The sequence below is a fragment of the Aphelocoma coerulescens genome, chromosome 4A (genome assembly GCF_041296385.1).
Source record: "Aphelocoma coerulescens isolate FSJ_1873_10779 chromosome 4A, UR_Acoe_1.0, whole genome shotgun sequence".
Lineage (NCBI taxonomy): Eukaryota > Metazoa > Chordata > Aves > Passeriformes > Corvidae > Aphelocoma > Aphelocoma coerulescens.
The window spans coordinates 10,559,402-10,839,665 of record NC_091018.1 but is presented as its reverse complement, the minus strand read 5'-3'; the positions used below and the strand labels follow the sequence as shown (position 1 = coordinate 10,839,665).

The 280,264-nt window shown below is 44.5% G+C and overlaps 19 protein-coding genes and 1 non-coding gene across 41 annotated transcripts in view; 11 read left to right on the top strand and 9 right to left on the bottom strand.

Annotated features, from left to right (window-relative positions):
* The first annotated feature begins 62,170 nt into the window (after positions 1-62,170).
* C1GALT1C1 (C1GALT1 specific chaperone 1) lies at positions 62,171-64,034 on the top strand. 2 transcript variants are annotated; one of them, XM_069015323.1, is made up of 2 exons: positions 62,171-62,199; positions 62,643-64,034. In XM_069015323.1, the coding sequence occupies exon 2, from the start codon at positions 62,648-62,650 to the stop codon at positions 63,602-63,604; it is 957 nt and encodes a 318-aa protein (XP_068871424.1). In that variant the 5' UTR covers positions 62,171-62,199; positions 62,643-62,647; the 3' UTR covers positions 63,605-64,034. The 2 variants fall into 2 exon arrangements, with proteins under 2 accessions (XP_068871424.1, XP_068871425.1); XM_069015324.1 differs by lacking the exon at positions 62,171-62,199 and adding an exon at positions 62,206-62,492.
* Positions 64,035-65,755: 1,721 nt separating this feature from the next.
* On the bottom strand, positions 65,756-73,024 carry MCTS1 (MCTS1 re-initiation and release factor). The gene is made up of 6 exons (XM_069015325.1): positions 72,859-73,024; positions 72,107-72,259; positions 71,299-71,396; positions 70,078-70,211; positions 68,972-69,039; positions 65,756-66,834 (listed from the first exon to the last, which is right to left on the bottom strand). Exons 1-6 carry the CDS (start codon positions 72,867-72,869, stop codon positions 66,753-66,755), a joined length of 546 nt encoding a protein of 181 aa, XP_068871426.1. The 5' UTR covers positions 72,870-73,024; the 3' UTR covers positions 65,756-66,752.
* A 3,181-nt stretch (positions 73,025-76,205) lies between these two features.
* On the top strand, positions 76,206-102,084 carry CUL4B (cullin 4B). 2 transcript variants are annotated; one of them, XM_069015309.1, is made up of 20 exons: positions 76,206-77,364; positions 80,023-80,138; positions 84,657-84,760; positions 85,698-85,767; positions 86,226-86,299; positions 87,291-87,453; positions 87,554-87,643; positions 87,913-87,995; positions 89,043-89,110; positions 90,207-90,325; positions 91,169-91,361; positions 92,458-92,562; positions 92,855-92,965; positions 93,704-93,789; positions 94,352-94,459; positions 94,705-94,818; positions 95,735-95,840; positions 95,915-96,087; positions 96,623-96,775; positions 98,350-102,084. In XM_069015309.1, the coding sequence occupies exons 1-20, from the start codon at positions 76,833-76,835 to the stop codon at positions 98,443-98,445; spliced, it is 2,664 nt and encodes an 887-aa protein (XP_068871410.1). In that variant the 5' UTR covers positions 76,206-76,832; the 3' UTR covers positions 98,446-102,084. The 2 variants fall into 2 exon arrangements, with proteins under 2 accessions (XP_068871410.1, XP_068871411.1); XM_069015310.1 differs by lacking the exons at positions 76,206-77,364; positions 80,023-80,138 and having other exon boundaries at positions 84,675-84,854; positions 85,713-85,767.
* A 7,751-nt stretch (positions 102,085-109,835) lies between these two features.
* LAMP2 (lysosomal associated membrane protein 2) lies at positions 109,836-124,326 on the top strand. Its single transcript, XM_069015316.1, is given in 10 exon segments — positions 109,836-110,206; positions 110,209-110,313; positions 111,392-111,510; positions 112,018-112,231; positions 112,845-113,006; positions 113,777-114,018; positions 114,540-114,659; positions 114,929-115,007; positions 115,797-115,964; positions 121,953-124,326. Coding segments are annotated over 10 exon segments (1,467 nt in total). The 5' UTR covers positions 109,836-110,091; the 3' UTR covers positions 122,096-124,326.
* A 338-nt stretch (positions 124,327-124,664) lies between these two features.
* On the bottom strand, positions 124,665-136,405 carry ATP1B4 (ATPase Na+/K+ transporting family member beta 4). Of its 4 annotated transcripts, none has more exons than XM_069015317.1 (9): positions 136,156-136,405; positions 135,446-135,503; positions 132,594-132,756; positions 129,807-129,935; positions 128,862-128,966; positions 128,415-128,611; positions 127,720-127,776; positions 126,957-127,052; positions 124,665-126,445 (listed from the first exon to the last, which is right to left on the bottom strand). In XM_069015317.1, exons 1-9 carry the CDS (start codon positions 136,206-136,208, stop codon positions 126,284-126,286), a joined length of 1,020 nt encoding a protein of 339 aa, XP_068871418.1. In that variant the 5' UTR covers positions 136,209-136,405; the 3' UTR covers positions 124,665-126,283. The 4 variants fall into 4 exon arrangements, with proteins under 4 accessions (XP_068871418.1, XP_068871420.1, XP_068871421.1 ...); XM_069015319.1 differs by lacking the exon at positions 136,156-136,405 and adding an exon at positions 135,770-135,857; XM_069015320.1 differs by lacking the exon at positions 136,156-136,405 and adding an exon at positions 135,696-135,714.
* A 1,559-nt stretch (positions 136,406-137,964) lies between these two features.
* On the top strand, positions 137,965-167,486 carry TMEM255A (transmembrane protein 255A). 4 transcript variants are annotated; one of them, XR_011150921.1, is made up of 10 exons: positions 137,965-138,130; positions 142,273-142,415; positions 146,887-146,949; positions 151,167-151,256; positions 153,053-153,115; positions 154,150-154,238; positions 156,876-157,038; positions 158,294-158,437; positions 163,690-163,809; positions 167,401-167,486. XR_011150921.1 is itself a non-coding variant. In XM_069015322.1 (9 exons), the coding sequence occupies exons 1-9, from the start codon at positions 138,073-138,075 to the stop codon at positions 160,615-160,617; spliced, it is 969 nt and encodes a 322-aa protein (XP_068871423.1). In that variant the 5' UTR covers positions 137,973-138,072; the 3' UTR covers positions 160,618-163,146. The 4 variants fall into 4 exon arrangements, 2 of the variants coding, with proteins under 2 accessions (XP_068871423.1, XP_068871422.1); XR_011150922.1 differs by having other exon boundaries at positions 163,690-163,788; positions 167,401-167,458; XM_069015322.1 differs by lacking the exons at positions 163,690-163,809; positions 167,401-167,486 and adding an exon at positions 160,459-163,146 and having other exon boundaries at positions 137,973-138,130; positions 156,879-157,038.
* ZBTB33 (zinc finger and BTB domain containing 33) lies at positions 164,160-183,510 on the bottom strand. 5 transcript variants are annotated; one of them, XM_069015313.1, is made up of 3 exons: positions 178,467-178,769; positions 177,727-178,373; positions 164,160-169,196 (listed from the first exon to the last, which is right to left on the bottom strand). In XM_069015313.1, the coding sequence occupies exon 3, from the start codon at positions 169,192-169,194 to the stop codon at positions 167,155-167,157; it is 2,040 nt and encodes a 679-aa protein (XP_068871414.1). In that variant the 5' UTR covers positions 169,195-169,196; positions 177,727-178,373; positions 178,467-178,769; the 3' UTR covers positions 164,160-167,154. The 5 variants fall into 5 exon arrangements, with proteins under 5 accessions (XP_068871414.1, XP_068871412.1, XP_068871416.1 ...); XM_069015311.1 differs by lacking the exons at positions 177,727-178,373; positions 178,467-178,769 and adding an exon at positions 183,404-183,510; XM_069015315.1 differs by lacking the exons at positions 177,727-178,373; positions 178,467-178,769 and adding an exon at positions 179,016-179,489.
* An 87-nt stretch (positions 183,511-183,597) lies between these two features.
* Positions 183,598-189,650, top strand: NKAP (NFKB activating protein). Its single transcript, XM_069015306.1, has 9 exons — positions 183,598-183,873; positions 184,286-184,366; positions 184,741-184,814; positions 185,032-185,148; positions 185,938-185,983; positions 186,377-186,492; positions 186,633-186,708; positions 187,175-187,324; positions 188,631-189,650. The coding sequence occupies exons 1-9, from the start codon at positions 183,617-183,619 to the stop codon at positions 188,803-188,805; spliced, it is 1,092 nt and encodes a 363-aa protein (XP_068871407.1). The 5' UTR covers positions 183,598-183,616; the 3' UTR covers positions 188,806-189,650.
* A 94-nt stretch (positions 189,651-189,744) lies between these two features.
* AKAP14 (A-kinase anchoring protein 14) lies at positions 189,745-192,619 on the bottom strand. Its single transcript, XM_069015307.1, has 6 exons — positions 192,405-192,619; positions 192,172-192,292; positions 192,010-192,101; positions 191,674-191,916; positions 190,660-190,712; positions 189,745-190,323 (listed from the first exon to the last, which is right to left on the bottom strand). Exons 2-6 carry the CDS (start codon positions 192,281-192,283, stop codon positions 190,236-190,238), a joined length of 588 nt encoding a protein of 195 aa, XP_068871408.1. The 5' UTR covers positions 192,284-192,292; positions 192,405-192,619; the 3' UTR covers positions 189,745-190,235.
* Positions 192,620-193,877: 1,258 nt separating this feature from the next.
* On the bottom strand, positions 193,878-194,786 carry NDUFA1 (NADH:ubiquinone oxidoreductase subunit A1). The gene is made up of 3 exons (XM_069015304.1): positions 194,555-194,786; positions 194,268-194,357; positions 193,878-193,973 (listed from the first exon to the last, which is right to left on the bottom strand). The coding sequence occupies exons 1-3, from the start codon at positions 194,654-194,656 to the stop codon at positions 193,953-193,955; spliced, it is 213 nt and encodes a 70-aa protein (XP_068871405.1). The 5' UTR covers positions 194,657-194,786; the 3' UTR covers positions 193,878-193,952.
* Positions 194,787-194,903: 117 nt separating this feature from the next.
* UPF3B (UPF3B regulator of nonsense mediated mRNA decay) lies at positions 194,904-201,534 on the top strand. The gene is made up of 10 exons (XM_069015303.1): positions 194,904-195,216; positions 195,446-195,552; positions 195,666-195,772; positions 196,509-196,607; positions 196,972-197,082; positions 197,770-197,813; positions 198,443-198,631; positions 199,125-199,276; positions 199,988-200,300; positions 201,132-201,534. The coding sequence occupies exons 1-10, from the start codon at positions 194,998-195,000 to the stop codon at positions 201,276-201,278; spliced, it is 1,488 nt and encodes a 495-aa protein (XP_068871404.1). The 5' UTR covers positions 194,904-194,997; the 3' UTR covers positions 201,279-201,534.
* A 721-nt stretch (positions 201,535-202,255) lies between these two features.
* On the top strand, positions 202,256-204,289 carry RPL39 (ribosomal protein L39). Its single transcript, XM_069015305.1, has 3 exons — positions 202,256-202,364; positions 202,572-202,675; positions 203,992-204,289. Exons 1-3 carry the CDS (start codon positions 202,362-202,364, stop codon positions 204,038-204,040), a joined length of 156 nt encoding a protein of 51 aa, XP_068871406.1. The 5' UTR covers positions 202,256-202,361; the 3' UTR covers positions 204,041-204,289.
* On the top strand, positions 203,745-203,876 carry LOC138110709 (small nucleolar RNA SNORA69). The gene has a single exon (XR_011151019.1). It is a non-coding gene; the product is annotated as a small nucleolar RNA SNORA69 (small nucleolar RNA).
* A 3,283-nt stretch (positions 204,290-207,572) lies between the features above and the next one.
* Positions 207,573-209,766, bottom strand: SOWAHD (sosondowah ankyrin repeat domain family member D). The gene has a single exon (XM_069014918.1). The coding sequence runs from the start codon at positions 209,481-209,483 to the stop codon at positions 208,473-208,475; it is 1,011 nt and encodes a 336-aa protein (XP_068871019.1). The 5' UTR covers positions 209,484-209,766; the 3' UTR covers positions 207,573-208,472.
* Positions 209,767-211,976: 2,210 nt separating this feature from the next.
* On the top strand, positions 211,977-238,564 carry SEPTIN6 (septin 6). 10 transcript variants are annotated; one of them, XM_069015292.1, is made up of 11 exons: positions 211,978-212,107; positions 218,497-218,611; positions 225,539-225,734; positions 226,896-227,082; positions 227,313-227,474; positions 229,844-229,940; positions 230,206-230,374; positions 230,855-230,987; positions 231,655-231,845; positions 233,748-233,791; positions 238,058-238,564. In XM_069015292.1, the coding sequence occupies exons 3-10, from the start codon at positions 225,568-225,570 to the stop codon at positions 233,749-233,751; spliced, it is 1,110 nt and encodes a 369-aa protein (XP_068871393.1). In that variant the 5' UTR covers positions 211,978-212,107; positions 218,497-218,611; positions 225,539-225,567; the 3' UTR covers positions 233,752-233,791; positions 238,058-238,564. The 10 variants fall into 10 exon arrangements, with proteins under 10 accessions (XP_068871388.1, XP_068871393.1, XP_068871392.1 ...); XM_069015291.1 differs by having other exon boundaries at positions 236,608-238,564; XM_069015290.1 differs by lacking the exon at positions 238,058-238,564 and adding an exon at positions 235,530-236,238.
* A 1,118-nt stretch (positions 238,565-239,682) lies between these two features.
* On the top strand, positions 239,683-249,675 carry NKRF (NFKB repressing factor). The gene is made up of 3 exons (XM_069015286.1): positions 239,683-239,965; positions 244,466-244,587; positions 246,651-249,675. The coding sequence occupies exons 1-3, from the start codon at positions 239,763-239,765 to the stop codon at positions 248,636-248,638; spliced, it is 2,313 nt and encodes a 770-aa protein (XP_068871387.1). The 5' UTR covers positions 239,683-239,762; the 3' UTR covers positions 248,639-249,675.
* Positions 249,676-251,434: 1,759 nt separating this feature from the next.
* UBE2A (ubiquitin conjugating enzyme E2 A) lies at positions 251,435-260,388 on the bottom strand. Its single transcript, XM_069015302.1, has 6 exons — positions 260,068-260,388; positions 259,668-259,748; positions 259,534-259,559; positions 254,371-254,460; positions 253,273-253,361; positions 251,435-252,873 (listed from the first exon to the last, which is right to left on the bottom strand). The coding sequence occupies exons 1-6, from the start codon at positions 260,109-260,111 to the stop codon at positions 252,745-252,747; spliced, it is 459 nt and encodes a 152-aa protein (XP_068871403.1). The 5' UTR covers positions 260,112-260,388; the 3' UTR covers positions 251,435-252,744.
* Positions 260,389-261,370: 982 nt separating this feature from the next.
* STEEP1 (STING1 ER exit protein 1) lies at positions 261,371-265,092 on the top strand. Its single transcript, XM_069015300.1, has 7 exons — positions 261,371-261,550; positions 261,745-261,862; positions 262,002-262,043; positions 262,154-262,292; positions 262,816-262,905; positions 263,033-263,125; positions 263,885-265,092. Exons 1-7 carry the CDS (start codon positions 261,427-261,429, stop codon positions 263,945-263,947), a joined length of 669 nt encoding a protein of 222 aa, XP_068871401.1. The 5' UTR covers positions 261,371-261,426; the 3' UTR covers positions 263,948-265,092.
* Positions 265,093-270,243: 5,151 nt separating this feature from the next.
* SLC25A5 (solute carrier family 25 member 5) lies at positions 270,244-275,013 on the bottom strand. Its single transcript, XM_069015298.1, has 4 exons — positions 272,096-275,013; positions 271,494-271,980; positions 271,238-271,378; positions 270,244-270,639 (listed from the first exon to the last, which is right to left on the bottom strand). The coding sequence occupies exons 1-4, from the start codon at positions 272,639-272,641 to the stop codon at positions 270,482-270,484; spliced, it is 1,332 nt and encodes a 443-aa protein (XP_068871399.1). The 5' UTR covers positions 272,642-275,013; the 3' UTR covers positions 270,244-270,481.
* Positions 275,014-275,110: 97 nt separating this feature from the next.
* The window catches only part of SLC25A43 (solute carrier family 25 member 43), a 17,084-nt gene continuing 11,930 nt past the window's right edge, over positions 275,111-280,264 (bottom strand). Inside the window, exons 4-5 of the mRNA XM_069015299.1 lie at positions 276,515-276,649; positions 275,111-275,472 (exon numbers count right to left, since the gene is read on the bottom strand). Of these exons, the coding sequence (XP_068871400.1) occupies positions 275,269-275,472; positions 276,515-276,649 (339 nt within the window). The 3' untranslated portion in view covers positions 275,111-275,268. The remainder of the gene's footprint in view (positions 275,473-276,514; positions 276,650-280,264) is intronic.

The following is a 280,264-nucleotide window of genomic DNA, read 5'->3' as shown; positions in this document are numbered from 1 at the left end:
CAGATTTAAAAAAAAACAGTCTGTCAAAGTGTGTGGTCTCTGGTTTGTTTTTCTGCATTCTCCTTCCTCTGCTTCAGAAAAAACCAACAAGACTGCAGTTAAATTCTGTGCATTCCAGACAAAGAGGAAACTTAATTGCAGTCTTCAGGAGACTGAATTCTATTGAATGAGATAATGAAGCATAACCAATAGCATTTCAGTGCCAAGGCTCAGAAGGCAATTTGCTAAGATGCAGAGGTGTAGAGCAATCTCCTCAGCAGAGTGATTCACTGAAGCACCGTAACTGGCAGAGACAATCAGTCCAGATAGAAGAGTTTCACGGATGACAGTAAGCTTGAAGCTTGTAAAAGGCTCCAGCTCAGATAAACTTAGGAAGATGTATCATCACTGAACAGGTAAGTAATAAAACATTATTGTTAAAATTAGCAACATACATGTACAATATCTTTCCCATGAACATTGAAGCAAGAATCTTTACTGTTAGCATAACCACTGAACTAGTCATGCAGTGTCTAAGTACCCCCTGCTGTCAGTAGTACCTGGATTCAACAAAACAGGATGCTGCTCAGTACAGAAATGTCCAACTCTAGCCCCGAATAAATGGATTCTTAAAATGCTTACTAACTCACTACACAATAGCTAGTGCTATATCACTGGAAGCCTCATTTTCTACTGCTAGAAAAGACCAGCTGAACAGCTTTATTTTTCAGTGTATTTTTGGAATGTGCTTCTATGAGCTTAAAGGATGGTCTTGAGTCATAAGCTCTGGGATTCATCAATTCAGCCCATGCTCAGGTATCTGGAATGCAAAAGGCTGGAAAACAGAGATATGAGCTTTTGGTTCTTTACCAACTTAGTATGTCCTATATTCCACCAAGTATATTCTCTCTCCAAAAGCAACTTACAGAATAACTTAAGCAATCTACAGAGATACCCCTTCATCTTTCGTATTGCTGTAGAAACACCTCACATACTGGGAAATCCAAGATGAGCTCTGCAAAGATAGCTGATCTCCCACCAATTCTTTTATCATTGGTGAAGAAAATACAGTTCTTCATTCAACTTGGAATCAGCTCCAAGTTGTGTGAATTTGGTGGCTCTGTCACTCAGGAACACTTTCCTACTTAAATACCAGATGAACCAAATGCTTACAAACAAAACTGAGAACAGAACCAGCACTGACAAACTTCTGTAAGCATTAAAAGAACCAGTCAACCTACCACCTAGATGAGACAGCTGTTCCTTCAAGAATACCCACTACACTTAGGTTCATCTGTTCATCTGACACCACCACCGCAAAAAAAGAAAAAAGAATTCCTAAGCTGAAGTAGGATGGACTACAGGAAAAAGAATTCACATTCTTCTAGACAACTGTCTAGATAGACCCAGATAGTGCTGGGTCACATACCCCTCTCTTACTAAAGCAGAATGTGAAGAGCACAAGGGAGAAAGATTTGACACTTCTGTCCTTCTCTGTGCTGATTTTTTTCAGACACTTCCTGGTACAAGACAACCTGACAGAGCAAAATCTCAAACATGTACTGTGAGGAATGAGACAACTCTTAGAAAAAATTAAAATAATTTATTAAAAACAGAAAAATTGAAAAATTACAAAAATTAGCGAAATATAAAAATTTGGGATCCTAGTGGCTCAGGAGGTATGCCCCAGGAGCGGAGGGATTGGAGATCTTCAGGCTTTAACAGCACTGGACCTCTGGTGGAAAAACTTGCAGTGCTGGGCTGACTTTTAGCTAGTCCAAAAGTCAAAAGAAAAAATTATTAAAGGCTCCTTAATAAGGGTAAGGCTTAAGTACCCAGCACTGGCACCCACCACAGCTGATCTACAGTGGTCTGCACTCCTCTGACCTCTGCCTCGTTGTTTTATAGTGCCTTTGCTCCGCCCCAGCCCGCCCACAGCCTGCCCCTTTGGTCCAAAGTGATTGGTGCTTTCCTTTTGACAGATCATCTCTGTCCACCAATAGCTCCTCGTTGTCAGGGGGGTGGTAACAGCTGAAGTAAGGGTGGTAACATGCCCTCATTAAGATTCAGGTTGCCATGGAGCTTACTTGCAGAATAACGGCTATGGGGCTACAAACAGCAATTGGCTGTTAGAACTGGGGTTTTGGAGTTAGTCCCAAGACTAAAGTGCAAAGCAAAACCCTCAAAAAAAAAATATTAAAATACATCTAATACCTCTTAAAACACTTATAAAAGTAGACAATGAAGATAGGAAAAACAACTCTTACAGTGTACAAGTGGTTTAAAGTTTGAAAAAGGGATTTTTAACTAGGAAACTTTTAACTAGGAATTTTAACTGGGACTGGTACAAACAAACTGCTTTGAACAAGTGAAAACACTAATAATAAAGCTTGATTTTTGTACCTGGGTTGATGGGTTAACGTTATCATTCAATTAAAAGAACTGTTTAATTCAAAATTAACTAATTAAGGCACTTAACATGCAAAGACCAAGCTAATTAGGGATTTCATGTATGATATGTACTCCTCAGATTGACAGGATCTGGAGAAGATTTCAATCAGGGAAGAAATTGTACAGCCTTGGTCTCAGATCTTAAACACAAGGCCCATCATCCAGTAAAGACACTTATAAAATGGAATCTCAGTGGATGTCAGGAAGAAGGGGCTTGGGATCCGTAGCAAAAGCCAATTAAACAACTTCCATCTCAACTCTCCAAGCATGTGAGACTCCATCCAGAAGAGAGTGTGTCTAACCACATCCAATTATGACAAAATACATGAAGCAAAATATTCAGTTACTCTTAACTTCATGGTGCTAACAGGAAAGGGAACTAAAATCTACACTTCTAGATTCTGGTAACTCTGGATTACCATGTACAGAAGTTCATAGTCCATTCCTAACTAATTAAACAACAAAATAAAGACCTTAAACCAAGAACTACATATCACCATATTCCTGGGGTTTGGGGAGCTTCTGTTAGAGATCTTGTCTAGTTTAACTGTACAGATGTAGTACAGACTAGCTACACAGAGCAAAAGATGGGTAAAGACCACATGCTGTTGTCATTAGCAAATTCCCAAATAATTCAGTTTCTCCACTCTTTTTTATACAGAGCTCCTTTCAAGACAGAACAGAGAGTTTCTGGACACCATTATTTTATATGTTACAAAGCACTGGAGGTTTTTTAAAGAATTAGAAAAACAAGTTGGTGTCACTAACACTTTGCACATAACTAACATCACAGATTGTGCAATGCCACGTACTTGAAGTAGTATTTGTGGAGGACAGAAATGTGCCAAATTCTAGTGTCATGGAAGGAAAAATTACATTAACAAGGATTGAGGGTTTGTATCTTTGCACCCACATTTCATCCCCAAATGAACAGCATAAATACTTAACACGCTGCTGCCTTGGCACAGAAATCTACCTTTGCCCTGCAAGTGGCCGCAGGCCAAAGTCAGCATTCAGAGGCACTCCAGCACTGGCATAAGCATGTATCCACTGAAATCAATGGGAATTTCCTCACTGGCCTAATGAGAGGAGACCGTAGCCAACACTAGTCCCATCTGTACTGAGTATAATCCATCATTCTAACACAGTAGAAAATTCATTCATACACAAAACAAATGAATACTCAGCACAATTATACATGACATTGAGTCCAGTAGCATTATCAGCTTTATGACAGACGTAAGTGGAAAAAAACAGCATTCTTGCAGGTCTACACTAAGTCTGAACAGGCAAAAGGTACATTATTTATTACCAGTCTCTGAGCCACGCAGTCTCTTAACAAAAGTTTTTAAGTTTTTTAATTTATTGAAAATCTCGGCTATTCTTAGTCCTCCTCATCTACTAAAACACTAGTTTGTTTCCCCCAGCTCTGACTGAGAATGTTCCAACTTCTAATATCATTCTCTTAGCCCATTTTCTAGCTGGAAGATTCACCCCCCAACATACTCATTTTACAGAGAACTAAAGCATGATTTACTCTGTCAGATTCTTTGAAATAAATTAAGGAATTTCTGCATTCCCATAGGGTCAAAAGTCTTATATTGATTAATTGCTGAGAGTATTCATAATAGGCAGAAGACTGGAGCATATTTACTTTGTTGTTCCATGTATTCTTTCCATAGGCATCCTCTTCCGCCACAGTCAGACTGCTGTGTCAACAGAAAATAGGATCTGTGTGGAAGTATCCATGTCCCACAATGAGTCTGAAATGAAAGGCAGCACATACATGTTTGCTTATATTGCTTGTCTTCTGCAGTGACCAGGTGCACCCTCTGTTTTATCCTTCCATTCTGTTCACAAACACTATATATTCAGTGCCATGTAATTGAGACAGAATTGTCACATATTAATATAAACCGAAGTGCTAATTTGAGATTTCACAGGGCAAGCACCAGAAAACAGCATTAAACCTGCAAACCTGCCCAAAACAATTATTTGCTTCTCTTTCAAGTGAAATTAATATAACAGTTCATCAACAGTGTTCAGGGAGAAAATCCTCAGAACAAGAAATAATCATTCTCCAATTTCAAATATTTTTTACTTAAACAGGTGGTAAAAAGCAAAGTCAAACCTGTCCACAGATCTCTAGAAAATTTCTCCTATAAGAGATGTCATGCAATACTTGTGAACTCCCACCATTTCACAGCCAATATCTGCTTCAGCAAGAAATTCTCAGCCATACAACCTCATCATTTCATCCTGGCTGAGTTCCCTGTGCTGTCCTTATCTCCAGCTGCTGAACCTGCCTCACCTTTTCAGAATCTATTTATATCACATGCCAGAAGGCAGCAGGGATTGTCAGCTCCCACCTGCATGGGACACAGCTCTGTAGAGACAGAGGACATGATTTTTGCAATGGGAAAATTGTTTGCTCCTTCCAGAAGCAAAAGCAACAGAAAACTTTCATGTTAAAGGGTAAACCAAAGCAAGGAGTAGTTGCTGATGTAAGGCAGTCATACACACAGGGGAATACTTTTGCTAAGAGCACTGCAATGAAACCTTAGGATAGTGAGAGTGCTGCAGAAAGCCTGCATGCCACGGCAAGGGCTGTGCCACAGATGGGTGCGCTGAGAGACCCACTGCAGAGCCACACACACAGAGAACAGGCTTTCCTCCTCTCCCTTCACACACAGGCTTGCCAGGGTGAAACATGTCTATGCCAGTCCTAGACAGCGTCCCAGACACCATGAAAATCAAAACAGCAGCCATATGAAGCTGTCTGTACCTTATACCTTTCCTCTCCCTACCTAAGCACAAAGTGATGAAGATCCATTTGTCATTATCTGCTTTAAGTAGTTTAATACATGCCAAGTAACTGGTTAAACACAGTAAGAAAATACATCTCATCAAAGCCTCAGTATCAATAATCAGAAAGTAGGAGTGAAAATTAACTACCATCAAGTATCCAGCAGATTACAGTCTCACTGCTTCAACATGACAAATACACATTTTTCAGTGTCACCCACTCCTCCTAAGGACTGAACAGTTTGCCCCAGCTGCCAGTATGATGGTAACATTTTCTTCTCAACTGTATGATCCATTTGCAGAACTGTTGCTTGACTAACAGGGTTGAAGAAGTTAAAATTATAGAGAAGTACTTATATATTTTGGCCTGTGGTGTGCAGTGAATTGATGTCATCTATTATGCTTAGTGATGGCCTATCTTAGTGATGACATTCAAAATAAATGTAAAAATAATCCACTGTAAATACCAAAAAAACCCACTCTGCTTTTCAACACCTTCACTTGGATAAAACCAAATTTCACAATTATGAAACTGACCCCAAGGCAGCAAGAGATCATAAATGCTTTTGTGTTATGCCAGGAGCATCCTTAAAGGACTCTCCCATCTGATGCCGTATAAACGGCTTATTCCCATAGCAGGAATGCTCCTATGGGAAGAGCAGCAAGTCAAACACACTCAGGGGATGTGTGCCGGTTTGAGACAAATTTAGAGGAAAATATCCTCTGATAGAAGGCAGGTTACAACACCCCTCCCCCACCAGGTTCAGGAAAAAACTATTCCTCGGAGGAAAGTGAAGGAAAAAACCTATTTATTTAACAAACACATGGGAAAAGAATAATGCTAAATAATAGAACCTCCCGCTGTGGACAGAACCTGGTAAAATTCAGTCCTTCTGTAGGTGTGGCTGTTCCCTCTCCGGAACCGGGGCGTGGCCCCTCCAGGCCATGGCATGGGCCTCCCCGATGATGTTTTGGTGTTGTTGCACAGTTCCAGGAGAAAAGAAGAAGAAGCCAAAGTCTCAGGGAAACAAAGGAGTTTAACTCTCCATCTCTCTCTTTCTGAGAAAACGAGCCAAGAGCCGGGAAAAAAGCGGAAGATGCTTTGCTCTGCTCTGCCGCAGACGTAGCTATCTCCATGTCCTCCAACACAAACTGCTTTGGGAAGTTCATCTGACTTTTCTTTTTTTCTTTCTCTCACACCCAGTTTTAAAGACACAGGCACCGCATTCATTTCTAGGCAGAGAGGGGCAATAGGGGATACACATCATAAAGTCACCCCAAGACACAAGGCAAGCAAAAATCCCCACAGGGGACTTTTCAGAGTAGACAAAGAGTACAATGTGTAATAGATGCTGTATAAGCAAGTGAAACACCCTGTGCTAGCCAGCAAGATTATCCTCTCTAAATCATCCATCTGCAAAACACGCTTTGTCCCACTCAAGTCACACACCCCAATTTTGAAGTGGATGGTGAAGAACAGACCTTTGGCTGAGCAATGATCTGGGGGGAAACCCATGGAGGAGACACATCTTGGGCAGCAGGAAATAGCAGGCAGATGCATAGTAGACAAAACAGCATTTTGCAAGTCACTGATGAACTCTGTAACAGCAAGAGAAACTCCTGACAGCTTTACTATATGGCACAGATCAGGAAAACCACTCTGCACTTGTGCACACCCTCCCTCACCTCACAGATCCAGCACTATGGATGGCAGGAGCTCAGCTCTCTTCCAGCACACTGCAGCTCCATTACTCTCAATTTGATCTAGGTATTCAAGAGTATTTAAATTGTTCTTAGATCCAGCTCTGATCTGATACCAGGAAACTCTATCAGGAAACAGTTTGGAAGTGTGGTGTGCTCAGTAATAAGGAAATCTACTTTTTTTTTTTTTTTTTTTTGCTATTTAGTCCAAACAGTAGCAGTTTAATCTCGAAATTCAAAACAGCAGCTTTCCCTCCCCAAAGAAAAAGGTAGGAAAGACCTCACTAGGGATGCCACTTCCTAGGGAATCAACACGTACTAGTGTGATTTTTCTCTCTTTCCTACTGTCAAACAACTTTGCTGCCCAATTTTAGTAGGACTTACTGTTACATTGATTTTCCATTACTCAGTGTTTGTCTTCATGAGTTGCAATGTTAATAATAGTTACAAAAATAAACTGATGATCTCCCTATTGCACTTGTATTTCACTAGAATCCATGAGAATTTATGAATTTTTGCGCTTCAATTGGCTACAAAAATATGGAAAGAAAACACTGATACACAGTATTATTTTTTGTTGTCCTAGAACACAGCCACTACATTGCAAGTAAGCAAACAATTCTAGGGAAATATCTCCTACATTAACAAGAAGTATTCACTACCTTATTACTAGCAATCCAAAAGCTTAATTCATGTTCATATTCACATGTCTGCCAGGAATATTCACTCGTTCTTTAACAACAAGAAGTCATTCAGCTGCTCCTGCTTTTTTCCCTAATTATAAAAAATGTCATCCTTCTAATCTTGAATTGTAATAAAAGGACTGCCCAGGGTTGTTCAAATTCCCTTTTCTATGTGTGACTTGTCCTTGAACAAATGCAAGGTAGCTAATGCATCAGCTTGTGAAAAACCTTCACAGGTAAGCACCGAGGGAACACATCTGCACGTGTCCTTGAGGCACACTCGAACATCACCTTTCAATGAGAAATCTGTTTGCAGCCTTAGCTGATGAGGCACAGAGTGCATTTTAGTACATATTCTGCCCTAGTCACTTCCCCTTAGTATCAGCAGAGAACACTCACTGCCAATATTCTACTAACATTTCACACATTCTAACTTTTAACACACACATTTAACTTTTCCATACATGCTGCAGCGCATTAGGGGAACATCTAAAGCCTACTGTCTTATCATGGCCTGTGGTTGGGAAAGTTCTCCTTGTATTCAGTGACTTATAAAGCACAGACAGCTTCACATCACTTCTGCTTTGCACTAGGCAGAGCTTCACATTTGAAATTATCTATACCACCACAAACCACAGCACTGAAACACTGATGAGTTTTACATCCATGACTGATCATCATGGTATTTTCTGCACTGAAACATCAAAGTTTTACACACATTTACTTCAAGAGGGTTTACATTTACTCTAAATTCAAGCTTATTACACTTCACAACATTTTCATTCAGTGAATTCAGGGAGGGCTTTTTAAAATCTTGGGTCTGGATACTGAAGTCATGTGCATGAACACCCACCGCCACAAAGGGTATTTTAAAGCAGGGAACACACCCTTGAAGAGATCATCTAGCCATCAGTGAAAAGCAGATGTATTGGGGATAAGAGAATGAAAAAGGGACAGAGACATTAATGATTGTAACTGCCAACACAAAGGACAAAAAGAAAGAAGAATGTTGTATTTGTATTTAATTGCACAGAAAAGTCATTTCATTATACACAAAAGATAAAGTACCTGGTTTTTTTAATGCCTACTGTGACAGTTTAATAAAGCACAAGTGGACAAAGCCTCCTCCCACATGACTGTTCCATTATCCCAGCCTGCCCCTGCACAGTGGTATTCCAGGGGAATGTTCATCCCAAACACATATGCTAAAGTCCAGGAAAATATCCAGGGAATGTCCACTTGATGCAGCCAAGGTCCAAGAAGGCCAAAACCTCTCCAGTCATATGCATGCATTGCTGAGTCCAAGTTCTCTAAATTGTTGCCAATCAACATTTGTTCCTCCACTTGTTAGAATTTGTTAGTGCAGCTACAGCATGGTATCTGCCACAGCCATATGGTTTTTTTGTTGGAACAAAGCCCAGAGGGGCTCTCATCCACTGCAGGTTTCTCCCTCACAGTATATTTCTCAGAACAGTTTGCACGTCGTAAAAACAATTTCTAAGTTCATGTTGCTTTAGCTTCACCTCATATTTTAGTGACCCAGCAGACATGCTCTGCTAAGTTAGAGAGGCGAGTCTCATCTTCTTCTGCTTCATTCCTTCCGCAAGGATTTTTCTCTCTGCAGCTTGACTGTGATATTCACCCCTGGCCATCCCAGGAAGGTTCTCACTTTGTCAAGAGAAAAGTCTCCAGGCAGACTGACAGAAGAGTGTGGTCTCATCTAAGGAAAAAGTTGTACCTAAAGAGCCAACCCCTTCTGCAGCAGAGTATGGAATTCTGCAGTGACTCAAGTACAAGTACTTAACTGGGATGCCCCTGCTTCTTTTGCCAAACCACAGCCTAGGACAGTATGGCTTCAGGCACTTGGAGAGATCTGGGGTTTTGCTTGTCTTTGATTTTTGCCTCATTTCTGACACAGGTTCATGCTCCCAGAAGCAAGTAATTTCATAAGCCCTTCTACAAGACAGTAAGTAAATACATTATGGTTCTGCATGAAGGAACTGCAATATATACTGAAAATCAATGCCTGCATAATTCTCAGGGCAAGAACTTCAAGATGTAATTTTACTCCAATACCTTATGTATTTACATGCTCTCACTGGGTACCAATAAAAGATTAACAGCATTCAGTTTGAATACAGCTCTGCTACGGGTATGTACATTTGACAAAAAGTGTACTATTAAAGCAGCTTTGATCTATTCACTGTATGACCTGTTCCTGTTTTCTACCTAGAGAACAAAGTCAGAATCATAGAAAATTATAGTCAGCAGATGCAAAAATACAAGCAACTGTGGGCTATCAGGCAAGCAGCCTGTGGCTAGCACAGGAAGTGCCACAGGATTCTTATCTTTCTATTTTATCTTTACATGGTAGCCAGTCCCCATGATGGTTTTGACCTACTATACCACAGCAAGGGCCCTTGAAAGGGGCCCCCCAGTTGAACAGCAATAAGGTTTCCACGCAGCAGAGAGGAAAAAGACCAAGTCAAGCAAGAGCAAAGAGCAGTAGAGTCCTGAACAGTGCTCAGGGTCTGGTGCTGGAGCACACAGACCTTGCTGCCCAATAGCTCTGAAAGACCAAAACCCAGGAACAGCACTACAGACAGACAACCAGCAGCCAGCTTGAACAGCCCTCCATGCCGTTAGAAACATCCCTCTGGGTGTGAGCTGTATTACAATCCACTTTGCTGTTGCAGTTTTACTGCCCGTGTTTCGAAACAGGTACTGCAAATCTCATTTTCTCTGACTAGTGTTACATGTAAGCAGCAGAGATGAGTCATTTTTCCCAGGAAGCACTTGCTTGATATATCTTTTATTTCAAATCAGATTCAAAAGCTTTGTCTTCAGCTTCAAAGATACTAGACAAGAAGCATAAGATTACGTACAAGGTTTAGCTTACAAGAGCCTATGTACCTGTCAGCCATCTTTCACAGCAGATTCCCTCTACTGCATCTAAACTAATATATCTAAGTGAAGGTTGAAAGAATGAAAAGCAATCTCGGCACTCATATGTTGCTTGCAAATCAGTGCACCAGTCATACTTAAGGAGAGACATCTCCATAATGAAAGGAGATCCAATTTTAATATTCACTAGCTTCACAATTAAGTCCACCTGATAAAATATCAGCAAGAGGACAATTAATAAAGAAAACTAAGTATTGCGTTGCTGCCTTTGGGTTTTATGAGACTTGAGGGCTTGTTTTATTTTAAAGTCTGAAGTTAAATAAGGCCTGGAAAATTCTGATGGGGATTTTACTGCAATGAACCAAAGACAGACAAAATCTTGTATGGTTTCACTGCAACTGATATAAGAACCATAGCACACTACTGGGGTACAGCACAGTTTTGCACAATAACATGTAATATCTGGAATGTGCTATTACCTGTCCCAGAGGATATTGCACAGAATTTACCCATAAAATCCTGAAATAAATGTAAAAAAAAAAAAACCCTTGGGAAAAAGTAAGTTTTACCACATCAATATTTTTAGCAGGTTTGGTTAGAAATGCATCATTTTCCTTAAAATGACAAACTGATGATTTTTGATATTCTTCTAGTAGAAAAGCAACTGCTCCCTTCTCATAAGCTTTGCACATAAGCCTTTGAAATCTCCCTGTTTGGCATCCTCTGAACAACAGGCAATTTAAAATATCTCATCAACTAGGAAATGCAGGTGGCAAAAGAGGGTTGATCGAGAACAGAGATTGAACTGTAACTCTGAACAGTTTCTCCTGTGAAGGAGACAGAACAAATTGCAATACAGTTCACATGAGTGAAGCTGTATAATTGCAAAATGTAATCTCTCTCCATGGATGAGAACAAAGTTTCCCTATCAATATTTATAAGCTTGGTATTTCAGAATCTCATTAGAACATGTCTGATACCTCACAGGTTGTGTAGAAAATTTTAAAAAATGGCATATTTGCCATGGTTAGAGAAATGCCAACTTCTTTTTAAATAAACACCATCCTGCATCCACCACCCTGTGCTCATGGAATGTTCCGTCTGATGTTCTGCTTTAGGGAGTGTTTGTTGCTGTGTGTAGCAGAGCATGTCACAGTAAAGTTCATGCTTCAAAGAAGTCAAGCCTGCCTAACATATGTTGTTCTCCAACCTAGTAGAAATAAATATTTTAGTTACCTCCCCTCTTCTGCAGTCAGGCTGATGCTTTTCTTCTGCTTCCAGACACAGTCTTTTCCTGTGGGCCTCTTTCATTTACACAATTTGATAAAAGAAACACTCTTCCAAATAACTTCACTTTGAATGAAAAGATTGGTTGGCATTTCCTTCCCTTTTGTGCAAGATCTCCAAAACCACCAAGGAGATTTCAAACAAAAAATTTTAAAAGGCATTTGAAACCACCATCCAAAATTTTGTATAACTCGGGGCTGGGGGGGAACAAACAAACAACAAACATTTTTCAAAACTATAGAAGCTTCAGAGGCAGGTCACAGATTCCCGAAAGGGAAATGTACACAAGTGTACACTTGCCTTTGCACATACAAATCAACTGTGCAGGAACAAAACACTCTCCCTTACATCCCTGCATTAATTCAAGTGCAAATATCATAATCTAATAACATGCACAAGCAATATTCTCACACAAGCAAATGATCTCTACCCTCTATTATTCTCTTCATAACAAAACCATTTTTAAAGCTCATTTTGAGCCATAAGAGTGACAGAGAGTATATTAAAGGCACTAAAATGATGAAAATCCTGCATTATTAAGGCAGATATATCAATACAGGCAACACCCAAAGATACATCTCTCTATGTTATCACTCTTCCTTGAGCAGATCAGAACAAATATGAGCACTGCACATCATTCAGCATGAGGATATGGTTCAGCATGTTCAAACCTGGGCAGGAACAGTAATGAGAATAAGGGAACTCTTATAATAGAAAAGTCCTTACAACAAATTCCATGTTAAACTACTCCACTGTTAAAATAAATCTTGACACAGCTTTACATTTTCAAGTTCATTCTAAAACCTTATCCCTGCTCAGCTAAACACCAAGAACTCCCACTTGGATCTCCAGGACTGCTTGGTATAAAATACAGTCCTCTTCCAACTTTAAAAACAAATATTCAACTACTGCTGAAGAAAAGAGAAATTAAGGATGAAATTCCTCTAAGAACAAATAGCACAAATTACCCCTACTGAACACAGAGAACTACTCCAGTTATTTGTAATGCATTGCCAGAAATATTTCACATCTCCCTGATATAAAAACAACAGCATACAACAATAACACATTTTTCTCCTTTGACACAAGTGCTTACATATAAAAATCCCTAAAAGGCACAACAGAAATCTAAAACAATTCAAGAACAGCAAAATGAAAAGTAAATATGAAAAACTGTCATTTTAGTATGATCTTTCCTAATTAGGAGTAAACAATAAAATTTTATGTAAAGAGCACTATATTTTCCTTCTGTTAGTTCCACAGAAACTGAGCTAGAACAGGAATGTTTCAGAGATGCGTCAGCTTCTTTCTTTCCTTTCTGGAGTTGCTCCAGGCAGTAATTAATGCTACTGTAGGGACTCAGTCATTTCCATTCACCAGTGAAATCTCAGCACCCATTCTCCTTTTGAGCCTCAGAATCAATCTCGATAAAGCAAATCAGGGATCTATAGCAATCAGAGGTCAAAATCCCACCACATTAAGTGAAACTTGGCTATACTGTAAGGAATAGTTTGCCTGTCTAAATTCACCTCCAGAACAAGATTAAAGCAACACTGTAATGACATTCAAAACCTTCCTACCACTTTTAATATCACAGCTACCTCACAGCAAACTCTTTCAGAAAGGAGGAAAAAAAATGTATACATACATACACATTTCCCCACTGTTACAATCAGGAAGTTTAAAAGACTATGAGCTTACTTGGTCAGGAAAAGAGCATATTAAGCTAGTACAATATTTAGTATTAATTATAGACAAAAACATCCCTCAGCATACATGTGTGTTTTAAGGACATATGGCTACACTAAAAGGCATTTAACTATTTTACTACCACCCTGAAATCAAATTACTCTCCATTATCATCAAATCAAGAAGGGTCCAGAAACTCCCAATACCATGTTTTCTTCATAAAAATAGCACACTCATGCAAAAAACTATGCATTTGCAGCATTACCCATGCCAACACCCAGGATGTTCACAAGGGCCTGTAAGATAATATAGTCCCAAAAACACACTCACAACTGGCCTTCTCCCCCAGCAGGCTAACGAAGAGGTAGCAAAGCCCCAGAGGCTTGGATAAGTGACTAAACAAAACTTTTTTTAAAAAGCTTAAAGATAGCTTTTTTCTTTCAGAATTTTCCAGACAATTACTGAGGTCAGCAATGACAAAGAAATAATTAAATGCTTGTGGTGTGACAAAAGCCAGATTTGAAGGCACAGCAAGGTGGAACAGAAGATGCCCAGTTTGAGCACTAACCCACCTGGAGCCCCTGATTTAAATCCTTATGTTACTGGTGGTGTCACTTGGAGGAGACAGAGTTCCTCTGTGCAGCACTGGCCCACTCCTGGGGACAGCAGCAGCACCACACCTTGCAGAGCACTAAGCAGATAAATACGTTGGACACAGAAGAAATTCAATACTGTGTCTATGGGGCACAGGAAACCAGTGCAAGGATGGATGCTGGAACAAGTCAGGAGGTGGTGTTTCATGAGGCAACCTTTCATCCTGAAGTTAGAAGTCAAAAGACAGCTGAAGCCACAGTTGACAACATTTACCCCTTTTTTAGCCTTTTTATTATGCCCACACTGAGTCATTCCCACACAAGCTTCTCAGCATGCAAGATCTGCAGCAGAGAGGAGTTTGTCCCAAAAGTTTAGGGAGGTATACTGGACGATGAAAATGTAGCTCATTGGAAGTTGTATTTCTGCTCTAAAATAAGTATGCACAGCCCCCAGGTGCCAGAAGGGCAAGTTTGCACTGGACTTGCAGGTACTTAACAAGAGGCATAGAATGAAACCCTTCCAGCACAGCTCACAGACACCACACTTCCCCACGGCTTCTGGGTGCCCATGTTTCTCAAAGCCCAGTAACAGTTGTCATTTACAAACCAAAATACTGGTAGGCACTGTCCACCTGTCTTGAACAGTGTCTGTGACATGAAACAGTGTCTGTGACATGATTGAAGTGGTTGTATCTGAAGAAGTGAAAATATTTTGCCTCATATTCCTTCCCAAAATTCAGGTAGCAAAGTCAGGGCACCAGTCACATAAACCCTGCTCCTACCATTTAAGAACACACTAATAACATTGTTCTGTAAAACATGACTTTGGGCAAACTGCACGTGCAGTAAACATCATCTTTATTTTTCACTCAGTGGTAAAATAACTGCCTTGGAGAAGGCTCTGAATGCAAATGAAACAGAGGGAGCTGCATGCAGGTCTCACATACGGGCTGTAGCAGAGGGGAAGGACTAGCTGAACCATCAGACACTCACACTCGGTAAACACCACACTGCAAACTCCTTCCACCCCTCACCACAGGCAGGGTTGAAAAGAAAAGGCTCACCATCAAATAAATGCAAGCAGCTAAGACTAGTAATGTATTCCTTTGATATTTAAGTGCATAATCTCCACAAATTAGGCTTTTACCTTAGCACCTGCTAAGGACAGAGGTGTTAAGTACCAACAAAGCTGCTCTCAATTGCCTATGCCACATGTGACTCTCTGAGGTCTGGGGATGGTTTCCAAGGGCTAAGGATGGATATGAAAGTTACGTGAAAAAAATACTTATTTCTTTTCTGCAGTTTCACAGTAAACTCCTAGATTCAAACCCCACTTACCAGCAAAAATAAATACATCCAAACATTTAAACTCTCCAAAAAATTCTCAAAAAAGCTGAAAACTCTGAAAACTGCAGGGACAATTCATTGGAAGGACAGTTGTTTAGGATTTTCACTTTGGCATGGAATAAAGCTCTCATATCTCAGGACAGTGTGAAACAATTCTACACTTCTGTTCAGCCTCCAGAACTCCAGTTACTCACAATGCTTTTGCTGAAGATTGGCACTATAGGCTGCCTCTCTCAAGGCCGACTCCAACAAACCATTCCTCATGCTCTGCTGCCAAACACTGTTCTTTGTGGCTGGCAAATAAAGGAGAGAATTTCTAGAGAGAATTACTCTGCTGGTAACCTGGTGAGTTCATAACTCCTGCCCTTGCACACCATGTTGATTAACACTTCAGTCATGCCTAAACTGGACTGGTCTGCATGCACATCATCCTGCAACCTGATTATATCAGCATTTGTTCTCAGTCACGACAGCAGTCATTGGAATAATAATGCATTCTGACACATACCCTATCTATTGCCAGCTACAACTTCAGAGGAAAACAGGTAATATTATCACTCTTTGGAAATAAGTAGACGGTGAGACAACACTTGCAATATCTGAGCAAAAAGCTTTCCTGTACAGAACTTCTCATTTTATATCATTCCAAATATGACTATATAACAGAAGGTGCAAACCTCAATCCGTTTTAATTAACAGTTACAGTGTTTTATAATGGGCATACCACATTTGGGATGACTATCCTTCAAAAAAAGCACTTCAGTAGGAAAGTGTTATTGATCTAATGGAAAGAATGACTATCCCTAAGGATTACTGCAAGCAAGTCTAATAATATTATATCAAATATACATCCAACACAGGGAAAAAAAAAGTCCAAAGTAGCTAGGAGCAAGCCACAAGAAATTGCTAGATTTGTCTACAGGGTAAAACCAACATATTTTTTCTGCAACTAACTATTCTTTTTATGAAAATCAGCATCATATCTCTGAAGTTATACACTAGCTTAAATTTTAAAGTTATTGTTCCAGTATTTTAGCAAGGTGGTGAGATTGTATGCAAGTATTTCAAGAGTACTTGTCCAGGCTTAGCCAAGACAAAAATCTTACGTAAGGTCAAGTCAACACTGATTTGCATCATACTGTCCTGCTTACCAGAGAGTTGACCCAGCAACATAAGTCAGGTTACAGCTGTATTTCAAGCCTGTCCCTATCACTTGATAAGGACAAACTGTCCTTGGGATTCAGAGAGAATAATTCCAGAAGCAAGTTCTTCCTCCCACTAGCAAGATCTTCAGGGTGAGGATAACTGAAATAAGGGCACAACTTCTTTACTGCAGGTAAACTATCGGAAAACAAGCATCTATTGAGCTACCCAGAGGGCAGAGGCACCTAGAAGAGAATGGTTTAAACAGACAGCCTGCCTGCCACTCTTACAGTCACCTGCTCAGGATGAAGCCTTTCACTGCAGAAGCAGCTAACCACTGGCACAAAATGTGCCAAGACATTTGAGTGTACTTGTTGCAACAGACAGTACCTGAACACAAAAGGAAAAGAGGACAACAAGTCCAGAGGCTCTTCTGCCTGCCTTTGGGACTGGTTATACTCCAGCAGATGATTGGAAAAGTCAAAATGCTTGTAATGAGAAATAACTGCCTGTGGGCATTCCACTAGTATCAGTCACAGATTTTCATTCAATGTTCTCCCAGTACAAATTGTAAAAGGCTGAAGCCATTCTGAAGGCTCAGATTGTCCGTGGATCTTTTGTGGAAGAGGACCTGACAACCATTAAGCAAACCAATGCCCCCACAAGGCAAGCCCATCACTACCAGGTAACACAGCAGGAAAGCTATGAAGCCCAGAAGAGCTCTCAAACTAAAATCTCCTTCCTAGGAATTAACATCACACAATTCACTTGTAGACCCATCATCACCTTTTGCTGTCTAACAGAGGGCCAAATTTAGCCCTGATTTTAAGTGGGTATGCATCCAGAAAGCATGTAAAGCTTAAAAAGGGATTCCATCTGCTCTTCACAACATATAAGCTGAAAAGACCACTGGTTTTCCTTGATTTAATTCTTAAAAAAATGTCTTATTCCCCTCTATGTCTTGTACACAGGTTATCCCCTTAATCCTTTTTGACTCTTCTAGATTTCCAGACAGGTACTCCAGAGGCTTGTCTTGAACATACCGCAAAAGAACTAACTGGACACGGGAAAGATAATTACCCTGCCCTGTGACAGCTTTTATATTCACTTCCATTTCAGAAGTATCCAAGGTGAGAGCCATGGGCACCCTCCTGCTACTAGAGCCCGTAGAACAGATAATTCTCTCCAGAAAAGCGCCCTCTGCTGACACTGAAAGCAGAAAAGACAGGAATAGAAACAGAAGCAAGGAGCAGAAATTGCCCACGGTCGTGAGGATGTTCATAGTAATGAAAGGTTAGATCTTACCATTTCCACTTGGGTGGTACCCTGTAAGATGAAGTGCTGCGTTTTGCCAAGTATCCTACTGTTAACCTTCACAATTCCTGAGGACGAGATATATTTCTAGATGTGCTGAATACTTAAACACTGAAAAGCCTTTTTCAAGAAACCTTGAAAAAGTTCTGTGCAACCAAACCTTCCACAGAGATGCCTCAGAGTTAACATATTTAAAACAATGGATTGTCTACCAACAATCTTCATATATTCCATAGGATTATCTTCTTGGCACTGAAAGAATTCCTGCCTAAGAGAGGTTCTTTGCCACCAGCTCTGAAGGGCTCAGGAAATATGCCTACTGTGACAAGTAGCAAAGCACAATGGGAACAGATCTACAGATTAAATAGATGGTGTTAAAGACCAAATAATTGCATTATACACATTTCTGAGAGATTCCATTTCAGCTCAAATCTTGTTGGTCCCACTGACAAAAAGGCCCATTGTTGTTCAGAGCATATTAAATGGAATTCTAGACTGGACAAAACTGAACTGCAGAATATTAAAAAAAACTAGGATATATGTTCCAAGACAGTCCCATGATGCAAACAAAGGTACTCTAACCAAGGACAGTTTACATACAAATTTTTAAATTCACTCTTAAAGCTTAAAATGCTAGTATAGAGAAAGCATTTGCTCTCCTGCAGCAAACACTTTCAAAATATGCAGCATACCTGCCCTTTGGACACCAATTCTTACAAGAGGCAAAAAGTAGAGAGGTAATGGCTTCTTGAGCCTCGAAGTTCTCCTGGGAGGCACAGTTTTGACTCTCCTAGCAAATTTCTTCCATGTTACAGCAACCCTAAGAATCCAGCAGATGAGATCCTGTTTCAGCTGAATCACAGCCGTGGAGACTGTGCAAATGAAGGCCTGACTAGGAGTGATTGTAGGAGGCACTGAATCACAACCAGCTCTCACAGATGATTCACAAATGCAGAACAAATTCTTCAATGCAAACAGGATGCAATTAGTGTTTTGGGATCAAGATATCTCTTCAAGCAATACAGTTAACTCAGCGGTGTCTTTGCAAAGCAAAAATATCATTCCATAAGGTGCTGAAGTACACATGACCCTCAGGCTAAAATTAAATTTCAATTCAACATGGAAAATTGGACACATCCTTCCTACAGGGAACAGGATCTACAGTGGTCCAAAGCTTGGATATAACCCAGAAACTTTTTCCAGAGAGACTTTTCTCTTTATTTTTCTCTTTGTTGTGAAGCATTTTCTCTGGGAGTTGCTCTGTACAGATCTCTAAGTCAGCTTTCAATTGAAAGGGGCTCCTGGTGACAGAACCTTGGCCTGGGTGGAGTTCAGGGTCTGTGTGCAGACACCCTCACAGGGCAAAGCCACTCCACTTAAATTACTGGCAATTAGCAGCATGGAAAGAACAACCTCTACACAGGGGCTTTCCCATGGTCCATTTTGAAAGACCTGCATCTGCTTTAGAAATGATTTAGCTGCCCATGTTTAGACAGCAAGGCAGGACCCTACAAGAGTATTCCATTTGTCAGAGACACAAAGGTCCTTGTGCATCATAATCAGTCTGGTCAAAGGGCTAGTCTGCCCCCCTCCCCTGAAACCTGCTCTAAAGGATCATAGGCCCCTTCCTTTGTCAGTCCTTTGCTGACTGATCACCACCTTCAACAATGTGGTTCATGTCCCACCACTGCCCTTGGACAGCAACACCAGGGCTTTCACTTTCACAGCCAGCAAAACAACAGGAGTTTTACACCCCTGCAAAGGCAGCCATTACTAGGAACTAAGCTTTAGCTGGTCTCCAGCTAGAGCCTTCTCCCTGCCTGATATTTATCTCCTAGATATATTTATAGGCGAACATATCCCCCTCTTGGCCTCTGCAATACTATGCTAAGCAAACAAGCCAACGTCTTCTAGTCTCCTCTCATAAAATAAGCTGTCTGTTTTCCTTATCATATTAGCAAGCTTTCTTTGCACCAGTTTATTTTCCTTGGACACAGGTCATCAGATTTGTATGCAACATTCCAGAAGAAATCAATTCAGGTCCTTGTTAAGTAGCATTTATGTTCTCCACTGGAAGCAACTTCCAACAACTCAGTCTCTTGTAGACACTCCATTCCCATTTTCTGCACTCATATCCCCCAAATGCAAAGCCCACAGCCACCATTTCCACATCCAAGGCACAAGTCTCCAGAGAGCAAAGTGAGGATCTCAGGGAAGGCAATACCCATCTGACATTCCCCCTTCTGCAGTAGTCAGGGATATTAGGACACAGGTGGTAAAGTCCCATCCCAGCTGGAATTTTGCAGTGTTTGAGAGCACCGTCTGCCCAAATTTGGACAAATCTTCCCCAACTAGGAACCTTGACATAAAAACTGCAACCAGATGAATTTGGTTTTTCTACATTTCCCCCACACCAGGCATAGAAATACCAAGACAAGTTAAAGGACTGCCCTGTCTCACCTATAGCATTTTCAGGGTTTCTTATGGGGAATATTACGAACACATTTCTTTCACAAGAAATCTTCCCTGTAATTCTTTTTATTGGAATTCTTCATCTTTTTCAATTACAACTGGCAATATTATTGATGTGTTTAAATTTTAACTAGAATGCTGAAAAAAACACAAAAGTGATATGCAACAACAAGCACTCTGCAAGGTTTTACTTCAGGCACTGGCAGTCAGACCATGTTGCATTCAAGTCCTATTTGCACCTTGTTCTATTAACTGAAAGATTTCACTGCAGTTGCCTGGAAGTCCAGTATAAAATGCAATGCCTGCTATACTGAAAAAATCAGACACAGGAGTAAAATTGTGTTTCACATTGTAATACTAGCAGCATACCTATTTTGGAAATAGGATGTACTTGTTACGTATATTTTAACCAGTAGCCTTCACATAACAGAAGAATTCATCTCCACAACTGATCATATGCTCCAAAACTTGGTAATTTTACCCCACCTTCATATTCAAAACATATTTTGGGTCTGGCAAAAGAGAATCTAATTAGAATGCTCAGTGCCCTTCAAATCAGACTTTTAAAAAAATCAGGGCTTAATAAGATTATACAATTAAAGCTATATCTATTGCTCAAAAATCATCATGTTCTACAGTTACAGCCTTCTGCTATTAACAGGAGCATTCTCTGAGCTTCGGTTATCCCATTAAGAAACATTAATTGAACCATACAAGTCCCTGGTCAAAATACTATTTCCAAACTCAGGAAATACTAAAAGCATGCAGAACTCATGAATATGCTTCTCATGAATACAATTTCGAAATACAGTATGGCCACATGTCAAAAAGAACCCAAAACCCAGAGTTTCAAATCTAAGCCTGTAATTGAATTTGGAGGGTTTTTTGTGGGAAGATACAAGGTCAGAGAGGGAATTTCATTAAGAATGAGGAAAAACTGGCTATAAAATCAAGCACTATTTCATTGAAGTATACAAGACCTCTCTTTTCAGACACCAAGTCCCATTTTGGAAAGCACATTTCTCCCCTTGCAGTGAAAAGCCAGAATCAAATGTTGACTGAAATTCTCTCAGCAGGGCAGTCAGTAGCACTGTGCTAGTTAAACACTGACATCTACAGTCGTGTCTTGGGAAAAATAGTAGGATCTGGAGTAGGATCCAACAAAACCATCAGCCGGTACTCACACTCAGCAGGCACCTCCCATTCATAACCACCTGGTGTGAAACTCACTGCACAGGGTAAGGTCATACTGTGACATCAGCCCTGCTACTGTTACTGTTTGTAGTAAGAGTGGAAGGACAGACATGCACAACATCACACGCAGGAGGCAGGAAAAACACATGGAACTTAAAAGCCAGGCCCATGGCTTCGTTTTTCAGTGCTTGAACTTCCATCATTTCAACTGATGTTCATTGTGTGCTGGCAGGAAACTCTGTGTGTTTCCTCCACTGTGTGTGGAGGAAACACCTTGCAGTTTCTACTGCTCCAAATGGGTGTGGGGGGTTAATGATACTATTAATTAGACCAGTAATTGCAATTAAAAAGAAAAAAAGTCAATTTGATAAATTATATTGTAGCAGAACCCCATACTGCCAACAAACAGACCAGGATGAGAGGTACAATTTTAGTAATATTTCATGCTGAAAAAAGAAAACACAACATTCACAGCCAGATTGCATCTTTAAATTAGATAACTAACACTAGCTTGACCTTGACTTTTCCTCAGGTGAGACCAAATGCCTGGATCCGCACAAATCCTTCCCAGATGCATGTCTTTTGTTCTAACTGCTACAGAACAAGCTCTCAGTTTTTTTAAAATATCAAGGAAAAATAAAGCTCTAAGAAGTCAGGGCAACAGTTACTCCCAGGCTCTCTGCATTCATCCCATGCCATATTTTCCCTCCACTGCCAGCTCACCATTCCTTGCTTTGTCACTCCAGCACACCACTGGAAGGATGACAGAAGCATCTCAGAAGTTCACCTCTGCTAAATTCTGGTAGCTGACAAAGTTGTTTTAAGTATCTCTAAAAGCCAAAGATGCTCCAGGATGCTCTGCAGGCATCACCATTCACTTGACCATTACGTCAGGATTTGGGAGTGGGAGTAATTGACTGGGGGGTGGCATTTGTAGCTTGACCAAAGTCCATGCCTTTGACCTTCAAGTCTTATATCACAGCTAAATCTTCCCTCTCAGTTGTTTTCTAGCTCTGTTTATTGTTTCTTAATTTCTTAACATTAGCAAGGCTTCCTCCTATCCCCATGTTTTTTGCCTGCCCAGCACTGTGTCCCTCCACAGATACCTCCTTTATCACCTCAAAAAGTAGTCAAAGGAGCAGGAAACACAAGTGTCCTTCCACAGATCATACAAAGGAGGCACAACATTACTGACAAAAATTAATACTAACACTTCTATTTGATTTGAAGACTTGTATTGCCAAGCATCTCAGCACGTGCCAAATAAGCTACTTGCTGGGATACTTCAAGAGCACAGACTGCTGACATGCAGACAGGACACACTTGGAGGTATTCACCTTTGCCACACACACAGCAGTTGGCATTATTTGGCCCAGATATTTGCATCTCCTACGATTTGCCAGACAGTGATTGCTGTAGCCTCTGTATCAGCCTCTCCATATTGCTTCCTTGAGCACCCTCTTGGGGGTTACATGGTCAGACACGGCACACAGGAAAGCCATTATCACTGGGAATGCTTTAAGGGAAACACATTAAATTTGATCCGAAAAACAAGTCCTAGGAAGGGTTACCAGGCAGGGTCTTGCTCAAGATACCTGCCTGAGAACCATTCTCTACCCACACCTAACTTTAGAAACATGTAAATCCAGCAAAAGGGTCTAATCAGCAGTCAGGATATAATCCCAGAAGGCTACATCAGCACAACAGTGCAGCCAAACCTGCAACACGTGACAAAAACCATTCCAGCCACCATAGTAACACATCACTATGATCTGCCAGCAAATGGATAGCACTTCTATTAGGACACAACACTATATTTCACATCCCACTGTTATTTTAATAGCATTTATTAAATACAGAGTTCAACACCCATGACAAAAAAAAAAAAATTACAGCTTTGCCTGCGTGCTGTAGGGTACTTTTTATTGTTTTAAACAAAATGTATCTATTGCTGTTTTTCTGAAATTCCTGAAGGTACAAACACTGAGATTACTGGAGCTCTAAAGATGCCCAAGTCCCTCCCACTCTCCCTGGAAAGCTGCCCAGGGCTGATCAGTGGAGCTGCCCAGCACAGCCCCCCAGTCTTGACCAACAGCCACATCTGCTAGAGCTCACCTCACCAAAAGCAGCAACAATCTCCAAATTTTTGCTGACATTAGAATAGTAACTTAGCCCAGCACTAAATTTTTTTTTTCACAGTGCCATTAAAAAGCCTATTCTTTAATATATCCTCATATCTAGCTTCTGTACCTCAATTGAACAGTTTCAGTAAACCAATGGCATAATGGAAACCCATATGCTGGTTCATATGTGTATTTAAGAGACCAAATCGGGCACATTTGGCAATTAATACCCCCTATTACTATTACCACCATGACTGTTACATATAGTCAAAAGATATCTTTGAGGCTGCATCAGTTTTTACTTTCCATCAACTATGAGCACAAGAGGTTAATCCTGCGACAAAGGATTTTTTTTTTTTTTTGCAAAGTTCTATGGCTACAGCTCATAACATACATATGACCTTATTAATGCTCAAATTCTAAATAGAATTATAAGATTATTCATAATCTTAGAACTGAAAAGGAAATGTTTCCAAAGGAGAACCAGTATTGTATGCACAAAGGAAGATCTACAGTACAGCATTATGCCAAGATCTAGAGGATAGTGAGAACACTCACAAAACTAGCACCGTCAACAGTTGGGACAGAGTAAACTACTCTCTGAACACACCAAGTCTCATTCCTCCCCATCCAAGCACAAGGACCCAGCCAGCAGTCTGACTCTACTGCAATACTGGCTTCTCCAGAAAGTCCTGGAAGCATTGTAGCTTCTTGAGATGGGCTATTCTCTTCCAGCCAGCTTCTACTGCCTCTTTCTTCTCATTTCCTTCCAGTAACAGCAGTAGCTCTGGGCTTTTTACATCATTCACCACAGACTGATCCATACACTGAAGTGAGAAATGCAGAAAAATGAAAAAAAAACACCCTCAAAACAGTTTTGAGGGGACAAGAAAAACTGTTATCACAAATGATGTAGGATCTAGAGGGGTTAGCTTAGAAACCATTACTCTCTGAGCAAGTCTCCAGATGTATGAGGAGGCCAGGCATTTATGTTTAGTTCTTGACTGATGAAATTGGTATGCACAGCAAACTCACAAGACAAACTGTAGGCAAAGTTCTAATTGCCCTGATTACATAGCTCTACAAGAAGCTTCCAACAAAATAACATGCAGCAGTTTTCTTTTATTTATATCTGACACTGAAGAACATCACAGGCAATCCATTTTTAAAATCTCCCCTGAAGAAGCTATTAGCAGAAGCAAAGAGTAATAAAAACAGGAGATGAAAAATCAGTGATCTAGTCACTACCTTGAAGTATACTCTGTCTGCTTTAATGCTGCTATTTTGCTTTGTTTATGAAGGTGTAGGTTTCCAAAAAAATGTGTAACAGTTTTAATGACAAAATAGCAATTTATGATATAATTTCTCGATGACAATGTAGCATGAAAATATCTTTCTTCAGATAAAAAGAAATGCCTTCTCTCAGTAAACAGGCTCACAAAGCAGGGTGTGCAGAACAAACATTACCTCCAAGTTGAAATTAATTTCTCCCACTTCTACTGACATAAATGTCAACTTATTCAATAGCTTATACTGAACTGTCAAAGTCTTTTCTACACTTACTTTTCCTTCCTCTCCAAACAATTGAAGAGCAAGAAAACATATGAGCTACCTAAACCAACATAAAGCCAAATACAAGAGAGAAGGAGTAGGGGGGGGAAACATCTTCTAGAACCTCCAAAGATGAAATTCTCTACCAGCTCTCTTTATGCTGTTGTGCAAAGGAGAGATGTGCAGGGCAGCAACATTTTCACCCCAATCCCACATGTCCAGCAAAAGCAGGACACAATGTTATATCTTTGCACTAAGGAAATCCTTCCTCAGTCACAACAGCCTGTTTCATCTCTGGCTCACAAGGTGCCTGCATGAAGTAATTCACAGGTGCACATGGACCAGAACACAGAAAGCACTGACATCTTTAAATTTTCAAAACTATTATTCATATATCCCAGTTACCAGGTATCATACATCACAAATGGGAATGTATTGTCCTAACAGTCAGTCTTCTCCTGCCACTTCAGAAGCTTCCCAGTACGAGTACTGACCATTCCTCTCACCAATAACAATGGGTGGATTTCTACTTCTTTCAGATATTTGTGATCTTCATTTCTAATTAGGTATCTTACTCGCCAACATTACTTGGCCTATGTAATCAGTCTTCATTAAACACCATCACTTTTACCATTTTAACAGACTGACCAGTGAAATACAGCCTGACATATGCTAATCGCTTGGAAGGAAATAAAAGGCTAAAAGAGACTTTGATCAATATGCACATTATGACCCTAAACAGCAAGCCAGAGCTGGCACAGCCTGGCCTCCAAATGGAGGAAGTCACCAGCTAGAACACAGAAATCTAGGTGGAAATTCCTGCTCTACTCCAGCTTCTGTGTAATTTGGAAAAATGCATCTGGCCCATAGCTGATTTTCCAAAATGGTACCTAGGTACTTATTGCAGATTTCAGACAGGTAGCTCACTCCCAAAGCCCATGGCAAGGAAACACAGCCTCCTTAGACATTTGTAAATCCACTTCATATTGATCTGCATAACTAAGTATCTGAATATAGCTAGTCCTTAGTTTCCCTGTCTTGACAGTCTCCCACTGAAATGAGGGAGACTGAATCAGAAACTCTGCTGGCATGTATCTGGCATACATTTATTTGGCGTAAACTTGGTCCAGCAGATTTGTTGCCTCAAAGTTTAAAATAAACTAAAAACAAAGCTGCAGATTCAAAGCTTCATACTTCATCCTTGGAAGCCTGAGATAGTTCTGGAGAATAGCTGTGAAAGCTACAAATAGCAGTAATACATTTTTAATAAAATTGCTGTTTTAAATCACTTGTTTTTAACATCTATTTTGCAAGTCTCAGAGGAAACCAAAAGCCATTTTGTGGCAGCTTCCTCATTTTTATATATTATGAAAAATCTCCAGATATAAATATATGTTATGAATGGAGCTTGGTACTGAGGACAATAGCTGGAAAATAATGCCTGGGGAATGAAAAATGTACTGAGTCTTTGATATAATGCTGACAGGCAGAGGCCCAATGCATTATATCAGCATCAAGGTAAATTTTCTGTCCCAAGGACGATATTTTACACAGTGATTGCTTGAAAAAAACACCAATATTTCTTTTATTACACTTGTCGGTATTTTTCCCCCCCACACACGCATACTGAAATACCGTAAATCCTATTTTCTCAGGAGAACATTACCCATTTCATTCATTTAAGTTTTATGCTCTTTTTTCCACTCTTCTTCCCAAGTTTTCCAGAAAAATCTGCATATTGGGTTGTTTTAGCCAGTTAAGGTACAGGGGAGAGATATAAGATGCTCCCAACACAGATGTAGTGATCCTGACCCCCAGCGATGATGTCCATTTCATGTACAGAGCATGAAATCAATACCCTCCTCAACCACATTCACAAATTCTGCATGGGATATAGGCCCTGTGCAAATTGCCAGCTGCAGACAGACAGCTTGTGGCGCAGCACAGACTCAAGATACAGGCAGGAATTCCTACCTTTCAAGAGACACTGGGGGAAACAAAAAATACACACATACTCTTTTAGCACACCACCTCAGGACATGACACCACTAAAAGCAACTCACTTTGTGCCCCAGCAGGAAACCTTTCAGACACAGGCATGGAGTTCCTCCTGCAAAGCTGCACAACGAACAGCTCCAACAGCAACGGTGTCAGGGTCAGTGTGTTAGCTCAAAGAGAGCGCGGAGGTCCGGCCAGAACCCGACTGGTCCTAGGTGGTCCATGCAAAAAGAGAGGAGGGGACGAGCTCCTCACCCAAGGGCCCCATCTCTGAGCTGTGTGTGAAGGCGTGGAGGTGGAGATGGAGTTGAAGATGAGAGAGAGAGAGAGAGAGAGAGAGAGCGCAACCCTCGACACTCTCTGTGTAAGTTCCACACAGGAGGTTTTTTTAAGCGAAACCACGGTGGAGGACACAAGGAGACAAAGAGCCGAGGGTCTGCATCGTGTCCAGGGGTGTCACGTACTACAGAACTTTCTAGAATTAATACATAATAACTATGGGGAAATGAATATTAACAAACTTTTACATAAAACAGGGAGGGGAAAACACGAACCAATCATACAAAATATGTAAACCGCAGAACTGGGGGATTATGGGCTCTCACCCTAACTACAGTGAGGCATTAAAGTTTGGGGGCCTGACCAGCACAGTTGGGCGTGCATTGGGTGTTCAGGAGTCAAGGTGCCTGCAGCCGTGTGCACTGCCACACAACTGCTTTTTGACAAATTCCCAAATGCCAGAGGCATTAAGGGAAGCCTGATCAGTAGAGGATTTCTGCCAACAAAGCAGAGATCATAGTAGAACAGAGTGCCAACTGGATATTACCTATACCTTGCACACTTTAACTGCTACAGCAGAAGGCTGCTGGGCTCAAGCCCATTCCCCTCTCACCCTTCTCAGTTCAGGAGCTGCAGATAACTTTGGAAAGTTTTCCTCTTGTGGTATTTCCATATATGAAAACTTTTCTTAACTGAGCACTTTTCTATAACTATAAACCCATTTTGTCTGATTCTATCATGCTAACACTGAAGCACGTAGACATAAAGAACATATAGCAGGTCTAAGGGGCACTTTCAGAGCTACATGTTCCTCTGAAAAGAGGCTGGCAGGCTTGTTGGGAAGATACAAAGCTACATGGGCAGTAGCTTTGAGTCAGTTGTTGCTGTACAGAGCTGACTGCAGTAGGTTACTGTGCTGACCAGGAGCTGGAGCACTAGAGAATTTATGTTACCAATGTTTGTTATATCTGACTGTATTCCAACCAGGAAGAACAAACTCCCTTGACTATGTTTTCCAAAGTTGCTGCATCGTGTGTTTTAGTCACTAGTTCATTATGCTGTTAGTTTTCAGCCAGAGCAATTCCTGTTAGTCTTAGAGAAGTGCAGCTCCTTCAGACAATTCTGAAGACCCCCCATGGCCCCATTTACCAAGGAAAAGTGCTTAAAATACATGCATTACTGCAGCAGCTAGAATTGAGTCAGCAGAGACCAGAGACCGGCATACAAAATGCCCACAGAAAAGAAATGGTCGTAAAAAGCCTATACAGCCAAGTTCAACAAAGAGGGGGTTTGAGGGCACAAGCTAAGCTACATTGTTACCACCTCCTTATCACCTACACAGCAACGTTGGAACAGAACCAACACAGCACTGTTCCTCCTGACACAGTGCACTGCTGTATTTGTCATCTGTGGGTCTTTTCCATCTCCATCACCTGCAGAATAATGTCTGTCTGTGTCGGCAGAAATGACAGCAACTCTGGTAAACGTCACAGAAACTTTCCTGCTTCAAGCCAGGAAGATCCCACATTCATTGTTGCTTGCAGTGGCACAATGGCCAATAAAACAATATGGGACAAGGAAGATTGAGTGCTTTTTGTGATCAAATTACCAAAAAAAAAAAAAAAAAACAGTAGCTGAAGGGAATGCAGGAGATGCAATATCTTGACTTTCATCAAACATTCACTACAGTGCCTCACAAACTGTTTGAATCAAATTGATTTGGACAGAAGCATTGTCAGATGGCTGGAAACTTAACTGGAAATCATAAGCAGTGAGTAACATTGGGCAGCAAGTGTTTTGAGCAAGAATGGCATTTAAAAGTGTGCTTCCACAAAGATTGACATTAGACTCCATTTTATATAACATTTCTACTGAAGCATCTGGAAAAACAAACAAGTAGCATATTAAATTTCTGAATAGTAACTGCATAGAACAAAGAGAAGCCAGTTTGAATTTAAAGTATGAACACACAACTACTTACAGTGCAACAAAACCATACTATTTTAACAAGCATGAAAACATTATGGCAAGAAAAATAGCACAAAAGCAGTAAAAGCAAGAGATGCCTTGCCATTTGGCCAGCAGAGTAGCAGAACCATGACTAAGGCCATCTGTTTTCCAAATATGCTGCCATTTTCCTGAGCAGAATAGATCAGATCACAGTGGACATGACAGCTTGTCTTGGGGTGACTTTATGACGCTGTATCCCCTATTGCCTGTTCTATGCCAGACATGAATTCTTCGCCTTTCTGTGTCTTTAAGGCAGACCCAAGGCGGGGAGAGACGGTGGAATTCCTTTGGTGCTGTGTTCAAAAACACAGATAACTTTTTCGCTCACTTCACGGCTTCTGCAGCAGGGAAGAGAGTGGCATTCTCTTGCTTTTTAGCTAGCTTCTCATTCATTACCCGAGGAAAGAGGTTTTCCTGGGACTTTGGCTTCTTCTTCTTCTCTTCTGGACTGTTCAGAACACCAGAACATCACCGGGAGGCCCTACACCATGGCCCGGAGGGGCCCACGCCGAACCCCAGCTCCAGAGAGAGAGCAGAGCCTACAAAGGACTTTGAATTTCACCAGGTTCTCTCCACAGCGAGAGATTTTATTATTTAGCATCATACTTTTTCTGTGCCTGCGTGCACTCTGTTAAATAAATAACTTCTTTTTCACTTTCCTCCAAGGAATTTCTTCCCGAACCTGTGGAGAAGGGGCGGCTGAAACCTGCCTTCTTTGGAGGAGACGTTCCTTCCAGAGCGTTTCCCTTAACTTGTCTCAAACCGGGACACAGCTATTTATGAGATGTACCATCACTTGGTAATATCTGAAGACTAGACACCTCTCAGTAAAGCTGAAAAGTTTTAAAGAAAGGTCTCTGTGTTTACTACATATTGGGAAATTTTTCTTGTTAATTAGCAAGCAATTTTCCCTGAGCACCAAGGAAGATGGACTGCAATAAAAGCTGACACTTGCCAACACTAGGCAAGAAACAGATGGTCCTGCGCTCAGTCAGGGAGACCAGGCTATAGACTTGATCTCTTGACCTGTAAACACTCTCCCCTTTCTTTTGCATTATATTAATCTGGAAATAAGTTTCCCATAATACAGTCTAGACATCATGCTCAAGCTGGGTTTACCGCTCTCAAATTCACCTTCTGTTAAGTATGTAGCTGAAACTCACAAATTTTCCTTTGATTTCTGTCTGCTGTGAACATACCTCAGTTCTTACACATATCAGAGAAATCATCATTAAATGGCCTATCATCTGTTTTGCACAGCCAGTCTCACAGCTGATTAAGTTGCTAGATAAAACACACTACATTTCAAGTCCTAATTCCCTTTTTTCAACCATAAGAAAATAACTCCACATGATAAAATAACAAGTCTTACGGTTAATCTTCAGTAGCACCTACAAAGTTTAAGATGTTAGAGAGATTCATATCTGCTGCTGTAATGTAAAGCACCAAAATGTTCTGCAGCCTCTCCCTGGCAGAGTTTGGCTACTCAAGGCCTGCTCTGACCTGGCACAGTGATCCCAGCAGCCAGATCTCAGGGTAAAAGCCACGTGGGGAAAAGATACAGGAGAGATCTTGGCTGGGGCCACTCACCCTTGGTTTGGGAGGTCACTGCTCTGCCAGGCTCAGCATCACCCTTGGCTCCCCAACTCACCTGCCCCTGCAGAGCAGTCTGACCTCACTGCTCCCTGACATCTCACTTGTTTACCCACCACTGGGGTAGAGCACCTGGTATCCAAAGCAATTAACAGGAGCTAAGTAACCTCCATTTGTTTGTACTAAACTGCATTACTGCCAAAGCAAACTATTCCCAAACCCTGCTCTATAACTAACCCTGACCCTCAGGTCATCATCAATAACTGAACACAGGCACAATACAGTCAAAGCAATGAGTCTGAACAAAGAGAGCTATGGTGGATATTACTGCTGATATTCTGGGCATGTTACCTTCCTCATATCTGTCCAACCCTCATCCTGACCCACTGGTCCTCTACACACCGCAGAGCACTGGCCTACTGATACTTTGCTCCCAAACCCATAAAAGCTAGAGTTGCTGAGGATCTGTTGCTCCCAAATTACAAGCCATACAATGCACAGAATGGTCTGTTCTCATAGGTGCTCTGCAAAAGAAGGTGGGAGGAAAAAAAAATGGAAAAGGAACCCTCAGACCTGTAGTGCTGGACTCCAGAGGCTGCTCACCAAGGTATATCTCAATGTCAGTTATGACTGTGTGGCTCACAGGGTGACACACTGGCCACATGACTCGACTTGCTTTGTTTTCCAGAGAGGAGGGCACAGTGGATGTTCGTCAACAAGAGCAGGAAATGCCGCCAGGCACACTACACGCAACAGGGTAAAACATGTAAGTTATCACCTACTGCCTTATTCCTATAAACACATCAAACTGGCCTAACTGAAAAGCCCCAGCCTTGTGATCAACAGCACCACATCCAACTGGTGCCACTAGTAACATTCCTGAGACAGATATTAGAGTCAATGCTATTTAAAGGCTTTTTTTAAATGAACTAACCAGTGCTTGAAATTCTGATCAGATATGTACATGTTTGGTTGTTTTGGTTTTTTTTTCCCCACCAGAACAGGGGACAGAGTGGGCAGGGAAGCTCTATTCTTGGAGATACCTAAAATTCAACTGGATAGGCCTTGTGCTTGTGCATACTCTATAAAGCAATATTATTACAATGGGTTATGGAAGCCTGGATATCCAGAGCAACACCCTATCTTCAGGCTTCATTTTGGTTGAAGTATCTGGCTTCTGACACAGACTAAATTAGATTTTACTCAACACTAAGCTGCAATGAGCAGGCTGTCTAGTGGGTACAGACACCCTCAAGCCGCATTGCCTCTCCTTGATGGCAATTTTTACAATGGCACATTTTGCATTCAGCAGCCACTTTCAGGGCAAGTTATGCAAACTACACAGATTCTCCTCAGAATGAGGTACAAACCTTAGGTCATCTACCTTATAGATTATAAAGAAAAATAATGCACAATAAAACTTCTAATGGCCAGTGTAAGTAACTACTTATCTAACCAAAAGCACATGTTCCCCCTTCCTCTCCAGGTCCTGAGTGCTCTAGAGATTGCCTGCCCATGGGTTTTGTGAGCAGAGCAATTCTCAGCTTGCCATTCTTTGCCTACACTAGGCTCATGCTGGTGTGATAAATTGTTACCTGTAGATGCACTAAATCTGCAGGAATAAAAAAAAAAAAAAAATGGAACCTCTACTTACAGTAATACTGCTAGAAAAGAGCAAAGCAAAATAACATTCATTTTAGCCCTAGTGCAACGAGTAATGAAGGAATAAATTATAATTGATTAAATTATTGATATCTATCATTTAGGAATCTTCTTGCTCAGCAGTAGCTATTTTCCTCCTGTAGCTATTTGTGATGTGTGGGTGGAGCAGAGGTAGAGGGTGATATATTTGCACCTGTATTTGGATAGCATAGTTTGCAACCGTTCAGTATTCTACTGAGATTTGAAAGTTGTTGACCTTTCCAGCAAATAGCAATTACAAGTTTAGTAGAGTTTGATTGTCCTAAAGCCTTGCTTTAAGGAAGCCTTCAGCTTATTAACATGATACCAGTTTTCAAAATAAATACAGAGGGACCTCTTTGCTTATAAGTACATAGCAGCATTATACCTGAGACCCACAGAGCATTTTTCTGGTTAGTTGGCATTTTTCTTTATAATTGTGGTACTAATGATTCTATTAAGCAAATAATGTTGAGAAGCATTCAGGAAATTTATTTTATGTAATGGACTGTTTCTCCTTAAGGATGAGGTTCTATGGAAATACAGACCATAAACCCTCCCTTTTGATAGAAAAATACCATGCTTTGCAGGATATTAAGGCTTAAGCAGTTATCAGAAAAATAAGGCTCAACTAATTACAATGCTGTTTTCTTTCAGCACACCATTAAAATGCACCAATTCAAAAGAAATGAAAGCTGCAGCCACAAAACATCACCACAGAGTTTTGTACTTCCCCTCATTTTAGTGTTGTTTTGCTTTGTGAAGGAGCATGTGGCACCTGAACAACACTCCCAGGGTCCCTACATACCACACAAACCCTGGTGTCCTGCAGAAGGGGAACCACAACAGCCCACTCACTGAACACAGAGCCCTTGGTGAGGCTTCAGCTGAAGCATATCCCAATTGTTGTAATGCACACTAGGACCAGGGCCACCACTCACTACAGAGTCCAGAAGCAAAATAACTAAAATCCACAGCAGGAGAAACCTGGGAGTGAGTGGTCGTGTTATCTGTGATGTTCAGGGTTCTCTACCATTACAAGTCTGACTCCTGTGGTTAGTAATGGGAACTCCCAAGAGCACAACAGGAGTTTCCTAAGGCTGGCAGTGGGAAGGGCTAAGAGCACAGAAAGCCCATTTCTCCAAAGTGCTTTCTTTTTCAGGTGCAGACATGGACCTTTCTACATAAGTCAAAAGGTCTCACTAACTTCTTCAACCAAAAGAAACTTTTTTTGAAGCACCACTCCTCCCTTCTTGGTTGTTCTTGGAACACCTTTCCCCCAGCTATTATTGCAACCTGCAATGTTTTCTACTAACACACAAAAAGCTGTTTACCTGGCCAGAAAAGAGCAATTACTGAGTCACTGGGAACTTTAAGCTCTGGTATAAAGAAGCTCAACTACCCCTGTGATCAAGTACAGAGAACGTCATAAGTTCAGATTCTTCTTTGCCAGAGGAAACTCAAGCACACTGTTTCAAGGATGATGTTTTAGCAACAGGCTGCTTGGGGCAAAGAAGCAAAAGCACTGCTTTCTCTCTTACAAACTGAGGCAGATCTACTTCATGTTGAGTAGTTAGACAATCACTGACCAGAGAGTACAGTACCCACAGTATACTAGCAGAGGGAACAAACTTGGATTGCAGTCCTTCTTTCTTTCCTCCCTCACTCCCTCAATTTATTTCTATTTTATATATAGCTTAAGGTTCCCAGTTTCTCCCTCTCCCAATATGCCCAGATCCCAAAGTGAAAACATTGTTTTCACTCTGACTTCTTTCAGCAGCCATCTATTCCCTTCTCCAAAGGGGATGTGGTCAGCACTCAGAACACTTACCCACAAGCTGGGTCAATTCATTAACATTAATCCTCTCTTAATACTACTTTTCCTTTCTACAGGGCAGCAGAGAACCTATTCCCCTACCCAGGCCCTAACAAATACCTATTAGATCAGTGGCCCCAATAAAGGCACCCAGCAGAGATGGGATTGATCTCTCTCTGAGACAAACAGCAGAATATAGGGTACCTGTGGCACTTCAGTAACAAAAACCAGATACACATGAAGACATTATCTCCTCCAGGGTTAATAGTTGTAAGGATTTTAACTTTGGACTTCCAGGTTGCAAAAGTAGTATCTTGTCCCATAACTGCCTTCTTGACATCTAAGCCCAAGTAAATTTAGAAAGAAGGGAATAAGCCTTTGCTAGACACCACTGCCTTCCTTTAAGTATTATTCATTTAGGGCTTGGTGTGAATGTGGGTGAAAGCCCAGATCCTCAAGGAATAACCACCATCATCCCTGTCCTGTATGCAGTGACCTTGCCAACTTTACACCACCAGTCACAGGTGATGGATTAATGAAGACTGATTTGAACCAGCTGCACTCTGTCAGAGTCTGCTCTGATCTTCATGCTGCCATAACTTTCCATTTTAACTGATTCTGCCAGGGATGAAGCTGTTAAGACAGCAAAGTACATTGCCAAAAAAAAAAAAAAAAAAAGGCAGTGCTAAATTTCACTACTACTATTAAGGTATTTTTCGCAATAGTGAGAAGACTGACATGACATGACCCACTTTATGTCAAATTCTTGCATGTGCATATGTTATTGAGGCTTCAAAATATGAACTAAAATTTTAGGGTGAGCAGACTAGGCAATACAAGGAGAGGTTTATGCCACAAACAAACTCACATCCACAAAAGATTATTGACAAGTTTCCCAGCTCTTTCTGTGCCACTTAGAGCTTGCTGGCTTTCAAGGAAAAAATTTAGTAGTGCCCCAGCCTGCATCATGTACCATAACAGTTGCCATAGAAGTGCATCTCACTGCTTATCTGTCACAAAAAGCACATTTTATGGAAGCTTTTTTGTCCACAAAGCCTAAATCTAAAACTGGTGTTAGACTCTTTACTCTCCAGTTCCCAGCACGTACATGCACACACGCACAGGTTTGCCTGCTAATACCAGTTTTAGATAAACACAGTCTCATGCAAAAAGTACTGAATTTAATGAGGTGGAAGGAGTGTGCAGACGCCTGGAAAACCAGGATCCAGGAGGGATGAAGCTGGCATGCCAGCCACTGGGTCGCAGGCTCTGATTACAGCCTGCATTCCCATGCAGAGGGAAGGAACTACAGATCACTCCCCAGGCAACCCCATCAGCTGCTGTTCCGCGGTCTCAGACAGCTCCTTTATTAACTCTGACAAAAGTCTCTCACTTCCGCCTTCACTGGGTAAACAGAAATCCTTCCCAAAGTATCAGAAATTTACTGTTTCAGATTTTAGTTGCAGGGACCCTGCAGTCATACGGGAAACAATCAGATGAAAAAGACGATCTCTGGTGTCTCCTCCTCCCACAGTAGGCCATCCAGCACTGGACGCGCTCCTGTTGCTGCTTGCTGGCATCCTGCTTCTTTTAAGTATGCTTTCATTTCTCACACCAGGCTTAGCACACAATAGACACAATTTGCATTACAATCCAGCCTCTCATTCACCTGATTGCTGCTGTCCACTCCAAAAATACCCGAGATCACAAGTATCTCTTTGTTACCAGGTGCAGCAACACTGCCAGTGAACTGAGGTTTAATAGTAATTTCACCAACTAAAGTGCTTAGAGAATTAGATCCTGGAAGGGTCAGAGAAATCAGCAGTACGTACCATCCACTAAATTAAACTGTTTATTGTCTTCTTGCATGGGCTCTAATTTTTGCCATTCTCTGCAGGGTAGCATATAAAGGAGTATCAGCTCTGAAGTGTCAGGGACTCAGCACTGCTAAAGCAGCTGCAGCACCACTGATTCCAAGAGTGTGGCTCTGTGTCACTCAGTGGATGATCTCAGCAGCTTTCCTGAGCTGAACATGGACCTGTCCAACAGATCACAGTACATATTCCCATTCCCATATGTCAACAAATCTGCCTGACCAGATTCACTGACTTCATTTCAGTTCAAATATTGGAGTGCATAAGTACATCAAGAAAGAGCTTAGGCCCTCTGTAGCCAACTCTTTTCAACTTTCCCAGTTCCTCAGAGAACTTTGAAAATTCTGAAGACCATACAGACAAATATTATTATAATAGTACCAAAGCAAAACTACAATAGCTACTCAAACAAACTTCCTAAGACATAATCAGCAGTATACAACAAGCGAGAGCATAGTAAGAGTGCTTCTTACAAATGTTACAGTAGAAGAAGCCAATCTGAAACATGCAATCGTGACACAGCCAGAGCTACTAGGGGACATTGGAAGGCTCATCACAAAAAAATGTCATTAAATCATGGCCTCCACCAGGTGACTGAATGATGGGGCACCACTGATCAGCTGCAAGAGACAGCTCTTCCCTTGGTGACCCAGGCAAGGATCAGCATGGAAAGAAATGGAAATTGGCATACAACCAATATCCATTCCCTCTGATGGAGGAGATGTGACGGGTACAGTCTCTTCTAGCCATTAATGTGCCCGCCCTTCTCTTTTCTTGCCTCATTTGACTGGAGGAGAAGCATTTCTTAGGCACCATCCAAGGTTTCATGTAAACATTTTGAACCAGTCCATCACAGGAGAAACAACTTCAATCCTCTCTAATATTTATGTCAGAAATAAGGCATTTATTACATGCACATCATGATTTGGATATTAACTTCCAAGCCATAAAGAGCAGAGACGTTTAATTTAAACAAGAGCATAGCTTTTAGGACACAAAATAGTAGCTTCCAGAAGAAAGAAAAAAAAGACTTTACTAAGACTGTACTGTGTCCCAGATTGGTCTTTGGACCTAGTGCTGAAAGCCAACACCTGAGTAAATGCTGCAATCCCCGAAGCCATATGAATCAAGACAAATAACTTAATCATGCTGTGCCTCCATTTCCTCATAGGAATAATGCACAGCTGCTTCACTGGGGTAATGCAAAGCTGATTTCATTAGCATTCACAAACTTCTTTCTTCCCAGCAGAGGAAAGTATTAGGGAAATGTTAAGAATCTCCACTGCTGGGCTTCTCTTCTAAACCAGCTCTTTTCATAAGTTATGTCTTACCAAGCATACAAAGATTTCTTAGAACCTTCTTAATCAAGAAAGCAAACATACCCTCATTTGCCAAATGCAGCCTTGTAATTATGTGGAAATGAGGCAGAAACAGCACATACATGATCAAGAGTTAACACCACCATTAATATATCCTTTTGGAAATGACAGTTTTCAGCCAGACAAACAGTTGGAAAATCACAAGTGGTGCTCATTAAACATTTTCTTTTTCAAAGTTAATTAAAAAAATAAGAGAAAATTATGCAGTAACTCAAGGGAGAAAAGGAGCCATGGTGCTTAAATGCACTAAATACATTCTAAGCTGTCCATCCAAATGGACCCACAGATTTCATGTACCCAGAGCAGACATTTAATGGACTGTTGGATAGCTGTAAACAACCAGCTGACCTTCTGCAAGCTCCTTTACCTGCTTCAGACAGAAAAAAATCTGAGCCAGTAAAGATAAAAAACCACATGTAGCTGAGTAATCAATGCTAGCACAAAGGAATGGGATGGGATCAGGAAGACAAGCAGAAGAACTGGGCATAGAAACAGAGAAGTACATAAAACATTTGCCCCTACAACACAGGTTAGCTGAAGGAAAGCACTGGGGAAACACCTGAATCGGTGTTGGAATCCATTTAAAGTCAGGCTAAAATATATTCCACTCTCAGTCTGTAACATTGAAGATATTCCTGCTCTTACCATAGCATAGGCACACAGCTTCATAATGTGCTGCAATATGCTGAATTACTTTATTTTTCTTCTTCTTTTTGTTTTTGCTTTTTTTTTATTAGAACAGGTTTATCTTTCCAATTATCGTTTTTCAGCATCATAAGTCAGCATTCTAACTCTCATTATTTTCAACTATGTTTACATTGGGAAATAGAGAAACAGTCCCTCTGTTGTCTCTTTACTTCCAAACTCCATTGTATTGTAACCACAGGTGACCATTCTCTTCCATAAGTGACATATTCAGTAGACCTTTCTCTGTGTGACATGTAAGACAAAGCACTTTCATTTTACCAATGGTTAAGATTGGATTAGGTTAAACAAATGTAAAGCACTTGGATCATTTTCTAAAACAAATTAAGGATCCAATATACTTTATTAGATCTGGGAAATACAGGATATTTCTCTAGACTAAAAGCTATATTGCTTCTGTTGGGTGATATTGGTACAGCTCAGGTGCTCAGAATTTGTTTTAGCACCTTCCAATATCTTTAAAGTTCCAGCATGTTGTAAAGCTTTAATTATCTTCTTGCCATTTTACCATTGTTGATCTGCTACATATATCACTGTATTAAGTCACAGAACAGATAAGTGACATGGGCACATAGTACTGATGGGGAGTTCTGGGAAAAAAAAAATCACCTTAGTTACATTAATAAGCATTTTCCTATAAAGCAAACTCAGCTCTCAAGCTGCTGCAGTCTTGATTTCTAATTTGTTTGGAATCTGTTTTGATTTTTTGTCTCCTCTTAAATATAATTCTCTTCTGGGCTCTGTTTTATGCATTGATTTTTGCAATTGCATCCATATTACATTGGGACCCAAATTCACAGTTCTCAAATTCAGGTTACACAGAAAAATTCAGACAAATAATCCAAATTTTTTTAAATTAGAGAGATACTTTGCCACTTCGAGCAAGGATGGGACTCAGAGTAGTTATAGCACCATTTGTCTCCACAGTTGATATACATCAGGAAGCGATGGACTGTTGACTTCTTAAGAGTATACTAAAGAAAAACTTCTCTCTAGACTATATTTTGTATGGAAGAAACTTACAGTTTAATGAAGTGAAACTATTATTTTAAATCACTGTGCTCCAGAGTAGCAATCAGTGTTGGCCTGAGAATACAGAGAATCTCCTAAAACTCTCTGCTGCACAGGCCTCATCACTAACACAGCACATGGTGACTACTTCCTTTTAAATAACCCCAAGTGGGGCTGACATTTTTATTTCAAAAAAGTAATTTTTACTGATTTTTATGGCTACTAGGTAAGTTTTAACATATGTTCATCTCAAAAATACATGCAGAGAACAGAAACATCATTGCCACAGCAAAGATCTGGTTGCTATTCCTAGAAGCTCATTTAGGGCTTTCTGAGAAATGTAGGTGCAGACAGAGGCGAAGTCTCCTATTCCTGTGCTCAGCTGGGTTACTTGTGTCAGCACAGCACCATACCCAACCTAACCCAGCTGAATCCTCTCTTACGAGAAGCTTCTCCAGCTACCCTTGTCTTCAACTGGAATGTAAGAAGGCAACAGCTCTGATGATTACAATTCAAAATTAACTGAGCTTGAGACCCTCCCATTTGTAAGGGGCAGATATTACTAACTACTTTTTTGCCAGCTGAAGTCACTTGGAGCTTGTAGAATTACTTTGTGGGTACGACACAGAGAATGATATATTAAAGTTGAAAACCATGAAAGTGGGCTTTGGTTTTAGAAGTTTTGTCTGTTTTACGTAAAAGAAATTAAGAATTCTGGCTAGCAGCTGGCAATTTCTACTGCTAGAAAATACTATTTCAAAGACAATGAAATCTTTGTACCTACACACCCTTTCTTCATCCCCTTTATTCAAAGGGTGTGATCCCCTCTGTTCAAATAAATATTTTCAAACTTATTTTATATAGACAATGAGAATATTGACAAGAGTCTCCTTTCTCTTTCTCCTCTCCCCCTCCAGTTTCTTCCTGCAATGAACATGCCACAAGACAGATACCCATGCACTATTCCAATAATACTAAGAAATTTGGGTTCCTTTATCTCAAAAACCAGCTGATTAGAGCTAGATGCAAAAAAAGACTGTTTGCTTTCAAAACAGTCAAGAAATAGCCTGACTGTTTGGGGGCTTGGTTTTGGTGGGTTTGGGGGGAATGAGGAAGAGGTCCCTTCTCACTCCTTTTCAAGCAGAGCATAATTGATATGGTTTTCTGATATACTGCTCCTTGTCTAAGTTTACTCAGCACATTGACCAAGGAGTCTGGAATGCTTTAAGTACCCTCATTGTGTTCTCATTTTCATTTCAGACATTGCCTTCCCCATCATCTCAGATGGAAGAAAGCAGAGGAGTCTCTGTGATGTGCTACTCTGCCATTGTGCTGACCACTTTGTACATTTTTTAAGAAGACAGAGTTTTCTATTGCTCCAGCAGAGAGATCATTTTTGTGCCTCATTATTTCAAACCCTTTCCACTTCATTATAAAAACACCATTTGCTAGAGCTAAGGTAAGTAGCACAATAGCATTTCAAAGCAGCATGAATTAATCAATACAGCCTGTACAACTGAGAAGTACAATGTCACTCTTACTGGAAGGTGTAGGTTTCATTTCAAGCTGCTCTCCATCCTTCCAATTAAGTACTTTATGACTCATCTTCTACAAAAATCCTCAGCTCCCAAGTATAAAAACAAACATTTCTGTTGAGAAACAGATGTGACTATAACTGAAGTAGAAACAAAATAACCCATCTGTAGGAAGAAAAAAAAGAGATAAAAAAATTGAGTCAAACAGGTTAGTCCCTACTCCATCTAGAATAGTTAGGCTTGACCCATATACACCTGCTATTTTCTGTACAGTGTTCTCAAGCCTCAGGGTCACTTGTTTGATCCGGCAAGAAGAAAGGAAGGAAGGGCCAAGAGAGCTTTCCTGCCCATCCTTTTCACTGCCTAACACCTCATCTCATTGTCAAAGAGCACAGTCAGCTTGCAGCCTGGCACTCACCAGAACTCAAAAAACCTGATTTTTATTTCTAGGGCCACTATTGAACCAGGAAGCTGTCAGGGTTTAAGGTTCATGATGCTATTTCAGCTTCACTGAGTGACCTGTGTGGGCTCTATATCCAACATTCAGTCCATTAGCTGTACTTACAAAAATTTGACTTTTGAAATAGGCTACTGTGCTCCACTGTGTATTGTGAGTCGAGATAATTTCCACCACCCACCCAGAGCAAACCAGACCAGTGGGAGCCAGCAGAGCCCTGGGTTAATTACCGTAGGAGCTGCCTACCAAACTCCTGTACAGCCCCACCAACACAGTCATCTTTTGTCATTCACAGCCCCTCTATCCATGCAACTTGCAACTCCGCTTCTCAAGTTAAGAGAAATGTTTTACAGCAAGAAAGGCAGCCCTGGTCCTTTCTACTTTCAAGACGTTATTTTAAGATGCAGAAGTCAGGCTCAGGGACTGTAGTCAAATACTAGATCTTTCTAATTGCATGGCTAGGAAGCTAGGAAGCTACTGGGAGGAGTAGCACCAGTCCTTCAGAGCAGGAGGAGTCCGTCCCTTCCTGCAGTACAGCAGTACTGTCATCTTCTCCTTCAGAAGGCACAGAGACACTAACTAGGAGTTAGCAGTCACCTGTTTGTGCCTTACTGTGCTGAGGTGGATCCAGCACACACTTTTACCTCCACTGATCATACAGAAAAAAGCAGAAAAATGGGAAAACATCAATTCTCCTGTTACTCCCAAATCTTTTATCTATTCTGCAGTCAAGCTCTAAAGCAAAGACTTTAAAGCAATAGCCAGTTTGTTCATTAACAAGAGGTCTCACCCAAGTTGCTTTTGTTCAGCTGTGCCACGTACAGATCTGCTTTGAAGTCTTTCAGAAGACACTGCAGAGCTGACAGGTAGAATTAAGTGCTTTGAATAAGGAATTGTTGTGCAGTTTTTTTAATTTACTTTGTGGGAATCCTCCTCACAGACCAAGACTAATACTGTGCCAAGTCTTATGCATACAACACTGCAGTTCATTCTGTATCATGCTGCTAGTTTTCCACTGTAATTTAATGTATGGTATTTTATCACCAGTTTTTCAATTGCAGATATCAAGCAGAACAAAATGGCTTACAACATCTCTTACTGGCAAGAGTTTAGATGTGTACTTGAAAGGCAACTGGAGTTAAAATATGACAGGCAGTAGACTAACCTTAACCAAGCATGAAGCTTTCAGACAGTTCTTTCTCTCCCCAAATACAGTCAGCTCCTCTGGGGTCTGCTTTGCCTCTGTTATAAAGGCTTCTAACAGCGTACTAATCCAGCCCTTGGGGGTGGCTCACAACAGAGATGGTGCTGATTACAGGCTTGGGAAAGGGCAGCACTCTTTTCACTGAGGTGAAGCTGGCTGGCTGTTATTTACTTTCTGCCTTATGAAGATATTTGCTTAAAAACAAATGCAATCAAGACAACAGTCCACTGACCGCATGGCAGATGGAAAGCAACTCAGCTTTACTGACAATGTCCCAGAAGTTTCATTTTGTTCAGTTTCTAAGTCTATCTAAAAGAAGATCCAGTAGAAACTTGCCTCCACAAAGTTAATCCTGAAGGAAGATGTGCTGGTTTTTCCTGGGGTAGAGTTAATTTTCTTCAAAGTGGCTGGTACAGGGCTGTGTTTTGGATTTGCTGAACACAGGGCTGATAATATAGAGATGCTTTTGTTATTGCTGAGCAGGGCTTACACAGAGCCAGGACCTTTTCTGCTTTCCGTACTGCCACACTCATGAGGACGTTCCCCAATTCCTGACTCTGAGTACTCATCAACCCAGTCTGAGCACAGTATTCTGGAGCAATGTAAATGGAGGGAACAGAGCTCAGCATGCAAAGGCTCTTTGCAAGCCTGCCTCACCATGCAGCATGGACACAAGCACCCTGTCTTTGGTTAGCTGGGTCAGTTCCCCCGTTTCATTCTGGGAAGGGTCAGAGAGCACAGTGACATCTCCCACCGTGCTCGGCTGACTGTGTGTACACACAGCCCTGACACCTCCTAAGCAAATGTGCTTTGTTCTGCAAGTGCAGAACAGCAGCTTCTTCAGCTGAGGAAAATGTGCTGGGTTTGCTCTAGAGATGAAGAAGTGCAGACAGCTGCAAATCCTGTGGATGCCTGCCAGCACATAGAATGGTGACTGCAAATGCACAGCAGAGATGGCAGGGTGACACTGCAAAGGCAGAGAGCCAGGGGCAGGCTGGTACCAGCACAGCCCACTTGGTCTGAGGACAGCTCAGAGGGAGAGTCTAAGCCACAACAGGCCTCCATGTGGCAGTCTGAGCAGCCCTGCCCTAAAAGTGGGAAGCATCTATGTAGCACATTACTCAACAGGCACCAGGCAAGATAGCTCTCCTGTTAGCAATGCACTTCCTGATGCTAGACAACATCAGAGATACTAAGCTGAAATCCAGTTTTAATCCTTTTGCAGAGTGAATTTACCTAAATTCAGAAGGGAGTTCTCTATCATTGCTACAGACCTTATCTCCTGAGACAAGGTGAGGCAAGTTAATCAACAGAGGTATGGTTACTAAAGCACAGGAGAAACAGATGTATTCGGACTGAGTTGGTTTTCTAACTACAGCTTTGATTCACCTGTTTTTCTCAAGACTGTCTCATCTGTCAAGCTTTCTGAAGTGGTACCAATTCAATGCCTAGTTGAGCTATCAACCTTCCACTATTCCCCTTTCACTTCATGTAGCACTCAAGCCTCTATGCTAAAAACACTGGTGCCACATGGAGAGAATAGATAGTTTAAGTTTAATGTTCACTGTGGCTAAGAGTCATTTATGTTAATAGACATTTTTGTTCCTTGGAATTAATCTTCCTCTGGGGTTTTTCTTTTTGGTGGCATAAATCAGAACAAATTATTTCCCTTACAATTTAGAATACTCTTCTTTCTCAGATACTAAGAGCAGAGAAAAATAATCAAAAGCAATCAAATTACCATATCCTAATGAACTACCATTTGTCAGCTGAGCCAGGTTACTATTTCCTTGAGTGTAGCAGGAAAACATCAGAAAGGCTTGAGGATGGTGATTAAAGGCAGTATGCTTAATTCTGCATTTGCAGGAGGCACTCTCAACCACTTACCTTCAAATCTCCATCAATTGCAATCTCTTGTCCTTACTCTGCATTTGCATTTCAGCCTTTTCCAACTCTCCCAACACTTGCTACTCCAGCCAGTTGCTGCTGAATTCCCCACTGGCCTCTGAGTACTGGACAGAGATGTGTTCCTGAGCAATAGACGCTTTTGGACCACCAGCACTGGAGAGTGAAGAGGCTTGCCTGATGTCCTAGGAAGCCAGAGGGCAGCTCTATCCTCAGATCTGCCAGAGACATTTTGACATTTCCTATGCCTCCTTTTCATCACATCTGGTTTGATAATAACTTTGCAAAACACTTCGAGATCCTTGGTAAGGGAAAAAGAGGAGATGCCTAAATGTGACATCATAGATGACTGCAGCATATATATATTTGAAACCTTGGCTACTAAAAGAAAAAAAAAAATCATCCTTTCCTATCTAATAAAGGTCTAAGGACTCAAAAGAAACAGCAACTTTAGCAATTTGGGGTGCAATATTATTTTGGATACATGAGTTGAATCCACATGGCATATTAGCGATTCCCAGCAAGGAAACAATTTCAGGAGCTATTCATTTAAGCAATAGTTTCATTCTGTCTGAATGCTGGAAGCAATAAAGGCTCCTACGCACCCAGTAGAATAGATGAGGAAATGGCATAGTATGAAAATCAGAGAATAGAAGACAGATGTCAGAGTTACAAAGAACAGAAGGTAGCATCTTTATTTTTCCTGTTCCAGCTTTCTGTGCATGAAGGCGCACACAGAGCCTGCTTTGGTTTTCAACACAGTATCTAAATATAGGGGCATGTGTTCCCCCCAGAAGTATACAAGGTGAAAGAGAGGGGTGTTTCCAACACAGGTGGTCAGAGGACTAAAGGATTACATGTCTAAAACAGGGAAGGGTTGGTTAATCTGCTTAACCTGAAAGGCAGCTGGACTTGCCTCATAATCTGCTACTGTTTTGAAACTAATATAATAGAAAAGTTTTGGGGCGTTTTTGTATCATATTAATTGGAGCTGGATCAAACCCAGGATAAGGACAGTATTCTCTACTGACACAAAGGGCAGCAGTAACCTGGAGACCTTTCATCTTATTACCATCAGACCAGCCCACCAATTGCACCAGGACTGAACAGAGACTGAGGTTTTGTCCTGGCTGCTGTTAATCCAGCATTTGAGTAAGCTTAAATACTGCAGTATCATTTCCAAAAAAGCCTAGGCCGTCACAGGCAGGAATGATCACTCCTCTCTCTCCAAGAGGATGTATGCAGATTGCTGGGGAGTCATAAAGGAAATTGCATCCCAGTACAGCAAAATGAGTGAAATGCTTTACTTTGTTCAGCTCACTGTTGAACCACACTATTTGAACCACTATTTGGCCACATATGGAGGCAGGAACTGTACTACTGCTCTTTAAGGAATTTATATTTACAGTCTTTCTTCAAAAAGAACAGTAAGAAAACTTAAATACCCAAAAGCTCTAAGGCATTCAGGAAGCCTACAGTGCACCTGCCACTGCTGTCTGAATGCAGCCGTGTTAGTGCTTTTTGTTCTCTACCCTGTCCCATCAGACATCTTGCATGTACTCACCTGAGCTGTACTGTGAACACCAGCAACTTCTGGGATCACCTTCGCCAGTTTTCTTGTTCAATCAACTCTGCAGCAGCAACACCTTCCTCAACAGTATTTCAGCCTTGCTGTCACCTAGTCAGATTAAACAGATCAGCATTCAGTTTCCCCCAAGTCTGTAGAAATGGGGTTTATTCTAAGAGAATGCTAAGGGCTTCTGATAAACTGGATTAAAACCATCTTGCAGAAAATTCTGTCTACACTCAGCCAAGTTCTAAGGTAGGATGTGCATGTGTCATACACAAGAGCCTAATAATTCACTTACAATGTCTTTACTGCTATCATTGCAAAAAAAAAAAAAATATCAGAGCAACAGAAGTCTGGGTTTTTAACATTGCCTGAAAACTGATAAAAAGCCCTACCCACAGCCCCTGAAAAGGCTTTCTTTCATGAGCTGCAAAAGTTTTCACTTTTCTTTAAAGTTAAAAGAGCTTTCTGCTGTGCCACTTTCACATCCTGTTTTCCACCATCTCTGTTCTGCCTACTCTGTCTGAGGGTTGTCCCTGATTCTCTGCTCCACATCTGGGTCCCCTTTGAACAGCCTTTCTGTTCAAGCAGTTGGGAGACGAAAAACACGCTCCTCTCATCTCATCTCTTCCCATTCCCCATCAGCAGTGCTTCCCTCTCTGCCCAGAAAACTGCCAGTGTGGAGTGACTGTGTGTGTTGGGGAAGAGCTGCTCTGGGTGGCACATCCTGGATCTTGGAGAGAGATAACCAGAGAACCAGGCTCCCTCGGGCTGCTTCACATGCTTGCTTCCAGTACAAGGCAGGTCTCCAAGGGCACATCCTGACACCTTGCAAACAGCAGAGCAGCAGGAGCTGGGTGCACCAAGGAGGGAAGGTCCTGACACCCTGTCTAAAAGGATGAAAAATATCATTACTGTTAGGGGAGATGGTGTTGCCTTTGGCCTTTGGATGATATTTGACACACAGACCCAGCAAACAGACTCTCCAAAGCAAACACCACCAATACTGCTAGCTGACTTCTATAAGCTGCAATTTCCTGTCCTTGGCTGGTAGTTACAGGAATGCTGTCAGTATATTCATGCCAAAAAGTCCAACCACAAAAGCAAAAAATTAAAGAAAAAGGACACTGCCAGTGAAAATCTGACCTTTTTGAGACTGATGAGTACTGTAGATGTTGGATGGCTCTGCTCCTAAATACACCTGAAGTCAACCATTAAATATTGTGCAATAAAACTGCCCCATACTGAAAGTTTTGCCCAAGCCTTAGAGGCCACCCATCCTACAGAGAAGTATTTCTATTCAGCAGAATTACAGGACCACCACAGACAAATAAAACAAATCTGTTAGCAGAGAGTTAGGTGACCTTCAGGAGAACATCACCTTCTAAGGAACTTATAAAACTCAAAATTAGTGGGGTTAAAAGGCCTCACAGGCTTTTGTGTCCTTGATTGCTTCCTTTGAGCCAAGTCATGCATGGAGATGAAGCACTGAGCTTCAAATTTCCATGAAACTCACTGTCCTGGCTATACTTCTTACTGATTTGAATAATTTCTTAGAACTGTTATTCTTCTAGTGATTATAATCTTGCAGGAGCCCTGGCCATAGGGTACAAGGAACCTCATGGATGACTGAATCCAGCCTCCTTTTATTGAAATAGTGCCATATAATCCCACTCAGAAGACTTGCCAACCCGGATTTTAAACTAGCAAGGCATCCGGTTCCCTGTGCTCTGTGGATGTGGCTTTCAAACATAGTGCCCTGATGCTTAACTGGTTGTGTTGTGGTTTTAGCAAGTTTTATAGAATACTTACTGTCTTTACAGCTCTACCTGCAAAGCACTTCAAAAGATTCTCTGTTAAGACTTACCACTGTAAACCTGCTGACTCCATAATACAAATTCAAAGTAATTCCAGGTCAAACCTTTAATCAGAGAGACCTCTGTAAGCTGCTTCTCACCCTTATTAAAGAGATTTACAAAACCATGAAGGAGGTTGGAGAGTTACTGATGTGCCATTTAAAAAGGCTCCATTAAGATGTGGGTATTTTTATCTTTTAGAAAAAAGCATTTGCAGATTATAACTCTAAGGAGACAATTATAAGAGCATTCTGAGAGTGGGGGAGAAATGGTACAGCAAAGTATAGGAAAGAAAATACATTGCCTAAGCCTTTTTCTTGAATAGGATCCTAACTAGCCATGTCACAGCTGCAGTGAAGTGTCTCATGTTCCTGTGATTTATTACTATAAGGGCCACATCATCTGCCAAAGTGTGCTTGTAAAAAATTAAATGGTTTCCAAAGGAAACTTCAGAATAAGACAGATTTTATTTTTTGCATTTTTACCCTGATTAGTGTCTGTGAAGCTCCTTTGAAAACTTCTGTATCAAGCACAAACACAAAATTATTGCCAAATGCAGTTTGAATTTGGGAAGGTTTCAGGAAGGAAGCCCAGTTACCCACAGAAAGGGATGAAGAGACTGTTTACAGGACTGAGAAGGCAGAACAGTACTGAAAGAGAAAGGAAGTGGCAAAGTTCCAGCATGCTGCACCTTGGACCCAATTGCTTTCTGTCTAACATGATGAGTTGTTCACAGGCCTGAGTTATTCCGTTACCCTTTTAGCTTGACCTTGGACAATAAGCCTCAAATCAAGTGTAAGTAACAAATTAGGGCTTGATCCTACACTCCCAGTTCCCTTTCACTTCAAGCTGAGGAGGGAGAATGCTATTAAGACCTATATTAATGTTGATCTGATTTACCAAAATATGAATATCGATCTAATATCGATATCCAACTGAGACAGACAAAACTCTCTAACAGTTTAGAGTTAGAAAGTGTATGTTTTATTTGGCATCAGGCACTGCGTGGGATAGCTCCCTAAGATGCAGGGCCCCGATACAAGCAAACACAACACCTTTTATTTCCAAATATTATGAATATCCAAAAAACAAATGCATATTCATAACATTAACACCTCCCATTCTCCACTTCATATGGAAATGAGCTTAAATGTCATTAAGCATGCATAGTGTGTGTTCTGAATTGAGTCGGTGGTCTTGAATTGGGTCAGTGGTCCTAAGGAAGATGAAGTAACTCATCTTCCTCATTTTGACCTTTTTGCTTCTCTGAACTTTAACAAGCCTAATTACTTTAGTGACCTCTAAGTTTCCTCTTGCGTGACTTTTGGACGGGCTCCCACAAAGGGAGGAAATTGATAATTGTCTTTATTCTATACAACAACTTACCAATGTTTCTGCTCATTATTCTCAGCACAGCTAAACAAACATGCAAATGACAGATCATCAGTTACTTGGTAATCAGTTACTAACATCTAAAACTCTATTTCAAGTCCAGCTCTCCTAACTATTTTGATTAACCCTCACTGGGCCCAAGCCTACAACTGAAATCCCAAGCCTGTGACTAAAATCTTTATGTTTCCTCTAAATCTATGTTTCAGATCATGGTGACATTCCTGATGGACATCTCTCCAGAAAAATCACCAGAAAAGAAACCTCCCACAATTAGCCTAGCTACTGCAGACAGACAATTTGGGACCACAGCAGAAAATGAAGCAGCAATATTTCTGTTGACACCAACAGCATCAGAGAACTTCAGAGTCAGCCTTTCAAGACTCTTGTTTGCATATGAGTGTTTCTGCCAACTCGTATCCATTTCTCATTTTCAAAGGGAAATAAATTTAATCTCACAATATTTGTCCATTGCTGTAAAACTGCTCTGTTTTCCTGATGTAAGTCAGCAAAACTGAGTACAACTGTAAAGAATTCCCAACACTTCCATCAGAAAGACCTTGGGAACACACAATATGAATCTATTACACCTTTTTTATTATTAAAGTATGGAAAGAGCCAAAACAAAATACAAATACATGGAAAAGGAAAAATATGTAATAATCTAATTGGCAAGCTGTAACACGGTATTCTCTGTAGAATGCCCAGAAGTTTACTACTGACTAACAGGCCAAACAAACATCTTGGTCAGTCTCAACTTACATTGTATAAAATACCAAAACACCAGCAGTGAGGAAGGACTGACATCTTGCTGGCCTAAAGAGGTGACTTGATTTTCAGATGTGCCAGGAAGTTGCTGATGGTAAATTACATGTCAAATAACATGCACCCTGTAGAATAAATGCTAACTTTAGTTCTCTAGCATCAGAATCAAAAAGCACAGATAGTTGCCATGAGACACTGGGAACAAAGCAGCTTTGGTAGTTAACACCAAGGAGGAGATTCTCCCCTGAGTTATAGTCTTCAAAGGGGATGTAAAAAAATCCCAGCGAATAACCAGATGCATGAACAGATAAAAATATGTGGCTAACAATAAAAACAGAAGGGGTTTTGAACTTGGTCTTCCCACCTTTATCTGTATTCCTCCTAGAAAAGTTTTGCAGAGCTTCTGCAAGAGATTATTTCTGATTTTGAATTTGCAACAGCAGTTGTCACCAATAACACCTCCCTATAAACCATGAATACACATCCAAGTTACACCACCTTAGTACTTCAATCCATTTGCTTTAATACCAGCTGTAAAAGGATGATGCACAACTGTTCAGTCTGCTACTTGCTTCCTTTTCTTCCTTCCAAGATAAAACAAGCATTTTGCCTAAACTACTGCAAATTTCCTTGGGGAGACAGGATCACATTATGATGAAGCCCATGAAATTTGTTTCAGAACTATAAAATGCTGGGATCAGGCCAAAAGAATCCCTCCAGGTATATGGCGTATTTCTCTTCCTATGCATTATATCTACAGTCTCATTCCAATACCATGTACCAAAGCCTTTTCCTCATGCAGAGAAGCCAGGTAACACATGATAGCCCACAGAGAACATTTCTGACAGCTTCTTTGACAGATGCTCAAGACATGCTGTTGACACTATATTTTTTTCTATGGTTGAGAATGAATAATTAAAACTGATTCAGCACTGAGAATCTTCTAACTTTGTTCAGCTATGAGATGACTAGAATCATTAAAATCCTATTTCAGAGAACTGCTGTTAAGTGATAATTCTGCTCTTCAAATTAGGAGAGAGGATTGATAATTGAATCCAAAGACTTAGTTATATATACTTGGTGGGGTTTTTTCATAATATAAAGAATGACTTGAGCAGAAATCCATTAAAATTTTTTGTATTCCCATGCTAGTCTGATTCAAAGCTTTTCCATTAAGTAGCACAGGCGTAATGGCATTAAACTACTTAAGCAGCAAAACAGCACATAATTATCACTTTTAATTCACTCTTTTAGCTTGTGAATAGATACTGTACATCACTGACAATTCACATTCCTAAAGAGATTTTTCTATTCTGTCATAGCAGCTTCACCTCCTCTTGTACTGATATAATTGATCCAAGCATGTATAATTTTTCCACAAGAAAAATTCCTCAGATTAATGACATAGCAAATTTAAACCCAGAGGTGTAGCAATCAGCTACTCCTTTATTTACCTTAAGATAGATGTTTAGATATGAACAGGAACTAGGGCTCAATTACCCATGTACCAGCATATCAGCCTCTTAAACCATGAGCATACTCTCAAAATTATGAGTATGTTAGATATTGCACATATTAAAAACAAAAGTCCCACATAGAGAGTATAAAGCATATGGAAGCTCTGTAGAAATTAGGGGAGAAGAGAGAAGACTATGCAGCACGTAACATCCCTCCCTTGCCTCTCAAAACAACCCTCTATTTACTGCCTTGGGACCTCTTTTTCCTGGGAATTAGGAAGTGTGACACATTTGTACCTGCAGCCCCGTGCAGCACTGGCAATGGCTTGCTGCCTGCCCTCACAGGACTGCTGGGAGGTGCTGCTGGTGTAAACAAACCAAAATTCACTTCCCACCACTGCCATCCTTGGTGCCAGGACTGCTGGGAGGTGCTGCTGGTGTGAACAAACCAAAATTCACTTCCCACCACTGCCATCCTTGGTGCCAGCCCTGCAGGGAACCAGGAGTAGTACTGAGTACTGTAGGCTCAGGGATCTCCAGGTGCCTTTCTCTTGGTGCCCCCTCCCATACAATTGTCCCTCTGTCACACTGTAGATACTATCATCAAGCTAAGGAGCAGTGGCACCTTTGCATTTTTATATATTTGCTAAAGGACTCCGTAAAGGCCAGTAAAAGGCAGAGCACAGGAGTGCTGTGGTTTAGTTATCGACAGCACAGCTTCTGCAAAAAGCTGCAGCACAGCAGCTGTGCAAGTGACAAGTCTAAATACAGCCCACTGTTTCCAAACCAAACTGAAAGAAACCAGGCAGCAGGCCTGGCCCGGCCAGGCTGAGCCTTTGTGAGGCAACACAGCATTGTCAACACCTGTTTTAAAGATAAATAGGCTGAAATTTGACACATTGCTGATCTCAGACACAGTAAACTCAGACCTTGTCCACTCTTTGCTCTGTCTGTGCCACTCCCTGCTCCCATGTGCCTGCTATTGGCACTGCTTACACCCCTGCTTCCCCAGAAACTGAACAGCTTCTATATCTGATCACAGTGCCAGAGTGACAGCATCCCCTCTTACATGGAACAAGCTCTCTCTTTGACAGGTCATCAGCTGGCAGGGAAAGATGAAACAGTTCCTCCTATGTTAGGGACTTGAGTCCAGAGAGCTGGCCAGACAAACAACACATACACCAATACGATTAAGTATTGTTCTCCCTTTATTATTCAGCTATGCAAGCTTATATCTACTTTTGCAAAGATTCACGCCCAGTCCCTCTAGATGGCCTCTAATCTGCGGGGGAGCTGACCAGTGTATAACTTTGCCAAGGACTTTCAGAGCTGGCTGCAGCCAGGTGCTTTCCAGGTCTGCCTGCAGCCAGGGGCCAGTTCAGGGGTTTTTCCTCAGCAACCCTGGGTTGTCCAATCTTTCCAGGGGTATCATGTGCCCTTGATCCATAAGGAATCCCTCTACACATCCCCCATTTTCTTTTTGGGCAACCCAGGCCTGGTCAATGATCTTTCGCAGCCCCGCTTTAATGCCAGAAGAAGTGCACCCAAATACTATTAAGCCTATTATAACTACAAATAGCAATCGGGAGCCTTCTACTACCAAGGTACACAGAAATCCAGTGATACCCAGACCCTTAAGCCAATCTCCAGTAGGGTTGTCTGTCTCCCGAACGTTGTGCAGGCCCCTCTGGAGGTCAGAGAGGTGCTTGTGAATTGAGACAGAGTGGTCAGAAAGATTCATACAGCACATACCCTGGAAATCTTCACAGCCGTGGCCATGGGCTAATAGTAGAAAATCAATGGCTGCCGATTTTGTAATACTGCATGCCTAACATTGGTAACATCTGCACTTAGCTTGTCAAACATCTGCGAAGTTACGTTTAGCTCACCCCTCGCCCAGCAAGCAACTTTATGTAATGTTGTGTGCGCCCTAGCAGCTGAAGCACCCGATAAAAACATAGATGCTAGCCAAATTGTACCACGACTCCAAAAGATGGGCTCTTCAGTCCTTTCACATTTGAGCTCATGGACTGAACGCCGCACCCTGGTTTTAGTACGGTGGGTGATATTTAAGAGTTGATGCAGGTTTGGGTGAACAGGGTGAGTTTCCCTAAGTAGCACGGTCCCCCACATAGGCTGGTGGGAACCCCATTCCACACGCGGTCCCCGCATATTAAGAACGTACCACTGGGGAGGCGTTTCGGGGCTTGACCCGTGAGGTTGATTCGGGGGTAAATTGCTTCGGACTCCTAGTTTCTCAGAAACCAGTCTGCAAGAGGGTCAACAGTGGCCCAAAGGTGCCTATTAACATTTAATTGACTGGTAGTGAGAGGCTCAAATGTCATGTAACCATCCCCAGTTTGGTTTGTGGAACCCAGTAGGTCTAACTCTTCTGGTGTTCCCATGGTGACATTGATGCTTTTCAAGAATGCACCTTGCCAGCAGGCATGCTGCTGTGCAGGCTTGAGTCCGATCAGCCCTGAACACTTGCCATTGTTTGTGGCATTCCCTAACAGGGAGCTATTGTCTAGCATCCCTCGGAAGTCTTGCAGGTTAAAATATGGGACCCCGATTAAACAGGTGCAGAATGGGTGCCCTGGCGTGGCCAGGCTCAGACACATGGAGTCTTGCCCCATTAAATTAGCTAGGGTGACCCACATGTTTTGTCTCTTTTGGATTGCTGTCAGCATTGCGTGGGACACTGCTAGGATGCTCACAAGAAGCAAACCTCTCAGAATGTTTGCATTACGGACAACTCCGTTCCATCTCCTTCCCAATGGATCAGTCCTCGCCCTCAGGGCTGACAGAGGCAATAGCTGCATGTCCTCTTGCTGGGCTGGAAGGGCCGTAGGCCCTGTGCTCAGTTCTCCCAACAGGAACGGAGGAATTCTGGTGGCCATCTTGACCCGTGGGTCCACAGGACGCCACGGTGCTGATGGTGTGGTTTCACGAGCCTTAGACTCCAGCACGTAGACAATTCAGCAAGCTTCTTGATTACTTCATGCATCATCTCTCGGTGCTTCTCCCCCTCTTGGGGCTGACCCCCGGCAGCCCTGGCTGGCTCTGTTTCTGCGGGCGACAAAGCCATAGAGGCTGCTTCGCAGTCGGATGATGATCCACTGTCCGGCAGAGGGGGTGGCACGCTGCCATTTTTGGCCGGGAGCTAGGACCGCTTGCTTCTCCTCTGCTCACCTGCGCCCCCAGAGTCAGGAGACTCTGCTTCCACTTTTGCTACCAGTTCTCCCTCAGGCTTCTGCAGGGTAACTTCCTTCCCTGCCGGGTCCAGCAGCTCCCGCAGCGAGCGTACAGGCGCTGATGTTCCCTTCATCGGTTGACCCACGGTCAGCCCGAAGAATTGTGCAACCCTGGACTACGCCCTCACCTCTGGCTGCCGCTCCTTGAGCCCGCCCTCTCTTTCTTTTCCGGGGCCGCCACCCCCCAGCGCCTCCATGGCTGCCGTGGCCACCTTCCTCTCTGCTTTCACTTCTGCAAGGGTATTAGTCACAGCTCTCCATGTTAATCCGAGAGCTTTAGCTTCTTTACCTTCCTTTCCACTCTCAATTGTGAACTGCCATAGTCTGTTTCCAACTTCCTACCACTCTTCGGTCAAGAACAAAAGCGAAGTGCATTTCAAAAACCCTTGTTCCCCGCCCCACATTATTAGGGCATAGAGATCTCTATCTTTTACAGTCTCACCTCTCTTAGAGAGGATACTGGCTAGGAGACGAGTGCCAGCCTCGTATTCCATAGCTGACTTACCTGCGGGAGCTCACTCGGCCGTGCGAGCTCCAGTCTCCAGCACCACTCATCTTTTTGCCGGGACACTCCCACTCCAGCTCTGCAGGCTCCTCACCATTGGTGCGATGATTTGGAGTCTTGCCGCGTTTAGGCGAACTGCATTTAAGCGAAACAAACTGCATTTAAGCGAGTAAGATCACTCGAGTCCCTGCTCAGGCGACAGGTGTTAGGGACGGAGTCCAGAGAGCTGACCGGATAAACAACACGTACACTGATACAATTAAGCATCGTTCTCCCTCTATTGTTCAACTATGCAAGCTTATATCTATTTTTGCAAAGATTCACGGCCAGTCCCTCTAGACCTCCTCTAACAAGCAGGAGAGCCGACCAGTGTATAACTTTGCCACGGACTCTCAGGGCTGCCTGCAGCCAGGGGCCTGTTCAGGGGCTTTTCCTCAGCAACCCTGGGTTGTCCAATCTTTCCAGGGGTATCATATGCCCTTGTTCCATAAGGAATCCCTCTACACTCCCACACCTCAGGACCAGGCATTTAATGTCCACTGTCTGTCTCCTCTCCATTACAGATCTACAACTGCAGCACAGGGCTCTGAGTTCTGCTCTAACATCATTAGTTACTCCAGTTTGTTGCAAACACATATCTAGCAGACATTTCCGTCTCTGCACATACAGATCAGGAGTCTCCTATTTCAACACTGCTATAAGAAAGCAAATGTCTGCTTGGAGAATCTGATACTTCAAAGCCTTGATTTCCTAAGCAAAATTAAGAGATATCAATATTTTTCTTGAAAACATCTTGTGGAAACTACTGACATTCAGGCTGTCATATGTTCTATACACATCCTTCCTTCCTCTTTCTTCTCCTCCATTAGTGGGTTAATGTCAACATAAATTCACAGGTCTTTCTGTCTAGTAACAATAGCCATGTACTCACCATAAGCCCTGTTAAAAAAATACTATGCCAGAAGCTTTTGTGTCTCTCCAGGTTGCAGGTAGCCAGCCAAGGCAATGTCTAAAATAGATTTTCTCAGACACTTGAACAGAATCCATGTTAACCAAAACACAAGCCTAGTGCTGTGCTCAGGCTCCACAAACTGTCCATAAATCACATCAAGGCAGCTCCAGAAGAGCAAGGTTCCCCTTCTGGCTTCTCTGCCTACATCACTGCTGCTCACAATGGTGCTTCTCTACCTATGAAATCTGAGCCTGCAAAATCATAATTTGGGACCATAAATTTCTGCAGAGGGCCTTTTTCAAATAATCCCAGACTGATAAAACCAAGCTTCTTAAAGATGCAGCAAAATCACTTCATCACTGTTTCATGCATTTTATTTTAAAGGCCTGTTAAGAACCCATTCTTTCTAGTAGAATGCTATTTTCATCTCAACTTTTTTTTCCTGTGGGATCTTGAAAATAGGATTTTCCTATCTCTGCCTCTTTTTTTCTTGTCTGTTTCTATTTGACTAATGATGATTCTTTTTTTCCTGTGCTTCTAAGAGAGTTGACATTAAAATGTGTAGTTTCTATTCTCTTTCTGTTGTATTTGTGCATTGGAACCATTCACAATGATGTTGGCTCAGCTCTAGGCATTGTCTCTGATAGTTCAATTCCAGCTGAATTGCTGGAGCCAGCAGGACATTAGCATTCACTTGACTGATTTAGCATACTCAGAGAATGAGATGGGTTTTGTATTCAGCGACACACGTGAAAAACTGAAGAAATTATAAAGCAGCCCAAAGTTCTTTTGGAGTCACATATCTTTTCCTTCTCACATATCTTCCTGTGCTTGAGGGCACCATCTAAATAATGGCCATTTCAATGCCAAGCCCTTCCTTGACAGCGCTCATGGAAGAAAGAGAAGAAAAAAGTGATTTTAAACTGTTGTTTAATATAGTTCATCAGTTTAACAGATTTCAAGGCTAAAAGATCATATTATGCATTACCTCCTATAAATATAGGAGAATTTCACCTGTAATTTCCACATTTTGTCCAACAATTGGAGAAAACACTTTTTCAAAGGTAAATACTTCAATCTGAGTTCTGAAATAAGTATTAAAAATATAACACTTGATGGCTTTAAAACTTTTTTCCCTTGTCTAGTCCATACCCCTATGACAAGGTTTTGGTGTTGTATGTGACTCAAGATGCACATGACCTACAGAGTTCATGTCTTTTCAGAGTCCAGATTCTTGAATGTAAAGCTAAAGTGAAGAAGAGAATGCAGGGCAATATTTTCAGAAGAGGTGGCTAAAGTTTGGCTCAGGAATCCATTTGCCTCCAAAGGAAATGCTGAGCTGAGCAGATGCATATGAACTGAATGAAGAAATATGGCTTTATTTTCCTGCAAACTAGAATCTCCACCTCACTATTTTATGACTTCAGAACAGGGATTCCCAAACTTTTCAACAATAGGACTGAAGACCTCAGCAGATATGTTTGTTCAATTATACACTTTATGGGCTGCCTGAAACAATTGGAAGGACCATACCATGACAGAACATAGTTGGCCTTTAAAAGCCCTTTTCCTGCACCATCTCTATTGGCTCAAATTAGTGTTCAGCTATTCAAGGTGAGTTTGCAACCTTCAGACTATAACCACACTTGACCCCTGTGACAGGACCTTTCACCCCCTAATACAGCAAAAGCTTATCTCTACTTCCCCCATGGCTATGCTAGGCCAGAATGGTTTGTCTTGTGATGAATTATCTCAGCTGAAAACAACCTTAGCCAGCAATAAACATCCTTCCTTGAATGGTGGGAAAGGATAAGCCAGAAATGACTGACAGACAAGCACTTTTTACAACTATAAAAGACCACCATGACTTTCATGAAATCAGAAATCTCTTATGCACTCTCTGAGTGTGTAGAGAGTTCTCCTCGACATGGAGACATTCACATCAAGATACTTCCCTGGGATTGAGCAGAATTAGGATTCATCATTCATTGGTAAGGGACGTTGGCTCCTAATTGATATTATTTCTTCGCTAGCTGTAACATAGGTACTTTTATTATTGTGCACTCTATTTTTATTTACTCGTAGTTTTTTTATTTATCCTGTATAGTAAGCAAGCCTTTTAAAGTCTTATGTCTATTTTCCTTGTGTCTATTCAATAAATAATTCATGTTGTAATAGGCCTGATTGTTCATTGTTAAGGACTTGAGAGCAAGAGTGGATTTTGGGGTGCTGGCTGCCTCAATAAAGCTACTGCCTACTGACAGAGACCTGAACAAAGGCAGGGACTTGTCTAAGCTCTCCCCTCTCATTTGTAACAACCCCCTCTCTTCTGATGCAGTCAAATGGACAGGTAGAATTTGTGCATTTTCTAGTAGCTTCAGCATTATAAATATATGGATGATGTGACAACAAAGTCAGCTGTCCCAGTTCAACCTCACGTTTGCATTTCCTTTAATTCCAACAGGATCTCATAATTAGGGCTTCTTTCTATATGACGTGTAGCTCAGCTGGTGTTTTAACTGCTCAGAAACACCTGCAATAGCTCTCCCCTGGCTTCAGTTACCTGTTCTGAGTGCAACTGCAGGCTCCAGCCCAGAGCATATGTATGCACACATACATGACAGGGAGGCAGATGGGTCTGCTTCCAAGAGAGTGGACACCCATTTTTGATCATTAACAAGCAGTGCCTGTAAAAGATGACAACTCATGTGTCAGCTGAAACATTTCACATTAATTGGAAGAAGGTTCCTATCAAATATATTTTGATAATAGCCAATCTCTCAAGGATATTTTGCCCCACACAGTGAGAACATAATGTTTGACATCTTTCCTTGGAGGCAAGAAAGAGAGCCAGAAGGCAAATGCAGCTACAGCCAGTGAAGAAAGACAAACAGAAAATAGCAGAGAAACAGTTCTGTCTGTGGAGACAAGCAACAAACGGTGGAGCTTATCAGCTCTGTCAGCAGTGTACGTCCTGACACAGGTCTGTAGGTTCGAAAGGCTGCCGTTGTTCCAGAGGGTGACAGAGACAGACACTGCAAAGGATCAGTAGAAGTAGGGGATAAAGATGCAGCTACGAACATCTCCATGGTCAGCGAGTCAGTACTCAAAGCTGAAATCTGGCAATACTCTCTATGAATACGAGTGCATGTTTTAATACAAAACTAATGCAAAGCCATTTGCAGTGATCTTGGAGGAGTCAGTTCTCCTGGTTCATTCCTACCATGACTGAGCATTTCCCTTGACTTTCCTCACTTAACTTCCATCTTAGGGCTGGCCCTTTCTTGGTTACAAGATTGGGTCAGTTCCCAGATGACAGCAGAATGACTTCAAATACTTATCCCCTGAGGATCTTAAGAACAGTTTCTTGTAGTAATTTGAGATGGATAGTTTGTTTACATGAGTACGTGTGTGTCTAAATGAGCTCCAAAATATTTAACAATCATTGTTGTGAGACCTTATGCATTACTATGCCATTTTAGTCTTTTTAACACCAAGCAACAATTTCAGAAGCCAGAGAGCCTCTCTGGGTTTATAGCATGCTTTACATACTGCTTAGACTTTCTCTTCATTGATCTGCTGCTGGATAAAAGCAATGTTGAAAAGACATTAAAGCAACAGTCAAGATCTGTAGCTACATTAGTCGTTCTGTCAGAGACCTGAAAAGAACCTCACAGAAGTTAAGCAGGAAAACAATTTGTTGGAGCATCAGCTGAAGCAGTGAGTCGCAACTCATTCAAATCTCTCTAAAGTACATGATCAAGCAACTGCTGAAGCCCTGAAAGTCACAATTGATTCTGCAAACAGGAGATACTAAAAAAAGCTTTGAACTCACCTCCAGTCTCTGGTATGTAATAACAATCTGACTGTCCACATATTTATTCCTTTAAAGCAGTCAGGTGGGAAAATACAGGATGAATGACATTCCCCTAGTGCAGCACCAGAACTACCCGTACAAGCTGACAGTACTCTTCCATCACTGTGTGTAACTGGCATTTCGTTCCACTGAACGGAGCCATTTTGGACATGCACTGACCCAACCAAAGTAATTATTTTCTAACATTTTTACCTGAACCTCAACCAATGGTTCCCCAGGCTCAGAAGAGCTAAGCAATCAATGGTCTTACAGGTCTTTTTGCCAAATATAACATTGTTGAGCCTTGAAATCTACAGTACAGTCAGGAGCCTAAAAAAACCCCAAAACTTACTGAATAACTGAGGCATCTGAGGCACCCAGACAGATGCCATAAAATCCAGAGCACCTCAGTTGTAAATTGACTAATATAAAACCAGCTAAATCCATCCAACCAGGACACACCTTACAATACAGGGAAAACCTATATAGGACTTTATCCTAATCACTGTGTTGGCCTAAGGGTACAGTTTCATCAGCTAATAAAGAGACAAAACATGTAAAACATTTTTTTTTTCCCAAGAGGCAGGTGGAAAAAGGGAGCAAATTGGTGTTCTATGATGCTCCTTCAAATTAGGTGTCAACTCCAAGTTCTTGAGAGGTGATGTGTAGAAAGAGATTCTGACAATCTGGAGATGAGAACAATTATAACTGAAGGAAAGAAAAAGTTATATTAGTTGAAAATACTGGTTTTTGTTTATTCTAGTTTAACTAACTTTGTGTGTTTTGTGCTCTCTGCCAGGGAGGCAGGGGAACAAGTGAAATGTACCATGCTTCAAGCACAGTTTATTGCATTGGTTAGGAAATTTATGGCAGTATATCCAGGATCTGACCCTGGATGTACTCAAGATATTGATATATTTGATATATATTTGATCCTAGATATACTTGGATATATTTTATTTAATCCTAGATTCGGTTTAAGGCCAGTTCTGCCTTTCCTTTACTAGTCTGTCCCCATTCGTATAACTTCTCATTTAAAAACAGAGTTTGTGCTGGAAACTTGAACTTTTCTTGCGAGATACAGGTTGAGATGCAGATTGAGCTCTGGGTGGAAGCCCAAGGTGAGACCTGAACTGCCAACCTTTGGGATAAGGGCACAAAGATGGGTGATGCCAGCCAGGTGAATGGAAACGAGACATAGCAGGATCTGGGAACTGCCGACCATTTTTGGTAACAAAGGAGACGAAGACGGGTGCCAGTGAGGTGGGTGGACAAAGAGAAGGGGACAGGAGCAGAGGACTGAGGAAGGAGACTGAGACTTGTGGGAGGGGACACTGTGAGGGGATAAAAGCCATGGGGTTCCTTAGTTGGGAGCCTCCTCGGAGGCACTAGCTCGAGCTGTTTCTGTGTTGCTGTGCCGGAATAAATCCCTTTATGGGACGAAACATCTGAGACTCAGCTATGGGAAACCTGGGGTAGAACCGGAGAGGAAACCTGGTCTGTCTGTGTGAGTGGGGTGTGTGGGGAGCCAAGCGGGGACCCGTCGTGTCACTGGAGCTGCCGTGAAGAGGCTTCTGTCGCAGCAGTGACTGTCTCTGGCGGTGGGAGCATGACTGGCAAGGGTGTCGCGAACGGTCAGACTGGGAAGGCTCTTTGACAACTGCGCTGGCACAGCAGGGCCCGCGACTCTCCCCGCAGCCCTCTGTGAGCGGCTCAGGACCGGCGGGGAGGCACCGGGGTGCCCTGACGGGAGCGCGCGGGGCGGGCGGGGCCGTGAGGGTGGCGGGGCCGTGAGGGTGGCGGGGCCGCGCGCTCACCGCCAGGCGGCGCCCCCGCCCCGCCGAGCGCGCGGAGCCCGGCGCGGCCGCGCGGCACTTCCGGCGGTGCAGGAAGGGGCGGTGCGCGTGACTGCGGTGAGCGGCGGCTCCGCCGGGCTTCGCGGCTCGGGGAGCTCGGGGATCTGCGGCGGCACCGAGCGCCGGGGAGCGGGGCAGGCGGGGTCTGGGCTCCGGGAGGGCTCCCCGGGAAACGCCGCCGCGCGCGAGCCGCGATGTGGCCGCGTCAGCGCCCGAGCCGGTCCCGCGGCCTCTCGGTGCTGCGGGCGAGGAGGCGGCGGGGCCGGGACCGTGTGGTCACAGCAGCGGAGAGGGGCCGGGGCACAGGGCTCGTGTCGTATCGTTGCCGTGAGCCGCGACCGAGAACCTGGGTATTGCCATCGCTTTCACCAGCCTTGTCCTGGTGCGGGAGATCAGGGAGCTGCAGCTGGCTTTAGAATTTTAGGACTGCATTAGAACCATACGGAACCCGCGCTAGTGCACTTATTCCTTTAAGTTCTTACAGTGCGTCTCTTCTCTAGGAAAAATGATTTCTGAAAGCAGCTCCTTCGTGAAGGGGGTGGTGCTTGGAGGAGCCTTCTGCATGTTGGTTACACTCCTCGGACACATTAAGGTGGGCCACGGGACCAAAGCACATCACCACGAGCATCATCACATCCAGGCTCCCAACAAGGAAGATGTCTTAAACCTTTCAGAAGGTGAACGTGTGGAGCTTAGTAAAAGCATCCGTGTTTATTGTATCATCCTTGTCAAACCAAAAGATCTGGGGCACTGGGCTGCAGCAAGGGAGACCTGGAGCAAGCACTGCGACAAGGCTGAATTCTACAGCTCAGAAAATGTCAAAGTGTTCGATTCTGTAGCCCTCAACACAAATGATATGTGGGTGATGATGCGAAAAGCTTACAAGATAACATACGAACATTATAAGGATGAATTCAGCTGGTTCTTCCTTGCATATCCAACAACATTTGCTATAATTGAAAATCTCAAGTATTTCTTACTGAAAAAAGACCCTTCGCAGCCTTTTTACATAGGCCACACTGTGAAATCTGGTGACCTTGAGTATGTAGATGGCGAGGGAGGAATCGTCTTAAGCATTGAGTCACTAAGACGACTCGCCCATGTTTTTGAAGACCCTGACAAGTGTCCAGAGCAGGGAGGTATGATTTGGAAACTCGCAGAGGACAAACAGCTGGCAATCTGCCTGAAGTACACCGGCGTGTTTGCCGAAAACGCCGAAGATTCAGAAGGAAAAGACGTCTTTAACACTAAATCCGTCGGAGCCCTCATTAAGGAGGCCATGTCCACTCACCCGCAGCAGGTGGTGGACGGCTGCTGCTCCGACATGGCCATCACCTTCAGTGGGCTGGCCCCCAACCACATGCACGTGATGATGTACGGGGTGTACAGGCTCAGGCCCTACGGCCACTCATACAGTGATGCCCTGGTCTTCCTGCCCCCACTGGGCTCGGACAATGACTGATGTGTCCTCAGGGAAGGCCCGGAACTGTGGAGTTGGCTCTTCTCACAACACACAGTTGTATTGACACATTCTGGTACTGGTGTACAGGTTTTTTTGCACATTGAGGGTTGCTAAAGCTCTTAATTTTAAAAGTGGAAGAATAATTTTTTTCTAAATCTTTTTTAGAGGAATGTTTCTGGCTTTTGACAGTGCTGGAATGAAATGATAAGAAGTTGTAATGTTTATTATAAAAGGAAATTAAGTTTATAGGGGGGGTTTGTACATGTAAATATTTATTAATGAAAACTCAAAATGAATTTTAGTCTAATCTTACAAATATATTTTTGCAAGACTTTGACTATTTCAGTTCTTCCAGGCATTTCTAGAATGTCTTTATATCTTTCTAAGATGTACCAATAAAACTGACTACAGATTCGGTCTCAAAGACTAACTGTAAGCTGTTTCTTTTACAGTGAACTACACAATAGCTTGAGTTTATACAGCACCTGCCACTTCACGTACAGCCTTCTAACAGTAAGGAATGAGCAGGAAGCACAATAACAAGAAATCTTTCAGGAAGTTGCAGCAGAGTAATATCAAGTGCCCTTTGGACTACTGTTTCTAAGCAGACAAAAGAAAAAGATAAACTGTATTTGAATAGGTATTAACATGGTCAGGGAGTCTGTTAGCACAAGATTAATTGCTCATTTAAAATTTCACTTCATCCATAAGCATGTTAGAATAAAGGTTCAGTATTATTTTTACTCCTGTTAGTGGGTGCTAATAGTGTTTACAAGGAAGAAGTTGGTTAGTTGTCAGTACAATTTGGTATTTGGTTTGGGGTTTTTTGATGCCTTTTTTTTTTTTTTTTTTTTAACAATAGAGCACACTCAGCTTTACATTAAGTTCCTGGGTCACACTCCCATCCACTCACAGCATGTGCAAACAAACAGCACTTCAGTATTTGCTCCATTTAGAATTCACTGACCTGACATGGGTGTTTCAAGACTTAAGGTACATCCATCTGTTACATCTAGGACTATCACAGGCTTTGTTGGTACTACGATACTCATAAAACATGGGAGCAGGCTGTGTTATCTCACCTTTAACCAACCAGTTGTAACACCCTACCCTGATCTGCAAGGGGGCAGGGGGGGAAGTGAAACAGCTGCTTCAGAGCTGATGAGAATATCTACATCTTGGGTTTTAAGCATCATTTTTGACCAGAAAGGTAGGACAACTGCTCAGACCCCCATACAAGCTCCCACAGCTCAGCTGTTTTCTGAAAGGGGGGACAAGTGCACCTTCTTGTCCTCCTGGTCAGTCAGGGCTCAGCTGACAGCAAGACAAACATCTACATGATTGCTGCCAAAATGTAGGTAAAACTTGTACTTTTGATGTTTTGCTAAACTGGTATATAAATTAGGCCTGATTTGACTTGTATCTTCTTACAGAATAATACAGCTGGGAAAACTTTTGACCAAACCAGATAAAGAAAGTAAAAAACTTTGATTTCAGTGCTTCTGATTATTAAAAACAGTTCTAACACCCCTGCAGGAACAGCAGCCATAGGAGAAACAATGAGAGTGAACAATTCCAATGAGAAAAAACCTCATTTGTCACGTATTTGAGGTACTGTAGGACAGCAGGAGGAGGTAAGATGGAAGGGTAAAAAAGCAAACCACAAAATGCAAGATTAGCTCATTTTACACCAAAAAAAAACCCCAACACTGAAGCATAAACTGATTTCCCATCATACCAACTAGAAATCGGTACATTTACAATGAAATCTTTAAGATGCACAGAAATGTTCACCAGCATTCTGAAGGTGTGAGGTTTGATCAGAACTTTTTCTGCAATGCTGCTTAAATTTTGTCTTCCTACATTGATAGTTTCAGATTTACCCTGTCATTTTCAGAAGTACAGTCTTGTAAATAACTTTACAGAATTTTAAAATCAATATGTATTAGGCAATACATGTCTTAACTTGGCTTTAGATTTAGATGGAGAACACCTTGCCTACTGTCTTCTGTAAAGGTCCCAGGGTGGGGAAACCAAGCCTGCAGAACAGCATCAGGACAAGGCACTGGCACACGAAGCTACATTCTGCTGTTGTAAAATGCATGTGTTGGAATAAAGACTTGAAATATTAATAAATGCTTCCAGACACAGTTATGAGTGGTAGACCTTAAAAGTTTCTTTATTACATTATTCCATTTTTCCATAGGCATAGCTTTGGGTATGCTGAACAAAGGATTGGGTTATCCAGACAGACACACAGTGCTCCTGAACCCATTCTGTGGGACGTGTGGCAGTGTGCACAAGCTGAGAGCTCTTTGAAGTTCCACCTGAAAAAGTTGCTCCTGGCTACGCTGAAAAACATGTTTTGCTATCATGCCTTTATTTAACAGTGATTTTGTTTCTGCTCCTACAATAAGGCGGCACACAGGGAGTAGAGAGCGTCAGGCACCAGGGTGGCACACACTTCACTGGGAGTGTGCCCACCGTTGCTGTAACTCCACTAGAAGGAGAGCATTATCAAAGTGTTGGCAGGTAGAAATCTGAACATACCTACAGTCTTCAGATATGAGCCACCATAAAAGAATTTCTAATCCACATATCAGTCTGTGTTCATCAATCCTATACAGATAAATGCATATTAAAAGAGAAAATCCTTAAGTAAAATGAAGTTAATGCTGTTAATAAGTTAAAAAATAATGTCAAAAAACCTGATTTCTCCACATTCAAGAAACAGGTAGACTAAAAAGATGTCAATCAGAAGAAAAAATGTTTCAGAGGTTTTATAAACCATATTTATATTTCACACACACTTTATATTACTCTTTTGGAAGAGCATAAAAATGTAAACATTTCTTGGCTTTTTCCTCCTTTCCATTTGAAATAGTCTACTCACGGTCTATGCAGAATCTTCAGTCTCTGAAGTATCTTCAGTCACTGAACTCAGGTTTAAGACAAAACAAAATAACTGTAATAAAAAGAAATCTAGAAAACTATTGTAGCCTAACAGTACTTTTGCATTCAATTGATTTATTTAGCATAGCCACAGAACAAAATAATTTGTACATTCAGTCACATTAAAAACAAGGAATTACAAAGCAGTCCACATTTAATCTAAGTGCATTCCTTTGGAGTAACAGTTCCTGTTGTTTCACTTGTATGTCTTCATATGCCAAAGGCCATCATTTAAATAGTGGATATTTTCAATACCAATCCCTTTGTTGACCTTCTCACTGCAGGAAGAAAAACGTACAGAAGTATTAGCTAGGTTAAATAGGCGAGCACTACACAATATATTATTTCAAGTAGAAACTGCAACATTTGTCAACTGGAAGGGGTAAGCTATCAACAACAAAGTCATTATCTTCCATAGCAGGTGGACAGGAAACAGTATTTGTTATCACATGTGCCCACATTACTGACTGATAAGAGGACAATATTTGCCTTCCACATTTTTTCAACAGCTTTCCACAGTATTTTTACTACTTCTTTGTGGGACACAGTTCTTCAGACACTGCTGCTGAACTTCTGCAACACTTCTGCTACTCTGCTACTTTTCTTCATTTTACCATTTCTCTATCAAAGTAGCATAGAGTTGTGAGCCTTCCCATCCCAGCACAGGATGTGGTAAAAGACGACTGGAATGTGGAATCTAACAAGTTCTGGTTCCAAGTGTGCCACTGATACAATCAAATGCAGGTGAGCTGCCTCACTTCTAGTTGCAGGTCATCTACCTACTTAATAAAGAATTAAAAATGCTAAATTTATGTGCCAAGGACTTGCAGCCTGTTACAGACATGCTATCCTCTAAAGTATTGACTATCTTTTCAGTCATGTCGTCTTTTAAAAACTACTGGTTTGTGTCTGCATTGAATGTGTTTACTTTTCCAGTTAAAAAAAAAAAGTTTTGCCACAATAAACAAGACAAATCTCTTTCTTGGTTTGAGAATAAGTTTCATTCCCCTGGGGAATATAGTTTACTTTTTTACACAAAGTGTTCTATTACTTACACAACTTGTCCAAAAGTAACCAGGAAGGAAAATGCTACTAACACAATATTAACACATTATGTGTAGTAATCACAGCAAGAGATTGAAATCCCACTGGCTAAACCAGAAAATTGTGGAACAATGTCACACAAAAAAGCAGCCAACAGGCTGCTGAGAACAGTATCATTTCATTTTCCTCTCCAGTTCATGTTGCTTCTCACACGAAAAGGATATTCAGCTGCAAGGTTGGTGGATTTCAAGATGGGAATACAGGGAACCATGGTTTGCAATGGTCACAGCATATCACTGCACACTTAGAACAGAGACAGAAGTGGCTTTTCTTTCCACTTACTCTTGGAGTCTTTTGAAGCACCACAAAGAATCCTGAGGAATATAATTCCTCAACAGCTACAGCAGGTCCAAATCCAGGTTTCTGCAGTCCCGCTCCATCCCTAACCCCACTCCATCCTCTAACACGTTCCCACCCCTCTGCCTCGTGCTACTATTACAGCTTAGGACAGCAGTCACCCAGTACAAGAGATGATCCTGCTGAGAATTTACCACACAAAAAAGAGTGATTTGTTTTCAGCAAAACAGCTTCCTCACTGCCACAAGTCGCAGACGGGGCTGGAACCAACACAGCCCAAACCTGCTGGGTGCACCTCATATCCTGCAAGATGTTAACAGAACTTAAAATGACAACGTGATTTAGCTACTTGTAATTTAACACTATCTGAAAGCCAGGAACAACTAACATCCATTTCCATTTCCTGTATCTCTTTGCCTTCTCAAATAGTTTTCTGTTTATCCCCTGAGCAAACCTCTAAATTTCACAAGAGGCTCAGCTAAGTTAGTCAGCACATCAAGCAGGAATGCTGCATGTGGGTACACCCTGAAGAAAAAGAGTAGGCCACAGAGAAACAAAAACACTAGACAGGCAACCAAGCTCCAGCAGGACTTGAGTCTCTGCAGACAAAAATCTCTTCTATGTTTTCAATCTTCTCAAATCCAAATTACACCTCTTGCCTAGCCCGGGTAGTAAGTACTTGATAGAATTATTTTTTTGTTCAACAAGATCTTTGCGAAAGTATGATCAGAGCACTAGAAATACTAACATTCAGTAGTAGTACTAATATTTTGTGTCTTAAAATCCATATTCACATGAAAAGAACTATTTTGATTGCCAATAAAGATGGAAGACATTCCCTGCCTCATCTTTCCCTGAATACCCATCAACAAAATGAAATCTTACAAAACTCCGTGCTTGAACAACACATGCTGCAACAGCAATGCAGTAACCTTGACAGTGGTGCTTATACTCCAAACTAACATAAGAATAATAACATGGGACAGGCTATACTTCAATTTTTAAAACACTTACATGTCCTCAGCTGACATCTTCATTACTCCCACACATAATGCATGTTGTTTTCCCTCTGCCATTATTGCCTACAAATTACTGCTAAGGAAAACAGATTTCTTTTTGAACTATTTCAGAAAAGTAAAAGCAATATGAAGAAATTACTTCCAAAAACACTTTGAAAAGCCAGTATTGAACTTTTAACCTTTTAGTAATTCTAGAGCTCCAGCTCTTAAAGATAAGCAAAACAATGCACTGAATTTAACAATTGAATCACAGTGTGTAGAACAAAGGATGTATTTATGAACTTGGAACAGCAATTACAGAAAAAATCTCCCAGTGCTACACTCCATTTCTTCCTTTGTGCCTAACACAGAGATGATAGTCTCTCCCTTTCTGGAACAAAGCAGCACATGTTTGTGGGGCCATTTTAGATTCCAAGGCACAGAAGAACTGAGACACCAATTTAAAAACAAGTACTGAAATCAGATGTGTCCTTTTCAGAGCTTAGCAACACATGATGTTAACTGCTGATCTTTTCCGATAGCATCTAACTAACAACAAAAGTAGCACAGCTTGGTGTTACAAATGCCTTATTTGTTCAGAATTCTTTTCTCAGTAATATAATGAGTGAATTAGCACACATTCCTCATTTTACATATGCTAACTTGTTAGACACATAGAGCAAGTCCTTACTGCTGTAAAGCTGATCCTAAGCATCTTCCCTAATTCCCTAGGAACAGGGGAGAATTCTTCTTTAACTAAAGGAAATACAAGATTGACTAAGGAGGCAGGGGACAAATTACACTGCACCTCATCTACTTTTACCACTCTGCATAAAATCACTAAGGAGCTCCACTTACCAATGAGATTAATGGAACAGCAGCCCACCCAACGGTACAGCAGGTATAGTTATTTGGTTTGGAACATACAGTAAATGAAAAAATATGAACAATATTAACCTTGCCAAGCAATATCTAAACCTCTGCAGCTCCTTTCTGATTACTAGTCATTTCATGAAATCCAATTAAAATCCAAAGTAATACAGATAATGATCAACTGAGAACACAAGAACAGAAATTTAACCCATCTCACAGTAAGCAATAATTCATAGTTAAGAAGGATACAACGACAGTGTCAACAGCAGCAGGGTAAAGCTTTGCTCCAGGAGACGTCAGGCCAGGGCACATTATATTAGCTCCACTCAGGACAAATTTAATGGCACCTTTATCAACCTGCTGATGCGGGAGAATAAATGGGTCTAGGAGGGGAAAGATACAGCATTGCAATTAATACAGCACCATGAGAACATGAATAGCTCATTATCAAGTCAGTTTAAATGGAGCAATAAGATATAGAGTGTGCTGCAAGGGTAGGAAGTTTGAGAAACAATTACCAGAGTTCCTGCTGGGCAGTACCACCCCAAAAGGATGCAAATACTGACCCAAAAGGACACAGGTACTGTCCTCCCAGACTACATCTTTTATTTGAGAACCAAAGGTAATCCAGCACTTCAGGCTATGACTCCTGCACACTCACAGACCGACCCACAGACTGAGCAACAATTTTCCCCTAGGGAAAACAACCACCCAAGCACCCATCCCAAGAGATCGTAAAACCAAGGGGTCTTAAATCCTCAAACTCCATGTACTCTTACAAATTACTCCAACATGAAGGAAAAACAGTTTAACATTAACAGAACAAAAAAGGCAAACATGGACAAAATTCATGAAAGCTGTCAGCTCTCCAAGCCATCCTTCAAGTGCAGACACCCTCTTGAAGTATTTCCAACACTGAGATCTGACTGAATAACGTTTTTTGGGATCCAAAACAGAGTGACACAATCAAGCAGAACAGCAAGAAAAAAAATGCAAGAGCAAATTGTAAAAAGTAAAAAGCATGCAGCATAAGTTCCTACAGGAGACAGATATACATTACATCATTAAACTCAGGAAGACGGAATATTTTTCTAGTAAGAACTTACAAGTATTCATATAACAACGAGACTTGAAAGAAAAAAGATAGGGACCAACAATAGGAAATTTGTATCTCTGTCCTAGGGGAACCTCTCAAGATTTTTTTACAGAGCTTTGCACAGTTTCATTCTTACTTATCCAAGTTCAGATTGCTTAACATATAGAATGGACACAATTCACACAGACATGTGAAATAGAAAATTAATAAATTCCAGTTAAGAAAGTATGCTGTATCTTTAAGATCTATTCTGGAATATACATATGCATAGAATACATGCAATGGAAGCTCTTTTTCATTTAGTTCTACAGACATCCTGTGGAATCACACTGTCACCCTTCTCTTCCCAGCACTACCACCCTCAGGAAACTTACATTTGTGAAGCAACCTTAGCGTCGGGTAAAAAATCCCTTCTCTTTGCCTGAAGAACAGCAACTCCCCATTCACAGTGAGAATTTCTATATGTTCATGACTGCAAGATTAAAAAAAAAAATTCCAAGAGCTACTTAACCCTCTATAGTTTAAATACAATATTTTACTTTATGGAGTCTAGTCTGTCTTAGCACCTGAGAATAAAACCAGCCAATTAGCAACAAAATTTAAAACTAAAAATATTATCTTTTTGTATGAGTTGTTCTTCAGCAGTGTTCTCCTGTTCACTTCTTTCCCCTTTGATAAAAAATAAACCTACAGACAAAATACACAAACTGCATTTCTTCAGCGTTGCTTTTTGACTGCAATACAGAGTGAACGAGGAGAAGAACTCAGCAAAAATGTACCACCCTCTATTTAGAAAAAGAGAAGATACTCAAGATAATGTATGGAAGCCCAAAAACAATACAAAATGTTACTGACAGGAATCCAAACAATTGTGAGCTTCCATGGCCATAAAGTGGAATGCTTCCCTTCAACAACAGGCTGATCCTTGGAGAGACCCTGAACACACTGCACAGTAACTACTAGGCAGCATTTCTAAGCTCCTCATGCATCCTACTAGCACGTGCCTTTAAAGCACAATGAGCATATGCCAACTTTCTAGTTTGGCCATAACATGGACTATCAGCTATTAAGAAATAACAGATGCCTTTCAAAAGTGGTAGGTTTATCTACTGTACAAAGTAAATGCACAAAGGAAGCAATCCTAGCACCGTGAAAGCAAAGTTTAAGAGAAAAGATACTTACCATCTTACTATTTTGACTGGGTCTTTCTTTGGCATGATTTGGTTTAGCCATGGTTCAATAACAGGAAATTGGTCTATCAGTTGATTCTTGATACCTTTAATAACTGAAGTCTTCAGCTGAATGCAGTTTGATACATTCTCCTTTTCATCAAATCTGTCAAGTGAGCGACAGTATTTTAGAAATGCACAATTTGATGCACAAAATATGCATTTCTCAGCAGCTGTCTTCAGAAATGCTTATAAATTCACTATAAAAGTTTAATAGCAGACCGACTGTCCAACTTTCAAATGCAGGATTTCATGAGGCTTAAATTTGTCCCCTGGGAACACTGGGGTGGGGGAAGGCAGGGGGTCCCCCCTTAGTAGCCTGTCTTCATCCTTAAACTTTTTGTATGGCCACAAAACACGTGTTTAGTCTTACAGATAAGCCCCGGCACACAACGCTATTTCACTGAGCGCCAAGAGTACTTTGCTGGTAACACAAACACCCACAGTCCTGTTCCGATGCGAATCCTTCACCTCCACCACATAAGCACGAAGGGCGCTTTCTACCACCCGAAGTGGGGGCAAGTTAATGACTCAGCTCCACTTAACGAGCGAGTGCCCAAGGCAAAGCCGAGGGCTGCGGGCGGCGCTGCCGCGGTGCCGCTCCCGCCAGCGCAGCGCCGAGCCCGGGGCTGAGGGGGCGCCGGGCCCGCCCGGCCCCTTCCCTTCCCCCGCGCCTCCCACCGCCCCCAGCCCGGCCACACTCACTTCTTGAACATCCTGCGTGCGGGGAGCGCCGGGCCGGCGGGCCAGGGCCGGCGGGCGGGCACCCACAGCCTCGGCGCTGCTCACACGCGGCTCCGGCCGGGCCGTCCCTCCCTCCGCGCCCGCCGGAAGCGCCGTTCCATCACCGCGGAACGGGCGGGGCCAGCCGGCAGCACACCGTGCGGCAAGGCGGTGCCTGTGCGGGTAGCTTTGGCATCGTCTCCTGCCCTCCCGCTGCCCCTTGCGCAGCAGCGGCGTTATTAGGCTTTCACAACAACCAGGTGCTCGGTCCTTACAGACACGGCGCTGTTTTCCCAGGCAATATATCGCTTTTCGGTAAAGTAAGAAGAGCAAAGTGCTAATAGCTACTGACATCATTTAAACACAAAATACGTTTAACAGGAAAAAACACAACCATCTTCAAACTAGCAGAGCAGAAGCTATCCTCCCGCCAGCTTCAGCGCAGGACACAAGATCCTGTCAATAGCATTCTGAGGGGGGAAATGGGGTTCTTGTCAAACAGCAGATACTGGAGCCGGCCAGGGAATCAGTCCCAGGTGACAGTGCCACATCCTTCAAGGTGGGAAGGGAGAAGAAGCCTGGCTTGCAGAGAAGATCTCGGCTGCCAGGCAGAGAGATGGATTCTGGTGGAGAGGACCATCCATAGTGTTTATTAGAATCAAATTAGGTTTTGCTTGGTGGTGGCTGTAGGAATTGTGAATAGAAAACCGTAGGCAGACAGAATTTACACACTGCTTTTTCACTCTTTGAGAAGTAGACCTGTGTTTGTTCTTTAGGCTGGTAGCTGGTACATAAACAGCCATACAGGTGACCACCCAGTTTCTTTTTAGAGTCATGGAAACGCTACCACTGGCATAAGGGGGAGGGAGGAGAGGACATAAAAGACCAGGTTATCATTATGCTAACAACCAAGTTCTTTTTTTCCATACAAAACAATTTAATCACCTTTGATACTATAACAAATACTTAAAATCTAATACTTAAAAGTTACATCAGTCAAACAAAGTAAAATCAAGCTTTATACATGGTATCATTCAAATAGTCCAGTACAGTGTCAGGAACTGTACTAATACACACTAATAACTTTTTTAAAGGATAGGAATGAACACTGGCATTACATAAATAGTCAAGCATTTCTCTCATGAACACCACCTTCACCTACTTTGTAGCATCACTAAAAATACTGAGTTATAATCAAGAAATCAGTTTTAACTGAAACACAGTGACACTGCTCATGCCCAGATTAGAAAGTGAGAATGGGAGTTTATCACACTGACAAAGTATTCCATACATTCTGGTGCTCCTCAGAAAAACTTTCATCAAATAATACTTCACCATGCAAACAACCACGTTTTTAAAAACTGTAATGAAAAATTCATCATATTCTACCTCAAATGATAGAAACACAAGGTAAACTTCTACACTTCTTGAGAAAGACAGCACATCTCACTGAAGCCACCTGAGCCACTGGTTTCATGCCTGCCTAAACCAGCAAGATTAGGCCTGAATTTTCAAAAATTGCCTTTGTCACAAGGAACATCTTACCTCTATACTTCTACTAGCTTAAAGCAGTTGGACCACTGGTTCCCTTCAGGGCTGAGCTAACCTTGAGTCTCGTCTCAACTTCTCCATCTTCTCTTCCAAATGGTTTTTGCTGGGGTAGCTGCAGACTTCAGGGCCAGGTAACTGCTCAGCCAATCTAAACATGTTTGTACAGAGGCTCCAAGGACCTAGGCTGGACTTTGTTAACACAGCTCTGTGTTACTGTTCAGCCTCACCACCAAAAAGCTGGAGACACTTGCTCTGGTTGCAGGGTCACTTTTAAGTACCAAAAATTTAAAAGCATGGTACCTGTACCTGACAAAGCAAGAGGCACATCCAGCAACTGCCATTACAACCTCTACAGCCCTGACAGAAACCACCCCTCAGGGCCACATGCTAAATAGGACTTAGGGTTTCACGCCCCATAAGTTTCCGTAGAAAAAGGCGAAAATCCATCACACCTGGCTTCTTCCTGGATCCCCAGAACTTCACCTTGTTTCCACCTGCTCTCTCATATCCAAAAGCTGAGTATTCTAACTGATGGGACAAAGTCATTGACTGTTCTATCCCTGAATGATTGCATAGACAGCCAACTTCAGGAAAAGGGACATTTACTCATGTCTTTTTTATAAATCCAATCCTTTCAATGAACCAAGAATGTGTAGAAATTTGGCATCTCTTACATCTCTATACCTCATATCTAATTTGGCTTAAGTGAACATGACAGTTACTGGGAACAGAGGAAAACTTTACAGCCTACTCATGTAAGTTTTATTTACTTAGCAAACCTGTTTATTTCTGTTACGTCTGACTTGGAATGTAATTTAGTAGCCTTGGGAACCATACAACCTGTTCTAAAGCCAGTCAAAACCAGACTGAAGATTTGTTTTTCTGGGTTTTATTTTAAACTGGAAGAAGTACTTCTCTACACATCACAAGCACGATGTTCCAGGCCTCAGGAGTTGTATCATGATGACTCAGTCACAAAATATTCTCCAGAAGAGCCTCAGTAACATTACATTCCTATCTCTATGTACCTCAGCTTCTGTCAAGACAAGTTAGTCTGTCTTTTCCTATCAAACATACAAGTGCCACTAGACTTCCCCTGAGGAGCTCTGCTGTCAGGCAGCCAGGTGTGCACGCTTGGCTGAAGACCATGGAGAACCGCCTGGAACAAAACCTCATCACTTGGCTTGTTACTTTTTCCACAGCCATTTCTCAACAGTGTTTGAATCCTAGCATTCCTGGAGAGTTTACAGTCTCCTTGGTAATAGATCCACCAACATCAAAAAAGAGACTCTAAAGGCCTCCGACTTCTGTTCTGGCTTCCTGAAGTTACCAAAAAAAAAAAAAAAAATCAAAAGCAAACCATAGACTGTAGCCCAGTGCAAGTCCGTATGTATTAAAATCGTATCAAAAAGCTGACGCTAAGCGATTGTTTATAAATAAGTGTAAGAAAAATCATTTCCAAACCAAGCCAACAGGCCTCGGCCGCAGGCTCCGGGGGGCCGAGCTCCCGCGAACCCCGCCGTGCACCGCACTGACCGCGGCCGGAACCTGCGGCGAGCCCGAGGCGGGGATGGACCGGGTGAGGCAAGGCGGAACCCCAGTGCGGGACCCCAGTGCGGAACTCCCCGACCCCGCACTCCCGCCACACGGGGGGGCACCGTGCCATGATCAGTTCCGGCGGGGCCGAGAGCGCCGGCGGCGCCGGGGGCGGGTCCTGGGGAGGATCCCGGGGCGGTCCCGCCGCCTCCCGGCCGCGCTTCCGTGCGCCGCGCCCCGTCATGCACGGCGGGCGGATGCGCCGCCATTTTTGCGCTCCCTCTGCTGTGCAGTGACAATAACAACCCGGCCGGGCCGTCCCCCCTCAGCGAGCGCGGGCACAGGCGGAGAGGGGGGAGCGGGGCCCGAGCGGAGCGGCCGCGGGGCAGAGCGGGAGGTGTGTGGGGCGAGGGGCTGGAGCCGAGGCGAGAGGGAGCCGCGCTCAGCCCTCCCCGCTGCTGCTCGGCGGAGACGAGGCGGCCGGAGCAGGAGGGGAGCGCAAGAAGAAGCTGGGGGAGCGGGCAGCCGTGGGGAATTCTGCTGCTGGAGAGGAGAATTGAAAGGAACTGGCGGGTGGCGAGAGGCAGGAACGGAGACGCTCCGCTGGGGAAGGAGTAAAAGCAGAAAGGCAGAGATAAACTACGAGAAGAACCAAAGTAATAAAGAAAAGGGGAAGAGGAGATAAAGTGATTCCTCCGATAAAGAAGAACGCGAAGGAGAGGAAATACGGAAGGACTCCACTGATGAGAAGGAGGAGTTGAAAGACCCCCCCCCCGAGAGACAGCAGAGACTGACCCTAAAACTCTACCCCTCTTTTTGTTACACCACAAGGATTTGATGCCCCTCAGCCTGTTCACTTCTGTGTGTTCATGTTTCCCACAGGTTTCTCTTCCCCCAACCCCCCAGCTGCAGCCCAGGAGGTCAGACCTGCCACTGATGGTAACACTAGCAGCAGCTCCTCCTGCAAGAAGAGAAAGTTAAATAACAGCAGCAACAGCAATTCCGAAAAAGAAGAATTTGATTCCATTTCCTCCTGCACCTCTTCTCCTTCCAAAAACACCTCCTCGTCATCTTCCTCTGTCATCACCACTTCCTCGTGCTCCTCCTCAGGGGTCGCTTCCTCCAACCATCACCTCCAGAAGAAGCTGCGCTTTGAGGACTCCGTGGATTTTATTGGACTCGATGTGAAGATGGCTGAAGAGTCTTCTTCCTCCTCCTCTCCTGCTGCCTCTTCTCAGCAGCAGCACCAACAACAGCTCAAAAATAAAAGCCTTTTAATTTCGTCAGTGGCTGTGGGGCACCATGCAAATGGCCTGACCAAAGCTGCCTCCTCTACTGTTTCCAGTTTCGCCAACAGTAAACCTGGTTCTGCCAAGAAATTAGTGATCAAGAACTTTAAAGGTAACAGGCAATAATTTGTCACAACCTGTGGGGAGCTGACACTCGACTTTGTGTTTTGTTTTCAGCTTGAAAACCGGTTCCTTTTAAATAGCTCCAGGTTTTGCAGGAATTGCTTTTCCGTGGTGAACATTTCTACACTTATGTAAAGGGGAATAGTGATTTCTGATGTGTGCTTGCCTGGTCATGTACACATCCTGAGTTACACTTTGCTGCTTGGAATTATTTTTTGGACTCCCTTCACTCTGTCTCTTGAGAAGGCCTTAATTTGTATGTTAGGTGTAAGGTTTTACTACCTAAGTGTGTAAATCGCCTTTGTTTAAACTTTTAACATTTGATACCTCTTTTCTAGTAATCCTGATTCAGGGCTTAGTGTATATTTTAGCCCAATTTATGATATGTCTTTGCACAAAATGTGTTTTTTTAAACTGGCCTTGAATTTACATGCCTTGACTCTATCCGTGTTGTCTGTTTATAGGATAATCTGCCTGTGCTTAGTTTTAAATGTTGAAACTAAGGTGATTATCTGGCTATTATGGTGGATTTCCTTTCTGGTTTCCCCACTTGCCTTTAAAGTAGGTAGTTCAGATTTTTGCGGAGATTTTTTCCTTGTAATATTCTGACTGTAATTTTTAATTGTAGTATCTTTTCTCTGTCTTAGCTTGCTCGTAGTTTACAAGTTTACATTATTTTATAAATTCTCTCAAATCATATGTTTGAAATTTTTGTGTTACTAGAGACAAAGGTGAAGTAGAGAAATTAAACTTTTCTGATGTGATGCTGCTTCATTTTCTAGTAAACAAAAATACAAATAGGTAGGCAGAAATCTTAGCTAAAATGCTGCCATTTTTTCCCTATAAGGATGAGGAAATCACGGGCTTTTTTTATTTCCTGCCTCTTGCTGTCTTCCAAAATAGTCCACTTTGCTTTCTTGGGTTGTTTCTTTCTCCTTATGTGTTTGGGTTTGGGGAGGGATAAAAGATATTACCAACATTAAAATTAATTTCTAAATGCATAATTGACACAAATGTTCTGTAGAGTTATTGCATCAGGTAAGGATTAGGATTATTTGACCCACTGTAATGTTTTGCAGGAATTCATGATCACACTGTAACTCTTTGCTTTAAGGTTCCAATTCTCAAAAATGTTCTCCACCCATCCCAGCATCATCATTTAATTTGACTGATTATTTTAAAATACAAACCTATGATGCATCATAGGCTGCTTGTGCACTGTTATCTTTAAGGGAAGTTAACTTTTCGCATTTAAAATACCTGTCAAATGTCATGGATTGCATGGTGCTGTGATCATCATTGCTTATGAATTGGTATTTGAACCACTTCCTTAAAAAGGATGTCTCGGGATTCTGACAGCCTTGCTTTTTATTTACTCTCAGATGCTAAACTGAATAATAATCTTAAGATTATTGTTTATATCTTAGTGTGATAGCAGTAAGATCCTTTACAACTTAAATAGCTTCCTAAAATCCATAACCTTGGTGTTAACTGCTGAGCAGCATACTCGGGAGTTGCTAGTGAAAATGGGCAAGTCCATAGTCAGCTGTCTCCCTAGATCCATATGATGCAGCTGATGTTGGGATATTCCCCATATTGTAGGGAAATGCTTGAAAGAACAAAATAATTACTTCTCTCTGTTAGTAATTTCTAAGGAAACCATAGAGCTTTAAAATCTGTTTTTTACTTTTAGGTGTGTAAAAGCCAATTTTAATGGAGTATAAACTCTGGGCCAGTTTCACCTGTTGGTAGCATGAATGTGCATGCGTCATCTTCTTCCCCAGATTTTCTTCTCCTTTCTTCTCCATTTGGGAATGTGCTTATTAGAACAAAAATGGTCACTTTAGGTAGTTATGAGAATATAAAATCTTAAAATAGTTCTTATATTCTGAGGATGTGACTTGGGGAATATCTTAGCATGTTGTAAATGCTTTAGTCTTGTTGAAGGTGCTGCAGAGCAGGGACATCTCTAGAAAAAAGCCAGAAAAAATAATGGTCAGATCTGGGAAGCTGGCGCTGTTTGAACATTAAAAGATGCTTAACTCTAAAAAACATCCACTGGTCAAACCCAAGAGAGACATAAAGGTATTCCTTTAAAATTGGAAGGTTTTCCTTGGGACTAAAGCCTGTGTAATAATTACAGTTTTTCCATGAGTGTTTCTTGAGGAGTTCTTTCCAACGGTTAATACAGAGGTGAATTAATGAGCAGTAAATTAAAAACTAAGATACACACAACTGTGTATCTTTTAATCCATCATTTTCGCCTTTTATGTTCTCTTTCTTTTGGCTCTGCTGTCCTGGTAATGAAAGATTGTAATGAAGGTGTAGATCACTCTTGCTGGTTTTAGCCCTTCTTGAGCTGCTCAGGCACAGAATTGTGATTTTTGTAAAACACACGTACTGTTTGGGCTCCAGGTGCTGTGATGTGTATGTGAAGAGCAATGCTGAATTACTACAATGTGTCACTCTTTCAAATGTAAATAAGATACTGCTTTTGCACAAATGCTTTCTTTTCATGTAAGTATAAATTAAAAGCTGGACCATCAACCCATACCTCTTTTCCCTCAAAGCTACATTCTTTTCATTTCTATAAAAGATTCTGCTTTATCTAAATATTTTCTTAAACTTTATATAATTTCTTTTAAAGATAAACCCAAATTGCCTGAAAACTACACAGATGAAACCTGGCAAAAACTGAAAGAAGCTGTAGAAGCTATCCAGAACAGTACTTCAATTAAGTACAATTTAGAAGAGCTCTATCAGGTAAGTGCACTAAGTAAAAGCAATGGGATAGGGCTTTTTTGTTTTGTTCTCAGATTTTTTTGCTTAAAACTCGATATGGTGATAAGAATATGTCATTTTGCTTGATAGCAGCTTTTGTCATTGAAAAACTTGTCACCAAATAGTTTCTTCATTTTAAAAAAAGAAGTAAAAATTTCACAAGATCTAGCATTGAACTCATATATAATTTTTTTACTTGCCACAACAAAATCCAAGGTATGGTTTTCCTTGCGGCAGTTGATGAGAATGAAATAAGGCGAGGAGCTATGTTCCCTTTTCTGTTTAGGGGGTTGTGGTGTTTATCTGCTAAAGGCGAAATGTGGAATCCTCAAATATTGGTGTTTAGGTAAGAAAAAGATGATTTATATTAAAATATCATTTATTTTCTGAAGAAAGTGTCTGTTCATGATCAAGTATCACAAATCACTTCAAAACTGAAACTTTTTATTGACTTCTTATAGGTAAGTAGAACACCATTTTTCCTTGATGAATTGTGTTATTTTTGTTTGATTGTAATTTTTGGGCATTGCAGCATTCTCTCTATTCTAACAACTGAGAATCAAACTTTATTGCCAACAACAGCTCTGATTGTTTTTTCTTAAATACTTTAGGAAGTGATCAGATTGAACTGCATTTCCTAATGCTTTTTTTATAAGCTCCACTTCTGCTTTTTCAGCTCAATGTGTTGGAGAGATTTCCCCCTGCTTACCTTTTCCCTACTAACGTCACTTGTGGTTTTAGCAGCATAGCAACGGTGCTGCTTTAGCTGGGTATTAAGAAGCACTTGAACTTTTTACTCTACTTTTAAAGCCTCTATTACCTGGTTAGTTGTTTAATTTGTTCCTCTGTATGTGTATATAGCCTTCTCACCATCTCTTTTTAGTGTCTCTTCTTCCCCTGCCCTCCCCTTTTCAACAAAAGCTGCATTTGTAAATGGCGAAAAAAAATCCTATTTGTACAAGGCTTGGGGACAGATTTAAGGAAGAATAAATTGCTGGTCCTCAGTCCAGGGCATTCTTAAGATCACTTTAATCTTTTATAATGTTCAATTAATTAACTAAAAATACTGCTTTTTTAACAGTTTGTCAGAATAATGATAGCATTGTTATTTTTGCAAAACTTGGTGAAAGTGATAGCAAATTACAACCGACTGTACTGGCTGGTATTGTAAATTACTTACTCTAGACTGAGTAACAGTGCAAGTAACGTAATTAAATGCTTGAAGGCTATCCAAAGTTGTTAAAAAATAGAAAGTTCTATTGAAATCCTTGCTTCTGTTTAACAGTGTTGCTTAAATTTCTGCTCAGTCTTACCACAAGCTTAATTTAATGTTGCTTGTGGTCAAAAAACAAAAAATAAACTTTTTTTGTTTTAAATCTCAGTGATTCAACATTGTTATTACTTAGATACTTCTCAGTGAAACAGAAGGCAATCAAGTATGGGGTTTTTTAATATAAATCTAAAAATAAATGTCTTGATTTAAAAATAGTAATAGGAATCCACCAGTGTTTTTAGATGCTAACTAAACTAATGTCGTTTCTGAACAGCTGCTTGGTAATGGATCTGATCCCAAATATGCCTTGGCAGACACCATTATCCAACATAGAGGGGAATTACAAAAGAGTCTGCAAAAGTTCTCCTGCACATCTCCAAAGAAGATAATTCTTTTTTAAATGGAGTTAAGCTTCTTGCATTTGGTTTAACTCTTGTCTGTGTTGGAAAAATCCCACCAGGAAAGCATTTTGAAGCTTTATTTCTTTGCGAGACCCGGGCTTTGTACTTGCTTTGTTCCTCCTCAGCAAGCAAGCAAGGTTCCTATCCTTGAGTAGCTGAAGTGCTACAGAATTGAATGCTTCTTTCATAGAGTAATTCTCCTTACATTAGTACCTGAAAGTAGAGATCTAGATTTTCGGTACCTGATACATAGCTATTTTTTTTAAATCAGATTTAAGTACTTCCGGAAAGTTCCGATTTTCTCTTGTCAGAGTTGTGTTCAGTTCTTTTTCCTTACTACACAAACCCAGGTTAAAACCCAGATGCTGTAGTTAAAAAAAAAAAAAAAATCAAACAGAAAACCACATCCAACTCTATATATGTTACACAAAGGAAATAGAGCTCTTCTTCAGATTTTCTGACCATCATTAGGGTACAGATTCCATGATCAGAAACATTTTTTTCACTAATTCAGAACACGATTATTTTGTGAACTAAAGGCCCTAAAGTTTTTACATGTATTAATGTTGATACGTTTTAGATACAATCAGCATTATCTAGCACTAGTAATTAAGCAAAGCATAATATTGTAGTAGGGAGTTAATCTCTTAAAAATAAGCAAAGTTCACAAAATTAAAGCATTTCTGTGCATGTCATCATCAACAAAGATGCAGAAGTTTTGTACTTTATGTTCAAACCCTCGATCCTAGTAGACATGTTAAACACTTTCAGCATTTCTGATAGACAAATGTAAAAGCTCAGCTTTATATGAGCACTCCATAAAAGTAGGTGTATATTCATACATGTGCCTTTATTTCACTGAAAGTTAATTGTGTGCATTTGTCCATCTACAATGCAGAGGTTAATTGTTTTAAGGATTTAGAGCAGCATGGTTAAAGAGTACTTGTTTGATAGACAGCAGTTGTAACAGTGTTGGGATGAGGTGATCAGAAGTCCAGGAAAGAGGCTGCTGGTGTCCTGGGCTGGTGGGTTGAAGCCAGAGTAACGGTGGTTCTGTAGGTGACAGGCAAGTTCCATCCAAAACATTCATCTTCCCAGCTGTCAGTTGGCTTCTCCAAAGTGGAAGAAATTAAGAAACCTAGGAAGATTGCATTTGCTGAAGTTCTAATCAGGCTCTTTGAGCTCAGTGTTTTCCATCCCCTTGTTCTTCTGAATCAAGTATGGGGTTATATCCTGGTTTGCTGCCTGATTGTACAATAGCAGAATAGAGTTGAACAGTGCCCATAATCTGCTCTGAACAGTGAAATATAGAATACATTTTCCTATTACTTTATTGTATTTTTTTGGTGTTTCTTAAGTGTTGAGGCTGAGAGTTAAACCTGTTGCTATTTCCAAACATAAGGATATGTATACTTGGGTGATAATTTTGGCTTTCCTTACGGTCTTCATTCAGACCTGTTTTGGTCTTAACTGGCACATTCACTCTCTTGTTATACCTCTTTACTTCTGACACTAAGCTCCTGGAGGTTTGGGGCTTTTTGTGGTTATTGTTGTGTGGGATGATTTTGTTGTGGGGTTTTGGTTTTCATGGAGGTTTGGTTTGTGTTTGGTTGGAGTTTTTTTAACTCCTTTATGTGCTAGAGCCAGTATTAGATGTAGTGCACTTGCACTCAGAATGGTTCCTGTTGATATCCTGGGATGAACCAAGGAACTCTTGTTTAGCTATTTTTGATTGTTGCTGTGCTTTTAGTGGTGACTGCTCACTGTCTGCTTCTATTTGGACTGTTGGGAAATATTCTGGGGGAATTTCAGTTTAATAGCATAGATCTGCTCTGTGCACTTCTGAACTATGCAGTCCCTCCATGGTTGTCTGCAGGTGCTAGGAACAAACTTTACCTTACAGTCCTTTATGTTTTTTCCAAAGAGTTGGTCATGCTAGCAACTGAAGTCTTTTCCAGTAAGTAAATAATAGCACAAATCATTAATTGAAAATCATATATGCCTCTGCTCTAGCTTCTCCAGGTATTTTACAGAATAATTGCTTACTGTGTCTTTCACCAGCCTGCAAAGTTGTTTAGTTGCTTTCAAATTCTGGACAATGGGTATGAATTTTAGAAGTCTTGAGATACACTAATGGACTTAAGAATGACTGTTTGCTTGATAGGTCTCCAAGATGTGGCCCTATTAAACTTCTTTTCACTTCTTACTGTGAGCACAGCGATAATTCTTCTAATACTTGATGAGATCTAGAAGTCTGGGATTGTCATTGTAAACAGCTGGAATGTAGTCATGCTACTAATATTCAGGATTGTAATTAAACTTATTCAGGCATGGAGTTGGTGGATGGATAGATAAGATAGATTACATATGTATATATATGTACTTTTGGGGATAAGGAAAGGTCTGCAAAAGGAAATTAGGCTGACAGTGCTTTTCCACTAACATCAGTGTGACTTGCAGAGCACAGCAATTAATAAAATTAAGACCTTAAGTGACTGCTTTGAGGTATGAAGCCTAGCAAGATACTGGAACATAGTAAAATACCATCTTTGGTTTCAGAGATGCCAGTCCTGCAGTTCCATGTGAAAGATCGACACTCCACCTAAATTGATAATCTGTGAGCTGTTCAGGGCAGGGCCTGCCTTTGTCTCCTGTTATCATTGCAGAGTCATGTCTGTCTGGTGTTTTGCGTGGAGCAGTTAACTGTGTTAAAAACTGTGAGAAGCAGAATTCTTGTCTGGGAGGGGATGTCCTCCTTTCTTGTAAAACCACATGTAAGATATAGGCAGATTTTTTAGTTGTTGTTTCTCTTTCTCTTTACTTCAGGCTGTTGAAAATCTCTGCTCCTACAAGATCTCTGCAAATTTGTACAAACAATTGAGGCAGATCTGTGAAGACCACATTAAAGCACAAATTCACCAATTCAGAGAATATCCTTTCTTTAGCTGTTGACAAGCCAAAATTTTTTTACCTGCAAGTATATGGTGATGGATTTCTTTGACTAGTTCATGACATTAGGCCATGGTAATCTGAATTCCTAGGATTTGTGTAATTGGTTTTGCGTTAATTTCTTTGTGGGACCTAGGAGAACACTACTTGTTCCTTTATGTCTTGTAACCATTGAAAAGTTTATGAGAAAGTTTCACTGGTATTTGTAAAATACTTTGACATTTTACAGAAACTCGTGTTAGATTTGTAGCAAGGCTTAAAAAGCCTTTATTGACTGTATCATGTCAGGGTTTTTTATATTGAACTTGCCAAGCTTAGATAAAGTGAAGAGTCTTCCAACAAGTAGCTGTTGGGGTTTTTTTTGAAAAGTAATGGTGGTCTGGCAGCATGTCAGGTTCTGAGGATCAAAATGTTTTATTTTCAGAAGTTTGGGATTGCATCAGGCTGAGATCCTGTTAAGTGGATGTTAATTAGTTCCAGTGCTGAACAAAAGATATGCAGTGAGCTGAATAAAAGATGAATTTGAAGGACAAAGTTTATTTCTTAAGGTTAACTCTTAACATGAGCTGAAATTACAGTGTAGTTGTGAGCTCTTACATGTATTGGGTATTGTTGGTTTTTGAGGTATGGGGATATGTATGTTTGTTCCATTCCCCAGGGATGGCAGATTAAACAAAACATTCAAAACTATTTAGATAGTTTTTTTAAAATTTGTTTGGATAATTTTGATTTCTCATTATTAATACAAAGGCCCTCATTAAAAAGTAAAAATAAATGTGTTGCAACAAATTAACTGGTTCATTCTGAGAGTAGGTTGAGTTTGTTGTGCTCTATGTTAAGTGTCTTTAAAAAATAAAGTTGGTTGATTCAATTGCTTACACCACCTATTAATCATGATTTTCTTAATGATTTCTTCATGGATTCATTGGATAGTGTCCTTTTTCTAAAGAAAATAGACAAATGTTGGCAAGATCACTGCAGACAAATGGTAAGTTTATCTTTTTAAGGAAAACCAGTTGCTTTGTCAGCCTGTTTTGCTTAACTTTGTTCCTTTTCAAATTTCTGAAACGTCTTAAATTTATGTAAGGTTTCTTTGTGATATACAGCTGTATCTAGTTTGTTAGAAATGAATACTTGCCAGTAGTGTGTTTCTTAGCATATGGGTCTGATCTTGGACACACACACACCCCTAACTCCTCATTGTCAGTTTTATGCAAGGCTTTCTCCTTTATTAAAGGAGCTGTTCTGTTACACAGAAATATGCAAAGTGTCACATTGATCACCTTGCAGGGATTGGCAGAAGTTGTTAAATAAATCAGCAGTGTCCAAGAAAGCACTGCCTGAAACCCATTGGTGGGATTTCTTGTTGTTGTTGAGCATAGTTGGTGTTGCTCTTCAGTTTTAAGAGTAAAATGATTGTGGCTGTTTTATTCCTTCTCGTGACAGATTATGATTAGAAGTATCTTTTTGTTCTTGGATCGAACTTACGTACTTCAGAATTCAATGCTGCCATCTATTTGGTAAGGGCACAAATAATTAAATTATTTGGGGGTGCATTTCAAACTATTGCTTGTACCTTGCTGATTTTCAGGTGGATTTTTTTAATATAAACCTCATAGTGACCTGTAAATTACCTGGTGAATGCACGAATGCTTGTTGCAAAGGGAGACTTACAATTTATTTGCCATAAATTATAGGATTGTTCTAGAATAGCTGTGATCCCAAATCTCAGTGAAGTAGATACCAGCCTCCAGTTTGCACAGTTAAAGGAAGGGGCCTGGTCAGCAACTGAAGTGCAAGGGGTTGGGGTGCCCAGTTACTGCCTTAGCATGCACAGTATTTCAAGTTCTGTAAGTACTTTGAAGGAAAGAATTACTTAAAAGCAAGATAGCTTTTTTGGACTTCAACTTCTGCTCCTTGTATTAATAATTAGTATATGCCCTACTGTTCTTTGGTACCTGAATTACTTTGCCAGAGATTGATGGAGGGCCTGACTTTTCCTAAGAGTGACCATACCCATAGTTTCAAATTCATGGAAGGTTTTAACTGGGACAGTCAAAGCAGAGATCCTTGTCGTTCACATCACTGAGTTCTTCTAAGCCGTGCCTAAGAATTAGAGATTAGTAAGTGATGGACAAAACAGAAATATTGTCCAACACCATAACCATGGAATTGGAACCCAGGATGATATTTTTCTTTTCTCAGGAAGGTTGGTGTTCCAACATCCTGTCGACCAACTGAAAAATAAAGATGTTGCGAAAGTTACGTGGTTATTTAGGAAAATATACCTGCATTGGTGTTTAAAATCTGTAGCTTCATGTTGGTGCAGTGTCATGGTTTATTTCAGTGTTCATCCATTTGTTCAGCTTGAGTGATTTGGAGGCAGAGGAATGAGGAATTGGAAGAATGCTAGTATTGGCCTCTTTATTAGATCTAGATCATGTTGTAATAAGATATGTCTTGGATTTATTCTTAAACAATTTATTGAGCAGTCTTTGTTTTTCTTTTTAGGGATATGGGGCTAGAATTGTTCAGAACTCATATAATCAGTGATCAGAAGGTTCAGAACAAAACTATTGATGGCATTCTTCTGCTGATCGAGAGGGAAAGAAATGGTGAGGCTATTGACAGGAGTTTACTGCGAAGCCTTCTGAGCATGCTTTCTGACTTGCAGGTGAGTAAACTTGTTTTACCTTTAAACCACTAAATAGCTCAAATTCTTATTTAGTGCTCAGTAAGCTTTACCCTGGATTGCTGTCATGTTGTTTCCCCAGATTTATCAGGACTCTTTTGAACATAGATTCTTGGAAGAGACTAATCGTCTGTATGCAGCAGAGGGACAGAGGCTTATGCAGGAACGAGAGGTATTTCAGATGTTTAACAGTATTTTTGGTGCCTAATGTCAAAGCATGTGTCAGGGAGTAGAAATATTCTGATGCCTTAGTGTATAAGGCAATAATGTGACCTTTGTTTTATAGTATTCTGAAAAAGGAAATGCACGTGCAGTTGCCTTCAGTCAGTGCTAATGATTTCTGCTTAAAACTGGAGCTGCTACTTCTGTCAGACCAGTACTGTCTCTCTTTTTCTCTTCTTGTTGTTTTCTTAACATACAAAACTACTCTGGCATTTTTAGGTTCCAGAATATCTTCACCATGTCAACAAGCGCTTGGAAGAAGAAGCAGACAGAATAATCACTTACTTAGATCAGAGCACACAGTAAGTGTAGTCTCTCTTTGCCTGGTGGTATGAGCTGTTTGGGCCCTCTTCTGTTGAGGGCCATTTAAGTAGCTGCAATTTATTTCTGTTATTGACTGACCATCAAATGCTTTTCACTTCCCACGGTTCCATGTTTACAATGAAGCATTGTCTTGGCTCACACAGCTAATAGCCTTTTCTTTTAAATCACTAGTTATTTTGGCATAAATGTTGTTAAGTATTTGCTTGAAGAAAAATAGGCTGCCATTTCCAGCCCAGATGTCTCTTTCCTGCTGAAATGTAATTAATCAAGTGTTGTACTACCTGAAAAAGATAGGACTCGGCATAGAAAATTCTAAAGCTAGATCTTCTGAATATTTACAGAAAATATTTGCATGTGGAGTCTGGGAAATTACTGAATAATGTCATTCTTCAATCTTTTCTACTTAGAGGCAGGATTTCCTCCAACACAGTCAGGTGGAGGTCTTCTAACATAAAGCTACAGCTGTTGGGTCTGAGAAAAAATGTAGGTCACTAATATCAAGACCTTTCTGAGAGAGAGGTGTTCTACTGCTACTGTCATACATTTTGATTTCCTTCGTCTTTCAGCTGTTAAAAGTGTTTAGCTTGTTTAGTGGCTTCCTTCTTCCATGCCAGCATTAGGGGCCAATTCCCTATTTTGTTTTAATACCTCTTGACTTGAGGTCTGTTTTTATTTTTCCTTGTTTTGTTTCCAAAGACATGAATGCCCTCCCACAACACAGGATTAGGCATATTATTTGATGAATTCTCACCAACTTCTTCACTGATGGAATAATTGTCCAGCTGCCTACAGGTCATGTACAACAGGCTTATTGTGTGAATTAAAATCGTCAGTCAGCAAGCAGAAAAAAAAAAGATTGTTTACTGGGGAGAAAAAGGATAAATATGTGTCTAATCATTTTAGGTCCTTGGCCACAGATAATTAGAGCACTCCCAATGATAATGTAATTAACATAATCACAAAAGAAGGATTTAAAACTGTCAGTAATGGAAAAAGGAAAATAATTCTAAACATTTCTTCTGTAGGAAGCCACTAATTGCTACTGTAGAAAAGCAACTTCTAGGTGAACATTTAACAGCCATTCTTCAGAAAGGTAATCTTTCTTCTTTATAGAAGTGTTTCTAATTACTGCTTCGGGGCTTTCAGTTCCTGTGCTGAAAGAAAGCGATGGATTCGGGTGCTGGGGGAGGACAAGCTACATCATTCTTTAACTCCCTTTGCTCCTCAGTTCCCAAAATAGCACTGATTATTCTTGTTGGAGATAAGGGGACACTGTGCTGTCTTCTGATACACAGCAAAGCAAAAGGAAAATTAGAACAGGGGGCTCAAGTTCAGTGTGTTAAGTGACATTTTGAAGACCTGGAGGTAAAGAAAGGAGTAGCCTTTGAATTATTGCTGTAACAGAAAAGGGAGATACTGAGTACTTGCTGCTAACAAAAAGCAGCTTGTTTTTAAAATGTGGTGTAATTTGAGCTATGCAATACATTGCCTCAGTTCTACAATGGTCTCTGTGGGGTCAAGTAACCTTCTGTTGATCTGAGAGATAATCTGGAAATAGAAACAGGTGCAGCAAGAGTTGAATAATAAAGCAATCGAGTCCTTAATAGCCTGATTCTGAATGAAACAGGTATGTGAGCATCTTCCTGCACATCTGTAACAAACTCTTCATTGAGGGTCTTTACCCATCCACTTTCTTAGAACCTTGTTGTAGAGCATCAGGCCTCCTCCAGACAGTTAAAAAGTGATGGTGAAGATATATCTTGAAGCTGCTTGCCTTCAAGCATCTGTAAAATTTATTTTACAGCTGGAGTTGAGACTCAGAGCTGTATTGCCAAGGAACTTTTCTTACAGATCAGTACAGTGTAAACTTTTCAAATCTTTAGGGAATAGTAAAGCAGAAGTCAGCAAAGATGTTGTGATAAGGTTGTTATGTAAAGTACATGTAGCCTAAGTGCAATAAAATCATGTGCAATAATAAGATTTTTAAGGTTTCAGCCAGTTCAGGCAGATATTTTGTGTTTCACTGTTAAATTAGGCACCTTAAAATAAAAAAAAACCAACAAAAAATAGCACCACTAATAGTTTGATTAAAAATACCTGTTTTGAAGAGGTGTCTTACTGTATTAGTAAGCTGTGCTTTCTTTGGGTTAGTCTGGTTTTAATTTCTATTGAAATTCTCACATTTTCAGGTTTAAATCACCTTCTTGATGAAAACCGAATTCAAGACCTGTCTCTTCTGTATCAGTTATTCAGTCGTGTGAGAGGTGGAGTACAGGTTCTCTTGCAGCACTGGATTGAATACATAAAGGTACTGTTTGTAGAACTCTGGAACAGATTCCACTGTTGTATCAGTGGGGTTTATACACAGATACTTGAGTCATCTCTATAACCTATTGCATTTTTCTAAAAATTGAAGATATTTGCTTATAAACTTGTATTTAATAGACAGCTTTTGAAACATCCCAGGAAAGGTACAGTAACTGTTCTAGCCCTGTTGAAGAAAACATTGAATATTCAGTTGAATTATTGAACTCCAAATAAATTTGGAATTTATAATCTTGCTTAGAGTTAGTTGGGGGGACACTATATTTCTTCAGTAGTTATTTTAGTAAAGGCAGAATGTTTGTCTTCTTTCTGATAAAATTTCCTGTGAGAATGAGTGGTCGTTTAAGTTACCAACCAGCTGAAGTTCAAAAAGCACTTGAATATCAGTTAGGATGATTCATTTTATTTCTCGGTGAAAATGTCACAGAAAATATGGTTGTTGTGAAGGAAGGCTTTGGAATGGCACAGGAGTACTGTTAAATAAAACTGAGTTTAGTGAGAGCATTACCTGTGTAAAACCTGAGGATATAGATGATTGAAAAGGGTGTGTTAATTTTGTCATGCAAAACTTTATTTCTTTAGACAGAAGTTCTGAATCTGTTCACTTTTTCATCAGTAGGTTTTGAAACAATATGCAAGGCCTAGGGATGATTATATAGTAAATACTTCATAATACAGTAATACATAATAAAGGAATACTTTTGTTATTAGTGGAACTAATGTGAGTGCCAGAAACAACACATTACAAAGGTAACTTAAGGTTTTAGAAGTCTTGTCATTTAAATTAATTATTCAGGCTAATTGTAAGATATGTTTTATTTTGCAGGCATTTGGTAGCACCATAGTAATTAATCCTGAAAAAGACAAAACCATGGTCCAAGAACTCCTTGATTTTAAAGACAAAGTTGACCATATTATTGATATTTGCTTTCTCAAGAATGAGAAGTTTGTAAATGCCATGAAAGAAGCCTTTGAAACATTCATTAACAAAAGACCAAATAAGCCAGCTGAACTCATAGGTATTTTTCTTCAATTTTTTTCATGTGAGAATTTGGGTGCTGACTTGCTGATGCACTTATAGATGGGATATGCTGGGATTGTGTGTTAGTATGTGCACAGTGCACATCAAACTGGGGATCTGCTGTGCTGCTTGATGTAAGGGAATTGTTTGGGAGGGTAACATCAAACATTAAAAGCAAACTGTTCATCACTTTACTGGCTAGGCTGTAGGAAAGTGCAGAACATCAGAATATGGGCATTCCAGCAACTGGCTGGTGTCTACACGTGAGAATACTGCTAATAATTCGATTTTTTCAGAAGCTTACATAACTGTGCCACCAGCACATATGCACAGAGCTGTTGGGGTTATACAGAGATATCTATGGTTTAATATGTGAACGTGAAGAGAGCTGAGGATGCACTGAACCTCTCATGGTGTGGGTACAGTTTCTGGTTTGCAAAGAACATTATTTACAGATTTGTGCATTACATGCCTGGTACTCTGCACTTTTGAACCATTTCCCCACACAGTGAATAATACCTGGTTTGCAATTGGTTGTGCTGTTAGGCTTGTGGAGTGATACTTTCTGCCCTCCTTTTTTTGCATTAATTCCCTAACGGTAATGTGCTTACCAGACCATTTGAAATGAAAACAAACAATCTAGTTTGATTGAAACTAGAAATCAAAACAAAACAGTGATCTGCTAGAGAAATTCAGCAGTATAGTGAACACATTTAAATAACTGATTTACATATTTTTCTTCTGATCTTTTTGCTTCTATTACAGCCAAGTCAATCTGCAACAGCAGTGACTTTTTACTTTGAGATCACAACATAAACCAAGATTATTTTTTCATACGCAAAATGTTTTTAACATTGTATATGATAATTAAGTTAAGATGCAGTCATTGCTTATCTGAAAAAGATGCTAGGCTATAATGTTTTTATAACTTCATAGCCTCTATGAAAATGTATCAAGGTAGCTGTTATGAGGCTGATAGACAGTGATTTCAGGATCCTTTACATTTTCAAGATTTCATAATATTAGATTTAGAAATTTTTGTTTCACTGTGATAGTAAGCATGTGCTAAACTTCATTCTTCATCACTCCTTTAGCTAAATATGTAGATTCAAAGCTTCGTGCAGGCAACAAAGAAGCTACTGATGAAGAACTTGAAAAAATGCTGGATAAAATTATGATCATATTTAGATTCATATATGGTAAGTATTGGGGGTTTTTTTGTGGAGTTGTTTAACCAGTAACATAAAGGTACTTTGAAATTATTTTTGCAGTCTGGCTACATTTGCAGGTGTTTGTTCTCTGTGGGTGTGGTTTGTTGGTGTAGTGCTGTTTAACTACTTTGCCTGTCAAATTGCAAATAACAAAACCTGTGGAAATCTTCATATGAAGGCCCTTTTTGCTTTCCTGAGCTTTGAATTGGGCCTCTTGTTGGTAATGTTTGTTTAAAACCAACAGTGCTTTGTGATCACTTTCAAATTTCATCTCTTACAGGAAAAGATGTCTTTGAGGCCTTTTATAAAAAAGATCTAGCAAAGAGACTGTTAGTTGGGAAGAGTGCATCAGTAGATGCTGAAAAATCTATGCTTTCCAAACTCAAACATGGTAAGTAAATATCTGTCTGTCTGCCTATCTATCATTTCTATCTTATCAGCTTTCTTTTAAAAGTAGTTGTTTTAACAGGCCTTCACAGAAGCACTGTTGATATTTCCCCTTTCCATGAGGGCAAAAGCCTCTGTGCAAGTCCTGAATGGCTGGTGGGTTTTGAGGAGATTCCTTTGCTTTTAGTTTTGTAATTATAACAGGAAAGGCAAAAACACAGGAACTTAAAGTGCACTGTATATCTCGGTCTGTAGGATAGAGTTGAGGTTCCCCACTGAGTAAAACAGTGATGTGCTCAGAGAACTTAAGGATGACTTCCACTAGTCAGCTAGTGGTTCTCTAGTCTGGTCTTCATTGTTTCATTGGATGTAGCCTTTGGGTGGCAAGGGTAAGGTTTTTAGAGCTTGACCTCTTTCCTGCCATCAGGACACAGTTTGTAAGGCAGCTGATAGGGAATAGAATTGTCATCTGAGTGACCGGTGGCCACCATAGTCAGCGGATGAACAGTCAGGTCCATGTGGAAAAACAACTGGGTTGTGAAATAGCTACCACATTAAAACATTTTCCTCTTTCTTGTTTATAACCTTATTCTGTACCTTAATTAGAATCCAGGTCTTTATGTAAGAAAATCTGCCGAAAAAGGTCTTGCGTAGAAGTACATTCTGACACTTAGAATAACTACTCTGAGATGTTGAAAATAAACAGATAAACTTCTAATACTTAAATTTTTTTATTTTATAGAATGTGGAGCTGCTTTCACCAGCAAACTTGAAGGAATGTTTAAAGATATGGAGCTTTCAAAAGACATAATGATACAATTCAAACAGGTACTGAGGGAAAGTCTGCTGTCTGCCCTGTCTGTGCTTTTGAAAATTTTACTAAATTTATTAAAGGTTTTCCTGAGCAACACTGCAGAAAAACTGAGACAAGCTTCTTCAAACAAACAAAACATCACCCACAGCAATAAGAGAATTGTAAACTTACAAAACACTTTAACACCAGCTCTAAGACATTTTTAACACCACTGTATTCTGATGCCTGGCTTGGAAGTTTTTGCACGTTTAGTTCTGATGATTTTGTAATGTTTTGATATAAACAATTTTTAACATTCTTTCCTCCATTCACACTTAATTAGATCTTTACCTCAGCCTGCTAAAACACTACTTTTGCTGTTTTCTTCCTGTATGGAAGTGCCTTTTGAACTTCAGAAAAGTGCTTTTTCTTTCCTTAATTTTCTTTCATGTAACTTGCAGTTTATACAACAAACACATCATGTGGTCACTTGTCTTCTCAGCTCTCGCAGTGCCTGTTCTAACTTTTTTCTAACTCTACCTGAAATATGTATAATAAACATAGCTCTATTTCAATTTATTTTGTTTCTCTTTGCAGTATATGCAAAATCAGAATGTCCCTGGCAACATTGAACTAACAGTGAATATTCTGACTATGGGTTATTGGCCAACCTACGTGCCTATGGAGGTCCACCTGCCCCCAGAGGTAATGAACATCATGGGTTATACAAGTATGGGCCTGTCAGAAATGCATCTTGGTATCCACTGACACTTGGTTTTCAATATGCATAGAGAAAGAAATGCAGAACTATCTTTTTTTAAATGAAATTTGTTTTCTTGCAATTCCTTTTATCATTCTAAGCCTTGATTTAAGATTTGATTGTGGAGGAGGGAAGGATGCTTTTAAAGTAGAAATTGTGTTTTAGTGTTTTGGGATTTTTCTTTCTTTAGATGGTAAAACTGCAGGAGATTTTCAAGACCTTTTATTTAGGAAAACACAGTGGTAGGAAACTTCAGTGGCAGTCAACACTAGGACACTGTGTACTAAAAGCAGAATTTAAAGAGGTGAGTCTATTGTTTCTATTACTCCTGTTGTTTTGTCAATTCCAAGTCTGGGTTGTACCTTAGGGATATATGGGGAAGCTTTTTTGTGCTGTGATAGAAAACTTAACACTGTTTTTGCAATTACTTTTGATCTCCTGCTATCTTTTCCAGAGTTGGTAGTTTCTGAAACAGATGTGTTAATGTCTAAGAACATGCACCCAGTTTCTGTATTGGTGGGGAAAGAAAAGCCTGTTGGGGAAAATATCCAGTGGGTTTACCTCCAGATTAAAAATGGCCCTCATTTTTATAGTGGGGAGGGAAAAAAAGGAGCCATGTTTCTTCGATGGCCTTACTTCATCTGATAGCATCAAGCATCTTTACAGTAAGCTTTTCACTACTGAAATAAAGAAAAATTCTGGATTGTACAAGAACACAATTGTTTTAAAAGGGTTTCCAGTTATTCCCCTTCAGCATTTCTTCACAAAATTTTCTCATTAAATAGGAATGCTTACCACTTCAATTTTCAGAAAAATGTTTATGGTAAAACAAGCATTATCAAACTTGATTGTTTCAAAGATTCTATGGTTCCTTATGCTGTGTTCCTTAAACTAATGTTTGTGTAAGATTTTGACTTAAAGGTCTTCCAAACTGTAATTTTAAGCACTCCGTGGTTTGAGACTTGTCTGGAGTAATCTGATGCATGTCTTGGGTGAGGTTTGTCACTGGATAAAATAGTCCAGCTTTGTGGCCTCAAGCTTGTGCTGCATTTCATAGTAAACACAAGGGACCAGTAACTTCTTTCATATTCTCAAGATATTATAAAATAATATCCTGTTACTGAAATAATTGACATGCAAGAGTTGTTTCTCATGTTCCCTCATCCCTTTCCCCCCAGAAAAAACAGCCTGGTGATGTGTGTTTATTTCCCTTGTTACAGGGCAAAAAAGAACTTCAGGTCTCCTTGTTCCAGACACTGGTGCTGCTCATGTTTAATGAAGGAGAGGAGTTCAGTTTAGAGGAGATAAAGCAAGCCACTGGGATAGGTTGGTATCAAAAACAAACGAGTACTTCCAAGTGTTCTTACTAAAAAAACCTAAACAACTTGTTTCTGCTTTAGAGGATGGAGAGCTGAGAAGGACACTTCAATCTCTGGCTTGTGGCAAAGCTAGAGTACTGACTAAAAGCCCCAAAGGCAAAGATGTGGAAGATGGTGATAAATTCACATGTAATGATGATTTCAGACATAAGCTCTTCAGGATAAAAATCAACCAAATTCAGATGAAAGAAACGGTATATTTTTTTTAATCCTCTGGGGTTTAGATCCTTGGGTTAAGAACCTTGTTGCCTGCCCTTTTACAAGCTTTTTTCCTCCTGGTTGTCATGTACATAGTGGTATCTCTGTCAGAGTTACATGTGTAATTTGGATGACAGCACATACCTAACAGTGGTGATTTAAATGTGTGTCTCTGTACTAAGACACCAGTGATGCTGGATTTCTCTATAAGGTTAAGAGAAGTTCCAATTATGAAATGCTCTTTTTGTCCTTTATCATTCCATGGAGCTTTACTGACTGTGAACATGGAAAACTCACTGTGGACTTGTTTCTCTGACAGCCATCCAATGTAAAATCGGTGCAAAGGTTTTAATTCTTTGTACAAGTGGGTTTTTTAATAGACAATCAGCCTTCGTATTTGTAAAGGGTTTATGTCAGATATTTGACAACAAGCATTTCACTGTCTTACACTGAGAATTGTTATAGAGATAGAAAGAATTGTTTTGACAGTGCTGGTATTCTCATTAAAACTTTTCTAAATGGATCCTTCAGGTGGAGGAGCAGGCAAGCACTACAGAGAGAGTATTCCAGGACCGGCAGTACCAGATCGATGCCGCCATTGTGCGGATCATGAAGATGCGCAAGACGCTGAGTCATAACCTGCTTGTGTCAGAGGTCTACAACCAGCTGAAATTCCCAGTCAAGGTGGTGTACTGATTCTTCTACTTCTAAAACTTTATTAGTTCTTTTTATCTTCCCTGACCTGCCCTCAGTTAAACAGCACTTCTGTCTAAAATATGTATCTTTTTAGTATTAGAAAGGGCAAATACTTCCAGGAATTTATAAAGTGCCAGTTGTTACTAAAACCTATTTCCAAAGGATTTCAGCCCTGGAGTTTGTTAGCAGTAAGGGAGCAGCTCGCTCTCCTTGTATGCTGCTGTTCCACTGTTTGCAGTGTTCTGGCAAGGCATTCTTGGGCAAAGGAGAAAATGCTTCAAATCTCAAAACCAATTCTTGATTACAATCTGAACTTGGTTGATACTTCTGAAGTACAGTGTTTTTTCTAGATGGATTATACTGGTTAATATATATACACACACAAATAGGAATAAAAATAAAATATTGGTGAATGTCTCCAAGCTGAAGAAGCCCACAGTTGCAGTATAAAATGACTGGCTTATTACTGTCTCTGTCAGTGAGACAGAGCTTTGTGGCCCACACTTGTGCATGCACAAATGCACGGCTAGCTTCAGTATAAAGTGGGTGACAAAGAGATGAGAAGGGTCTTTGCGTGTATTACAACAAGAGCATTTATTGTTTCTACACTGTGGAAGGTTACAGAGGCAAAGGCAAGAACAATGCCAAACTCAAGAGGTTTTATCCAGGGGTGGGGAAAAGGCAGGATTAGGGAATGGGGACCAATGGGGAAGCTCTGGGGGAGTGACGAGGCTGACAGCCAACCGGGGGAGTTAAATGGAGTAGGTTAACATAACAGAACAAGCATCTTGAGAGAAGCCTTTCTGGTCACCCTAACCCTGACTGGTAAGTCTTTAGCACCAGAGACTGTCTTACCAAGAGCTCTCTCTGTCCCTTGTGCCACAGGCCAATCGGCCACCACACTGGCTTATTGTGTACAAATGGAAATGGGTTTTCAAACAGACAGCGGTGCATTGTTGGAATTCAAATATATGGTGCTTTCTATCAATGGAAATGTAAAATAAAAGGTCCTTCTATCCCATTCCATTGTATTACCACATTGAGTGCCTGCCAGCCTGTAAGTATTGCACAAACTGCAGTTGGGCTTTGTAAGATTATAGCAGATTATTTAAATAATTTTCCTCATCCGTTATCATGAGGCATTTTTATAAAGTTCTTCACCCAGCAAAATCACAGGGCACCCAAACTGTGGCAAAACTCATTTGCTTCAAGAGGAAATGAAACCATCTTTTACTGGCTAAATGTCAGAAATAGAAACACTTTGGTATGTGATGCACAAACTGTACTTCTTTAGAGTTCAGTTCAAACAACGGCAAATATCTTTCCTTTTTGCAAAAAGTCTGTTTAGCTGCAGGTGATGAGCCAGTTTTGTAACTTTCTCTTCCATCAGTTATACATTGCAGACTTTAGAAGTTCTGATACGTTAAAGGATTTTTTTTTAAACTGGGATTTCTGTTTCCTCAGCCATCTTGAACAATATAGATATTTGGCTCAACTGGAAAGAAAGAACCAAGAAGCATTGACTGCAAAGTAATAATGCTGACATGTGCTTTATTTTACAGCCTGCTGACCTTAAGAAGAGAATAGAATCCTTAATTGACAGGGACTACATGGAAAGAGATAAAGAAAACCCGAATCAGTACAACTATATTGCATAAACATATGTTGGCCTTTGTTTTACTGCACACTTGGTGTCCTACACAGTTGCCAGTGGATAAACTAGCCTGTTGATCCCGTTAATTGACTTTTTATACTACCGATGATTGAATGAAAGCAGTGTAATGGAAAAGTATAGTAGAGTGGACTTCTTTCAGTGGTTAACATGCCCATTTAAAGAGTACTATTTACATTTTAAGAAGAATGCTGTTGAACTCTTTGCATGTTATTTAGTAAGATGTGCAGAAAGCTGAAAGAAAGTACCTGGTCTTTCTGATTCCATTTGTCTCTGGGTCTGAAGAGGAGTCACTTGATATATGACAGATATCTTTCACATCTTTAAATGGAAACAGAAGGTTAATTAATATAAGAAAATAGCCTTTAAAATGCTTAAACTGCATGCAAACTTTTAATTTAGTGTACAGAATGCATTTCAGTTATACATACCATTGGTTTGGTTGATGCCCACACTTGGATTTTTTTCTCTTGAGGGGGGAAATGGGGAATAAGCCAAGCTATGCTTATTGCTGATCTAATGGAAAATATTCTTGGTTGCAATTAAGACAAAATGGTATCAGTATAAAATGATGTACAAAGTTTGCAGTGTGGGCATATATACTGTATATACAAACACCATTCTTAAATAACTGCTACAACAAAACAAGTTCAGATTAGATTTATATGGCTTGCCTGTGAGACTTGGTGTTCACCTTTGGGAATTTTAAGCATAAAACAGCCATAATGGAAGAAGTGACAGTTTTTACTAGTCATGGGTAGGAGGCCTTCACCTCTTGGCAGCAATACTCTAGAATAAAGAGAATCTATTTACAGATGAAAAGCCACACTGTTTTTGTGGTAAAGCTGTAAGAACAAAAATTGCAAATGGATTTTAATACTTGTTTTGCTTTGCAACATTCTAAACTTGAACTAACCTCAAGGTTTAGACAGGGCAGCTCTTCTAAGACTGCCCTGCTTTGGATTGCTTTAACTTAAAGCTTTAAGAACTCAGCCCTAGAGCCTAGCAGGCCTCCTAGAACCCAGAAGCCTACCTCTCATATAGTAAGTTAAGTATTGCTACAAGGCATCTAAAATATATTTTCTTAGATGACCAGAGAGCATTCTTTGCATCTTTATAAGACATGGGAGAGTAAGTCACTTGAATGTAGAGCTTTGTTTCAACAAAATACGTTTTTTTATTGCTTATAGCAGCATGTGCCAGGAATATATGGGAAAAAAAAGGTGTCAGCAGAAAAGGAACTCCTCCACGTACCAGTTCTTCCTTACCCAGCCAGGCTTTAGACCTATGATCAGCTGTGTTGCAGAGCACAATGAAAAACCTCATCCTCTTTCAGGCACTGATAGTCCTGGGGAATACCAGATATCTCTTGAAAGCAAGATGTTACTTTTGTTTAATGGCAGTGTAACTTAGCTCTCTATGACCTATAACTTCTATCACTGTGATCCCTCATTCAGGGGTGCGCATGTGTGAGAGTGTGTGTGTGTTTTCTATCTGATACATCCCATCCTTAGTGCTTTTTTTAATCTACTGTTTAATTCCATATATTCTCCAGCCGTGTTTTCTCTCAAGCTCTTTTGTATGCAGTTCTCAGCTGACACATGAAGCAAATGTGGGTGGTTTTTTTCCCTGCTAAATTATTTGCAGTCATCCTCAACTAACTGTCATACAGCTCTTTGTGATCTGCAGAAAATCCACCTTGCCCCTTGACACTATTGCAGCATAACCACTGGTAGACATCCAGGGCCACCCCTGCCTCTGTGAGACAAATACTGACAGTAGAGTTATGTGGTGAGAACCTTGAAGACTCCTCCTGCAAATCTTCAAGTATTAGTTCAAATAGAGATTTACTGGGGAGGAAAGAATGCCCCCCACCATAAAAAAACAAAAGACTTCTGTGTTTTGCATTCAGTGTTCCTTTTTCTTGTATGTGTTTTGTATCTTCAGCCAATAAAAGATTCCTTTTAAAGAGAATTGGAGAAGAAGCATAAGAATTAGCTCCTTGGGAGACAGGAGATGATATATTGAGCTGGTTCCATTCAGTCTGTTGTAGCATATAAATCTAACACCACTACATCTGTGAACACCTGTTGTGGCAAAACCCTCCCTCTTTACACAAGTGTCACATTCAGTCAAATGAATTGCAAAGGTCTGTAGGTTTACTTCATTTTTATCCTGTCTATTTCAGTAACTTAAATGCAGAAAATTATACAGAAAATGTCCTCAAATCTCATCAGAATTCACAATCTGAGGCAGACCCTAAGCGCAATCCAGTTAAAGCAACCCAAAGAATGGACTTTGAGAACCCTGGCTAGGCCAGGAGAGGGGTGAGCAAGGGGAGGGGAGAAGGCTTCTCCTTGTAGCTTCATGGGTTTTCCCCAAGAACTTGTTCATCTCTTCTGCTAAGGTCTCGCTCATTCCTGGTTAATGACAAAGCTGCAGCCAAGATTTGTCGTCGTACAACTCCGCAAATTCTTGCTGGGATCATGTGCCTGCTTATTGAGCCATATATATCTCTGTAAGAAAAAACTGAAGTGGGCTTGGACCACAACTCATCTGGCTAGAACACAGCTTGTCTGTTTGGCCACACATTTTTAATCTTGACTCTTGCATGCAGTTTATAGCACCTTGTTCATAAGAAATTGCAGTTTATTCTTAGAAATATATATTTTAGGGTTTTTAATCTTTATACCCATAAATGGACTATTTTTTTGTCTTGGCTGGTTTCAAAAGTGACCATTTTGTTTAAATGCTGTAATTGCAAATGTGTTGTAAACGTTGTTTTGTTCTATAGTTTACACAAAGGTGCCAAAGTAAATAGTTAATAAAAAAAAAAAACAAACCCTAGCAAATTGTTAAGTTGCTTTAGCTGTTCTTCATATTTTGGTCTCGGCTTTTTTTTTTTTTTCTGTTGGCCTTTCATTTTTCCCTATACATATCATTTGCCCTAATGCTTTCTTTTAAAACAAAAAAAAAAGTGCATCTAAAAAAATGTTCAAATACCACTTTTTTTTTAGTGCTCTCATATAGTAGGAAGAACATTTTCTTTGAAACGTTACACTAAAATTGTAAGAGTACAGCAGCATTCAAAAATGTAATATACTTTTTGTATAACAGTCTTGAGAGTGTGGTCTGGAGTTGGGGGGAAAAAACTAACCCTGTTACTTTCCAGAAGCCTCTTCCCTCAGCTACCAGAATATGAAATTATGCTTTTTCACAGCATCAAAAACTTATCGTTTATGCAGACTTGCAAACAGGGCATGTATCACCATTGCATCCTTCGATGCAAAAAGCAGCAAAACCTTTTTTATGTTTCATAAGTCTGATATGGGTACAGAGAGTCTTTCTTAAGTTGGTAAATAATGTAAATACATGTCCTTTCAGAGAGTGAGTCTGTTATCTAGGTATTTTGTGTCATTTAATAAATATTAAACAGTTTTGTGTTGATAAACTCTTGTGTGTAAAATGCCTTCTTACTCCAAGTTCTGTATGTTGGGCTTACTAATGTTTATGGCTTCTTTAAATTCTTTAGCTTGTGCTCTGATAGCAAAATACTTGTTTGCTACTTAAATATAATAAGTAGTTCCTTATTCATTCAGTCATTAAAATCCCTTGAGTTTTCTAAGTGGCTTCCATTCCTGAATTTTTATTGTTTTGGGTTTTTTGCTAAGTCTTCTATGGTTCTTGGAGGGGAAGGAAATAAGCATCCTTACAGACTCTGAATCGGGATTAGAATGTGTACAAGTGGCAGAAATACACAAAAATACTGGAGGTGGTGGTTTGTTGCTCCTAGAGGAGGCACCACTCCTGCTGTATGAATATTCCTTGTCTCCCAGTTTATCATTTTTTTAATCACACTGGAATGATTATTGAAATATGAAGGACAGCTGGACAGGGAATTTGCTTCTCTTATTAAGAATGGCCAACTGGCCATTTCTTGATTTTTCTTCCTCACGCTGAACTGCTGGATTAAATCTGAGCAGAAGGACTGTGTCCAGCCTGGCCCTTCCCTGTGCAGGAACACTGAGGACTTGGTGGAGGGGGGAGATGGAGTGTTTTGAATTTCCTTTTTGAATTCTGGAAACTGGGATAGCTGTAGCAGAGCACAGGCTGATCCTGTGAACTGCTCTGTGGAAGGCTTGCATGGGCTGCAGCGGGGCTGACCCTGCACTGCTGGAACCACACAACAGTCCTGGGGCAGGTGGGCTTAGACAGGTCTGGGAAGCGTCTGCCCCGAATCCTGCTCAGGTGCTGCCTTCCTGTCTTACAGCTTGGAGGCATCTAAATGCATGGGATGGTTTTTCCACTGAGACTTTCTCCTTAAAGAGAATATTTCCTACATTCTTCACAAAAAAAAAAAAAGTACTACAGAAACAGATGACTGTTTGGAGACTGATAGATTATCTGTCTACTCTGAGAAAAAAAAAAAGCAGTAAATTCTTTGATTCCTTTTTCTGTGTGAAATGTAATAAATGCCACTGTCTCCTGATTGAGAAAAACTGATGACAAATCAAATTTAGGATGGTAGCTTTGGATTTGCCTTTTTTTCTCCCTTAAAGAGGCCAGGGCCGGTGGACATACTGTGGCATTTAAACAATGAACACCTCAAAACTTACTGGAGTGGTTGAGAGACATTGAACTTTGTGCAAAGGGTATCTTGTAATACATGGAGTTAACTGGGAAGAGAAACAATGCATGTTGGTTAACCTACAAAGGAGCAGGTTTTTCTTCTGGTTAAGTAATTGTTTCCTGGTACAAGGTCACCTTTCAAATGACCCATTGTCAAGCTTGTCTTGCTGCTGCTTATGGAAAATTAGCATTAGGATATAAATGAAAAAAAAATTAACTTTGAAAGTGAATTTTCTAAAATCAGTAGGACGTTGCAGCACTGCAAATAAACCCCTTAAGCTGAAAAAAAGTAGTTCGCATCCAGCAAATACTAAATTTTTATTGATTGCTAGAGATTTACACAGACCAGCCACAGTAACTGTATCTGACCCTAGGACCCCACTAAGAATGCCAAGTCCAAGTGAATGTTTCCAATGAGTCTTTTGTTAGTTCTTTGGTTACAGCTCGAACTGGTGCCTCTGGAGAGGGACCCCTACCCCAATTCACACCTCTCAGTTATACCCCTGACACTCATCACCCAATCCAAGTCAATCACTAAATTTTGTTTGGTGGACTCTTGATTTCTTGCTGGGTTGCGTTGTTGCTGGGCTGGCTGCCTTCTGATGTTACTTCTTCTCTTGGAATTGTCTCCTTGATCCTTATCATCTCCCTTCTGCTTGTATCTGCTGAATTCCAAGAGTTCTTTTGTTACCAGCATTGTTATATTTGGTAGATCAAAAGTTTGGTCAGCTCTTGCAGCCTAACAAGACTATTCAGACAGGAGAATACAGTTAACCTAATTTTCTCTACAAGTGTTGATAGTTCTTTATCTTACTCCTTAAAACAATCAGTTGTCAGCTTGCAACACCTATTTTAGAGCTGGAGGAAAACAGGGATGTCACTAGGTGCTTCTGTGTTAAAATGCCTGAGAATCATAACTTGCTATGAAACTTTGTCTTTTCAAAAAAGTAAGTCTATAGATTCTGTTCCATCTAATGATATTTGCAGTAACAAGGAAGTTGCAGTAACTGCTTTCCAGTAGATCCAGCATTTAGATGTGTTATGCAATTAAGGAATGCAGAGGGTCACTGCTCAGGCCATTGCAGGGCTCAAGAGCTCCTATGCTTCTTTGCAAAGCTTAGTCACTATGACTTTGCAGAGAGGGGCTAGCATGCAAGTAAATTGCATCTGAAATTATGTGGAATAGATTGCTTGTAACTATTTGGAGCAGTAAGTAGCTTTAATACAGTGTGAAATACCAGTGCTGGATTATTAGCAACATGTTCACTTAATATATAGCTTTATTTTCCCCTTCTGGACTGAACTTCCTATGAAATTATCACAGTGCCTGTTCTATTTTACCCTTGTGTAGTCTCTGAAGCTTGACGTATAGCGGAAAAAAATTCATTACCATGGCCAAAACCAGATACCTTTGTCAAAAGCAGGCCCTTAATTATATCCACAAAGCCCTTCAGCTGGTGCTAGTTTGAGACTCAAGGCAAAGCTGCTTTATTAATTTTCAGTGAAGGCTGGGCAGGGCACTGCACAGGCCAAGTTCTGCCACATGCACGCTGGGGAGAAGGTGCAGCTTTCAGGCATGAGATAGGAACAAAAATTACAAAACACAGCCTCTGCAGAGGTGAGCTGAAACCTTGTCACTGCACAGGTAAAGCTTGTTTGTAGGATGTGGCTGGGGACTAGGTCAGAACTGGTTCTGCAACCACAGGGCAGTGATTCTGTCACTTGCAGAACTGACGCCGTCTGTGTATCTCTTCAGTTTCTCCCTTTTTACTCCTACAGCAGCAGTTGCTGCTTCAAATCCTAGCTCCAAAAGCGTGAAGCAAACACACAACCTCAAACCGGAAAGAGAGCATTCCCCGGAAGAGCTCTGTTTCAGGACAATGCACTGAACAGGCATTAGTCTGGTGTTTGCCAGACCTGGTTTCTGATCTCTGTCAGAGCTGGAAACTATAGACTAACTACAAATATCATTATGTTCTCTGTAAAAGGGATGCAATGTTATTCTAGGGCACAAGGGATCCTGAAGCACTGAAGTCCTGCAGTTAAAATATCCAGTTATGAAAATGACTATAAAATATCCAGTTTCCCTCCAAGCCCTGTATTTTAGATGGTAACTTCTTTTCCTGCTGAAATCTCTCAGAAAATGTTACAGCCAACACATCTTTCCTAAGAGCTGGAAGTGGGAGGTGCCTCCTGTGCAGAGCCATTTTCACGCAATAATTTCTGCTCTGAAGCTGACAGATGTATCTCCAGCAAGTTAGCACTGTATGTCAATCAAACCACAAAAGCGAGAGTATTGACACTTCTCTACTTTGCTGTAACAAGCCCAAAGAACATGTTGTCAGTCAAACAAGTTCTTCTTTTCACATTAAATAGAGCTACATCTAGAAGCAGCTTGGTCTGACGCACAAAATGCATAAATCTCATCTGCTGCCACATGTTAACCCAGCTGCTGAGTGCTGTAGCACACACCACATCCAGCAGCAGCTGGAAATGCTTCTGAGCACCACGGGGCATCCCAACACCACCGGCACTCCTCACCCTGCAGCCAGCAGCACCGAGGGGCAGCAGTGGGACAGCAAAGGGGCAGCTGCTGCCCCAGCACCGTGTCGAGGCCCAGCCCCTGCTTTGCTTTCACCCCCGAGCCTCCAGCACACGATTCACCCGAGCTGTGTGCGAGCCGTGTTTGTATAACAGGCTGTGACGAAATGCCGCTGCCTCTGCTCCGGCCGCCTGCGCTGCGAATGTGTTTTTCCAGCTGTGTCACCACACGAACGGTTTTACAGGAAGTTTCGCAACTCTCTGCTCCAACCTGCTCTCTGATCCCTTCACCTCCCCACCAAGCTTTCTTTTTTTGGCTTTTCACGTGATTTCCCCAGTCTTGACTCAGCAGTTTCTCGCAGCAGCGTTTATTGGTTTGGTTTCCTACCACCACCTCCCCCAGAAACCCGACAGCTCAGAAACGCTACCATCTGCTCGGAGCCCTCGCAGGGACGAGATAAGAAGTGTTTTTTCAGAGCTATCAGCGCAGAGCTTCCGGAGGCCGCCCTGCCGTGCCACCGAGCAGTCACACACGCAGCTGAGGCACTGCGGGTGTCACTCTGCGCTGCACGGGCCGTGCTCTTCATTGCGGTGTCCGGATCCCCAGTCCTCAGTCCGCAGCCTACAAACTGGGGCTGTGTGAGAAGGAAAACTCGTGAATAGCTGTAACTCTCAGATGCTGGCACAGTCCCAAGAAGGTCCCTGTGGTTCATCCCCCTCTGCCAAGTGAATCTGGGACCTCTCTGGCCAGCATTAATACATTCCTCTTTCTACCCCTTCCACATGAAATGGAACCAAATCTTTCCTCTGCCTCCTGGGAAGGAATAATCGATTCTACCATAATATTTTCCCTGGAAAAAATACAGGAATTGCCCTTTTGTTTAGAGATACCTAAACGAATAAATAAAAATACATGGTAATAAAGTCACGATTACTGCATGTCCTAGGGATTATCTCTTTCTTCTTTTTATCACAACCTCTACTCTTCTGCACCAGGAATCAGAAACATTAAGTTACTCAGTGCTTCAGTAAAGAGTGGACACTTTGCTTCTGACCACACACATCCATAAATTTTGGCAAGTCCCAGGGCTAAGAAAAGTTTGATTACAGATATAGTATCTAAACTGCTGAAACTGCTAAAGGATTAATGAAGGATTAAGCATATTACGCAAATGAAATTAGGCATGAAATTATATTCCTTAATGAACTAAAGCTTTAAAAATATAAGGTTTTGCATATTTGCTCTCAGTACATGTCAATACCTTCTTAAAACAACTGATGTCAGACAGTATAACATGCAGTAAAACTGTAATGCTGTACAGAAACATTACAGTCCTCCTTCTCACATCCAGAAATAAACATAAGGAATGTGAATATCTTAGAAAACTGGGATCAGCTTGCCATCCATCAGTGGCTCCCAAAATCATGCCAACTGCAAAATCATTTCTCTCTACTTAGCAAGAGGGGCATTTTCTCTGCATTATAGTAACAATCATTCACTCTTCTCTCATTAAAGGAAAACAGCTGAAAATATGAGTTTGAGCTTATGTAACTGAAGTCCAACTACCACGTAAATTTTATTGTTAAGACTGCCACAATCAATAAAGAAATTACTCATGATAAATAATATGCAGTGGATATTTGTTAGAGGCTGAATCCTACAAGTACTGAATATAATAGCTTATGGAATTAAAGAGGAATCAGACAACATCTGACCCCAACTACTAAAACTTTTTCTGAGAACACCTGAAGGATTTGTTAAACATGAGAAGAACAGAGCTTCATTTTGCTCCCTCCAGAGCTACAAAGAGATAGGCTTTGGGAACTGCCAAAAATTCTCTGTTTAGGGAGAACAGTGCCAAAATCAAGCTTCTGTCAGTTGGCTAGGCAAGAGGAGAATATCACTCTGTGAAAACGCAAGAGTACATTGCTTTTAACAACCTTTTATCACATCCAGGCGGCTGGAGCGTATGAGCTTTGTTGGACAAACCTCTTCCTGTACATGAACACGAGGTGTTTGTATCAACTCCTTAGAGATGGAATTTGATCCTTTGGTCTCCCCAAGGATTCCATGCAAGGGCAGAAACCCCTTGGGCAGCCTTTGTGGTTGTCCCATTGCTTCCTGCACCTGCAGGTGCATCAGTCCCTCTGTGACTGTGTGACAATGACAATGAACCACCAGCTCAGTCCACCGAGATTGTGTAAAATGACGTCACACCACCACATGCCTGAGACAGGTTGTTATATGGCAGGGATGAAGGGCAGGGATGAAGAACAGGGAGGGTGAAGTAACCAGATGCAAACAGAGAAAGAATAATCGGCTTTCTGGTATTAATGATGATATTTCTGGTGCAAAGCAGGATATTTTCCATTCTGCCGAATGATATAAACTATACCGTTCTTTTAATCCCACACTGGTTGCTATTTTTCTTGTGTTATTAAACAGAAAAGGATTTGCTTGTTATGATTGCTACCATTAGATTTCATTTCAAGCTTCACTAAATTGGCATAAAGGAAGCAAGTTAATCAGCCTTCCCGTTATGTCTGCAGAACATCCACTTGGTTCACAGCCCATTTCCTATGTGCAAGCAAGAGATCCAGATATTCAGGATTCTTCACTCAGAACAAGGGAGTGTTGCAACATATCAATGTTTGTCCATAAGTCTGGAAGTAAATATTCCAGCTGATACAAAAGGTGCCATTCCACTGCATGAACTACCTGAAAAGACCAATCATTTTCTCCTCTTCCAATTAATTAAAGCTTAATTCAATGTCTGTCCCCTAAAAGTCAAATCCTTCTAATGTAGTTGCTCCTAAATCCTTGTAAGATCACTTTTTAAGAACAGGACTTTGCACTAAAGCAGTGAAGCCTAAGGAAATACAAAATCCCCAGAGAAGGACTCTCCCTAGCCCCATTCTTTGTGGTGGAGCTGAGAAAGACTTGTTGCTTTCAGAATTCGTGGTTTCGTCAGTGCTGCTTTTACTGACATTTCCCACAGCCTACAGCAAGTCAGTTATTAAATATCAAGTTTATTTCTTTAAATATTTTTTTAAATAATTAAGCCCAAAGGATAAATATAAATTTACTCTAAGTGTTTTGAAATTACATGAATTTTGAGAGTCATATGCAACCAGGCTTAGACAAATGGCTGTGCTGGTATGTAACATGCATGGTGAGTGGCTTTCTAGGTGTGGTTATTAAGCACAAAAAGAAATGCAAAGAAGCCGTGAACTCATCTGACCACAAAAGCCCTCATGTACGGGACTCCCATTTGTTTGATGCCCTGGTTTCCGTGGTGGCCCTGACATGGTTGTTTTGGTTTTGGTCACAAAACCAAACTTTCAGTGGGAAAGTACAGGATTGCAAACACACAACTGAGAGAAATTAACTGCACTTTGATAACAAATTGCATTATTTCCACTTCCTCAAGACTGCATTACTGCTTTTCTATCAACACCATCTATCCAAAATATCCGGTCAATGTGTTTTACTGTCTTCTTCAGACTTCATTTTCTTTCTCCATGCATGAGGATGTCTCTTAGAGCTTGATCATTCAAAATCCTCAGTTCTCCCACAGCATCAGAAACTGGAATATGTCATTCCAGAAGGCCCTTCCTTGCAGAGTGCATAGCTTCTGTTTCCTCAGGCCATTTTCCTTGCTGTCTTCCAGCCTCAGTGTCTTCTTCCCCATTTCCCCTTTCTCTGCCAAGCCACCTTTCCTGACTTGTTTTGTTTGGGTGTGGGGTTTCTGGTTTTTTTCCCCCCTAATCAACAGTGTCCAGGGTGCAATCCAACATCCATCACATTTTATACCTCCTTCAGACGCAAATCCACCAAGTTTTTTGTCCACCCGTCTTCTCCCCGCTTCACACCGCAGGCTCTTTTCTCCCTCATTTGCACCAAGCTCCTGTGTTCTCCCACCGTTTTCTGCCCCACTTCCTGCCTTTCAGCACCAGCAAAAAACGCATTACAGCTCCGGGTGTCAATCCCCTCCCCGCCGCAGAGCCCGTGCCTGGAGGGGTTTCTGCCCAGTCACCGGAGAGCCCGGGACCGTCCCTGGTGGGAGGATGGACGGACAGCACCGACAGCCGTATCAGGGGAGGTGCACTGAGAGCAAACTAACGCATTTCTCCCCCTTTGTATTTATTGCAAACACGGGCAATATCTTTATTCTTTATTTTTTCTCAGTGAAAGCCTCTATATTAAACTTCTCTGGATGTGCATCTCTTCTAAGCTATACCTTCCCAGACTAGAGCAGCCCCGGTGCAAACTGCTAACACTGCCGAGGGCCAGAACAAGCCGCCGCTAGGCTGCACCTGCAGAGGCCACCGCGGCACAGCCCCGGTTCGGCGGTCGCTGCTCTCGCCGCTGCCGGTGCTGCCGCCGGACGGGGACCGGGACGAGAGCAAACCAAACCCGCCCGCCCGAGGCGGCGCGGGACGAGCGGCCCGTCCGCGATCCATGGAATCGAGCGGCGGCGCTGAGCGGCGATTGGCGGCGCGCGGGCGGCCCCGCCCTGCCCCTCACATGACCGCTGGCGAGGTTTTTGTCGCGCCCGCTCGCCGTCCTCCGGTGTCCCCACCGCCGGCAGCGGCAGCAGCACCGCCGCCATGGGCCCAAGCCGCTCCGCCGCTTCCTCATACCACCGCTTCCTCCTGCCGCTGCTGCTGCTCGGCGTCTCCGGTGAGCGGGGCAGCGCCGGGACCCGGGGGATGGGGGTGGGTGTCGGATGTCCCCGCGGGCTCGTGCCGCTCTTCCCCCCCCCCGCCCCGTCACGCACGTGACGCGGCGCGCGGGCACCGCGGGTCCCGGGGGGGCCCCGGGGCGGCCTCGGCCCCGCGGCGTCTTCAGGGGACGGCCCCGGGGCGGAGGCGCCGCTGCTGCCGCCACCCCGCGCTGCCACCCACGGGAGGGGAGGGGACAGCGGCGGGGCCGCGGGCCCGGCGGACGGAGCAGCGCCGTGCCGGGGAGGCCGGGAACCTCGGGGTGCTTCAGCCGAGGGCCGTGGCCCGGCAGTCGAGACCGCGGGCCCACCCGCGCGGCCCGGCCAGGCCGTTCTGTCAGCGCTCCTCGGCGTGGGGCCGCGGGCACGGCAGCGGCTGTGCCGGGATTCACCGCGTTAAGAGTACAACAGCTGGGAAAAGTTTTCTTAATACGCAAAGGGAATTTAACACCAGTGTCTTTCGAGCTTGGAATCGTGGAAACAATGAAGGCACGCCGCTCCCATCTCTTAGGGGTCAGCTTAAGTCGTAATCACTGGTACAGCACATAAAATCATAGACCCATGGTCTACAAGCAGCACATTGTTCAAGTGCTCTGTTCATGCCCTTTGGTTTACACAGTGTGTCACCAGAAAGCTGATGCTTATTTCAGAGAGTCAGAATTCCGGGTTGGAAGGGACCTTAAGGATCAGCCGGTCCGGCCTTTCTTGGCAAAAGCACGGTCTAGACAAGATGGCCCAGCACCCTTTCCAGCCAAATCTTAAAAGTGTCCAATGTTGGGCAGTCAACGCTTTGAGGTTATTAGTCTATGTCAGGTAAACAGACTATAAAACATTCTCTCAATCTTTGCCAGCTCTGATAATTTCAGGGCGTGCTTCCTATTTTTGATACTTTTTAGAAATCTAGCTATTCTTTCAGTGTGTGGTAAATTGAATATGGTCCTGACATAATTTACTGCTTTGTGATGAGCTGTCCTCTTAAGTTGCTCTAGAAAATGAAGGAAAAACAATATCTTAATAGCTAATAATCGTATCTTACAGGTTTTTTCCAGTCCTATGCAGTGGAAGTAGATATAAAGGATGCCTCTAATGCTACTTGCCTGTATGCAGATTGGATGATGAGGTTCTTGATAACATATGAATCAAACAATGGTGATTATGTACGTATTTGGGGGTAACTCTTGTTGACAACTGGATTTTGACCGGGATAAAAGTTTAAGCTATTTTACCTAGGATGTTTGATTTCTTACTTTTTTTTACTAAATCAGTTGAGAAGAATATTCATATATAGTTCTTATAAAATAAAGAATAAGTTCCCAGTCATACAAATGACTGAAAGTACCCTGTTGCTCTTACTTAAATGCCATACACAAAACTCACCAAGTCTAATCAGTATCAGTGTAGTTATGTTCTTAGCCCAAGCAGTCAATGTAATTGCAGCTCAACATGATCAAGATTTACAGCCAAGTTAGAGCTGTACTTTTGTACTTGAATCTGATATGGCTCCTTTCTCAGGCATGTGTCAGGGAGCCTTTATCATAATTTTCTAGAATAACCTAAAATAATCTCACTTATCTTGTGCAAGGTTTCAGCTGACTCCAGCAAGTTTATAATGTTATGGGGAAGAACTGCATGTGAATGCATTTAAAATTACCCTTTTCTTCTAGAAAATCACAACCCTGAATTTGTCATCAAGTGTGACACACAATGGAAGCATCTGTGGCAATGACACACAAGCTGCACTTGTGGCAGTGCAGTTTGGAGAGGGTCATTCTTGGAGCATTAACATCACAAAAAACAATGAAACTTACCAGGGAGACTTCATCACACTGACCTACAACACCAATGACACAGCTGTATTTCCTGATGCTAAAAGAAAAGGTAACATTCAGTGCAGAATCTGACTTGCAAAGCACTCTCAGCCAGAAGTGTCAGACCTTGTGTACCTGACCCCGCTTAGTTTTTTCAAAGTTAGGAGGAATATAGGAGTTAGTAATGAATGTAGTGAGTTCTGTACCACGTGGTGCCAACTGCTGTTCCTTGTACCTGCTGGCTGGGTAACAGTGCAGGCCAAATGGCTTTACTGGATGTGTAATTCTTGTAAGTGGAAGAGGATGGGAAGGATAAACAGCTTTGATCAGTGCTGGTAGACAGCAGGCACATGGAAGATTAATTTTAGTGTGCGCTGCTTGGTGCACTACCTTGCCAAGCAATACAGCATTAGGCTGTCTGTGTACTAATGCCTACTAATAATAGAATTTTTTTCTCCTTAAAAACTTAAGTAAAAGGGTTCACCTTTCTAATGGCTTGTCTAGTTCTGCAAGTTTGGTTACTCCTGCATTACCTAGCACTTCCAGTTAGGACACATAGGGAAAACATTCAAGAGAGCTTAGGATTGTTAATTATGTCTTTGTCTTAGGGAATTATATAAAACATAACACTACCTCTAAGTTCTTGTGCTTCATAAGGCATTAAAACGTGTGCTTATTTGTAGGACCAGTTACTGTTCTTGTGAAGGATCCTTTGCATCCAGTTCAACTGAACACTGTCTTTGTGTGTCATAATTCCTACTTTATTGAAGCAGAAAATATAACACAGATTTTCTGGAATGTTACTATGCAGGCTTTTGTTCAGAATGGCACAGTCAGTAAAAAAGGTGAGCATTTTTGTTTGTGAAAGAGCTTTTTTGTATTGCACCTTGGTGCAGGGAGCAAAGTCCCATAATAAAAAATCCACCAATTCTAAGATGTGTTGTGTTTAATAATATTCATGTAAATATCTTCTAGTACTTCTTCCCTTGTTCCTGGAAAAAAACATTAGGAGAACAGATTTAGTAGTGTGCTGTAATGTTGATTGTTTGTGTGCCAAGCTGGGAGTACTCAAGTGTGTATTCCAGTAAGTGGGGTATTAAGAATAAGCACTTCAGAACTACTGTTGCTGAGTAGATCATTTGAGTTTGACGGGTTTTAGCTGACTGCCTTCCACTTCCAGTGGTGGCCTCTGCTGTTGGCGTTTGAATAGTCCTTAGCCTGTTGTCTCATCTCATAGCTCAGAAAAGAGATGAGTACATCATCCTGCTGCATACAGCATAATAGGGTCACTTGCTTGGTCTACAGCAAATACATGTCACACTTCTATAACAACTTAATTATCTTTGTGTGCTTTGCCTCCGTGTGTCAGAGGCAAGTGGTACTGAGTGTGGATTTAAATGTGAGCTTTACACAATTTCTGAGAATAATGGCAGCTGTACTTTGTTTGGAATACTGTGCCACAGTGCCAAGTTTGGTACTTCTGTCTTGGTGATTAGCAGACTCCTAGTGAGCCTATATTTCAGCAAAGGAATTGGTATCTGTATTGAACTGACCCTGAGTAATAAGACTTCAATAAACTTTTAGCAATGAAACGGTGATTAAATTGTCTTTTCAGAGTCTAGATGTCCTGCTGATACACCTACGTCTGCACCTACTGATACACCTACTTCTGCACCTACTGTTCCACCTACTATTGCCAACGTAACTACTGCATTTACCACTACTTTGTCTCCTGCTCCAACAACTGCTCCCAAACCTGTGGAGAATCCAGACACAGGAAATTATTCTCTTAAAAGTGGAAATAAAACTTGTTTCCTGGCTACTGTGGGGCTGCAGCTGAATGTTTCCCAAGACAAGGTGCTTCTTTTTTCTTTTGAAGAGTAAAAGTTGCTGTAGTTATTTGGTGTGAAATCTGAATGAAGGGTATTTGCTTTGTACACTGCTAGCTGTCCAGAACTGCTTCTAAGTACTGTATGTCGCACCTCTCTGACATCAGAATAGTTTTGTTGCGTAATACCTGTCTTCAAAAAAATCTTACGTGGATTCAACAGAATTTGTTATGGGGAGTACTTCTAACATGATTAAAAGTCTGGAACTTTCTTAGCTGTTGCAGCTGTTGTTCCCTGCAGATACTGTCTTTCCCCTCAGAGGGTAGCCTGTTGTGTTAGGGAAGAGTAAGACTTCTCAAGCAATTTGTTTGCTTCAGTATTGCCAGTATGTAAATATAACTCAAACAGCCTTGGTTCCATAGCAGCCAAGCTCAGCTCCTCCTGCTGTCATGTTTATGACAAGCTCTTCTAACCCAAGACTGTTCCTGACTGAGACAATGTATTCCAAAGGCAGCGGAATGTCTTTGATGTGCTTTGTCTGTATTTCAGCCTCTTCTGATCAACATCAATCCAAAGACAACTGTCGCAGATGGTGCCTGTGGTAACACAACAGCTACTCTGAAACTGAATGATGGAAATAGCACACTGATTGGTTTCACATTTGCTGTTGTAAGTAAATTATTTTAAACTAAGTCTTTATTTAACAGCATTGCATGGTGATTACTCATAGTAAAATCCTCCTGTTGCTTGCTGGTGGTAGGTTGTTCCCATATGGGAAGTGGAACTGGCCAGCTGAGTGCCTCAAGACTAATAGAGAGCTGGGTTAAAGTTGTAGAAAATGTAAGACTGGTAAATGTGTTGGCTTTTGTAAAGCATGTGTCCTTAAAGTTACAAATGCAGAATTGCACACTGACACTCGGTTCTTGTTTCTTGAACAGAAAAATACAAGTGCAAGCGTACAGAAGTTTTATCTGAGAGAGGTGAATGTTACGCTGCTTAGCCGTGTGAATGGTTCTGGTAAGAAACAGTATCTGCCTTAAACAAGTGTAATATTTTACTCAATGTCTGTGTCAGATTCGTCTGACTTTTTTTTCAGTGTTGTTCATGCTTACTGGTAGCTCCTACTGTATGTCTAGAAGTTAGTATGAACAAAAATAATAAGCAGAAATGGCTGTAAGAGTTACTTTAAGCAGCAGTGTGGAACTACTCCACAATTCCTGAAACTTCTGCTGATGGAGTTTCTGTAAATTAAGAGGGCTTCTTTATAACTATTTTCAGTAATGTAATTTTTTGAGGTGTGAAATATGATTGTACCAACTTTGAAGCTTTTTTCCTAAACTAGCTGTTGTCTTGGTTGGAAGATACAGCAGTATCTTCAATCAAACACTTGTACTTAACTCTCACTGGGAAAAGAGGCCAGTCCATCAGAAACTAAAGCATACTTTTTTCCCAACAAACATATGTTTTCTTTTCTTTTTAATTGCTTGTCATAGCTACAGCAATTAAAGAGCACTAAAGCTAAAACACTTGCAGCTCTGCAACACCGAGATGAGTGGAGGTATGAGGAAAGCCTGATGTCATGTACATATGAAAGAGAGGTTATTGCAAAGTACTGTAATAACTTTGGTCTCTGATTTCTGGTTAAGCAGATCAATCCCACTTTGTACTACTTTGTTTTTCAGACTAGTCAGTGTTGAAGTGTTGGCCCCTCTAGATTCAGCTTCTCAGTCTTACTGTATTAGGAACTGTCTTGCATTTTAAGTGAACATGCAAATTCCTTTTCTTTTTTCCCCTCTCTTTGTTTAGTCATTTCAAGTGCAGATAACAGCAATTTCAGCAAGTGGGATGCTTTCCTTGGTAGCTCTTACATGTGCCGAAAAGAGCAAACTCTTCAGATTAATGAAGATGTTCAAGTACATACTTTTAATCTATGGATTCAGCCATTCCTTGTGGAGGCAAATAAGTTTGCTACAGGTAAGAGTTATGTTTTTGTTTTTAGTAATGCTTACACAAAATTCTTACTTGCTAAAAAGCAGCAGCATTAGGTACAAGCACTTTATCTCAGAAGCTCTTGTTCCAATTTTTTAAAATATGTTTATGTATACATGGAATGAAGAGAAGCTCTGAGACTGACATTCAAGTTCAAACAAAGATTTGTTCTCACTTAAAAAATGTCTGCTAAGTGTGTGGTTCTCCTTCACAAAACTTGAATGAACTAGAGATGCTGAAGGGGGACTTAAGTATTGCCGTGCAGAATAGGTTAGAAGTTACCTGACGACATCTTGACATACAGCTTTTTGTAGCTCAGATATGTAAGAAAATTGGACAGAACTTTTGCAGAAGTGAACTTTGGGAATACTGTTAGGTGTTTTGTTTCATTTTAGCTGTCAGTCTGAGGAATAGGAGTGTGGGGAAAGAATGAACTGTCAGAGCTTCCTTCAGAGGTAGTCTTGAATATCCAGAACTAAAAAGCGATTCTAAAATGTTTGTTTGCTGCATTATCTTGATCTTGTCTGGAGAAAACTGAAATGTTTTAAATTGCCTCTTAATATTTAGTGCAAACTGGTCATTGTGCTTAATGATAATACTTGCAGCACAGTCTTAGTGGACTAGACTGATCTGTAGATGCATAGATTGAAGAGTTCTGCTTTTAGACAAATAAGATAACTCTCCAGATGTGTGTAGGGTAAACAGGCTTTCAGAAGAGTTAGGGACCCATTTCACTCTGTAGTTAAAGTTGCAGCTAGCTTTCTTTAAATTATAGTTATTTTATCTGTGTAACATGTCTTCATTCTGCTTAGATTCTTGACACCAAATCTAGGTCAGTTTTTATCCTTAATGAGTGAAGGCACCAACCAGACTTGCCTTTTAGTATGAAACAGATAAGCCTGGTTCTTGAATGTAGAATGGCTGTTCCCTTGCCTAGTGCAGATCTTGTGCAAACTCGAACACCATTAGCTTGCTATAGGTTATCAAACACACCACATGATTAAAGTGCTTAAATATGCTAAATGTATTGATGAGACCTCTGCAGTTCTTTCTCTCTTAGTTTGAATAATACTTGATTTTTTTAACACCTTCATATTAAGGAAAACAGATTTTTATACCACGCTTGGCAAGTATTCTGTCTTTATTTATTCCTTATTGCAACCTTTTTCTCATCTACAGCCCAGGAGTGTTCGCTGGATGATGACAGCATTCTAATCCCAATTGTAGTTGGTGCTGCACTTGCTGTCTTGATTGCCATTATAGTGGTTGCTTACATAATTGGCAGAAGAAAAAGCTATGCTGGATATCAAACTTTGTAAATCTAAGTGTGATTCCTGTTCTGATTTCACTCTAAAAAAAGCAAGTGCAAGTTCTGAAGTCCAAAAAAGACCCAAAACTTAGGAGTAATTACTAGCCACAGCTAATTGGAGTTGAGAAACAAAGGGAGAATGTTTATCTCAGATGAAGCAGAACTATACTTTGTTTTCCTGCCCTAAGAAGACGATGTGGGTTTCATAGCTGTTTCGAAGATGTCAAATACTGGATGAATTGCTAGACTAAGGATGTTATCTTGCAAAAAATCCTAAAGCATTTGGGATATTTCTGCCTTTTACAAATAGTAGCCTGAAACAGAAACATGTTCTGAACTGATGTGCATTGGGCATCTCCCAGAACAGCATAGAATTTGTACTTGCTTCTCTCCTCTGCGTTCCTTAGTTGTTGTTGTAATTGTGGGTTAAACTGGAGCATTAGTCACTCTGTTGACTTGTATAGTATTTAACAAGGATTGTCTAATGCCCAATAGCAGCTTCGTTTTCCATAGGATTGAACTTCAGGCTGGTGATTAAGTGATCTCTTGAAGTGGCAGCAGTAACTTACTTGCCTTTGTTAGGATTTGAGTAATTTACTCCTGCCTTGGTGTAATTTCAGGAATCATTCCTATACCATGACTGTACAAACAAAAGTAACTTGCCAAATGGTGAATATATGGGAAGACTTCAGTGCCATTTCCAGATGGTTTCAAAAAAAACCTGTTAGGCACTGAATTCTTTATTCTTTATTATTATACCTTGGCAATCATCTAAAATACCTAAGGCAGACTTCTGCTAAATTAATGCAAGCTTTTTTTGCTGGCATCTATTTAAAGGGAATAACCTTTCTAAATATTCCAGAACTTTAAAGTGCACTTAACTTCATACCATACTCTGCACAGAACTGGTCTGTCTTGTTGCTTTGAATGACTATTGTTTAAAGATGCTTTCTTTTAATGAGCCAGTATCTGTTGTTGCAGCTTGAGCTGTTTTAAAATCTTCATCTTGAATAGTTCTCTGCCAGTCAAAATTCACGTTATAATTGCCCGCCACTGGCCCGCCATTGAATGTTTAATGTACTTTGTGTTGGATTGTTTGCGGTGTAGCATTTGTTAATGTTAAGAATGCAAAAGCCAAACAAGTCTGAGATAGACCCACAACACCTGTTTTTCCTTGCTGTATGGAAAGAATAACTAGGTTTAAAAAGTGCAGTGCAACTGGACTGTTCTTAAACTGCAGCTCTGTAGAGACTAACCCTTGATGCACAACTTTTCTCTGGGCTCCTTGTGCTGTAATACATATTCTTACTGCATGGAAAAAAAAGAAGTCTTTTAGATAAGTGTGGCTTTTTTGCATATGTCATAACATGAGCTGCCTAAACTGGTTATTTAATGAACATAACATTGTTTCCCCCTTTAGAATGAGTTTAGCCTGCATCAAAGCTGCTCTAGTGTTTTATTAGTGTTCTCTAGGGTTATAGAGATGTCTGTGGCATGTTTGTATACAAATCATAAAATACACTTCTTTCAATAATGGTTTGGGTTTGGTTTTTTTTTTTTTAAGACACTTTACTCTTGACACTAGTGGAGGAAGCACGTATGGGTGGATAATGCTTACTATAGCTTGTAGTCTACAGCTTGAATTTTGCATCAGTTACTGAAATGCATTTTAATGAAAGTGGAGAACTGCTATAAGTTTAATCATGAAACAAGCTTCAAGACTTACCATTTTAATTTTAAAAATGGATCTTTCATATTAATATATCCTCAAATGCAGAAGTTCACATAGATTTTTTTTTAGCCTTTTTTTTTTTTTTTTTTTTGTGAGTGATGTTCAGTGGCACCAGTTAAACATGCATTTCTGTTAAGGAGTAATCATCACACTATTCTTCTGACCTTGCAAATTTTTGAACTGTGCACAGTTTCCAAGTGACAATATAGAAGACTCATGCAAACTGCTTTCTAAAATCAACACTAGAAATACCATTGCAAAAACCTGTAAGTATATTGGCTCTGAGTTTTAAGTACTCCTACACTGATGTGCAGGTAACTGGTTCAAAAAACATCAGTTTCACCTGACTTCTGTTGTTATAAAACCACTAGTTTTCCTGTATGTATTGCTCCATAGGGAACTGTCAATCTGTTTAACCTGTGCTCTAAAAAATAAAGATTGTTCTATTTCTTAAGGAAACTTGTTCACATTTTTTAACTGATTTGAAAACAGGTGTCTTGTATTGTCTTTTTTTGAAGAAAATAAACTCAATGAGTAAGGTGAACTCTAATCAGCCTATATCTGAGATTATGTTACATAGCTGGTTTTGTTCTGGTCTGTGGAAACAGCATTTAAAATGTGGATGTATTTCACACCTGTGGATATGGAATATTAATGTGTATAACCTGTTATAGAGTGTGGTTGGTTTAGTGCCTTATACACAGTTTACTAACTATTGTATTCTAAAATATCAAGATTTCTGATATTTTAGGTTAAAGATGTCATGCTAATAGTCCTCAAAAGAAGCATTTCTAGCCAGCGAATGATGGGATTTGGATTTTGGAAGGGGCATTTTGTTTGTTCATTTGTTCCTTGTTTTGGTTTTTTGTTTGGCTGGTTTTTAAATTTTTTAAATTTACTACAGTGTTCTCTATTCACTGTTAATAAAACACAAACTTTGGGGCTATTGGTTGAATTTAATGATTGAAATTAAAAGGGAAGGCAGCTTTTATACTGGGGCTAAAAACGTTTTGTTCCAAAATTTCTGACTATTTTGAATGGAGACACATTCAGCCACGTCAGTTGAAAAAGCTGTTCCTGCTGGCCTGAATGCAGAGTCTGTGTGTTGGGCTGTAGTTACCAACTCTGCACTTGAAGACATCTCTCTGAAGCTTCTAACCACTGTACAGTAGCCATACCTGGATAGATGTGTGCCAGCAATGATGGAATGTTCCTGGTATGAAACCTTAACCCTGGGAATTCCCTGTAACAGTGCCATAGTGTGATGTGTACTGCAGCCATCTCCTTCCTTTGAAGAAGAGAGGGAATTTCTGTCACTGCCTGCTGGGCAGCCTTCATCCTTAGCAAATCCATTCATGTTTAGTGTTAGTGTTTAGTGGCCCATTACCCAGCATCTAGCAAATTGTCTATGTTGGTATTTAGTGAACAAAGCTGACTAAACATCAAATGCCTGTCTCTCTTTAAGAAGTTTAAATATTTTCTCAGAATATTTTGAAATAGCTGTATAAGGTGCATAATTCTTTTCCTCTTGGTTTTTTGGGATTTTTTTCCCTTCCAGGTGTTGCTCTACTTCGCAGTAGGTGCCTTCAGATAATCTGAGTTCAGTATTTTCAGCTGTTGAGCCTCCACGTGTTGTTCTTGCTCTTAGTCAAAGGCTCTGTATAGTATTTCGGGAAGGAGGCTATGGCAAGTGTATGCTGGACTGTTTTTTTTTTTAAAGACAGTTTACTCTTGACACTAGTGGAGGAAGCACGTATGGGTGGATAATGCTTACTATAGCTTGTAGTCTACAGCTTGAATTTTGCATCAGTTACTGAAATGCATTTTAATGAAAGTGGGGAACTGAATGAACTGAATGAAACTATCACTGGACTGTGATATGCTAAAGCAAGACAATACATTTCCCATAAGTAATGCTGATTCTATGAAAAACAGCAGCCAGCTTTTGAGGAAGCATTGACTCTGTGTGTCATGCTCTGTCCTAATTAAAAACTCAAAATAGTTTTATGAGGAGTGCTGCTTTATGAAACACATGTAAGTCAGGCACTGTTCCAGTGCTGGAGAACCCAGGCACGGCCTCCTGCCTTACCAAACCTCTCCTGGCACAGGCAGGTGGAGCTCTGCTCTCCTTACAAACAGGTTATGACGCCAAGCCCTGCCCCCGATTTTGAAACCAGTTCCCAGCATGGGTTGCAAATCACCGATGAGTGCTTTCACCAGCAAGGAGCTCCCCACGTGTTTTACAACCTGTATATTAAAAACCACTGTAACATTTTAACTGTCTCTTCTATTTTTCCCTCTGATGTGGATTTCAGTGAGGTCTATGTAGTTCTCTTTTCCCTTTTGTATGGAAAATAAATTTACCCACCCCAAGAGAGTCTTTTCAGTGTTTTCCAGGCCATGCAGTGACTGCAGCACATTTATCTTGGCTGTCTCTTGTAGCTCTTAGTAAGTTTCTGCTTTGTTGCTTGGATTGTCCCTTATGTATTCATGTCTAGAGCCCAGAGGAGTGGTGGCAACTCGAGGGTTGGGAAGACCCCTGGGTGAGGCAGTAATACACCAGTGTGGGGTTTTTGTTGCTTTGCTGCTAACTCTGAGGTGTGATCAGCTAATGCACGCTCAGACTGCCAGTTTGTCCTCACATCTCTAATCTATCTTCTGCTTGCTAGAGGAAGCTGAAATTAAATGTACAACTAAATGTACAAATCAGAAGTATATTACCAATCCAAAGGATGTGTGTAGTAAATGTGTTCAAAGAAATCAATCCTTCCATCAATTCTTTACTCAATACTGATTTTACTTTACATGTATTATTGTATCTAATACAATGTAATTTCTCAAAAATTTGCTCCTTGCTTGCTTTGGTTTCTAATGCTTGATTTCCCTTACTAATTTATTCTCCCTTGCTTTTTTTTTTCCCTTCTTTCTGCAGCTGAAGAATGCATTGCTGATTCTGACCTGAACTTTCTTATTCCCATCGCAGTGGGTGTGGCACTTGGATTCCTTATCATTCTTGTCTTTATATCTTACATCATTGGAAGAAGAAAAAGTCGTACTGGCTATCAGTCTGTGTAATCTCTTAATTCCATCTCTGTTGCCCACCTTCCCTGTTCTTTTCCCTTTCCCAGTCTCCCTGATCTGCTCCTTTAAAAAAAAAGAAAAATTAATTCATGGTTTCTTTATTTTAAAAAATTTAAATCACTTCATGACAGAATAACATGCCATGAGTCTGAAGATGAGTTGAAGAAGCTACTGTATGACTTTAGAGAAAGTAGGTGTTCTGAGGACCATTGATGTGTGTCCCTGTGGGAAATGTGATTATTTTTAGTAAAGAAGACATCTACAAAGCTTTCTGTCATTTAATCTTTTTATACAAGAAGATTTCTAGATGCCTACAGCTTGTCTTGGTTAATGCTAAAACTAAAACTATAATTAAAAGTGTGAATGCTGTGTCAAAAGGGACTGTACATGCAGTGGGAAAATGAATACCCAGCTCTCAACAGACTTCTACTGGCAACTTGGCATATGGCTGTTCTTGTGAATCAGCCTGAATTTCCTGCTTCTGAATGTAAGGTAGTACCTGATCTCACTAATACCCTGACATAATATGAGAAAAACATCTGATTCTTCTAGTAAATTAATTTGTTTAATATCACATGGAGAAGCTGAACTGCTAATATAAGTTGAGTAGCTTTGCACTAGCATGGTGTCTAATTTGCCAAGATAAGGCTCAGGTCTGGAGAACTTTGGCTACTCAGAAAAGGCAACAGTCTGCTGAAGGAAATGTCTCCTGTGCTATTTTGTTGAACTGCATTTTTCCTTTTGTTCTGAGCTCAATTGTGAAATGAGGGTGGGAGGCTGGAATTTCACTGGCTGCATTTTCTCTCAGCTTTGATTCTGAACATAAAAGAAACTCCACAGCGTTGGTCCATGTGAGGCTCGAAAGTATTTTGAGAGCACTCAGACTGACTAAGAACACGGATTGCTCAGCGATTCCTGCAGTTCCTTTGCACAGCTTTCATAGGTTAACAGGGGATCACTGAAAAGCTGTGATGTCTGAATGCAAGTGGAGATGTAAAACCTTTCGAGTTTGATAGAATTAATCTTCTTTTAACTTCCTCATTATTGCTGTCTCAGTGTAAGAGCACACAATTTCTAGCATGAAGAATGCTGATCATAAAGCAGAAATTAATATATGTATACTGAAGAAAGTGACTTCCCTGTTTGAAGATGCCTTTATTATTAATGCCATACCTTTGCAATTCTGTATTCCATATCTAAACTGTACCATAATCGAAGTTAGGAGTTTGTGGTTGTGTTCTGCTTCATTCCCATCAGGTTCATGTTGATGGAGTGAAAGAAGCCTCTGGCTCTTTAAACCTTTTTGGTCCATCTTAGCAAAAGCCTTTTGCAGCCAATAAACCCTGATTTCCAGCTATGGGACAGCTCAAGAGCTGCCAGGTCTGCAGAGAGCTCCTGAGGGCACACAAAGTTCTGTCCTCTGCAGCAAGTGTTTACTAAAGCTGCTTCAATATTTAATCTCTTTGTGCATTGACCCTGTATCCATGTTGTGGGAAAAGCACCTTCAGTAATTCACATACACAAAGGTAACAGTCAACACTGATGTTTAAGCAACTCACAATAGCTGTGTATTCAGGGAAGGGAGTTTTCCAAAGCGTTAGTTTTGATGTTTGAGAAATACCTGTACATTCAATTATTCTTGTTCTCACAGTGACCAAAGATACACTCTACGTGATTCTGACAAAAATGATTCCACAGTACAAATGGGCTCTTGGACCAAGTTGTCTTTTTTTTAGGAATGTAATTAAATGCTGCTGAGTTGGACTGTGTGCTTCAGGTTTGGTTGTCTTAGTCTCTTGTATTGTACCTTTGCTCTTGCAATACTTGACTTCCCTGCCAGTGTTAAATGGAATTATTTCAGGTGGCATTTTATGAGTACACCCCCTTATCAGTGTGGTGCTTCTCTGCTGCCAGCAGGTGGATCACAGCTATGTTTTCATGTTGAGATTGCAGACAAGTATTTAATATCACTTTTGCTAGGCTATCTTAGTAAAATGTGGTCATTTCCTAGATGCAAACACATACACATATATGTATATTGTAAATACATAGAAAGTACTATTTTGAGCTTCAACAGAAGTCAAAAATTGATCCAGCACTTTAAGGTTGTTGCAGCATGAAGAGTGGTGTGTACAATTTTCCAGATCTTGAAATAACTGTACAAATATGCTGAAAACAAAACATATGTATGGATGGAAAATAAAGTTAATTATTGTGTTTATAAAGCTTTGTTTCACTGTAAGTAGACATTAATGCAATTTCTCAGAGCTTTTCTAATGGGTTTGTCAATGTGCTTGGATCTGGATGTTTGTGGGGAAACAAGCTTTTGGTTCTAAGCTATTCACACATTTACATCCAAATCAGTTGATTTTTGTGTTGATTTGGTCAAAGCATGGGTCCAGTATCTGCTAAAGGACCTCCTCTTCCAACAGAATCCTTCCAACAGACAGATAGGGAATAGATATTAAATAAAGTTTTATCTTGTTGCTAGTGTGAAGGCTGTTAATTTGATGGCATGAAACACGAGTTTGGTTTCCTTTCAAGACCCCACAAATATAAATGCTTTAAAAGAGCTAAAGCAATTGGCAGACAGAGAAATGCTTGTGGGTTTAACTTACTTCCGATGTCAAAAGAAGAGCCACTCCCCCAGCAGCATCCTCCTTGGCAGAAGCCAGTTTGTGTTGGTCAGAAGATGCACTTGCAGATAAATTGTGCAGGCAGAATGAATATGTTGCCCTGGTTCTATCAGTGCCATTTGAATAATGACAACTGAGCAGAATTACTTCCTAAACGACCTCTGGTTCAGGTATTTAACGGTTCTTAATAAATAGTTTTTGCCAGATGGTTGGTTGTGATACTTGGTGAAGAGTGAGTCTTACTGCACTGGGCTCCTGAACTCTTTGGCCTGGGGAAGTGCTCAGAATTGCAGGATATTGTTACATGCTGCCTGGAAATTCAGTCCCTAACTTGCAGCAAAACCTGCATCCCTTAACACGAGTAAACAAAAAATCACTTCTTCGAGACTGGTATAGACCAGGAAATGGCAGCAGATAAAGTATCTGGACTATGGATGTAGGACAAACATACCATAATACCCCTGTTCAGTCAGTAATTTTAGTAAGTGTGCTTTCCAAGTAATACATTATCCCAAGGTGTCCTGTCCTGCTGTGTTCTCATAGCCCCAACAAGCAGAATGCAGCTGGTCTCTGTCACATCCGAGGGAGGCTCGGGCTGCTCAGGGCAGCACACTCTACTCAGACTAGGATGGGTGTGTTTCACCTTTGGGGGTGATAAACTGGTGCCTTCACTCACATCAACACTGACCCTTTAACCATAAAAGGACTGAGCATTTCCCTGCATTTTCCTGCACATTATAGCTGTGACCTCTTTGGAACTTTGAGCGCTTCTGTGCCTGATCAGGAGCCACCTGTGAACCGTGACTGGAGAGAAGAGCTCCTCTCACTCACCCCTGTCCAAGAGACTGGGTGAGGATTCCTGGGGCAGAGAAAAGTACTGGAGTGAGGAGGAGGGAGGAAGAAATGCAATAATCTTCCCACTTTAGAAAGGAGCAGCTGGAAAGGTTCAAGGGCAAATGATTTTATATGTGGCCCTTGCTCAACATCTTGGATGTGCTGAACAAGCTGCTGCAGTCAAGGTGCTTCTGGGGCTGGAGATCCTAGAAAGCATTTTGAGAGCTGCCATTTTCACTTTTCAACTCTGTTATTGCAGGCATAATCCAGAATTTTTGCTGTTTATTATTTTAACAAGAATAGTGCTAATAAACTACCTCCTTTTTAGCTTTTGCCTGAGAAATGCACATAAAACTATGCTAAAAATTAAAACTTAAAGCCAGGAAAGATGCATTCCACAGGGATCACTCATAAAAGACCTTATGAAAATAGCATTTGGATACCAGAGGTTTCAATCAAAAGTGAAATCTTCTGCAGGTTCTCTCCCCAGGGGAAAACTTTTTAAGTTTTATTAATAATGTTTACATCAGAAGATTAATAATGTGGACCCACACGCCATTGTATCTCATTGGTTTCCTAACTATGAACAAAAATAAATTAACAATAATCTCCATGTGCCTGTTTTTCCTAGCATAAAAAAATGCTGGCTTGATGCTTTAAAAAGGAAAAAGCCTCTGATTGACTTAACCTAAGTGCCTGCTGTTGGCAGGGGCTACTTCCCAATGCTGAGTGTGAAGATGATTCGGCCCAGGAAGCGGTCACTGTTCAGGTCGTTGATAATTCCTTCTCCATTCAGACTGCACTGGATGGGGACCAAGTAATTCTTCTGCACATCTATAAAGTGCATAGCCACCAGTGGGGAGGTATAGTTGACCTGGAAAGGAGGGGGATTTAAGTGTAATTTTTGAAGGGGCAGAAAAGCATGCAGGGCTTTTTATGTTCAGTAAAATAATTTGTAAATGGTTCATGGTTCCAGGCATCTGAGAGTGTCTGCCTGATGTCCATCAGGGTCCCTCAGGATGCTGCAGCTGAGCCTTTCTGTGTCTGTGCCTTAGCAAGATGGGATCACTACACATTGCCTCTTGGGGTCATTGCCCACGACAACACCAGACAATGGGACTCTCAAATGCTTTCTGCTGTCCTAAAAACCACACCCACTCACACATACTCACACACACACACAGAGTTACACACACTCTTACACACACAGTTACACACACACACACAGTTTGTCAGACACAGAGCACAGTAATCCCAGTGTCCATGGCCTCTGTCCCTGCCCACATCTGCCCAAAATAGCCCGAAAGCACATCTGGACCCTGTGCAGCAGCTCCTGCCCTCTCATTCCCAAGGAGGCATAACAGAGATTCCAGACCCTTACTTACGTGGGTGAACTTGCCGTAGTAGGGATAATACATGAGGTCAAACGTCCCGTTCCCAGGGTAGAAGTCCACTGACCTGAGGTGACTCTCATTGCCTTTCTGTGATCAGAAAAAAACCAGAGGCACATGCGCACACACACATAGGACATGGACACAAAATATAGCTCCCTTCAGAGCTTGTCTCAGAGCAATTGTCCCTTGCCAGCCCCCGGCTGAGCTCAGCTGCGCTGTGTTTGCAGTGAACCAGTCACTGCCCTGCTTCCAGCTAGAGAAAAGTGGAGCTGTGGAGGCATGGGCAGGATTACAGTTTTGCTCCCTGTTGATTCCCTACTGTGCCTTTGCTCTCTAAGGGTGTGATCCAGCAGCTGCCTGAGCAGTGGGAGCCCTTCCTTCCCCCCATTGCTGTTGGCTTTCAGGGTGCCCCCAAGGTCTGAGGGTGCTGTGGAGCTGCTGGAGAAGGATATGAGCTGTTCCTACATCTTCCCACTGAGCTCCAGGCTCTAGCTGGGACCTGGCACCCAGCTCCACAGGCTGCCCCAGGGTGGTGCCTGTGAGGCTGCAGGAGCAACGAGGGTAGCAGGAGACAGGTGACCTCTGTCACTCTCAGCAGACCAGCCTCCAGTTGTGCCCAGACACACGGGCAGTGCTGGGTCCTGTGAGTATTTGGGACTAAAATGAGGACAAATTGTGCCAGCTGTGAGGTCCATCAGGAGGAGACATTTGGCCTTGTACCCACCACGCTGCCAAGCACAGAGGAAAGCAGTACCTGCACTTTGCAGTCCACACTCACGGGGACCCCAGCACCAGGGCGGTAGCCTATGATCTGCAAAAGCAAAAAACATCCATGCTTGTATGAAACGAAGTGCCAAGCACGTGCTGCCTCCCTTCTCCAGGGCTTAAACCTTTCTGGGTGCCAGTCACATTGCTCAAGACAGGAACTGTGTGTCCCTGCAGCAGGGTCTGCCACCCCACACAGTGCAACCAGCCCACGGCTGAGTGCCAGTTTGTTGCCTGAGAGCAGGGGCAGAGCAGAGAATACACAGAGTCCAGACTCCTGGAGTGACAGAGCCTCTTCCCCCCACAGTTCACATCCCCTCCATGCTTATTTTCCCAGCAGTGAGCACTGAACCACCATGCTATTAGACTTCAAATAAATTAAATTCTAAGAAAACTCCCATTGTAAAGCAGCTGGGATCTGGGGTGTTACCCTAAAGCTCAGTTCCTCATGAAGAAGGGCCTGGCAGAAGACCCTCTCAGCACTAAGGCCTCAGCAAATCAAATGGAGCAAGCTTTATAGTGTTTCTTTTTTATGTTTTCTAATAGATATGGCCAGCAGGTTTGGGGATTCTAGTTCCCTTTTTCCCTGGGCCTGTGAAGTGAAGGAGTTTCAGTCCCTGTGTGGTCTTCATCACACTGGGATGCCCTAAAGGAAGGAATTAAAACAAGCAGTTTTCTCTGTACCCGGTTCATCTTCAGCAATATGCAGGGCTGGCCTTTAGAGTAGCCAAATGTTGGGTCCTCGATGCCAGAGCAGTTCTGCAGCAGCGAGCGCTTGAACTGGCAGGCCTTCTTCTCCTCACTGTCATTTCCCCCTTGGATGAAGTACTGTCCTGGGACACACTCAATATTCTTCTCCTCCTGAACTTTGTCGTCATAAGCTGGTGGGGACCAAGAGACATGTTAAAATCCCCCAAGACCTGCACAGATCCAAAGTCTCAGAGGACATCCACGTTAGGAAGTCATACCTGGAAAGGCAAAGCTCCCTCCCACAGAAGCTCCCATGACCTTGTGAGCCTCCCTTTCCAGATGTGGCTTGTGAGATGCCCAGGAGGAGACCCCTGCACCGCATGCATGTATCCATGGATAAAAACAGCTTCACCATGACTCCCAGGGTGACAAAGAGCTCACCTGCTAGGAAGTGGTGCATGTTGTCCACGTAGGGCTGCCACGTGTTGGGCTGGGAGACATTGAAGGCAATGGTGAACCCATTCAAGTGCGGTCTGATCATCACTCCTGAAGAAAGAGACAGACCCTGATAAAGCAAACGTAGGTGGACCAGCCATGGGCTTGGGCTGTGTGTTGCAGGGGCTGGTGCACTGCAACTGGACTTGGGGCCAGGCATAGGCATGAGAGAGGCAGCACCAGCTCATAAATCAACTCTCTCCTCAGCCTACTGATCCCTCACCTTCATTTTACCCCTGGAGAACACCATACATGTCAAAATATCCCGGGAAACACTGGAGATATGGAGAGTCTCAGTGGTGTGGGCTAGTGATGGGCTTGGGGTTGCACAGAGTGGCTGCAGGTCCCCTGTGTTCCCAGCTGTGTGGCCAGTTCCAGACAGGGAGCAGGGCAAGTGGCCCTTGTGTTCCCCACCAACACAAAAACATGGGGAAAATGCTGCATCTGACATAGGGAAAGGATTTTCTGAACATTCCCTTGCCAGAACTCCCCCAAATAGTAATGCATAAAAGCTACTCTTGATTTGCATTTTATTTTGAAGGCATGAAGTATAAAGGGCCAGCAGCTGAAATGCATCAGCATCACCTACGAAATGCCTAAACTTGGATTTTACCTTGAGAATAATGATAACAGTAAACAGTGCAATTAGAATAACAATTAGTATCATCAGGGTGAATGCTTCCTATGGGGCTTTTTAAGACGTCTGATACTCTGCAGAGAACCTGCACCTCTGCCAGTGCCCCGAGATGAGAACACCCTGTGGTAGGGAGGGCTGAGTGGCTGTAGGAGTGCACAGCTCCAGCAGGGCTTTGCCTGAGGTCCTAGACATGCCATTTTGGTAGGACACTGATGGGCAGAGGTGCCTAAGGCCAGGCTGGCTGGGGTACGTACCTGGCGGAGACACACGGTCCCGGAACCTGGGTGTGTAGGGGCTCAGCGTGAGTAGCATCACGTACAGGCAAAAGGCAAACATTCCCGCCAGGCACGTGTAGAAAATAAAGTAAAACAGTAAGATCAAGCCTGCAAAAGAGACAGGCATGTCACTGTTAAGGCAACCAGAGCACATCCCGTGGGATGTGTCCCACAGGGATGCACAGACGTGCTCAGCACGGCGTCCTCTGCAGCTCCGAGTCCATGGTGGAGGTGGGAGCTTGCACCCCCGCCCTGCACACAGACCCTGGTGTTTCTGGGTGCAGGACTGTCAGCTGCTCCAGGGCCAGGGTAGCTGCTCTTTGGTTCTGTATCCCTTTTGCTGCATGGCCCTTTCCAGAGCTGTGTCAGGACCAGGTCTGTGTGCCCACCTGCCTCAGCTCTCTCTGACAGATGGACCCAACATTCCCTCTTGCCCTTCCCACTCCCTCCTGGCATGGTAACATGCAAAGGTACCCGGTGTCTTCAGCCAAACTTCTGATGGGGCTGTGGGGTGATGCTCCTGCCCTAATTCTTGTCCCCTGGGGCTGGGACTGAGCAAGCAGCATCACTCAGGGCTGCAGCACCACTGTCTGTTCCATAGCCCAGACATTCAGGGAATGGGTTTGTTTTTCCTCTGGACCAGGCTGATGGCTGAGGATGTCTCAAGAGGCCACAGCCTATGAATAAAACGCAGCAGCTCAGAAAGCAAAGTGAAGTCCTAACCCAAATATTTCCCAGGAGAAACGTTCCGGCAGCTTGGAGGGAGCCCTGGGAACACAGATGTGCGCTCCTGCCGTGCTTCTGCCAGGGCCACCATGCTGGGAACCACTGTGGGACTGTGTCCTACTGAGGGCTAAGCCAGGGCAGATGGGACCACCACTACTGTTGGTGGCACAGAAGGGACAATGTCCAGCCCTGACAGAGTGATGCTGGATGGTGCCTTTGCCCCAGCCTAGCAGAGCTGGAGCTGCTGCTGGAGCATCAAGCTGATGCTTGTTGGGACATCTTCCTGCTACCGCTCCATTTTTATGTTTCCTGCAGTGCAGCAGGGAGTGTTGTCACCAGCAGAGAGGGGGGTGCAGCCTTTTCCAGGAGCTGGGGCCTCCAGTGATGACCCTGTGGCCAGTTGTCTCCCTCATTTTGTGAGTGCAAGTCCCCTGAGACGCCCATCCCAGGGGACACCTTTAGAGCCAGCACAGGGGAGCAGCCCTAGGCTGGGCAAATTCCCTCCTCCTCACCCATGAGATGAGAGTGGGAAAGTTCAGCTCCACTCATCTCCCAATGCTCTCACTTTAAAATAAATTTTGATTTTCATAGTAGCTTCTCCTGCCCCCTTGTAGAGACATGTGAGCACATGTGTGTGCATCACGGGCACGTAGGTTCATGGGCAGGGGGATCATATAGCAGAGCACGGTGATCCCAGGGAACAGGAGGATGCTGCACCCGCCCCAGTGCTGCTAGCACTGCCAGCAGTAGCCTGCTGGGGTCACATCTACACCAGACTGAGCAAATCCTCTCACAAGGATCTTCTCAGGACCTGGAAGAGCCTCCAGAAAACCAAACCCACATCACTAAGGACTGTGACCTTACTGCTCCCACACTTTGGTCTATGCCTTCCCATCCAGCAAAGAAGCAGAAAAACTGGTCTGCCTCTGTGGTCAGCAAAGAGCACAAGAGAGCAAACATGAATGTCAAGGTCTGTCCCAGACTCATGCTTACAGGTTTTCAGACTCCTCTCATGCTGGTGGGCAGCTTCCTTTGTTTCTCCCAGCTGTAACCACAGGCTTTTGCAGGAGATGCAGAGCTCTTGGCAGGGGCATGGGAGGGCTGTGGGGCTTGTGGCACATTGCCAGTGCCAGCCCAGGGCTGCAAATACTGAGCAGCAGCCCCTAGTATTTCACAGCCTTACACTGATGGATGTGCAGGCAGCTCTGGATCAGGCTGGGATTTTCACTCTGCCAAGGGGGCTGTGTGCTGGCAGAACAGAGCTGCAAAGGTGACTGGCACCATGTGTGCAGTGGCACCTTGATTTTGGACCAAGTCTGCAGCGGTGCTCACCCCACAGGCTGCTCTCAACCACTTGGGGCCTGCAGACTCAGCAATAAATTTTGAAGGCCACACGGATGTGGATAAAGTTGACAGGGCACTCAGAACTGCCAAAGGTGGCACATCCCAGTCCACTGGCTCTGACAGCACTGTGGGTTCTGCTGTGGGCACCCGGTCACTGGGAAGCTGTGGGGTGACAGTGACAACCAGGCCTTCCCTTCCCTTTCTAGAGCCAGAGCTCATCCAGGCAGGGAGGGCTGCTGTGCCCCATGGGGTGCATCCTCCACTAAATGCCTGCCCCGCAGCCTGGCACTCTTCCCCCACCAACCTGATGACCCCAAAGCCACTGTCCCAGGGGCCCCTGACTTACACAGGCAGGAGCAGGATTGCTGGTGGCAGCAGGGGTGCACAACTGCAGCAGACTGACCTGCAGCTCCCATGCCTGCTCAGGCTCTAAACTTCTTTCTGGGACATGGTCTGGGCAGCCTGAAATCTTTGCTTTCACATTCTCAGTCAACATTAACATCCAGACCAAGCATAACTTTTACATGTTTTTCTGCCTGTCCTCCTCACTAGTTATTGCACTGGTTAGAAACATAACACTAAAAAATGGGCAGGGGCGGTCAGTCCAAGCTATCAAGGGCATTCACAGGCAAGTGAGTATGTTGTGAAGCAGAAAAGGCAACAATCCCCTAAAGTGGAGCTTGAGCAAGGACCTACCCCAGCTCTTGGCTGTTCTCCCCAGGCATGTTCTCTCCTCCGGGTTCCACAGGAATATCTTCATCTCCCCAGCCAGGTCTGCCCAGGTTTTGCTTCCCATGTCTGCCTTAGGCTGGTCCTTCTCTCTGTCAGGATCCTGGACCTTCTCCTCATGCTTATTTTCCTGGAAGAGTTACAGAACACAACCCCCACAGGCAAGCTGAACTTCTCATTGGCCAAAAATAAATGCAAAAGCACTTAATATCTGGAAATGTTTCAAATTTCCATTTTCCCATCATCACTCTTGAGTTAAAGAGAGGCAGTTTTGGCTGTTCCAACTTAAGATTGCTTAGAACCCAGCATCCATTTTTCCATGACATGCACGTCACTGCTGTCACACTGGGTACTTGTCTCCTTGTGCTGGCATTTACAGAAACTCATCTTTTTCCACCTAGGTGAACATGACCAAAGAAAACCTGTGATCTGGGAAGGCTGGGACTGTTCCCACGCTTCTGCAACATCTCTGAGCTCAAGTGCACATTCTCTGTGCTGCCACAGATGATAGAAGGCAGCAGTATTTAAGAGATCAACCAGCTTGTTTTTCTTGGCGTGTGAGCAAGTGTTTAGTCTTTGAAGAAATCCCTGTGTTGTTACTTTTTTTAATTACACTGAGTTCAAGGGAAAAGCATCTCCCCAGGTTGCAGGAGTTTGTATTTTGCCCAAGGGGTGAAAACTTGTTTGTCCAGAACTCAGGAACACAAATCTGTCTGTACCTGTGCCTAGGCAAGAGTCACTTGAGACACAGGGGCCGTCCTTAATTCCCCTTGAATCCGGGCAGGTCTCCAAAAACAGGCTGGTAGGAGAAGGTGCTGACCTTGCTTTCAGCTCGGGGCAGGGCTGGGCCAGGCACCACCGGGGAGAAAGGCGATGCTGTGATCCGGATGGATTCATCACCTCCCCGCATTTTAATGCAAACGCTGCTGCAGGGCTCAGCCGCTCCGAGCTGGGTCAGAGCCACGCTCGCCCGAGGCTGCTGTGCCTGCTCCAGGTGTGGATCCACAGCAGCTGCACTGCAGGATCGTCCCTGCGTGTCTCCGCTGAGGGTGGTGGAAACCTGCCAGCCGCGGGCACCTGTTGGAGCCAGGACTCACAGACAAGGTATTTGCAACCCGTGGGTTGCCCCGGGCGAGCGGGGCCGTGGCCGTCAGCTTGGCGAAAGCCTTGCTTGGAAACTCCTTTGAACTGGGGCCGAGAAATTAAACTCTGCTCAGACACACAAGTGCTGCAAAACAGTGAGAATCGGGGGGGAGAACACTGATTCCAAAGCCTGAACGTGTCCCTCGCGGAGCCTAGGCAGACCCGCGGGGGTTGTAAGCCATCCCCACCCCACTGACTGCCCTGATGGGCTCTGAAGAGCCCCGGTGGGGCTCTTCTGGGAGTACTCCTGCCTCAGAGCCCTGCTGCCAGAAAATGCCCACAGCTGCCTTACAGCCAAGGCAGTGTTTGGCGCAGGTCCCACACCCCAGGCTGGAGCCCTTCCTGAGCCAGCTCCTGCACGGTCTGAGGTACAGGGTACACAGGGTACAGGGTACACAGGGTACAGGGCACACAGGGTACAGGGCTTATGAAAGCAGCGGATTTCGGAGCGGGGAAGCTGCAGCCCCAGCACGAGTCACCAGCAGGGACATGGGAGGGGAGGTGTGGGGGATCTACGCTGCCAGGACACTCACGAGGGAGCAAGTGACCGACAAAAAGGGGGAAGAGGAGGTGTTCTTCCCCCTCTCCCCATTAAATAAAAGAGCCAGCTGCAGCTGTTCTGGAAACATTTCCTCAGGCTGCTAGAGTAGGGGGGACTGCCCAGATGAACTCCACGATGATGCTTAGTGCTGCATTGGGGAAAGCCCCTTGGATTACATACAAGCTTCTACTGCAGGCAGTAAGAGCCCACACTCAGAAGCTGCTGCCAATGCTTAGAGCTGTGGGGGGACATGGGGACAGCCTCCCCCACCACGGGCTCTCACCCTGGGAACTCCACAGCTCTGCCCTGAAGGAGGCTTTTGCAAGGAGGGAAGTTTCCAGCTCTCCTGGCTCTATGCTCTGTGACCCTTCACTTGGTGAAGGGTCCTGTCCTGCTGACTGGGAAAGGCCACGAGGGCTCCACGGCAGGCTGGGAAGGCTGAGGAAGCCCCAGGCTCACCCCATGGGTCTCTGTGGGGCAGCTGGGCAGGATGAGATGATCCCACTACCAGGTCCCTGGCAGATGTCTCTCAGCTAGGGAGCTAAGGTCAGGTCTGGAATGAAGCACAGGTGGTTTATCTTTGCAGCCCAGGACAGAGATGATCTTGAACAGTCCCTTGCACCTGGACCAGGGGCAGAAGGAGCAGCAGGAGCTGGGGCAGGAGTGCAGTGGGGCAGGGAGAAGACAGAGCCATGTAAGGATGTGTTGGATCACTGGACAGCCCTGAGTTGCTGCCTGCTGTGACAGCTTGGGAAGCAAATCTGGGATTCATCTCTGGCAAAATCATTCTGTGCTGACTTGTGGGTGTCCTGGGGGAGGCCAGGAGCTTTCCCCCATTCTCACCTCAGACCAGGTCAGCTCTCAATGTTGGATTCCTCCTGCTGAAATCCAGGTATACAGAGGTTCACCCTGCCCAGGTGTTCCTGTCCCTTTTAGTCCCCCTCACCACCCAGCACCACTGGCCAGACCTGCCACTGCCCTTTCCCCCCTCCCTGTACAAAGTGCTTTGCCTAAAGGACAAAGCAGCATTTCCTAAAGCAAAGTAGTTATAAATTTATCAGCCACAAAGCAGGTCCTTGCAGCAGCTCCCACCTCACCTTGTGGAATGAGGCTAGCAGCCCCCCAAAACACTCACCACCTTCTGGTTGGGGCTCCTGAGTTGGCTCTCCATGCCCCTGGTGCTGGTGTCCATTCTTGGGTGGGAAACACAGAAAAATGTGAGTGTTAGCACAGCAGCACTGGCCCCATGTCATCCTGGCTCTCAGAAACTCACAGACACAGCCCCCTCCCCAGCACAGCTCACCAGCCCTATAGCACCCCCTAAAACAGCAGCTATGCCAAGACTGTGGGGAACAACACTGCTTTCCCTCCCTACCCTGCCGAACCTTGCTGTTCTGGAGTGGATCAAAAAATAACTCGCTGTCCTAAAGGAGATGAGCTCAACGCAACAGGATCCTACCCCGAGTCCTCTGACATCTGGTGCCCTTTGCAGCACCCTCACTGCATCCTGCCTCATACTTGAGTCCCCATCACTGCCAGCCAACGCCCTACATGGGGAAGCCAGGCTCTTCCCCCAGGAGACCGTGTAGCTGTTAATAAACATTAACAAATCGCTGGGGTTTCCGATGGCCAGAAATGTCGGTCAATGTGTGCTTGTCAGTCACAGCAGGGCCAGGGTTAATGGTTGCAAAATCTCTTTTGCAGTGAAAGGGGTAGTGAGAGGCACAGGCAGGTCTATATTTATCCCCTCGAACGGAGACAGCAGCCAGGAGTTCACAGCATCGGTTTCCTTGTCCCAGGTTTAAGAGCTACCCACAGCCTTTCAGACAAAATCCAGAGGCACACCTTGTCGTGACACTCTGCAGACAGGGGCTGGGGAATGTCAGATTTTCCTCCATCAGTAAATTACAGGCACGAGATGATGCACTGGGGCATCCGGGGTGCGTGCTGCAATCCTGCTGCTGGAACAGCTCCAGCGGTGTGACGGCGGCGTGCGGGGCTGCCCGTCCCTGGCTGTGTCCACGCAGCTCTCGAGGAACAGTGGGGCTCGTTTTACACGTCTGTCCCAGCAGGAGTGCGGCACGATCCACCTGCTCATTCTCTTGGCCCGTTCCCAGTGGGACCGGTGACTCTTCCTTTCGCAAGAGAGCCAGACCCTGCTCAAGGGTGGGGAAAGGCTGCCTTGCCCCAGGCTGGGACTTTGCCCGAAGGCACACGGACATCTGTCCCAGGCTCCCGCAGGGCTGCACGGTGCCGTCCCAGCAGGCAAAGCACCATTCCTCCCTTTCCTCTCCAGAGCATGGCTGAAAGCCGCTCACCGGCTGTGCTAATAAATGGGCGCAGCGGGAAACAAAGAGGTCTGGCAGCTGCCCCGGGCTGCTCAGAGTTGGCCGGGGCTGCCGCTCGCCTGCTGCTCGGTGCCGGTGCCGGTGTCTGCCCGCAGCCAGCCCGCCGGCAGGAGGGCACGCCGGCAGCTGTGCCCACAGCTGGATCACCGGGCCAGGCTGGCGCCGTGGGGCAAGGGATGACTTCCAGAAGCTCGGGAGCTGGGATGGGATAACAGGGATTTAACATGGCGTGGGCAATTGTAGGGCACCAACACCTCCTCGGGAGCACATGTGCCCTCTGCTGCTGCACAGCCCAGCTCTGGCACGGGACGGAGGAGGGAGCTGAGACCTGTCTCCCCCATCACTAGCACAGGGTGGGGGCAACTGAGCAGGAGGGAACCAGTGTCAGCCCCTCTGTCACAGGCAGTGATCTCAGGGCTCCTCTAGTTCATCCGTGGTAAATAACTGCTGTTTTCTCTGGAGGTGATGTGTTCTTTGTCATTAATTGATCTGGGCATTTGTAACTTGCCTCTCGCATTGCTGTCGGTGTACACTTTCCCTTTTCTCCCGGGAGAAGCTGGTCATTAGGCTCTTACACAGTAGAAGTGTGGGGTTTTAAAAGCAGAGATAGGATTAGTTTCTTTTAACTTGATAAAATATGCTTGAAATAATTACATGATTTGTACTTAGCATCTCTCAGCCGAGAGCATTAGAGTGATTTACAAGCAATTATGAAGCCTGCTGGGAAGATGCTTTTATTCCCATTTTGCAGACAGGATGTGGAAAACAGAGGTTGAGGGCCTGTTCTTGCTCCTTGGCCATGGACAGGGAGATTGCTGTCTCCATGGAACAGGGCACAGGCAGCAACAGGCATTGCCACCGGAGCGGAGATCTCAGAGCGCTGAGAAATAAAACACTGGGCCGGTGGCCGTGACGGGGTGGCTGCCCGGAACTGTCACCTGCACCTCAGGGAGGAGGGAGATGGGGAGAACGGGGCAACAGAGAGGTGCCAGGGAGATTTTGGCGAAGGACAGAATGTCCTGGAGCAGCTGGACTGGAGGAGGGTGGGAGCTGCTGAAGGCAAAGGGATGGAGAAAGATGGGGAGAGAGGAGGGGAACCCCTCTGGCCGAGCTGCCGGTGAGTGCGCCGAGACCTCGCAGAGGCGGGACAGGAGCTCTGTCCTCTCTGGAGACGGGGCGGGAGCTCTGTCCCCCCGCTCCCCAAGCCCCCCTGGGGAAAGGCCTCTGCCCTGGTTCCAGCGAGACGGCCCCGGTGCCAAACAGCCACTTTGGGCAGAGCTGCACATCGCCGCTCCCTCGCGGGGAGCCGGGGCAGCCGCGGGCGGAGCGGAGCGGAGGCGCAGGCGCGGCGGGGCCGGTGCCGGGGCTGTGCCGCCGCCGTGGCCCGGCGGGCTGCGGCGGGAGCGGCGGCAGCATGCGGCAGTCCCTGACTCAGCAGCGCCCGGCCGGCGTGGCCCTGCCCGACTCCGTGGGTGAGTGCCGGACCGGGGGGGGGATCCCGCCGGCCCGGGGGACGCGCCGCGGGGCCGGCCGCGGGGCCGTGCGGGGCGCTGGGTCCCGGGGACCCCGCGGGGGCTGCGGCGGCCGGGCCGCCCCCGCCGTTCTCCCCGCCCGCCCCGCCGCCGGCCGAGCGCGGGTTCGGCCGTGTGTCCCCGCAGCACACGGCACCGCTGCGGCGGGACCCCCGCGGGCGGGTCATCCCGGGCGGAGGCGGCTGCGGCCCCGCGGCGGCGGCAGCATCCTTTGGAGCGGGGAGGAGCGCGGCCGCTGCCCTCCCGCATCCCTAAGTGAGGTCGGGGACCCCTCGTACCTAATCGCGATTTCCCCTCCCTTCCACCGCCGCAGCCGGGCATGAGCCCCGCAGCCCGTGCGCTGCCGGGCCCGCAGTCGGAGCCGTGGGGTCACAGCTCGCACGGTGACGCGTTTTCGGCAGAAAAATGGGACGAAAGGAGAGGGGCTGGGAAGAGAGAGGCTCGGTGCTATCTGCCCCCGGTTCTCCCGGGTTAAAAGTTAGAGCTGGCTTCTTCCTTGAGCTGCTCTAGTCTTTGCTTCTGGCTTTTCCCCCAAAGAACAAGATGGAGAAGTCGGTCCTGTTTCTGTGCCATCTTGTCCATTTTCTTCTAATAATCGGGGAAAAAAAAAAAAGTGAATCAAGGGCAGTTCAAAGATATGCATTATTGCAAACTTTTAAAGTAATCTGGAAAAACCTGCTACAGCCTTGTCTTTAGAGTGGCTTATATAGGGCAACTATAACAAGAGGATGTTTCCGATGTTTAAAGAAAAATGATCATTCTAAAACCAGTGCCTGTTTGGAGTGCCATTTTAGCAAAAGCAATAGCCAAGCTATGGGTGGCATTAATTTCTTTACAGCTCCGTAACAGAGTTAAGCACAGTGTTTTGGATCACCTTGTCTACTTATGTTGTGGTAAGCACTGCAGGTTTTGGAGTATCTGTTTGGGATAAATCACAGAGAAAAGGCTACTACTGTCTCTTAAAAGCAGAGGTAGCAAAGCTGCCGTACCTCAGCTTCTGTGCATAGAGCTATACCAAGCTCAGGAACATGATCTGATGGGGAATATTTTCAGCAGAAATTAATGTTGAGGGAGTGAATTTTGTCAGAGCAGCCCTTCAGCAGCTATTACAAAGATAGTGGGTATGAGTCCATGTATGCTGAAGCAGCTGCAGTCATCCTTACAGAAGTACAAAACCACATTTTCTCTACATGCAGTGCAAAGTGTTTTCAGAGAAAGAAAAAATGAAATTAATATCCCAATACAGAGCTGAAGTGAAGGTAGTCACATTATCTCTTCAGTTTCACATGTCTCTTCAATATCAAGTTAGAAGATTATGGCTGGTTTTGTCAGTACTTGAAATAAAAACTTCTAATTTTTTTTTTAATCTTATGACGAATATTGAAAAGTTTTGAGAAATTTTCCAGTCTAAACCTTGTTTCTCTTCTCTGTTGAATATTGTTGTGTGCCAGTCCTGAACTGGGAAACAACATAGAAATTAAGAGTGAAAAACATGATGGTGCTGAAACAAATACAGCATCTATAAATGGTGTTTCAAGATGCTTTCTTTGGAGTGGTCTTCATGGTAATTTTTTGCAGCATTTGTGATGGCAGTGCAGGAGCCCTGGTTTGGGTGTGTAAGTGCTATGCTCGTGTGCCCACAGCACCCACCCCGCCATGCCCTGCAAACATCTGCACCCCCACAGCCTGACCGTGCACACTGGGAGCTGTGTAAGGAACACGTGGCTGGGCTTATTTACCCTCTGCTCATTTGCCAGCCAGACTGTAGCAGTAATCGGAAGTGTGGTAATTCCATGGAAGCAAGATGGATTCGTCCTTTCTCTCCTTTCAGAACTAATCTATGTAAGAAGCGGCAGATTTTCTCCAGTTTTGGTCCCACTGCTATGGATTTTTTAAGATATTTATGAGACACTTGCATTTAAATGGTTATGTTGAAAAAGTGTGGCACAATGATAGTATTTGTGAGGCAACACATACAGAATGGCTTAATATCTTAATGATTTTTGAATGATTTAGAAGACTAGATTTTATATTATTAACTTATTTGGTAGATTTAGGAGAATAACCCCAAATGCGACCTGCAGCATTTTATCTCCTGCAGTACCTTTATCTCCAGCCTGTAAAACATGGCTTGAAAGACTAAGGATCATTGATAAAATATCCAGCCTGAATCTTGGGGTTCTCTATCAGTTATTTAATTTTTTTTTTTAATTAGCAACTCTCTAGCTATTTTTTCCAGATGAGGACTAACCAATTGTCAGGTTTGTTGCTCTTAGGGCCAGTAATGTCCCAGTGGTGCAGTCAGACCTGAGCTCTGGAACATGAGCAGAAGGTTTGTGGGTGAAGAGCTTTCCTTCCAGAGACAGAAAGTCAGTCAGAAAGGATGGTGCTTTTTTTTATAAACCTCTCTTGCCCTTCATGTAGGGCAGGGAGGTTGGACTAGATGACCTCCAGTGGTCTTTTCAACCTTACCCTTCTGTGATTTTATGATCTCCTTCTGTTGGGCATTTAAGCCCCAGGTTTAGCCCTTGTCTGTGATTTCAAGCTTATCTGGTTGCTGTGGGTGAAATCCAGCCCCATGCCCATGGCAGCTGTGCCAGCCCGGAGCATGGAGAGGGAGCACTCCTGCCAGCAGCACAGCCTCTGGGTCAGGCTGGAGTGGGTGTGGAGGAGCAGTGGGGAGCTGCTGTGCTTTTCCCTGTGGAAAACTGTCCATGTGGAGGAGGGGGGATCTTTGTAGCAGCGTGTGTGGTATGGCTGCATCAGTGTAGCTATTGAAGTGAAAGGTTCTCTTTATCTGCTCTGCGTATATACACAGACCTTACAGAAGGGCCTCTGGGCACCTGGGGCGTGCATCTTTGGGACAGAAAGCTGCCCAGCAGGGTCTGGTGTGCTCCTCTTTCTGGAGAATTTGGACAAGGAGGTTGTTTTTGGCTTGACCAAGTCTTCCCTCATGGCCTTTCTGCAGGTGTTTTATCTCGCTGTGCATAGGCTGCCAGGGAGCCCCTGAACAATTGGGGATTCCCAAGGTGGTTTGCTTTAGGGAATACACTCAGCAAAGATAAAAGCTCCTCCTTGCCCTTGGGGACATGTTCCTGCCCTTCCCTCTGAAACACCCAGAGAAGTGCTGGGAGCCTCGGAGATGAGAATACCCTTACCTGCTCCCAGGTCCTGTTGGAGGGCCCCAGGCTGTGGGAATGGGATTCAGAGTGGCCCCAGCAGCCCACAGGGAGTGTGGCAGGGGTCCCTATAGTTCATTATCCTACCAGCCATTCTTGCAGGTGCTGTGTTGTATCTACATAATATATGAAATATGATCAAAAGGATTGTTCCGCAAAGTGACACAAAGATGGCAAAGCACATGCAGACCACACACACCCCTAAAGATGTTGCTGAGTGTAGTGTTGCAGCCAGCTTTCCTCCTGGCTGGTGGAATCACTCTTTTATGTTTATGCTCATTTTGGAGATTTATAAATATAGAAAAGAAAAAAAAAACCCTCATCATCAGGCAGCTGTAGATGAGTTTTACTAATCCCCAAATTCATTATTCAAGCGTCTAAAAATACCTGGTCCTTGCTGAAAGTAGAGGATGATACTACAGGAGAGGGCTGTTACTTACTGGTGATGTCTCATTTGTATGGAAAACTGTGGATGCCTTATGATTACAGTCAAATTTCCCCCCTCAAAACAACCAGCATGCAGTGGGGTTATTTAGCTTGATGTAAGTAGGCAGATCAGAGAGTATATAAATGTCTAATGTGAATATTTTTCATTAGCTCAATTGCCCCAGGCCAGAGGGGCTGGGAGGCTCCAATGTATCTAAATGAGCTTTGCAGAGTTGCAGTTCTTAAGGCTCTCTTCATCTACGTCAGAGCAATGATAAGTGACACTGGATTCAGATGCCCTAGTAACGCTTGATAAAGCATGTTAGTGAAGGTGAAAAGTGACAGCCAAACCCAAAAATATTCTCAAGTCAGAAGAAAGGAAATTCACCATGGTGTTTTTGGTGGTGGGAGGAGAAATTTGTGGTGCTGTGACTCTCCCCAGATGGAATCAGCAAATTCTGTTGTGTGTGTTTTTAGGGTCGTTCAATAGAAGAAAAAGAAATTCCCTCTACGTAACTGTGACTCTCCTCATTGTGTCAGTATTAATTCTAACGGTGGGCCTAGCAGCTACAACAAGAACCCAAAATGTGACTGTTGGAGGTTATTACCCAGGGGTTATTGTAAGTATAGAACTCCTAGGTAGGTCTAGAAAACGTATTGCGTGCAAAGTCCCTTGTAATGCTGAAAATGTTATAAAGGATGATCTTGTCCTGAATATTTTGCGCAGCTACTTCATTACCATTTGATTTATTTGTTTTATTATTATTTTGCACCTGCTGCACATTCCCATGCAGAAATCCCATCCAAATGGCAGCTTCCTCTGAGCTTAGGTAATGATATGCTTTTGAGCTAGTGGTGAGACAGATAAATAGATTTTATGTCAGTCGAAGCAACTTTATAATTTCTTTGTTTATATAGATCACACTAAGCCCAGGCAGAAGTAAGGCAAAGAAGGACCATACTGCCAAAAGCAGTTGAGAGACCAGGTCTTGAAATTCTGGTAACATGAACTTGTGGTCATAAAGTTCACTTGCAGAGTGTTTAGCAAATTGGAGTCCCTGGATGAGGAGCTGTGGCAGCTTGCCAGGGGAGCATGTACATCAAAGCCACGAGCACATCCATTTCTTCTTTTTTTATCAGCAGCTGAAAATGGGAAAGAACAATCTTGTAGCTTCAAATGGCTTAATTTAGAGAAGACCACTGTTGTCCAGCCTCCCTGCCATTAGATGTATACTCTCCTATAGAAGCATGAGGGGCAAGTGCGTTACGACCCTCCCAGCATGAGCAGAGGTCTAACACAAGCTGGAAAGCAAGTCCTGCTCTGTTCCTATGCATGTCTAAGACATGCTGAAAAAGAAGCACTGAACTGCAATAAAATTGGGTGTCTCAGTAGAGTAAATGCAGCCAGTAGCCCCAGCTAGAGGCTCCTGGTGTAACAGCTGTAAAATGCTGCACATTTGGTTTGGAGCCTTGAATTTGGAGGCTTGAAACCATTCCAAATAACCAGGTGGAAACTTGTTCTTGCCTTATTGCTGTTTGATTTATTTGCCATGCGTTGCTGATCTCAGGGAGCTTTATACTTTTCTGTGCCCAAGTTCTTCTATGGCTGAAGAAAGCCCCTTTACAGCCATTAGAGTGTGGAACATTGTTGGGACTCTTTGGTTTAGGTTTTCTGGCTTGTCCCAGTATCTCCTGCATTTAGGCCTGATCTTTTTTAAAGAGAAGTATAGAAGGAAGGTGTTGAGAAAGGTGACAGGCTGGCTTCAGACTCTCCACACTTACCCTGCACTGTGCCAGCCTGAATTGAACCTCGTGCTTCAGAGCAGGCCCTGCAGACTGATGCAAATGGGCAGAGTCTGCTGTTCACATCCTCTTGATATCTCCTGAGCTATTTATGGTCCGGGAACGTCAGCATCACTTATGCTTTTTTAAGACTTAGTCTACTCAAGGAATTAATGAATTCCTGGACTTGGGAAGGGCGTTTAAGTTACTTTATTCAGAGGCACCCAGGCGATTTGTGTTTGTCACCAAATTCCCCATCTAGGTTAATTAATCTGCTCTGTAGAAATGTGTGATGACCTCACCTGTCTTGCTGCACAGGAAAACATTTCAGTGTGCTGCTGGATGCTTCAGAAGGTGCTTAAAATAGCTGATGTTTCATAACAAGCTGGGATTTCTCCCTTTACTGGGGAAAAAGGGCTGGCTGCAGTGAATGAATATTTGGTAATTGTTCTCAAGCAGATAGAGCCAGAAGTCTCTTTGTATGCTGGGTGACTTCTCTGTATGTGGACCAGTTTCATGGCTGGAATCATCTTATGGAACATAGAATCATAAAATCAGAGGATATTCCGAGTTGGAACACATTCATCAGAATCTTCAAGTCCAACTCCAGGACAACCCCAAGAATCACACCATGTGTTTGAGAGCATTGTCCAAATTCTTCTTAAACTCAGACATCAGATGTCTCATCACTGCCATACCTAAACCACCCTTCTTTCCTCCTTCAGCTTGTGTTTCTTAGGGAAACACCTCTTGTGTGAGGAGGAAGCATGCAAAGATGTATGCTTCAATGCAGGGAATTATTTTCCCAGGCCTCTGCTTCCAAGGAAGGACAGAACGGGCACTGGAGACCTTCCACACATCAGTAGGATTTTGTTTGGTTGGTTTTTTTGAGGGTTTGAGGGGTTTTTTTTCCCCAAGCAGCTCAGTTCCTTATTGATAAAACTGAGAAGCTGAAGCAGAGGGTTCCATGACATCCAGTAGCCAGGCTGCCTTCACCCTTCTCCATGACCACCCCCTCCTTTGCAACTACATCAGTGAACACCTTAGCTGTGTCTCTGTGGGAAATGTCCTCACCTGTGGCTGGATGACTGACCTGGGACAGGGAAGCCCAGAGTAAAACAGTGATGTTCAGCAGACAAGAGTAATGGTCAGGTGCAGAAGACAGGTACCCCTATGGAAGTGAGACTGTGAGATACGTATATTGCCTCCAAGTTATAACAGCTGCCAAAATCTGTGTAAATGACTGACCTTTCTTAGGCTTTCACTGGCAAACCTCTTCTTGCCAAGGACGTTGGCTTGGGGCTTTACTCTGGAAAAGCACATTCACTTTGTGTCCTGTCCTCCTTTCAGACAGACATCCCAGGGGATCACATCCACCAGCAAATAAATGATGCAACTGAGGAACTTTACTAAGATCTCTTTGTCCCATCCATAGAAGAATGAGTAGTTTTTCCATTAGTGCGATGAGAATTCCTGTTAATGAGAATTCACCAATTTATTTGGTCTTCACCTGCTGGATGCACAGACTTGCTCTAATTCCTTCTTTTTGAATTATCTTAAATTATCTAAAGCATTTCACCTTTTGGTTTGAGGCTGCTCTGAAACACCATGTGGATATTTCCCTTAAAGCTCAAAGGACACAAAACATTTTACTTGACCATTTGCCTTAGGTATGTGTTGCCACATAGGTTCCTTCTGCTAAATATCACCAGACTGAAAATTATGCCTGGATCCAAATCACTGTTAATCCCTGGACCTTCCAAATTTTTTGCTTAGGCTTGAACTATAAATCTCCAGTTACTTTAGGAAGGTGGGGGTGTTGCTTGCTCAAGCTGAGCAAAATAATAAGCCCAGAAGTACTGGCAGGTCAGTGTGGGGCAGTTCAGCAGTGCCCTGGGTCTCTGCCCTGCCTGTCTGCCCCCCCAGTGGTAAGCAGCCCCTGGCTTCACTGCTTTGCTTCCCGCCATGGCAGTTTGTCCCTGACGTGGGGACAGTGGTCTCCATGAGCTTGGAGTGCAAGCCAGGCAGTGGGGAAGCAGCAGCCTGATCAGCTGCTGCACTTTAATCCCTGCTGTTTGAGCCAGATGCCCTCCCTGCCTGCAGCACTGCACCAAGGGTTGCTGGGCTTAAGCAGGGCAAGGGAAGATTGAAGCCCAAGTTTACATCATATTTGCATCTGCTAATCTCTGCACATGCCTCTGCCTGTTAGTACTGGATTCATTAAACCTTTGTTTTCTCTTCCTGGATCTTAAAGTATCGATTCCAGGTTAGTTGACTCATTTTTGAGTCACTACAGCTTGTCTCATGCCTTGTTCTTCTTCCTGGGGAGTTGGCCAGTTATTGGGCATTCTCACATGGATCTTCACTGGCCCCTGGCCTGTTGTCTGGATTTGCACCTCCTTAATATGACAGATCCAACTGTAGGACTTTTCCAGCATTTCTCATTTTGCCAACCCATGGAAGTGGGGTTGGATATGCTCTACACCAACCAAAGACCTTTCTCAGTGTGACACAATATTGTTTTTGCATCTCCCCTCTTAGTCCATGGTTCCTGCTTGAAGTCCCTGTTTCTGTCCTGGCTGAAGTGTGCTCTGTCTTAGAAACTTTTTCATAGTGTAGCTTAAGGCTGTGGAGGAAGGAGGTGGGAAATTGCTCTCCTGGATGACTTCACTGAGCTGAAATGAGTGTTGTTAGTTACAGCAGCAAGAAAAGATGCTTTTGCTGTGGTAGCTTATTCTGCTGGCCAGGCCAGTGTGAACTCTTCTGGTAGAACACCCTGGTTGATGCATCCTCACCCCTGGAGATGAGGGAGGAGTAAGAGAAGACAGAAAACTGCTAAATCTTCCAAAGTATAAATCTCCCTTATTTCATACTTCACATTGAGAAACTCTCTGAGTTGAAAACTGAGGTGGTTGCTCACATTCTCAGTGAGATCACAGAAACATGGTCCTGGAGGTTTTAGTGCTGTAGTCCTGCTAGGTTTGCATCTGGAGGCTCCTGAGTGTTTGTAGGGTTGTTCCAAGACAGCAATGCATATCCTCATCCACCAGCCATTTTTCAGCATCACTGGGTGGGATGGATTTCAGAACTCATCCTTTTGGTTTCTACACACGCTTTTAGTGTCACATGTGGGATACACCTATAGTTCCTGCTAGCGAGAGACTCCACTGATTTCTTGCTGAAGGAAGAGTTGCTCACACATCAGCAGAATGTTCTTTTGCTGCTTCTGGATTTAATTGTGTTCTATCTGTTTGTAAAATATGTTGGCTATCATCCTGATCTAAATGCTAACAATACATTGTTTTTCAGCTTGGTTTTGGATCGTTCCTTGGAATAATTGGATCAAACTTGATAGAAAACAAAAGGCAAATGGTAAGTTCTTCATAAAAACTATTCTAAAAAAATGACAGTAACTCAAATATTGTGTATAAAGAGTATTATTTTAGGTTTTCCTAACTCTTCTAGGGTAGTGTTGCATACCTCTTGAGAACTGGAGATGGTTTCTGGCAGCGTAGGAGCAGCACCCAGTGGGCACTCTGCCTCCTGCCTCCAGTCGGCTCACTCAGGAGAGCAGCTGCAATCCCCCTCACCGGTGGTTGCCCCAAGCTGTGGCAGCGAGATCCCTCCAGCCTTGCTTGTGAGAGGCTGCAGAGGGCTGAGGGAGGTCGTGCTGTCCCTGCAGCCTGTCCCACTGGGCTGCTGCCTGCTTTGGCAGGGATGGAGGGGCTCAGGGATCAGATTAGCAGTGTGCACTGCTGACCAAGGCTAAGGCAGGTTCTGCAAAGGCAGATGGGAGAAATTCTTGCCTGTCCAAATCCAGAGTCTGCCTTTGTGCTGCCTTTGCTTTGCAAATAGCATGCTCCCTGCAGAGCAGGAGGAGAAGGTGAGGCAGATGCTGCAAGAGATGACATTTGCCTTTCCCACAGTCAGGCAGGGTGCAGGGGAGGTGAGTTTCCCAGTGGATATTTTTTGTTGTTTCCACCCTGACTCTACAAGAGCAACATATCCTGTTCTTTCTGTCCTAGCAGGGTTTCAGCCTCTTGCTCATCATATATTAGCAGCATGTCAGTGTCTGGTTGAGCGATGACCATATTGTGCCAGTCCTGGACTCTTCACAGGAGTGCCCACAAGTGACAATGTGGCTCTGACTTGCTTGATTGTTCTGAAGAGCTCTGGGTAGCCTGTGCTAATTCTTTTCATCTCTCTATCATTTTGTGTCCTAAAAAACAGTCATGACCCAGCTTTGCAGGGATTGCATCACTGCTGCCTGGGCTGGCAGTGAGTGTGTCTCCACTCTGACCGCAGAGAGGACATGCAGTAGCTGTCACTTATTGTCCCTGTACTTTAGTCACCTGTCCTCCTTACCCAGGAGCGCTTTACAGTGGCAGCTTTGTCCATCACATGTTTCTGTAATACCGCTGGCCATGGAGGATTTATTTTTTTCATCTTCTCTGAACTTCCCCTGTATCCTAGTTTGCTAAAAGACAGCCTTGGTGTGGCTTGTGTGGCTGAGGGCAGAAAAAGCCAAAAGCAACTTGTGCAGCTGTGTTCTTGTGCATTTTTCTGTCGGTAATGTGACTGGGGAGTGTGAAGAGTAGAACGAGCCAGTGTGGCTGATGGGGAGAGCTAACCTGAAGGAGCACTTCTCACTTCCCCTCTCAGAGAGGAGCAGACCTCCCTGTTTTTTCCAACCCAAGTGTATTGACTTCCACGCCGTGCCTCTACAAGGGAAGGGAGAGCTTTTGTGCCCACAGGGAGAGCCAGCTGCCCAGCAGTGCTGCCCAGCCGTGCTCCCCAGCAATGCAGGCAGCTCTGGCACACACCCCGCTGCCCACTCAGCAGCTTCCAAGTGAGGAGTCAGCAGTTTACATGTCTTTATGACAGTCATCTATGCCATGGAAAAGTAAGAACCAGCAGCTTCATAGCCCATGTGGGGCTGTACCATCACCTAAAGGGAACTTCAGCCCAGGACACTCCTGCACTATCCAAACCCAGTTTGTCTTTTGTTGTCTGAATGCTACTCAGTGTGAATGACTTTATCTGGAGTTACGTGAGTGAAGGTCAATCAATAATATCACACAGCTCTAGAGAGGGATTTCTGCTTGCTACAGTAACAGTATTATCAATGCCAAATCAAAAATCTTGTTGACAAGTTGAAAACTGGGATTTTAAAAATTAATTTGTATGTTTCTATTTGGTGTTTGATTTTTTTTCTCTATCATAAATTCTCAGTGTTTGGTTTCCAGGCTTTTCCTTCTACATCTGAGAGGGAGAAAACGATGTAAATAAAGTGAGCAAACCCATTTTCTAGCATCAGATACTTATTTCTTGGTAGGGCTGTTAGGAAAGTATCATTAACCTTGTGTTTATTTTAAACCACCATATTAACAGCTCCTATCTGCAAGCAGAGATGACCGACAAATTCCCTAATTGTATATATTTAGTGTTTGGCTTACTTCCCATCTCTAAGGCTCATGCTATTTAGGGAGAATATCCTCTTTCACGTTGTATGAAACAAAGGACAGTACTGAGAAAAACTAAACTTGTTACAAAATTACCTAAGCCATAAACCCCGTTTCTTTCACCAAGACTGGACTTTTCTCCCCTTGTGTGGTTTCACTGGTTTGGTAGTGAGACAGTGTGACTTTGTAATGGATAGCGTGAGTTGGGACCCAGACATGGAAAGGGTGGGGCTGAGTGGGGAAGAAATGCAGGAGTTTACAGCTGACAGAAACAGGGTCAGTGTAGGATCTGGTCCAGGAAAACTTGTAACCTGCTGCCATCTGCAAGTACTTTGTGGTGCAGCATCTAATATTCCAGTAACAGCTTGTTGTGATCATAACATGTTCATGTGGTCACTGGGATCATTTCACAGCCTGCTGTCTTTGCTGCTGCAGATTTAATGTCTATGCCTTGAATACTTGCCTCATCTAGAAAACCATTTTATTTTCTCTCATTTTTAAGGAAGCAATTGTACAGGGGCCATTTCCACTGTCCCAGGTGAGCCCTCTGTCATCTCCAGTCATTGTTCAAGCTCATCTGGTCTGTACATGGAGGTTACTGGAACAGTCTGTTTTCACTTAGGGAGATGTAGATAACACCAGTGTGATTAACCTAAAAATCCTCAGGTACTTTAAAAATACACATAGGATCCTTCTGGATTGTATTTGTCAAGGGGTTTGGCTTGTATTTCTGAAAACTGGAGCCTTGTGCAGTGGCAGGAACCAAGGTTTTCAAGCAAACTTAGTACTGGATCTTTAAAACAAACATCCCCATGTCAGGAGACCTGAGACACCTGTCAGTGCTGGCTGGGCTAACTGTTAGTTTTGTATTTGTGCTGTAGTGATTTTTACTACTGCTCACAGCTCCCCCATGACCAGAGTCACCTTTGTACTTGTGGAGAAGCAGTTTTTAACAGCTGCCAGCAACTGACGCTTGAAGGTTGTGATCACCAGAGTTGGAAAACCACCAGGGAGCTTCCAGTTCTTTACACTGAAACCCTGTAAACATACTGAAATAATGTATGTCAATATATATGAAGTAATATTGAAAGCTGTTCTCCAAGCTGCCTTTTGTCAATGTGTCTGTCTGAATGCTGCACTTGCCCTCCCTCTGCAGACCTGCTGATATCTCCAGTGTGCTTTGGCCAAGGAGATTGGGATCAGTGTTGGGAGCTCTGTGTGTGAGGAGCTGGTCAGGAGCCCACTGGCAGCAGCTGAGCTGAGTTCAGGTGTGAGAGGGGCTGTATCAGCACTGGCTCTTTGGCAAAGGTGGTGTTTCAAGTGGCATAGTGGGAATAGACACTGTTTCTCATACCTAGATCAGAGATTATTTCTGGTTTACCTGCTGAATGCTTTCACCCTAATTTTAAGAGCGGGCAGGATGGGGCCAGTAGAAGAGGATCACACCTGTCTGACTGCCCTTCTCAAGCTGCAGGTGGAGGGAAATCTCTCTCCTTGCAGCTCCCCCAAGCCAGTGGGAGGCTGGATGGACTGTGCTTGCTACAGCCTGGCACCAAGGAGCCCAGCCAGGCTGCCGTGAGGGTGTACAGCATCGATGGCATTGGCTGGTCACCTGCCTTCTGGTCTTATGGCTTTGTGCTTGTGCCTACATCCAAGTGTTGCTCCCTGAAGACGCAGTCCCAGCAGAGAGGTTCACACACTGCAGTCTCCTGCATCCTCACAGCTCAGTAAGTGTTCACAGGAGCAGCTCCTCACAGCACTCTGGGGTGAGGAGAGAAGAAATTCTCTCCTTTCCCTCCAGGGGAGAGTTACAGACAGCAGCAGCCAGAAGAGGAGGTGTATTCTCAGCCCAAGTTTAGCCTATTGGAGTCATGGAAAAACCTGCATTACTGTATCAAGTCCCCAGAGAAGCAGTCTGGCACAGTGCTCCTACTCCTGCCACTCTGCCAGAGCAGGCGCACAGCCCCACTGCCTTCAGCGAGACCAGGCTGTGCAGCCCGGGCAAACATTTGGGTCATTGATCGCTTGAGGGCTTTTTGACTGTGGTTTACGTATCCTTGTGGAGAGGGCACTAATCACTTGGTTGTGGAGAGGCAGATGATATTTTGCTTTGTTTTCCTTTCTCAGCTGGTTGCATCGATCGTCTTCATCAGCTTTGGTGTCATCGCTGCATTCTGCTGTGCCATAGTAGACGGTGTCTTTGCTGCCAGACACATAGTAAGTGCTTCCAGGAAAACAAAGGTCCTGCAATGCTTTTACTCTAAGAAAACAAGTGATGGTGTCTACAGTCCTGTATCAGGCCACATCAAACCCTGTAAATATATATCATGTGCTGAATGCTGCTTTTAATCATAAGCTTTAGAAAAATGTTATCATTTTTTAAAAAATATTTTAAAATAAGCGAAAAGCACTAAGATCTTAAAGCTTTGCTTTGGGTTTTTTTTTTGGCTCTATGTATTTACTGAGTATCAGAATACTTAAGATGTAATGTGAATTACAACTATTGCCAAGGGACAAAATATGAGCAGTAATGTCTATTTTGTTTTAAATGTAGGCAGACGTAGTTCTTAATGCAGAGTGAATCACTGGATGCTGTAGTAGAATGAAGCAATTTGATACAAAGCTCACTGCAGCAGTACAGTATAAACAGGAAACATTTGCAGTAGGTTCTGTTTCCATTTGGTGACTTAAAAAAATTATGAGCTACTGATGTCATGACCAATCACTAGTACAGTGGGATGTGCAGAAGCTTTAATTATTAGTATAGAAATAAAAAGACACAATTCCATTTCAGCTTTTTGATTGAAATTTCTAACTGAAAACAGATTTTTTTGTCCTCCAACTCTGCAGTTTGATGACTTTTTTTGAAATTTTTGGCAAAAATGGATTAAAAAGACAGATTTAGAGTTCATTTGTATCAGAACAGAAAGGAATTTCAGAAAGTCAGAATTACCCATGAAATGGAAACTCCCTGTGTCAGCTGGCTAGTTATGCTCCTTGTGAAGCTGGCTCTTCTTTCCTGCCCCTGAGTATTCCAGAGGTGGAAAGGTGGCTGGATGACAGGATTTGCTGACAGAGCAAAAATCAGCTCTGCTCAGTTGTGTGATGGGTGTCCATCTGTCTGAACAAAACCAGCAAGTCTGGGCCATCTCTGACCCCTTTTGCAAGGGTGTGACCTCATGGGTTGGGTTGTGGCATGAGCTGGCAACTCCTCCTGGCTGGCTCCTGGGGTGCCTGCGTGTCTGAGGCGACCAGAGCTGAGCAGTTGTGATGACAAAGGCTTTGGTTTCTGCTTCTTGGTGAACAGATGGGCTTTTGGCCTCACTTTACTACCTGACTGTCCAAAAATGTCATCAGCTTGCTGGAGACGTGCTTCTGCCACACCAGCACATAGCATTCTTCCTGCTGCCAGCTGCTGCCACTGCCGTGCCACCCCGAGCTTTGGATCAGACACCTGGAGAGCCAGTCTGGCTGCTCCTGGCAAGGGCTCACGGATGTGGATACACCTCTGGCATTGCTTTCCCTGAGGTTTTGCCTTGGAGATCAAGCTGCCCCAAAGGGAGGCATTAATGCATATTTGCAGGCTGGAACATTGATGATCTTCCAGAGCTTTCCCACAAGACACAGAAGAGCACAGGAAAGACAAATTTGCCAAGAATTAACGAAAAATTGCTATGACTCAGCAAGAAGAACCCTCAGAAACAGGTCAGGCAGATCTGGGATGTGTCTTGCAGGATGAGGAATAAATCCTTTCAGGATGGCCACCATCATCCAAAGAGCCCAGCTGAAGAGACTGCACCTCCCATGCTGGCTGTAACAATTTCATGCCTCCAAGAACCAGGGTTAAACATCACCCAGGGCTCAGGGGGCTGGGGTGGGGGCTGCAGAGCCGTTGCTGTATTGAGGTGCTGGTGTGAGGTAGGGGTCTCTCTAAAGCCTGGTCCGTTTCCCCAGACCCTTTGGGTGGTTTTGGCTTTGCTGCAGGGCTAAGCCTGGTGCTTTTTCTCTGGCAGGATCTGAGGCCGCTGTACGCAGGGCGATGTCAGTACTACTCCAAGAGTACGACCCCACCCGAGGTGAGAGCAGGTTCTGCTGTGTCCTGTGAAGGGACCAGCTTCTTGGTGCAGGTGGAGGAACCTGCTGCCAGGCGGCTGCTCCAGTATCCCAGAGGTCTGCAAAGTGAAGAGGGGGTGGGAGGCTGGGTCTGGGGTGGGAACAGGATGCTGGGTGGAACAGGACTCGGGAGGTGAGTTCCTCCATGTACTGCCTCATTAGTGAAGGAACAGATGGAGAGAAGGGGACCTAGGACAGGAAAATTCACCAGTTTCTCTAGACCTTCAGCTGTGCATTCATTATAGGAGCAGGGTGGTGGGTTAAGATTTCAGACAGTGGTAATTTCTGTGTACATGAGCAAAAAGTACCAGCCTCTGCACCTCTCCTATTGTCTTCTCCAAAGAGAAGCCTCTTGGGGATGGATGATCCTACCACATACTGATAGTGTGTATGGATGTCTTTGTCTGCCTTTGCTGAGCACTGATTGGCTCTCAGAGCTTTCCTCACAAGTCCCTAGGTAGTTTTGAATAACCACTATATACCAAATTAGAATGCCTGCTTGAGGGTACAAGGTACTACACAGGAGCATGGGTGTCGTCCACTCTCTTTTCAGGCCAAAGACTTTCCATATATGTTACCACCCACAGACAGACAATTAACCACTTTGGTCAGTTCTGCACCACTGTGGGAATCTTGTACTCAGTTTGGATCATGCTATTGACAACTCTCTGCTCTCTCTTGCTATGGAATGAAGCGCATTAGTTCAGCAAGGCCTGGCTGCTTGTGAGAGTTGCAAAACCTCCTTCCTCTGCAGACATGTGCTTGTCTGTGAGTTCCCCACAGTGAAAGGAAACACTGGTCTGTTCTAGTCTAGTCCATCTCTGTTCCAGTAATGGAGGACTTTGTAGGAGCAAGATAAGGGAAGAAAAATCTGCCTGAGGCTAATGTGGAGATCACTGAGAAATCTACATGTAGAGCAGGCCAAACAGCAGCAGAAACTGTGTTTGGGGATTGTGTCATTCTGTGCTTTATGTAATTTTTTTCTGTATTCACACAGGCGGTCTGTCACCCACAGCGCCGTGCCCCCTGCACACCGAAAATAAAAACCAATACCTGCTTCTGCTGTGACCTGTACAACTGTGGGAAGTAAGCCAAAAATGCCACTCCTGGCCATGGGAAGGGCAAGCAGTGGTCATGCTCTGTGCAATAGCTTGCAGCTTGTTTGCAGGATAGTATTGGTTAATGGCAGTTGTTGTGGGAAGGCACCTTAAGCTGTGTTTGTTAGCAACAAGGAGTCCCAGACAAAAGCTAACCAAGTAAAGGTGGGTGTGAAATGCAGAAAGGCTATCCCAGCTATGGGTGAACATGCTCTGGGCCAGCGCAGCTGGAAAAATGAAGAGCACAGGAGTTTCCATTACTTTCGTGCTTGGTGTCCTCCTCAGGTTTTCCACCTATTGAGTGTTGCTTGTCTTAACACCTTCCTTCTCTGTTGCCACTGTTTTTTTTCTTTTCTTTTAGAATATTGAAGATGCAAAAAACTGGGACACTGTTCTTCCTCACCTTACCACCATTCCATTCCCCACCCTGCTGACAGGGAGGAGAGTTCACAGGCTGGTGCCATCTGTGTGTTCATAAACCAGTGTCCTCTCTGCCCAGTGAATGTCTTTTGTGGTCACACGGGCTTGGAAGGTGAACCAGCACTGTGCAGTGAGTCAGGTGGTTACCAACCGAGAACCACTGCAGAGTGATCACACCACTGAGATCTGGCTACTGTGCCTAAGCCAGCTTAATTTACAGCATGCACTGCTTATACCTTGTGGAGTGTCCAATGTGTGTCAGCAAGCAATTAATAAATTGATTTTTTTACTGCTGGCTCTTGCCTAGGGCTGTTTCAGGCTTAGCGTTTCTCACAGTACTTAGTTGGGCTGGCCCCCACTTAAATCACTGACTGTGGCTGAGGAAAGCTGCTGTTAGGAGAGGGTGGGTGTTTCCCTGTGCTGAGAAGTGTGATCCCTGGTCTCTGTAGGACTTTGTGTGTGTGACAGAGGGGTGAAGCTCATGGTTTCCTTGAGCAATTCACAGAACACAGTCCCTTTTTACTAGCTGAAGAGAGCAGGACACAGAGAACTGATTGGAATAGAAAAGCTTGAAACTTTTCTGTACTAATTTTTCTTCTGCTTTTGTTGGTTTTTTGATTTTTTTTCCCCAGTCCTGGTTCTGGGACCTGCCCCTGACCCATTTTCTCGTCTCTGATAAAAGATATCAGTTGTTGCTATTTTAATCTTGCTTAGTACCACAAAAACATCCTGCACTGAGGAGGTGCTGGTTCTTTTGGTATCTCAGTAAAAGAGGCATGGACACTCAAGACTGGTTACTGCACATGTAAAGGATGGAAGTAATGGAAAAAGTGACAGCAAACTTGCGTTCCTCCTGATGCTGGGAACCCCGGCTTTGGCAGCATGGGGAAAGCCCCTTCCCGTTGATAAGGACATTCTGAACTACGTGGGATGTTCTCTATGCTGCACCAAGGGTCACTGAGAGAGCTGTGCTCTCACACATCTCCATAGGAACGAGCACTTGCAAACAACACATACAGGTTTTATTGTTAGAGGGTCACAGTGAGAGCTCAGGTTACACAGAGGTCGTGCCAGCCAACGCACAGGTTTTTGTAACCTGTGGTTATGCTCTGCCTCGATTCTGCTTGAAATCCCCATCTTCTCATTGCAATGTCTCCTGCAGTAGCCTGCTAAAATGAAATGTGGGAATAAAAGGGTAAAGAAGGTGAAATTGAGTAATGAGCAAAGAAGGGTGACTCTTGTGAAAGGGGGCAGTTTCCTGCAGGCCTTGTGGAGTCTGCTGGGGAGCTGAACCTGGATCTCCTGCTTCTTGACCTTAAATATGAGCTGCTTCTTCCTGCTTTCCTCAAAGCTCTCATGCACTTTGAGCCTAACCCTGTGTATGAGCTAAGTCATTCATAAGCTCTTGGTACTGTTTGTCCCCGATAAATATGTTTTCTGAAGGGGTATTTGCTATAGGCCACTACATCTGGTAAGTTGTGCTGAAGGCCAGCCTGTTCCCCACCCAGCAGTCAGAGGGAAGTCATTCCTGGAGAATTCTGCTGCAAGACTTCAGCCCACATGTTGCAGGAGTTGCTTTTCCTTTTACAAATAATGACCTAACCAGATTTGACCGAGTTTTCTCTGTCTCTTTTCTGCATGTGGAAAAGGTTCAAAATGTGAGCAGAAAGACGAGGTGCCAGGGTTCCAGGCAGCCCAGGCTGCTGTGGAGCTGTGAGGGGCCGGCAGCTGGAGCGGGGCATGGAGCTGGACCTGCTTTGTGGCCGTACACTGCGGAGCCAGCAGGAGCTGTGCTGTCCTGTGCCCATCCCACCCGGCTGCTCTGTGGCTGTGAGGAGCAACCAGCACTGCCTGGGGGGCAGCTGCTGATCCTCAGGCACAGACTGATTTCCCAGAGTAATTCCAAGACCGGTTTGTCCTTGGTAAGCCTCCAGGACCTCTGTGGAGATTTCAGATGAAAGAAATAACTGGCAGGTTCAGACACAAAGTCATTTGTTTCAGAACAGAGCAAGCCCTTCGTGCAGGGAGATCTTGGATGCCACAAGCATGGAATGTAGGAGGCTTTATCCCCACTCCCTCAGTAGTAAGGTCCAGGTTATCATTGAATTGCAGAATGCATTTTACTGTCCAGCAGTAAAAACTGCTTAGGTTTTATGATATGTAGTGCATTTTTTTTATCATTACTGTTGTTTTTTTCCTAATCTAGCAGAGTAGAGATTTCTGGAGGTTACTATGAATACATTGATGTCAGCAGCTGCCAGGACATTATCCACCTTTACCACTTGCTCTGGTCGGCAACAATTCTGAATATAGTCGGGCTATTCCTGGGGATCATTACAGCAGCAATACTTGGAGGCTTTAAAGACATGGTAAGAGGATATCAATTTCTCTATGCATTAAAAAAAACAAATCAGGTAAATTGCCTTTAAAAATAATCATGAGAACTATTGGTATTTCAATGCAAATAATCTATGCATTACTTCAGTCAGGGTGGAAAGAAGGGCAAGAAATAACGAGAATGAAAAAGTGGAAGTGATTCACTTTTCTGATGTTGTTGTCATCAGCTGAGCACAGTTAGAAAAGATTAGCAGGATTGGAAGATTGTATTTTCAAAAGGAACCTTCACAGAGGCATTGGCAATGCCAGAATTAAAAACAAGCTCTTTCTTGAAAATTGATCTTCCTTTTCATAACATTCACATTCTGCAAGGAAATGTGTGGTGGTTGCTCATTAATTGTTGATTTTATAGTAGCAGTCTGAGCTTTACAGACTGTTTAAGCAGCTGTGTTAGGCTGAAACTCTCCATCTAATTTCTTCATGGTGCAGAACCTGAGAGGATGAACTGGGGATCAAAACCAAACTTCAGATAATGAAAAAAATGCTGTTCTAACAATGTGAGCTTTGAAATACCCCTCACTTAACCAGGCTGCCTGTTACCTTCCATACAGTTTTGTTCTAAATGGCACAAATGAATGGGTAGAACTGAATGTTTAACAGATACATTTGGGCCTTTTTCAGTCTCTTATGACTCATTTGGAATAATACAAAAAAGAGGCACACAGAAAAGAGCATTTGTTGTCCTGGCTATATGTTTTTCTTACAAAGAAATCTTGGGCCCTGCACTAAGGGTATCTTATTTCAGAACTCTGAACTCTTTTCTGACTCACCAATATCTTCACAAATAAAACAGGAGACACATTCCCAACTGTGCATCATAGCCCTTTGAGATTTGATCCACAGCAGAGAGCCTGTAAACCTCTGCAAAAATGTATAGAAATGAACAGCAATTCACAACATGCGCCAAATAACAGAGTAATTGGAATTATTGAATAATTTCTTCTACTTGTGAAGATGTAAATCTGTTTTGTGTGAGTACTGGTGTGCACTGGGTTACTGCCAGCTTGTTCTATGGAATCTGAGAAGAAACAATAAGTGGCTGTGGAATGAAATTACCTTGGAACTTAGCTGCTGCCTGAGAGGGAACTGGATTGCCAGTTGCTAATTCAAAAGAGTTGAAGTCTAAAGACACACAGTGCTCCTTTAAATCATTTCTGCTTTCATTCAGCTGTCAGCTTTCCATGACTGCATTTGCAGCCTCATACACTCTTCTTTTTGTTTTGATAGACTCCTTCCCTTCCTACACTGAACTGCACAGTTGAAAATGCACACCCTTCAGTGACCTACTACTCGAGGCCACAAGTGACATCTTACAACTCCTACTACCACAGCACTCCTCACCTGCCTCCCTACTCCGCTTATGACTTTCAGGTGGGCAACATTACATGTTGTTTTCTTGGTTAGCAGCAACATTAAATCCAGCCAGTCTAGAGGACTCTGGGGGCTTGTCTTCCTGTCATTCGCACAGTTTGATTTTCTTGTTCCTGCAGAAAATACCAAATTTTTTCTCCTAGGCACTGGTCCTTGGCAGTGCTCTCCCTTGCTAAGGCAGTATGTTCCTGAAAGCTGTCCTTGAAGTGAAGGCAAGAGGACCTGCTGCCTGCCTGCCTTCCCATCACTTGCTAGTAGAGATCACATTAAAAATAGGCACTGCCTCTGGCACTGCAGTGTTCTGAGGAGAGAGGCAAAGCCAGGTGTTCAGGTCCTAGATTTTATTAGGCCAGCTACTGTGTCTGAGAGAAATAAATGAGCTTTTGGAAACAAGCTGTTTGAGCTCTTGAAGACACATGATGCCTGAAAAGCTATTTTGTTGCGGTTATTTTCCACATGCTTCAGCTGGCCTAAGAGGGGTCCCTGCAAATATCACCTCTGCTGTAATGCATTCCTTCCTCTTTGAGCTACAGAGCTCTGCTGTTGGAAATGGTGATTTCATGTGAACCTTGCTGTCAACATCAGCTTTCACTTGTTGAAACAGATGAGGACATTTCCTCCTCAGCTCTTCTGCCAGGTGAATGTTAGCACAGGGGTGATGTTAATGAACACATTGCACAACCACCAGGACTGGAGACTTTTTTTTTTATTAACAAGAGTTTAAGAACTTGGACATCAACCAAGGGGTGTGCTCTGTGATAGATACCACGTCCCTCATGTGAGCCATACATTAGAGGTAACGGGAATCTAAACTTTCCTGGGTCTGCTGCTAGTGCCACTAGACAATACTGTTGTCAGGGCTCCTAAATATAATTGAACACTTATGTCAGAATTTCTAGGGTGTATTTATACAGATTTTTGACTCATTTTTGAGATTAATGAAACCTGGGACAGTCACTGGTGTTGTGTAACTTCCTGCAGTTACAAAAATGCCCACTTCAGTGCATGCCAAACCCAGCTCTGCTGCAAAGTCCTTTTCTCAGTGGTTCTAAGCACTGTCTGACCCAGGGTTTGTCAGTGTGGCAGCCCCAGTACCTGCAGAGAGCTCAGCAGGAGTGACTTCCCTGCTTTTTAAATGGAAGTACTGCTGGGCTCTGCTAACACTTAGAGCTCAGCCGGACGGATCAAAGTCTCTGGGTCTCACTGCTGTGAGCACAGGTGTTGGCTTAGGAGCTGGCACAAAAGCTGGGCATAAATTCAAGTAATCTAAATTTAATATAGCCAAGTCCCCCTTTCAGATTAAATTCCAAATCTGAGCCTTGCATATCTTCCAGGGAACTTGGGGCCTGCATGGGAGCATTAGCTGAACCTCTGGCTGTGGAGACTCTCTTGCCTTGAGCCCTACTCTGCTCCAAGCAGTGACTGTACCACCCTGACCCGTCTCCTGTGCCATCCTACAGCACACAGAGCAAGCCCAGCCTTACCTCTCAAATCCCTTCCAAAGGATGCACTCCCTCTGGTGCAAGAATGCTTCCCACTCATTCCACACATTTTTCACAAGAGAAAAACAACACACCAGAATTCCTAGGGAAGTCTGGGCCCTTGCAAAAACCTGGCTTTCACACACAAGCCTAAAATGGCAGACCCAGTTCTCTGGTTTTTGGAGCAGCCCGTTCATTTTTGCTGCTGGCTGGTGTGTGAAACCCAAGATTTGAGAGAAACTCATCAGTTTTCAGTTGTCCAGTCTTTGTGAAATGCAGCAGGCACACAGAAGTGATGAGAATTTTTTTTAAATGTCTTCAATTTTGGATCTAAGGAGCCTCATTTTGCAACACTGTTACTTACAGGCTGTGCTTACCTTGAATGCAACAAGTTATCTGAAGTGGTATTTGTATGTACACGATTCGCAGAGGTGAACCTTGAAACGCTAACTTTGAAACATTTGGTAATGAAATGTCATTTTGATAAAGTCATTTCCATTAGGAAGTGGTTACATTACAGCCTTTGCTGTCTCCCTGCAGCATTCCAGCGTGTTTCCAGCCTCCACTCCCTCTGGCCTCTCTGATGACCCCCAGTCCCTGTCACCATCTCCCAGCTATATGTGGGCCTCTAATGCGCCGCCTCGTTACTCACCGCCGTATTTCCCACCTTTTGAAAAGCCACCACCTTACACACCATAAAGAATGTGGGAAAGAAGAAAAAAAATATTTGCCATTGAAATAATTGTGAACATTTTGTATTTATATTTTACTGTGGGAGGGAGCAGGAGAATACAGAAGATAATTGCAAATAGAAATATTAGACTGGACTGTCCTTTCTTGCGAGACTTATTTCAGAAGTTTAACGATGGTCTGTGACAAAGGGGACAGACTTCTGATGTTGTAATGAGTCAGTGAGTAGCAGGTGACCTAAATTTCACCCTCATTGCTTCATGTAGTCCTTGATTTTTAATAAAGTGATCCAACACAGATGACAGATTCTGGTCTGCCTTACTCCATCTTGTGCCAAGCTGAAGTAAGGGCAGCCAAGATCAATAGTTGCTAGAGATTATCAATCTGTTTGAGGTGAGGTTGCTTGCAGACAGCATGACTTGACACTGGTTTTGTTTGGCCTTTGGGCTCCAGCTGCTGGGATTTTGGGTGGGGGGACACAGGACCTAGCTCACATCACTAGTTGGCCCAACACGCTGGAAAAATTTTGGGGGGAACTATGAGAGTGCCTCAAAATGTAACCCTATTGGAAAGGATAACATCATAGGATAGTCTCATGTATGTGTAACAAAATAATCAGAATATTGCTTTTTTGAGGGGGGGAAAGCTGTTTTTATTTCAGGTTGCTTCTTAAGATAAAAGATGAAATTGAGTAGTCTCTCTCTGAATTCTGTGTAAGTAATGCTGAAGTCAAACAGTTTGGGTGGTTGCACTGCCTAAACTGTCCTTGTATTCCTATAAAGTGCATCAGGAACTGTCTACAAGTCACTGAAACAGTGCAGTGAAAATGTTATTTGTTTGTTTGTTTACTTTTTCTTTGGTTAGGAATTTCTTTTTAAGCTTGTACTTTTAGCTTTTTTAATGGACTGAATCAGCACCCTGAATAAGCACTGTTTTAGTAGTTGTATTATGGGCTGCACATAAGGAATATCCACTGCTAGTTCTCCAAGATGTAAGTCTCACATGGATGAAATTCAACACCCTGTAATATAGGATGAAACTGAGGAATTTGCAATTACTGTTGTGACTTTCATTTAATCTTCAGCTGATGACTGTGCTGATTGATCTAGATTCCAGCAGATTTTGCATGCATCCTGCATAACAAAAGGTCAGCTTTGCTATGTGACACACTGACCTCTAAAGTGTGGTTCTACTCCAAGAAGTGATTTCAGATGACAGTGTTTGGAACTGAGCTGCTCAACCTTAGTGTTCTCAACTGCTTACTTCAGGGATAAAAACAACATTGACATTTTTCTCCTTATTTCCTAAAGATATAATTTCCTTGGCATCAGTTTGTTGACCCTAATCCTCAGTTGCCTACCTTTACTTGGCAACTGATGCAGACAAAAAGGTACCTAAAACTTTTATCTGGCTTTCAGAATCAAAATGGAATACATGCTGGTGCGCTGGGGCAAAGTACAGTTGGATTTTAAACTGTGGCATCTACTTTTAATCTATAAAAAAAATTAAAATGCTGTCAACATGGAAAACAAGCACTGAAGTCTCTGATCTCACTTTTCAAAGTACACCCACACTTTATAATGCTGTTTTTAATCCTATGCATTTGCAAAGCCTTTAGGCTAGACTATGTGTTAACTTTATCATTTCCACTGTCAAATACTAATCAGTATATTAGTTCATTAAGGGATGACACCTTATGCAGAAGCAAGCATGACTTTTCTCCAGTAAGAAGGGAAAATAAACAGCTGGAGAAAGGAATGCAACTCATGGGATTTAAAGCAGTAGTGTATGTAGAACATATCCTGATGGCATTTTGTTTTACTATAGAATGTTGAAGTGCAGCTCCTATGAATTTGCATACTGGAAATAAATTTATATACTGGGGCATTCTCCATTTTATATTACATTTTATTGAATTAATCTTGATAAAGAGATCATGGGCAATTTCAAAACCGACAGTACTTATCTTGACAAAACTCCCCACAAAACTAGAATCAGAAGGGCATGTTAATTTAGCATCAGAAAACATTTTATTGCTGTATCTTTGAAATAAAAGCTAACAGTCCTGTCCCACTTCTGACAAACACTGTACCATTTGTGCCTGTCAACTAAATAGGGCTAGAAGGACTAGGGGACACCACGGGACAGGACTGAATATCCTGAAGAGAACCTAACCTAGTGGCAGAGAAACAATTAGGAGATAATTGTGTCATTGGTTTTGAGTTGAAAAATAGTAACCTTAGGAAATTATCCAAATTCTCTTTTTTTTCTAAGGAATATTTAAGCAAAAATTACATTGCTGCTTTAAATTCACTATAAAAGGACAAGTACATTTTCACATTAAAAAAATTACTGGTGGTATTTTCTGTTGAATTACCTGTTTTGTTCTGCTTGAGTAAAACTTAGCATTTAATGTAACTACAACATTCTGCACTGTATTTGTCATTTCTTATGAGAATGTCAAGTTTGTGACTCATATGTACCCTTTTATTACTTTGCCAAAGTTAAATAAAATTGTGTGACTTTTGTAAACATTTACCAGTTCTATTTTGCATTTTAGCAACCTTCCTGTTTTACAAGCATCTTTAAGATTAGTTTTAAGAAGTGAGTAAAATTTGCATTGAAAAAAAAACCAAAGCAAAAAAAACCCCAACAAACAAAAAACCTCCCATCTCTATTCACTATATTGGAGACATATTTCTACCAGGATTAGCCAAAACCTCCTTAAGTTCTGTTTTTGAAGGCCGCCATGCCCCCACACTTGACAATTCTGCAGTTCTACCCACATAACATAGTGCCCTGACGTCAAGCACTGTAAAGTTATTACTGCTGATTTTTCACTTAACACAGATCTGAATAATCCAACCAGTGGAGTCTAGGTGTCTCCTTTGCTTACTCTGGGCCTAATTCTGTCCTGATGATGTCAGCTGCTCCTTGGTGTCAGCAGAGCGAGGTAGAAGCCCTATGCCAAGGAGATAAAGGCATCTAGAACATAATTCAGTATGTTACTTATTAAATTGCATTCCTTACATGTAATAAGAAGTCTACACAAAGTAAGCGATTATTTCCTGTTGGCCCCAGGTCACCAACAATGGAACTCTTATGAATGAACCAGTCAGCAGCTGGTAAGAAGAGGAGCCCAAACCATGAGTGAGCTGAAAGCACTGCACTGGTCACTATGTACGTTTTACTGGTCACTAGGTATGTTTTTTTTGACTTTGAGCTCATTTGCTATGCCAGCAGTTGGTCAGACTGTTCCACAGGAGCTCTGCCTGTCCTGAGAGTTCCCATCTATCCCATCTATCGCAGCATTCAGCTCACAACACACTGGAGTTGCTGAGCTCATTTGCTTTCTTGGAAAGTGTTCAACAAAACCAATTAAACAGCATCAAAACAAAGAAACAAAACTAAGGCCCAAATAAAAACACCTCTCCCTGTTCCCCCCAACAGTTGGGTTCCCTGCTATTCCCAAAGACCTGGAAAAGGAAGCTACAAACATGTTAGACTGTAGAAACTGAGTTGCCATCAAAAAGAAACATACTAAACCCATCTTTAGAATTAAACTTTATTTTTGCCATAGAAAGCTCTAAGAACTAATATCACGTATTGATTAATGAAAAGTGGAACACTACTTTAAAAAGTATGTTAAGGAAAGACTGTACAACTATATACATCACAGACTGGGGAAAACCAAGGAATGATTCACGCAGAACATTTCCTAGGCAATAGCTGTAGAATTCAGAATTCAATGTATATAGTTGTCAGCTTCTGCATCTTTTTATAAGCTGCATGCCTTAACAGAACAAAATAGACAAGCAATAGATGTTATTTCAATATTTATTTAGTTCACATAGTGGAATGTTATGGTATGAATCCCCAAAGAAAACCAGACAGTGAGGATGCAGCCACCATTACCATATTCTGCAGCAGATCTGTTAATGGTTTTATATGCACAATAAATGACTGTGAGGTTTGCTACCTTAGTCTGTTGAAATGTTTAATTTCTATATAAATGCTTTGTCAGATTCAACTTTTTTCTTCCATTATCCCAAAGCCAATTTCTTAATATTTACATAAGTTTTTTCATTAAGTTAAACTGGAAGTTAACTGCTTACAAAAACAAACAAAACCACAAATATAAGTGCAATAGCCAGAAATCTAAATATAAAAGCTTACTCATGGCCCCATAAAAAGTTTTAAAGGAATGGATTTTAAATGTTTCCAAACCAATAAATACTGGAAGTGAAATTAAAAAAATGCTTTACATACCTCTGGACTTTGGATATCAAAAATCACTTCCAAGGAAAACTGAAGACCCTGAGACACATGCAAGCACGAGTCTTCTAGCAAAAATAGTTACAAAGCCCTAATTTTCCAGTTTTCCTCCAAAAAGAGACCTTTACTAGGCACAGTTTAATTTAAGGTTTTAAATATATCAGCAGCAAATAGTGATAGCCATTATGTTTAATTTTGCACTTTGTAATGTATGCTTAATTCCAGATACCCATACGGGCCATTTACTTAAGAGTTGGACTCTATGATCCTTGTGGGTCCCTTCCAACTCAAGACTATTCTGTGATTAAACATGTGTCATGTCAATAACAAAAATAATTGCATTTGTTTCGTCACAAAGTTCAGGAAGCCCCACCATAGCACCAGCCAGCTGCGGCCAAGCTGCCTGTGCCGACACAGGCAATCCACACTCATGTCACATGAGGATAATGTTTGACTGCAGAAATGCCACCACAGTTACATCCCACATTTAAAGCATTACCCATTGTATTCAAAGGAATCTGCAGTATGATCTGGAAATAATCAGGTATATCATGTTCTTGGCTGACAAAAAGAGAAGTGCTGAGCACTACGTGCACCAGGTATACAAATCCTCCTCCCATCGTTGCTCACACGGATTTCTGGTATCTTCTCTGTAGCTCAAGGTATATTTGAACCATTTACTATTTAAGCACCTTTCTGTCTAGAGTACTATATGTCTAAAACCTCTAACTTTGAAAATCATAAAATCAAGATGCTCACTTAAAACATGAAAAAGAAAAGAGAAACCTGTAACTGCAATTTAAGCAATGAAAGGTTTCCATAACTAGTACTATGCACCACAGTCTTTTCTCAGTCACCTCTAGAACTCGAGGAGTTTTCATATTACCATTTACAAAAATTCAACAAGTCACTAACTCTGAAATGCTAAACTATGACTCCAGTAAACAGCTGTTTTTCTCAGATCTACCATTTCCTGATCAAGTTGGACATCTAAATTCATCTTCTAAGTGCTTAAACAGGCACCAATTGCAAGGAGATTAAAAGGGCAACATAATAAACCCAAACCTGGAAACAGGTAACAACCAGACAGCTGCAGAGAAATTATACAGTGGGCCATGGTGGATAAAAGGTATTTTCTGGTTGTTGGTTTAGTCCTCATCTTCCAAAATGTATAAATGGGGGCAAGTGGGGGGGGGAAATCCAAATCCCTGTTTCACTTGAAGATCTAGCCTAACAGGCATACAAGATCCTCAGCAGTCTCAGTGCTAAACCAGTACAGCACTTACATGAATTCACAGTTCTGAGAAGCCTTCAGCTAAAAAAAAAAATATATTTTTTTATCATAAATTTTAAAATTCTGGACTGAAGCCCTTCTTCTTGAAGGGAAAAAAAAGGAACAGCACTTTATATCAACCAAATTAATTACTGGCATTTTTTCCAGCAGTAAGAAAACCTAATAATATTCCTCAAGCTTTAAGAAGGTAAAATTATCTCCTTCCTAAGTGTTCTAAGCTTCTTCACTTTTGAGCTTTGTGGGGTTTGGTTTTTTCCTTGCAAAAAGAGTAAAATATCATGGTCCAGGACACTGAATACTTTGCTCACCATACTGCCAAGTGTAAGTACAGTTTGTTCAAGTTACCCCTAATTGAGTATTGCTTGTTGACCAGACTTTTTGCATGAAGACATGTAAGATTTATAAAAGCAGAATTAAGATGCTAGCTCAAAAACAGACTACTCCAGTGTAGTAGGGGATCATGTATTTTGGCCCCTTGCTCACAAATGCAAATTGTGGGATTATTTTTTTTAAATGGTTCCATGACCAAGATACTATGACTAAAAAGTCTTATTGTTTTCTCGGTTAACATCTAAACAGAATTCAGCATTAAAGTGCTAACATGAAAGAAAGGGTTTGCATGGTAAGTATGGGTACAGGAAATACCTCAATTATTTTAGAAATATTTCTAGCTCTTTAGAAGGAATTGTACATTTTCAAGCTACAAATCCTCACAGTTTGATCAAATTTAACATACCAGAAAACACTGCCAGTGCCTTAGAAATGTCTTACTCTCTATTCACGTAAATTTTCTGATTAATTGCTTCCACAAATCACTGCAGTTAACATGGTCCATCTAAGTGCTACCATTTGGTGACTTGGTAGAACAAGTTAACTTGTTTTGACTTTAACCTTTGATTTTACAGCAATTTCAACAGTTCAGTTAAAACAGCTGCAATGCTCCTGCGCTGAATCCTTTTTCCAGCATTTAAAACATTTCAGTAAGATTCTGGTATCACGAACTCAAATTCCGTACTTCCCTCTGATGGGTTTTGTTTAAAAATTGTTTCATTTCCCTGTGGAACGAAAATGTCATCCCAGGTGATTTGTTTAGCTTGAGGGTTGGATGTTGTTCCTTCAGTGCCATCCTTCCCTGAGCCAACACGATAGACAATTCCCCCCTCATTTATCACCGGGACACTGCTGGGGCGGTCACTAATGTAGGCGTACTGTCTGATCTGCAGGGACCTGCAGGGGTGCAGCCGGTACAGCTTGGTGTCTCCGGAAGGGTCTTGGCTGTGAACTGATCTTATGTGGGAGGCCGTAATTTGGTAGCTGATGAAAGATTTGCCACACGTCAAGCACTGGTACCTTCTCTCCCCAGTGTGGTGAAGTTCATGCTTGGTACGATACTCTGCAAGAGCAAAAATTTTGTCACAGTAGCGACACGGGTACTTCTTCTCCCAGGAGTGGACATTGAAATGTCTCCGCAAGCTCGTCAGACACGCGTATGACCTCTTGCACACAATACAAATGTAGTAGACTCTGCCATCCACTATGAGCTCATAGTGGTCATCGTGCTTTACTTTCATGCGTTTCCCCTTTGGGGATTCATCACCAGACTTTCTGGGCACGTCATCAGGCTTGGCTTCTGCTTCCTCGGAATCACCCTTCACAGGGATGACTATGTCGTAGGTATCCTCACCGATATTTGCATAAACCTTACAGCCTGTGGATAAGCCTCCTATTTCAGTTGCTGTATCTAATGTTATGATTTTCTGCCCATCTGCCACATTCTTTGATGCTAGACCCGAACTTAATTCTTTGTTGTTTCCCGAAAGGACATCTGAGATTTTTATTTTAAATTCTCCAGGTTTAGCAGAAGGCTCTTGTGAAAATGTAACAACCTGTTTTTTCTGTACACCTGTTCCTTCAGTGCTCGCTGCCTTAAGAACAGCAGGTTGCTGAACCAAAGAGCTGCTGCTGACCGAACCAGGACTAGAGGAACTAATGATATCAACATCATCTTCAACAACCTCTTCATCATCAACAGCAGTTGCTTCCACTTCAGTTACGGAGCCATTATTGGGTGGCTGCTGGTTCTCCTGAAGTAAATTAATTGTAGGAGTCACATGTGTTTGATGCAAGGAGCTGGCACCAAGTGATGAGTTAAGCAGAGGCTTGTTTAGCACAATGATATTAGGAGTAAAATGCTGCGGTGTTGCCGGGACAAGTGATTCAGCACCTGATTGTGTTTGGTTTGGGCTCAGCTGACTGGCAGACAAAGTGAGGTTCTGAGCTGCTGTGGTGTTTGTCAAATGGGGAGAGCCACCACTGCCACAGGATTTTTGGTCAGAAGCTCCAGCTGGACTTGAGCAAGGCTGGTTCTGGCTTGCAGCATTTTTGTCTTTAGTACATTCTTTCGGAGGAACAATCTCAGAACAAAAAATTACATCATCATCCTCATCATCCGAATCACTCACTGTAATTTTTGTAGTCTCATATTCTATGCCATGTAAGGAGAATGACTGTGTTATAACTGGCATCCCATCTGTTGCCTCTTGACTATCTGGCCTGATTACAGTTACCTGCGTTTCAGCATCTCTTTGATTTGGACTAGAAGCTGAAGTTTCTGAAGCACTGTCTTTCACCTCACTTAGCACATTTTTGCCTTCAGCCGGAGGTATGCCCAGATCAGCTATGAATTTAACACCCAGCTGCTGCCCTGATTTAATCAGTTCATCAAGTAAATCAGATCGAATGCTGATTATTTTGGAACTATAAATATAATTAAGAATTTCTGCAAAAATTTCTGCTCTTACAAAGCTCAGTTCAACCACTTGACCAGCCACTGAGAAAAGCTGGTGAAAATAAGTGCTTGAGGCTGAAAGGATGTTTCTGTGAGCTCGAAATTTCCGGTCTTCCACGATGACTGTAACATCACAGAAAAGTCCATGGCCACGTTGCTCATTCAAAGACTGAAGGAGCACGCTAGAATACTGCGTGTCTGTTGCAGAAATAAGTTTTTTCCCCTCCATTCCTACAAAGGGAAAGCAAAAGATATCAAATTAGTAAAAATGCAGATTTACAGTTTTAACTGCATGAGAACATTCACATATTTACCGTCTATTCCTTCTTTAGAAAAAAACAAACCTGAGATACTGTTCAGAAGATTATGTGCTACTGCACTCCGCAAATTTGTTTCTTATAGTTGTTTGTCCTTTCACCTTCTACACAAGGTAAGTGGAATTCTGAATATATCCTCTCTTCTTACAAGGTGGGGAACAGAGCAACACCACCTTACCTTATGCCACAGCAAGTAAGGTTAATTATAAAACCAAGAAGATGGAAGTTTTGGGTCCCTCAAGCAGCTTTAAACATTATTAGTCATTTCTTTTTAATTGTGAAATATTCTGTAAATTGTCATGAGAAAGTCCAATAACATGAAGTTATTTACGATCAGACAGCAGAACCTGTGTGTCTGTATATTACCAGTCAACTGAGTTAATGAAAACGCTATGAATAGTACACTTCCTTCCCCCCAAAAATAAACTTTTTTTGATCCCACGTCATATATTTGTACGGCTTTGTATTTCAAACCAAGATACTGAAGCAGCACCGTAACAAAACAGATCTGCTAAGTCAAAGTAACCCATCTGTCAGCACTGCCCATTCAAAGCCCCCCAATAAACTGCAAAAAAACAACATCAAAATACAGAACAGCGAGTCACGGGCTCTAATTTTACCCGTAAAACTTTATTTCCGCAGGCCGGGCCGGGCCGGATGAGAACGCCGAGGCCGGAGCCCCGCGGCCGCCGCACGCCAGCGCGGGGAGCGCGTCCCGCCCGGCTCCCCCCGCGACCCCGGGGGGCTTGACCGTGAGAACGCGCGCTCCGAGCGGGGCCGCCGCCGGGGTAGCAGCGGCCGGCCCGAGGCCGGAGGCCGAGCGGGAGCGGCGGCGCTGACAGCGGAGGGCCCGGGCAGCGGCCTAGCGGCACCGGGTCCAGGCTAACGGGCGGCCCCTCCGCCGTTCCCTGCTCGCTGAGCCGTGCTGAGCCCCCAGCGGGGCGGGAGGGACAGCCGAGCCCCCCGGGCCCACGTTCCCCGCGTTACCTGCGCCGCGCTCCGGCCGCGGCCCCGCCGCCTCCCGCACCGCCGGCACCCGCCGCGCCGCCGCCGGGGGGCGCTGCCCGCGCTGCCCTCGGCTCTGACCCGAGCGGCCTCGGGAACCTTCGGGCCGGGGCGGGGCCGGGCCGCGCTCCCGCCGCTCCCGCCCCCGGGCCGGGCCCGCCCCGCGCTCTCCCGCCGCCGGCACCCCCCGAGGCCGCGGCGCTCGGTGCTCCGGGGGCCCCGGACACTGCTGGGACGCACCGCCTGCGTCACCGCCCTCCGCCTGCAGGAGGCCGGCTGCGGACCCCGAGGTGCCGAGTGTGTGGCCCCGACCCTGCTCCCCCGCAGGCCTCGGGACGCGTCGGGTCCCGCACACGGGCCTTGCTGCGGCCTTGGCAATTCCCGCCTGGCTCCCGGCTCCCCCGCGCTCCGCGTCCCGGGCGGAGGCGGCAGTAAACCCCCGACACCTGCCTTACGGCTGACCGTGTGGACAAGGCCGTGAAGACGCTATTTCCCGCTGACTGTCATTTCCTTCCCGCGGGCACCTGGCGCTGCCCTACCAACGCTGGCGTAGCCGGCACCTCCGCCCAGCACCGACGGGAGCTGAAACCCAAACCTGAACACCCTTCCTCGTGCTGCGGGAGCATTTATTTGGAATTTTTTGCACCTCAGTGACACGTGTTAGGCTCTGCCAGCAGCTGTACAGACACGTACGGCTTTGGCACAAAGTACGTTTGACAAAATGCGACTCTCGGCACATTCGACATGTGGCCATCAAAATGACATATCCACAGTGCGGCCTCTTGGAACCTGTCGCTGTTCAGGAATGCTCGAAGAACACCAAGATCATATAAGATATCTTTCATCTTCAGTTACTGATCTGTTCCTTTTTTTTTTTCCCCCTATGCATTCTGTGGACTTGAACTACAGGGGTTCCTGATTTTTCTTAAGATTCAAAAACTTTGACAAGAACAAATGTCCTATCAAATTCAACAAAAATATGAACAGGCCACAGTCAGTGGCAGAAATTACTGCACTCCTTCACTACATAAATCAGCAATGAAATGCTCCTGCCCAGGTTTATGAGCTCTTCTAGCAAGAAAATCACCTGTATTTGTATAGTTAGTAACAGAAGTGCCTTTTTGAAGTGAGCCTTCAGATTTTAAGTGTTACAAACCCAGTTTCTGTTTATTTATAGGTTTTCCCAGAGAATCAATTGAAGGAGAATAAATAATAGAAAACACTCATCAGGGAAAAGGTAGGCTTTTCTTCCTCATATGATCTGTCAATTCTTTTCTCCTTTGATACAGGTTCTTAGTAATTTTTACACAGGAGGCTATATTAAATTAAAAAATACTGCAATTGTTTTAATACTTAATCCAGTGATTTTTTTCTCCTCCAAAAATGTGTGTTATAAATGTGTGATGGTCCAAATTAAAAAATTTCTTAGCCTTTCATCCTCCAGCTTTAAGGACTTTTCTTCTCCTCACTGCCTCTTCCAATACTAAATAACTAACAGGAGAATTTACAGCTACAGGTGAGCACTGACTTGGAAGGATCCCTGCTCCTGAGGTGTCACCAGATGTCAAAAATCAGGTTTGAACCACTTACTCTTAGGCACAGAAATGCTGGCTGATTTAAAAGCCTCTGGGAGAGCTGCACCATCTCCTTGACTTTTACCTTTTTTGCAGCAGCTTTTCTCTATGGCAACTCCTTCTGTCAGATATAAAATCTGAGCCCCACTGTCACATTGCCACAGTCAGGACAGAGCTAATGCTCTCCTCAGCTTAACCAATTCGACTGAAGCTGCCATCATCTTCCTGCACCTGAAAGCTGAATTTCAATGTGCATTTTTTTGTCAGCATGCATCTCCTAGTTTGGGAGCTGTTTTTTCCACTTTTATTTTAAGATAAGCCTAGAAAGTGTTTGGTGATTCAAGTCACAAAAAACCTTACAATATAAATAGCAATATAAAAGAACCATTTTATCTAAGATATTGACAAGAAACATCTAGGATATAGAACTAAACGTGGTATTCTTGGAACTGAAAAAATAAGTAAGACACACAATAGCAACTTTTATTTTGATGTATAAAAATGATCAAAAAACTCTGAGATGGAGGCTCTGAAAATATGAAGTACAAATTTAAAGAAATTTATGTGCAGGCTTTTGTGAGAAGACAAAAAAATATGCAATTCAGTAACGAGTTTTCAATTAAGCAATTTGAGGAGCTCTTTTGTTTTTAAAAATCCAGTTTGTGAGAATAGAAAATTCTTTTAAAGAGCTGAAATTTGAGAGACAAAGTAACATTCTCCATCATGAAAACATGTATTTTACATTAAAATAAATTAAATTTTATAAGCAGAATAGTTAAGGGTTTTCAATAAAATTGAAATTCAGTAGTTATCCTAAAACTACCTTTAAGGACAGAAATATTCTTCCACTGTGGGAATTTCAAATAAAACATCACTGCTTCTGAAAGACTCTAAAATACTAATTTCCACTGTTTGTGCTTTGAAGAATTCTCTGAAAGTATTTTTCCTGCCAATCCCATTACATAAAGCCTCAACTGAATTAAGAGTCCAGCAATCCTTTCTATTGACATTGGTAGTTACTGTAGATGCTGTTATGTACTGCACGGGCATTATATAACTTGTGTACAAAAGCACTTCAAGTCACCTTATATTATTAGGTAACAGAGGTGCAGAGTGCTCTCGAGGCAGATGTTTTAGTCATCATTTATTCAGCTCTATTTGCCAAAATAAGCACAGCACCCCAAGAAGGGAGAAACTGGGCTGTCCTCACACAGACACGAGCAACAGCAACACCACACACGGGCAATCTCTGGTAACTTTTCCTTCCCAGTTCTGCACGTGGTCACTTGCATCCAAAAAAATACACGATTTAAATAGGCTTCCTCTATCTTACAGAATTTTTATGCTGCTTATGATAGGATTGAGAGCTAAAATACTGTTTCATTTGTGAAAAAGAGACTGACATACCCTGACATCATTTCTAGACAGCATAAACCAGCATGGGCTTCCCAGGGTGGAGGAGCTGTCCAAGACGCCCAGTTTACACAGAGCTGGCCCGACCCAGCGATGTTACACTGCACTTCCCAGGGCTGAGCAGAAACTCGGGGTTTTTTTAAGCTCCGTGGCAACGTGGTCAAACCTGAGGGGGAAGGGCACTCACAGAAGAGGAAGAGTGGGTATCTTATCTGAATACATAATTTGTATCGTCTGCATAGATAAAGGTAAAGGTTAGAAAAGACTTAAGATCATCAACTCCAACCGTGAACCCAGCACCATCACCATGTTCACCATTAAACCATGTCCTTAAGTGCCATCTCTGTTACAAAAAGGATAGGATATTGGATTTTAGAAGTAGTAAGGCTAAGGCTCTGCTAGGCTGTAAGGCCTCAGGTGTAGAAATAGTTTTCTGGGGAAACAGGAATGGAATGTACTGGGTGGGGAGGTTAGGAATAGTGAATTAGCTGGGCATGGTGAACCTGTTAGTGAATTATCTGGGCATGGTGAACCTGTCTAAAAGTAAATTGTTCTGGGTTGATATATGTTGCATGCAAGGGGGATTTCAGTGGTAGGAGCTCGTTGAGCATTATCTAAGACTAGACAACCATGAAGATATATGGCTTAGGGTATGATTATCAATTGTTAATCCTTGTGATATATGTTTTACTTTGAAGATTAAATCTTGTATGTGTGCCAATGTTTGAAACTGTATAAAGAGCTGAGTGAAACGATAGGCCTTTGGGAAGCCTGATTTGGGACACTAGTCCCCAGGTCCCCGGGCCCTGAATAAAGCACCGCATAAACTGACTCTCTGTTGGTTTGTGTTTGTGGTCGGTGGGCAACAGTTTTCTGGCGACCCAGATGGGACTCCGGGGGTCGTAGGGGCGGTTCGCGGGGTGATCTGCTCCGTGCCGGCACCAGGTGATTTCTGGGGAGACATCAGCCCATGCCCGACCCCGCGTCCGACGGACAACCGTGAGGTAAGCCCACAAGGTGCTTTATTCCTTTTAAACCGGTGGTGGTAGCCTGCCCGGTAAGACGAGTCTCTACTCGCAGGGTTGGGGCATTGGTTTGGATTATAAAGCCTAGGCGCTGGCCGTCAGACAGAGCGAAAGCTTTGCAGAGCCAGCCCTTGCTTCTCGCGGCGACGAGATAAGCAAGGAGGGAATTGGATATTGTGGTAATTAGTATTGGTATTAATCTGTGTGTTACTGTGTGTGTGTGTGTTATTGTGTGGTTGCATATCTCTGGAATGATGCCGTTGCGGGTGTTTCGGGCTTTGTCAAGTTCAGATAAGGATATTCCGGAGGAATCTCCCCTCGGGTGTTTGCTAAGTCATTGGAAGGAGGGTAAATTGGGACGGGAGCTGCGGAAAAGAGAATTGATTGATTATTGTAATAAGGTATGGCCTGAATATGAAACTGGGGGGATGCAGTGGCCGTGGAATGGCACTATTAATTCTGAAATTATAACCCCCATGATGCGGTACCTACGGGAAAATGAGAAGTGGGATGAGATACCCTATTTGGATTTGTTCTGTCAGCTAGTAGGGAAAAAGGATTGGCAGAGGAAATGTGGAATGATGGTGTTAGAAACGGAACCAGAAGAATGCGCGGGTTGTAAAGAGCGAAGGGTACGGTTCTCTGAGCCTGAGGAGGATGTGTCTTTGTTGGTATCACCATCCGACCCAATCAACCTCCCCCTCCCGGACTCAGATTCTTCGGAAGAGGAATCTGACTCCGAGGAAGGAGAGAGGGAACGATCCCGAACTCCCGAACCCAGGGAGAGAGGGAGGGAACAATCCCGAACTCCGCTCTCCCAGCGTACTCGCAGAGGGCGTCTGGACAGGGGAAAAAGCGCTTCTCGAGCACATCTAATGGCCCCATTGCGAGAAGCAGTTGGACCAACAGGGGATCGGGTCAGAGTGAAAGTTCCGTTTTCCCCCAATGATTTAATAATTTGGAAGCAATCTGCAGGAGCTTATAGAGAAAATCCTGAAAAGGTGGCTCGGGTGGTGAAAATGGTAATAAAGACACAGAATCCGGACTGGAATGACCTACAGGTGTTGCTAGACTCGATAATGTATTCTATGGAAAAGGAGATGGTATTTAAAGCTATGTCTAATCGGGCAAGGGACATGATTCAGTTGCAAGCACCAGCACTACAAGGAATAGGGAATGTGAATGAAATAGTACCAAGGGAAGATCCAGAATGGAACCCTAATTTGGCAGAAGAGTATCATAGGTTGCAGGTTTATCAGGGGCTGTTGGTGGAAGGAATTCTGAGGGGAATCCCAAAGACTTTAAATTGGTCTAAGTTGTATGCGGTAAGACAGGATAAGGCAGAGTCACCATCTGCGTTCTTGGAGAGGCTGAAAGAAATAGCACGGAGGTATACAGACTTAGACGTGGAATCGGAGGCAGGAAAACTACAAATGGCCTTGATATTTATGGGACAGTCACAGGAGGATATTAGGAGGAAGCTACAAAAGCTAGAAGGGAATGACACTCGGGACTTGGAGAAAATGCTTGAAGTAGCGTGGAAAGTGTATAATAATAGAGAGAAAGAGGCAGTGAAGAAGCAACAAGCAAGCATGTTGGCAGTGTTACAACAGGCAAGTCAGATGAATGTGAGAGGCCGGGGGAGGGGACGAGGCAGAGGAAACGGGGGCATGGGAAGAGGTGGTTTCGGAGGTTTTGTGAATCAGAATGTAGGGAACCAGATGATGCGTAGGGGTAGAGGTAAATTGGGGCCCAATCAGTGCGCCCGATGCTTCGCCGAAGGTCATTGGAAGAATGAGTGCCCCCTCAATTTGGGGATGGGGACACCGATGAGTAACTCTCCAGGAAGGAATCCCATAAATCAGGGAATGAACACGAATGATGGGTTAAACCCTTTCGCGCCAGGACCACAAGGTGTTGCTCAAGCCTTTATGATGGGGAACTATCAAAATCAGAGCTGACTAGATAAAGATCTAAAAGTGGTCCTGGAAGTTGACGGGGGGCCCAGGGAATTTAGGGTAGATACAGGAGCCACTTTCTCTGCAATCAATGAACAAATAGGACCGTTAAGTGATTCAGTTGTGAAAGTAGTAGGGGTGTCGGGGGAGGTGGTGGAGAGGTCATTCTGACGGCCACTGGAAATCAAATTTGGAAACAAAGAATTGGATCACCAGTTTCTATATATGCCAAGCAGCCCGGAATGCTTGTTGGGGCGAGATTTATTATCGGCACTGGATGCAAAAATCATATTCGAGAAAGGGCGTGCTAAACTAGAAATCCCGGAGGGGAATCTGGCAAAACTTTTTGTGATTAAAGAGACAAAGACAGAGGAGATACCCCAGGAAATAGAGCAGGCAGTAGTCCCGTGGGTATGGGAAACAGGGACCCCGGGCAGATCCAGGGTAGCCGTTCCTGTAAAAATCGAACTAAAGGAAGGGGCACACCCGGTAAGAGTTCGACAGTACCCTATTAGTTTGGAAGCCAGGAAAGGAATTGCCCCAATGATCACGCAATTTATAGCATTAGGGATTTTACAAGAATGCGAATCGGAATTTAATACTCCAATCTTTCCGGTAAGGAAACCAAATGGGAAATACAGGTTGGTGCAGGACCTGAGAGCAGTAAATGCAATTGCCAAAGATATACACCCGGTGGTGGCCAATCCATATACATTGTTAACATCGATTTCTGAGAATTTTCAGTGGTTCACAGTGATTGATCTAAAAGACGCCTTCTTCTGCATCCCACTGGCCCCCGAGAGTCGATACATTTTCGCCTTTGAATGGGAAAGCCCAGACACTCGCCGCAAGCGACAGTTAACATGGACCAGGTTGCCACAAGGATTTAAGTGTTCACCCACCATTTTTGGAAACCAGCTAGCAAAGGAGTTAGAGGAATGGAAAACTACCAAGGTAAAAGAGTCTCCTTTTTCTTATGTTGTTTTACAATATGTGGATGACATACTCCTGGGAACAGAGGAGCGGGGACTGTGCTCAAAGTTAACAATTGAACTATTAAACATGTTGGGTCAGGCAGGATACCGAGTATCCAAGGAAAAAGCGCAGTTGGTGCGACAGAAGGTAATTTATCTGGGATGTGAAATATCACAAGGAGTCAGGAGAATAGGGGTGAATCGCATTCAAGCCATTTGTGCAATCCCTGTACCACGAAATAATCAGGAATTAAGATCTTTTCTAGGAATGGTCGGCTGGTGTCGCCTGTGGATTCCGAATTTCGGACTCATGGCCAAACCACTGTACGAAACAATCAAGGAACCCGAATTCAAGTGGGGTAAGACACAGCACAAGGCCTTCCAGGAATTAAAGCAAGCACTCAAAGAGGCCCCCGCCCTGGGTCTGCCTGACCTGACAAAAGACTTTCAATTGTATGTGCATGAAAGGCAGAGATTAGCTTTAGGAGTACTCACACAGCGATTGGGGTCATGGAAGAGGCCCGTGGGGTACTTCTCGAAACAGCTGGACATGGTGAGCGGAGGGTGGCCAGGGTGCTTGCGAGCAGTGGCTGCTACGGTAATCCTAATTCAGGAGGCACGGAAACTGACACTGGGAAAACACATCACGGTATATGTACCTCACATGGTCATAGCCGTCTTGGAACAAAAAGGGGGGCATTGGCTCTCCTCCAGCAGAATGATGCAGTACCAGGCTCAGTTGCGGGAACAAGATGATGTTGAATTAAAAATAACCAACCATCTCAATCCAGCAGAATTCCTCAGGTCCACCCAAGAGGAAGGAGAACTGGAGCATGACTGCGTGGAGGTGATCGAACAAGTGTATGCCAGCCGTGAAGATCTGAAAGATGTCCCGATGGCAGATCCCGATGTGGAGCTGTTCACGGACGGATCCAGTTTTATGGAGCATGGAACCAGGTATGCAGCGTATGCTGTGGTGACACTCCAAGAAATAGTGGAAGCTAAAGCACTGCCTCTGGAAACTTCAGCGCAAAAAGCAGAAGTATGGGCGTTGGTAAGGGCATTGGTCCTTAGTAGAGACAGGAAAGTGAACATTTGGACTGATTCAAAGTATGCTTTTGGTGTGGTTCACATCCATGGGGCTTTGTGGAAAGAAAGAGGACTTTTGACCTCTCAATGCTCACAGATCAAACATAAGGAAGTAATAATCCAGTTGTTGGAAGCTGTACACTTACCTACAGCAGTAGCGATCATGCATGTCCGAGGTCATCAAGCAGACTCCGGGAAAGAATTTCAGGGGAATCGGATGGCAGATGAAGCTGCGAAAAGGGCAGCCAGATTGGTCTGGACTCAAATGGCTCTGATACCGACAAGAGAAAATCCCGCTGCACCTTATTTAGAAGAGAAACCGTGCTACTCTCCGGAGGATGAACGGTTGGCACAAATCACTGGAGCAAGAAGGAATGTTGTAGGATGGTATGTAACACCGGTCGGACAAGTTATACTGCCAGTAGGATTGATGAAAGTAGTCATGGAAACTGAACATAACAAACTCCACTGTGGTGCAGAAGCATTGGTAGAATATCTAAAGAAAATAGTACTCTCTAATTCGATGATAACAATGGCCAAAAGAATAAATGCCACCTGCCCGATTTGCATTAAAAATAACCCGTTGGTTAGAAGACAGGTCCAAATGGGGAAAATACGTGTAGGGCCACAACCAGGGGATTATTGGCAAATAGATTTTTCCGAGTTACCAAAATCTCAGGCATACAAGTACTTACTAGTTTATGTGTGCACCTTTTCGGGATGGCCCGAAGCTTTCCTTTGCAGGACGAACCAGGCCAAGGAGGTAGTGAAAACCCTTCTCAAGGAAATTATTCCAAGGTTTGGGGTTCCTTTAGGAATATCATCAGATAGAGGACCACATTTTACTGCAGGGATCGTGCAGGAAGTTTCTACTATTCTGGGAATTCAGTGGCACTTACACACCCCCTGGAGACCTCAATCTAGTGGTCAGGTGGAACGAATGAATCAAACTCTGAAAAATCAAATTAAAAAGATTTGTCAAGAAGCTAAAATACAGTGGCCCCAAGCATTGCCTCTAGCCCTTCTGAGGATTAGGATTAAGCCACGAGAAAGGATAGGGGTAAGTCCGTATGAAATTTTGTACGGCAAACCATATCATGCTATCAAGGGGACCCACATGTAATTGGGGATCAGATGATTGTAAATTATGTTTTGTCTTTAAATAAGACCCTTGCAGCACTGAGATCCACGCTGGAGTGGAATCGACCGTTACCTCTGGACACTCCTGCTTACGATATTCACCCAGGAGATCAAGTTTACGTGAAGAACTGGTCGGTGGAGCCTCTGAAGGAAACATGGGACGGCCCCCATCAAGTGATAATGACAACTTACACCGCCGTCAAGGTCGACGGGATCAACAGCTGGATCCATTACACACGGGTCAAAAAGGTCCCCTCCCGATGGTCGGTGGAACCCCTATCTCCCACCAGAATGGTGTTCAAAGCCAAAAATTAATGCTGTCGTTGTTACTCTTGAGTAAAATAATAATTGTTGAAACCTTTGTTAAAATCACAATACCTGAATCAAGGGTGTGGGTACCGGAGAATTCAAATGTAAATCTTACATGTTTGTTTGTCGATGATCAGGGAGCTGGATGGGACAGAGTCAGGGCATAATGGAAATGGATCACCAAGGATCAAATTCCAGATAAAGGAGTAGAAACGGTCTGGGATGAGAAGCAGCAAAAAGGTAGGATTACCCTGCAGATATCCAATATAACAAAGGCCAGAACAGGAAAATACGCTTGTGTAGTTTGGATAAAAGGGAGTTATGATTATGGATTCGTAAATCTTGACATTTTAAATATCTCCCAAACAGAACCGGAAAACAAGGTCCAGGTGAATCTCCCAAATGGGAAAGTAGATATGTGGGACGGACCTCCTCTCAGAATAAAATGTACTCATAGATTTAAGACAGGGTGTCAGAAACAGATTAGAATGAAATGGTGGAAATGGAACACGACACAGGAAATGTGGAATCCACAGGTACAAGGGACAAGTTGGTGGACGCTGGGAAATGAGAGCAGAGGATGGTTGAATATAACGAACTCAGAGATTGGTAGATCGGAGGGTAAATACCTTTGTGTTATCGTTTGTGGTGATAGTGGAGGTTATGGGGTCAGGAAGGTAGAAGTGGTATTACAACAGGAGCGAGGAATCAAGCCTGAACAGGAAATATATAACGCAAAGGAAGGGCAGGATTTGGTTTTAAGATGTAGGATACCAACCGAAAGCTACACTGAGTATGAATGGTGGTTTGGAGGACAAAGCTTGGTGGCTCAAGGGAAATATCAAATTAGAAGAAAACCCCAAGAAATAGTGTTAGTAATTAAAGAGGTCCTGGAACAGCAAGATAATGGACAATACTGGTGTTGGGTTGCTCGAGATGATTGGTGGGCAACCGGGATGATTAGTGTTTATGTTGAAAGAACAAGGGTGACTCGGCAGGTACCAGAGGATGAAATCCGAACCAAACCAGAGAATCTGATTGTGGGTTTAATTAGGGATTTTGGGCAAACACAAAATGTATCAGCAATCACTGCATGTCTGCCTTTGCCCCATGCGGCAGGAGATCCTATACCATGGGGAATTATACCAGCTCCAGACATGCCTGCATCTAATCGAACAGTTACCTTAAGTTGTACCAAGGAGACTAGGATCCGAACTAAATTGGTTAATCGGACAAATGTGATAAGGAGGAAAACCCCGAGGACCCGAGCAGATTGTTACAAGCTTCCGAATGCTGTATTTACCAAAATCGGAAGATTCCATGGAATAGGATGGTGTGAATACGATGAGAGGCAAACGCTACAAGTCCCGGCAACTGAACAATATTTTGAAATAATATCCCAGAATGTTACAAACACAACTACCATGGAACAATGGCAGACAATCTGGGGACCTAGTTTGTTGGAAACTTATAGTTATATAGGAACAGTTCAATGGTGTATTCATTGGAAGGGACGGAAAAATCAAACTTACTCAAAGACCTATCAAGGACAGGATAGTTGGAGGAAAGATGCACCTAGGATGACCGATTGGAATTGCACTGAGGTCTTCACTTGTGACAGCCCAAGTGAGTCTGTGAGTCTACTGCCGGTAAAGGTACTTTTGAGATTTGGCTGTGAATGTAGGGGATATAACCACACGATAAAAGACAAAAATACAGAAGGAGAGTTAAACTGTAAAACTACATCAATCCGAGCTCCAGGAAATTTAGTTTGGGTAATGGGTCATGGACATTGGACCACTCATATGCCGGTAGATGGTCCAACTACACAAATTACTTTAGGAGTTCCAACTCTTTGTCCTTTCTGGAAATCGACAAAATTGACGGCCTCAGAAATACAAATAAGACATAAGCGAGATATAAGTCAGGAAATTGGGGACATAGGGTTAGAAGAAGGGGAAGATTGGCATGAACCTTCTTCAGGAATTAAATTTGGGTGGGTATTAGAATCTCTCTTTGCACAAATATCATCATATCGAAACAGGGAAATGTTGTACAAATTGTTGGGACAAACAGAAAGGTTAGCGGCTGTGACTAAGAAGGGATTCAAGGACTTAAATCTGCAGTTACAAGCTACGTCTAGAATGACTATTCAAAATCGGATGGCTCTAGATATGATATTGTTGAAGGAGCATGGCGTATGTGGATATCTGCATGGTAGAGACGACCATTGCTGCATTCACATCCCGAATGTTACACAAGAAGTAGAAAAGGATATAAGTCAATTAGAACAGATTCAAGGAAAGGTGAATGATATTCAGAAAGAGGCAGAACACAATTGGGTTGGAGAACTGTTCAGCTCCCTGGGAATTCGGATGTCCGGATGGATATCCTCAATTGTACAATATGGAATCATGATTGTTATAATCATTTTAGTTGCCTTAATAGTATATAAGTGTCTTTTAGGAATGATTGTCAAGGAAGGTCAACATACTCGGCGGATAATGAAGGCGATAATGTGAAGAGAAGTCCTGGCAGAACCAGCCGTTCCACCTCCTGCTTATCGCGAAACAGCGACATGAATTGTTGAGCATCCTTGCGAACCCAGAAGAAGCTCGAAGGATGCTCAAAAGGGGGGACTTGTTACAAAAAGGATAGGATATTGGATTTTAGAAGTAGTAAGGCTAAGGCTCTGCTAGGCTGTAAGGCCTCAGGTGTAGAAATAGTTTTCTGGGGAAACAGGAATGGAATGTACTGGGTGGGGAGGTTAGGAATAGTGAATTAGCTGGGCATGGTGAACCTGTTAGTGAATTAGCTGGGCATGGTGAACCTGTCTAAAAGTAAATTGTTCTGGGTTGATATATGTTGCATGCAAGGGGGATTTCAGTGGTAGGAGCTCGTTGAGCATTATCTAAGACTAGACAACCATGAAGATATATGGCTTAGGGTATGATTATCAATTGTTAATCCTTGTGATATATGTTTTACTTTGAAGATTAAATCTTGTATGTGTGCCGATGTTTGAAACTGTATAAAGAGCTGAGTGAAACGACAGGCCTTTGGGAAGCCTGATTTGGGACACTAGTCCCCAGGTCCCCGGGCCCTGAATAAAGCACCGCATAAACTGACTCTCTGTTGGTTTGTGTTTGTGGTCGGTGCGCAACATCTCCACAGGTTTTTTTAACACTTCCAGGGATGGTGACTCCTCCACTTCCTTGGGCAGCCTATTCCTGTGCTTGACAACCCTTTCCATGAAAAAATTTTCCTAATACCCAACCTAAACCTCCCCTGACCCAACTTCGGGCCATTTCCTCTAGTCCTGCCATGACACGCTGCCACCGGACCGGCGGCCAACGCCGCGTCAGGCCGCGCTGGGAGGTGCCGGACGCTGAACATTCGAAACCGGGCCTTGCCCGGGCCGGGCCGTGTCAGGCGGCGCCGGGCCCGGGCAAGGAAGGGGAACCCCACCGGGGCACGGTGAGCTGTCCGCGGGGCAGTGCTGCTCCCGGGTCGCCCTGGACAGCTCCCGGGGCCGCGGCCCCGCGCCGATGCCCGCAGAGCGTGACGGAGCCGGGTCCGCGCCGCCACCGCCCACCGCCCCCCGCCCGCGGCTCGCCCCCCGCCGCCGCCTCACCTTCCACCGCCGCCGTGCACGCGTCCATCGCTGCCGGGCGGCCGCCGCGGGCCACAAAGGGAGCCGCCGCCGCCGCGACCGCCGCCGCGTTGCCGGCCGGGCGGGTGGGGCGGTGACCCCGCGGGCGGGGCCGTCCCGCTCCCGCCCCGCTCCCCCCCCCGCCGGGAGGGCGCCGGAAGCCGCCGGAAGCGGCCCTTCCTCCGCACCGCCGCCATGGCGCCCGCGTCCCGCTCCCGCTCCCCTCCCGCCGCCAGCCCCGAGCGCCGCGGCCGCCGGTGGCGATCCCGGTCCCGGTCGCGGTCCCGGTCCCGCGAGCGCAATGGCCCGAGGCGCTTGAGCCACCGACGGAGCCGCAGCCGGTCCCGGAGCCCCGGCGCGCCGCGCTCCTCCGCGCACCACGGGCACCACCACCACGGCAAGGGCTGGCCTGAGTACTACGAGAAGGAGAAGGAGGAGATCCTGCGGCAGAGGTGAGCGCCGGCGTGGGGTCGGTCCTGCCCTGCCGGGTCCCGCTCCGCGCGGAAGGGACGGTGCTCCCGGGAGGGGCGGGCGGGGGCCTGGGGGTGTTGGGGGCACGGCCGGGCCTAGTTCTGTACGGTCCGTTCACGGGCTCTCCGTGCGTTCCCCGCGGACAGGGCCGCCCCGGGGGGACGGGACGGGGCTCCGCTGTAAGGGGGTTAACACCTGCTACCGCCGATCCTCTGCAGTGTGAGGAGCTCTGCTGCCAGATTCCCGGCCTGCGAGCTTGCTCCTTGCTCCTGGCTGTTTCTTTTCCTTACTGTAGCTGCTTTAGGCGATTAGAAACACTAACGGGTAGGACTTAAAATGTTTGTGTACTGGGTGTTGCAAACTAGGCGTCAGTGGCGGTGTTTTCCTTTACAGGAGACTCAATGAGAGAGAGAGAATTGGAGAACTAGGGGCACCTGAAGTCTGGGGGCTGTCCCCAAAAGTTCCTGACCCCGAGTAAGCCATATTCTTTCTTCATATTTTTTATAATCCCGATTACATGTTAGTTCAGTTTACAAAAATGCTTTATCCCTGTGCTAGTCATGGTGCCACAATATTTATTGTATCAATTCCTTTCTGAAACAACATCATGAGATTACTACTTTTTTCCCACCAAATAATTCCAACATACCAATTATGCAATATGTGATTTATTGTAGATCAGGTGAGCTTTGTGTTGTGGTTCTGACAGCAGTTCCCAGGCTAAATTAGCTCTTTAATTTTTTACTCCCTTGCAAGGATTGACTCAAAATGTGTATGGTCATATGTGTACCTTTGGTCTTGAGTACAACAAAACAGATGTTAAATAGTAAACTGTTATTTTTATTCAGTTCCGATGAGCACACACCAGTAGAAGATGAAGAGGCAAAATCTAAGAGTAGTTCTTCAGATTCTAGCTCAGAAGGTATTTTGTTTGGCTTGCACAGCTTTTTTGAAAATGGGAAGCTACTGTAGCCTAGAATCTGCTGCTGCTGGTGCTTGCAGGAGGTTCCCTGGCTTAGATGGGTGGAATTGAGTAGGGTGGGCTCCAGCTCAAAGGAGAGCGTTTCTTTGGGAAGATCAGGGAATACATGGAACTAGATTTTCTTAGTTATCTAATGTTACCTTTAAAAACATTCCAGAGGAAAAGAAGAAAAAGAAGAAAAGAAAAAAGAAAAAACGTAAAGCATCCAAAAGAAAGCGCAGGAAACATTCTGAGGACAGCGACAGTGACTCAGAGTCTGAGCAGAACTCCAGTGGTAAGACAAGAGGATTTCAGCTTGCAGTCTGGCCTCAGGAAATGGGATTTCTGAATTCAGCATCCATTGGGCCTCTCATGCCAGAGATCTGTTTGATATGTTCTCATATCGACCAATACTGCAGGGAGCTTTCTGCTAACGCTTTCCCAGGATGAACAAATCCCATCCGTGTGTGTACTCCGGCAGTTAGTGATGGGGATAGGCTTAGGGTTAGGGTAGTGGTTATGGTAGTGGTTAGGGCAGTAGTTAGGTTAATTGGTAGGGGTAGTGGTTAGTGTAATTCTTAGCAGAAGGGTTAGGGGAGTGGTTAGGGTAGTGGTTAGGCTTAGGATTAGGGTTGAGAGAGTCAAAGAGCCTACAGCTGCAGGAACACTGGGGCTGGAAAAGCCATGCCAAGGTGATCTCAGCAAGGCCCCAGCATTGCTGCTGCTACCTCTTTCTGACCTGGAAAACCCATAGTATGGAGTTTGAGTTAGGGCTAGGGCTAGGCTTAGGCTTAGGGTTGAGAGAGTCAAAGAGCCTACAGCTCTAGGAACACTGGGGCTGGAAAAGGCATGTCAAGGCCATCCCGGCAAGGCCCAAACAGTGCTGCTCCTACATCTTTCTGGTCTTGACCACCACCCCTGGTGATGGGGTTAGGCTTAGGGTTAGGGTTGAGAGAGTCTAAGAGCCTATATCTCCATGAATACTGAGGCTGGAAAAGGCATGCCATGTTATTCACAGTGCAGTAAACTGCTTAGTTATAGCTAATCATCTGTTTTTGATAATAGATACGCTTTCTTTTTTCAGAAGAGGATAAAAAGAAAAGCAAGAAGAGGAAAAAGAAGACCAAAAAGTAAGTGTCATGGTTGCTGTGTGTTATTCTGGCTGCTTTTGGCTGGAGAGCAACTCAATTTTCTTTGCAGGCCTTGAGAGGGAGCCAGAGGACCTTTGGTGATTTGCAAGAGCTGGCAAATAGTACTAATTTGATGCATTTGCTTTACATCTACACAATTGTGTAGCACAAACAACTCCCTGTAGAGCCACTTTATAACACTCTATGAAAGTCATAACAGGACATATATATGTCTTGGTTTTGCTGTAAAGTATTTTGTATGAAGCATAGCAGACAGCCAGTCTTCCTACAGGCAGAAGTTGCCTTGAGAAACTAATTAATTGAGTATGATTCCAAGCACCTCCTTTCAGCTTAAATTTTGGTAAATAGCATGTCTGTCTGGCTTTGTCACAGGAAGAAGTATAAGAAAAAGAAAGCTAAGAAGAGCAGGAAGGAATCCAGTGATTCAAGTAGTGAAGATTCTGATGATGAAGTGCTTCAAGGGGATGATCTCTGGATTGAGAGGTCAAGTAGGTTCACCTGACTTTAAACTTGGGTGGAAACTTTTTGATGTCCTTTTTGTGAATTCTTTGTTAGGTGTTGCTGACACTTCGGGTAACAAAGAACAATGGGCACAAGATTAATCTTCCTCATTATTTGATTGTTGCAGAAAATACTGAAGCTGATAGTTTGATTGGACCAGAGGCTCCCAAAACACATGCATCTCAGGATGACAGGCCTTTGAAGTGAGTAGCCAGCTCTAATGGTACTTTGATCAAATCAAGTAAATCAAGTGTGAAAGTTACTGTCCAAAGGGCTGTTGCAACAATAAAGCATGCAGAGAGAGAAATGCTGTGCCAGAAACTCACAGACAGAAGTGCTAGTGGTGTTAGACTTTCCCCTGGCCTGAATTTGGGTAGAAAAGTCTGATTTATGCTTTTTAGCCTTGATTCCTAGAAAATCAATTGTAACTGCCTTTATTCTAATGGTCTGCAGTATTGTGACTTCGTAGTCTCATCAGAATGAACTCAGCTGATAATTTAAGATGTTGTTGCTAGTGTTGCCATAAGGAAGAAACAGGCCAATATGTGGGAAAGAATGAGGAAGTGTTTAAAAATGCAGCTGTATATAACAGCGAACATGGAAGTTGGATGTTTAGCTCAGGCTCTCTCTATCTGAAACTGGTTGAAATCACCACTTTTGGTTTTGTAGCTATGGACATGCCCTCCTGCCCGGTGAAGGTGCAGCCATGGCAGAGTACGTAAAAGCAGGGAAACGCATTCCCCGCAGAGGTGAAATCGGCTTGACGAGTGAAGAGATTGCATCGTTTGAGAGCTCTGGTTATGTCATGAGTGGCAGCAGGTATGGTTTTGATGGTGGCAATGGTTCAGTGGAATTTTCAAGAGCTGTTTTCTCTGCTGGCTGAACAGAAGACTGCTTCCAAGCTTTACTTGCAAGCATGGAGGAGAAGGTGCTCTGTGTGCTTGCAATAATCTACACTAAACACCCCATTGCTAGAGATGGATAGTGAGTTTTTCAAGGACACTTTCTCCTCAAGAGCAAAAGTTCTTTCCAGGCAATACTCTTCTTATTATTTCAGATGAGGAGGTGCTTGTGTCAGGTAGCTCAGAGGTGGTCTGTGTGGACAGCCCTGGGAATGTGCTGGCTCTTCAGTAGGAGATAAATCAATGTGTGAGAGGTTGGCTGCACTTTTTTCTCAATGACCAACAGGAATCTCACTTAAATTTTGGTGAGCCAGCAGCTGACACCCTGGGGGTAGGGGAGCCTTCTGACTGACTGCCTGAGAGCAGACACCCCCACAAATCAGTTCCTTGCTCTGCCATGTCCTTCTTGGGAAGGTTAGTGTGCAGTTTGGATTATCTAGTGTAGGTATCTGTTTTGCCAGTTGGCAAGGTCAGCACAAAAGATGCAGATACCAACTTTAAGGAGTCAATGTAATTTGCAACAGTGCAAAACTGCAAAGAATTACAAAGGACAAGCTAAGTAATGCACCTAATCATTACTGCAAAAGATTGCCTAGAGTGATTAAGAAAGATATATCACCAGTTAGACTACTACTTTACCATGATGCAGATCTACACATCAGCTGGGGAGCCCCAGTCACGGCAAAGGATTGGAGAACCATTCCTGGGAATTCCTACATGGTGTGTCCACCTGTAGGCGAGGCCTCCATCTTTGCTGTGAGAGGGCCCACCTTTTAGACTGTAAAATAAACAAGCTTACACAACTTCTAGTGCAAAAATGTCTGGTTTCATCCTCCTCTTGGGTTCCACCCAAAGCCTGGCCAGGGCTTGAGGAGGAACCAAAGAAGTTGGCTTTGATCATATACCTTCAAACAAGGCTAGTTGTCTGATTTCATGCCTTTGTCTGGCTTCTAAATGCAGAAAGATAAATATATTCTTATCACACTACATAATTTCACTAATGGTATGCATATTACATTAATGAGTGGATACAAATATAACATTTTGTTGGAAGGTTCATCTAGAGGTCAACTTTGGCTCAGAGCCTGTTGTTCAGGCCTTAGTACTTAAGTATCTTTATTTAAAGCCCCTGAAGACATTCAGGCCAGTTAGTAGATGCAAGCTGTGACAGGGCACTGACACCCCTCTGCCCATGCTGACGTGCCCTGTGTTCTCCCCCGCAGACATCGCCGCATGGAAGCTGTGCGTCTGCGTAAAGAGAACCAGATCTACAGCGCAGATGAGAAGAGAGCTCTGGCATCCTTCAACCAGGAGGAGAGGAGGAAACGAGAGAATAAGATCCTTGCAAGCTTTCGAGAGATGGTCTACAGAAAGACTAAAGGCAAAGAGGAAAAATAATGCTTTGTTTGAGCTGTACACCATAGATTGCACCACGTGGCAGCTAACCCAGTCCAGTTGTGATTTGAAAAAAGCTGCGGGTGCTGCAGTACCTTTCACCCAACAGAGCCAAACCTCAGGAGTGTATTACTTGTGTCAAGGAAACAGAGTTATTTTAATCAGATTTTTTGTATGGCTTGTTGACTAAGGAATCCCTGTAAAGAGAAGGGCTACAAGGTAGGAACAGGCAGGGAAGATTAGAGGTGTCGATGTTCTGTGCTCGCTTTGAATCAGACAAGCCAAAGAATCCCATGGGAAGGCTTTGTTACCTAATGCCAATAAGTGTGATTCTTTTTATTCCGTTTATTTTGATTAATCATAGGATCATTTAGCTTGGAAACACCTTTAACAAGCTATTAGCTCCAGTAGCAAAAATGAAGGAGGTCCTGTGTTCCTGTTTTAAGATCTAGGACTGTCCACTTTGCTATTTTTTCACAAGTCTTTTAGATTTAGGTTTTTTCTCAAAACAGTTGAGTTTGTGGTTCAAACCAGACTTGTAAATATTTTGTAAATGAGTTTGTAATTTAATACAGATGGGCTTCAGTTACTTCAGAGGAAGCAGATTGCAACTGGGGTGTAAATTAACAGTAATAGGAGGGTCTGATCTTCAATCCACTGAAACACACGGTGAAGAACTAAGTTGCTTGCTTCTTTTTCTCCTATGTTATACATAGGCATCAGTGCAGTTGGGTGCAGCGATTGGAACCCCTGGATGTACGCAGGTGGTAACAAGGATGTATCTTTCAATTTATTTGAAATGTTTTCGTTTATGAAAGTGTTCTAGATTAAACCCTTGTTTTAACTCCTGTAGTATTTTACTTTGGTCTGTTTCAGCAGTATTACATGGCTTGCTTTAAACTCTGCTAGGAGGCCTTGATGAGGCAGTGCTTATTTGGTGATTATCTCTGATTCAACTGCATATTTCCAGACATATCCCCTGGAACTTCTTTTTCTCAAATGTTTTTGAAAACAAAATGGTTTTGAGAGGTGGGTTGTTTCTTTTTTGTTCTCCTACCTTTTTTTTTTTTTGGTTCCTCTAAGTTTAGCAGCAGACATGTCTTGTATATTTGTATCAAGAAAATAAAAGTCCTAAAGTCCTATAATGTTTTCCCTGGAGTTCCACAGACCTGGCATTCCCAAACAGCAAATCCCGCCCAGCTGCCTCCCATTTAGATTCTGGAACCTGGTTCCATCGTGCTGTCCCCACCCATACCTGCCAGGGACTGTCACACACAGCCAGCTGCCATGTCAGGGCATAGCTGATTTTGCACAGGTTCAATGCTTTTTATGTATCCACAAAGTAGAAATGCTTCTAAGAAAGTGCCTTTCTTTCTTCATTGTGTTTATTTGGTTCTCCACAACAGAGTATGGTCATGGTGAATTGGAGCTGTTCATTGGGAAGCAAGTCTTTCTGTGCACGCTATTTTATTTTCAATTATGTCCTTAAGCCACTTTTCTCTAAACTGACACTGTTCTGGCCTGGAGAATGAAATAAAAACAAAGTAAATTGTAAGCATAATACTGAATCCAAGTTTGGCCAGCTGAGAGCTGGCCTTTATTCACCATGTAAGGCTGCAATAAAGACCCCCACCTAGACCCGTGTAAAGCAGGACAAATTTCTGGAGAAGGCATATGCCCACAGGGTGGCTATTCATGCTTCTAGGGGTGTGAAGCTAGTGAATAGCAGGGTCATTTCATAGCAAGATTTTTACAACTTCCACTTCTCTGCTATTACTGCAAACTTACTTACATCAAGCTCCCGGTTTGGTTTTAGAATGGAAAAGCTTGCTAAAACAGAAGAGTAATAACATTTACCTCCGTATCAGCCTGCTGGACTCCAGCCTGTAGAAGACCTCCACAGGTGCGGTCTACAAGAGAGCAGAGACAGGACAGAGGCCATGTACAGCCCCTCAAAAAGCAGACATTGTACTTAAGTGAGAGCTACTATTTACTTCAAAAATAACCTGCATATTTGGTTGGGGCAGGAGGGAAGATGGTGCTCAGGGAGTGGCTGGGCATTGGTTGGCAAGTGGCAATTGTTTTCATTTGCATCATGTGTCTTTCATGGCATTTTTTTCTCAGTTTGGTTTTTTTTCCAATTTATTACTATTATTCTATTTATTTTCTTACATTATTACACTTTTTTTTACACTTTCGATTCTCTCCCCCATTCCATGGTGGTGGGGAAGGAGTGAGCGAGCAGCTCTGTGATGCTTAGTTGCCAGCTGGCGTTAAAGCATGGACTACTGTTTGGGGATCCATAGCTATTAAGTAGAAACACTAAGGTCCTGGAGGTAAGAAGTCTGCTCAGTGCAATTTATTTCATTTTTTTCCCCTGAGCTGCAAGAGCTTACTGTACAGGTGCAAACTGCAGGCTGATCAGAAAAGGGATTCTGAGACAGCTTGAAGAGTGAAGTGTCACTCCCTCTCTACTGACCCCTCATTCTGTAACTCACCTCTACTCAGCCCATCTTACAGCTGCCCAGAACAATTGTTGCTTGGAAGGGGAAGATGGTAAGAGCAGGAAGGCAGATGTAGGATCCTGCCAGATTCTGTTTGTCACGTTCTGTCAGTCAATGATTTGGGAACTAACCCAGCCTCCTGCTCTGTGCCTTGCTCCCCTTGCTAGCTGAGGGCATGTTTCTTATAGGCCATGTCTAAATCTCCTGCCATTGCTCTGGCAATGTCCAGACCTTGTCAGCATCTTCATGAGAGCTGCTGGCTCCTTGCCAGTTTCTCCACTGTCCTGGCATTTCCCTGCCTCAGACATGCCACTGTACTCTTGTCCCTTAAAGGACTGGTCTATCTACACCATTTCTGAGTACTTACGTCAGGTCTGAATTTGGAGATCACTATAACAAAGTAGACACTAGCTGTTGCTTGTGGGATGGGTTTTCTGCGTGTTGGGATGCCCCAGCAAGCTCTGTAATGGTACCTCTTGCTGTCCTTCATTTCTTCTTCCTTGAGAAATTCTGAGTGGTGAAGCCAGCTTTCGTGAATGTCCCATGTCTGTTGAATAAATGCATCACAATGAGACTTCCTCTGTCTAGTAGAGCTGATTTGAGAGTGGTGCTAAAAAGGAACAGAGGTGCTCTCCTTTAATTTTTCATACTTCTTAACAGTGAGAAGGTGTGGCCTTCCTGAGTGGATGGAATTGTGACTCACAGAAATGAGTTCTTCAATTTGCTGCCGTCCTCTCTCCACTGTGAAGTTCTTGGCTGTGGTCCACAGGATATTTCTGATGAAATGCTTGGTTTCTAAAACAGATAAAATGCTGACAAATCCTCCTGGAAAGACCCCAACACATTCTAGTAGAGCAAACAATACCTTTCTCTTTTTCCTTGGCCTCTGGAAGGCATTCCTCTGTACCGCTTCTCTCATTTTCTGGGGGGATGTGATCTTTTTCCTCACTGGCAGCTTTTTCCTCTTCCTTATCCATTGGCTTCACCTTTAGAGAGGTACACGCACAAACGCTGAGAGAGCACCGGTCTGAGAGCTGCAGGCCCCGTCTGAGGCACATGGGGAGCAGCGGGCAGTCCCTCACTGTCCCTGGTTCGTACCTCGGCCCTGCTCACCCCGCTTGGGGCTCCCGGGGCGGTGGCTGCTGCTATCCCGCTGCCTCGGCCAGGCCGGGGGTCCCGAGGCGCGGCGGGGGCCGCTCGGGGCGCTCCGGCCCCGGGCGGGATGTCCGGCCCCGGGCGGGATGTCCGGCCCCGGGGAGCTGTGCCCGGGCCCGGCGCTGCGCCTGCCGCTGTGCGGGGCCCCGCGGGCACGAGCAGCGTGCCGTCACCATGGCGAGCCAGAGCCGCTCCCGGCAACCCCGCGGGATTTCCTGCCCTGCCAGCCCCGCGCCCCCTGGAAACGCCTCCCCGGCACCGCAGCTTCCCGGGAAGGAAAGACGGTGTCAGCAAGAAAACAGCTGTGGGATCCAGGCAGATTCTCTGCTTGTCATATTTTTGCCATTCTGGACAATTCGGGAGCTAAAGCAGCCTCCAGTCTGTGCTCTGCCAGGCAGAGACTCTGTCCAGCCCGGTGCACTGAGGTGCTGCAGGCTCTGAACACCAACACTTGCAACACACAGCCCTTCAGAGGGAAAGGACCACGAGTACTGTATGAGAAGCCAGAAATGTTTTAGCAGATTCAGGGTACTGAATTTCCAGCAGCTGCTCTTCCAGGATGACAAGAGGCCTTGGGGCAGGGGGTAGGAGGTGCTCCACGTGCTGTAGCAGAGATTCCCCTGCAGCCCGTGGTGCAAGACCATGGTAAGGCAGCTGTGCCCCTGCGAGTCCATGATGGAGCAGAGATCAACCTGCACCCGAGGACCAACCCCTCTGCTGGAGCAGGTGGATGTATCCAGGCTGTGATCCCGTGGGAAGCTCATGCTGGAGTAGGCTCCTGGCAGGACCTCCGTGCCCATGGAGAGAGGAGCCCACACTGGAGCAGGTTTGCAGGTCAGCAGGACTTGTGACCCTGCTGGAGCAGCTGATTCCTGAAGGACTGCATCTTATGTGTGGGACCCATGCTGGAGCAGTTAATGAAGAACTGAAGCCCATGGGAAGCACTCACACTGGAGAAGTTAGTGAAGGAGTCTCCCATGGGAGGGACCCCATGCTGGAGCAAGGGAAGAGTGTGAGGAGTCCTCCCCTGAGGAGGAAGGAGTAGCAGAGACATGGGATAGCATTTACCACAGCCCCCATTCCCCATCACCCTGTGCAGCTCAGCAGGGAGGAGGTAGAGAATATCATGAGCGAAGCTGAACCCAGGAAGAAGGGAGGAGTGGGGGGAAGGTGTTTTATTATTTAATTTCTCATTACCCTGCTCTTATTTGTCAATACATTAAAGGAATTTCTCTGAGTCGAGTCTCATTTGCCTGTGACAGTAACTGATGAATGGTCTCTCCCTGTCCTTGTCTCAGCTCATGAGCCTTTCTTTCTCTCCCCTGTCCAGCTGAGGACAGGAGTGATAAAGTGAGTTTGGTGGGCACCTGGTGCCCAGCAAGGGTCACCCCGCCACAGCAACACAGATACAAGGGCTGAACACGTGTATAGCTTTATTTAAGAGTCAAATCATTTTCTATAGATACATGGATTTTTCAAAGCGTTGCCATCTTAGTCTATGTTCTCCAGACCCTGGAAAAGAAAAAATAACAGCTGTATTTGTGTCATTCTTGCCACTAATGTGCAACAAGGCATATCTGAAAATGCAGATTTTCAAACTATATTTAATTACCCAAGCCTTAATTAGAACAAAATTAAAATGCACATCCCCAGAGGCAGGCCAGCTGCAGGCATAGAGTGAGATCTGACAGCCCCAAGAGCGACCAGTGTCCACCTCATCGGCCGTCCCTGAGCTCGGGGATGGGGGAGCAGCGCCTGGGTCCCGCTTCCCCCCGGCGGTACCTGCCCAGCGCCCCCAAAACCTGCCTTGGGCACATAGTGCTTGTTGGCCCCCGACAGCCGCCGGTCCCTTTCCAGCAGGGTCCACTCGTAGGGATAGCGGGCGATCCTCTTCTCCTGCAGGCACAGAGCTGCCTGTTACAGGCCTCGGGCAGAGGCTCCCGAAGGAAGGCGGGGCGCGGGGGAAGGGGAGCCCCGGGAGGAAAGGGGTACCAGAGGGATGCAGGGGACTGGGGAATAAGGGCGGCTCACGGAGGGGAAGCGGAGCCTCAGGGTCCCGAATCCCGGGAGGTGCCGCCCCGCCCCGCGCTGACCTTGCCGCCGTGGCACACGCGGTGCATGAAGACGGTGGCGATGCCGGGGAGGCTGAGGCAGACGCCCATGATGGCCATGCCGGGCAGGATCTCGTACCACATCCCGCCGGTGCCGGTGCTGGTATCGGTGCCGCTGCCCCTGAGCCGAGTGCCGGGGCACTCCCGGCCTGCCCCGCGCCTTTCCCGGCCTGCCCCGCGCCCCCTCACAGCCCGGCGGGCCCGAGCGGGCGGCGGGAGCGACAGCGCTGTCGGGGAACAGTCCCTTGGCAAGGAATGAGGCCGTGCCCGCGTCCCAGTTCGCCCGATACCGACCTCGCTCCTGGTCCCGGTCGCTGACCCCACCGGGATCGGAGGTGGCGGGCGCAGTGCACGCTGGGAGTCGTAGTCCAGTGGAGGCCGCGGCCCCTTTAAGACGCAGTCTCGCGAGAGGCGTCGGTCACTGGATGCGCGCGGCGCTGCCCGGGCCCGGAATCAGGATCGGGATGAAGGAGGACAAGGAGAACGCCAGGCCCAAGGAGCGGCGCGGGGCCTCCGCCGGGCCGGGGGTTCTGCCGGCCGCAGGGTCGGGCACGGGCCCCGCCGCCGGCACGGACGGCAGAGCCGGTGCCGCCGAGCTCGATCGCCTGGAGCGGCCCAAGGACAAGAAGGAGACGCTCAGCAAGGTGGGGCCTGCGCGCCGCCGGGAACGACGCCCTCCCCGATAACGGGGCTCACCCTCTGTAACGGGCCCCTCCTCCCTCCGGTAACAGGGCTCCCCTTCTGTAACGGGACCTTGCCCCGCTAACGGGCCCTTGCGGGGGCCTCCTGGGACGGGACTTGTCGGGGGAGGCGCGGTAATGACTCGTCCCCGGTGCTGCCGCCGCCCTGAGCGCCGGTCCTGCCGTGCCGCAGGTGGTGATCCGCCGGCTGCCGCCCAGCCTGACGAAGGAGCAGCTGGAGGAGCACCTGCAGCCTCTGCCCGAGCACGACTACTTTGAGTTCTTCGCGAACGACTCCAGGTACGGCCGCCGGCACAAGCCCGGGCGCTCCCGGGAGCCGTCGCTGCCGCCAGCCGGGCCCCAGTGGCGTCGCCGCCGCGTCAGCCGAGCGCTCTCGGTTTGTGTCTCTGCAGCTTATACCCGCACATGTTCTCGAGAGCCTACATCAACTTCAAGAACCAGGAAGACATAGTCCTCTTCAGGGATCGCTTCGACGGCTATGTTTTTGTCGATCACAAAGGCAAGTGAACGGCCCTCGATGGATGTTGCTGCTTCCCTGCTGTCTGTGCCGTGTGCTGGTTGAATTTTGGAGGGGTGGGTGTGAGCACCCACGTCTGACTTGTTTGGGTTTAGTGCCTCAAATAACATTTCCAATATATGTAGAAATACGTTCATATATAGTTCCAATAACATCTAGGTCCTTTAAATGAGCTGGTTTGCAGTGTAACAGCAAACAAACTGTGTTTGCCATACCCACCTGAATTTGTGCAGCCATAAATGTAGTGTTCTTGTCAGAAGATAAAGCTTTAAAGCCTGCTTGTAATGTGTTGCATTCCACTATATTTTTGACAAAAATTGAGATTTGCCTCAGTTGCAGTAACTTGAAATATTCTTTCTTGCACAATGAACACAGAGTCTGTAGGATGAGGCCATAATGTGGTGTGGTGCCACTGAGTTGGCTGAACTGACAGTCATGGGCAGTCATTAATCTAGTATGTCCTTGTCAGTCTGTGGATTTGCTGGTTTGTTAGTATAGTGAGAGTATTAAGGTCATGAATTCTGCTGTCTGTAAAGTGGGGTTTTTTTATTAAATGGCTTTCCAAATACAATAATTTTTTAATGCTGTGTAAGTAGTCTCTTCTAGTATTGCATATTTCTCGTGAGACTTACCTTCCTGCTTTAGATGTGGACAGTATACTCTATTTTATATCTGTTTCATTTTTATTTTAATGTATTATTTTCTCTCCTCTTAACAGGTCAGGAATATGCTGCCATAGTTGAGTTTGCACCTTTCCAAAAAGCTGCAAAAAAGAAGAGTAAGAAAAAGGATGCCAAAACTGGAACTATCGAAGATGGTATAGCATCTTTGTTAGCTAGTTTGTTTTGCACGTGTAGAGTTGAAACCCTTAGCAATAATTTGAATGTAATGTTTTTGCTGTGACACTATAGTTCCACCAATAGGATGTTTGGATGTTTGCTTAATTATATGTGAAGTTTATGAGCACTGCTTTGTCAGTTAGAAATCTATTAAATATGATTGTTCCAGACAAACATAATACAGCAGCTCATTTGAGAGCTGCTAATTTATGAAAAGGGGGCATATAAACAACCCGACTCAGGTAAATGTAACTCAGCAGTGCACAATGCAAATACTTTTCATGTTACAGTATCTTTTCTTTTTCTTTTTTTTTTCCCCTTTTTTTCTTCTCTTCTGTGTAGATCCAGAGTACAAGAAGTTTTTGGAAAGTTACAGTGCAGATGATGAAAAACTAACCTCCACTCCTGAAACCTTGTTGGAGGAAATAGAGGCAAGAAACAAAGAGCTAATAGGTATGGAAATCTGTGTACTGTAGTTATATTTTCCTAGATCACAAAGAAACATACATGGTTTGTAATTTGAAGCTCAACCTGGAGGAGACTGAATTCTTTTGTGTGCCTGCTTAGTATTTGTTGAACCTTTAGGCTAATATTACTCAGTGTTTTTTGTTTTGTTCCCACGCTCTAAATGCTTCTGTAGGTATAAGTTTTAGATAACAAAGTTCCTTCCTGTTGCAGATGTTCGTTAGCCAGACCAGGCTGTGAAGTGGCTGCATTTCAGTGAGATGCAGTGATCTTTAATGCATGGTGCTGTGATCAGTGATGTTCCATGCAGGCAAAAGTTAAGATATAGTATGGTTGGGTAAAATACCACTAAAAAATGACCAGGTTGCTCTTTTTAAGTATGTTACAGGGATCTCTTTAAAAATGAGAGAGTCTGGGAAAAGCCTATTGCAGACTGAATGTAGAGATAGGTGTAATGGATATCCTATTAGTATCCTAAAGTAGTTTATAGAATCCTAATAGTTGCCACTGTTTGGAGATAGGTTTGGAATACTTGTTTCACTGCTGTATTGCTGTATGTGAGAGGAGACAGGCGGGGGAATGTGTAAGGCTGCTTCCCTTCATATACAGCTTTGTTGTAAGTATTGCAGTATTGGATAAGGCAAAATATTTACATTTGTTTTGTCTATTCTCCAGCTAAAAAGACTACTCCTCTATTGAACTTCTTGAAAAATAAACAGGTAAAACTTACCTCCAGAATTTGCTTGTTGTTTGCAAGTACCGTTTGCTCATTCTATGTCTTGCTCATTGTATATTGATGCATTTCTGCTCTTTCTTTTGAAGAAGGAGCTTTTGACCCAGCTTGTCTACTTCTGGTTCATATATTTTAAAGGACTAGAGTGTTAGAATGGTGGTGCTTTGTGCTTATAGGAATGGTGGTGCTTTGTGTACGTTCTGGTTACAGTAAAATGCCTCTTGTTGCACTGACAAAACAGATTCCATTGTAGTGCTTCCATTTTTAGTGCAGTTATGGCTGAGCTCCTTGTAGATATCTTTCTCCTAGCACATAATGTTATTTTAACTTCTAGCAATGGAGAAAATCAGAGGTGGGGCAGATTTAATTACAATTTAAATGATAAAGGCTGAGGCCAGTGTTGTGTTTGGGTTTTTTAAGACAATACAAATTAAGGCTTGTGAGTAAAAAAAATACTGCTGCAACATATTCAGGTTCAGAACAACAACAGAGATGACAGGGCTTTTTTTTTTTTCTTTGGTAATAGAGGCAGCTTTGAGGTGAGTTGTTTGATGGCTTAAAGAGATATTTTCTGGTGTGGAGAGACACTATTTCTCTTTGCTTTTACATACACAGAGACTGAGAGAAGAAAAAAGAGAGGAGAGAAGGAGGAGAGAATTAGAAAGAAAAAGACAAAGAGAAGAAGAAAGAAGAAAATGGAAGGAGGAGGAGAGAAGGAAGAGAAAAGAAGCAGAAAAACTAAAGAAAGTAGACAGATGCCCAGAAAAAGAAAGAGACAGATCAAAAGAAGAACCAAAGATTAAGGTCTAGAACAGTTCTTTATTATAAACTGTTACACTCCCTTTCCCCTATTATTTGTATATCAGTCTCAAAATGTGCTTTGGGTATTGTGTGAAGAATCACATGAGTTTGGTGTTAGTAAATGACCAATTTTTTGTAATATTCAATAGCAGGCATTGTAAAGGTTTACATGCTGTAATGTTTCATAGTAGTATTTAAAGTTTTTGTCATGTGACTGTTGTACATGCTGCGGTAAACAGGATTGTAAATTCACTATGGAATGGAGACTGTTTTTAAGCTTTCTAAAACGGCCTGGTTTAGGAGAAAAATCCTAGTCTGCTGTGTGAATAATGCTTACTCATACACTCCAGCTTTTAGAAATACTGTGATTTGCAGTAATATTTCTTTAATGTTTACTTCTTACCAGACTGTGGTTCCTTTGATGCAATTTCGGTGTTGTGCCAGACAATATGTATTAGAGTGAGCTTTTTAGTTGAGACTTCTGTTTTCTTTGTAGCTACTTAAGAAGCCTGAAAAAGATGAAAAAGACTTGGAGAGAAAAGAAAAATCCAAGAAACTGGAAAAAGAGACTCTGAGGGAGGAAAAAAATGCGAGTAGTGCATCTGCCAAACGATCTGATGGGGAGACAAAAGAAGAGAAGGCAAAAAAGTATTCTAGTACTTGCTATAAATATATATGTATCTATAACTTGTTTCCTGATTGTACTGAGGCTTAGGCTGCTCTGCCATGACCATGTTTTGAAATTCCTTTCAAACATTTTTTCTGATAGAAGGCATGGGCTGTGTTCTCTGTGGCAGTGCACATCCCCATGATTACAGAAAGCTCTGTGAATTACCTGAAAATTCTTCATTAGTGGACAGATTTTAATATTTTTACAACTCATTATAGGAACTCCACTAAAGAAGCCCATATGTAGGTAACTGCAGCAGGCTGTGAGCACTGTCCTTGCAATGAGATAATTATTATAACCATGGCAAGAGGAGAGGTGTTCTCCAGTTACAAGTCCCACTAAGTCTTGTAAAAAGTCAAAATGGAAAATGTAATTCTCAACAGCTCCATGATCTGTTCGAGGTTCAGTTCTGCCATGTGAGAAATACAAATAAGACAGACAAATTCAGATGTTTTTTTAAAGCCAGAAGACACTCAGCCAGCTATGCAAGTAGGAGGCTGGGAAACTCTAGTGGTCAGTGTCCTCTCTGGCTGTCATGCATGACCCAGGCTATCACAGTCTCCCGAGAGCTCCCTAGAACCTGCCAGTGTGTCGTCTTCTTATTGCACATTTACACCACTGTTACATTGATCTCCCAGCTCTGTTTGATGAATCTTTTGAGCTTAATTTTCAGTTTTGTTTTCATACAGATCAGAAGATGAGTGTGTAAAGGACTACAGGGACCGAGATAGAGATTTTGACAGAGACAGAGAATATGAGAGAGCACAGAGAGAGAAACTGAGACGCCAAGAAGAGGAGCGTCGGAGGCAGAAAGAGCGCTATGAGAAAGAGAAGGTTTTTAGAAGAAAAGAGGAAGAGGTGAAAAAGGAGAGAGACTTACTCAGAGAAAAGGGAAAGAAAAGTGATCTTACAGACTTTACCAGCAGCATGGACAAATCTGAGAAAGTAACCAAAGATGATAAAAAAGAGGATACAATTAAGAGGGATCGTATCAGAAACAAGGTGCTGGATTTCTTTAAATTCATGTGTTGATTCATAGGGATCAGTTTGTGGTTTTTAGGATAAAAGCACTTCAAGGAAAGAACCATGTGGTTTCTCCGGAACTTCTTTCTTCTCTGGCAACAAACTCTGCCACTGCTGGAAATGTCCACTAAACGTTTTTAACAGTGGTATTTCTTGTCACTGAGTAAGAACTAAGCCAAAAAACCATGGGTTAAATTGTAAGACACTGATCCCTTTTCATTTGCTGACTTGTGCCATAGGCTGTCTCTTTAAGGTGTTGGTAGAGTATCAGTAATGTGCCTGTGTCTGCTGATGTTGTAGGTGCTTGAAAATGCATCTCAAAGTGGGAGTGTCATTGAACAGGTTCCTTGAAATAGGAAACTGCAACTTGCAGAATTTGACATGTCATGTAGGCTCAAGAAATAATGTCTTGAGTGCAGTTTTATCTACTCTACAAAATCTGTTTTTGCAGCATCACTGTGCTTGTTTTCTGTATCACTTAAGACACTATCAGGTACAAATGAAACTCAGGGTTTTGAAACTTTGAAGTTGGCCTCTCTTCTGAGAGAGTGTAAGCTGAACTCAACAGGAAACTCGTCACAAATAACCTTAACTATGAGCAGTGTTCTTTGTGGCTTGAACAGGGATGTTGCTTTACAACAGAGGCAACCTTGATTTGGGACAATTGAAGTTATGTTGCTATCACTGTGGAATAATTAAACTTAGCCTGAAAAGTTTGAATTTGAGCCATTTTTAATACCATAGAAATGCCATAATAACCCTGAGCGCAGGAAGCTATGAAAGAGTCTAAATAGTTTTGATTTATTTCAGGATCGCCCAGCAATGCAGCTGTACCAGCCTGGAGCCCGAAGCCGGAGCAGATTGTGTCAGTATGAAGACAATGCTGCAAAGCCCCCAGATCAGGGAGTGGATAAGAAGCAAGAGGGTGAGACCAGTCACACGAAGGAAGAGGAGTGACTGATGTGCAAGCCTTATGTGTTCTGACTGTCTGTGCAGCCAAAGAGCATGTCCTACGCAATCCAGAAGTGCCTTCGGAGCGAAGAAGGAACGAAGGAAGAAAAGGGGGCATGGTGCTGTTGGATGTTTCTGGTTAAAGAACCTCAGTGTAGATTTGGAATTTGAAATGTGTTCTCATTGTAATATTTTCAGTTATTTGAACTTATTTTCCCAGCATCTAACTACAACAGAGAAGAGAATCTTTGCGAAATAGAAAGACTTTATGGCCTTAAGTTTGATAATAAATGAGTTGTGGTCAGGAGGGGATGAAACCTGGATCAAAAGCCAGAGCTCTACTGTAAGGCAATTGGAGCCAATGTTGGATGCACTTAAGCAGAGGAAGCTTGGACTTGCCTGGAGTTAACACAGGTGTTGCTGTGTTGTGTGGTGCTCCTGCCTGAGGCAGTGAAAGCTAAAGTGTGTTATTCTAGCACTGAGGTACATACACAGGCTGGGTTGTTGAGGTACCAGTTGACAGGAGCGTTTTGGCACATAAGCAGAACATCTGGCAGTGCAGTAACCATGTTAGGGAGGGAGAGACTGTCCTCTTCATTGGTCCTCTGGATAAAGTAACTTAAGTTGGAGTGTATGAATAAGCTGGCTTAGTAGTTGAATATGTCTTGATAAATTCTCATGTAAAGTCTCCCCACATTGACATGCTTATTTTTAATCAATTGTAGCTGGTTTGGGCATCCTGTTCTTTTCCAGCATCTTCCCTTCTCTCAAGTCTGAAACACTTCTGAACTCTTGCCCTCTCAGAACTGCTTCCTCTTCCCTCATAACTTGAAGTATTGTTTTACAGCCCAGAACGAGACTTCGCCAGTAGCAGCTCCTCCCAAGATAGCGAATTTTAGCCATAGCTCTTTTTTTGTACTAAACCCAAATAAACTCGCACAAACTCGCTCGGCCGCCGCCGTCCCTCACTGCGTGCGGGACCGCCGGGCCGGCAGGGGGCGCTGCGCCCGCGCCGCCATCGCCGCTCCGCCCCCTCCTTTCCGTCTTCTCGGACGCCGCCATCGCCGGGACGCCGCGCCGCTCTGCGCCATGGTGAGACATCCGCGGCCATCCGTGCCCTCCCGCCGCGCCCCGAGCCCTCTCCCCGAAGCCGGCGCGTTCGGGGGTCCCGGCGGGCGGGCCGGCGGGGCGGGGCGGCCGCGAGGGAGCGGGAGGGAGCCGGGTTACAGCATTCCCGGCTCGCCGAGGCCTGGCGGGGCCGGGGCTGTGTGAGGGACTGACCGCTGCGCTCTCTTGCAGTCGTCGCATAAGACGTTCAAGATCAAACGCTTCCTCGCCAAGAAGCAGAAGCAGAACCGGCCTATCCCGCAGTGGATTCGCATGAAAACCGGCAATAAGATCAGGTAATGAGCTCGGCTTGTGCCTTCTGAGGAGCTGCGGCCGCGCAGGCTTAGTCAGGCGGCCTGGGCCGTACGGGCCGAAGGCGGGAGCTGATGGCGTGTATGCCAGCAAAAGCGCAGTTCTGTGGTCGTTAGGGCCGTGCAGGTGAGGCCTCTTGAGGCAGCGTGGGGCTTCCATGCCATTCTCTTCTGCAGTGGTTTTGCACCAGTGCTCTGCAAGTGTCCACAGACGTTCAGTGATGGTACGTGTAACGTGAAAACTTGAACTATACGTGTGGATGATTTATTCCAGGTTTTGTACACTGGTAGCTTCTCTATTCCTGATGTTCCCCTTCCCAATACCTGTCTTTTCTCATAGCTGCTCCTCTTGGCTCCTTCATTCTCAAGGAACAGTTCCTGAGCATGGGAGCTCTCAGGTTCAGGGGATGGTGTGTAAGGGAGGAAAGGACTTACTGGATGTATGGGAAATCAGACTGAGACTTATTGGATGTATGGGAAATCAGACTGATAGTAGGAGATGCTTGGCACCTGACTGCGGAATTAATTTGCCATAGTTCCTCGCTTTCCTGTTGTGTTTGTTCTCAAGAATTGTGCTTAGGGAAATGCTGAGTGCTGTGACACACTGGGTGTGCATGGGGCATGCACAGGGTGATGCCTGTCTGAGGCCTCTAGTTGAAAGCTGCAGCATAGTTTGGTCACTCACTCAGTCAGAGAGCTTTTTATCTCATACACTCCTTCATCTGGGCTTTTTAAGGCAACAGAATTCCTTCTTCTCTTTCTCTCTTTGCTCTCCTCACTGCTTAGAACAACAGCAGCACTGGCTGGCTCACACAGTGACACAGCACAACATTGTTAGGTTCTGTTCTTGTAGCTGCTCTCAACTTGTTTCTAGGGAGGATGAGTGGTGTGTGCACTCAACTGGATCCTTGTCTTCCACGTGCCAGGTTACAACTGGGTTCTGTTCTAGCTACATTGCAGTACTTTGAAATACTTGACCATCGGGCAGAATCACAGATTTTTGTCTCCTGGCATTTGAGTAGCTGGGTCATCAGTTCTGTCCAAGCTTTGTGTTAAAGCAGGCTGCAATTGCAGTGCTTCCTGCTGTGGGAGTGCTGCCATTTTCCTGCTGAGAGCAACTCTGTTAATACTGTCTGTGGTTTCACCCACACCCTGGTGAAAGCATTTGTTCTTAACATGGACAAGTACACGCTCACAAGTTAATGTGCTCTCCTGGAAGAGACTTCTTCATGTGCTGTTTTGCTTTCATGTTTCACAAATGTGTGTGTGCACTTTGCTAATTCACTCTGCTTTTGTCTTAGGTACAACTCCAAAAGGAGACACTGGAGGAGGACTAAACTGGGCTTGTAAGAAAAAGTGTACCGGGAGCTCTAATGAACACTGGTCTTTCTGTGTCAGATCGATAACACCCTCAAGTCACTCCTCTGGTGCTGGACTGCAGTCCCCAGTGTGGGGTTTTTATAAGCTGGTCTGGGATGTTGATGTTAACTGGGAAAATCTTTGTATCTGAAACATGCAGACTGTGTTCTATTAGTGTTCTTTCAGGCATCACCATGAGCATTGACAGTGCACAGGCTTACTAATAAATATGGACCTGAATGACGTTGTTGAAGTTATTTCATACATATGTGGTGAGATTGTAACAATAAAATTCACAGTAATGTTACTTATATTCTCACTTAGTATGAGGAACCTTGGCAGCTCTTTTCTCTTCAGGTAGAGAAGACTGTTCCTTTTCACTGACTGTAAACCTTCAGGAGCAAAGTACCAATTAAAAAAAAAGTGAAAATCAGAACTGAAGAAAATCTCTTACAAAATGCAGTACTGTAGAGTGTAGCACATAATGTCTGTGTATTCCCTAGCATATTAAATAACCTGAGTTTTGTTCAGAAGTCGGTGTTGGTTTGATAAGTCAATGCCAACCACAGGTGCAGCTTAGTATAAAACATTCTCAGCAGACAGGTACAAATTTAAGATGCTTAAAGGGAGAGTTTGCAGCAATTTAAAAAAGGAGAGGAAAAAGGGAATTCAAGGTCTCTGGATAGTTGGCACTTGGCTCCCCCGTGTTGGTATTCTCTGCTGGGGCGTGTGAAACAATTTACTGCAGGGAAGCGGAGGAGGCTGTGGCTCTGCCCCCAGTCCTTCCCGTTCTGCAGTGCTGAGCTGCAGTCGCTGCTCTGGTCAGCAGGAAGTCCCTGTTGCTGTGAGCCTGTTCTCAGCTGCAGCACTGAGGGCTGCCAAGGTGTTTGGGTTCATTCCTGGGTTCAGCCTGTCGTGGTGGGTCCATTCCTGAGAGGCAGCTTCCTGAGGAAGCTTCAGGCTGCCACACCTTCTGTGTTGCTGCTTTTCACACTGAAGGTAAATAGATCTATCTCCTTCGTATTGCAACTCAGAACAAACAACGCTGGGCACAGCATGTGCCAAACACGTAAATGCTAAGAAATACACATCGCACTCAGGTCATGAGGTCTCTCTCTCCTAAGGTATGCTGCAGGGTTCTGTCAGTTGGGGCGAGCAAGGCTGGTATTTTTACCAACTTCAGGATATGTCAGGGGTATCCTCTAGCTTCTTACCCTGTCTGGTAAGAGTCTGGACTCTAGTTCATCATCAGAGGGAAGCAGCAAACAGCATTACCAGAGATATTTGAACAGAGGCTCACGTGCTCCAGCCACTTTAACCCCAATGATTTTTAAATCTCTTCTGCGCTCTTTTCTTTGAAGTGAGCGTTCAGGAAATAACAGCACTGCTGAGGATTGGAATTATGCCTTGGAGCCCAGTGAACCTCCCCCAGCCTCTCCACATCACTGCTGGCAGGCAAAACTGCTCATAAGAGTTTCTCTCTAATTGTATCTGTGGGGATCTGGCTGAGGAGGAAAACTGATTTTATGGACTTGAGAAGGGAAAGAGACAGTTTTTTCTATGGCATTTGTGGGAAAACTTTCCTGAGCAATGGATTGAACAATTTATTACTATTTATTAGAGTCTCCCTATTACTATCATGACTGTGATATTTTTATTAGATGAAAGTAGCTTCTACTAAGAAACTATTTTGGAAAATAACCTCTTGTATTATTTTCCCTGTTTGACTGAATCTGGTTTTCAAACTGGACATTAAGGGATAGCACAAAGTAAATTTAGTACAAATTAAACTTGGGTTAAACTTAATCTTCTGCAGAACCTTAACCAAATAAATATCTCTGGGTCTGAAAGTTTTCTGTTGTCTGTGGCAGCTCTCTTTGCCCTCGCCTCCCTGTGAGAGGGGATCAAGGATCTGCAGAACTGAGCTAGCACAGGATAACTGAGACATCAACAGAAGCTTTAAAGAAAAAAGATTTGGATATTCTAGTCCGTTGATTTTGGTGGATATGTTTTGTTTTCTGAGTGAAAAGTGAAGTTAGAGCTGATTGTATACTTGAGGAGTATTTTTAAAACATGTCTCTATATCCAAATCAACTGCCTTTCTGTAGGTATGAAAATGAACCGAGTGAAACAAAGGGGAGGGTCACTGGAAGAAGATTTTTTTTTTTTTCTCAGTGGAAAGGAACCCAGCCAGGGCAGGGGGTGGCATGGTGAGTATGTTGTAACACATCTAGAGAAGCTGAGTTCTGGTCCTGCTGTTTCTGAAGTCCCCACCTAATTTGTCTCAGCACAGAATACAGGGTCAAACCCATGACCAAAAGATGGGGAGGAAAGTTGTCTTTAGAGGGTTTTGGTTATCTGTCAAGAGGAGGCAATTACTGAAAAGCATTTTGTCGTATTTAAGTACAGCATTTGTCAGCGAAATTTTACTTTCAAGTGGAACATTTAAGTCCATGTTTCCAGGTGGAGTGTGACTAAGCCACAGGTACTATTTCCAAGGAAATGGCTCCTTCAAGGAAATTCTCATTAATTCCACTGTTTACTCTGTGCCTTACTCAGAGGAGGATGTAAGAGCCATCCTGTGCCCCTTCCCTGACAGCTGCAAAAGGGTGACAGAAGACTAATAGGTCAAAAATATTTTGTCAGTCGTGTCTGTCTTATCAAGAGCACTTTGGTTACCAGAACTTGACATCAGTACTGTTCATGGAGTTTGTGCTGGCGTGAGCAGACCTGTGAGAAATCAGCCTGCTCTCCCATGGCATGGATGTGGCCACAGCAGTTCCAGAAGGAGCTGTGTTGCCAACTTCTTCATCTATTAGAGTTAAAGCATTATAGAACTGTTGTAGATCAGGCATTAAATCTAGTCCTACTGTGTTTTGTATGTATCTGCTGCTGACCTCAGGGATTAAAAAGATGTCCATACACACCTATATGTCCACCCAGGCACCTGGACTGGGCATTATCCAGTCACTGGATCCCTGTTCACTCATGTGGAGGTTGCTCTTCCACATGTCATTACTGCAGACTGGATTATTTTGGTGTCCAAGCAGCATTTCAAAACACAGTTGAAATATAACTGGATCTGAATATAACTTTGCTCAGGATCTGTGGAACCCTCAGGCTCTAGTTCCCCAGAGGAAATTACCTGTGTGTCTTTGTGTATCTTTCTGCATCAAGCTGCAAATTCACCTGTGTAGCCAGACCGGATCACCTTGAGTCCCTTGGTCACCCCTGCAGACCCCCTGAAAGGCAGCTGGAAAGAAACCACAACTGCCCTCCCAAAGAAGGTGTCCTTGCAAGGGCTGCCCTGGGGAACAGAAACTCCCCAGTTCCTGTCTGAGAAGCACTTCTCAAACGGGACTGCTATTTCAGGGCATAGGAATAGTCTCATGCTGATGAAAAAGAGGAAGGAGCTGTTGTTTTTCTGAAGATATTTTGAAGCAGTCCTGGCCTTTGAGAATGTAAAAAGTTGAAATCATCAGGGCAGAACTCCACTTGGTGAACAAAACACAAAGAGGCGAGCAAAGGTTTTGCCCTTTTAATGCAGTGACCGAGACATACATGCAGTGTTACACTGCTGCAGTGATGTTCATCAGTTTCATTTTTGAGTATGACCTCAGTATCAATAAAAATAATCTCAATCTCACAGCCTTCCCATACCTTTTCCACAGTTTCCGAGAATGAATCATCTTTCCAGAGCTGTTCCTGAACTCTAATCCGCACAGGAGCCACCACATGCTGCCCCACTGGTGTTGTTCCTGCCTCCTTAACTCTGGCCCTCACTCCTAATGGGGTTGAGCATTTCAGGTTTCCTGGGATGGGGATCTCCAGGGAAGGGCTGCCAGTGTGAGTTGTTTTGCACTTTGAAAGGCTTCTCTTGGCCTGGACTCCTCTCACAAACAGGGCCCTTAGCTCTTACTCTACTGAGAATCAGCTTTATAATCGGCTGTCATAAACAAACATCAACCCAGAGAAGGTGCATATGGCAGGGATCAAGAGATCTCACAGGGAGCTGGAAAGCATTTGCAGCATGGGATCCACATGGTGGGTCAGCATCCTCCTGTGGGCATGCGGGGTGTTGGAGAAGCAGCTGCCCACAGCAGAGCTGACGTGTGAGCCCCTGCCATGGGGATCTGCTGGGATGCAGCATGGAGTCCCCATCCGCAGGGGCACAGGGCAAAACCCCCTATGCAGACCGGCAGTTTTTTTGGAAGGGCTGTCCCAAGGTAGTGCTCCCAGTGGCCATAGTGCTCTACACACACACCAGAACAGCCCCAAAAGACCACAAGAGCCAGGGTGGCCATGGTGCCATGGTTTAACCCTCACTTGGCCAGGATTTTGAGCACCCAAGTTCCCAGCTCCCTGCAGGCTTTTCTGGCTGCTATCCAACATGGGTTTACAGGTGAATGGGGCCAGGAGAGCTTCAGCGCTCGTGAAAGAAAGCAAATGCCTGTCTAACAAAGCCTCGGAGAGTCGACAGGCTCCAGGAGTGCTGGGCTTTTCCCTCGGCCCCAGAGTCCACAGAGTCCTGCCCTGCCCCAGCCTCTTTGGATGACTTACAGTTGTTGTTGGTGTTGTGAGAGTGCAGCTGGACCAAGTCCTCCTCCAAGGCCCCTGCCAGCTCCTTCAGGTCCCTGGAGGTGTCTGCTGGCAGGTACTGCCAAGCCTTGCGCCCGTTGTGGTCCCTGCAGGTGGTGTCTGCCCCGTAAGCTCCCACCAGCACCTTGATGAGCACCTCGTGTCCCTGCAAGGCAGCCAGGTGCAAGGGGGTGAGCCCGCCGCTGGCTGTGGGGATGTTCATGTTGACAGGGTAGCCTTTCTTCTGGGCATGAGAGATGACCCGGATGAAGCTCTCGTGGAGACCATGCTTGGCAAGCCAGTGGAGAGCGGTGAAACCTGTCACAAAGTCTCTCCTGGTCAGCAGGCTGGGATCCAGGTCCAGCAGTTTGATGATGCTGTCCGCATCACCCTCGGCCACTGTCAGCAGCCATGCATGCTCCAGGGGATCAAGGACAAGGGGCAGCAGATCAGGGCTCTGCTCAGGCTTCTGCTCTTGGTGCAGTCCTGCAGGAAGACTGCTGGTGTTGGAGGTCTTCTGAGCAGTGGCAAACCGCATGGTGCTGCCAGGGCTGTTGCTCTGCAGGAGGATTTCCTTCAGCTCCTTCCTCCGGGTACTGCTGGGGCTAGTGGAGGACCTGCCTGAAGTCCTACCCCAGCTCCCCAGGCTGTGCCTGCTCCAGTTGATGCTTTTGTTGGTGTCCATCTTCTGCAGTGTACGGAAACGCTCCCTGCTCTCCAGGGTGGTTGGCCAGAGATGGGAACTACGGGCCAGACTGCCTGCTCGGGGATGGGCGGCATCCAGGAAGGAGAACCTCCGGGAGATGCCAGCTACCTTCTGCTCTGCCACGCTCTTCTCCCTCTCCTGCCGGGCCATGGCGGTGCCTCTCGCAGGGCTGTCCCCAGCAGGGCACAGCTCACTCTCCCCAGCTCTCACTCCGCGCTTCCCCTCCCGGCGTTGGGCGAAGGAGGAACCGATTCCGCACGGCGGGAGGCCATGGCGGCGGAGCCACGGCGCTGCCGGGGCGGTGCAGGTGACCTTTGGTCACGTTGTGTCCATGGCTGCCGCCGGTGCCGGGCACGGCCTCAAACACGGGCTGGCTCTGCCCCCCCGGCCCCACTCGCCTGCGGCGACACAGAGGGAGCGCGGCCAGGAATACAGGAGGGTGCGGGAATGCAGAGAGAGTTCGGGAATGCAGAGAGAGTGCGGGAATACAGGAGGGTGTGGGAATACAGGAGCGTGCGGGAATACAGGGAGCATGCAGAACCGCGGGACCGGGCGGAGGCACGGGGGTCCTGGGCAGCTACAACAGAAATTGATGAACTGTATTCTCTTGTCTGAACAGTCTCTTTCAGCACTGCTGGCTCGTCATTAGCACCTGAAGTAGCCAAAGCCTTAGGCCATAAGAGTTGACCAAATATAAACTTTTGATAAAACGATGCTGCTAACAAAGCACTCTCGGAATTCAGAAGATATGAGCAGAATGGAGATGATAAGGACCAAGGAGACAATCCCAGGAGAATCAAGTAACATCAGAAGGCAGCCAGCCCAGCTCCTGCGAAACCCAGAAAGAAATCAAGATACTGCCAACCAGAATTTAGTGATTGACTTGGATTGAGTGATGAGTGTCAGGGGTATAACTGAGAGGTGTGAATTGGGGTAGGGGTTCCTCTCTGGAAGCACCAGCTTGAGCTGTAACCAAAGAACTAACAAAAGACTCATTGGAAATATTCACTTGAACTCAGCATTCTTAGCAGGGTCAGACCCTGTTACATTGTCTGGCATGTGCAAATCCATGACACTGGTCCCCAGGACACTTCCTCTGACCCCAGCAGCATCCCAAGGTTGTTTTACTGAGGCACTTGCCTTACAGCCCCCCTGAAATAGCTCCCCATGACTGCAATGCTTCTCCTTGATGCTGTGCTCCAGGAAGGCCTAGGTTACTGCCCCAAGAGGCCATGTTCCCAGTGGCTGCTGGGTCTCTCTGATGTCAGGGAGACAGAGTCTGGGACTGTGTTCAGGTCCTTGCCACCCAGTGTTTTATCCCATGGGGAATTTGGCCTTCCTCTCTTGCCGTGATTCCCTTTGTAGCACAGTCTATGCCAGGTGTTGCTGGCAGTGGCAGCCACCAGCAGTCTGTACCCTAATTTTGTTAGAAATTAGGACAAATTCTTCTGCCCCAAAAGCCCCCAGTCCTCTTTCTCTCCAGAGGTTTCTTATCCATGACTGCTCTTACACCTATGGCTGAACTGTCACTAGGTGGTTTTGCAGCTGGTCAGGAAGCTAAAAGCCACACCACACCCTTGAAACTTTTTCTTTGCCTTCCCTAAGCTTTAGCCCTATTCTGACTTGTGCCGAGCTGGTCATCAGCTCTTGAGGGCCTTTGCCTTTTTCCAACCACTTGGACCAGTTTTTCTGGGATGTGTGGGGAATTGGCATAATCTCAAGCCCCAAACAACTGGTGGTGAAAGTGTAATTGTCCCCTTGCTCCCTTTCTGGAACTGCCTGGTTTTATCACTGGGTTTTGGTGGCTTCTGTGTGCTCAGGGAGGCAGAACACTTGAGCCACACAGCCATGGGATCCTGGTGAACAGTTGAAAACACTTGGGTGGCATCTGGGGAAAACAAGGAGGAAAATAAGAAGCTGCTCTTGGGGAATGAAGGCACTAATGGTGCAAAGCAAACCTCCTATTTAGGGCCATTGTGGTCATGCCTGCATTAGGGACTGGACACTCTTGGTGAGCACTGACCATGATAAAACCAGGGTGACAACCTTGGGGACTTAACTCGGGAGTCTAGGGGCCGGGAAAGTTACTTTGAATAAGGACTGAGTTTCCTCTCTCTCAACCTTGTTTGGTGCTTGTGCTGCCATCAAATGAAGGGAAACCCAAACGGCACCAGCTACACCCTCGAAGCTGCAGATATGCTCATGATAGGCCGGGAGCTGAGGCTGCACCGCCGAGACGAGCTGGGCCAAGACGGAGCTGTGGTGCCACTGCGAACAAATTCGGCACTCAGCCGGGTGTCCGGGCAGCCCTGAACCGTCCAGCGGACCTGGGACAGGGCAAGTGCGTGAACTGCACGGACATTCTGCTTGAAATAGCAACTCTTCTCCTGAGGCTGGGGGACCTGAATGGACCCAAACCGCGAACCCCAGCCCAGCCTCGGGGCTGCACGGCTCCGCCCCCGCCCGGCCCCTGTTACCGGAGGGGCCGCAGGGCATTGGGACGGGTCCCCCTGGGCCTTCCCAAGGAGTCGGCGCAGGGAACCCTTCCCCGAGCTGGGAGCGGGCAGGGGCCGCGGAGGAGCCGGGCAGCCCGCGGGGCTGGGGACCCGCTGGCCGGAGCTCCCCTTTCGCCTGGCCCCTCTCGCCGCCGCCCTGAACCTCCGCCCGCCCCGCCCGCAGCCCGGGCTGCACCATCGTGGGCTGCCGCGGGGAGGGACCGGCGGCCCCGCACCTCACAGAACGCAGCGGCGACGGCAGCGGGACCGGCGGGACCGGTGGGGCCGAGTAGGGCGGAGGGGTGACGGGGCGGGGCGGGAAGCGCGGGCAGGGCGGACTCGGGGCCGCGGCGGGGCCCCCCCGCGCGGTGCCGCGGTGGGCGCGCCCGGAGCCGCCCGTAGGCCGGGGCGGAACGTGCGGCGGGCGGGCAGCGATGGCGGCGGCCGAGGTGGCGCGGCAGGTGCGGGCGGGCGCGGGGCTGCCGCATCGCGGGGGCTGGGCGGCAGCGGGGCGGGGGGCCGGGAACGGGCAGCGCCGGGGCGACGGGCGGGAGAGCCTGGCACGGCCCGGGCGGCGGGGTTGGGTCAGGGGGCGCCGGCCGGGCTGAGGGCTGCGAGGACACCGGCCTGGGGCCTCCCGCGGGTTCCGAGACTCGGTTCGGAGCGGCGGCGGCTCCCGGAGGGTCGGGCTTTGGGGACCGACCCGAGGGGAACTGGGGTTACCTGGAGTAGAGGATGTTGGGGTCCCCCCCGCTGCAGCCCGGCCCGGCGACCTTGGGCTGCCAGCACCGCGGCGGGCCGGGGGTCCTGCCCTGCCGGTGCCCCGGGGCCTGGGCCCGGCCACGGCCGGACCTGCCGCGCTGCCCGGGGCTGGCCGGGCTGCAGCGCTAGGGAGGCCTGGCCCCGCATCCCTTACCCAGGTCTGGGGGCCCCTCGCCGGGCCAGGGCACGGCAATGGCATCGCTATCTCTCCGGGGATGCTGCTCTCCTCCCAAAGAAACCATCACGCCTTGCTCGGTCGTGCGTGATGCGGGGAAGGAAGATCTCCAGTCCGGCACCGTGTGCCGCGGAGGAGCTGTGGGAGCCAAAACCGGCACCGTGTCCCCGTTGTGCTTTGTCCCCGAGGGTCCGCGGTGATGTCCCCGCGGGCCACCGGCCGCCGCCGTACTCGCCTGCCTGCCTAGTGCGGCACAAGATCCCTGTGTGCTTGCGGAGAATTATCCAGAAGAGGAGCAGAGGGAGTTGAGCCACCTCTGCGTTTGTCAGAGAAATGCTAAGGAGGCATCTGTAACGCGTTTGCATGTGAAAAAGTTTTGTCCGTGGTTTGATGGGCTTCCGACTTTCATGTCCATGTGTTAATACAGAAGTAATACTTGAGGTGAATGCTTGCCATTTCGTCTTCAAAGCAGTATGGTTTAGCATGGACCCATTCTTGTTGAACGGGTAGATGTACCCATTCATTGCCAGTTTGTGATGTTATTTCCTCCTGGACATAGCCATTGCCTTGTATGTGACTGCCAAAATATGTGAAGTGACTCACTTGCTCCCCTGTCTTTTAAAGAAAATAAGTGTTTTGCTTTCCTAAGATAATGTACAGGAGTTTGAGACATCTGCTTGCAGCCTGGAATGAATTTATGATACCGCACAGCCTTGCTGGGAAAGCTGGCTGTGAGACAGACTTGAAATTAGTGTGCTGCAAATTAAAAATGTCCTTTTACGGGCAGATGACTTGTCAGCCAAGGTCTTGGGCATTTGGTCATGGCCGTGGTTTGTGGAGCAGTCAGCTGAAATGTCCTGGTGGTGCAGAGGGCTCTGTGTGTGCCAACAGGGTTAAAGGTGTGAGAGCTGGGGCTGGGTTTGTGGGGGAGTTGGGGTTACCACCCTGCTATTGTCCCAGAAAACCCTTGATCAAGCCCACACTTATTGCAGGGATGGTCGGTGAAACCCCCTTCTCCCCAGGTGGGCAGGGTGGCCTCATCACCACCAAGCTGAGCCCCTTCTCCTGTCCTCTGCCAGTGGGGAGGATGGGTGCAGAGGACCAGCTTGCCAGACACTGTCCAACTCTCAGTCTCTAGTAGAGGTCAGAAAAATCATTGTGACTGCTGATAGTGATATGTATCTTTTAGTATGCTGGAGGAGACTTCTCCTGGGAATGTATCCAAATTGTATGGCATTTCTGCAGGCTTTTTTCAGGGGCCTAAAGAAGTATAATCTTAAGAGCTGTCAGAATTTGAGATTTTGGAAGCACTTGACTGTTTGTGAATGTTGAATGACTGAGTGATGCAGTGCGTCTGGAGAAGGTGGTTGATGGTCAGGACCTTTGGTGAGACACTTCTTGCTTTCCATGGGGCCTGCTTCAAAACTATTTCCCTCCCACCTTTCTGGTGTTTTTCTTTTATATTCTTGATGATCTTTTATCAGCTGAGCAAGGAAAAATAATACAAACTCTTTATCTAGACTTTACATTCCTGATTTACATTTATCTCTTGGAGGATGTTTATACTGTCTGCTGGATAATTCTTTCATTACATAGGAGAACTACTACTTGTACAAGTGAGAAATAATTGGTACAAGTGTTGCTCTAATTTGCTGTTTAATCAGAGCCAAATGCAGTCTGGGGAAGTGAATACCGTAACACCAAGGTCACAAGAAGGGATCTGATGTTGTTCTGGCTTAAAGACGATGTGAAAAACTTTGGTGTGGAAACCTGAGTTCAGGTTCTGCCTTGCTTTGCCATTTGACGTTTGACTTCTTGTGCAAGAGTTGTCTCAGGTTTGGGGGTTAAGCCCCCAGGGCTCAGCGTTAAGGGCAGCAGAGGGGCAGGAGGTGGCTGCTGTGAGCACTGGCAGCGGTGGTGGAGCTCTGTGAGTGTTGCTTGATTTGGTTTTGTTGCAGGTTGGTTCTGTTGTGTTTGTTGCAGCTGTTTGGAAATCTTCCTAAGGGAGTCTCCGAGGCCTCAGGGTTTGAAGTGATTCTCATTTGGGAAGAGATGAGAAATTGTGTCAGAAGTACTAAGTGTCAGCTGTCAGTGTCCTGAACAGAAACACTCAACTGGATGAAGTATTGTACTGCAGCCTTTGAGAGCAGTTTTGTGCTGTGTGGGCCTCGTCTGGACACTGGGTCCCTTGGGTTCAGAGCTGTAACATTCTTTACTTGCTGTGCTCTGCCTGAATGTCACAAAGTGGAGGCTTCACCTTTGCCATGGTATCTTTTCTCATCATTCCTTCAGACCTGGCCACAGAAATAGTCCCGAATATGCAGTGTTGACATTTGCAATGAGCAGCACCATTGCGTGTGTTCTGCTTTATCTCCACAGAGAGGCAACGGCCTCTCTGGGCTCCGAGGACATCGGGAGGTGACAGTACTGTGCCTGCTTGTCCTGCAAAGTAGATCAGGGCGCAGATGTGCATTCAGCAAGATTTTCCTCTAATCGTTTTTTCATCCCAAGGACCCTGGAGTGATTCAAACACCTGGAGACTAAATCTTACCCCTTTTATGTAAACTAATAGTTAATGTGTGGTGCTTTCAGGCTTGGGGTCATTCATTATGACATCTTTGTATTTTCCATATGATTGGGATAGTTTCCGTAAGAGTTAGAGTAGGTAGTGATGGTCTCTGTGGCATGGAGAAGCCCTAACAAAAGGCTATGTAAATCCTTCTAAGAAAGGAAAAAGTAAAATAGCTTCTCCAAGTGGCTGTTCCTTACTTTCAGTCTGCAGTAGCCCTGCCTGATACAGCAAGAGAGTGTGTTGCTCTTTTTGTTCTTTTAATCTTGTTTATGACAAACACGCTTCACTTCCTCCCAAGCAACAACAGCCCATTCTGTCTAGGCAGGGGGTCACTCAGTGTATGGGGGAAAAAAAAGGCATCTGGTATGTTGGTGTGGTGCCAGCGTTCACACTGGCTTTCCAGAGATTCCATCTTTGTCTTCATTCCAAGAAGATGTAACCTTAAAATAGAGAGTACAAAGGACTCTCAGCCATCCAGTGCTCACTGATGCTCCTGGAAAAAGCCTTCATGCATACAGTAGTTAAACTTTGCTTACCTTGTTGATACCTCTCTATATGTTTTAAATTTGATCTGGTTTTGAAGATGAATAATGGAAGACAGTCTTGAACACCTTATCAGCAAAAAGCTTATGAGCTTAATGTATTCTCCTTCAGTGTTGAGCAAGATGATCCAAACCTACATTTAATATATACCCAGGATGACTAATCAGTGTGTTCGTATGTTGTTTATGATGGTGCTGTTTATATATAGCAGTGCTCTGGTACAGAGACACCATTTGGTGCCTGAAGACTGGTGACGTGTGCTGTTTCTTGGTGGATCGGACAGAAGATGTTTCTTTTCTCTCCACTGGTTTGGTAATTGCTGTCAGCTTTCTGATATGTGTAAAAACCAGTCTGATCTTAAAACATTATTTCTTTTTTTTTTCCACTGCATCCAATCTCTTGATGCCTTGGCCAGGGAGACTGTAGATTTTTAGGCAGAGTAGCACAATATACCTTATGGCTGCATACTTAACATGGAGGCTCAGCTGCTGTGACTGGAAATCACATTTTGCAGTAGTTGCTTCCTGGCCTGTACCAGATGTGAAGTGTAGTTTAACTGCATTGTAAAACCACAGGTGATGAGAAAAAGAACCTGCAGGAAATGACTTGCAGGCTGAATTCTGTGTGATGGTAAATGCCTCCTCTTAGCTGAGAGTGGCTTAACTTCTACCGTTTATTTTATTCCGTCTCGATCACACTTATATTTAGGGATGAGGGGATGATTTGTTCTTAATGAGAACCCACACTCCTGCCCACGCTTCCTGGGGAGAGTAGTGTTCAAGCAGTCTGCCAATGGTGTGGTTTTAAGGCTGAGTATTAAAAATACACTTGATATTTTTCCTTCCCCAGGAGCTGTCTGCTGCTGGTTCTCTCTTGCACCTTTGTGGGCTCTGTCCCCCCCATCTGTTCTTCACCAGGACCGTGGGGTTATCGCTGCAGATCCAACACTGCCATGAGGTTCCCCAGTGCTGGGGTTTTGTTTTGGTGAATGCAGTTTAGGGGAGTTTGAGTGTGTTGTCACAAAATCTGTGTGTCTGATGGTCTCACTTTTTCTGCTTTAGCTGATTCTGCATTACTGGACCTCACAGCTGCATTGTCAGTAGGCAAAACCAGAATCTGCTGGGGAGCCTGAGTGCTTTCCTCATGAACATGTCATTAGGAGGGAAGGTGCTCAGGAATTAATGAAGCGCTGTATTTGGTGAACATCTTGTCAGGAAGAGTCAGACTAGTACACAAAATATGGCTAAGGGGAAACATATTTATACATCACAGACTGGTAAATATGGTTAATGGTTGAAGTGTATTTGGAGCCTCATATCTGAAAAAAAAACCCAACCAACCCAAACCCACAACAGCAGAACAGTAACAAGGCAAGTAATCATGCTGACAGGCTACTGTAGTAAGTGCACTCCTTGGGGATGTTTTCCTAGCCTAAAATACCAGTGCCATTAGCAGAAGAGGGAAAACCAGTATGCCTGTCCCTATAAACAGGCTTTCAAGATATGTGAAAGCATGATTCTGAAGGAAGAAATTCAAAATCACACCCTATAAACTACTGCCTTTTGGCTGTAGTATTTTTTGCAAACTGATGGAAGGCTAGAGGGGAATTTTCTGATTTTCACACCAAAATACATTTTTAAGAAGGGCCTGTGTTTCAGAGAGGGAAGTACCTTTTTGGGGCTGCAGGAGGACAACTTTCGAGTACATACCAATACAGGGGTGCAGCACTGACTTTTCATTTTGCCTGGTGCCATTTCTGAGGCTGAGCCTCTGTGTGTCATGTTTTACTGTTGACTGGGCAGGGTTAGGACCCAGGGTGCCTTGGCAGAGACTGGCCAGGTGAAAATTTCTGACCCCTCCTCCTGAAGTTCATGGCTGTTCTGGGCATGGAGCACCACATATTCTGCTTGGCTGGGGAGACCAGATTAGTGGTGTTGGGCGCAAGAGAGAGCAGGGTGCATGAGCAGCTTCTCAGGAAGTCCTTCAGGTGGCTGGGCAGGAGCAGCCCTTGCTCCCCAGCAGGAGGTTTGGGTATCTCCACTCCCAAACCCTCGTGGCAGGCTCCTTCTAATGGGCCTGTGGGGTTATGAGCAGCTCAGTTCTGGACACTTTCTCTCTGCTTTGTTTTCCTGCAGGTACAGTTTTCCTTACTGTTTCTAGCTAGTTTCTATAATTGCAGCTGTGAATTACATATGAGTTCCAATTCACATAAAGTGAATGGTAATAGGCTTGTAGGAGGAGGTGTCATTAATACATTGCTTTGCACAGAGGATTCTTTTTGTTTTCAGTATAAGGTGAGACTTGAGTTTCTGCATATTTTCGCAAGAAACAAGTGTTTTGTCGCCTCTTCATTTCAGCAGTTGTGTTTGTGTACATGTTTTGCACATTTTAGTATTTTTCTGTCACGGCTACCTTCAAATGTGTGGCAAATGAAATGTTCTATTTGTGCCTTCTGGAATTGTTTTGGAGAAGAGTGAAGCATGCTGACATGATTGACGGTATCTGTGCAAATCTCTGCTTGGACTGTGCAGTTGATTCCACTTGGGAGGTCTTAAGGGTTTATACAGAGAAGTATATTTTGCTTGAAAATGACACAACTATTTCATTGTATTTCAGGGCGAAGGCTGTCGTACTGTCCCGCTTTCCGGACATGTAGGATTTGATAGTTTGCCTGACCAGCTGGTTAATAAGTCAGTTAATCATGGGTTTTGTTTCAACATCCTGTGTGTGGGTGAGTATTTCCATTTTGGGAAGTTCTCTTGCTGAAAAGTTTTGTGCAGCTGGATGTAGCTTGTAGGTTACAGCAGTAACAAGGTAGCTTTGATTTAAATTTCCCCGACTGTTCTATTTTCAGTAATAAGATTTACTGGTGCTATGGGAAGTCCCCACTGGGGTTCTGCAGTATGGCTTTTTACCAAGCAGTGAAATAAAATGCCTAAAGTCACAGGCTGTTATTATTATCTTTGTTTTCCTCACATTTTTAAAAGAAAATAGGTACTCATGCCAGAGTACTTTGTTTGTCTTGTTTGGTTAAGTATTGAATTATTATTATTATTATAACAAAATACTAGTCATGTTCCTCTTAAATCACTAAAAGCTATTTTTTTCTCCTCTTTTCTGTGCATACTTGAATTAAGAGAGTGTCTGGCCAAGCCTTAACAGTTCAGACAGTTATCCAAGCTGCCATGTGGTGTGGCTCACAGCTGGGGCCTGGCACTGTAGCAGGACTTGGTGTCTGTCCCTGCAGCCCATCTCACAGGTCTTCCCCAGGGTTAGGATCCCACATAATCTCTCCTCTTAGGTAACAGGAGTAAAACCCTGTATGGCTTTGGTACCATAGTTTGGTAAGGTGAATTAGGAAATTAAAAATAGAGAATTAATAATTGTCGCATGGGTTTGCTGCTGCCCGTGCCCTGCATCTGGGAGCAGGAGGTTATTGGATGGCCATGGCTGCTGTGACTGAGCCCTGTCTGCAGATGATCCCAGCAGGGCTCTGGTGTGGCAGAGGGGAGAGCAGCAGCTGTGGATACCTCCTGGGGACTCAGCTGGTGGTCAGCTGTGCATCCACGCAGAGGTTTTCTGTTCCCTGCCGTGAGAGATGCAGCTCATGGTATGGACCTGGTGTTTGCCCAGAGCAGGGTTAAGTCTGAAACAAGAGTAGTAGAGCAAGGAGAGGAGAGCTGAGTTCTATTAAATGGAGCTGAGAAGACAGTTTTCCTTACATTCCTGTGAGATGATAAACTTTGCTGACAAGTGGAGGTCACTGTCAGGCTGAGAATCTAGGTGATTTCCACAGTACATGAATGTGATATGACCTAAGGAAACTCCTGTTCCCAAGACTGAAGTCTAAAAATGTTTCCTTTTTCACTTACTTAACTGTAGTGTTTTTTTTTAAAGTTCTAGGTGTAGCAGTGGGTGCCTCCTGTTCACTTTGATGTGTGGGGAGGAGCTGAATGCCTGTGCTTTCCTCTTTGCAGGGCAGAAATGGAATGCATTAATCACTTTTTGATGTGAATAACAAGGACTCACCAAGATCAATGTACATTAGTCACTCATGTCAGTTTTTTATGAACAGTAATAACACAATCTTGAAATAAAGAAACTTTATAGAAAAATATAATAAACTTAATTAGAAAAAGATTTGAAAATCTTTGCCCCCACACTTAAACATCCTGGAGAAAGAAAACAAAAATTCCCAGAGTTCATCTGTCATTTATTCTGTTGGATCTCACTTGTCTGTACAGTTTGGGATGAAAAATTGAAAGAATAAGGGAACAAATGAGGATTGGATGAGGATGCCATAGACAGCCCACTAAGCATGACAGAAAGGCACTTCATTACCTCCCATTTTTCAGCTGTGTGTGGCATTCTACTCTGCGTCATACTGGATCTGAGCCACTGATTCCTCCAGCTCCTGGTGGGGAAGCCAAGGAAAGCTTCAGAAATGACTCTCAGCAGCACGTCCAGAGTGGAGCAGTTTTTAGCTCTTCTCATGCTGAAAGCTGTCTCAACTGTGAGACTAGAGCCAAAGCTAGAATAAATGAGAAAACCTCTCATTAGAAGTTAGGGGTTGCAGATGGTTTCTCTGATTTTTTATTTCTCAGCACAACCATTTTCTTCCTAAACCTTCCGTCATAAATTTTTTACATGCCTCTTTAGTTCTGTGCAAAGGCTGGAGAAGTGTTTAATGGCTGAGACTTTCTGTGCTGACTGTATTTCTCAGTGAGATAGCGGGAAAAGAGGAGGAACAGGCTGCTGGTTTTTGATGTAAACTTTCTCAATTTTTGCCAGGGTAGATTGTAGTTGCATTAAACTAGTATCCCAATTTAAGCAGGATTTTCCCCTTTCCTCTCCCCCAGGGTTTGCAGGGAATTTGTTCTAACTGGCCTATTCAGTGCAATGAGAAAGGCTGTTTTGTGGCAGAAATACTTCGCTTTCCCCTGGGATTGTACCAAGACTGTTTGAGGTCTCTCACTCCAAAGAAGTGAGCCTATGGTGTGCAGGAGCTCACCTTGGGGGAGGTAGGGATGCGCACAGGATTCCTGGTGCTTTCCAGCAGGCAGCTCTCTGGGGTGATGAGCTGTACAGCCTCGAAGTTGCCCAGTGGTTGTTTCTGTGGTCACTGGTGCAACCAGCTGAGGAGAGAGCAGTTTCTCTAATCAAAAAGCCATCTGTCTCCTCAGCCTTCTCCTGCCCTGCGCCGCTGGTCCCCTGGGGTGGACGCTGGGAGCCGGGTGCTCCTCTGAGGTGGTGTTTCAGTGTCTTTTGTGAGCCCTTGTTGCCTTCCTTGCCCCCACAGTCCAGCCTTTGCCTGGCAATGGGGAATTGTGTGGTGTCTCCGCACGCCTGTCAGATGAAACTATTTTTCAGTCTCTCATTGAGAGATGGCCTTACCAGTCTGAGTTGCCTCAGGGCCTGTCTCAACAAGCCTGCTACATTGGATTAGCTTCCCTTTCTCCACATGAAAAGGCAGTGCATGCAGTTACATTTTCTTTAAAATTGAATTATTTGATATCTGGAGCCACGGCTGTTAATCTTGTGAAGGACAGGTGCTACTCTCTCATGAAGGGGCACTCTTGTGAAAGCTGCTCCCTGCCTTTGAACAGGGAAATACTCCAAGGACTCCTCTGTCCTCCCACAGAGTCGATTGAGGATGATATGATTGGGGCTTCTTAAATCCTGAGTGTTGTGGGGAAGAGGGCCAGTGAGCAGTTGCTTGTTTCACTTAGCACATTGCTAGGGAAAAGCAAATTAAATTCCCAGGCACAAAAAGAGGAGGTACAGCTTTTGTGGTGTATAAATCAGCTCACTGTTGCAGGTGCTTAGGATGCTAAAAGTTCTGTGAAAGAAGCCATGAAAGTTCATTTAGCACAAAGATGCCTGTTTTGGTTTGGAAAGTTAGGAGCTTGTCCCAGCTGTAGTTTTGTAAGTGGTGCCACCACTGTTCCATCAATGTGAAAATTGATGAAGCACTTCCATAGAGCAGTGAAGATACCATGTGCACATGCAATTGGAGCAGGGAACATGTCTCAGGAGAACGAGAGGATGTGTGGGGAGCCCAGCTCAGCCAAGCTGTCGGGCATTAAGAGTGGATGGTGCTTTCTGAGCACTGATGTAGGACTGCTGTGTGTCCAGAGCCTGCTGTGGTGGCTCTTGCCTTTTTATTTTTTTTTTTTTAAATGTCCTTGAAAATGTGTCACACTTAACAGCAAGACTCCATCCCATGATGAAAGGTATAACACTCAAGCTTTTCCATTGCTGTCACAGCTTCCTGGTCCAGAACTCTGCTAGTAAAGGTCGCTCTCTCTGCCCTGTCCTCCCCACAGAGCTTTGTCAGCCCTGTTTCGGGACAGCAGACCACTGTCAAGTTATATAATCCCTAAGTACAGTTTTGGAGATCAAATCACATGTGTCCATAAGCCTGGCATCAGGAAATAATCTCCCTGCCAGGGATGCCTCTCACTCGGTTTGCATACACTGCTGCTTTTTTCAAAGTAATTCTGCCTTTTAATCCCTGTTCATCATTTCTGGTTTTTGGGGAAGATTCTAGTGCCATTGGCTGGAACAAGCACAGACCACTTGTCCTTTTTATCAGACCGTCTGTTCCATCTGGACTCCTGTCCTTACAAGAAGCAGTTGGCACCATTCACATCTTCCAGCCAGAAAAAAGTTGCCTCTGTGTGGGGTAGAAACTCCCAGAAGATTCAGAAATTCTTCCTTCTGTCATTTTGGCCTTCAAAATAGCACTGCTGCCTATCTCTGCTCATAATTAACATAACGAAATACTTTATTAGTGTCTTCAGTCTTTTACCATTTCAAGTCACTCTGTCAGTGTTAACATTCTTTTAGCTGAGACAGTCTTTCCTCTCTTCTCCATCTTCCCTGTCAGGCTTTAATTCTGTGTCAAGTCAGTGGGATTACACAGTACAGGGTCAGGGGTATCTGCTGGCTCAATGTAAATTTGGCAGTGCAGACTTGATATTTGAGATGCCATGTTAGTGCCTGGGTGTTTGTTTTAATCATGAAGTCATTTGGATGGGCAACTTCCCCCTGTGGAAAAATGCCACAGTTACGATTTCCCCTTCCAAAAGGAAAAACTCAGTATTTGAGTTCAAAGTTGCCTTTGCTGGCCCTGTGTAGCCGGCATAAGGTGGAGTGTAGAAACATGTTCTGCATCTCCTAAACATTTCTCCTAGCCCCTCTGACAGTTAAAGTCACTCCTGCTGGAAAAAAACGCTTTAGATGGATTTAAAGTAGGCAATAATTGACAGGTTCAGGATGTGCTTAACAATAGTGTTGGCCTCATATGAACATCTTTCACCCAAAAGGAGGAGGGAGGCAGAAATGAGAGGTGACTTACAGGGTGTTGTCTGTCCGGAAGCCAGTGTGGTTTACACATGACCTTGGGTATCCACTGCAGAGAGCAGCTCCCTGCCCTGGTCACCGCTGCTCCCCTGTCACCCTGTCCTGTGGCCTTGGAGCTGCTCCGGGGCCTGCCAGACTGTGGGGCAGTGGCACAGGAGAAGGGTTTGCAGGATTGTGTGTGGGTGACGCTCCTGCACCCCAGGGCTGAGGGACTCCCCTATCCTGAGATGTCCCATCAGGGTTCCTGGCATTCACAGGCGAGCAGCCAGCTCGCTGCTCTGTCCGACCCATCCCTTGGCAGGGGCTTTGGAAATGCTGCAGCCTTCTCAGGCTGTTTAGATTTTTGTCTTTTTTTACACTGCTGTTTTCCTGGAATCCCTGAGAACGGCCTGGGAGGTCATACAGGCTGTTTGCTGTTAACTCTCAAAATCCCTCTCCAAACCATGACAATGCTCTGGTCTGATTTGTGCATCTTCTCTGCTTTGGGGGCAAATGCTCCCTGACAAGTCCAGACAGTGAGATTCCAAGTCAATGAAGGGCTTGTTGGACCAGTTTATTCTTCCAGCAACAGAGGTAACCTTGTACTTTGCTGGGCCCCCCTCCCTTGCTCTGGCTATTTCTGTTGTAGGTACAGCTGATGCATTGGGGTAGTACAAGGGTCTGCAGCCATGCCAGCTCCTGGTGCTGACTCCTTCTTCTCCCCTTTGGATTGAAAACCAGATTGATGCAAAGAGCAACTGCACTGGTGACTGTTTTGGCTGTAGCTGGCGTTGGTTGGTGATGGAGCACAAGCTTTCAGCTGACTCCGAGGCAGTTCTGCAGCTCAAGGTATACCTTGACTTTGAAATGTTAATGGATCTTGCTGCCTCTGGAAAGGTACTGGATATGTGATCCTGGCAATCAGGGACTGCTCAGTTCCCAGAGCAGGGGATTTGGGGCTTGGAACTAGACAATCTTTAAGGTCCCTTCCAACCCAAATCATTCTATGGTTTTATGATTCTGTGTTTGCCTTGCCCTGCCTTGTGCTTCAGCCCTGAGTGAGGAAAATCCCTTTTGAGGCCAAAAGAGGAATTATCCTGCTTGCAGGGGTGAGGCTTGGAGATTTGGACATTTGGATGGGAGAGGATGGGGAGGAGTTTCCCCTTCTTGAATTGGGCATTTCATGCAAGTTTGGATCTGCTACAGAGCTCTAAACCTGCAAAAATAAGAAGCTCTTTTATTCTGAGCAGAGTGGGAAAATGGTGAAGTTGTTTTGTTTGGGCTGGGGAAAGGAGGGGAGTGCTCTTGCAGCCAGGCACAATCTCTCTGTGGTCCCACAGCAGGCTGGAGGAGCAGCCGTCGCAGAGGGTGGGGTTCAGCTGCTCCTGAAGCTTCTCCAAAAGCCAGCTGGGCAGCTCAGAAATTGCTGTTTCCCCAAAACACAACAGCCCTCACAAGGCAACAGACCAGACTGCGTAGGAAGTCAGATCTTTTGAGCTCAGAGAGCTGGCTCTGTTGTCAGAGCCTGGTAAGGAAGGCTGCCCTCTGGAATGTGTGCACAGAGGGATTTGTTTTATTCTTCCTGGTATGTATCTAAAACAAATTCAAGACTGGTCTCTAGGATTTGTCTCTTCTTCCAGACAAGGAAATAGTTGCCTGTTGATAAATGGGATTGAAAGCAGTTCAATACTGATAGAATATTAGCAGAATACTGACAGTACTAGCAGAACTTTTGGAAGCAGATTTTGCAATATTGTGCAGCTTGTGTAGCCCCTTAGGTACAAAACCAGATATTACAGAAAATGCCCCGTGCCAGTGTAGAAGGCTGATTCTCCAACTTGTTATGAGAAACCAATTGCACAACTTGCTGTCAGACTCGAACCAGCTCTCAGGGTTTCTGCACGGAAGGAAGCTATTTCTGTGACTGCTTATTAGAGACATTGATCTGGAGTAGCTTTTTTTGGAAATGGCAATGAGCCCCATTTCCTCTCCCACTTTTTAATGAAAACAGCATCTTCTGTAGTGTAGTTGTAGGTTTAAGCAGGATCTGAACATTGCTTTCCCCTTTGCCTTTTCACATCTTCTTTTCATCTCTATTTTCTAATGACATGAATGGCCATTAGACTGTGAAATGTAATTTGCCCAGAATACAGACCTCCGTTTGTTCATGGCTTTCTGTTTACCAGACTCTCCCTTGGGAGCATGAGATCTGCTTTCATCTGCTACAATTTCACCCCTGTTAACGTTTGGAAGCTGAAAGGCCAACCCATATTAATATTCAACAAAATATTTCAACTCTCTTTTTCTCCAATAGGGGAAACTGGCCTTGGTAAGTCCACCCTCATGGACACCCTTTTCAACACCAAGTTTGAAGGTGATCCAGCATCTCACTCACAGCCTGGGGTCCAGCTGAAATCCAGTACCTATGACCTGCAGGAGAGCAATGTCAACCTCAAGCTGACTATTGTGAGCACAGTGGGCTTTGGGGATCAGATCAACAAAGAGGACAGGTGAGTATGGGGGAGAGAGGCTATATCATGATGTGGCTTTTCATTCTCCCTGTGCCCTAGTTGAGCCTGACTGCACTGCAGTGTTTTCCTGCTTGCTTCTTAGGAGTTGTCCTTGTCACCTCTTTGGGATGGGACAGGTAGAGGAGAGGACAGAGGCTCTGGAGTGTCAGCGTTGCTTCAGCTATAAAGCAGCTTTTTTCATGCTGTCAAAGCAAATCTGCCTGGCTGGAAACCTTCTGCCCAAATTTTTCTGGTGGGGAAACTGAAATGCTCCAGGGCATCTGGGCTTGTTTTGGTTTGTGCTGACCTCAAGCTGCTGACCAAACCACTTGTGTGGTTTAGTGTTTGCTTGGCTTAATATCCAGTTCTGGCAGGGCGCTTCCATGGGAAGAGCCACAGGAAGCACAATAAATGTGCAGTGAGATACCCTGGGGAAGTGTCTTTGGCAGCTCACATCCCAGAGTGGCTGGAGTGTGTTGGTTAAGGGACGTGCAGTTAACACTAGACAGTCTCCAAGGTGCATCTCTGCAGAGACATTGCTGATGGGATTTGCTTTTTTGTGGGTCTGTTAGATTTTTTTTTTTAAAGTTTGTTTAAAATGCAGTGATGTCCTTTACATTATGGGTCTGTTAGGCTCTGTATTTCAGAAGGCCTTGCATGGGAGTTGCAGGAATTTTGTGCACCAGAGCACTGGGCAAAGGTAGTTCTGAATGAAGCTGTGTCTTCCACCAGCAGCATGTGGGGCTGTGAGAGCAGCAAGCCATTCACTCCCTGAGTGCAAGCAAGGGTTACACACTGCTGCAAATGCGTCTACATTAGCCTTGCTTTAGGAAGTCTCTCACCCTTAAGGCATCAAGGTGATGCCTCACATTTCAAAATATGAGAGTCTGCCTTCCCTGGAGAGGATGGTGTATCTGCTGAATGCTGATACTGTGTTTTGACAAACAGGCTGCTAGAGTCTGATGTAGGACCATGTCTCCTTGTCAGCAGTGCAACTTAAAAATTTCTAACGAGTGGGGAGCAAGGGAGGTGGAGAGAATTGGTCTCAGAAAGTGAAATCTATCAACAGCTTGTTTCTTAAAAGCAAGCAAAGGAGCGTTGTCCTGTCTGTTTAGCTCTCTGACTGTGAGATGTTTAGCTTTTTTTTCCCTTTCTCCAAAGCTATAAGCCCATCGTTGAGTTCATTGATGCTCAGTTTGAAGCCTACTTGCAAGAAGAACTGAAGATAAGAAGGGTCTTGCACAACTACCATGATACCCGGATCCACGCTTGCCTGTACTTCATTGCTCCTACAGGCCATTCCCTGAAATCCCTGGACTTGGTAACAATGAAGAAGCTCGACAGCAAGGTTGGCACGCTTAACTCTTACTGGGCAGATTTACTGTTTGCATAGTGGAAAGGCTGCTGCTTTTCCACAGGATCTATCCACCCTGAATAGCCCTTCTTGTGGAAATGACTAAGTTAGCAGATAATTCTGTAGATTTATTGAGCACTTACAAGTTTTTGAAGGTCGTATTGCAGACTTGGAGAAACTCCCAGGAGCAAAGTTGATTACTTCATACCTCTGTTTTTTTCTAGGTGAACATCATTCCCATCATTGCCAAATCTGATGCCATTTCCAAGAGTGAGCTGACCAAGTTTAAAATTAAAATCACAAGTGAACTGGTCAGTAATGGGGTGCAGATCTATCAGTTTCCAACAGATGATGAATCAGTGGCAGAGATAAATGGGACAATGAATGTAAGTGACTTGGTTCTTCCTCATCTCCCAGAACAGCACTGTCAATGTAGAGGTTGATGGCCCATATTGGGATGTTTCTTAAATCTGCTTTCCCTTTTATTTTGTGTCTTAAAAACAGAGGGTTTCACAAGAATCTTGTCTTTGTAGTGTCATCCTAGGCTAGGAGAGCTTTGTGGTAGGCTACTGCCTCTCTGATGGGCTTTTCTAGTCAGAAAACAGAGTTTTAATACTCTCCTTGTCCTTGTGCATGTCTGTTGAGGGAAATCAGTGTTTAACCCTTTTCAGCTCGAGGGTTTGTCATTATTTCTGTCCTGTGCATTACCTGATGGGCTCCCACCAGTAAACTTCCAGGATCATGTGGAAAGGACTTACACAGCTTAGCCAGCAACGCGTGAAAAGCAGTACGCAACTTGGGCCAGACATGCTTTGAGGTGCCTGCAGGTGCCCATTCTGGGTCTGGCCTTCCCAGCATCGTGGGTGCCTGTCTGTGGCTCCTTGAGGATGAAGCAATCTGTCCCTTGGCCTTTCTGGCAGCACATCCTGACCATGGTCCCATTTTCCAGAAGGCTTTTCACAGGAAATCAAATAGGGGAAGTTGCTTGCTTCAGTGCTGTGGATGTAGTAGAGGTCTAGCTGATGTGCGTTTGTGCCACCTCTTGATCTAGTATTAATAGTTGTACAGTGTTCTGGAGAGGCCTGAAAGAAACATAAAGTTTGTCCTGATGTAAGAGCTGTCAGTGATGGTTTCCTGGTCAGAGCAGTTCTGTGTTAGCCCTTCTGAGGGTGGAAGTGAACCTCTGCTTGTCTTTCCTTTCAGCCATTTACTTATCTCCTGGGAGGGAATTGCTGTCTTGGGTTGCAGACGTTCTGGGTTGTATCAGTTGCTGCACAGACAAATCAACTCTTTAATCCTCTATTACAGTCAGAATTACCAGGTTTATGGGGACTAAGCAGGCCGGAATTTGACCAAAGCAATTTTGCAGATCTGGAAAACTTGTATCCAAATACCGATTTTATTAGAAACATAAGACAAATGTTACTCTTACTCTGTGCGTGTCCCATGCGAGAGCTGGGGGCTGAGGAATACAGGGGAAGAGCCCATATCTGTGAGTGCTTGCTGGCAGTTTTGCTTTGTTTGCAGTTTGACTGTATGAGCCACACTCAGAAAGCAAAAACATCATCTCTGAAATCTTTTGCTTGTACCAGCTGTCATGGACTTGTCCAAGTTTTTAGATAACCTGTGGAATTCACTATCTGCTCTTGAGAGCAGTCCAGGGTCACTGGTCTTCCATGTAGTTGGCTTCCTGAGGCCCTTTCAATTGCCCAGAATTTGGTGCACTTTCAAAGCTTTGCCTGACAAATGTTATTTCACAAAACTCAGCAGAAGGATTTGGTGCAAGGAGCTGGGAACTCAAAGTGCTGAAACTTTGCACTTGACTTCCGTGCAGCTTGGCAGAATGCTCTGTAGTTCCCAGGAACAAGTGGAGGTGGGCAGAAATCTCACAGAAAAATGCAGCAAAGTACAATGTCAATGTCTGGGGGTTTTGCTTGGCTACCTGAGTTTTGGAAATTAGAGGACTATAAGGTGAGATCTTCAGAGTCTAGATAGGTGGTGGGAGGGTTTCGGTTCCAATTTTGCTGAGCTTGCACTGGGCAAGTCTCTTTTTGCCTTCTGCAGAGAGACCATCTTCTTAACTAAGAAGTGACTATTTCTGATTTCTGAGTTTCTGAAAAGCAAATCCCTCTTGTTCTTAGTCAGCCTTCATGTAATGTGGAGTGAATATCTCAGCTGGAAGAGTGTGACCTTGGGTCACACCGGACACAGTGGCCGGGGACATGTTCAGCCCTTCCTCACCAGGGTGGAAGCAAGCAGGGAGGAAGGAGCTGTTCCTCTGGGGGTGAGGGATGGACTTCCATCTCATGATCTGATGGAGCAAGGTGTCTTATGCTCCAGCATGAGCTAAAGGAGTGGTGGGGGGATGAAATCAAGAAGGCTCCAAGACCTCATACTGCTTCTGTGCTTGTGCAGATGTTCTCCTCAGGCACGGCAAGCCCTGGGACAGCACCACAGTCCAAGCCGCAGTTCCAGCTGTCATTCTGATGCCAGTCTTGCACTGGCTCATCTCACCTGAGACTCTGTGGCTGGGAGGATCAGCCAGGTAGAGGATATAGAGTGGTAGCACTAACAAGGTTTCCAAAAAAGGACCCACCCTGCTACCCCTTGTCTTGGGCTAGTGGCCAGTGACTAGACTCCCTGAGATTAGCGTGTGCATGATGACTGTCTAGCTCAGTGGCTGTGCTAATCTCTGTGTGCTGGTGGGTCCCAGGTCTGAGAGGGGCTAACGTGGATATCATTAAATGTGTTTCAGGCCCACTTGCCATTTGCAGTGATCGGGAGTACGGAGGAGCTGAAAATAGGAAACAAAATGATGAAAGCTCGTCAGTACCCTTGGGGCACAGTGCAGGGTGAGTTGAGCCCTGGAATTTTCATGGCATGAATGGTGACACTTGTGCAAGGAGGCAGTGGGCTTTCTTAAAAGGAGCAAGGGCCTGCTGGACTTGATTATCCATGGGGAATTAACCTGTGTTAAATCCTTGTGTCAGGCCTATAGTGCCAGTTTTCTTTGCTTGGAAGGGCTGTTAAACCTGTTGGAGGAGTAGACAAGTGGGGAATGTGGGAAGAGATCTTAGTTTCTGTCCCCATTTTCCTCCTTACTATGTCTTCTTACAGTGGAGAATGAAGCTCACTGTGACTTCGTGAAGCTGCGGGAGATGCTGATCCGTGTGAACATGGAAGACCTTCGTGAGCAGACCCACACACGCCACTATGAGCTCTACAGGCGATGTAAACTGGAAGAGATGGGTTTCAAAGACACTGATCCAGACAGCAAACCCTTCAGGTGAGATCCCTGGAGGAGACAGGAGAGCTTGAGAGAGGCATTTTTGGATGCGCTGTGTGCTTGCGTGTGTGTGTGTGTCCTTGGGGGAACATGGAAAGAACCAATGCAGCAAGAAAAACTGCCAGGTCAGATAAATCCAGACTTCAGCAAAGGTCTGACTGAGAGAAGGTGAAAATACAGGGAGGGTGTGCAGGACTGTCTGTGAATCTGCAGGTATGGGAGTAGAAATGTCTGTGCTGCAGAGAGACAGCAGTGTTCCTCTGAACTAGTGTTTGTTGCCAGCTGGTCTCTTTGAATTGCCCAACATTCAATGTACAGAAAAGTGCCAAAAATCATTGGATAAAGAAGACCTTGGGCACACGTGGGTGAGTAGTAAATGTGTTGTGTGCAAAGCAATAGTCATGGTGATGGCCTGATTTCAAAGGGTCAGGGAAAGCAGTTTGTCCCAAGTCTTATCACTGGACTTTCCTTCCTTTTTAGCTTACAAGAAACTTATGAAGCCAAAAGAAATGAGTTTTTGGGAGAACTGCAGAAAAAGGAAGAGGCAATGAGGCAGATGTTTGTCCAGAGGGTCAAGGAAAAAGAAGCAGAGCTGAAGGAGGCTGAAAAAGAGGTAAAGACTGCAGTATTTGTGTCTTCATGGTTGAGTGATAGATTCACTCCCAAATAGGTAGTTGCTGCTGAAGCACTTTCTGCAGAGTGTGGTTTAGGACTTTCTTACCAAGAAGTGTAAAGTTTAACTTGGATGGGGATGTTAAGGTGTTCGGTCTGTAGGACAAAACTGAATCACGGTGCTTGTTGTGTACAACTTACTGCACCAGGAAAGGGCCAGAGTCTTGATTCTCATGGAGAGGTGCAGTGTTGTAAAAGTCAAGGAGAGAAGCAGCCCTTGAGATGAACTTGTTTTGCAAAAAATACACCCATACAACTTTCTTAGTATTGTGAAAAATCAATTAAATTACTGACCTTTAAAGAGGAATAAGGCAGCGACCCCTGGAAATAATTAGGTTTTTTTTTTTACCCTTATGCTCTCCCAGTCCTCTGTTCTTAGTCTGCACAATGATGCATTACTAGAACACTGCCTGCCTGTAAGTTGTTGTGGAAGGAGGCTGTTCCCTGCCCTTTGTCTGGGAACTGGTAGCTCAGTAGCTAGAAATGATGTGGAGACCAATGGAGACTCACAGGCTCAGATCTCAAGGGATCCTTTCATCTTCCTCTTTTCCTGTGAACAGAATACCTGGTAGTGCTGTGTCCTGTTCACCTCTCTCCTTTCCCTTTAGCTGCATGAAAAGTTTGATCGCCTGAAGAAATTGCATCAGGATGAAAAGAAGAAGCTAGAGGATAAGAAGAAGTCTCTGGATGATGAAGTAAATGCATTTAAACAAAGGAAGACAGCAGCTGAATTGCTTCAGTCACAGGCTCAGCAGGCTGGAGGATCGCAAACTCTTAAAAGGGATAAGGAAAGGAAAAAGTAAGTTGCTAACTCAGAGATATTTGCTTTTTGGTAATGGTTCTCCTTTACTATTTTTCTGGGTGTTCATATCTCCCTCCCAACATAGCCAGTCCTTATCGGGGAAGGTTTGCAGACAGATTTAATCCCTTGTAAGGCTGAGCAGTAGCTGGAAGCCTTTAATATTTGCTGTCATCCTGGAGATCAGGGAGCAGTACTCTCCTCCCTCTTTGCCTTCTGACAGCATAGGAGAGGATGAACTTGTTTTTATTCTCCAAGATTCCCTGCTCCTCCCTTGGTCTCTCAGTGCATGTAAAGAAGTGGAACCATACTAGCTGCCAAGGCTAGGGTGTGGGTAGCAGGGATGTCCCATTACCCTCAGAGAGGAGCATGTTCTTGCTCATGTTCTTACTTGTTTAGGTTGAGAAGATTGTGGAAATTATTCAGGGAGACTAACAGTCTTGAATTTCAGAATCTGCAGAATGTAAGACTGCAAAATGAGGGGACAGGTCATAGCACCTTGTTAGCACTAGTACTCTTCTCCTGTCCTAAATCAGCTTTTTGCCCTCCACAGAAGCAGTGGGATATACTGCATGGCTGTAGCTGGGGTGCCCCATGCCAGGGACTGGTGTGACAGGATCCAGCCCCTCGTCAGGGTCTGGGATCTGGGCTGTCTGCAGTGCTTGTGCCAGGCTCCTGAAGCTCTGCAGTTGCTCAAGTGCAACCAGCTGTACAGTGAAACAGATCTCCCACTTCTCCCAGCACTGAGCAGTTCCCTTCTTTCTCACTATGGTACATTTCCCAAATGGAGTGCTGTGCCACCTGTGCCTGTGTGCAGAGAGTGGTGTGCAGACAAACAGGGGTCTGGTTTTGTACCACTGCCATAATCCCCCCTCTGCACGGCCCTGGGGCAATCCTTGCCTGCACTATGCAGTCTTAAGTATATGAAGTGCTGTTAAATTGGACAATATGGGGTGTGTCCGAAGTGCTGACAGCACTGTTTGTCAGGGAAAAAGCCTGTGACTGTTAAGCTTGGGATCAGAAGAGACAGAGGAGGAAAGACCCAATTACAAGAATGAGATCCTGGTTTAGTCTCTTAGTTTAGAGCTGAAGCTGCTGAGCAATTAGTGCTGCCCTTTTCCACTCGCCCATTAATTTTTCCACTGCCTATTTGGATTTGTTCGTCTGAATTACCTTCAGGGGGTTTTAATATACTTTCATACTGAGGAGTCTGAGACTGACTGGGAACAGACTTCTCTGCCCAGCCTGGACTGTGTGAGGAATATCCAACTGAGCTCTTTCATGCTTAGAGCCCATAGGTATCTGCTCACTCAGGACTGCAGACTTCAGCCTTGAGATCAGTCAGGGTCAGGAATGCAGAAAAGGGAGGCAACAGCCCTATAGTATCAGTAATCAGTTGCTGTGGCCCAAGTCACACGCTTGGTCCTTGGAGTGGTTCTCATCTCAGAACATCTCCTTGACACCAAGCATGTTGATATGGAAAAGCTTTGGTACTGTCCTTGTCAGTTAAGGGCACAGAAAACTCCATGACAGGGTCATGGAGTCAGTGCTTCAGTAAGGCTTGGGAAGATAATAGGAAGCCTCTCTGGCCTCCGGGAAAATTGCTGTGCAAGAAATGGTGCTGCTTTCTTTGCTCTGTAACTTCTCTGATTGTCCTTAATAATGAGTTTCAGTATTTAGATCATAAATTTTTCTTAACAATCCATGTATTTTGCAAGCTGGAGCTTACTTGTAGCTTGTTTACTACTGGCTGGCAGTACAATAGCCTTTTTCTTTCACAGGTGACTCATTTAAACCCAAGCTCTGTAATTTGCACTAATCATGACTCAGTTGATTTTTTGTTGTTGTTGTTGTTACATCATTATCATCATTATTAGCTCTTACATGTGTGCTATTTTACAGTTAGCTGCTGTTTGGCTGCATGGTGCATGAGGCACATTGTCCTGGTAAGCGTCATTAACTAATAGAGCCTCACAGTGGGATCAGTTACCTTTCCTAAAAAAGCAGATGTGTACAAGTCCTGAAGCTACAAGTATTATCTCTGTCTTCTTCTGCTTTCACCCCTACTATATGTGCTCTATCAGTCTCTCTCTACATGTGCAGTTGTAGAAAAAGGATGTAATTGTCTTTAAAGATTCCGCAAAGTTAAATTCAGAGACTCAGTATTAGGATATGGAACATAGAAAAATGAGGATTACATCCTCTTCCTTTTAAATCTTCCCAGCACCTCTTTGGCTCTGTTGTCTTTATTCCATCTCTCTTAGAAATAAATTATATTCTTTAATCACACAGATTGATACTATGGCAACAATTGCTATGGAGATGTGGTGCTGATGATACAGCCCAGCTAGCCATGAAAATGTCTCTCTCTTTCCTTTCTCCTCCTTCCCTCCTGCTCCTCCAAGTTGTAATGTAAACTTGTGGTTACAGTGAAGGTAGATGCGAGACTAGTTTCTGTCATCATCATTAGGGTTTATTAGTTAAACTGCTAATGACAGTGGTCTACTTACAGCTAGGTTGACAGTGGTCTACTTACAGCTAATTACAAAAAATTGAGCATTTTTAATTTGCTGATGATTCTCTGGTGAGAGGAAGAAAGCTCCCACAAGAATGTCTTGCTTCTTGACAGAGCAGCAATACTCGTTATCCAAGGCAAGCATGACAGTGCCCCAGACTGAGGTGCACAGGCCTCTCAGAGAAGGGACCTGTTGAAACTAAACTATAAAACACCCTAAAAACTCATCCTTGAGTCCACCCTTACCTACAGACAAAGCTAAGGCTTACATTCTCTCCTGGATAGTCCAAATTAAATTAGGGTCTGCCCTTGAACTGGTAGAAGCTGATTCCAGGATTCCTTCCCTCTTGGCTCCACAAGGGAAATGGAAAAGCAAGTAAACATTATGCTGTCAGTGAGAGGCATTTGAATGTAATTTAAATGGGACCTTCCACTTAACAGAAGAGCTTCAGAAGGGTCTTGCACTGACTCGAACTGGCGCTTGCAGTCGTCTTGAGCTGTCCAGTTGAATGAATGTCTCTGCTGCCAATGGTAACTGTAGAACAAAGAAAAGAACAATTCTCTGCTTAACGGGCTCGGAATGTAGAAAAATAAGCTTAAAGAATAACAGTGTTCATTCTGGTGCTGAGTACGAAGGCACGGCTAAAGTGCAGTTAGAGTGAACATTACTGATTTTTGTTGGTTTTGGATTGCTTTTGGCAGTCCTCATAACTGTGCACTGTTGTGTGCTGGGCTTTGAATCAAATGAAGTTCTTTGTTCCCACTACACAATTGCAGACAGTGCCTTTTTCAATGGGCATTTGTCATTGCTAAATTAAATATGTATATGTGGTACTTTTCCAGGATTTAGAAAAACACTCTCCATATTGATCCATAAAGTGTTGCAGGGCTTCACTGTTTTGCAAGGATACAAACAAGTCACAGTTGATGAGTCCTGTAGGTTGCAAAACTGTGAAAGGATTGTTTTTGAAAATAAATTTGGTTCATCCCACTGCTGAGTGTGTGTGTGTCTGCATAAAGCATGTTTTTTAGTCAAGATTAAACCTTATTAACACTTAGCAATGTTTTCTTTTTTGTGTGTGCACACATTAGGAAACATTTGTATTTTTATTTTGTTTTTTGTCATTAATCCATAAAAGCATTAACCTGCCTTTTTCTTTCATTTTCAGTTCGGGTTTCCTGTAGAACCTTTCCCTTGGCACCAGAGGCGAATGCCCCACCCTTGGCTGTGCCATTGTGCCTGTTTGCTCACCTTTCCCACTGCTCCCCTCCCGCTCTCACCACTGAGGGTTTAACCAGAGCTCTTGTCTGCCGGGGTTGTTCTTGTGGGGGACCCTGTTGGCCAGAGGTGCTCGTGCCAGGTTCCTCCTGCCCCTTGGGCAGTAGCAGGATACCCAGTGCTCCTGGGCGAGCGTCCCCTCTCCCATTGCTCAGCTTTTCCCCCGCTCCATGCTATGTGAGAGCTGCTTGGGGGTGCATTTAGCTCCTGCTGTGGGTTCAGCCCGGTGCTGCCATGGGGGGCGGGGATGTACTGCCTCCAGAGACTGGCTGCCCTCTCCCCATGCTAATTTGCTGCTCCTAAGCCCTCATTACCCCCTGTGCTGCCATGTGCGACTCAAATAACTTTCAAGGACTTTTTGCAAAACTTGACATCCTCCCAGGCTTGGGCCTGAGTCCAAACCTCTAGTTCCCAGGCTTGAGGAAATCACAAATTTGGATCCATGGTTTGCAACTAAGTGTTCTCTGAATGCTGCAGGGGTCATGAAGGATCTCTTGCCTTGTCTCCCTCTCAGTGTGCTGGCCTGGATGCACATCCTGGATCCAATCTCAGGGAAAGCTGGTCACCTTGCTGTACATACCAGTGTTTCTGAAGAAAGATGATGCTGTTTCTTTGACTTCCTTCTCAGTGATTCCAACAATTTCTGGTTTTAATGCAAAAAAATACTACCTTTATTTTTTTAATCTGGCATCTCTTTAGAACTGTACAGATGTTGACAGGTTTCTTCTCATCTTTTCTATTCAGCAAAAGCCTTGTTTTTACTGTAAGATTTGCACTGAAAAGGAGGGTGTTTTGCTCACTGGGCCAGGAGTTCACTCTGGCCAAGTGCAGCTGTGGTTTGCCTGCTAGTATCTTTTCTGTGTATTTCTGACTTGAGTTTTGTTTTTAAATAAAGAGTTCATCAGACAGTGAATTCTGGTTAACATTTACTTCTTCTGTTTTTTGTTTTCTTTGCCCTTCTTTTACAGTAACCCATGGCTCTGTACTGAGTAATTACCCCTGAATACAATGGCCTGGAATGGACCTTCACTTACTTGTTAAATCATAGGGTCTAATAAAACATGACAGCATTTCAGCTGTGACCTTTCCAGGGTGTTTCCCTTGCTTTCTCCTATGTCCTCGTTGTGATTCTGTCTTTAGTATGTACTGGTGTTTTTTGCTTTTATTAAACAATGTAAAATTAGTCATAACAAGGTTATGGATGCTACCACTTTAAATCCTGCCATATTTTTTTTTCCCCCTACAATTAATGGATTCCTCTTTTTTCTGGTCTCATTCCACCCAGCTAAATAAGGGATATGGAAATAAGTTCTGTGAGTTATTTTTGCTGGCAAAATAACAACGCAGTTAAAATATATTTATTGATGACATTAAAATGACAATACCATCTTAGTTTAATTATCACATAGTTTAGAGATAAAACACTTTTTTCTCATTATATTTGATGTCATTTTCATGACATCATCTGTCTTTTTTCATTTGCTTTTATTTTTTCCTTTGCTAATTCATGCTATCTGAAGACTAGCATGTAAATCCTCATTTCCATTTCAGACTGGCTTGTTGTGGCCCTGATCCCTCAGTTGTGCTGTGGGCGGGCTCAGTGCTCTGTATGTGGTGAATCCACACGTCCTGCCCCTGCTGAAAGATCAGATGCATGCTGCAAGACAGCCTCCACAAAACCCCTCCAGATCCTGGGGTTTTGGAAGATAAGCACACCTCAGGGCTAGCCCTGATAGATGATGCTGTTTAGTGCAGTTTTTAGTGGAGTTTTACCCAAGCAGTGCTCTGGGTGATGCCACAGGCTCAGGAGCAGTTTCAGCACAGGGTCAGCCTGGCTCCTGCTCATAGCAGCAGCCCCAGATCAAACCATGGCCTGGCCTCTGTTCCCAGCAGTGAGGGCAGTCCAAACTCTTGACTGCAATGTATTTTCTCAGGTATCCTGTTTCACCATAAATACAATTTCATTTCCCATAGAACTCTTTGATTGCTTTGTGGTTTGTTTGGGATTTTTTTTAGCAAGTTAAAATAATTTGAATGTTTTCCTCTTCCTCTACTTTTGAATGCTACCCTGCTCCCAAAACCAGTCAGTATTAATCTGACAATGATTTCTAGATTATCTGCTGAAAGGACAATTGAATGTGGCTTTTTTTACCATACTGCAGGTCACTGTCGGTTCTTCCTGACCATTTGCCTTATTAGAATGTTATTTAAAGTTATGTGAAATCTTTTTAAAGTCTTTAAAGAAAAAGAGGTTTTTACTTGTGCGATTTCCTGAAGTACTTGAGGTACCACAAGGAGGTTCCATCTCTCCTCTGTCAGCTGTTTCCATGTTGCATCTCTTTTTCTTGCTTTTTGAATGTCTTTCTCTTTTTTGCTAATCTTCTGTTTTTTCTTTTTTCCCCTTTTCTCTCTCTGTAGCTTTTTTTAATCTGTCTTCGCCAGCTGCACTGTGTCTGAGGGAGAAGACTGCCACTTCTAGAAGAGTTTAAGGGTCTTTTGTCTGGGGAGGGGGGAACAAATCTTCAGTGTTAGTGTCTTGGAAAGAAGCTCTTTTACTGACTTGCATGATACCTAAAATTGAAGTGTCTTGTAATTTGTGTGACAAGACAGGGTGATGCGGGGGGAACTGATTACCTGGAATTTTGAGGAGCAACAGAAATGTGATGTTGGGACTAATGATGTAGCGAATACATTTTCAAATGTTGTTATGGGCATATGTTTTTTCTAATGTTGTCTTTAATAATCTAAATGTCATGGGCTTCCCTGAAGCGTGAAGCCTAAGGAATATTTTCAATATGCTGTTTGATTGGTTTTGGAAACCGTGCATTCAGAGTCAGAGGAAATACAAATATGGTGCAACTTGCTCTGTTGGCAGCCACGAAATATTTAATTTTATCAAAGAAATAAAGTAAGAACTGTGTGTTCTCACTGGTGTCCTCCTGTGTCTCACCACCCTGTTAAAAGAGCCCCATTGGTTGGTGGACGTGAGTCAAGTGGTCCTTTCTTTTTCCTAACTCCACCTCCTCTTGTTCTTTAAAGTTAGGAGAAGTTGGCAGTGCCAGGGAGAGGCGACGCTGGGGGTGGTGTAAGGAAGGATAAGTTCCATGCCCGCCGTGAGCGGGGTGCAGGGTCTCGGCGGTGCTGGAGCCGCCGGGGCACTGCTCGCCCCTCCGCGCTGCCCTCCCCGCATGCTCCCCGCGCCACCGTCCCGTGCCGGTCTCGTTTCCTTTTTACAAATGGAAGTGCGTGAAAACGGCACCGCGTTCTGTATTTACACGGCAAACATGAAGGAACCAGCACTGTTCTGCCTGTTACCTTTCTAACTTTCATGTAAATTTTAAATAAAAAATACGAAAAGCCAGCGCGGCTGCTGTGGTGTGTGTGTGCTGCTCGCGGGGCCGGCGGCGCTGGGCCCGGCGCTCCGGACAGCTCCGGACGGTCACGGGGAAGCCGAAGTGAGGATGGCGGTTCCCGGCCCCGGGCAGCGCATCGCCGCGGGCAGGGCTGCCCTTGCGGCAACCGCGGCTGTTCCGCAAGGCCTGGGGCAGGGTCGGACGCCGCGGAGAGACCCCCGGGCCTCGGGGAGGGCAGGAGGGGAGCAGGACCGTCGGCATCGCGGCTGCCTCGGGGACCGCTGGCATTCGGGGCTGCCTCGGGGACCGCTCCGGCCACGCCCCCGTCCGGCCACGCCCCCGTCCGGCCACGCCCCCGTCCGGCCGCGCCCCTCCCGCTCCGGATCGTGGCAGCCGCCGCCAGGGGGCGTTGAGGCCCGCAGCGGCCGGCCCCGCCATGGCGGTTGTTTCTCGCGGCGTCTCGCGCGATCGTGACGCGCGGCCACGTGACGCGGCGCCGGCCGGGCCGCGCCGTTTGGCCCCGCGCGAGTGACGGGAGCGGAACCGGGGGCGGAACCGGCACCACGACGGCACCTGCGGGGCGGGGCCGCCAGGGAACGGGGCCGGGGGGAGGGCACCTGACGGGGAGGGGCTGAGGCCGGGCCGGGCCGGCTCTTTCCGGTGGCCCGCAGCGAGCCGCGGCCTGGTCCACACGTGGGGCCTGGTCCCGCCGTACGCTCCCGGTGGGTCCGCGCCCCCGGCGGGGTTCGGCCCCGCGGTCTTTGCCCGGCATGCCGCCGCCGGCAGAGCCGCAGCCGGAGGCGGTGCCCGAGCCGGTGTTGGAGCAGTGGCGGCAGTACAACGAGACCGACCGGCAATGGGCGCTGCGCCGCCGCTTCATCCTTCGCCACCTCCCCGCGTACCCCGGCGCCGCCATCGACCAGCTGCTGGCGCTCTCCGTGCTCTGGACCAACCACATCTTCATGGGCTGCAGGTGAGACCCGGGGGACACACGGGGCGGTGGGCGGTCTCTCGGCTCGCCGGGCTCGGCGCTCGCTGTCAGCCGGCGGTACCCCCCAGGACGGCGGGGGTCGGGGGACTCTGTGGGACGACCCGTGCTGCGGGCAAGAGTCAGGGTGGGAGTTTGAAGCCGGGACGGAAGCCCCCGCGGGGAGAAGGGACGCGGGTTCCTGTCGTGGCCGAATCTCGGCCCCAGATGCGTTTTAGAAAGTAGCTGTAGAAGAGCTGGGATGAAAGGGGCTGGTGCAAGAGAACTTCTGTCCCTGGCCAGTTTTGTTTGCTCGAATATGCCGGTGTTTGTATGTGGAGGGGAGCAAGCCATTGGAAAAGTTTATGTGTGTTTTGAAAGTAGTTCTTGATGTCCCGCCCCCAGGACTCGTTAAGCTTGTGGTGCTGTGCTATGTCATTTAAATGAGGAGAAAGTTCACCTAAGCACAAAGCAGCCTGTACAGTCTCCTGAACGCTCAGCTTTTCTGGGAGAAATAGGCGGGGAGAATGGAAGGGGTTTCCTTTCATCCAGCCATGCTGTCCATAGCCAGGTTGTGGAGATTTGCAGAAACGTTACCCACGTTCCACTGACACCTTTGATGGTGTGATTGTTTTTAAATGGACGGAAGGACAGAAGCAGTTGCTTAATGACCAAATTCTGCAAACTGTGTAGTGACAGAGGAAGTTGTGAGCATTGACAGCACACAGATGGACTTTCATTAATGTTCCATCCCGGAGCCTTGTGGCGAAATACTTTGTGTCGTCTCTACAGAGCAAAATTAATATCTTTAAATACGGATCTGCCTGTTTCCTTTTTTTGGGGGGGGGGGTTAGGTACTAAGCTGTTCTGCTCTGCAAGCACCAAAATTTGACATAGATTTAAAATCGTTTCCAATTCCAAAGCTTGAGCAATATGTTAAAATTGAGAATGTCTTCTTCATATACAGTCTGTGTGGTCCACCTTAACGTGTTTGTATGCTGTCTTAATGGGGGGCCTTCTTTGTGCCAGGGATTTTGAGAATGATGCAATAAGCAGTTACAGGGTGCTGGTAATAGAAGTGAACAACTGTGTGGGAAGGTTCCAAATCCCAAAAACTGATGCAGTTTAAGCCTGTCAGTGCACATACTTTCTGTGATGGACTCCTTCACCTGCAGCTCTCAGGAGAGATGAGATTTGGGCCGGATGCAGTCTAGAGCTATTATCAGTGAGGCTGTTTCCCCAGAGCCGGTGTGCCTGGCTGGAAGCACTGCACAGGAACACACTGTGCTGTTAAAACAATTTTAGCTTTACTTACAGTTGCCTAGGGAAGGAAGGGACCTGCAGTGTTCCCTGGAACTGCCTTTTGCTGTTTCTGAAGAGTTGTTGATTTATCAAGTGAATAGCTTCAAAGTTTGAGAGATTTTTGTTGTTTTCTCTTAAGTTTGCTGGCTGGTTTTTGGTTTGGGTTTGTGTTAGGGTTTTGTTTTCCTAACGCTCATTTCTTCCAGGTGAAGACAATCTGTTTGTCAGTGTAGCTCAGCTGGTTAGAGCAGAGTGCTGATAATGATAACGTTGTGGGTTCAGTCCCTGTATGGGCCATTCACTCAAGACTTGGACTCGATGATCCTTGTGGGTCCCTTCCAACTCAGACTATTCTGTGGTTCTGTGAAGAACAGATCAGAGGCTTTGCTATGAAATCTGACTGAGTGTTCTGCTGGGAGATGATGTGGAGAGTGTCCAGAAAACATGGTCTGTGAGGAAGGGGTTAAGTAAAAGGCTTTGTTTAGTTTAGTTGTGGATGAGAGAAGGTGCTCCTGTGCCCAGATCTGTTAAAGGTGGCTGAGAATGGGGGCAGTAGTGCAGGAAAGTATTATGCTCCAGAGCTACAGGGATCAGGGTACGGGATAACCTATTAAAGTCACAGCAGAGAGACTTCAGTTAGGTACTGGAGGCACTGGGTTCCTCTGGCCAGGTTAGACAAACACATGTTGGGACTGGTTGATCTCCTCCCCGCCCCCAGCAGAAATATGAGCCCCAAAGGTCTCCATCCTTTGTGAAGAACGACAGGTGTCAGATTTTACACTGTTCTTGCACCCTGCTGGAAAGGGACATTGTCCATCACAGGTAATGTCATCTTGTCCCTGTAAGCCAGAGAGAGGAACAGATTCCCACTCCTCTCTCCTTTGCAAGAGAATGAGGGTGTGTCTTGGTTTCAAAGACATGCTTCTGCCAAGGAAGGTGGGAACCTCCCTTGGAACAGAAAAATATGACCCCCTTCCCTCCGAATTATTATCATTTTGAAGTTAAGGGGCTTTCAGGCAAAGATATGGGAAAATGAGTAGCAGTTCTTTACTAGTATGTACATGTATAACAAGGCAAACCAACAACAGCCCCGGCAGCAACAACAAACAGAGCCAGAGCCCAGCGCCAGCCTCTCTCGGCCGCCGGCACCTTCCCCTCGGGTGCAGTTCCGCTCGCAGCCGGCAGGGGCGCTGGCGGCTCCCGGCCGGGCAGGGCGGGTGCGATGGCTCCCCCGCGCCTGCAGGGGGCGCTGTGCCGCGAGCTCGGTACCCTCAGGCGGTGATGGCGGCGGGCTGGATGGCGGAATGGGCTGCAGCAGGAACCTCGGAGCGGCGGCTGGGACGGCAGGGGCGGGCACCGCCCCCGGGGTGGCGAACAAAATGTAGCCAAAAACTCCGCAGCCTTGGCAGGAGCTGTGGGGCTTGGGTGGACACGGAGTGCTGGATTAGAGTGTAGCGAAAAAGACAAAGGTAGCGGCAGAAAACAGCTGGGCTGGGCAGCGGCAGCCGGGCTTCTCCGTAGCCGGGGAAACGCACCCTCCGGGAAGGAGGAGGCTGTCGAAGTCCCGTTTTTTTTTCCCCCGAGGAAATAAGGTCCCAGTTCAATGGCTGCTCTTACGAGCAAAGGCCCACCCACAGCAGGAGAAGCAGTACAGGGCTGGGCTCCGGCAGTGGCAGTGAATTCTCTCCGCAGTAAGCAACAGCTCGACCGTCCTCCGATGCAGAGAGCGAGAGGAGCTGACTCCAGCCTCTCACTGCCCAGCCAAAATCTCACGGTATCTGTGCCCTTCCCAAGAGAAAACCCCCCAGGTAAGAGAGTAGCCAGCAGCATACTTCCTCCACCTTGGCCCTTTCTTTTGTCTCTCTTAAGTACCGGTCCTTATTGTCTCTTAGCAACAGATGGGACAAAATTCCATGAGCAAAAGATAAAAAAGGAAAAATCCTAACTCCCAACAGGGTATCACCACTATTTCACCTCCTTTTGATCCCTCCTGGCGTTTTCTTCCCATTCCCGGTTTTACTGCCTCTGCTGAGGGCTGAGCTGTAATGGTGAAGCAGATACTGCAGTAGTCTGTGCTCAGTTCTCACCCAGGAATTTATACGGATCTGCTTTCTTCCTGGCCCTCTAAATCAGGAGCAGGAAGAGTCTTTCTTGAGTGGAGGTTGAGTAGATTTCCAGAGCCCTTGGAACAACAGTATTTAGAAGTTGGTACAAATTACTGCAGCCCTGGCTGTTGGGACAGTAGTGGGCTCCTGTCTGTGGGCGGTGCTCCGATGCCTTCTGACTTTGGAAGGTGAGCATACCATGGAACAAGTGCAGCATTGCTCTTCCTCCATTCTGAACCATGGTGTGAAACTGTCAGAGGCTGGTGTCAGGCTGTGTTTGTAGGCTCTCCTTGGATAGAAAGGTTTGGGTTGTTTCTTTGTTCAGCCTCGGCATACAAATGGTTCGAAAACATGTGACGGATCCCCAGAGCAATGGAAAACTGAGCTGGTGGGAGATGTAAGGCCGAGAGGGATGGGATGGGGCTGTGCCATGCATGTCCTGCCTATGTGGAACTGTGGGTGCTGCAGCAGGGTCAGGGTTTGCTCAGAGCTTGTCACAGCCACCTATCTTCTCTCATGGTTCAGGAACCTCAAACATTTTGGTTACAGCACCCAGGTAGAATTTAGTTTGGCTTTTTAAAGAGTGGTCAATGAAGACTGAATAGTGCCTTTGTTACCTGACATGGCAGTTGCGGTGTTGATGACGTGCAGGCTCTGGCTGCTGCCCCACACAGGACTCCAGTGCCAGTCTGAGCTCCTGTGTTTGGTTCATTGAAGCTGCTGCTCCTCCTTCACACCCCAGTGTTCATTAGTGCTCCTGGCAGCTCTGCCAAATACTGTATTTTGTCAGATATTTAAATTTCAGTTTAGAACACTGTCGGTGTGGTGGCTGCATGGTTTATTAGTTTATTCACAAGTGGGTTCATGCAGAGTCAGGTCAGCTGGTGCGCGGCCGTGTGGCCATGCCAGACCAGCTGTGGTGTGGGGACAGTGGTCAGTGCTGTGCTCTGCTCTAGCAGAATTAGAGGAGCATCTCCTTTGCACCAGCTGCTGTGTCTCAGGTAGCTTTAGTTCTTGTTTTTCATAACAAAAGCTTGCGTGTGCATGCGCGCTGTCCCGTGGGGCCGCTCTGAGGTGTTTTGCTGTTGAACCCACACAGATACGGCATGCAGGTCATGGAGAAGGTTCTCAAGATGGCTGAAGGCATCGACACTGGGGAAACGAGGTCATACGAGTTGGTCCCCAACAGGAAGCTAAAGAGATACCGCTCTCCATCGGACAGTGAGTATATCTGCCCGTGTCAGAGATAATGACCCCTTCCCTGTCTGGTGGGCATCACTGGGAGTGTGGGGACATCAGTGTGCCATGGGGCTGCCTCCAGGACAGCTGGCACAGCAGACTGGGGATAAGTGCCCATGGTGTGCTCTGTTGGACTGCAGAGCAGTTCCCCCTCCTCTGCCGTGTGCGTGATTCACTCAGAGTTCTATCTTTGCTTAAGAAAATACCATTTTTCATTTCAGTTATCAGGTAATTGGTTTCCCGTGGGGATGTTGTCTGGAATCGAATACCTGTCTGGCTTTGTCCACTGTGGTGAGGGATGATGTTCTGACCCAGGGAAGGATTGTACTTGTACATAGAGATATGGAGTTCAGCTCATTGACTTTGAGTTACAACCTGCTTGGAGCTTTGAGGGGGTGGGGAGCAGACATGATGTGTTGTGTTGGGTTTTTTTTTCCTCCCTGCTGGGCCTGGAAGAGTCCTGTATATGTCAGCCCACTCCCATGGTCTCAGGGATCAGTGTTCCAGCTGTAGCTTTTCCAGTGGAGGAAATGCAGCAGGCAGAGAGGGCTGGCAGTTCGATTGCTCCATCTGCTGGCTTCTCCATGGCACCTTCAGAGCTGCCTGCCCTCCCTCTGGAGAGGGGCAAGAATTGTGCCCGGGTGCGGGCAGGCCCCTGTGTCAGCCAGCATTGTGGCTGTGTGAGGCACAAACGGTCAGACAGCATGGGACTCCTCTGGGCTTGGATATAATCTCTAGCTCTGCCAAAGTTGCTTCCCTTACTTTGTTACCCAGGAATCTTTCTGTGCTTACGTGGGTCAGCTGCAAAAGTGAGGAGATACTGCTCTTGTCCCGTGTTTTGTCTGTCACAGGCAACAGCCCTGAGGGTTCTCTAGGGCTTGTTGCACAGACAGCATAGTGAGCTGTTCTGCTGGCAAGAGCCTTTAGGTGCTGCTGCAGTGCAGCCATCAAAATACAGAGGAAGAAATGCAAATCTTGCCGTAATTCATGAAAACTGATGGGCAAAGCATTTAATGCGCAAGAGCTTTGTCACCTGATTTCAGTACAAAGGAAGGGCTATTTATACTGTGTGCAGGTGGTGTTTTCACCTGCAGCGATCTGGGTGGTGATACCTGTGCTGTGGTGGTTGATGTCTAGACAGTTGTACTGCCTGACCTACAGCAGGGCCGCACATGTTGGCACTGGATTAAGCAGCAGTTCCTGGCACTGAGCTGGCCTTCTGCTCCTCCGATGAAATTACACACATGTACCACTGCAGCATGTTGGTGCTGAATTTTCCACAGAAGTCTTGTGTAACCATCTCTTGGATGTAACATATTTGCTTGTCAGCTGTTTGATTCTCCCTTTCTGCAGTAGGTGTGCACGTCAGGATAGTCTGTCTCATTTGCATTTCTTCTGGTGAAGAAACAAGAGGTCTATCAGTAATGGGGCCCCCAGTCACTGCAGCTGTCCCTTGAGGCTCAGGCAGATTTCTTCATGTTTGCTGCTGTTTAGCCCAAAGCAATTACACTGAGAGAAAATGTGCTTCTGTTAAGTCAGTAACAGCCCTGTGTGTTTTGGAAAGGAGGGTTCGGTATCACTGTATTCCACCTCACATGAGAAGACCTGAAGATATAGTAGTTTATCTGACATGATCCTGCAACCCTGCAGCAGAGTTAGAGCTGAGTCTCTAGTCCTGCTCTGGTGTTCTGTCTTGTTGGCCATAGTTTTATTTATTTTAGTAGATTTAAAGGGATTAACTTCAGAAATGACCAGGTGGGTCAGTGGGCAATGCTGTAAGGCAGCATCATGTAACTAAATATGTAGAGATTTTTGTGTGGTAGTTGTGAAGGTGGAAATACCACTGTAGTGACCTACACAAGAGTGACTGGTTGTCTTTGATGAATTGTGAATGTCTTTTGGAAGGAAACCTTTTGGGTTTTGACTAAGGAGTGCAAATCCTATGTTCGGAGCCTGCAGGCTTCTCTTAAAGATCACTTTCTGAAAAGACTGTCTCCCTGTCATAGCCCATATTGGTAATTGTGTGATTTTCTTCCATCTCATAGGTCCAGAGCCAGAAGAGATTCCTGAGCCACCCAAAAAGGTAGTCCCCAGGTTCCGAGTGCGACCACGCTTTGAGCCCATACACTTTGTCACCAGCGCTGAGAAGGATGGCAAGAAGGACAGTTCTCTGGATAACCAAACGCAGGAGGTGAACCAGGAGGCAAATACAAACAGCATGGCACAGCCAGCTGAAAACTGTACAAATTCTTTTGTGAATGCACGAGAGGTGGATCCCCAGCTCTCCAGCACAGCTGGGCTTGGCTTTGCAGGCCCAGCAGCCACAGTCAAGAAGGCTGTGAATAGTGTGGACTCTACCACAAGCAGCGCCTTGCAGGTTTCTGTTTCCCCTTCAACTGCCCCGTCTGCATCAGAGACTTTCCCTCCATCAGCAATAATGCTGAAGCAGAGCTTTATGGAGAAACTGTCAGCAGCTGTCTGGAAAAATCTTACTAATCCAGATGCAAACACTGGGACAGATAAAATTAACTTCACGTATCTTTTGACACGTTCAATTCAGGCATGCAAGACAAACCCTGAATATATTTATGTTCCTCTGAAAGAGATCGCCCCTGCTGACCTCCCCAAGAGCAAGAAGCTCCTGACAGATGGCTTTGCTTGTGAGGTGCGATGTCAGAATGTCTACCTGGCCACCGGCTATGCCGGCAGCAAAAACGGATCCCGGGATCGAGCTGCAGAGCAGGCAGTGAAGCTGCTGAAGAAATCCGTGGAAGTTCGAGTTGTTCAGCGGAAGTTCAAGCACACCTACCACGAGGACCTGGTGGTTTGTGAGGCAGGTGTGTGTCGCCCAGATTTCCCTCCTGCTCTCAAACCTCATGAGGAGTTCGTAGTTGCCAACAGGGACTGTGTCCCGATGCAGCCTGGTACTGAATCCATAAAAGGTTCTACAAATACCAACAAACACTGGACTAGTTTTGTCCTCACAGAGAATGCCAGCGATGCAATAGGAATACTTAACAATTCTGCCTCATATAACAAAATGTCTGTTGAATACAAATATGAATTAATGCCCAACCGCTCGTGGCGTTGTCAGGTGTTTCTCCAAGATCACTGCCTGGCCGAGGGATTTGGCACAAAAAAGACCAGCAAGCATGCAGCAGCTGAGGAGGCACTGAAAATCCTGCAGAAGATGCAGTCAAATATAGCATCCCTCAAAGTGACCCAGGTGCAGAAAGTGGGCTGCTCGTCACGGGGCTCTGGGAGGAAGAAGGACCTGAAGGACCTGGTGATCTATGAGAACTCCAGTAACCCGGTGTGTACCCTGAACGACACTGCCCAGTTCAACAAGATGACGGTGGAGTATGTCTTTGAGAGGATGACAGGCATGCGATGGAAATGCAAGGTGATGCTTGAAGATGAATTCATTGCAGAAGCAGTTGGAGTGAAGAAATCTGTCAAGCATGAGGCAGCAGAGGAAGCTGTGAAAATCCTCAAAAAAACTCAGCCAACTGTAGTTAATAACCTGAAGAAAGGCACCGTCGAAGACGTCATCTCCAGAAATGAGATTCGGGGTCGATCAGCAGAAGAGGCTTTCAAACAGAAGATCAAAGAAGACAACATTGGGAACCAGATTTTAAGAAAGATGGGCTGGACAGGTGGTGGCCTAGGGAAAGATGGTGAAGGAATTAGGGAGCCTATTTCAGTAAAGGAGCAGTTCAAAAGGGAAGGACTTGGGCTTGATGTAGAAAGGGTGAACAGAATCGCTAAGAGAGATATTGAAGAGATCATTCGAAACTATGCACGCTCAGACAGTCACATTGACTTGACTTTCTCTAGAGAACTGACCATGGACGAGCGGAAGCAGATACATCAAATTGCTCAAAAATATGGTCTTAAAAGTAAATCCCATGGGCAAGGACACAACAGATACTTGGTGGTGAGCAGGAAGCGGCGCAAGGAAGATCTGTTAGACCAGCTGAAGCAGGAAGGCCAGGTTGGGCATTATGAGCTTATCATGCCCCAAGCAAACTGAGGTGAGGTGTCCCCCTTTGACCAGAGACTGAGTTTTCTGGGCACTCAACTAAAGAAAGAGATGCTGCATTTTTCTTGTGGGTAATAATGACATTAAAGTCTTTTACTTTGGCAATATAATTTCTAAAACGTTGTTAGGTGTTTAGGACCGACCGAGTTCTGTTCAAGAGCATTAGCACAACGCAAAAACAGAAGTGCTGTTACTGTGTCTTTGATATTACTTGTTCCTTCACATTTTAATAGTTTTGTAATAGCAAACACATATGTCCAATGAGAAGGAATTTGACATCATTTAAAATTATAGGTCCCTTATTCTTCTTGAGCAAAGAAGGAAAAAAAAAACCTTTAAAAAAATTAACAAGCAAAGAAAATGCAGTCTGGGGGCATAAACCTGTATGTAAAATTGGTATTAATGACTACAAAAATAAAGTTTTATTTCTGGAAAAAAAAAAGGTTTTGTCACACTTTGTATAAAAAAAAGTGTGAAAACTTGATTATTGTTGAGAAATACATATATTGAGGTCTTGTCTTTGCTGTGTGTGTATGTACAGTATGTAAACCTTAATCAGTTTAGTGGTAGTTTTATTCATAGATTTCTACCTTGCGTCTCCCATTCTGAGAATCACTGAAGTCACGTTCATCGCCAGCGAATGGGACTGAGAGAATTCCAGCATGCTTCTACCTTGGAGAATGGTTGACATGTGGAAATAACCATGGTGAAGTGTGAAATATAAAAACTGGAGGTAAATGCAGAGCCCACGCTCAAAGATGCTCATGTAGCTTGTGGGGACTGTTATATAACTTATTTTTTTACTTGGAATACCAGCTCTTTAATCCTGAACAAAACTGCATCTGTGCCTGGTTATTTCTCCGCTCCATTTCTGTACCGGTGCTTGTGTCTGGTGAGGGCGATTCTCAGGAAACTCCTGGCCTTGCTCTGACCATGTGTGTGTGGAAGCTCTCCAGGGCTGGCTTATGCCACTGGGAGGCCGGAGTGTTTCCCTCCTTTAGAGGGAAGCAGCCTCTGACCTCCATCTGCGCTGCTTCACTGGCAGGATTACAGGACACAGTGCTCTGTGAGCCTTGGAGAACACTCACTTCATGCTTGGGAAGCTTAAAGCATAGGAATTGACCTTGGAGGAACCAGGAGTGAAGCATTCCTAGAGCTGCTGGTAATTCTGTCAGCAGAGGGGTCTGAGATGCTTCTGTACGATTAAGCCAGTCCTAAGGCAGTGTTTTTGTCTGGTCTCCTGTTGTAGTTTCTCAGCCATCACCTTCAGTTTTCTGCTGCTTACATTTGCCTCTCCCTCTCTTTATACCTTCCTGTATCTTTTTTCCCACATCTTGTTCCGTTTTGTTTTTAAATGCTCTCAGCACTGAGGTGAGGATGCTTAACCTCAGAATGTCCCGGTGATGAGCAGTTAGAGGGATTTTCATCCCTGCAGGGTGATGAAGCGGAGAGGCTGCCCTGGCAGGAGAGACTCACTCAGGAAGAGAGCAAGCATCCTCTCTGCCTGGCTGCAGCACAGCTTCTGCCTGCTTGGACTGCTGAATAACAACTTGCTGCTGCTGTGGCAGTTAATTCTGAAAGTAGGTTTTTTTCCATTTTGTTTGGGGTTGGGTTTTGTGCATTTCTTCTCTCTGTGTCTGAATTCTGCTCTCAGGAACACTGGGCTCTAGCAGATGGTGCTGTAGGAGTGGAAGAAGCCTGGTACTTTCTAGGCAAAGAAGTGAAGCTCCTCCTTCCTAACTTGGGTATGCAGCAGGTTGTTAGAGCTTGGTGATGCCAAGGAAAGCAGTAAGAGCACCACTGGTATTCGAGATTAAAAATGGCTCTTTTGGGAGAGGTGGGGCCTAGCTGTAGTCACTGTACTGCAGCAGGGGCAGCTGGCCCGGGCAGTCTCTGCAGGATGTCGCCTTTCCTGTCCTGGCTCAGGGCTGCGGCCCCTCTGCTGTCACGGTGCCTGCTCAGGACCTGGTGCAGGGCTCTGGGTTTGGCTGCCGGGGCCTCATGCAGGAGCAGAGAACGGCAGCGGCGCTGCCCCGAGGGAGGCTGCAGAGCCTCAGCCTTCAGGAGAGGCACCATAGGGGCTATGATGGAGTCAGCGGATAAAGGCCTTGCCTGAGCAAGGTGTGACGGTGGAATTCTTTTGCACCTTGGTGCTGCTCCTTTCTGGCTGCCTTAAGAGTCTAATCCATTGGTTTGGGTTTTTTTAACTAGTGAAACAAACACAAGAATAGTGGGACTGCTACAAGGGCCTCTGTGGCCTTAAGAGGAACTTGGCCCCCTCAGAAAGGGTTGCGCCTGCAGCAGGCATTACCGCTGCTCCATGTAAGGCACAAGGCTGTTCAAGGGTACAAGCTGTTGTCACTGCAGGTACAAATCTGCATTACATTTTTTGAAAGAGCCCATGGACTTGTAATTGTGGAGTTCAGCAGCAGAACCAGCTTTTGTTATCTGCCACTCATCATAAATCCTGTTCTCCACCTGCTAAGACAGGAGGAAAGTAAATGTGATTCCTGTATCAACTGAGCTCACCAAGTTGCTGTAGCTAGCTCAGAATCACATGCTCCTTTTTATCACAGCCCAGTCCACACCCTGATCGTCTGCAGGTGCAGCCAGCCCTGTCTCACCTCGTCCTGGCTCTAGAGTCGAATTTATCATCCTGCACTACCCCCAGCACACCTCTCCCCCAAATGCTGCCCATAGCAGAAGGAGTGCACAGTGCTGGAGCTTGACCCCCACACCCAACTCCTGGCAGCCCAGTTAAAGAAGCACAGTTATACACTTCTTGCCTATTTATACAATAAGCACTAAGGTTACACTTTATTTACAACTTTTGAAAAATGTACAGTTTCTTACATGGGTTACTTGTGCAAAGTTATACTTTTCAACTAACAGACCAATGTGCACACAAAAGACACTGGAACAGTGGACAACACAATTGCAGGTTCTATCCCACACTGCTGCTTAAGGTTCTGTATCCAAAGGTACAAACTCGCCTTACAAAAAAAGTAACTGGACTTACAAATGTTTTTCAGAATTGAAAAAATACTTTCATTAAACTGAAGGGAACGAACTCAAGCATGCAGCAGTAGCTTACACAAACCACACGGTCATCTACGAAGAGCAGAAACTGCAGAGACTTGAGTGCCTACCCTGGACTTAATTCAAACTTTCCAAAAAACAAAGTTAATTCCGAAACACAACTTATCTTTCTCAGCTAAAGATAAGGGGCAGGAGAAAGACACCAAAGGAGAGTAATTCCATCGCTGGAACAGGTCAGGTTCTGCCTCTTCTTTCATGTGGAAGGCCTTTCACTGAGAACCACAACTCTACCTGGTTTTGTCCAATAATGCCTTGGTGACAGGACTATAGAAACCTACTGACAGTTTCTGTATGCATGTCCTTTAAAATAGTAATTAAAAAAATAAAAGGGCTTGTTTCTCACCCTCAGCAAAGATCCAAGTACCACAACTGTAGTGATTTATGTAGATCTGTACATAAATCTTGCATGTGAAGTGCAGAAGTAACAAGCATTCCAGGGTCTTACTAAATCTTTGAATTGGAATCAATTGAAGAGCTGATTTTTTTTAACATGAGTGAAGGAGTTGATAAACCAATACAAAAGGGAAACAAAAGGTGATTTCTTCACCCAGTACTTACAAATGCAGTGGGGTCTAAACCAATAGTAGGGGTAAGTGACCAGCCTGGACACATCAGCACTTTAGTTAATATCAGTTAAAAAATGTGTATGTATATAAACATCCCTTTTATCAAGCTACACATAAGCATCACTGTGTATAACACAATTACAATTAAAAGCTTAGTGTACACTACAGAAATGCACAATACTGCCCTAAGACTGGAGAGGGACCACAGAAAATGAACTCAGCATCAGTAACTCTTTTGCAAGTAACCCAAGTACAGAATGTTTGACTTCAAAGTGGGTGCGTTCTGATGTCCAAGGAGAAGCTTCAGCAAGGGAGGGTGGCAACAGCACAACAGCTATTTTGCTTGCAAAGTAAATGCTAGGAGGAAAAAGATGACTCGGACACTTTGTTTATTTTCCTCATCAACAGAGTGTTCATTTGCATCATCCTGGGTCAACAGTCACGCCAGCTCTGTTCTACTATTGCAGAAACCCGTTTTTCATATTCCCGCTTATTCTCTTGGTATAGCTGAGCTGCCTGGCTGTTTGCTGGACTGTTCGGATTTGGCTCATCCAATAGGGACTGTGCAAAAAGAAAAAGATCCTTAGGCACTGCAAAGTACAGTTTTCCAACTGTTCTGTAAACTATCCATACTAGTCAGAGCAGAGACATTAGTCCAGGTGCAGCACACTGCATTCCTGCAGCTGGAAGGCTTTAGAGGCTTTGGCCACCAGCATCACCCCTGCACAGTGCAGGTGACTTTCTGTGACAGCCAAGCACTACATCGCTGGTGGGCCCTGCAGTGACCACCTGTGTCACTGCCCGGCCAGTTTACACCTGGGAAGGATTCACATTTTGCCAATATCAAGGTATAGCTGCTACACTGGCTCTTAGGAGAGGGGGGAAAAAAAGCTTCCTGAGCTGTTTTTGTCAAAGCATCTTAATGTCATTCTGTCTCTTCATGCAGAGTTCTCTTTTTACCTGTATGGATGTTAAGATGGAGGAGACATCATAAGTGGGGCTCCAGCGATTCTGAAGGATATCCAGACATATACTACCATCTGCATAGACTGGAAAGGGTCAAAAAAACCAGCTTAAAACACAACTTGTACAGCTACTGGCTTTTCTCCCATACTGCCCGATCCTGAAAACCTATGTACAGACACACTGCAACAGTCCATAGTGTCTGACAGGCTGAAATCCTGCAAACAGGCGTGTAGGTAGGAAGCAGTGAAGCTCCTCACCAACTGAAGCCTCAAGTATTTAAACTCAACCCCTGGTTATTCTCTCACTAACTTCTCTTTGTCACTGCAACTACCACTACGGAAAACCACAAACAGATTTTAAGGAAAAAAAATTTTAGCTACCCAGAAGTGAACCAAACAAAGAAGACCCACAAACACACACACTCGAGGTTTCCCCATGAAGTCTCTAGAGTCCAGTCACCTTCCTCACAGCAGCTACAGGAGAACCTTCTCTCCCTGCACTGTACCCACACTTGCCATGTTAGAAGGTTTCTGGTATTTCTGCACAAAGCTAGTATTTGTTTGGAGGCAAGGAATACCTCTCCAGCCTTTAGTTACCAAGGAAGGGGATTACATTAAATACTCTTACTGCCACTGGCTATAGCTGGACCCTAACACTACATTTCATTCTTACAGGCATTTTGGGGAAGAAAAGTGTTAGAAGACCACTGCATTCACCAGTGTCACTATGCTGTGTCTACAATACATACAGACAGAAGTCCAAAGCACTGCTATTTAAGTACAAAATATTCTTCTGTAAGGCTTAACAGGCAGTTAAGTGTCTCATCAGTACTGTGCTGTAACACCTGAAAGGTAAGAGGCTCCTTTTATTGCCCCTTTCTTTTCAAGCTTAAGCACTGCTCACATATCCATCCTCACCAAAACTACACAACCACACTGGAATTTTGCTGCCTTATTAGATAGTGGAAACTTTTATTATAGGTAGACTTTTTATACAGCAAGCTGTAATAAAAAACACCCCAGCCCTCTCTTCCCCCCACCAAACCTCCAACAAAACAGCAAAAGTAAACCCAGGCATTGTGTATGTACTTACCATTTGGATGAAACATTTTAGAGACAAATCTAACAGTAGGTGGCTTATTCGGGTATTCTTCTGTGAATTCTATTGTAAGTTTGAAAGTTCCTGGAGTTGAAAGAAAGATAAGCAACCTTTATACAGCATGAATTTACACAAGGGATAAGTAGCATCCCCCTGTGATACACACTGACACTATTGTGCTCACACAGGCATGTTGGATATGGAACACACATTGTGCAATCCCACAGCTATTCCTTTACTCTCATGGAGCTAATAATTAACGCTGGAGTCCCAGACAGTACCGGTACAAGAGTATTTTCCTGTGACTTACTTTTATTGCCAAAACCAGTCAAAAGGTTTATGTAAGAAAATAAATCTGCCCTTGGGGTTTTCTTCCAGAGAGCCTAATCCCAGTACACTGTACAAACAACAGCAGTGGGTGTAGAACCATCTGTGTAACACAACGTCATTTGGTGAGTCCTATCTATGGATGATGCTGTCATGGCAAGGACCTTGTAAGTTATTTCCTCTAAATTAAAAAAAAAAAAAAGTCATGTTTCTCGACAACTGTAAGGTAATCAGGTCTTGCAGAAAAGTAGTATTGAATGCAGCATCCAAATCTGACACTTTAAAATATACAACTAACCATTTACTTTACACTAACTGGTCTTCCCTAGAGAAAGGCTGATTAAGCAGAAAGAGAAAACTGTAGCTGAGTCTCAATCCAACCATTTTAACAGCCCGCACCAATGTAAGTTATTTTAACCCTTCTCCTCAGGCTATGACAATCTGAGAATAAGAAGTCTGTCAACTAGGGGATTAAGGACTGCTCCTGATTCAGCTCGGTAACTAAGGAACTCTACCTGCAGACCATGCGAGCTCCTCCCAAAGATGCTACCACAGAGAGCAACCAGCCCTGGAGGCAGCCCAGGATGATCCTGGGTATGCCCAGAGAGAAATATCTGAAGCACCTTCATAGAAATACACCACTCCCCTGTAGCAGGACTGCACCTGACAGTAACAGCTGGAGCAAGCTGCTGGTGGGGCATATTACCTTTTTTGAAAGGTCATCCTTATGCATCAGTGATGAGTCGGGTTCCCCCTGTCCCCTCCACGCTCAGTGTCCTTACTTCCTACTGTGAGGGAGTTTTCCAGCACCAATATAATGAAGTTATTCCTTTGTTTGGCTGGCAAACAAATGCCAACAACTGGTAAGCCAGAGAACAGATTTTGGTTTGGGTTTCTGTTTTTTCTTTTTTTTTTTTTTTTTCCAGATCAGCAAGGACCTGCATGATTTCCCAGGGACTCCTTCCTTTATAAGGAGATAAACTGTAACACTGAGTTGCAAGAAATGAAGGTCATTGCTTTGACGTTCCAGTTTGCAAATGAAGAGACAGCATAGATGCTTTAGCACTTTCCCTACAGCAGTGGGAAATCTCAACACCCTAAAAATAAGTTTATGCATGTTTCTTTTTTTTATTAGCAGCATAACAATGTAGGAGCAGAGAGCCAACGCTATGCTATCTCACTGTGAAACAAATGAGCCAGAACAGTAGAGTTAGGATTGTTCAAATTAGTGGAAATCTGCAGTGGGGTTTTCAAGTTTACTCCTGTTTAGTCCAGAGGCATAGAGCCAGGTGTGAGATCAGCTTGAAAGCCAGGACTGGGAAGTTAGTAACAACTTCTACCAGCTGCAGACATCTGCCCCTTAGAACCAAATGCTTAGAGATTTGACTCTAGATATTCTCAGCTCTCCCTGCCCCACTTCTGGTTCTCAGTAGCCTCCTCCTAAGGAAGGAGTGACTAAGCAAGCAGTAGGATGAAAACCGAGCACAAACCATCACACAGGTTTGACAGCAACAGGAGCAGTTTGGTCTTAGAATCCATTTAAAACTACTGAAAGAAAGGGAAGCTATTGTCCCACCAGAGACAGGACAGTGCTACTTTTAACACAAATCTGAGCAAGGGGCTTATCTGGAGCAATATCCAGCTGGAGTATCTATCTACTCAGATTTCCAAGTCAGGGCCCAGAGTGGCAATGGCTCTTTAAAATGCTCCACAGTACACAAACCCTCGCTACTGAGCTTTATTAAAGGGCAAATCCAGAGATTTGACGCACCTAAGTCCAAGGGTCACTCACACTGAAAACCCACAAAAATCAAACAGGTATCACAACACACAGGTGGGGATGAGGTCTTCAGTGTCCAGTCTCTCCTGTCACTAATTTTAGCATTTTCAACTGGTATTTCTCAAAATTTACCCTAGACAGCCATTTTTAAAACATAAATTATCATATTCACTGTCATTATTGATATTGGGATCACCACTAATCTTAGGAGAACATTCTCTTTTCTGCCCTCTACTTATCTTGTTGATCACTTCTACCTCAGGATTTGAGACCCTGACACAGCCAAGAGAGGCTTCTGCGTGACCTGTGCACCAGCCCCAGCAACCCCAGAGAGCAGAGCCCGTGTCCCTGCAGGGTCCCCTCCCTGCAGACCCTGAGAGCAACCCCTCCATTCCACTGCCCAAAAAGCAGGAATGAGCTCTTTCGCTCCCACATGAGGATACAAGATCCATATTCCATAAGCAAGGCACAAACCACACAGAAGACAAATGCCTTGTGTTCTCTGTTCAAGCCTCCTGGACAACCACAGCAAGGCAGGATACTACAATAGCTGAACTACTTAAATGTCTCCAAGCCAGGAATCCTACACTAACCACAGTATCATCATCCAGTTTCAGAGGAGCAGGTCTAAAGGACTGGGACAACCTGGATTTCCATGGCTGTGCCAGCACTACCACTTTAGATGTCAGACACATAAAAATTCTTAGAGATTTGGTGAAGGGCAGGATAAATATCCCCAGGGTCCTACTGCAGACACCTGCAATCGAATCCTCTTAAACCAGAAGATGGAAGTTATGCTGCTGATCTAAATTAGTGGTTGCTCCTAAGCTGAGCCAGCCTGCGCACTGAGTTGTGAAAACACCCTCCAAAGTCTGGGGGTGGAGAAGAGGGATGTCAGCTGCAGAATGCTGCACAGCAAGTAAACAAATGCATTTCAACTTCAGGTTTGCAGCCCAGACAAACTACAACACCTCAGAAGCTGCAACTGGAGAAGGGCCTCACCAGAATGAGGATAAAGAACAGTAGCTCTCATGATGTTGGAATTATCATACCCCTAGAATAACAAAACCCCCCAAATTTCACAGCCTACTTTCACAAGAACTAAGCTATCTGAAATTTTACAGTATCACCATGGAGTGAAAGAGCCTAAAAATGAAAAAGAATACTGACCTGCAAAGGCTTCATGAGAAAGATTACAGAGTTTCAGGGTACCTTTGAGTCACAAGGGCCTGCACAGTTGCAAAGCAAGCCCAAACTAACATAGTGTTAAAATAAAATTCTCTTACCTAAATAAAGCTAAACTGCATCTGGACTGCACTACCATTATCTGAACTGTGCTACTCCACTCACTGAATGGAAATGCACCGCTGAGGCACCGACAAGCCCTATCTCCAGGCACCACTTAGTGCTTTGTTATCTAGCAAGGTAAGATACATCCAGAGGAGAGGAGATAAGCAGATATCCTGCAACACAAGACACATCTGTTTTCCTGAGCACACAGTGTGAAAATACACATTTTGCTAAGAAAAGAGCAATCCATCACATCCGGAGATTACATTATGACATCAACCAAAGCAGGAGGACAGCAGCAGCAGCCTCAAGCACCTGTCTGAACCTCAAACTGCTGTGACTGCAACACGTCCTCAGTATCCAAGATAAAGACATAATGCTGCCTCAGAAAGCACAGAGGAAATCAATATGTCAGGGCTCTCAAAAGCAGTCTTCAACCTTCTGCAACTAAATGGAAATATATGGAAAAAAGCCCTTATAGCATCTGTTAACCACATGCTGAGCTGGAAGAGCCTGAGCATGGCAACAACCTGCATTTTAGCACACTGCAAGGAGACAGCTTTCTGCTCCAAACAGTGAATCACTCTATTAGCAGCAGTGCTCCAAAGCCTAAGCAGCTCTAGAAACCCCCACAAAGCTTAAGAGAGCCCTTCTCTGAGGGTTACAAAATGAGACAGCAAAACACATTTTGTCTACCTGTTCTATTATGCAATGTTTTAAGTCCAAGTTCTAAACATTAGACTACAGAAGCAGCTACTCCAGCAAGTTTCTTAACTAATCAAATACATTAAAAAGAAGTAAGGCTTCAGAGTTTTCTTAGGCTTGAAATATTTAAAATCTTCAAAATCTTCACAGAGAAATACAATTTGCAATTTAGAGGCATGTCCACAGGTGCTACCTCCAAGGATAAACAAAGACAAGGGAGTCAGCCAAGAACAACAGAAGAGTTAAGGAATTTTTCCTATGCTTTTGTCATGAGTCATGGAGATCTAAGATTAATTATAGCCTACACTGAAAATATCTTAAAAAACTGTATCACTGATTTTAGTTAGACAGTATTTTATGTCTAACAGGTTTTCACAAGATGCTTAAGTACTCATACTGCATCAGTAAACCTATCAAAGTCAGTAAGACCAGATGGAAACTATAGGTATGTTACCAGGACCTATTTAGTCATCTTTTAAACTTAAAAAGTCCTTTCAATCTTAAGCCCTGAATGATACCAATTGTAGCAGAGCGAAATAAATTACAAGAAAAAGCCACTGTTCTGAACTTCCTCAGATATTCAGCCCATTTCCTACTTCAGCGACTCACGTTGGAACTTGCTCACAAAACACTTCCAGTATCAGAAAAAAAACAGAACTCAAACAAAAGACGACAGTTCTATACCAAGTTTTTAATACTAACCCAAACATGAGTGTCCCATAAAACATGATCCAGAGTTCAACAGAAAAGTTTACAGAGATCCTTAAAATGATGTAATAGACAGCAATTACAAGCAAGACTGTACAAGCTAATTTATATGTTTCTGTAAGTCAACACAGCAATCTAAATCTACACTTTCTGAGAGTAGGATTAGAAAAACAATATCTACATAAATCAGGCACACGTGTGTGGTCAGGTGAACATGCACCCACGCCCCCCCACCATTCGCAGGCCCACACCTGTTGCAGGGTTTACAGTAGTGACACCAAGGCCATATCAAAACGCAGCAGTTTACCCCGAGAAAGCCAAACACTAGCCCCGCACGCCGCACTTACCGTCCTCGAAAGGGGTCCCCTCGGGCCTGGAGGAGGGAAAGCAAAGCACAGCGTTACCCCGCTGGCAGCCCGGCTCCAACCCCCGGCGGCTGAGCGGCCCCCGCGGCCTGCCGCCCCCTTCCCTGCCGACTCACCCGAAGATGACGGCGTTCCACACCATGATGTTGTTCTCGGAGGGGGCCCCGCTCACCCCGGCCGGGGGATCCTCCTGCAGCCTGCGGGGCACAGGGACGGTGAGCGCGGCCCGCGCCCCCCGCGCTGCGCAAACGGCGTAACCCAGCCCGGCAGCGGCCGCGCCGCGCAAACAGCGTAACCCGGGCCGAAGCTGCGCAAACGGCGTAACCCGGGCCGGCAGCGGCCGCCTGCGCAAACGGCGTAACCCGCGCCAGGCAGCGCCGCCCGCGCTACGCAATCAGCGGAGCGCGCCTTGCCCCGCCGCCATGTTGTGCTGCCCCCTCCTCCCCCGGCAGCGCTCGGCCCTTCGTCCTCCTCCCTCCCGCCCGCCCCTTTACCCTCGGCCCGTGGCCTCGGTACCTCTTGAAGTCCCGCATGAGGCGCCTACGGGCCGGAGTGGACATGGCGGGCTGAGGGTTATAGCTCAGGCATACACTGCCGGAGGGAGCGCCAGGCGCGGCTGAGGTTCGATCTCCGACTGAGGCGGCGGCAGCGCTGACGGACAGGAGCGATCACGGCCTCTACCACTACGGCGGGCGCGGAGAGGGGTGGGAGCCTGAGCTGCACCGACTCCTGCGCCGGCAGCCGGACGGTCCCGGGATGTACCAACAGCGCGGGGAGAGGGGGGCGGAGCCGGATGTGGCTGAGCCCCCGGCCCAGCCTCTACCACCGCGGCGGGGGGCGGTGCCTGGGGGGGCGGTACCAACGGCGGCGGAGGGCGGGGGTGAACGTAAACAGCGACGTCACGGGAGGCGGAGCGGCGGCGGAGCGGCGGGTTGGGGTCAAAACAGTTCAATAGGGAAAGCAAAGGCCAGGCGCCCAAGCGAACCGAAACAAGGAGTTCATTCCCCACTTCCCCAAGGCAGGTAGGGCTTCATCACACGTAACAGTGACTTGGGAAGACAAACATCATCACTCTGCCCGCCCCCCTTCCTCCTTCTCCCCCAGCTTTATTGCTGAGCATGAGGCCATATGGTCGGGGATATCCCTCGGGTCAGCTGGGATCAGCTGTCCTGGCTGTGTCCCCTCCCAGCTCCTTGGGCACCCTCAGCCTCCTCACAGCTGGGGTGGGTGAGGAGCAGAGAAGGCCTTGGCTCAGGGTAAATCCTGCTCATGTAACAAAAACATCTCTGAGTTATCAGCATTTTTTCCAGCACAAATCCAAACCATGGTCTCAAAACAACTGTGAAGAAAATTAACTCCATCACTGTCAAAATCAGCACAACCTGCTACGCTGCATTTTCCTCTTCCCCAGAGAGTGTTTTCCAAGGGAAAATAGGCTATTGTCTATGTTTCTTTAACAGCTTTTGGAAATAAGAATCTCTCTGCTGTTGTGTAAAGCAGGCTGGCTGGGCTCTGTTTTTCGAGTTTATCCTCACTTGTAATTTCATATAATCCAGCTGTGTGGGAAGGCAGCTTCAGAAAAGACACAGGAGAACACCTACTGAAAGTAATAGAAAATTGTTTTCACGGCCGCACTGCAAACCTGCTGTTCCGGACCTTTCCCGCTGTACCAGCCCGTGCAATAAGAACCATGTGAGCTCTGGGTGTTTGTCAGGAAGAGCGTTGTCCAGTGTCCGGCCTTCAGAGGCACAGGAGCTGCCGGGACCCGCCCGGCTCTGTGCGCGTTCCCTCGGAGCCTCGCGGAGCCGCCCCGGCGGGCGGGGCCGGGCGCGCGGGGGCCGGGCCGGGCCAGGCGGCTCCGAGCTCGCCGCCGCCATGCCCAAGGTGGTGTCGCGCTCAGTCGTGTGCTCCGACACCCGCGACCGCGAGGAGTACGACGATGGGGAGAAGCCGCTGCACGTCTACTACTGCCTGTGCGGGCAGATGGTGCTGGTGCTCGGTGAGCCGGGGCAGGCCGCGGCCCGGGGAGGGTGAGGCCGCGGCCCGGGGAGGGTGAGGCCGCGGCCCGGTGGCGCAGAGGGCCCGGGAAGGCGGCGGCGGGGTGTGGTTGCGGACTGAGGGTGCGGATTCCGGGTTCCCGGCGCCGGTGCCCGCCCGGCCCCGCCGCCAGCCCGGCCCCGCCGCTCCCCGCAGATTGCCAGCTGGAGAAGCTGCCGATGCGGCCGCGGGACCGCGCCCGGGTGATGGACGCGGCCAAGCACGCCCACAAGTTCTGCAACGCTGAGGAGGAGGAGAGCGTCTTCCTGCGCAGGTGAGCCCGGCTCTGCACCCCCTGTCCCTCTGAGCCCCAGGCCCGGGGAAGGGGCTGCCCTCCCCGCCCAGCTGGGAGCCGCCAGGCACGGAGACGATGTGTCCGTATGCTTTGCTCATGTGCTGCCTCTCTCCCCCAGACCCGAAGGCATAGAGCGGCAGTTCAGGAAGAAGTGTGGCAAGTAAGTGACGTTTTTTAGTCTTTTGAGTGACTTTTACAATTTTTTTATAAGGAAGCCATAGGAATCCAGAATCTGTGTTTCCTCTCAGCTATGCATATTTCTGTTTCCAGGTGTGGACTGCTGCTCTTTTATCAACACCAACAGAAAAATGCTCCTGTGACATTCATTGTTGATGGTGCTGTGGTCAAATTTGGCCAAGGTTTTGGGAAAACAAACATATATACTCAGAAACAAGAACCTCCCAAAAAGGTAATTGGCTTTAGAGAAGAAGGATATCTTTGCTTTTCTAAAGGTGTTGTGTATAAAATAACTTAATGGCAAGGGCAGAGGGGAGAGAAAAGAAAAAAGGACCTCTGAACAATAACTCAAATTGGTGTCTTTTCCATGTCTCCCTTAAGTTTTCCTTGACAGAGGTCACTGCAGCTTGGAGTCCTAGCACTAAAGGAGAGTAAAATAGCCTTGGAAATCCAGACTGTGCCTGATGTTTAGGCTCAGTTAACAGAAAGTTTTCAGTTGTAAGTAGGTCAGGTTGGTAGTCTGCACAGTGGTTCTCGAAGTCTGGCTCATCTATTGTATATCAGTGAGCTTGCTTCTGGTAGTGACACCTCTTAAGCCCAGAAATCACTGAACATACTTCCCCTTTGCCACCCACAGAGTTCAGGTAATCTTGATGACTTGTGTAAGAAACCTTAAAAGCTTTGGAAGGAGGAAGCAATCCCTACTGGCACAACTGTTGCCAAGGTTTAACAAAATATTCTTGTTTTTCACCCAGGTGATGATGACCAAACGGACCAAAGACATGGGCAAGTTCAGTTCTGTCACCGTCTCCACAATTGATGAAGAGGAGGAGGAGATTGAAGCAGTAAGTTTTGGATGCCCTTAGTGGCAGCCACATCTCAGCTGGTCAGAGCCAGTGATGGTCTCACTGTTTGGATGAGATGTTGTTACTCTGGGGTTTGCTGTTGCAAAGTGACATGTGTGTGTTTCAGAGGGAGATTGCAGACTCGTATGCACAAAATGCAAAAGTGATTGAGAAACAGCTGGAACGCAAAGGCATGAGCAAGAAAAGGCTACAAGAGTTGGTGAGTGTTTTCTTTGGTGTTGAACACAAAGCTCTGAGATGTGTTGGCTTTGTACACAAAAGCTATCTTGCAGATTGGACTGCAAGTATAGAGAGGTCCTGGTACAGTCACAGGCAACTTGCAGCTTTGTGAGGATGAAATTTCCTTTACAAGTTTTATAGAGATGTTCTTCTCATCCCCCTGAACTTAAATTTGCATGCCATTACCTGAAGAGGTAACTGAAGAGCAGCCAGCAGAGTGCTTGCAGGGAGGCTTTCTGTGACCTGTTGGACAAGGAACAAGGGAAGGAGAAATCAGGCCATGGCTTTGCCAGCCTGTGCTCTCATGCCTGCTTGGCAGAGCAGGTCATTGCCGTGAGGCATAAGGGCAAAGCAAGGCTCTTGTGGAGGATCTGCAGCTCAGCTGCTACTGCAAGGGGCACTTGAAGAATAAATGGCAAGAACATCACAACTGATCTTACTTGCTGTGACAGGAGGGTAGTAGATGGAATGAGGAGGAAATGTGCAGCTTCCACCTGAGGATAGAAAGTATGAAATTGTCTCCTGGGCAGTTGGTCTTGGGCTTTTTATGATTTTAAAGATGGTCCTCGTTTTGTATGTCAGTGGAGGAGGAAGTCAGCAAAGCACTTGAGCTGCTCTTGCTCCTGGTTTTGGAACTGAAAAGTTTGCATTGATCAGGCAAGAAGAGCAAACCTCATTGGTGCACTGAAGGGAAAAGTATCCAGACATTATTTAATTCTGCCTTACTTTTCCTATTCAGGCTGAGTTGGAAGCCAAGAAAGCCAAGATGAAGGGAACCCTGATTGATAACCAGTTCAAATGAAATGTTGTGTATCTGCTGGATATTTGGAGACAGGAGAAAGCTACCAAGAGCTATCACAGTTCTGTCAACGAAGCAGAAGTAACAGACAATGTTCAAGAGTTGCACTGTGCTGCAGCCAGCTTGGAGGATGAGAACCTCTCTGTATCCCTCTGTATAAGTGATACTCTGGGTATCAGTCTTAACTTCAATGGCACTGGAGACTTTGCTCAAACTGCAGTTCTCTACAGACCCAGTGTTATGAGCAGGCTGTTCTACATAGAATATTTACTTTCAAGAAAATCTTTGCTGGATGCCTTCCTGAGTTCACCTTTAGATACCTGTCTTTTTATTTTGTAGTTTTCAAATGTGTTTCCCTGAATATATTAGAACGGTAGGTAACTATACAACAAAGAAATCCTTGTAAAAGTAAGCTCTATGCCTGCTGTTCATTTTGTTACTTGAAATGTGTCCAAAAGGTGCAGCAGCCTGAACCATGTCATTCCAACACAGTCTGGAACGACTGGGATGCAAGGCTTGGGCATGGTGCTGCTGCTCACCCTGACCTGCCAGAGGCAGCCAGCGCAGACTGGGCAGCAGCACTGCAGTCTCAGCCCTTGCTGAACATCACAAGGCTGCAGTTGTACAGAATTAAACTGTCACAACGGACACATACAAGAATATAAAATCCAACCCTATTTTAAACTACTGTAAATAAAAACTGCTGCTCATGAGTTCAAATACATGGTTGGAAGTTACTGATACAGCCAGTCATCATTAAAGAATACAACTGTACATCTGAACTAGCCCATGGGGCAAAACAGTATCAGTATTTGGAGTTGTGAAATCTGAAGGAAAAATTGTTTTGAATGTACTGACCACTAAGGACTTGGATAGACAACATTACACACCAGTTTTTAAAGTACCTTGTTTGGGTAATAGTACTTCATGCCTTGTGTGATGTAATAACAGTGCTCTCTAGCCCATGTCTTTGTTGCTCTACTTGGGATTAAATACCATATTACAGACTTGAACCAAAATACCTTTCCTGGGATGTCCTTACTCTACCAAGTATCATGAAACGTGAGCAATGAACAAAATTTTCATCACCCACAATTATTATGGAAAACTTCCTATAATCAATAAAGATTTTCCATCTGGCTTTATAATCCTGACTGGGAAAACTCAGTTGTGCTTACCTAAGGATCTGTCCTTCCTTTCTTGGGAAAACAAGGTGTAAAAGAGGGAGTGAACTCAGCCCAGAGCTAGCAGAGATGGGTCTGCAGATCCTGTGACAATTTAATGCCAGGCTGGTAAGCAGGTGTTCAGGTTGACTCACACAGTGCTGATCTTGGCCCCTGCTGATCACCTGCTAATCTGAAGCCTATTTCCAGAAGCCTGTGGCCAGAGGCCCTCGGCGGTGTGCGATACTTGGCAAGCGCAGGAGGCATGCGTGGGTACAGAAACCCCTTTCCCAGTGTGGTAGCACTGTCCAGCCAGGCGAGGGCCCCAGGGTTCCTCTGGGAGCGATCCAAGCCCGGGGTAACTGCAGGTCACTCTCTATAAAAATTCAGAATTTTTTTTTCCCGAGCAAGAGTAAAAGACTTTGACATCTGAAAATAGGTTTTGAACCATGTGAGAGGTGCTGGGATGCAGACGCTGAGTCTCCAGTTGTCCAAGGATGAAGTGTGGTCTTGCTTCAAGTGACACCAGAACAAGAAGCTAACTTGGGGATGGTGTGATTCATTGTTAGGGTTACGGCTGGGAGTGACAAAAGGCTTCAGCTGAGGACGGGCTGTGAAGGGGCTGCCAGGTGGGGATAGGATCATCTTTGCAGTTTGGTGAGGCACAGAGAAAATCTGCTGAGTGCCCAGCTCAGCACAAGTCGAAAGTAGCTGTTACCAACTGCCATCAACTTCCTCAGTTGCCACCTGGAGCCTTGAGACAGCACAGCACAGACTTCTGGAAGGCCAGTCCATGTTCAGTCAGTTTGTTGTTCTTGTCATTGGAAATCTGCCTACTTTGGCTCAGGATGTGTGCATGGACCCCATCAGAAAGGGGAGTACTTTATTTCTTCTGAGGTGCTTTTGATACACTCTAGTTATGCAGTCCATGGCTGAAACAACTCCAAAACAGAGAATCTGATCTAATACATTATTATGCATTTCTTACTTCAACTGGAGCTAGTGTAAATCAAATTGGGTTTTTCATTTCTAGATCTAAATGAACTGAAATATATTAGCTGCTGTAGCAACAGGAAGCAGGGTCACCTAGTTCAAACAATTGATGAAATGTCCTTTTATAATAGATAAAACCAGCCATCCTGCAGGGTTTCCCATACCCTGGTAGCAAATGGGTAAGCTGCAGCAGAGTTCAGACCAAAGAAAAATCAGATTTCATGTTTCTGTAAAAGTCAACATTTGTTTTTATAAATCTGTAGATACAGTAAGTGATATATTTGTTTGTTTAACTGAGCACCATATTGTATGTAAGAACGTGTCCAGATGCAGAGGTATCACAAAATGTGAAATAAAAGTGAAGGAGTGGATCTGTTCCAAAAGTAATGGCACACATGGCCAGACTTACCTTACCGTGTTTCATGACTTAGTCCAGACCAGTTTCCAGGCACCCTCACAAGACTCTAGTCTGATTTACCATGTCGGAACAGCTAACAATGCTGCCTGGGTACCCATAACCTGTACAAAACCTCCATACAATTTGTAAACGCTGAAGAGAAGTGGTAACAGTGAATCCAACCTCCTCCCTGTTAATCACAGCTGTGCCTGGGGAGCAGCATGGAGTCCTCCTTGCCTACCCCCTGAGGGGATGTTTCTGGCCAACCCTTACATCTCTCCTGTGCTCCATGTTTGTGCTGTTTTACTCACTGACCTATGTGCAGATGGCCCACTCTGACTCCCTGGACTGTTGCATTGATAAATGCACAGTAACAGTGTGTATGACAAAGTGATCAGCTTGGGAGCAGCACTAACTGATCAGCCTGAATCAAACTAGTCTCAGCTTTTGCTGGTGCTATCCTAAAGAGCCCACAGGGCTTTGCCACATCCAGGCATTTTAAAAGTATAAAATGATGGGCTTGTTTAAAAGGCTGCAGGGCTGGGCTCCAAGGATGGAATGGAAGCCTTGTAACTCCTGCTGAGGGGTCCTTAAGAAGTGAGACGGCCACAGCATACTGGGGTTTTGGGTAGATTTCAAGGCATGAGTGGCCAATCTCTTTTGTTGTCAGCCAGAAAAACTCCATCCCATGCCTGCAGCCAGGGCTGTAATTCCCGTCAATCCCAGCAGGATCAGAAAGCAACAACCAGCAAACCACTGGTGGGATGACACCTCCCAGAACTTCCCTGATGCTGCCAGTCTTGGTGTGGGGTCTTGGCAGGTCCTGAGGGCTCATTGTTCCCAAAACCACTACCCCCGGCAGCTCGGTATGGCTCTAGGGTGCGCAGAACTGGGGCTGTGTCCCTGCTGGCATGTGAGCTTAGCTCCGTACCCACAGCCCAACCCACCACGCATGTGCTTTGGGCAGCTGACGGGGCCACCTTGCATGGCTGGGCAGTCGCAGGATCAATCCCTGCTCAGAACAACTGATTTTACCCTGTGTGACCCAAAGCATTGCCTCTTCCCCTGCCCCTCTGCACCAGATGCTGCCAGTCATGCAGGCAGCACATGAAAGATGCTGGGGCAATGCCTGCCAAGGGTGACAAGGACATAGAAGCAGGGGCACTCCTGGCTCCATCCAAAGCCCAGAGACACAGCCTGGAGTGACACAATGGTTGCTGAAGGGGACAGTGGAGTGGATGAGCTGGCACTTTGCCGGTCTTTAACAAGTCAAGTCCTTGGGATGGGATGCTCTCCACTGCAAGACTCAGCACAGAGCCAGGCACAGCCCAGTTGGGGCAGGCTGGTGCACACTGAGCCATTCCAACCACCCTGCACCACTCGCCACCTGCCCCAGCCACTGACAAATGTGTCACACAATCCCCTGCACAGCTGTGCTGCGTCAACACCTCCTAAGCTTGGGATTTATGGCTGCTGAGCGAGGGGCTGAGACAAAAGCAGCACTACAGGCATTTACCCATCCCTTCCCACCAGCAAAGGAGACAATACACCAGGCCGGACACAGCTCCTGTGGAGGAAATAATGACGTGTGTGATGTTCAGCCCTTCCCACAGGAGAATTACGTTTAAAAGGAAAATCCACCCCCATCCATGCCATCCTTGGGGCAGCACAGCCCAATGCTGTGTTGGAGGGACTGCACTCAGCTTGCTGCCTTGTCACTGGCTGGCCCCAGTCCCTTTCCCATGCCTCAATCTTGCCACAAGAACAAAGCCCTTAATCCCTGTGCAGTGTGCTCCTGTGGCAGGCAACAGCAGCAGCTAAAGCCCCCAGCCTGGTCCCCAGATAAAGCTGCTCCCAGGGAGCTGCCAGGAGAAGGAGGTTAAAACCCCAGAATGCCTACCAGCCTGTGCTACCCAAGAGTGGACTGCAGGGAAAACCCCTTGTGGGCTCTGCCCCACATCTCCCACCTGCCAGAGCTAAAAAGAGCCGTGAAACACATTCTTGTTTCCTGAATCCCCAAGGCAGTTGATAGGGCAGGTAGCTAAAACCCATTTCACTCAGTGTCAGCCCTGCACCCCAAGTCCAGTGCACAATCTGTACATCTAAGCACTTAGGGATTCCCCAGCTCAGCTCCTTTGCAGCCTGGCACAACAGCCCAGGTCAGTGCCTCAGTCACCCGCCACTGTGTTCAAGAAGAAATGATGCACTTACCTTGTGCCAACGGCCTGGTCATTTCCCTGTGGAGGAAAGGACAGGAAAGGGATGCCCCATGCTCAGCAATCAGCAGCATTTCAGAACAGCCCTTGAAATTCAGGTGAGCTTAGCAGCAGGAGGCTGAGAGCCCTTAATTAATAGGCTTGCACTTGCACAACAGGAAAGGGCTCCCTGGGAAAGCTGCCCCACGGCATAGTCCCCTGCCAGGCTGCTGCCTGTGCCCCCAGCACTGCCCACTGCTTGTGGCATTGCTTCACATCTCACCTTTACAGCCCATTTCGTTTCCATAGCAGGCAGTGGGGGATCTCATACTGCAGCAGCCCAGGGGCAGTTGAAAGGCATCAGCAAGGACAGTTGGCTCAACTGTGAGGCACAAGACTGTCTCCCATCAGGAATGCATGTGCCCACTTACAGAGACCCCAGCAAGCCAACACCACCTGCAGCAGAGGAGGTGCTGCGCTCTCATGCCTGGCTGCCCTGCTTAGATTGCAGCAATAAAAACAACTCTCACCCTTTGCAACACAAGGACTTGTTTAGTTGCCTTGGGCAGTGGTTGAGATTGGTTTCAGTGATTGAAATCAACTGCTTTGAGGAGGCCCAGGCAGCCAGAAAGGACCAAAGGCATGGGGGAAGTGAGGAGACTCACTGATCTGAAGGGCAGAAGACCAGGAGAGCATCCACTCACCACTCCAGATCCCCAGGCAGAAACCAGGCAGCTTCACTGGGGTGACTCACAGACCTAGAGAGATATCTGGGTAAAGGCCACACCACACACATTGCTCAATCTTGCAGTTTTACCCAAATTGTCCCAGCAGCATGAAGGAACTTTCCCCTTCCCCTGGAATTTTGAACCTTAAGTTCCAGGGGTAAGGAAAGTGCCTGGGAATGCAGCTTCCTGCCTAGCAAGCACAGCTGGTACAGAAGCTGTCTCTGCTCAGCTACTGCATCCCCACAGCACAGCACCCTCTGTGAGGGCAAGGCTAGCCAGGGAAGATACAGACCAGCAGCATTTGGGTCCTCTGGCTGCGTTTTAACATGCCCAAGTAGGTAGCTCAGTTTCTAAGGCAGAGAACATGATGACAAGCTCTGCTCCTCCAGAGAGCAGCAAACACTCCCTTAAGACATTCCTCCAGCCTCCCAGGCATTCAGTGCCATGGGGAGTGCTGTGCTTTACACACAGTTTAGGCACTTGGCATTGTCAAAATCAGGTTTCCCGAGCTCCAAGGAGCAGACAGGCTAGAGGCAGGACTGTAGCACACACTCAGTCCATCATCTCTGGTTAGTGGAGTCTCAGGGAGGTCCACTGGGTGAGCCCTTCAGTCCCCATTCCAGCCTACACTACTGACTTCCCCTGGGGAGGAAACACTACCTAGCTTCTGTGGCAGCCTGCACTGTATTTACCTGCCAGTAGTTAGCAAGTAGTGAGGCTTGCAGGATGGAGATGGTTCATCTTCCTCTTTCTCTACAACTGCTGAGACCCCCAACCCCCTCATACTTCAACTGCTGTAAGAACAAACATGACATGAAGAAAATTGGTTTTGGATTTTTATTTCTCTGTAGTCTTTAAGCAGGAATGACTGAAATAGAAATCATCATGAGTCCCATCAGGGGGAATAATTTGATAAAGACAGGGCAGGCAGTCACCCCTGCCCCATGCCAACCTGTATAAACATCAGCCACCACTGTTTAGTAACTAGATGGTTTTCAAACAAGTCCATGAACGGTCATAGACTACATAGAACAACATGCCAGTTCACAACAGGAAACAACTTATGTATACTTCTTGATTTCATCATACAGGACTAAGACAAAAGCACCACCCATTCCTCGGAGTACATTCGACCATGCACCTTTGAAAAAGGCCTTGGAGCCCTCATCCCGGGCAATCTTCCGCCAGCAGTCAAGAGTGCCGGAGTACATTATGTCAGCTGCAGGAGACAGACAGCTTTAGGAAGTGGATGCCTGTGACCCCCAACATCCAGGTCAGAAACAGCCTCATATATCTGCTAGCTTTAAAACCGCAAGTGCATTCCATTTCTTGGCTGACTTTCTCCAATACTAGCACATCAGAAGACTAGACTGCCCAGGAGAGATGTTGCTGCTGCATTGTCCCTGGGAGACACTGGAAGGACTGGTTCAAGCAGAAGGCAGCAACTCATTGCTTTGACACCAACACTTCCAAACCCAAAAGTTATTGCACAGTTGGCCAGGCTGTGCCTGCTAAGGAGGCTGCCTTTTCTTGTCCCAGAGACACTGGCTTGCAACATCCTTGGGCAAGTTTTGCTGTTCCTACCTACAGACATACACTTGTGCATGCCACCTTACAGCTGTGCTGCACAGGCCAACTCATTTGTGTCCCTTCCTGTCACTTGCTTCTGCAGCCCCTCCTACACCCCTGCGTACAAGAGATGAGGATATCTATGCAGGCTGATGAAAGCCAAGCCACTCTGCCTTCACTTCAGCTCCACCATCAGCTATTGATTCAGGGATGCCCAATAACTCTTATACAGTGAGGTAGAAACTTACCTCCTTTACGGCCAGACTGCATCATCATGCGACGACGAACTGTATCAAAAGGGTAGGAGACCAAACCAGCGACAGCAGTGACGGTCTGAGCAATCATCCAGCTGACAACAATGTGGGTGTTCTTTGGGTCTGGAAGCATGCCTGCAGGAGAGAGGCTTTGATGAGAACGGCAGGTGAGCCACCAGCACTATCAAAATGCACTACAGGCCTGCTGCAGCCCAGCATGTCCCTTCTAGTGCTGTTTCGGTCAACCTACCCTTCGCGGTGTCATAGATGCCAAAGTAGGCGGCTCTGTAGATGATGATGCCCTGGACAGAGACACTGAAGCCCTGGTACAGGCCCCCAAGGCCATCTGAGCGGAAGATTTTGACCAGGCAGTCACCGAGCCCACTGAACTCCCGGTCGGCCCCGGCTTTACCCACATCCGCTGCCAGGCGGGTTCGGGCAAAGTCAAGGGGGTAGACGAAGCAGAGGGAGGTCGCGCCGGCGGCACCCCCGGATGCCAGGTTACCGGCGAAGTACCGCCAGAACTGCGTTCGCTTGTCCACGCCGCCCAGGAAGATCTGCTTGTACTTATCCTTGAAGGCGAAGTTGAGGGCCTGGGTGGGGAAGTACCGGATCACATTGGCCAGATTGCCGCGCCAGAAGGAGAGGACGCCCTGCTCGCGCGGGATGCGCACCACGCAGTCGATGATGCCCTTGTAGTGCTTGTCGGCGGAGATCTGCTTACTGGCGTGCTGCACCTGCAGGGGCCGAGATGCCGCCGTCAGCGCCGCTCCCCCGCGCGCCCCCGGCCCACCGCCGCCGCCCCCCCCTCCTTGCGGCGACCTTGGGACGGCCCCGGCCCCCGGCGCTCACCTGCAGCAGCAGCTTGACCCTCTCGATGGGGGCGACAGCGGTCTTGGAGATGGCGGCCGCCACCCCGCCAGCAAGGAAATCCTTGGCGAAGGACACGGCCGCATCGGTCATGGCGGGAGCGGCGCGAGCGGGAGGCGATGCCGGGCGGAGGAGGCGGGAGGCGGCGCTGAGGGGGGCGCCGCAATGGCCGTTAATATAGGGGCTGGGGCGCGAGCGTGGGCGGGGCGCGCCTCCCGCTCGCCGATTGGCTGCGGCAGGGGGCGTGGCCGCCGCAGGGGGACGGGGCCGCCGTTGGAACCGGTGGGGGGCACATGGCCCCGGTGACGGGCGGGGGCAGCGCGGCACGGGGGAGCCCGGCATGGAGCACACCGGGACGGGGCACCGCGGGATGGGAGATCCCGGGATAAAGCATCGCGGGACGGGGCATCCCGGCATGAAGGATCCCACCAGCACCGCGGGCGAGACAGTCTTACATATATGTGGCCCCGGCCTGGTCACACCGCCTATCCCTGCCCCGGGCACACCACTTGGCGGTGACGGGGCCATCCGTGACCACGACCCTTCGGCCCCTCAGCGCCATCCCAATGCTATGGCGAGAGCAGCCGGGCACAGCACAGCCGCGGCGCAGGCTGGAACGGGGCGGGCTCTGAGGCTGCTTCATCTACAGACATGTACAGACCCCCATCTCTCTCACGCGTAGCCGAGACCCTCGCTCAGACACCTCTCAGGATACTGTCACCCTGCACACACAGGGCTCTAGGAGTGACCGAGCTCCAGCTCGTGTATGGATTCCTTCAGTAGTCACAGTGCAAAGCTCAGCTGAGATGCTCAGATAGGCACACACCCCACCAGGTACCACCCGCCCCCCCTATCACACAGCTGCATCCAAATGTCACTCGAGTAGAACTTCACCTATCCAAGAATTTAGCGATGCTGTTGCCTGGTTCTTCATGGTCATACACCATTTCACATGTTAGTGATCCACTGATGAAGCGCTTTCTTTCAGTGACAAATATTTTAGTGCTGCCTATTGGGGGATTTATCATGCGTATTTGTCATTACAAAGGACAGGCTTGGTTGATAAAAGAGTTAGTGCTTGATAGGTCATAGGAGTGCACTATGATACAAAGGTGGTAGTAGCACATCAGAAACAAGTTAGAGATAACTTTTTGACTCACTTGACTCTTAGGAGGTTTGAAGAGCTGATCAGACATTCATATGCACCCATTCAATCTTTAAAATCTATTTAGAAATACAGTGTTAGTAAAAACCATACAGGTATGCTTGGACAAGGCAAGAAATCTAATCCTCCCCAACATGTTTACAATTCACATCTCCATATCCATACCTGTCCAGTAAGTCTCAGTATTATTACCTGCCCTGTGCCCGTGGGAAAACTGAGGCACAGAGAAACACGGTCACTGGGCAGGTTGATGAGAACCAAAAGCACTTACAGCCTCAGTGTGATGCATAAGCCACCAGATCTGCTCTCTACCATTTTAATTTCTTGTTATCAATGCTTGCATTTCTTCTCTGAGGAAAAAAATCAGTATGAGGCACCACTGCAGCAGAACAGAGTGAGTCCATTAAGAGAGATAATGCAAGACTTCAGCTGTAAGATACATCAGCAATGAGTTCTAGGTGCAAGGCAGGCCTTACAGTTATCCCAAATCTTTCTGCAAGTTTCTGTCCACAGTTACAGACTGTTCCTGCATGGATTTGGCAATGCCTCATCCTGCTGTGACATGCACTAACCAAGCAGTTTCTGAGACTTATGTATTTTCACTCATCATGGGTTATAAACAGTGCAAAAACACAGACGAGGAGCTGTGTAAAGCAGCAAATGCTGTGCTGAGCCCAGGCTGCTGCAGCTTGGGCTGGAGCCAGTGTGCACACACCTTCCTGAGCTGCTGTGATTCCCATGCTGCCAGGGGCACAGCCACCTTCCCCCCATGGACATGGGGTTTTGGTTTTCTATCAGAAGGGACTGGGATGGGGCTGTTCCATAGTTGAATTTCTACAAAGGAACTGGAGCAACACCATGGTTCCTCAGGTATAACACGAGATGATCTTTTGTTGTCCAAAAGCTCCCAAGAGGCCCATCAGTTGCAGTGGCACTGGCAGTAACCTGGTGCTCTTGCAGAGAGATTCCTGCCTACAGGACCTGTCTGCAGCCCCTGGAGCACAGCAGTTCAAGTGGATCAATCGCAGGTGGTGTGCACAGTGCTATTCTGTTGGCAAGTCCAGAGAAGCATAGTAGGCTTAGGTCTGTGCTCTGGAACTAAAAAGTGGTCTAATAAAAAAATAAAGCTTTAAAAGTACCTAAACATCATGACAAAGTTTGTGGCTCTCAAATATCTAACACATTTAAGAACTGCATTTTCCAGGAAATATTCCAGTTTGAAAAATAGTTTTTCTTAAGTTCCCTAAGTGTGAAGTAATTCACATACATGCAATAACAATGCACGAGAAAGGGAGGAATATTTCTGAGTATGCACTTAAGTTTGCAAGATTGTCATTCCAGTGTATTACAATCCATTTTGCACATTACAGCTCTGTCTTAGCAAAAGCACAGTTGCAGCAGCATACTTTCATTTTATGCTGGAGATTCAGACAAAATTATTATTCTCAAGTATGTCTCAAAAACTGAGGAGTGGATTTAGGAGTGTGACTGAACTAAGACTAATTCTTACTCTGTAGAATACCATGTCCAACAGTATCACTAAAAACCTGGAGATTTCTGTAGAAATTCTTGCATGTTGCATGTATTTTATTTTGTTTTATTATTTTTAGCTGACTTGGTATCTCAGATTGCTTTAAAAAATTCATTTTCTTAATGTCTTCAAAGACAATTTATACTCTCATCTCTGTTCTCTTGCCTCTCTGCAACTGGTTTAATCTCAAACAGCTATTCAGTATTAAAAAGCACCTAAAATAATGTCATTTCAAGTTCCAGTAGTATAGAGTTTTCAAACTAGTTGCATCTTGGCTCTTCACTATGTGCTTGTAAGTCCATTCAGCAAATGCAATACAGATTTATTCTTTCCTGTCACAGGTGTCTCACTACAAGAACCATGAAATCCACTGAAATGTCAGTACCTGTAGCTCAGCATGGCTTTCTTGCAAAGTTCCTTAAGAAAGATACCTGTATATCTGCAGTGGACACTCTGATGTCAGTTTTCAAGTGCTGATTTCCTTGGCTCAAAATTTTCTCTTCGGAGGAGCTTTAATTCTCTAAGTTCTTGTGGGTGTAAGCTCTGGTCAACGCCAGGTGTTAGCTTGTAATTTAAAGGAGATTCAATATAACCATTTCTGTAGAGACAAACCCTCTTGCAGAATTCAAAGGTGCTAAACATAACACCGAAGTATGGCACAATCTGATAAAAAAGCAATATAAGAAAAAAGAATTAGACTCACTAGTAGCATCCATAGCTTAGATGTTTTAAAAAAAGGGAACTTCTAGGACTTCAGATCTGATCTGCTAATAGACCTGTCCTCATTTCTGTAAAATCAGAGTCTCATCTCAAACTAGGCTGGCAGCTGCAGCATGCTAACAGTAGGAGTTTATTGTTGTTACATAACTAATTATAACAATATTGTGAGGAAGAAGGCCTATGCTAGCCTATAGTTTACCAGAACTTGTCAAATACCCAAGCACATCCTAAGCAATCTCAGCAAATCCCAGTAGGAAATGTGGAATTTATTCTACATACACTGGAGTAACTACACAACTTTCTTCTTTTGCCCCATGCAGAACCAGCAGCTCCAGCGCCACTGGCTTTGTATCAGCCAAGGTAAGGCAGGCCATCACAATCACACTGTCACTCAATTAGCACTCATTAGCTGACCTGTAGTACTCTATGTAGGTAATCCTCATCACAGCACTATAAAACGTATTTATGTAAATTAAATTACCTTCTGTTTAAGCTACCATGCTTTATTTCATGCTTTCAAGTCAGCAAGGGCAGCAGTAACTGATACATATGCATTAAATAGCTGGCTGAAAGCACTGCTTTGGACTTCTGGGCAACTGGCTTATACAAGCACACTTTTCTTTACAGCTCACTGCAACATGTCAAATTACAGAAGCTCAGGTCACAAGAAGAACTTGTTTAGCTGTCCTAAGTGGATTGTTTGCAATCCCCCATCCATTCCACACCTTGTGTGTTAGGAGCACTCCCTTCTTTAAAGATGTTGAAATGAACTTTCAAGTGGTGATATCTAGAAGCCAAGCTTGCATTTGGGGAAATACAACCAAACCAAGTTCCAAAGCTAGTTTATAACCTGTTTTGTCACAGATTCTGTCATCTGTAAGCTACTAAGTACAAAGGCATGTCATAAGCTTTCTATCCCCAACTGTCCAAAACTGTCTTGATTCCTTCAGGATAGTATTTGACTGGGATGAAAGCAAAACCTCACCTTGAGCAGACTGGGTGTGAGTCCACTCCAAAGTCCAAGCACACCTTTGTTTTTCACAGTTTGCCGAAAGCAGTCAGCCATGCCAGTAAAATGGACATCAACTCCTCCATAGTGGGGAAGCCAAGGACTCTGGGCCTGTCAAGAGACACCCAGAGGGACTTAGAACAAGCAGAGAAAACCAAAGTAAACTAATTATTTTCTCCATTCTGGTATATATGGAACAGTCAACGCCAGGTTTCAACAGACTGATCTGGATTCTTCCCAAAAGTATCCGCTAATTTGCATTAAAATACAATTAAAAATGGAAAGAACTCACTCTTTGATAGGTATGAAAGTGAACAGTAATTTCACACAGCACTTCCTTTTGTACCATGTCACTACTAGAAATAAATCCCACCCTTGTGAGAACAAACCGCTTAACCAGAGCCACAAATCCCGTCAGCCCCATGCCAACTGCTCAGGTCCAGGTAGAGATATTTCACATCCCTGTCAGTGGAACACTATGAGAGGGAAGCTTGGACCTGGTCCCCAAAGCCACACTGCCCTCCTGTAACTCTGATTGAACCAGCTGACTTGTCTCTGGCCGCCGAAGCTGTGTCTGCACTGCTGTGAGAAGCATGAACCGCACTACAGGCTGAGGAGCAGCAGCACGGCAGAAATGGAAGGATGGGGATTTCAGCCCAGGCTGTTCAGGCCCACCAAGGGCTGCAGGTGAGCAGTTGGTGCCCATGCTCCCATATCAGTGTGTTCAGCTGATAGGACTAGTTAAAAGTTAGCTGGGGAGAATCCTGTTGGGTGGCAGCTGAACTTCCAACTGCAGTACAGTGTCTGTTCACATGAAAGAAGTGTAGTTGGTCATTTTTAACAGCTAAATCCTTTCTTCATTAATCTCCTATTGCATTAGCACAGACAGGATAACCTGACCTTGAATAATCCCATCCTCATCCATCTGTGCACATGCAGGCATGGATTTTTTTTACATTGACAAACCAGGGTTTCTCTCAAACACACGGCAAGTGACACTTTGGTGTCAGGGAACCCCAGGACACAGCTTGATGACTTGCAAACTTAACTTAAGCTAGAAGTTTGATAAAAATTGGGCTTGTACAGTTATTGATTGATGAATATGGGTATCATGATCCCCACATTGATGTGAAACACCATACAGCGTAGTGATTTTTCACTCCTTGTCCAGACTAACCTGTAGCTTCTCAGAGCTGCTAAGCCTATGACAAGCCTCTCAGAACTGACAAGTGGTGATGACATGTTCTAGATGCCTTAGCTATAGCATTTCAAGTACCTTGCAACTGAGATGCTAGAAATGCAAACATATCAAAACGGATGCTCTGGGTATAAGAGAAATTGCTAATCAAATGGTTGTTGCATTCCCTTGCATTACTGGCAAATCTACTGTCAAAATTTAAAGGCTGACAAAAACCCCCTGATTACCCACCGCACTAAGGACATAGTCTCCTTTGTCTGAAAAAAATCACAGATCATGATTTTTTCCTAGTTTTTTTTTCTGCCTGATTGAAATGCAAGTGAAATACCTCTTACGGCAGGTAACAGGTAAAAACCTTCTGCACAAAGGCTTTCATGTCTGTACTGCAGAAGATGCTGAGTGTTCCAACTGAGACTTCAGAAACCAGTTCCATAAGAATGGTGATATTAGCACCAGCAATGCTTAGAAGAAAACTAAAATGATGAAAGTATCCCTAAAAATGCAATAGCACTCATAGGAGAACTGGCTTCAAAACCCTGTTCTGCTTTCTGGACTGTCAGTCAGGTTCTGTGAGGTGGTTTTTTTTGTAAATGAAGTTATAAACAGCCAAGCAGTAAAGAAAGACAGGTTTCTGAAATGTTTCAGGAATGCAAGAATGCTATTAATGTGTGATTCCCTTCCTTTTTCAGTCCCTTTGTGGTAGGCAGGGCATGGCCTGCCAGAATTTAGCTGCTTGAGTTTGACTTAATCCCCTTCATTACTGTATCCACTTCAAAGGCACAGATCAAAGGTTTTGATTACAGTACTCTTGCCTGCAACACCAAAGGAAGTGACAAGCACTGTGTAGGTTTCAGTAACACAGTAAACACCTCCAGAAGGCAGTTAAAAAGGAACAGGTAAGTCAAACCCCTAGATTTCTGATCTGCCCATAGATACTGACCTCTTAAGAGATTTACTGAAATTATATATAGTACCATTCTCCATAGATAGAGCTGTTTCTAAGATTTCAGTCTGTGAATTATGTGTTGCCAGCCCTCCTGCTTTACAGGAGCTGTATGCTTCTAGGACCCTACACACAGTATTTAAATTACAATTGTTCACAGAGTCTCAGCATCACCTTCTGCAAGAGGAAAACTAAAAACTGTATCAGTGTGTAATTAAAACTTCAGTATTTTGGAACACTGCTAAATTAAGTTAAAACTTATTAATAGAAGAAAAATACTGCAAATGCATTTCATTTGGCACTATTGTCCATGAAAAACAGTAGCTGTGGGTTTTGGTGGTTCTCCATCTAAGCATGTCCTCACTGCAATCTTCACAACCACCCTATGGCACCAGAACCAGAAAACGGAAGCAACAAAACAGATCAAACTGGTTTCTCTACCTCTTTTGCAGAAACCTACCATGACATACAAATCAAACAGCTAATCTCATTCCAAAAATGGTCAGGTTTATGACAGAGAATTTCATGCACTTCAAAGCAGCTGGAATTCCTTTCTTTTGACACCCCTTGACAGTATGGGCAGCTGCATGGAAACCTGTTTGTTAGGAACTCTCTCAAAGACTTCCTTCCCCCCAGTTACAGCTGTCTCAAACTGCAGGAGGCTGGGGATACAGTGCCAAGGTGTTACTCATAGTAGTAGCACGACTGCGAGTAGATAAGTTGCTTATCTTTTTACCTCTGATGGACAAGGGGTTCTCTAAGTGATTAAAGTACATCAAATGCAGAATTGGCTCCACCTGCTCTCTCACAAACACAGCATTTTTATATCCAGGGACCACCAAGTCTACTGTGTCACTGCAACACATCCACTGTTCTACTGCAACACTCTAAACCCAAGAGAAACATGTACAAAAAAATGCCCAACTACCTGCACTTATACTTTTTTAAAATAAACAAGATATTTAAATAAGGGTGCAGTGTCATGACAAAACTCAGGTTGTTATAGTTAATTATGACCTGAAGACTCTTCAGACACCATCTCTCCCATTGTCTGCATTATGAGGTGACTGCCAGAACAACATAATCCCATTTTGGGAACTGATCTCACAGACCTTTTCAATTATACACCCCCCCCCCCCTCCTGTGCAGATACAAACTTTTCACTTGGTTTTTTGGGACATTTTGGTTTGCAATTATTTGTATTCACATGTATCAGAGACTGTGAATCCACAAATTTAATTCATGTACTTCCCCCCTCTTCCCTGTTCATAAAGCTTGTTGGTACAAATATTTACTATTTATTTTTTGAGTATGCAGTACTCTTAGCACAGAATATAAAAGATAACTAGCAGTGAATAGCTGTCATCAATGGTATGCTACTCTGATGGCAGATAGAGTAAAACTGCTTGTTGTTTACATATTTTCAACAGATTCAGGTGTCCTACACTTCTGATCACTTAAAAAAAAAAGTACAGGAAGACAATTTACAGACAGCTCAAGAGTTCACACTCTTAATCTGGAAGCTAAAAAAAGAAGTCTTTAAGTTAATAAGGGCACATGCAACAGGCAAGTGCAACTGTAGTTC

Excerpts from the sequence above, each read along its gene's own strand:
- NKAP (XM_069015306.1), top strand. The coding sequence starts at position 183,617 with ATGGCGCCCGCGTCCCGCTCCCGCTCCCCTCCCGCCGCCAGCCCCGAG. Across the intron at positions 183,874-184,285 it reads GAGGAGATCCTGCGGCAGAG|GAGACTCAATGAGAGAGAGA; the intron begins GTGAGCGCCGGC and ends TTTCCTTTACAG. Across the intron at positions 184,815-185,031 it reads TTCAGATTCTAGCTCAGAAG|AGGAAAAGAAGAAAAAGAAG; the intron begins GTATTTTGTTTG and ends AAAACATTCCAG.
- SEPTIN6 (XM_069015297.1), top strand. The coding sequence starts at position 212,263 with ATGGCGGCGGCCGAGGTGGCGCGGCAG. Across the intron at positions 229,941-230,205 it reads CCCTTGGGGCACAGTGCAGG|TGGAGAATGAAGCTCACTGT; the intron begins GTGAGTTGAGCC and ends GTCTTCTTACAG. Across the intron at positions 230,375-230,854 it reads CCAGACAGCAAACCCTTCAG|CTTACAAGAAACTTATGAAG; the intron begins GTGAGATCCCTG and ends CTTCCTTTTTAG.
- STEEP1 (XM_069015300.1), top strand. The coding sequence starts at position 261,427 with ATGCCCAAGGTGGTGTCGCGCTCAGTCGTGTGCTCCGACACCCGCGAC. Across the intron at positions 261,551-261,744 it reads GCAGATGGTGCTGGTGCTCG|ATTGCCAGCTGGAGAAGCTG; the intron begins GTGAGCCGGGGC and ends CGCTCCCCGCAG. Across the intron at positions 262,906-263,032 it reads AGGAGGAGGAGATTGAAGCA|AGGGAGATTGCAGACTCGTA; the intron begins GTAAGTTTTGGA and ends TGTGTGTTTCAG.
- CUL4B (XM_069015309.1), top strand. The coding sequence starts at position 76,833 with ATGTTTCCCACAGGTTTCTCTTCCCCCAACCCCCCAGCTGCAGCCCAG. Across the intron at positions 92,563-92,854 it reads CATATTTAGATTCATATATG|GAAAAGATGTCTTTGAGGCC; the intron begins GTAAGTATTGGG and ends CATCTCTTACAG. Across the intron at positions 95,841-95,914 it reads AAAGCAAGCCACTGGGATAG|AGGATGGAGAGCTGAGAAGG; the intron begins GTTGGTATCAAA and ends TTTCTGCTTTAG.
- C1GALT1C1 (XM_069015323.1), top strand. The coding sequence starts at position 62,648 with ATGATTTCTGAAAGCAGCTCCTTCGTGAAGGGGGTGGTGCTTGGAGGA.
- ATP1B4 (XM_069015317.1), bottom strand. The coding sequence starts at position 136,208 with ATGGAGGAAAATCTGACATTCCCCAGCCCCTGTCTGCAGAGTGTCACG. Across the intron at positions 129,936-132,593 it reads GAGAACAGCCAAGAGCTGGG|GCTTGATCTTACTGTTTTAC; the intron begins GTAGGTCCTTGC and ends TCTCTTTTGCAG. Across the intron at positions 127,053-127,719 it reads GTGTGGACTGCAAAGTGCAG|AAAGGCAATGAGAGTCACCT; the intron begins GTACTGCTTTCC and ends TTCTGATCACAG.
- AKAP14 (XM_069015307.1), bottom strand. The coding sequence starts at position 192,283 with ATGGATAAGGAAGAGGAAAAAGCTGCCAGTGAGGAAAAAGATCACATC. Across the intron at positions 192,102-192,171 it reads GGCCAAGGAAAAAGAGAAAG|AAACCAAGCATTTCATCAGA; the intron begins GTATTGTTTGCT and ends TATCTGTTTTAG. Across the intron at positions 190,713-191,673 it reads TCTCCAAATTCAGACCTGAC|ACCGCACCTGTGGAGGTCTT; the intron begins GTAAGTACTCAG and ends GCTCTCTTGTAG.
- SLC25A5 (XM_069015298.1), bottom strand. The coding sequence starts at position 272,641 with ATGGCCCCGTCACCGCCAAGTGGTGTGCCCGGGGCAGGGATAGGCGGT. Across the intron at positions 271,379-271,493 it reads CATCTATGACACCGCGAAGG|GCATGCTTCCAGACCCAAAG; the intron begins GTAGGTTGACCG and ends TCTCTCCTGCAG. Across the intron at positions 270,640-271,237 it reads GCAGTCTGGCCGTAAAGGAG|CTGACATAATGTACTCCGGC; the intron begins GTAAGTTTCTAC and ends TGTCTCCTGCAG.
- UBE2A (XM_069015302.1), bottom strand. The coding sequence starts at position 260,111 with ATGTCCACTCCGGCCCGTAGGCGCCTCATGCGGGACTTCAAGAG. Across the intron at positions 254,461-259,533 it reads GGGGACCCCTTTCGAGGACG|GAACTTTCAAACTTACAATA; the intron begins GTAAGTGCGGCG and ends TTTCAACTCCAG. Across the intron at positions 252,874-253,272 it reads CCATCTTAACATCCATACAG|TCCCTATTGGATGAGCCAAA; the intron begins GTAAAAAGAGAA and ends CTTTTTGCACAG.
- MCTS1 (XM_069015325.1), bottom strand. Across the intron at positions 71,397-72,106 it reads CCAGTCAAAATAGTAAGATG|TCATGAACATATAGAAATTC; the intron begins GTAAGTATCTTT and ends TTAATCTTGCAG. Across the intron at positions 66,835-68,971 it reads AAGATGTCAGCTGAGGACAT|TGAGAAGGTCAACAAAGGGA; the intron begins GTAAGTGTTTTA and ends TTCTTCCTGCAG.
- TMEM255A (XM_069015321.1), top strand. The coding sequence starts at position 138,073 with ATGCGGCAGTCCCTGACTCAGCAGCGCCCGGCCGGCGTGGCCCTGCCC. Across the intron at positions 146,950-151,166 it reads TAGAAAACAAAAGGCAAATG|CTGGTTGCATCGATCGTCTT; the intron begins GTAAGTTCTTCA and ends TTCCTTTCTCAG. Across the intron at positions 157,039-158,293 it reads TTGGAGGCTTTAAAGACATG|ACTCCTTCCCTTCCTACACT; the intron begins GTAAGAGGATAT and ends TTGTTTTGATAG.
- ZBTB33 (XM_069015311.1), bottom strand. The coding sequence starts at position 183,431 with ATGGACGCGTGCACGGCGGCGGTGGAAG. Across the intron at positions 169,197-183,403 it reads GTGCACGGCGGCGGTGGAAG|GAATGGAGGGGAAAAAACTT; the intron begins GTGAGGCGGCGG and ends TTCCCTTTGTAG.
- SOWAHD (XM_069014918.1), bottom strand. The coding sequence starts at position 209,483 with ATGGCCCGGCAGGAGAGGGAGAAGAGCGTGGCAGAGCAGAAGGTAGCT.
- NDUFA1 (XM_069015304.1), bottom strand. The coding sequence starts at position 194,656 with ATGTGGTACGAGATCCTGCCCGGCATGGCCATCATGGGCGTCTGCCTC. Across the intron at positions 194,358-194,554 it reads GCGTGTGCCACGGCGGCAAG|GAGAAGAGGATCGCCCGCTA; the intron begins GTCAGCGCGGGG and ends CTGTGCCTGCAG. Across the intron at positions 193,974-194,267 it reads ACAAGCACTATGTGCCCAAG|GGTCTGGAGAACATAGACTA; the intron begins GCAGGTTTTGGG and ends TTTCTTTTCCAG.
- RPL39 (XM_069015305.1), top strand. Across the intron at positions 202,676-203,991 it reads AAAACCGGCAATAAGATCAG|GTACAACTCCAAAAGGAGAC; the intron begins GTAATGAGCTCG and ends CTTTTGTCTTAG.
- UPF3B (XM_069015303.1), top strand. The coding sequence starts at position 194,998 with ATGCGCGCGGCGCTGCCCGGGCCCGGAATCAGGATCGGGATGAAGGAG. Across the intron at positions 196,608-196,971 it reads AACTGGAACTATCGAAGATG|ATCCAGAGTACAAGAAGTTT; the intron begins GTATAGCATCTT and ends TCTTCTGTGTAG. Across the intron at positions 200,301-201,131 it reads GGGATCGTATCAGAAACAAG|GATCGCCCAGCAATGCAGCT; the intron begins GTGCTGGATTTC and ends GATTTATTTCAG.
- NKRF (XM_069015286.1), top strand. The coding sequence starts at position 239,763 with ATGCCGCCGCCGGCAGAGCCGCAGCCGGAGGCGGTGCCCGAGCCGGTG. Across the intron at positions 239,966-244,465 it reads CACATCTTCATGGGCTGCAG|ATACGGCATGCAGGTCATGG; the intron begins GTGAGACCCGGG and ends GAACCCACACAG. Across the intron at positions 244,588-246,650 it reads ATACCGCTCTCCATCGGACA|GTCCAGAGCCAGAAGAGATT; the intron begins GTGAGTATATCT and ends TCCATCTCATAG.